At 44.0% G+C, this 288,358-nt stretch overlaps 2 protein-coding genes and 1 long non-coding RNA gene across 3 annotated transcripts; 2 read left to right on the top strand and 1 right to left on the bottom strand.

Annotated features, from left to right (window-relative positions):
- Positions 1–71,731: 71,731 nt before the first annotated feature.
- Positions 71,732–202,821, bottom strand: slc7a9 (solute carrier family 7 member 9). The gene is made up of 12 exons (XM_034188337.1): positions 202,708–202,821; positions 164,536–164,683; positions 120,788–121,030; positions 114,205–114,330; positions 113,985–114,084; positions 112,971–113,015; positions 111,243–111,366; positions 103,945–104,048; positions 103,075–103,171; positions 101,821–101,970; positions 75,957–76,131; positions 71,732–72,026 (listed from the first exon to the last, which is right to left on the bottom strand). The coding sequence occupies exons 1-12, from the start codon at positions 202,819–202,821 to the stop codon at positions 71,965–71,967; spliced, it is 1,488 nt and encodes a 495-aa protein (XP_034044228.1). The 3' UTR covers positions 71,732–71,964.
- Positions 202,822–237,770: 34,949 nt separating this feature from the next.
- On the top strand, positions 237,771–248,167 carry nudt19 (nudix (nucleoside diphosphate linked moiety X)-type motif 19). Its single transcript, XM_034188329.1, has 3 exons — positions 237,771–238,662; positions 247,575–247,779; positions 247,866–248,167. The coding sequence occupies exons 1-3, from the start codon at positions 237,970–237,972 to the stop codon at positions 248,075–248,077; spliced, it is 1,110 nt and encodes a 369-aa protein (XP_034044220.1). The 5' UTR covers positions 237,771–237,969; the 3' UTR covers positions 248,078–248,167.
- A 20,989-nt stretch (positions 248,168–269,156) lies between these two features.
- On the top strand, positions 269,157–279,868 carry LOC117502426. The gene is made up of 3 exons (XR_004558292.1): positions 269,157–269,280; positions 275,008–275,009; positions 279,855–279,868. It is a non-coding gene; the product is annotated as an uncharacterized LOC117502426 (long non-coding RNA).
- Positions 279,869–288,358: the final 8,490 nt, after the last annotated feature.

Raw genomic sequence — 288,358 nt, 5'->3', positions numbered from 1 at the left:
ATTGCTGCCAAAGGTGCATCATCAATGTATTAAGCAAAGAGTGTGAATAATTATGTACATGTGATTTCTTCATATTTTTTTATTTTTAATTAATTTGCAAAAAAAAAGTTTTTCATGTTGTCATTATGGGGTGTTGTGAGTAGAATTTTGAGGGGAAAAAATTTATTTACTCCATTTTGGAATCAGGCTGTAACATAACAAAATGTGGAAAAAGTGAACTGCTGTGAATAAGTTCCAAATGCACTGTATTTTTCTGTCAGAGTATCTTAACCACCGTGTTTTGGCAGCATGGTGGCTTAGTGGTTAGCACTGTTGCCTCACAGCGAGAAGGTCATGGGTTCAATTCCTGTGGCCTTTCTGTGTGGAGTTTTCATGTTCTCCCCGTGTTTGCGTGGGTTTCCTCCGGGTGCTCCGGTTTCCTCCCACATCCAAAGACATGCGGGTTAGGTGGATTGGGATCTTTAAATTGTCCGTAGGTGTGTGTGTGTGGGTGTGTCTGTGTTTGTTTGTCTGTTTGTGGCCCTGCGACAGACTGGCTTCCTGTCCTGGGTGTACCCCGCCTCGCTCTCTATGGCTGCTGGGATAGGCTCCAGCCCCCCGAGACCCTTAAATGGACTAAGCGGTAGAAGATGAATGAATGAATGAATCTACAGGCCAGTTTTTAAGAGCATCCTGTATTTTTACTGCAACAGACATTTCCTAACCCAGAGAATCACTTCATCTTCTCTTTCTTATTTGTAAATGTTTTCTCGGTCCAAATCTTGGTTCCATCTGGCATCATAAAACCAACACAGTTTAATGTGAAATGCCACTGGGGTTTGGATTATCGGTTGGCACTAATTTCACCTAAAATAGTAAATAGACTGCATGGTCTGCATGTCAAAATTCTCTGATCAAGTTAAATACTACAGCTATACTTAATTCATCAACCAAAGCTTCAGTCACAAACTAGGTCATCTTGATTTGTATTATGACTTGGGTTGTGAAACAGTGAAGTTGTCCTTTTAAGGTACGTTACAACCCCAACAAACTCCACCGTTGAGCCACCTATGATGCTATGATAACAGAAATACTGAATTTAGTTTGTCACCTTAAAATGACTTTTAGAAGCATGCCACACTTTACTTTTGAGTCACGAGGTTCAGATTCCTCTCAGTGAGGCTTGCCAAGCTTCTGTCTGTCGCTTCTGTCTGCCGGGAAGGATAAGTGGACCCAGGGTAGTATGAAGACAGATAGCTGATAGTTCATTAGTTAGTTAGGCACAGGGAGGGGGATACCGCAGAGGATTGCACAATCCTGTTTTTCAGTGCTGGTAGGAGACTGAATTCCAGCGCAGGGCCAAACAATGTAACACCATCTGAGATGTTATTGCCTGCCATTATTGAAAAAAGCAAACTTTTTTCCATTTCTCTGTTGCTATTTTGCTTTCTTAAGATGAATTACCAATGGGATGTAATGTTTTGAATAAATAACAACACTGATCCAGTGAATCATCACCATGGCAAACCTCAGTTTTGGCCTGATCGTGGAAAAGTGGTTGTTGCTTCCCTCCCCATAGCCCAAAGTCCAGCCTCAGGGTAAGTTGCCCTCCAGAGATTTATAGAACCCACTTCAAAGACAGATCTCCTCTCCTAACATACTGTACACCCACTCTCCCCATCCCCTGCAATAAACACAAGAACTTAAGGAATTAATTAGACACGAGATCAAACACAGGTTAGCAAATACACCTCGGTGAAGATACCCAGACTCGCGCAATGACACGCTGAGTTTTGTAGCCCTTCTCATGTCTTGTATCTTTGATATGATCTAGTACCTGCAGTCGGTCTCAGATTTGGTGCGATATTTTGCATTGGGAACCCTTTGACCCCTTGCAATGAAATAAGTTTGATTTTGCAGGACTTGTTTGCAACCCTGAGGAACAGATGTCAGTGTTAAATGCAAAAAAAAAAAAAAAAAAAGTCCCTGAAGGAGAAACTCACCCCTGAAAGTCTGTTCTGTAGGTTTTAGCTCCACAATCAGCTCAAAAAAAAATCACTTTCCATGGCTCACACAAAGCAAATATGACGTCTGACACCACATGAAATACCACATAAACCTCTTTGTACTGTGAAATAGTTTCATTTGTAGGATATTTTATTTTTGTTTGGGGTAATATGGAGTTGTCAAATCAATTTGCAAAGTGTTACATTACGATCCTGGATTTTATAGCCCCTTGTCCTTATATTTATGTGCAGGTAGTAAATCATTGCTGATTAGCCTGCCACATGCACTGAAAATGAGACTTGATTCATTTGGGAGGCACACTCCATAACATGTGAATAAATGGATTGCATAGACAGCTCTAGAGGACCCAGAATTTCAGTAGCCCCACCAGAAAACTGACCCAACATGTCATCTCTGATGAATCTTATTCAGTTAGTAAGACAACGGTCCAACATTCAGAAAGAGTGAATAAGAATAGCACCACCTAAGGGAGAACAGCCTTTATCCTGACTGTGTCATTTGTTGTTAGTGTTGTTCTGTTGTTCTCTCTATAGGTTTGTTGAATTTGCAACTTCTCCTGCGAGGTTAAGTCACATCAGGTGTGGGGGCTGGTGCTAGTGATGGACACATGAAGCCCCATGAAGCAGTTTCTTTCTTGACCCACTAGACCAGGGGTGCCCAAACATTTTTGAACCGAGATCTACTTTTAAAGTTGACAGTGTATTGAGATATACCAAGCCATGTCAAAAGCCATAGTGTAGCTGCAATTTGTGCACCAATATAATAGCACAATTTCTGGCACAAATATAAAATTTTAACAGTAATAATACATTATTGCAGTAAATGTGCATGGTGCAAAGAATAAGCACAAATAGGCCTAGGACTGGCCCGTAACAACAGAGCAACAATGAACAACTCAAATTATACAATCCCTAATTCAAATTGGAAAACTTTTTCCCTACCTTAGTGGGACTTCTGGCACTGAGCGGATGCAGCTAGTCTCTTGTAGTCCGGACAGTAGGAGCTGAGTGCCAGCTGTAAAGAATGCAAGGTGGTCATCAGTCATGGTGATTCTGTATTGTGACTTGATTTTCATGTGTGAAAAGGCAGATTCACACAGATAAGTTGATCCAAAAACTGAAGTCAAATTCTATGCAGTTTGTCTGAGGTTGGGGTGCTTCTTTTTCTGCATTAGATTCCAAAATTGCACGTTCTTGCCAGGTGTTGCTCTGGATTTCAGCTCAATGGGCCTCATGTATCAAAGTTGCGCACTTGTGGCGGAAATTTACGGTGTAAATTTGAAGTACACCAAAGTTGCCGTGACATGTATCAAGCAGTGCGCACCTGCCCATTTCCGGCATACGCCTGACGTGACCTTGATAAATGCGGCGGGTGAAAACAATCGTAATTATAATAAACACACCCATAAATATTCAGACTCCACTTCAGACACACCCTCATTTTACGACATGAAAGCCAGGAAGACGGCAAAGAAAAAGAACTCCACCAATCACGATGCGTGCCAATAGAGTGTCAAAAGCGGCCATCAATCAATCAATCAATTTTTTTATATAGCGCCAAATCACAACAAACAGTTGCCCCAAGGCGCTTTATATTGTAAGGCAAGGCCATACAATAATTATGTAAAACCCCAACGGTCAAAACGACCCCCTGTGAGCAAGCACTTGGCTACAGTGGGAAGGAAAAACTCCCTTTTAACAGGAAGAAACCTCCAGCAGAACCAGGCTCAGGGAGGGGCAGTCTTCTGCTGGGACTGGTTGGGGCTGAGGGAGAGAACCAGGAAAAAGACATGCTGTGGAGGGGAGCAGAGATCGATCACTAATGATTAAATGCAGAGTGGTGCATACAGAGCAAAAAGAGAAAGAAACAGTGCATCATGGGAACCCCCCAGCAGTCTACGTCTATAGCAGCATAACTAAGGGATGGTTCAGGGTCACCTGATCCAGCCCTAACTATAAGCTTTAGCAAAAAGGAAAGTTTTAAGCCTAATCTTAAAAGTAGAGAGGGTGTCTGTCTCCCTGATCTGAATTGGGAGCTGGTTCCACAGGAGAGGAGCCTGAAAGCTGAAGGCTCTGCCTCCCATTCTACTCTTACAAACCATAGGAACTACAAGTAAGCCTGCAGTCTGAGAGCGAAGCGCTCTATTGGGGTGATATGGTACTACGAGGTCCCTAAGATAAGATGGGACCTGATTATTCAAAACCTTATAAGTAAGAAGAAGAATTTTAAATTCTATTCTAGAATTAACAGGAAGCCAATGAAGAGAGGCCAATATGGGTGAGATATGCTCTCTCCTTCTAGTCCCCGTCAGTACTCTAGCTGCAGCATTTTGAATTAACTGAAGGCTTTTTAGGGAACTTTTAGGACAGCCTGATAATAATGAATTACAATAGTCCGGCCTAGAGGAAATAAGTGCATGAATTAGTTTTTCAGCATCACTCTGAGACAAGACTTTTCTGATTTTAGAGATATTGCGTAAATGCAAAAAAGCAGTCCTACATATTTGTTTAATATGCGCTTTGAATGACATATCCTGATCAAAAATGACTCCAAGATTTCTCACAGTATTACTAGAGGTCAGGGTAATGCCATCCAGAGTAAGGATCTGGTTAGACACCATGTTTCTAAGATTTGTGGGGCCAAGTACAATAACTTCAGTTTTATCTGAGTTTAAAAGCAGGAATTAGAGGTCATCCATGTCTTTATGTCTGTAAGACAATCCTGCAGTTTAGCTAATTGGTGTGTGTCCTCTGGCTTCATGGATAGATAAAGCTGGGTATCATCTGCGTAACAATGAAAATTTAAGCAATACCGTCTAATAATACTACCTAAGGGAAGCATGTATAAAGTGAATGAAATTGGTCCTAGCACAGAACCTTGTGGAACTCCATAATTAACTTTAGTCTGTGAAGAAGATTCCCCATTTACATGAACAAATTGTAATCTATTAGACAAATATGATTCAAACCACCGCAGCGCAGTGCCTTTAATACCTATGGCATGCTCTAATCTCTGTAATAAAATTTTATGGTCAACAGTATCAAAAGCAGCACTGAGGTCTAACAGAACAAGCACAGAGATGAGTCCACTGTCCGAGGCCATAAGAAGATCATTTGTAACCTTCACTAATGCTGTTTCTGTACTATGATGAATTCTAAAACCTGACTGAAACTCTTCAAATAGACCATTCCTCTGCAGATGATCAGTTAGCTGTTTTACAACTACCCTTTCAAGAATTTTTGAGAGAAAAGGAAGGTTGGAGATTGGCCTATAATTAGCTAAGATAGCTGGGTCAAGTGATGGCTTTTTAAGTAATGGTTTAATTACTGCCACCTTAAAAGCCTGTGGTACATAGCCAACTAACAAAGATAGATTGATCATATTTAAGATCGAAGCATTAAATAATGGTAGGGCTTCCTTGAGCAGCCTGGTAGGAATGGGGTCTAATAAACATGTTGATGGTTTGGATGAAGTAACTAATGAAAATAACTCAGACAGAACAATCGGAGAGAAGGAGTCTAACCAAATACCGGCATCACTGAAAGCAGCCAAAGATAACGATACGTCTTTGGGATGGTTATGAGTAATTTTTCTCTAATAGTTAAAATTTTGTTAGCAAAGAAAGTCATGAAGTCATTACTAGTTAAAGTTAATGGAATACTCAGCTCAATAGAGCTCTGACTCTTTGTCAGCCTGGCTACAGTGCTGAAAAGAAACCTGGGGTTGTTCTTATTTTCTTCAATTGTGATGAGTAGAAAGATGTCCTAGCTTTACGGAGGGCTTTTTTATAGAGCAACAGACTCTTTTTCCAGGCTAAGTGAAGATCTTCTAAATTAGTGAGACGCCATTTCCTCTCCAACTTACGGGTTATCTGCTTTAAGCTACGAGTTTGTGAGTTATACCACGGAGTCAGGCACTTCTGATTTAAAGCTCTCTTTTTCAGAGGAGCTACAGCATCCAAAGTTGTCTTCAGTGAGGATGTAAAACTATTGACGAGATACTCTATCTCACTTACAGAGTTTACAGTGTTGGTATATGGCATTAGAGAACATAAAGAAGGAATCATATCCTTAAACCTAGTTACAGCGCTTTCTGAAAGACTTCTAGTGTAATGAAACTTATTCCCCACTGCTGGGTAGTCCATCAGAGTAAATGTAAATGTTATTAAGAAATGATCAGACAGAAGGGAGTTTTCAGGGAATACTGTTAAGTCTTCTATTTCCATACCATAAGTCAGAACAAGATCTAAGATATGATTAAAGTGGTGGGTGGACTCATTTACTTCTTGAGCAAAGCCAATAGAGTCTAATAATAGATTAAATGCAGTGTTGAGGCTGTCATTCTCAGCATCTGTGTGGATGTTAAAATCGCCCACTATAATTATCTTATCTGAGCTAAGCACTAAGTCAGACAAAAGGTCTGAAAATTCACAGAGAAACTCACAGTAACGACCAGGTGGACGATAGATAATAACAAATAAAACTGGTTTTTGGGACTTCCAATTTGGATGGACAAGACTAAGAGTCAAGCTTTCAAATGAATTAAAGCTCTGTCTGGGTTTTTGATTAATTAATAAGCTGGAATGGAAGATTGCTGCTAATCCTCTGCCCCGGCCCGTGCTACGAGCATTCTGACAGTTAGTGTGACTCGATGGGTGTTGACTCATTTAAACTAACATATTCATCCTGCTGTAACCAGGTTTCTGTAAGGCAGAATAAATCAATATGTTGATCAATTATTATATCATTTACCAACAGGGACTTAGAAGAGAGAGACCTAATGTTTAATAGACCACATTTAACTGTTTTAGTCTATGGTGCAGTTGAAGGTGCTATATTATTTTTTCTTTTTTAATTTTTATGCTTAAATAGATTTTTGCTGGTTATTGGTGGTCTAGCAGCAGGCACCGTCTCTACAGGGATGGGGTAATGAGGGGATGGCAGGGGGAGAGAAGCTGCAGAGAGGTGTGTAAGACTACAACTCTGCTTCCTGGTCCCAACCCTGGATAGTCACGGTTTGGAGGATTTAAGAAAATTGGCCAGATTTCTAGAAATGAGAGCTGCTCCATCCAAAGTGGGATGGATGCCGTCTCTCCTAACAAGACCAGGTTTTCCCCAGAAGCTTTGCCAATTATCTATGAAGCCACCTCATTTTTGGACACCACTCAGCCAGCCAGCAACTCAAGGAGAACATGTGCTAAACATGTCACTCCCGGTCAATTCAATTGTTTTGTAGTATAATCAAAAAGTGTTACAGTGGTCCCTCGTTTATCGCGGGAGGTACGTTCTAAAAATAGCCCGTAATACGCGAAACCGCGACGTAGTCAGCGTTATTTTTTTACAATTATTATAGACGTTTTAAAGCTGTAAAAACCCTGTAAACCACTTTCTCAATCAGGCATGAACATTTTCTCACTTTTCTCTCGTGTGTAAACACTCTCAAAGTTCAAACCTTAGTAGGAAAATAAGACCAAACTGTTTCAGGCCCAAACATTTGTTTGAGAAATAAAAATAAAACGTTTTCCTATAAATAATTATGATGGCTTTAGAACTAACGAATTTAATTTTAACGATCAACGTATGGGGTTGGACACATAAGAAATTATTAATAGTGACTGACCAGTATTTCACAGATCGCGCCTCTGCGTCCTGGCGTCACGCCTTTTTCCACTCACACCTGGCTGCAGGTGTCTTTTTTCCGAGTGACAAACACAGTTATGAGTAGTTGTTGGCGCTCTTTTTCTTCTGGACGAGAAGATTCTTATAAACAGACAACGCAGAACACAGAACACTGTAAAAAAAAAAAAGGCATGCAAAACTGGACTAAAAACTCCGCGCAACGACAAGGCGCGAAAGGTGAACCTACGTATAGCGAGGGACCACTGTATTCCTCTTTCACATGTCATAATTCTTGACATGTGGATTATTGCTCGCTCAATTAATAAGACGCCTAATTTTTCAGATTCTTTATTCTTATAATGTATTTCTTTATTTATTTGTGACAAACGAATGGAGACGACACAACCTGATTGCAGCACGGGCGAAGGGAATGACAACACTACAGTTGTAATTATCAATTTCATTGTCTAAAACGGTCACACCACATGAAGTTAAGCTCAGCGCTGCTCTGGCTCCATGCTCGAAGTCTGGAGAAAAAGGCGCGCAGCGCTTTCTCTGCAGTCAGCGCTGTGGCCACGGATCGTGCTAGATAGACCAGCAATCCCGCAAATGCGGGATTTGTATTGATTATTATGTAGTATAATCAAGAAAGTGTTATTTATGTAACATATGCATTGATTTGTATGATGGCACTGTTTACCAGGCCGATCATATTCATTTTTATGTGGATTCCAGTGCTGGTTCATTTTGGCGTATAATTTACACCACCTCTCGACCTGGTGTATATTTTCAGCGCAGCGTACGCCAACGACCACATTGATAAATGCCAAGTGGCGCAGCCGTTTGGCGTACACCCCAATACGCTCAAATATCGGCTGTAGCACGTTGATACATGAGGCCCAATGTCATTTTTTTAGTGTCAGGATCTCATTCTCAATAGCACAGTAGAGATGTTTCTGTGAAGGCTCTCAGTTGTCCAGGTGGTTTCCATAGTAGAGAAGCTTGAATCTTCAACTGGACTGGGTTGACATGAGGATGTTTCGCTTCAAATCGCAGAAGCTTCCTCAGCTAAATTCTTGCTCTTTTAGAGAACAAGAGTCAAGACAGAAGTCAGACTACCAGAGCAAGAATTTTAGCTGAGCAAGCTTCTACGATTTGAAGCGAAACGTCCTCACGTCAAGCAACCCAGTCCAGTTGAAGATTCAAGCTTCTCTACTAAGCACAGTAGAGAGTAAATTGTCCCACTTTCTGTCAAGGAAGTCATTAATCTCCCCTCCCACCCGTGTTTCATTTTTTTAATGGTGTTTTATAATTTTTAATTTCTGAATGAAAGAATAATTAAAAAATAATCATGTTTATTGTAATTATGGTATGATTTTTTTTAAATGTAGTAATTAAGAAATAGTGTTTTATAATTTTGGTTATTTAAAATAAAAGTCTTTTGACGTAATTAAAGAAATAGTGTTTTATAATTTCTGAATTATGTTAGTTAAAATAGGTAAGGTTTAGCTTTTCTATAAAGTAATGTAGGGTTTGTCTCCTCTGAAGCAGGACACTTGTCAGTAAAAACTCACACAGATGCTCGTGGATGGTGCTGCCCAGACAGTCGAACAGGGAGGTGTTGTTGCGAGCGGCTGGGCACAAAAGTGTGTGTGTGTGTGTGTGCGCGCATGTGCGGTGTTTGTTTGTGTGTGCTGTATTGTGTAGGAGGTGTGTGCATGTAAGTCTGTTTTTGAGATAAACAGATGTGTGGGTTTTATGACTTTGTTGACAAGAAAAAACTCAGAAATCTACAGTTCGTCAAAGTCCAGCATACGAATTTACAAACTTGAGAAACGTTTTTTTTTTTCCAGACGTGCCCGGTATTTCATCATATTGTCAGGTGCCGTGTAGTGAGGAACCCGCTCAAACGCAGGGTTTAAAAATCCCCCCTTCAAACCGAACCCCGGCATGAAGCTGACGTCATGACCGGCCTTCTTCCAATCTTATGTTACATAACTGAGGCGCCTGTGAATATTACATCGATGTCTGTCAGACCAGGAGCCCCGAAAAAGGCCCATCTTTATGCAAGTCGTCTGAGTGTACCTCTCCCTGAGGAAGAACTCTCCATGTTGCTAGACACAGAAGACAGGCTGGGATTCATGTTTGACCAATATAGATTCACAGTGGGGTTCTATACGCTCTCTCCGGGGCTATACCTCGATGCATCACCCCAAGACCTGCAATAACATCTACCAATTGGGGCATCATGTCTACCGCTGTCGGTACCTGTGTGAAAGACGTCGTCTCTCCACAGCCTCCGGGGGATCAAACACCTAAGAAACATAAAAAAGCACTTTTCAGATGTCGTGGGTCAGCTGCCGGGGATCAACGTACAAGGGCACCTTCAACCACACCAATTCTGAGTCAAATGAAGCTGGAGCGCATTAATGGTGATTGCCGTACCTTTGTAGAAGCGTTTGCGGAGGCTTGGCACCAGATATTAAACGACCATGCAGAGAAAATAAGCTCGTTTTTCACAAGGTGCCTTGCTTGGAAAGACGTGCTCGAAGTTCAACAAAAATCTGATGCCTTTTTTTTTTTTGTTTAAAATGAAACCGCGACTCCTCCCACTCCATGGACATGCTTATATACATTAGTGCACCAGAATTTCTTCAAACAGCCACCATCAAGCCAACATGAATTCAACATGCACAGACGTGACACCTCCAGCCTCCCCCGCAGCGAATGGGGAGGAATCAAGAGAGAGTGACTCTCTATTTGGGGGCTGCCGCAGGACACTTCACTGGATCTATTTGGCCCGTCGGAGCAGCCATGGTCGACTCTCCATGATCTTATGCTGGCTGAAGCGGTGCCTATGTGGGGAGACACTTCACCTTCACTTATCGTAGAGCACTGTTTGACCTCCGTACCAGAACACGAGGAGCGGACCCTCCCCAGTATAGAATGTCAGCCTGCCACAATGTTGGAGGGTGAGTCAAGCGCTGAGCCGGGGGAAATAAAAGAAGCTGCTGCTGATGAGAAGTACGTCACACCGGTCATCAGAGACCAGGCAGATGGTTTGATGTCCGATGAATTCCTTAAAACAATTAAAGTTGCCGTGGCTCACCTGCTTTTAACGGTGATTTAAGATTACCGTTAGAAACTCTGTTATGGCTGTCAACTGGATCACTCAAGCCAGAAACAACACGAGTGTTTGGAGGAATCCTCTGCATATTTTTACACGGGGCACTTTGACCGGCTGATGTCAAACCTTTGGACCGCATGTTTCATCCCTGCTGTGCTGCAACACCTAGAAAATTGCTTCATTCATCCTTCACCCGCAAAAGTGCAGGGCGTCGCCAAGAACATTCTCAATTATTTGAAATACTGCGATAATTTTGCTGAAAAGCTGAACAAACTTTGCACTTGTTTTGGTGAAACCTTTGAAGCAGATCTCGAGGAGGTTGAAGCTGTTTGCTGTGATACAAAATGTTTTTAATCCCGGGTTGATTTTCCAAAGATTGCAGGATGCTTTTAACGTAATATTCAATACTCAGGACTAAAGCTGAATGAATCAAAAAAACATAGCTCGGCCAGCTTTCTCAACGGTGATCACCAGCCAGTGCTCCCTGGGTAAATGTCTCAGGTGGGTGTTTACAATAAAATAGAGGGGGGTTTCAGTTTATCCTGGATTGACTCAGACATCCAAATATCGGCGAACAGGTCCCCTAATAACCCCGTCATAATGGCCTCCAATTCCAGGGTGTTCATCAGTAATAATCCACAAGGACGTGCCGCTTGGAATTAATTTCCAGGAAAGAATCGTAACACGCGTACACAAAAAACGTAATGGTGTGAGGAGTCATGACTCTGAATCTCATTTCAAGTTGCAGGCTCCCTGTGCAGATGGGGCTGTCCTCTGTATTCAGGACGTAACCCTGAGCAAAATCCTCCCGGTCGATGCTGAGAGGTAAATCCTTAAGATGTCTCCCCGTGGCCATGTACAGATTATAAAGCTCCCTCACCGATATCCCATTGTTAAACTGGGGTTGAAAAGCACCTGTCTGCCATTCTGGCTGAGTGCCAGGTATTCCACGTCATAGTGTGCAAAGTCAAATGGTGACAGATCTCTTCTGCTGCTGAACGCGTTGTGATTCACCATACCCAGAATCTATTTGGGCATGATTCTTAAAAACAGGTTCTCCTGTTTTTAAGTTCATATCCTGAAGTTCTGGGGGATCACATAAGTCTTGATGCTGACTCGTGATAATGGATAAAAGGCGTTCCCTTTCGTGAGAGCCACGGAGTGACCCAATCTCATGGCCAGGGACACGGAGACTTTTTTGATGAATAGGGACGTGCCCAGAATTTTCAACTTGAAAGTGCTGTTTTCCAATCCCATCAGGTAGAAAGCGTTGTTGACCCAAATTAATTTAACTCCAAAGTCCACATTGTTCAAAAGAAGTCTCAAACAAAAAACTATGTCTGCGTGCAACGGTCCCTGAACGGGAAATTCTCTCGATCCAGTGCTAAAGCATGCTCTGGCCATGAGCCCCGCGTTTGGACCCGCTACAGCCACAACAGTCAAATTCAGCTGACTGGCAGTGTCCTTGTAAAACACCCCTGATGTGAACTGGGATTTTAACAGATCAGGTGAAAAGTTCAGTAGCTCTGTAGGGGTGGGGTGCGCTGGACGGCGAAATTAATTGGTCTCTCAGAGTCACGTCGACTTGTGAAAAAATTGTTTTGAGAGGGTAATTTATTAACCCCCTGTGGGCATCAGTGGCCAGGTTAGTGTCATCCGTGTTCATAATTTTCAGGCACAGATGGAGTAAAGTATTATTGAAATCCAGTGGTGGGCACAGCTAACCAAAAATTTAGCTTTGCTAACCATTAATCAGATAACTGAAAAGTTATCTTTTATGACTATAAACCGATAAACTGCTAAAAAATTTATGTTTATTACAGAGAACCAATAACTATTAGTATTGATTTGGACTGGGCCACATCAGATTACACTGTCGGTTTCTGATAAACCAGTTTCACTTTAAACACCGCAGGGGCTGCTGGGTAAATTCAAGGATCACAAACACAAAGAACGCATGAAAAATGAAGAAAAAAATAAAACCCCAAACACTGTCATCATCTTTCAAAAGCAGTAAAACACAGTATTAGAAGTCACAGTTTATCTCGGTATTAGATACACCATCATTTATAAACTAAAAGCTGCCGCTTTTTTTCACCGCTTTCAACCCTGCGGCTTAAACAACCGAAATACATCCATTAATGAATTGATTGGCAGAGTAAAATACACGTAGTAAATATAAATTCTTACCTGTTAGTTTCAGTGGGATTCATCTGAATAAATAATCCACATAAAGTGTCCTTTTTAAAATCCAAAACAGTGTCGAAACATGAAGAAAAGTCCCTCCCTCTGTACACACAGCTGCATCCTGAGAGCTCCTCTCCCAACCTAGTCTTGGTGATTAAATTACAGCCGCAAAGAAATAAAATAAAATAATCTTAAAATTAGTCTGTTTTGTTTTTGTGTCTAGTGGACAAGTCACTGTAACGTCCAAAGTGAACCTGAACTACACTACTCACAATGCTCCCTGCGTCATCCGGCCAATCACATTTTGTGCTTGATGATAACGTCATCAGCAAGTGACAGGCAGCCAGTCTGCTAAGTGGCTATAAACACATCATAAACAGACTAAAATATTTGATTTTATGGTTTACAAATGTTTTTGACCGTTTAACTTTACCAGCAAAGAAAATGTTTTCGGAACTAAATTTACCGGAAGATAATTGGCCCAACGATGGTGTTAAAACTTATCTGAAAAGCTTATCCGATAGCAAAAACATTAGCTTTGATTATTATCTGCTATCGGATTAGCTAAAATAAAAAATTCCATAGGTCCTGTGTCCGTCACTGCCTATAACAGGGTGACCTCCACATACTGACTCTGTTCAATCGATAACTGCATCCCAGGAATGGCAAATAAATCCAATTCGCTCATGGCACATTCGGGGGAATTATATCGCAAAAGAGACATTGTTTAAGAGAAGATATATCTGGACAACCTCCTCTTCTTACGGCTCCTCTGAACTATTTCATTCTTGTGAGAGATCCTGAGATTTTTGTTTCTTTTCACACGTATTCCTGGGGGGCGTTCTGCAGCCTTCGTGAAAGAATCACAATACCAGAACCCTGCTGTTGTTCTTCTGGTCCCTGGTGTCATCCGACCCTCTGAACAACGTGGCTCACCACATCAGGAACAATGGTTTGAGCCGTGTTTTTCAGGTGAGGCTTGGCAATCGCGTATCCTTGTTTAAACAGTGATGTTACAAATTTGAATAGTTTTGAAAATATGTTTCCTAGGCCCTTCCCGTACATAACTGGGGCACCGTGGAAACCTTGTATACCATTCCCGACTTGATTTTCATAATAAGGAACGAATCTATAAATGTTGGGTTTGTGCATTGCTCCAGGAATTTTTTAACCCGTCGGTTTAAAATGTAATGTCACAATCATTTTGTCATATGTAAAATTAATCGGCTGGTCTTGATTGCTTATGATTTCAACACGTATGTTTTCAATATGGAAGTTTTTTTTTAAATGTCATTATATTTTAGACAGACCAGGATAGTTTTCAAATGAAAACTTATTTGGCGCACCACAGTGTCAAGGTTGTCATAATACCCCGGCTCAAAAAAAATCTTCATGAAACACATGTCTGGGATAATCCTCATGAATGGAGTGTCCGGGGGTTACATTTTTTGTCCAGTGAAATGCAGAGTGCAGCTTGTCTAGAATATTTAGCAAAGTGTGAGGGTAAGAAATCTCAGATAATGCCACCTGCCACTCCCTGTCTAAATCGAGATGCTGAGCTAAGTTGACTTGATAGCATGAAATTGTGTTGTCTTTAAACACATTCAGGCTGGAATTTGACGGCAGGATCACATAAATCCCGTGTATCAGTTCCTGAACCTTTTTGAAGTGGGCTAATGAGAATAGACAGCAGGTGTATTTACACAGACATCAAGTGATTGGTGGGCACCCAGGAGTTGAATTTCTCTGGCCAGTTCTTCCATCTCACTAGGAGGTATTTTCTCCCCCTCTTCATCCGTTCATCCAGAATGCCTTGCACCTGATAGGGTTTGTCTTTGCTTATTTTAACCTTTTGTAATTCCTGCTTATAAAATGACCCCTGACTATGACCTCGTCATAGTCTTTCAATTTATAAATGGGCGGTAAACGTGGTATACATTCTGAAACCGTGAACACGTCATCGGTGTAACTCTGTTCATAATTTTTATCAAACATCTCTCTCAGTTTAGATATTCTCACGATATCCCCCGCCTTAAATTTCAACTTCACACGTGGCATGCAGGTAGGCAGGTAGCCATACAGGTTCTGGAACACTTCTTTGACGTTCTGGTTTGTGATGCCATCAGGTTTCAGCTTAATGCTTTTATGGTAACTGCTGTTATAGCCTGTAAATAAGTCCGGTAAGACATCGACGTACCTTTGTGTGTTTTTAGCGGTAAAATATATCCGCATCCTTGTTTTCAGTGTGCGATTAAACCTCTCAACAACTGAGGCTTTCAGCTGGCTGGCCGTGGCAAAATGTATAATACCATGTTTTGTCCTAAGGTCTTTAAAATCTTTGTTGAAAAACTCTTTTCCCGCATCATTCTGTAATTTGAGGCACACAGCTGTGTTTTAAGACCGAAGCAAAGGCCTTTGACACCTCGCAGCTTGTTTTTGTCTTCAGCTCCCTGGTATAAGCTTTCTTCGAGAAAATATCAATCACCGTTAATAAATACTTGTACCTGTCATTATAATCTGATAAAGCCTGCATAATTGCACAGATCAGCCAGGAACTGATTGAGAGGGCACGTGACAAACTCTATTTTTTGGAAAATGCATTCTGGCAGGTTTGTGTAAAGTGTACACGTCTTCTCCTGACACGAAATCCCTGATATGTTTTATATCAGCTTTGTCTCTGATTTCATCCTCTAGGGCTCTCTGTAAACATTCAGTGCCTCCAAAACTTCTCAGATTCAACGGGTTGTAATACAAATTTCTCATGAAATTTTTATTTGTCATGACTGGGTGTGGGGAGGTACAGAAAGTGGTAGGACACACGATGCAGACTCGCAGGCTGAGATGTAGAGGTAATAAAAGGATTTATCAAAAACAGGCAATGGTTCGGAACACAATAAGGTAGTCGGTGGGCGGCGATACAGGCAGATGAGAGGCAGATTTGAAAAACAGTTCACAAGCAGGGGTCAGGTTCACGGTGTGGTGGAGAGTGGAAAAAAACAAGCAAGGTCAAAATTACTACGCAGACAAGACAGAAACTGGGTGCAAGGATGAGATACAAGATCAACAAACTGGCAGGGGACAGAGAGAAAGAGGGCTTAAATATCAGGGAAGTAATCAGGCGTGATGTGAAGCAGGTGTGAGGAAGATTCTAGAAGGGGTGTGGCCAAACAAGACAGGGATGACAGGTGGGTGTGACAGACAAAACAACTGCATGTAAGTGACCCCACCCACAACCAAACAGAGACAAAAAGAATTGAATACCTCAGAAAATATCGGGTAGAAACTTACCTAAGACAGAACTCACCACTTGGCTAAAGTATAATGGAAAAACAACTAATGACTACAGTGAAAGGTTGAGTGCAAACACAATGAGAAAATAAAAAGCAAAGACTAAACTAGAACTTACTGGTGGCAAAAAAAATGGAATTACCAGATAATACAACATATGATCAAAACAAACAGATAAGTGATACAGATTAAAGTATAAAAATAAATACCATAACCGATTACAAGCTGACCAGAAAATAAATGACATAAACCAGTGACAAAAGAATACAATGAAGGACAACAAAAATGATAAACAGAGAAAGCAATAAATAACAGGAGTAGAGGAGTAGGAGTAGGAACATAACCAGATGAAAACACTGAAGATAAATGCCAACCAAAACCAGTGACGAAAGCACAATACAATAAATGTGATAAACTAAACTAAGACTGAAAGGGACCACGAGTAAAAGAAAACAAATGCAATAAAGAAAAACAAACTACAGGCCGGACAGGAACTAAGACAAAACTAAATACATGGCAACCAAGTGATACAAAAATAAATTAACTACAACCCCAATTCCAATGAAGTTGGGATGCTGTGTGGAATGTAAATAAAAACAGAATACGATTGGCAAATCCTCTTCAACCTATATTCAATTGTATACACCACAAGGACAAGATATTTAATGTTCAAACTGAGAAACGTTATTGTTTTTGTGCAAATATTGCCCATTTTGAAATGGATGCCTGCAACACATTGCAAAAAAGCTGGGACAGTGGTATGTGGTATGCGCTTGCATCAGACAAGCTTGAACCTTCTTGCACATGCGTGAGTTTTTTCACGCTTGTCGGTTGTGTCATTCGCTTGTGGGCAGGCTTTGAGTGAGCACTGGTCCACCCCCCTCGTCGGATTTTTATTGTTTAGGAATGGCGGAGCGACTGCCGCTTTGTTCCATGAAAATTTTTTCAGAAACTGCCAGACAGCCAGATGGAAACCATTTGGAAGATTCAGATGGCTTTCGGTGAAGATTCTATCGGTATCACATGGATTAAGGACCATTAAAACTGGATTAAAAATGGCCCACGGCGGCGGAGGGCGCCCCGCGCCCCGAGCGGCCATCGACAGGCTGGAACGAGCAGATCACTTTCAAATTTAAGGCTCTGTTGATGCAGGACATCATGTGACTAGCAGAGAAGTTTCAGAAGAGGTCGGGATCAGCACTTTATCGGCACATTCCACTGTTAAAGGAGATTTTGTAATGAAAGACGTGCGGACGGATTCGCGCGTCGGGAGGCAGCCGCTCATGGCGCTGGACAAACAACACCTCCGTGTTGGAAGTCTCACAGGACAAGTTGGAATATGCCCAGCTGTTAAACAATTTCTCAGGTACTCACTCGACTGAAAAGCCAGCGAAAGCCGTCTGAATCTTTCGAATGGTTTCCAACTGGCTGTCTCTAACAGTTTCTGAAAAAAATTTCATGGAGCAAAGTGGCAGTCTCTCAGCCATTTCACTGACAATAAAAATCCGACGAGGGGGGTGGACCAGTGCTCACTCAAAGCCTACCCACAGGCGAATGACGCAACCAACAGGCATGAAAAAACTCACGCATGCGCACAAAGGTTCAAGCTTGTCTGATGCAAGCGCACGATTCAAATCCATATAGTTTTTGAAAAAAATAAAAGGTCGGATAGCTTTCTCACAGACCTCGTATAGTCATGAAAAAAGTAAATTTTATCTCATACATATCTGATGGACACTCAGTAATACGTATCCCTGTTGTTGCGGTTTATCTCGGTGTTCAACCTTACCAGTGTCGGGAGAGCATCTCAGTAGCTGCTGATGTTCAGCGCAGTATGTAAGAACATCCGCAAACAATGCGTAAAGCGTGAAGAGATGATGCGGGTTAAACCGTGTAAAATTATCTTTCAACAAAACATTAAATCTAGGTTTGCATCCCAGATTTACTGTACCTTCTGGCAAATTGTAGCTGAACTTTCAGGTCTTCTTTTTAATAAAACCCCCCTCTGTACCACTTCATCACGAAGCTGTGTAACTGAGGATACAAAGTGCAAAACATGCACTGTGCACAATTTCTCTAATCACAGCCACAGCAGCCTGTAACCTCTTCTGGGTGTCTTGGTGGCTTTCCTCACTCTTCTCCATCTTGCACACTCACTCAGTTTTTGAGAACTGTCTACTCCACACAGATTTACCAACAGAGTGCCAATAGAGTGCCATACTGTTTGTATGTCTTCATAACTGATATGAATAAAGTTCAAGACATATTCAGTTACTTGGAAATGTTCATGTATCCATCCCCTGACTTGTCTGAAGAAAACTGGCAATTAAACTGATTATTTACAGATATAATACCAAAGGGGCTGATTACTTAAGCAACCCATCATTGTGGCTTTTATATTTTTAATTAATTTATATGTAGTTGTAGAGATTTATTTTCAGTTTGATTCTAAGAAGATAATTTTTGAAATTTTTATATTGAGAAGCCTGATTTACTTTTTTTGTATTTGAAATGCCATGTACAAATTAAAATTTGTGAAATACCAAGGGGCTGAAGACCCTAAAGACCTGGACCTGCACGCTCATGTAAAGGTATCACCATCGCCAAACGCCCCTGTCCAGTTGTCTGTCAATCACAGAGGTTGAGGATCCACAGACGTGAGGCAGTGAACTGTCAAGGGGTAGATATTACGATTTTTTTCAACAACTCTTGATTGTATTTCTATCTGTTGGGTATTGTGAATTAACATTTATGTTGTGAGCATTTGAAAATGTCTACTCACACATTTGCTAAAAAGATTATGTCACCCAACCAAGAAAAAAGCCCATTGGTTACCACCACAAATGGTTGATTTGACAAAAATCTATGTGAACAACTTGTCCACAACTTGTATTGATCTGAATAACTATGCTAGTTTGAGCCAGATTCTTCACAATATCATGATTCTTTTTTTTTTTTTTTTTTTTGCTGATGCTTTGTATCTGATATGATGTTTGACTGTTAGCAGGATTATGCAATTTTCAGCCAGTCACCATGAAAATTGCTTAAATGGTGTTTTCAGGGAGAAGACAGTAACCTCCGCCAGGGGACAGCTGTCATGTTTTTGACAGGTGTTTCTATGTTTGCATGCATTGTGTGTATATATATATATATATATATAATTTTAAAAATATAAACATGCAGTTTTCTGTGGATCCCATCTTGTTCCTCTTTTCTCGCATCTGTGCTTTCCCAATGTTTCTGACAACCTTTCTCCATGCAGCTCGACAAATATACTTTGATCTTTGAGTTCTTTGGGTGATACCATCTCTGCATGGATCTTCACTCGCTTCCATTACATATCAAATAATAACTTTGTTACAATTCTTTGACTGTATTGCCTTGAACATGTGTTGAATTTAATTTGCTTCAGCCATTAAGAAATACAACCCCAAATCAGAAAAGTTGGAACTATATGCAAAATAAAAAAATAAAACAAAATAACACCCGAATCTTACATTTGCCTTGACTTTTGTTTCACTGCAGACAGTATGAACCAAATATATTTTGTGTTTGGTGTGATCAACTTTATTTAATTTTTTAAAATAAATATATATCTGCATTTCAGGTCTGCTACACAGGTCAAATAAAGTTGGGTCGCAAAAGCTTTTACCACTTTGTAATGTTGCATTCCTTCTAACAACACTTAAAAGAGATTTTGGCATTGAGAATACCAAGTGATGAAACATTTCAGGTGTTTTGCTTTGTTTTTTCTCCCATTCTTCCTGCAAACATGTCGTAGGGCCCCTTCCCACATAATACAAATGAGGCGGAATGGCACATGAAGTAAGATTTGAATTGCCACTTGTGACAAATTGGAGCCACACTCGAACGCCTCGTACAACAGTTGCCATATCCATTCGGGTACAGCACATGCACTCTACATTCACATGCCGCTCGCACCGGAAACCCATTTGTACGGCGGGCAAGATGAGGGTGCACTGGCGTGCGAGTCTGCTGTCCCCCCCGGAGCAACACAAATGCCATGCGAGTCTGCTGTCCACCCTTCCCCCCGAGCCACACAAATGGCATGCGAGTGTGTGTGTGTCCGAGACAAAGGAACACCTCTGTTTCGGCGTGTCAGAGGACAAGTTTGGACATGTCCAGCTCTCCACAATTTCACTGATACTTACTGGACTGGTAAGCACTGAAAGCCGAGATAGACATGTCCAAACTTGTCCTCTGACACGCCGAAACGGAGGTGTTCCTTTGTCTCGCTTCCAAAGCGAATCGATCGTCACGCGCGAAGCCTCCACGCGGCTTTCCATGACAAAATCTCTTGTTAAAAGTGAAATCTGCTGGAAAATGGCTGATGTCCAGCTCTTGTGATAACCAGAGAAAGAGCACACGACGGTCTCATATCCACAGAGCCATCCATTTAGAAATGGTCCGGTGGCTTGTGCTGCGTCGTCGCAGTTCGGAGCGCGGTGCACCGAGCGTCCTTAAAGGGGTCCTTAAAGCTGTACTAACAGACCTTATTCTCTGTGAAGCCCGTAAAATTTTCACCGAAAGCCAGATAAATTTTTCGAATGGTTTCCAGGTGCCAGTCTCTAACAGCTTCTGAAAAAATTCTGATGGAAAAAAACCCCAAATCATTCCGCCATTTCCAGACAATGAAAATCTGATGACGGGGTGGGACCACTCCTTCCACAAGGCATGCTCACAGGTGAATGACGTCACCGACAGGCGTGGAAAAACTCACGCATGCGCACGAGGGTTCAAGCTTGTCTGACATGAAAACATATGAATCAAATCCATATAGTTTAAAAAAAAAATAAAAAGGTACGATATTTTATGGACAGACCTCATAGACATTGTTATTGTGTTTGTTTTATGTAAAAATGCCAGAAGAAGCCCAGGTTGCTTCTCCATTATTTTCAATTGGAATCATTGCAGTCAATTCCTGTTTACGCTTTAGAGTCCTGCTTATGTCAAACACTGTCTGTCGTCTTTGTTCCAGAGTAATATATATAAGATGTCTGAAATTCAGTTTGCGTTTATTAAATTCCACGCATCTTAAACATAGCAGACACGGATTATCTGGAATTTTGTTTTGGCAAGTTTTCACGGTCTCTACTGCATCTACTGGCCAGTAGTGTTCATGGCAGTATTTGTCTTAAGTACTGAGCATCTGGGCACCAGTAGATGGCAGTGTTCTATTTATTTTCACACCGGTTATGTCAGACGGTTGTCTAATTACAACTTGGCTTTTTTTTTTACAAATAAAAAAAAGGCATATTTTACAAAAGCACATTTATATGTAAATGCCAACACACACCTCACATTAACGTGTTGGTTTTTACATAGAATGAATGAGTCAACCAATCAGTGTTAGCGGAGGCACATTTTACCTATAATCCCTTTGGCATCTGTCTGTGTTTATTACAAAACTTTAGAATTAGTGAATTATTTAAAATTAAAAGATATGTTACATTTTAACTTTCTACAAATGACAGAATTGACATTAATGGAGTTATTCTATTGGTATTAATTTTATTTATAAATCAAAACCATAAGTCAGCACTGCTTTATTTTCCAAGACCTCCGCCTCATGGCAACACTGTTATTGAGAAGAGAGTTGAACTTTGCGGTTCCCCTCAACTGCTTCACTGCTGCAAGTTATGTAATAAATAGGAGCTTCTAGCAGTGGGCAGGGTGCACAAAGACATAAGTCCTGACTTACTGTTTGGGTCTGTAGTCACCTTTGATGCTACCAGAAGAGATTGTGGTGTTAAAACTCAAAATCAGCTTGTTAGTAGTTGCAAGTGTACCAGAGACAATACTGGAAGTTAGCTTTATAAAAAATAACTTTTCCGTTAGCTGATTATCTGTTATTGAAGGTAACTTTTTGGTTAGCTGTGCCCACCACTGCCTGTGACCCATCTTACATTAACATCCAGAAGAGTTCTTGTAAAACACTTTCAAATCTACCAAATGTTGGTCACAGCATATGATCTCTTGAATTTCTCCCCCTCAGGGGTTGAAATTCTAAATTCTTTCCAGACAGCATGAATTTTGATTGTATTAGCAAAATCATATTGACCGGAACAAAAACAGAAATGCAACACTTTTGCTTTTTCTCCCATTTTTCATGAGCTCAACTCAAAGATGTAAAACATTTTCTATATACACAAAAGACCTATTTCTCTCAAATATTGTTCACTAATCTTTCTAAATCTGTGTTTGTGAGCACTTCTCCTTTGACAAGATAATCATCCCACCTGACAGGTGTGGTATATCAAGATACTGATTAGCAGTGGTGGGCACAGATCCGCTAACCACTAATTATCAAAGATAATATTTTCATTATCAGATTAGCTTTTCAGATAACTTTGAAAACCATCATCAGGCCAATTATCTTCTGATAAGTTTTGGTCTGATAATTTTTACCGCTAACATTTTTGCAGATGTAACTTTTTGTAGTAGATGTGCAGTTCTATCCTCTACAAACAGAGAAAAGCTGGTTCTAGAAGAAACAACTCTATCCTCTGCAGGCAAAGGAGAACTAGTCATAAAAACTCATTTCTTTTGACCCCATACTAATATTGGCAATAGCACCCAAGTCATCCAGAGGCATTGCAGTTTTAACTTATGGTTAAAATTTTAACCAAACTAATTTCGGACAAGTTATTTAAATTAATGTCATGTCTGAACTTTTGTAAAGTGAAAATATCAGATATATGTTTTAGTTTTAAAGTAATGCACTAATTTTGAAGGTTTTAGTGTGGACATGCAGTTGTGTCCAGTTCATTATGGGTATTCATGACAGAAGAAATGCATTTGAGATGCTCTGATCAGGCTCCACGTGGACAACAGCATTAAACTCTTTGTATATTGTGCCTAAAACTCTCGTGAATATATTCTCTGGGTTTATAGACATTGTTATTGTGTTTGTTTTAAGTAAAAATGCCAGAAGAAGCCCAGGTTGCTTCTCAAAGCCAAGAAATCTGTTAAACTGTGATTCAGGCTGTGTGATATAACCGGCGTCAAAATGCATAGAACACTGCTACTGGCGACCGGTTATATCACAGAGTTGTTGACAGCAGGATTTTAAAATTGTCTGTAGGTTTACGAAACCTGAGAGACCCCACACGTGGAGATAAAAAAAAAAAATCATAGATCTGACAGGTTTAGTTGTACAGTGTGTGGTGTCAGCCACACGGTAAAAACAACACACAAACAGATTTCACACACGAACATTCGCAGGTCAGACACCTCACTTTCTGATTGGCTGCATGTCACATTTAGCTCCTTACGTCCTGAGCAGATCAGAGCGCTCTTACAAACCACACACGGCAGGAATATAAGATTATATTTAGAGTCATCACGATTGTCGGGGCATTCTTAAGATTGTCGGAAGGGGAAGATCAGGTCCAATATCGGCCTCATTATCTTGCCATGTGAACCAGGCTTGAGGTTATGATGCCTCACGGAGTGACTGATTGATCTGTTATAACACCGCACCGAGCTGCTAATCGATTGGATGTTATGACACCCCACAGAGCAACTGATTGATCTGTTATAACACCGCACCGAGCTGCTAACCGATTGGATGTTATGACGCCTCATGGAGCGACTGATTGATGCGTTATGACACCGCACCGAACATGTTTTCACTATTTGATTTCTTTATGCGACTGACATCGTTATTCAAGCATTCAAAAGGCGATTCCTATCGCAACACAACTCCAACAAACACGAGAAAGTTTTTTGACGGTTCTTGTTATTGAAAGAAACCTTGTCTCCCTAACTGGATAGAGTTGTGATGTCATCACGTGTGCGCTTAGGCGCTGTCTAGTGGGATCTTGAAAATTTCTTTCTTTTTTATATAAATGAAAAAAATTACATTTTACAAAAGCACATTTATTTGTAAACACCAACACGTTACATTGATTCACTTGTTTTGTTTTTTCCATAGAATGAATGAATCAACCAATCAGTATGAGCGGAGGCTTAGTTACCCATAATCCCCTTTAGGCATCTGTGTGTTAATGTTCAAAACTTCAGAATTAGTGCATTATTTTAAAATGAACAGATATGTGTTATATACAGGGGTGCACATAACGTACTCATTGTGCTCGTGTGCAAAACATCATTGATGCACATCAGAGGGAAACACTTTTCCTACAATCTGTCATTGATTTCCTGTTATGAAGCGTTTCCCTTGTGTTTTCTGCTGTGCATCATTTAGTTTTAGCATGCACAAGCACTATGAGTACCAGTTATGTGCATGCCTGGTTATATATCACTCTGTACATTTTAAGAGTTTACATTAATGTAGTTATTCTATCCGGAATAATTTTATTTTTAAAGCAAAACCATAATTCAAACCTGCTTTCCATTTCAAGACCTCTGCCTCATCGCAAGACCACTGTATCCTGTCAAGGTAAATGAAGCTTTCCTACAGCAGGGGGCAGAGCGCACAAAGACAAGCGCTGGCTCATTGGCTGTTTGGGTTTGTGCCGCTGGTTCTATTAGAAGCTTTGGTGGTGTTTAAACTCAAAATCAGCTTTAGTAGCTGAGAGTGTATGGGAGGCAAAATTTAAAGTTATCGGTTTTCTGTAGCTTCCGATACGTTTTTAGGCAGTTTATCGGTTTAGCATTAAAAAAGATAACTTTTCAATTAACGGATTACCAGTTATCGAAGCTAACTTTTTGGATAGCTGTGCCCACCACTGCTGATTAGACAGCATGATTATTGCATAGGTGTGCCTGAGGCTGGCCACAATAAATGGTATGGTGCAGCTTTCACCTCATGAAATGTTCATACCATTGAACTCATAAGCATTCATTATTTGTATAATATAGCATCTTAACACATTACAGTGCATTGTTTTGAACTCAGTGAAATGATAAAATGCTGCTGCTTTTTTATAAATGTAGCCAAGTGGAAAATCAGAGTTATGAAGAAAGGAAATGTGTGTATCTTTTCCTGTTTGATGTAAATCATATGTTTACATTAATGTAAGAGTTTGCACCGGGTTAATTGTGTTTCTACTATCAGTAATAATATCTAATTGGAAGATTGGGATCAGGAGAGTCACTGTGAAATGAATTGCATGAGTACCAGCTAGTGGGTTTTGATTGGCTGGTTTGAGGGCATGTGGCGCGGAGTGATTGGTGGAGTGTATGAGGTGGGGTTTCGGTGTTTGGTGCCAACTGAAGAGCTGGGACATGGAAGTGGAGAGCAGGCGCTTCGACGGTGGAGGCTCCATCAAGGAGAGAACTCTTCCCCCCCTCCAATGACAGCCCTCTTTACCCCCTGCCACTTTAAGCATTTTTTTTATGTAGTTGTAAATTAATATTCAAAGTTTTCAGCTAGTTTACAGTAGGGCTGTACAATATGGCCAAATTATCGTATCTCAATATTGTCATATAAATTGTCATGTAAATGTCACATATATATGCTGTCCATATTCTTAAGCCGCTTAGGTGGGTAGGGAGAGTTCCCATGAGATAAAAAAGCTTTTCAACCTCCCATCCCTGGTTCTCAAGCTCAGGCACCTATGTAGCTCTACTCTCTTTCTTTAAAGATATTTACGGGTACCTTAGTAAACACTAGTAGAGTTCCACCTTAGATTTAGAATGTATAATAGAAGATATACCTTACTGAATTTTCATATCATATCATCATCATCATCATGTCATATCATATGGCTATGATTTGACACAAAGTGCAGCAACAGTAAAAATTAAACATTCTTAAACAAAACAGTAATAATACCACACTCATTTTGCACTCATCATAAGGTTAGGATACTGTGCCCTCCAAAAGTATTGGAATAGTTGGAATTTCACACATTTTAATTTGTTTATGCCATTTTAAATACAAGAAATACAAAAAATAAAGAATACAAATTCTAAAATTAGCTTCCTGAAACTCAAACTGAAAGCAAATCTCTAAAACTTGATAATACCTGTAAGTAATAATCAGTTTTATTGCCAGTTTTCTTTAGACAAGTCAGGGGATGGTAATATGAACATTCTCAAGTCACTGAATATATCTGGGACTTTATTTACATCAATTATGAAGCAATACAAAAGTTTCTTTCACCAAAACATCAAATCTCATCTTTCATCTCAAATATACTTTCTGTCAAATTGTAGCTGAACTTTCAGGTCTTCTTTTTAAGAAAATCCTCCTCTACACCACTTCATCAGGAAGCTGGATTTTATATTTTAATTAATTTATATAAAGTTGTGGAGATTTGCTTTCAGTTTGAGTTAAGGAAGATAATTTTAGGAAAAAAATGTATTTGAAATGGAATAAACAAATTAAAATGTGTGAAATACCAAGTGTTCCAAAACTTTTGAGGGCAATTGAGAAACACTGAGGAGCAGCATCTTACATCTCATATATAGTGCAGCAGATAAGAGAATATTTAGAGTGGAATCCTGCAAATGGTGATACAAGCATCAAATCTGGCACAAATAATCCACAGTTGTGAACTCTTTTGAAAAAAACTGATTGGCCACTTGAATTTTCAACAGGCAGACAGGTAGGTGTCAATTGAAGAAATACACAGGGGCAGGGGCGTAGCACCAAATTCTGGGATCTAGGTACTAGCCATACTGAAGACCCCCCCCCCCCCCATGCACACACACACACACACACACAGTTATGTTCTTTTTTTATTAACGCAAACACCAAATTTCTAATGTGTAGTCAAACTAGGTCTAAATCATGTATACCTTAGATCACACCTGGAACTCAGAACCCTTTTTAAAGTTGGGGGAGAAATATTGAGTTGGGGGGTCTGGGGGGACCAAATTGCATCATTTTTCTAGAAAATGGTGCAATTTGGTCCCCCAGACCCCCCAACTCAATATAGCTAGCTTTCAAGCTCACCTCTCTTTTCAAAGAATTTGGTTAGCAGCTGCTTTCTCTCATTTAGTTTTCTTTCCCTGGCCTTTTTTCTCTTCTTTTTTGAAATCCGGATTTTGATTTTTTTTTTTTAGGAAAGATATATTTTATTTCAGCCTAAACACTAGGGCTGCAACTAACGATTATTTTAGTAATCAATTCATCGGTCGATTAATCATTTTGTTTTTTTGTTTGTTTGTTTGTTTTACTTGCATGTGAGTTTTGCCATTATTTCTTTAAGTGAGTTATTATTAAAAGGCCTTTATCACACAACATCAACGTTTGAGCTTGTAAAAAGTTATGTTATATTCTCGTCAAAAACATACCTGGAGTAGTGTTTTGTTTTATTTTGCACATACATACATCACTGACACACCACAAAGAGATTTCTATCAGGTTTCACCCGATTCTAAGCATTTTTAGATGCCTACAGCAACTATCTCAACCACTGACAACATATTACAGCAAGAGTCCACAAAAGTATTTTAAAGGCCTGACGAAAGTGTAATATGTGATCTTTAAAAACATATTTTCATGAAAAAAGACACAAATGTGCAGTTAACTGTATTTTATTTTTTCTTGTGTAAAAACACAGCTTAGATGTGGTTTGACCAAAACAAATTGTCAGTAAACTTAAATAAAACAGGGGTGAAGTGGAGGTTTAAGAGTCACTAGGTAGTCACAGGAAACAGTTATTTATTTCTATATTTATTTATTTATGTTCATTGTTAGTTGGATTTATCTTTTCTGTTGTGTTTAATCAGGTTCTTTTATTTCTTTCTCTAAAATTGTATTGTAGCATTACTGGTTATTATTACTATTATTGTTGTTGCTATTATTACTAATATATAAATAAAAAATAAATTAAAAAATATTACAATTTGTAATACATTTGACTCTTTTACGACAACAAACTCTGAGCCATGAATTATTATACCGAAAACAAATGTGCTGACAGCTGCAACAGCTTAATACTAACTTTAACATTGAAAACGCCATAGACATGCTAATGCGATAGCATTGGTCCTGTTATTAAGTTATAAAATACATCTATCAACTGTTTCAGAAGACCATAACAGGTCAGGTTAACACAAAAAGGTAAATATTACTCACAGACATATGCTTTTTGGGGTTTTAGTGAGGAAAAATTAAGATAAAGCAAAATAAAACAATGAATCGATCTGCGAATCACTGCTTTGATTGGTTCAAGGTTCAAAACCAAAGCCGAGCTGCAGAAACGGTTGATTTATATGGAAGAAATTAAACACTTGCGGTAAAACAAAGTTATTTAATAACTAATCAATGACTAAATTAGTTGACAACTATTTTAATAATCGATTAAATCGATTAGTTGTTTCAGCTCTACTAAACGCCTCCTCTTTCTGTCAGATCCCGTTTGGGATGTGTGTGTGTGTGGGGGGGGGGGGGGGGGGCAGTGTGCCGCCTGTGCGCCTAGACTAAGCCATTGTACAACTGTGCAGGAGTGGGATGAGCCCTAAGAGATCTTTCAATATTATTGTTAGAGCAGAATTATGTTTTGCAACAATTATACATTCATTCAAATTATATTCTTTTACAACATGAATTGTATGGACATTAATAACATGCAACACAAAATATATATTTAATGCCAGTTTTTTGTGGGCTCCCCCATGCTCTGGGCCCTGGGTACATAGTACCCTTTACCCCCCAGTCCGACACCCCTGCACAGGGGTCAAAATTAAAAGATGCTCCAATCATATAGAACACTACACCATTATTATTTGCCTGATCATAAAGATTCCAAAAAATGTATAGTTTGGACAATCTGTGACTTAATGTTATGGAGTTATGAGGTAAAAGCAGCAAGAATGGTGACATAGGTCAGTTTCATTTTGTACAGTGGTCAAAACTTAAAGTTGCTCCATTCATTTTGCTCCAGCTGTATTTGTGCTGAATTTGATGCTTGTATCACCATTTGAAGGATTGTTTGTTATATGCTGCCCTAATAAGCCAACAGAGCATGAATCAGCTGCTGTCTGTTGGCTTAAACATGTGCATATAAGGCAACCCAAATTAAAGGAGAAATGATGCTTTTAACAACCTGGACCTCATTTCTGGTATAAAATGTGGTTGTTTTCTCACCAATATAAGTTTAGTGTGATTAGAAGACCATAGTTCAAATGACGTGTTCAGTTCAAATCTGAAGCAAACATTTTTCTTCTTCGACTAAGGTGGATTAGAACTTTTTGTGGTACACAGCACTAACTACTGGACAGGAGGAACCTAGCAGTCAGTGTGACTCACTAATTTCAAAATGCAGGTCTTTCAACCAGACGTGTGGTGGCGTGACATGTCAATCATCTGTGTCCAATCAGATTTCAGGGGAGTCCAATAAAACCCTGGCCTCCGCTCTAGCTCCATCCTTGCCAGGAAGTGTTCAACATTTGACATTTCCTGTTTCACTGTGACTGAAAATTTGGCACTTCCTGTTTGAGTGTGAGCCTGCCACTGAGTTCCCGTGAGATTCCATGGGATCTCGTCTGTCAATCCAGGAAGTGTTTGACATTTGAACATTTCCTGTTTAACTGTGGATCTGAAATTTGGCACTTCCTGTTTAGGAAGCCCTGTACCATGTGCGAGCTTCACGCCGCTGCGCGAGTTTCGCTTGTATTATTGTGATATGTTTGCATTTTAGCAAACATTGGGATCATTTGTTGGGTTTGAACATATGTTTGTTTATCTTGTTATGAATTTAAATAAAGGATTTTACATGTTGGCAACAAACATTTCCTCTCTGAATCAAAATTCACTTTCCAGGACAGCATTCCATACCGCATGTTGGGAACGGCCTCATACCCTTCATTGGAAAATTGGACCCAAAGCACTCTCCCACTCTCAAGTATGAGTAGTATCAAGTGGTGGTATGGGTGCTACATAAACATCGCACAAATCCTCATTGACAAATGAAGAAAAGCATCTTTGCCAGTGAGCTGAAAGATCATAACTTAGCTGTGAAGCAGAAGTGGATATAGGCAATGTTAAGAAGTACATACAAGCAGGATAAACATTAGAGAGGACCCTACCAGGCAACCAGTTTGCACTCCAAAATATAATACAAAATACCACTCCTAATTATCCTCTCTTGGTAGTTCATGCTCTGCTTTCCTTTTATTTAATCTGTCTGGGTACCTCACACTTTTTTCCATTCCTCTCATATTCTTTCTTAGACACACTTGCATGCACACTTTGTGAACAATGTGTAGTGAAGCCACCCGTGCACCATGTAGGGAAGCCGGCTTGCACCCAGCCTCCCCACCATCTTACTATCTGTTGATCAAAGAGCAGCTAAACAGCCAGAAACTACTGCGGGTGCAAGTAAGAAGCATGCACAGCAACACAATTAGCAAGAGGAACGTTATTATGCTGAATTCCACTCCACAGGCACACACATACAGTGTGCGCAGACAAATTTGGCAAGCATAAACACAAACACAGAATACACTTGATTTTTGTTGCACAGATAAACACACGTGCAAAGCAAGATGAGGTGCAGGTTGAGCAATGTGCGTGATGACATCAACTATGCTGATCTCTCATGTGCGCAGTTAAAGTGAGGGTGAGCCGACAGGAGGAGAAGCATGATCAAAAAGAAGAGAGACAAACTTTTGGCAGAATCAATTAAGAAAAGGGGGAAGTGTCAGAGAGAGAGTGCAGCATGTGAGCGAAGAGAAGCAGCGGAAGAGGTCAACAAGTTGAAGGCAGAGAATGAATGTGTGATACAGAAAAGTGTCAGAGAGAGAGAGACATCAGTGTAAACAAAATCACCCTCATATTTAGATTTCTGCAACAATTAAGCTTTTTCTGCTGACTCCACAGACTCATAGAAATGGAGGTTATATTACAGCATGTATAGTGTAAGTATGTTGAGGATCATGTGTGTTTATGACTTGGAACCATATTGCAGGATTTTGAGCATTTTCAAAATTTCTGTGATGTATGGGGGTGTGATTCTTCCAGATAAATCAGGAAATCCGGCTTTTCCGACCTGAAAATGAGGCTCTCATGAATCATGAAAATCAGTTTTTGTTTTTTTTGGGGGGGTGGGGGGGGGTGCAGATCAAGTGCACACAGTCTGTGAGTCGTAAACACAAAATTAGGACCAAAAAACCCCAGAAAAACAAGTGGTAGACATCACCCAGCTTTGAGGAGCTTTTATTCAGTGACTAATCGGAGTGCGGCCAGGCGTTGATTTGTAAACCACCAATAAACTCTAAAGAATAAGTGTGGCTGGGCGGCACCAGATACCCACAGACCCATCAACGAGAGATGGTGGTCGGTGTGATCAAACAGACTCACTCAAACTGAAATTCCTCCCTTGTGGATATATACACACACCCAGTTTGAGCAATGGAGCTTCAGCAAATTTGTATGAGGTGAGTGAGTAACTGAAAATAAATCGTGACATTAGTGCACCACTGTTTTAACAGCTAACATTTGCTGAACCTTAGCTGCACAGTCAATGGGTCCAATGATTTACCCAGTTTGACCCAGACTGACTCCAAATATAAGTAAATTAAGTACTTTTATTTATTTATTGGTAGCTTCTTGTGGCATTTTGGAAATGCAGAAATGCGCAGAAATGTGCAGAAATCCTCAAAACGTGCCCCTGTGAAGATATCAAGCCAAAGAAATACAGACCTGGAATGGATGTGCGCGCCTCAATCTATTAGCGTCGCTCAAGACAGGGCGGCGCCATTACTAAGGGTGGAGATGTGTAGATCATAAATAATAAACTGACCGCTTTTTACGCACTTGCTTCGCCATTTCTTAACAGATTTTAATAAATGTAGGCTTGTTTTAAAGCCCTTTGAAAGCTCCTTCCAGTGAACCTATGCATGTGTGGATGAAAAAAAAAGCTTTTATGTAAAATGCAGAAATTTGGGGAAATTTTGACAAACTGTGCTGCTTTTCTCACTCTATTGTCGCTATTTGTTAACAGATTTGAATAAACGTAGGCTTGTTTTAAAGCCCATTAATTGCTCTTTCTAAGGAACCCATACATGCCTGGGTAGAAAAAAAAATTTATGTAAAGTGTGGAAATTTGGGGAAAAATATGCCATTGTGTTCTTTTACTGTGATGTTTTTTTTTTCCTGTCATCATAATTCTCAATGGATTTTTATAAATGAAGCCTTGTAAGTTGTATTTGAGCTGATTAAAAGCTCTAATGAACCCATACATGCCTGGATAAAAAATCTTTATGTATTAAAATATAAATCTGAAGTATGCCTTGCCATTGTGCTCATTTACCTTCCTGCTTTTTCCACTGTAATATTACTGCTAGTCTTTTAATGACAATAACATATATATGATTTTTACTAACATTTTATTACAAGTAGATATAAAGCCATTCAGAATTTATGACTTTTGACCCTCAGTAAGGGTAAAAAGTACCACCCCCACCCCCCAACCACACTGTTAAAATTTAAATGCCGCCTGTGACCACCATGCACATATCATATTAAACAACAACTGCAAGTGTGTGTATATATATATATATATATATATATATATATATATATATATATATATATATATATATATTTGTATGCATGTGAATGCAGCTTAATGAAAAGAACTCATGGCTTTGAGTTATAGTCTCAGTATGTCTATTAAATTGCGACATGACTTTAAAATAGACATTTGTTTTACATAATTACTCTACATTAAGGCTATTGTACAGTTCATTTTAGTGCAGTTGATGGTGAAGCACTGGCTGCCTTTTTTCCTCTCATTTCGCTTCTGTTTAAACAGGTACCATAACTGGCTCAAGGCGCTCTCTCTACCATTAGTAATGGCCGCGGCACACCGCTAGTCACGTGACGTCCATTGCAGGTCTATATTTCCATGTATCAAGCGCACCCTGTCATCTTCTTCTTCTTCTTCTTCTTCTTCTTCTATGGTGCTTAATGGCAGCCAGCATCCTTATTGTTGCATTGCTGCCACCTTCTGCATCAGTTCGTTATAGCAGTAGTAAATCCTCAGAGTCCAGTGTCTTTCAAGTATTTAAAAAGGCAACACTTACCCCTCCCACTTGACCTTATATCTAAAATACTTCCTGCAGACACTGCTTTCAGGCCAATTCTTCTCAATTCTGAGAGAAGCTCTTGCCTTTTTCTAGAATATTACAACAGGAGAACATGCTGCACTGTCTCTCGCCATGGACATTCCAAACATAGTCTATCCTAATGCTTTCATAGAGAGTACTGTTCAAGAAAGTATGACCAATTCTCAGTCTAGCAATAGTGACTTCATCTTTCCTTTTCCACCTGTTTATTCTACAACTATTTACTGAATTTGTCACTCCATTTGCTCTTGAAAATAAATGCCTACCCTTAGTCTCCTGCTCCCAGCATTTTTGCCATTGTAAATTCATTTCCCTCCTGACAATACACTGCCCCTCTGCTTTGGAAAGACTGATACTGATGTCTGTGTTTTCATTTGTCACAGTTCTTTTGGCCAACCTATCCACCTTCTCATTTGTTGGAATACCTATTTGCGTTGGAACCCACATCAATGTTATCTCAACCCCTTTCCTTGCCACATCCCTAATCACCAAAAGAATGTCGTAAATGAGGTCTTTGTCAGCTCCTGGATGAACCTGTGCCAATACTATAGCTGACACAGAGTTAATTCAGTGTGCACTGTTTTGCAGTGTTTCGCTGTATTTTATTAAATGTATTTAAGTAATATTACTGTGTGTGTGTGTGTGTGTGTGTGTGTGTGTGTGTGTGTGTGTGTGTGTGTGTGTGTGTGTGTGTGTGTGTGTGTGTGTGTGTGTGTGTGTGTGTGTGTCGGGGAGGGGGGGGGTCGCTGCATCATGGTAGGAGCGCTGTATATTTTCCTGCTTTTTTGTCAAAGTGTGACCAGTATAGGTGTGACCATATATGAATACAACTGGTGATGTAGTTCCAACCCAATCTCACACCACGTTCAGGAAGGCATCGCACTCATAGAACTCAAACCTGTGCCAACACTAGTTTCCAATTCCACAAAATTTTACCTTGGAAAAAACATTCAAGGGCAAAGTCCTGTTCAAAGTGACTTTTCATTAGCTCAATTAGATGTGATCAAATGTCAGGAGCATTTATTTAGTTCATGTACTTGAAATAATGTTTTTATGGTGTTGTCAGGTTTTTTTCTCAATTTTTGTGGTTTCTGAATTTTTTTCAAATAATTTTCACAGAACATTGGTTATCTTTACTATGCACAATTTGTTATTGCTTTTTGGTAACTGGAAGATAGACCAACAGGCATAAAATTGGAACCTCCATTCAGTTTTGGTGGTGTAGGTAAATCCATAACAGAAAAATAATAGTGACTGACGCACTTTTGATTGAAATATAATGTAAAATGTACACCAACTGGGCTTTTCAATATTAAATTCAAATGTCCACAAAATCCACAATCCGTATCAGATCTTCATCAAACTTTGTGAAAGTGAGTGATAGTGAGTGCCAGTCTGCACCTCACTTTCAAATATGAGAGTGATTGGACCATATTTGATTAAGAGATAATCTAAAATATAGGCTACATTAAATGGGGTTTTCAATGTTAAATTTTAATGGCAACAAAATCTGTAATCTGGATCAGATCCAGATCAAACTTTGTCAGCTAATAAAGGATACCATCATACATAACACTCTCAAATATGAAAGAAATTTGATCTTTTATGACAGAGTTATGGATTTTTAAAAATTTGTTCAATGTTAAAGATAGGGGATTTTATTGACTTTGACCTTTGACTTATGACCTTGAAAACTGAATCACTTCTTGTATATCAGGATATGAATCCTCAGTTTAAAAAATTTCATCATGATATATGAAAAATTGTGGGGTCCAGGCTGTTCACACACAGACTAACAAACAACGATAACATAAACTCCTTCAACTTTTATTACTTACGTGATACCGTCACAAAATATAGTACATTTTTGCGATGGTATCACTAAAAAAATTCATGATATCACATGGTTAAGATTAGGGTTAGGGTTAAAATTAGTCAGCAACGGGTGGCCATGTCATGAAAATGCGCTATACTTCATAACGAAACTTTCGTGACGTTATCATGAAAAAAAATGTAAGCCTGGGCTGGTAGTTTGTGGATTACACCATGACATATATTGTGTGGTGTTACATACACGTTATTACAGGCACAGAGGCACACACAGGTGGTCTCAAACACATGATCCATTTGTACTTGACACAGATTTAATGGCACATTCACCCCTCGCCAAATACCACAGTGCTATAGGTCCACCAGACTTCCTCAGATGTGTCAGCAAACCATGTCTGAGGTATAAAGATGAACTGAAACAGAACTTATGCACCTGTCATCTTAAACCAGACTGAGAAGCAGCCATCCACGACAGGAGCAAATGACGCCAGAACTGTCATGTTTCATTAAAGGTTTGAGAAACATCGGGTCAATCTGGAAGCTAAGCCTACTCAACAAAGCAAAACATTTGGGGCACAGTCGAAATGGAAAAATATTGAACGGCAGTTGAAGTTCCGTCTGACCGCAGTCTGACTGCATTCTTAACAATCGGACTATGTGAAAATGACATTTGTGACATTCTGTTTGCGTTTGCGGGGAGGTTTGGCATGTTTCCGCCATGTTGAACTCTGCCGAATGTCCCGAATGTGCCTGAACACACCACCAGTGCCACCTCGAGTGCTGCTGGAATATGTTCTGCTGAACTGCAATCGGACTGCAATTGTACAGCTTGTAAGTGCATTCTTGCTGTTCTTACTGCATTCTAGAACTGTCCAAGTACTCTTACAGTGTTCCACCTACATTTGTACTGTGGTCAGAGACTCATATACACGACATGTGCACGAATCAGTCGGGCGGGTTGGAGCACAGTCTGGGTATTTGGACGGCTGTTCTCCACAATTCTTATTCCCTCCCAGATGTGGCACAATCAGAGTAGAGAGGTACCATGACACGCTGGTCTCTCTCTGGCTGCTAATTCAACGTGGTGGAATCTGCTCCGAACCCGTTATGTTTCTGTGTAAATATAACATGTTTCTCATATATTTTGTAAAAGCCAGTGAGAAATAAACACTTCTGAAACTGAAAACGCTATGTTTGTAACCTGATAACACCTCTGGGGTGATTTACAAGACATCTCACGGATGTCAGCGTGTACGTACAACATACGCGGTCAAAGGTAACTTCCAGCCTTTTGAAAAGCTCATGTATGCACACACAAGCTCATACAGCAGAGGGTATTTTAGCATTGCGTTATATTTCAACTTTCAGTATGTACCATATCCACATGTTGGCGGGTTCAGAGGTGAGCATCAGCCCACCCTCTTTTTTGAAGAAAGCTGAAACCCATGAACACCCACCTGAAATGAAATGATTTCTCATTAAAGTTTACAAAATGCCCACCCTACATTTGCATTTCAATCTTGGATCACATACCTTTTTTGAAGAAAGCTAGTAAAACACCAGTGATGCAACGCGTTACTCTAATCTAACCGCTTTTTTTAGTAACGAGTAATCTAACGCGTTAATTTTTCCAAATCAGTAATCAGATTAAAGTTACTTCTCCAAGTCACTGTGAATTACTATTATTTTTGCATTGTGGGTCGATAGCAGCATTAAACTTGGTCCGTGGGCAGGAGGTCGTGGTTCGACTGAACTGCCCACTTTCAGCGAGCTGTGAGCTTTTCATCCGCGATTTTCTGCAGCAGCTACGACTCGTCTTCACCTCTTAAAGCACGGTGACAACAGCACACCTGCACTGAGCTTTACAAAGACATTTTTATGCTTTTTTTCTCCTTTATTTAGAATTCTGAGCTGAGCCACTCCGTATCTGCTAGTTAAAAACAGCTGATCCTCCGCGACGCGTCAACAACTAACACTATTTTCCACTCAAATGCACCTAAACTCTCTTTCTGAGGACCATATGATGTAAAAATGCAATAAAACTTTCTTACCTGTAAATCTGGTCATGTTTTCTGCATAAATAAATGTAATCCATTCTTTGTGCTCAAACGCCAAAGCAGGGGCGAAATCCAGATTGAATGGGGCGTTGGGAAGGGATGTGCCCCCCCACAACACCCCTACATTAAAGGTCCAGATTTTAAGCCTTTTTTACTACAACTACTAATACTACTTATAATAATAATAATAATTTTGACAAGTAAAATGTTTAGAGAGAATTTAAATGTTAGAAAAATTTTAGAAAGAATTTAATAGTTACATTTATAAACAATGTAGGTTAGAAATTGCAAGTTTTACTGTTACAGTGCTGTCAACAGTTAAATATGAGGTCAAGAATGAGGTCTTTATTTTACTTTTTATAAAACAAGTATTTATTTTCATTGAAGTCAAGAAAGGGTGACTATAAAGTGAGGTTTGGCAAAACAAGTATCACTGTCATGTTGAGGTGGCAGAGGGTTGTTGTCGGCGGCTGGGGAAAGTAACTAAAAAAGTAACTAGTAAACTAACTTAGTTACTTTTACAATTGAGTAATCAGTAAAGTAACTAAGTTACTTTTTCAAGGAGCAATCAGTAATTGGATTACTTTTTCAAAGTAACTGTGGCAACACTGTAAAACACCCACCTGAAATTAAGTGATTTTTGTATTAAAGTTTACAAAATGCCCACCCTACATTTGCATTTCGATCCTGGATCACATACGTTTGGCAGAAAAGTCTGCAAATCTTCACAACACGGAGTGATGAATCAAAGACAACCAGATCACATCTCCTCTGCGTGGCTGTGAACCTTCCCTGAATCCTGACGTGCCCCCGCTGCATGAGTTACACTGCAGCTGTACTTCCGGTGTTTGTCACCAGATGGTTTTTCGTTTATTTTCTATTGCAATTATCAATGATATTTACCATTGATAATTGCAATACTCTAGCAATAGAGTAGGTGTTGAGAGATTACTGATATGGGAAATTATTGGTGCAGATATTCAACAATTTTCTGATTATCAGTATTGCCCATTTATAAAGCCGACCTGCCAATAAGACAATTTCATTTTACAGAGCTTGATGTGGTGACTCATTGGTTACTAGTTCCACCTTTGTTTGAAGGCTGATGCATACATTTTCAAAATAGGTAGCCAGTCAGCAAGTTGAATTTTCTGTGTGGCCAGATCGCACCATTTTTTGGGTGTGTGTGGCCACTTTTGAGTGCTTCTCTGTGCAGTCCAGTGCACGTATTTTCTCAGTTTCTCTGTCTGTGAATGCAGCGCTGAGCAAAGTGGCAGGTCTATGTCAAATTTCAGAGGTGCAGAAAGAGAAAACACCAGTGAAGCAGTGATTAAAACAATAAATCCTCCAGAGGTAGCTGTGTTTGTAACTGCTGGTACATTCAAATACTGAGGATTTATTTTAGAGATTAAAGGCTGTGTCCTCCTCTGTGTTCTCTCGCTCCATGTTTTAGTGCAGATTCACGTGTTGAAGCCGTGGCTTTAAAGCAACTCCAACAGGGAGAGGAGGAGGGGAGAGAGCAGAGGAGAGGTGTGTGCTTCATTTCTCAACTGTAGCTTCTATTTATATTTTCTATTTGATTTTCAGTTCATTTATATTGAAAACTTAAGTTTGAGGGGAAAAAAAGAAAAAACTGCCAGATGGTAGAAAAACTCTAATGCAGCTGTCTATTTCATGAGATTAAAGCCACTGTGTGTAATTTTTGAAGAAGGGAGAAAATGTTTTCTCCATTCAATATTAATGTGTTTTTAACCTTTTAAACATTATTTATGACCTATGCGTAACAACAAATGACATGAAATACAACATGACAACACTCATCTTCAACTGCATACTCCAATTAAGGGTCACGAGGGGAGCTACAGCCTATCCCAACAGTCACAGGGTATGAGGTACTCAGGACAGAACGCCATTCTGTCGCAGGGCCACATATAGACAAACACATTCACACCTGCACGAACACCTACGGACAATTTTAAAATTTTCTGAGCCACCTTACCTGCGTGTCTTTGGATGTGGGAGGAAACTGTAGCACCCGGAGGGAACCCACGCAAACACAGGGAGAACATGCAAACTCCACACAGAAAGGCCACAGGTGGGAATCGATTCCATGACTTTCTTGCCATGAGGCAACAGTGCTAACAACTAAGCTACTGTGCTGTAATATAAAATAACGAAATATGAAATTTGCATCATATTTAACTTAAATTGCCTCAAGCTATGGCTCTTAAAATATATTAAAAATAGAGCTAAAATGATTACTTGAGTAACTTGAATAATTTGACTTCGAGACAAATTCTTTGCCTTGAGGCATCGTTTAATTCCTGCCACTGAAGTGCAAAGAGAAAGAGGGTCCACGGTGATCATTTGAAATAGACTTATTGCATACTTTAAAGCAAAGCAGTGTGTTTGTGCATTTTTTTAAAAAAAATACTGCGCTGTGGGTGATCTCCACCTCGCAGATGAAGTAAGAGGACACACAGCACTTTAGGTAAATCAAGTTTAACTATTCAAAAAAATACTTTTATTCTGATTTGATCAGAGTTTTCATCAACAAGGTGAACAGTGGATTTATCAAAGCATCTTTTGCTTGAAAGCTGGACTCTACAGCTCAGTTTTTCACAGGCTCTGTTCATGTTCACATGCAGCCTGTCCACTGACTGAGGATTCTGCCAACCGCCTGCACTTATGGTCTGGGAAAGATCCGAAATGTGAAAAAATAAATAATTACCCAGGAAAACAGAAGGAACATGCTAAATTTCAAAATGGTGCTCATTGTGCCATTGCTTTGGGAGAGCCCTGGCACAATTGTAAAAGTACTTTTTATCCACTTACTCGATTAATCAATAAAATAATTGATAGAATACTTGACTCCAAAAACAGCATTACCTGCATCCTTAATTACATAATATTACAAATATTAAATTACTTTAATTTATTTTGCTTTACATAGGCCCATTGATATCTGAGAAGGGCCCATCATATGGAATAAATGGCTCCTTACTTCAAGCACTGAGGGTCATAATAACCACCCTTTTAAAATATGAATCACTGCTTTCTGTTATGTGTCGGACGCAGTCGGAGAACCGACCAGCGTTTGACAGGACCCAGCAAAAAGGAAACAGAGCACGGTACAAAGGATAACAGAATTTAATGACATAACAGTGAGTGCTAATTAATAACAAATAAGTGCGTGGTCTGGCGAGGTGGAAGAACGGTGCGCTCCCAGCAGCACAAACGGTCCGGAGCCAGAACAGTTCGGACCCAAGGACCCCACCGACACCCGCCAGGTGGCCGCAACCAACCGAGTCTGTGAAAGAAGAAACCATCATGTGAGTCCACCACTCCACACACAGAGACCACTCAAAGGTGTACATAAACAGCAAACACTTCCTGGCTTAATCACCAATCAGCTTCCCACCCTGCAGGCATGGAACACCCAGTTCAATTCTCCACTGCAGTGGAAGCTGATTAAACGACTAACATAACAGCTCAATATAATAAGGTGTGAGGGACACCACATTTACTGACTGTACTCATGTTAGTCACAAAACCTAAAGTACCTCAGGAAGTGTGCTGACGAGCGTGAGACCTCACCCCCTCCTCTTTCACAGACCATGGCATCAAACCTGGTACGGTCTCTGCATCCATGATGATGAGATGGTTCTCTGAACGTCGATCTCACCCGTCTGGTCACAAGGTCGAGTCTCTGGCAAATACACACTGTGTACTCCAGACTTAAATGCAACCATGCCCCAATCCATAAAGATGCACCACAGCTGTGAGTCCTGACGAGCTGCACATGACCAGCCTCAGGTGATCAGGGTGAGGTCCTAATAACTCAGCCACACAGCCACTCAGTCCTGAACGCATGCCACCTGGAAGGAAAAACAAAAGACAGAAAACAGAGGACAGAAACAAAAGCCAGCCAGGCACCCCAGCCACAACACTTTCTGGTTTGCAGTACAGAGTCGTCCACAGCGTTACCTGATTTGTCTGACATCATGAGTTCAGCCTATCAATCCTGAAGACTGTTGTTCCACAGACTGGCATAGTAGAAGGCAGCAACTTGAAGAGGTGCATTTATTTATTTGCTTGTTCATTTGTTTATTTGCTTGCTCATTTGTTCACCTTCATAATTATGCTGTTTATAGCTCTCTGCACTTTATCTGTGTGAAGATTTGTTGAAAGGCTCTGTGAATTAAACATATGTAGAAAGTTTTTTGTATTATGAGTTTGTGTTATTCTAAATTTTGTCACCTTTTTGACACTTTTACTTCAGGTAAATATTGGTTCCACATATAAATTATCGGTCTCCAACATTAGTAGTAATTGGTATCCATATCAGCCCTGAGAAAGCTGTATCGGTTGACCCCTACAATAGAGGAAGGCAGAAAAAAAGACATGCATGACATGGCAAGCAAAAATGCTGTCAAGCAAAGTTATTAATGAGACATTTGTGAGCGAACAGTTATTTGAAACATAATAATTCAGATGAAGAGCATTTTTTCATTGTGTTCTTAACAAGAAAGGCAATAGCAACACATTTCTGGTAGTGGTGCCAGGTGTGGGTGAGCCACAAATCTGCAAAACGTCTGAGGAAAAAAAATGGAACAGTATTCTGCACTGTAAAAGTTTGATGGTGTACATGAATTAAATGAAGCTCACTTTCCTGCCATCACTTATTCGAGTGTGCCCTCCAATGGAGGAGAAAAGGTTGCATGGACAAAATAGATTTGGATACTGAAATAACTGGATCTTTTTTCCCAACTGTATTCCCTTCAGCGTGTGACCTTTGAGATGTAATACACTTCTAGTTTTAATGTACATAATGTGACAAAATACAGACAAGTGCAAAGTAGAAAATATAGCACAGGAAATACATTTCATTCTCTCAGGTCTAGAAATATTATTTCTGACCATCTAAAAATACTTAAAAGAAACGGAGAGTTCATTAAAAGGATATGTTCATTAGTGACACATGGTGTCATTTCTGGAAAGGTCACTGAAACATTGTGAGGTTCTAATTCAGTAACTGATTGGAAAAGTCCAGAAATGTGATGATAATCAGATGCAGATGAGTCCTCATCAGCGCCGTCTACTCATTAATGAACACGATATATTTGTGTATCGTATCTATATACGTGTGTGCACATGTCCGTGCAGGCAAGTGTGTATGTACAGTATGTGTGCATGTTGGAGCGTGCATTAATTTTCATCAGAATATTTAGCATATTAATGTTTAATCAGTCAACCGCTGCACTAATGCATATGATTAAGGCATGCCTGAGTCTATAATTAACAGATGGAAGCAACTGCACTTGATTATATCACAGCCGTTTTTAATAACAACCTTTTCTCATTTGCAGAAAGTTTTCATTTGCATTTGCAGAAAGTTCCAAAGTTGGCATCCTCAGAAACATGGTTGGATGTGTGGATTATTATTATTATTATGGTCAACACTGAAGTGTGATTCATAGCAGCAGATAAGTAAATTTTCTATTTTTCCAGTTAATTCAGCCACATTAACACCAGTCATTTCAAAGACAACCATTCCTGACCAAACCATTTGATGCTCATCTGATCCAAACACCTGCTGCTTATTTCCTCATTTATGATTTAGTATTTACTGGCTGCTTTCATTCGTTATTCTGCCAGATTTTCTTTTTTTTTTCCCAGCATAGTGTCAAGGCAACCAGGCATTTTCACTGTCATCAGATGAACACTAACAATCACATTTGCATGATAATTTAGCCCTTTGGAAATGTACAATCAAGAATGATAAATTATCAATAATAATAAGAAGAAGATGAAGAAAAGTAAGTTTATTGTTTATAATGTTATTGATTTTCTTTCAAAGTACTTAAAATCACAACATAATAAGTACAGACACAAAAGCAAATAGCATACACAGCATATATTTAAAATACAAATTTCAAGAAATCAGTGTTAACATGACCATAGAATAAAACAAGTAATAAACAAAGCAATTTACTAATTATAAAGCAACAAAAATTGTGTGTTTTAAGTTTGGTTTTAAAAGACTGCACAGACTCTGACCATCTGATATCTGATATCAGTCCCTCCAGAAATTTGTATTGCCAGGATTTCAACAATTAATTCAACAGAGAGAGAGACTAAATATTCATCTATCTGTCTATATACAGCAGTATGTAAAAGTTTGGGCAGCCTAATAATTCCCATGATTTTCCTTTATAAATCATTGGTTGTTTGGATCAGCAATTTCAGTATATAGCAGACAAACACAGTGAAATTTGAGAAGTGAAATGAAGTTTATAGGATTTACAGAAAGTGTGCAATAATTATTTTAACAAAATTAGGCAGGTGGATAAATTTGGGCACCCCAAATAAAAAATACATCAATATTTAGTAGATCCTCCTTTTGTAGAAATAACAGCCTATAAATGCTTCCTATAGCTTCCAATGAGAGTCTGGATTCTGGTTGAAGGTATTTTGGACCATTCTTTGCAAAACATCACAGGTTTGTTGGTTTCCGAGCATGGACAGCCCGCTTAAAATCACACCACAGATTTTCAATAATATTCAGGTCTGGGAACTGACATGGCCATTCCGGAACATTGTACACGGCAGCTCATAGACCACCTTACTGAGAATGATCTTTTTGAGCTGCTGCAGTCTGCTTTTAGGAAATATCACTCCACAGAGACAGCGCTCACTAAAGTTGTGAATGATCTTCTGCGAGCAGTGGACTCAGACACCACTACGGTTTTGGTGGTGTTAGATCTCAGTGCTGCATTTGATACCGTGGATCATCATATTTTGCTCAATAGGTTGGAGAATTTTTTGGGGATTACTGGAAGTGCCCTTGCCTGGTTGACGTCATATCTGTCCAGTCATTCTCAATGTGTCTTGTATAATGGTACTACTTCTGACCTTGCTGACATGAGATTTGGGGTTCCACAGGGATCTGTTTTAGGCCCCTTGCTTTTCCCCCTGTATGTGGCACCCCTTGGGTGTATACTGAGGAGTTTTGAGATTGCCTTTCATTGTTATGCTGATGATACTCAGTTGTACATGCTAACTGCGGGAAATCTCACTTCCATAAAATCCCTGGAGGACTGTCTTCTATCAATGAGAAGTTGGATGTCTAGTAACTTCCTACTTTTAAACTTTGATAAGACTGAAAAGATGGTTCTTGGTCCAGCGAGACATCGGCATCAGTTTGACCAGCTGGCGCTCAGCCTGGATTCCTGTCATACATCATACGGACAAAATGAGGAACCTTGGGGTAATTTTTGATCCCACGTTGTCTTTTGACATCCACATCAGGGATGTTACTAGGACTGCTTTTTTCCATCTGAGAAATATAGCGAGGATCCGCCCCATCCTGTCCATGGCTGATGTTGAGACCCTGATTCATGCTTTTGTTTCTTCTAGACTAGATTATTGTAATGTTCTATTTTCAGGGTTACCACAGTCCAGCATTAGGGGTCCTCAGCTGGTTCAGAACGCTGCCGCCAGACTTCTGACACATAGCAGAAGGTCTGAACATATCACACCCATTTTGGCATCTTTGCACTGGCTCCCTGTCTCTGTGAGAGCAGATTTTAAGGTTTTGTTGTTGACTTATAAGGTTGTTCATGGACTGGCGCTATCTTATCTGGCTGATCTGGTGGAACTCTACGTGCCGGCCCGGGCTTTGCAGTCGCAGGATGCGGGACTTCTCTGTGTTCCCAGGGTGAAGAAGAAGTCAGCAGGTCAAAGAGCCTTTTCGTATAGTGCACCCACCCTGTGGAACAGTCTTCCTGCAATTGTGAGGCAGTCTGAGTCTGTGGACATTTTTAAGTCAAGACTCAAAACCTATTTTTATTCTCTTTCTTATGGATAGTTTTTATTTTTATTTGTTTTATTCTTTTACTTCTGTTTTTATTTATGTATTTGAAGTTTTTATTCATTTTTAATTATTTATTCAATTTTATGTTGACTTGTTTTATGTAAGGCGCCTTGAGACGGCTTTTGCTGTGATTTGGCGCATTATAAGCTAATTAATTCATTAAATTAATGACTTGTTCATCTGCATGAATACCTTAGTAGATTTTGAGCAGTGTTTAGGGTCGTTGTCTTGTTGAAAGATCCAGCCCCGGCGCAACTTCAACTTTGTCACTGATTCATGAACATTGTTCTCAAGAATCTGCTGACATTGACTGGAATCCATGTGACCCTCAACTTTAACAAGATTCCCAGTACCTGCACTGGCCACACAGCCACACAGCACAATGGAACCACCTCCAAATTTTACTGTAGGTAGAAAGTGTTTTTCTTGGAATGCTGTGTTCTTTTTCAGCCATGCATACCACCCCTTGTTATGTCCAAATAACTCAATTTTAGTTTCATTAGTCCACAGCACCTTATTCCAAAATAAAGCTGGCTTGTCCAAATGTTCTTTAGCATACCTCAAGTATGCAGGCGTGTATGCAGAAAAGGCTTCCTCTGCATTACTCTCTCATCCACTTCTCAAATATGAGTGTGTTCATCTGCTATATGATATATTTAGCTGAAATTTCTGATCCAACCAGCCAATGATTTATAAAGGAAAATCATGAAAATTAGCAGGGGTGCCCAAACCTTTGCATACAACTGTATGTACAAGTATAGTGGATGAATTCTTTAAGTAATTCATATTCCTTGCATCACAATGTTCTGGGGGTGGGGGGTCTGTCTTCATAGTAAGGCTTTTTATTTGCTTTAAGGACCAAAAACAGAAACCAGACATTATTGAAATTTCACTCCTAAAAAAATAAGAACACAACTTTTTTTAATGTTCTGGAACAGAAATAATATGAATATCTTTTATTTTCACAATTTTATTACAAATTAAAATTTGGTGGAGAAAAATTTACCAGTGGCAGGCGGTGAAAGTAAAATGTGGTGTGGCCTCCCTGTTTCAAATCGGACGAGGTAAATATTGTCCTAACTCATAAATGCTGGTCTTAAACATCAATTGAATAGATGTTTGATAAAAAGACAAACACATAAAAGAAATAGTGTTGGAAATAGCCAACTCCAGTTAGAGTAAGTAATATGCCCAACATAGCTTAGCATGTCAACTACTAATGACAGAAAGACTATAGAGTAAAATACATGTAGCCTGTATCAAGACACACTTTTATAATGTCTGAAAAATACATTTTGCTATGTCACAGCCACACATGGGATATTATTAACTGGTATTTCTTTTGGTGGTATTTCTTAAGGTGGAACTCAAAACCTGATACATTAAAGCACAGGTGCTGCTCAGAACCAAATTACTGGAGAAAAAAAGTGGTTTAAAGCTCCGCATAACAACATTATTATTATTATTAATAATAATAATAATAATAATAAAGCACCTTTTTGAGCAAAATGCTACAAATTGCTTCACAAGTGTCACCTCTCTAAAGTTTTTTTTAAATGCCACAGTACTTTGTAATATTGAATAGATTAAATGATATAAAATTAATTCTGCTGCATTATTACAGGAGCTCATTCCTGTTGGAAGCTGAACCCCTCAACGGTAATCAACATCTCATGACTCAATGGAAAGTGGTGCATTGAACAGGCAGGAGGCTAAGGTAAGGAGCTAACTGTTTAACTGGTCATTTTAAAGTTTCTTTACATTTAGTGAGGTAAACATAAACATTTGTGATGGTGATGGTGTTTACGTTCTAAATAAATACTGCACCAATTAAAATAATTTTTGTCCTGCGCAAAAAGATGATGCCAAAACCATCTAAAAATAGAGCACTGGTTGATAAATACCGGCATTCCTCTTTAATAAATGAAGATTTCATGAACCATTATAATACAATTTAAAACATTTGGACCTGATTTACTAAAGCTGGGCTTACACTGTGCGAGTTTTGACCCTTTTTCAGCCGATTTTTCACTCGTGCGAGAATTTTTTGGATTGCGCCGAGGTTCAACTTAATCGTGCGTCCTGCATCGTGTAGTATACATGGAGTAACAAGCTGCGTTTAACGTCTCACGACCACCTCCCGATCGGCAATCATATGGTCGGATGAAAATCAAACCTGTTTGATATTCTGGTCGGCCCTGGTGAGGGCTGTTGAAGCAGCGCCACACGTGTCATTTCCCCCCCCACCTTCAACTCATGTATAGTCTTGTATTTTTTTGTTGTTTGTTTGTTTGTTTGTTTGTTTTACTTTGATGTCTCCCATCGAGAGTTTTTTGTAAAAATAAGAAATGTAAATAAAGTTTGAACAAAAAGAAAAAAAAAGCTTCTGTTTACATTTTGCTTCCGGAAACGCAAGTCCGACGTGTGGGTTTTGAACGTACAATGTGAGTAGTCAGATCGCATCAGAGCATCGGGCCGTATAGTGTGAGAACATAACTCGTGTGCTCTCAACTTTTGCACCCTGTGGTTTTGTTGTACAGTTTGAGCTGGAGCCGAGTAGATCGATTGAAAATATCGTACAGTGTCTGCCCAGCTTAAGATTCTAAATGACAAGTGCTAAATTGCATGGGCAGTCCAGGCCTTTGCACACTAGTGTGGCAACTGTTTTGTGGGTGATTTACATATGTGTCATGAATGACAGTATGTAAATGAGGATTTTGCACATGTTTATGGCTATAACTGCAAAATTAAATTAAATCAGCCACTTAAATTACTGGATGCAGGTGCAAGGCACCTCTTTATCCAGCTCTAATATACACAGAAGGCAACTCAGTGTCCACACAGCAGTGTATTTTAGCATTAGTGAAGGTTACAAATGATCTTCTTATGGCCTCAGACAGTGGACTCATCTCTGTGCTTGTTCTGTTAGACCTCAGTGCTGCTTTTGATACTGTTGACCATAAAATTTTATTACAGAGATTAGAGCATGCCATAGGTATTAAAGGCACTACGCTGCGGTGGTTTGAATCATATTTATCTAATAGATTACAATTTGTTCATGTAAATGGGGAATCTTCTTCACAGACTAAGGTTAATTATGGAGTTCCACAAGGTTCTGTGCTAGGACCAATTTTATTCACTTTATACATGCTTCCCTTAGGCAGTATTATTAGACGGCATTGCTTAAATTTTCATTGTTACGCAGATGATACCCAGCTTTATCTATCCATGAAGCCAGAGGACACACACCAATTAGCTAAACTGCAGGATTGTCTTACAGACATAAGGACATGGATGACCTCTAATTTCCTGCTTTTAAACTCAGATAAAACTGAAGTTATTGTACTTGGCCCCACAAATCTTAGAAACATGGTGTCTAACCAGATCCTTACTCTGGATGGCATTACCCTGACCTCTAGTAATACTGTGAGAAATCTTGGAGTCATTTTTGATCAGGATATGTCATTCAAAGCGCATATATTATTCAAATATGTAAGACTGCTTTTTGCATTTACGCAATATCTCTAAAATTAGAAAGGTCTTGTCTCAGAGTGATGCTGAAAAACTAATTCATGCATTTATTTCCTCTAGGCTGGACTATTGTAATTCAGGTTGTCCTAAAAGTTCCCTGAAAAGCCTTCAGTTAATTCAAAATGCTGCAGCTAGAGTACTGATGGGGACTAGAAGGAGAGAGCATATCTCACCCATATTGGCCTCTCTTCATTGGCTTCCTGTTAATTCTAGAATAGAATTTAAAATTCTTCATCTTACTTATAAGGTTTTGAATAATCAGGTCCCTTCTTATCTTAGGGACCTCATAGTACCATATCACCCCAATAGAGCGCTTCGCTCTCAGACTGCAGGCTTACTTGTAGTTCCTAGGGTTTGTAAGAGTAGAATGGGAGGCAGAGCCTTCAGCTTTCAGGCTCCTCTCCTGTGGAACCAGCTCCCAATTCGGATCAGGGAGACAGACACCCTCTCTACTTTTAAGATTAGGCTTAAAACTTTCCTTTTTGCTAAAGCTTATAGTTAGGGCTGGATCAGGTGACCCTGAACCATCCCTTAGTTATGCTGCTATAGACTTAGACTGCTGGGGAGTTCCCATAATGCACTGAGTGTTTCTTTCTCTTTTTGCTCTGTATGCACCACTCTGCATTTAATCATTAGTGATTGATCTCTGCTCCCCTCCACAGCATGTCTTTCTTACTGGTTCTCTCCCTCAGCCCCAACCAGTCCCAGCAGAAGACTGCCCCTCCCTGAGCCTGGTTCTGCTGGAGGTTTCTTCCTGTTAAAAGGGAGTTTTTCCTTCCCACTGTCGCCAAGTGCTTGCTCACAGGGGGTCGTTTTGACCTTTGGCGTTTTTATGTAATTATTGTATGGCCTTGCCTTACAATATAAAGCGCCTTGGGGCAACTGTTTGTTGTGATTTGGCGCTATATAAATAAAATTGAATTGAATTGAATTGAATATTTTAATGATTTATCTAATGCTGTCTATATTATACTGTATTTACTATCATTAGTTCTCCATTGTTTGTCTATTTTTAACACTGATTACTCAGTTGTTGTTTCTCACTGTAAGTTTCCTCAAATCCCCATGTGACCTTCTTTTAAATCATTTCTTGCTGTGACCCCTTCTGTTGCTTTCTGATAAGGGGATATCAGGAGTACATTCATTTGTAGGATGCACCTTGTGTTTTGTTACACATGAAATCTGACACATAACTGCGTTCAAGCAATAGTAATAAAAACAAAGGAAAAAAGGCAGAATCTCACATTCCAGACATTCAACTCCTGCTCCATCCATGACACTGCAAACCGGTGAAGAATCATGATGCGCTTTGCCCGTGGAACACACGGACAAGTGTGGGCACGGTTCTGCAACCACCCACCAGCCTGCCAAATCACCATGGACAATACAAGAACCAAATGTCCAAAACTGGACACCATTTATTATTTGTATGTTGTAATGGCTCACACATGAGTGTGTTCACACGCTGTGCATCCAGTGCACACAGCTCATGTCCCACACAGACTCTGATATGTGTGTCTGTTTTTGGTCTACCTGTTACACATAGAGCCATTTATTCTTAAAGAATCAAGGATGAAATAAAGTTAAATATGCCAGATGTTTACAATTCATGTTTTGTTTTTTGTTTTTTTTTCAATTCTGTGTAGCCTCTGTGCCTTAACAGCATTTTGGAAGAGCAGTCTGTCAAGTAGTACAGTTAACACTAAGGGCCCGGTCCCACTGGAGAGAGGATTAATTGCGCATGAACTGAGTACACAAATTACAGGCGTTCGTTGTCGTCCGCAACAAAAATGGCCAAAAATGACAAATGTCCCAGTATGATTTATGGATATATTAATAATATATAGTGAATATATGATGAACAATCACGGTTGTATAATGCATGTAGTGAGGAAACGGTTCTGACACATTGCGATTATCACGGCAGTATTACGGGTGTATTATGATGTATCGTGCACGTCATCTGCATTGTGGTCATAAATGAAGCACACTCGGGCCATCGGCATCACTGTTCACACCAACAATACAGCCTCTGGAGCATTTGCTGGACTTGGACAAGTTGATTGGAGAAAGGAAGCAGTGAACAGGGCGAGTGGTGACGTCAGCGGATCGCATCAGAGCGCAGCTCGTCTGAACAATTATAACAAGAAGTTAAATCTGTTATAAACATAGGAATAAATACTGTAACAGCTGCAGACAAGAAGGAAAAACACACAACTGTTTTATCAAGCCTTGACAATGTAAACAAGTCAAATAATTGCCTTTTTAGACGGCTCAAAATGCTTTCTGCAGCTGGAGCCGTATCTTCCTCTGATTCAAGAGGTGATTAGAGCCGTTTTCAACAGCCAATTTGCAGAATAAAATGATTAATCCGCCACAAAATAATTATTTTATATACACAGCATCCAGCGCAGAGCGCGTGGCAGCCGGTAGAACAAAGAACGGTATCCAGCTGTGAGCACAGCGCATCTGATTTGCATCCGCCACAAATCAGATGCAAAGCAGACGTAATAAAAACGCTTTATTCATGGCCAGTCTGTATGCAGTCGCTACAACTTATTTTAGTTTGTGATGTGGACATGATGGGCACGCAAAATATCTGTTTTAGACACTGTCCCAGTCCGCAGCCAAGCCGCATTTCTCTGTCAGTTGGGGATATCAGCAGATGACGGCGAATATACAGCGCATAGATTATGTACGAGGTCTGTCAATAAAGTAACGGTCCTTTTTATTTTTTTCAAAAACTATATGGATTTCATTCATATGTTTTTACGTCAGACATGCTTGAACCCTCGTGTGCATGCGTGAGTTTTTCCACGCCTGTCGATGACATCATTCACCTGTGAGCACACTTTGGGAAGGAGTGGTCCCGCCCCCTCGTCGGATTTTCATTGTCTGGAAATGGCGGAATGAAAAGGACTTTTTTTTCCATCAGAATTATTTCAGAAGCTGTTAGAGACTGGCACCTGGAAACCATTCAAAAAATTTATCTGGCTTTTGGTGAAAATTTTACGGGCTTCACAGAGAATAAGGTCTGTTACTACAGCGTTAAGGACCCCTTTAAGGACGCTCGGCGCTCTGTATGGAGAATGTAAGGCGGACGTCATCCGGAGCCAAAATTTTGTGCAGCTCAAAAATCCTGGAAACGGAAAAACATGCCTCTGCGGATAATTGCGGACGTGTGCGGGTGTCAGCCGACTCATAAAAGCATGTTTCACGCATATTGCGGATGTGAATATGAGCCAATTTTGTGCGCAATGCATACGCAAATCCTCCTGAAATGCAGACACTATCAGCACCCACTACATTTCCTTTTGACCCTCACATTTTTGCATGTTTCCTCCCACAATTTTGCACATTTGGGTGGACAAACGTCAAAATGCCTTTATTCATGAAGGCAAAGCGCTAAATTGACAATTTGTGATATTTTGCACATTTGACATACACAGTCCTCATTGCACACTATAATGGTGTTTGCACTTGTTTTGAAACATGCAAAAGCAGATCAGGCACATGGAACTCAAATTCTTACACTTTTGTGAGGCAACAACGATGTCACTGTTGCTGCGGCACCCTCTTATGGTCACAATGATAAGACACATTGATGAGTTCTCAGACTGGGGACAGGTCTGTTATTTCTGCCAGGTAAAACCAAATCCATTCTTGTTTGTTTGTCAGTCGAGTTTTAAACTGAACTAACAGTAACAAAATGTCAACACTGACTTTTGAGCTCAAGAAAGTGACACGAGTGAGACACATTTATGTTTTGAACTAAAGTGACCAGTAACCCGTATCATCTACATTCTGTACCACCCTCAGCACTTGAATCAATCACATCTAATAAAGTAAAGCACATAGTGATGCTGCTGATATTAATGCACACATACTCTAACAAATACATTTAAGCTCTCCGGTGCTCTTGAAGAAAATGGTATGAATCTGCTTAGGTGAATAATTACAAATCCCAACAACAGCTGTAATGCCACACGTACATCATCACATCTCTGACATAGCTGTGGCTGGAGACGCTTCTCAAAAGCACAAATGGCAGCATACACATGAATTTACACGCCTGTTTCAGAGTGGGTTGGTCTTTTTGTGTGTTTGTGCGTCCAGGCCCCTTTCATGATGGAACCCAAGTCCATTACAATGTGACGCAACACAATGAAACCACTCATCTCCATTCAGAGCAACATGTTTAAAAAACTCAAAAATAAAAATCAAGACACAATGACACGATGATTATGGAAGATGATGTTTCAGCAATGTACACTGAATCACAATTCATCTTTAAGACTTGCATTGCCAAAAGAGTCTGATGTTTTACACACAAAGTATGTGTAGTGTGTGAACCTGTACCTTCTGCACTGGTCTGCAAAGGATGTCATAATGCATTTACTCCTGTTTATGTCCTTCACGTTGTCATCCTCACACTTTAACCCTAATCAGTACACCTGGGGTCCAGGTGAACTGCAGGCGTACGTCTATGGATACATTTTTTGGATGGAGTGTTATTGAACTGAAATTTGATGTAGTTGTCTCCTTCAAGTTCATTAATTTTGATCCACTTTGATTGAATACTGTGGACTCCATGATCATTTTTCTTACGTGGTCCACTTGAACCCCAGTTTGATATGATGGTATGTGGGTGGATTCAGAGCAAAATGTAAAACTTAGTGTCAATTTTTCCTAAGTACTGGACTGTCAGAGCAGTTTTTATTCAGGACTTTTATCTGAGTCACTGCAGGGATTAGGAGTAAATACTGAATTTTTGTATTGAAAACTCATGATCAAAAAGTAATATGGTTTAAATATTTGGGAAGTGACCTTATGTAATTATATGACAGATACCTGCAAGAATGGCATGAATAAAACATGTTAATTGTCTTAAAGAAAACAAGACGTTCTGGTGGGACGTGCATGAACTCCAGGTGTACAGATTAGTAAATTTCATGACGTGTACTGATGAGGGTTAACTTGTGCAATTTATAATAACACACACTGAAATGTTTTGTCAAGATCACAGTACAGCGGCACTGCTTCATTAAGTGTACTGTACTGACATCTAGTGGTTTATCTCCTTTCCACAAGCAGAGGACTGACATGGAATTCCACAGCTGGTTTTCACAATGTAATTTCACTTTATCAAACAAAGATAAGAATGAATTTCCCTGTGTTCAGATCCTGTAGTAAATATAATTCTGTGGCCCATCATAATATTACATTTTACATCAGAAATGTAGTTTCAACTATCATTTTTGTGGATATATTTTATTAAATCAATAAAGAAATAATTGCCACAAATTCAAGGGCTCAAACACAAAATTATAATCAGAGATTAACCACACTGACAGTCTTAACAGAAAGCTTGCAGTTATTACAACCTCTGGCAAATATTATGGAAGCACTGGCCTAGGATGATATTCATTCAGTTGTTTAATTTTGTAGAAAAAAGCAGATCACAGACATGACACAAAACTAAAGTCATTTCAAATGGCAACTTTCTGGCTTTAAGAAACACTATAAGAAATCAAGAAAAAAAGATTGTGACAGTAACGGTTACTTTTTTAGACCAAGCAGAGGAAAAAAATATGGAATCACTCAATTCTGAGGAATAAATTATGGAATCACCCTGTAAATTTTCATCCCCCAAACTAACACCTGCATCAAATCAGATCTGCTCGTTGACATTGACCCTATGTGTCTTTTTGCAAGGAATGTTTTCACAGTTTTTGCTCTATGGCAAGATGCATTATCATCTTGAAAAATGATTTAATCATCCCCAAACATCCTTTCAGTTGTCCAAAATATCAACGTAAACTTGTGCATTTATTGATGATGTAATGACAGCCATCTCCCCAGTGCCTTTACCTGACATGCAGCCCCATATCATCAATGACTGTGGAAATTTACATGTTCTCTTCAGGCAGTCATCTTTATAAATCTCATTGGAACGGCACGAAACAAAAGTTCCAGCATCATCACCTTGCCCAATGCAGATTCGAGATTCATCACTGAATATGACTTTCATCCAGTCATCCACAGTCCACGATTGCTTTTCCTTAGCCCATTGTTTAGCTTTTCTGTATGTAAATCCCATTTCCTTTAGGCGGTTTCTTACAGTTTGGTCACAGACGTTGACTCCAGTTTCCTCCCATTCGTTCCTCATTTGTTTTGTTGTGCATTTTTCGATTTTTGAGACTTATTGCTTTAAGTTTTCTGTCTTGACGCTTTGATGTCTTCCTTGGTCTACCAGTATGTTTGCCTTTAACAACCTTCCCATGTTGTTTGTATTTGGTCCAGAGTTTAGACACAGCTGACTGTGAACAACCAACATCTTTTGCAACATTGCGTGATGATTTACCCTCTTTTAAGAGTTTGATAATCCTCTCCTTTGTTTCAATTGACATCTCTCATGTTGGAGCCATGATTCATGTCAGTCCACTTGGTGCAACAGCTCTCCAAGGTATGATCACTCCTTTTTAGATGCAGACTAATGAGCAGATCTGATATGATGCAGGTGTTAGTTTTGGGGATGAAAATTTACAGGGTGATTCCATAATTTTTTCCTCAGAATTGAGTGATTCCATATTTTTTTCCTCTGCTTGGTCTAAAAAAGTAACCGTTACTGACTGCCACAATTATTTTTCCTTATTTCTTATAGTGTTTCTTAAAGCCAGAAAGTTGCCATTTGAAATGACTTTAGTTTTGTGTCATGTCTGTGATCTGCTTTTTTTCTACAAAATTAAACAACTGAATGAACATCCTCCGAGGCCGGTGATTCCATAATTTTTGCCAGGGGTTGTATTATTATTATTTTTACAACACATTTTACTCACTTATCTTCAACCACTTACTCCAATTAAGGGTCACGCGGGGGGGGGGGGGGGGGGGGGGGGGGCTGGAGCCTATCCCAGCAGTCATAGAGCGAGGGGCAGAGTACACCCTGGACAGGACGCCAGTCTGTCGCAGGGCCACATATATACAAACACATCCACCAACACACCTGCATGCACACCTACAGTTTAAACTCTGCAAGTCATCTAACCCAGTGATTCTCAACCGGGGTGCCGTGGGCAATTATCAAATATCACCATTATCGGGTGTATGTGCTGTAATAATGTGGCAGATGATGTAATGCTCTTTTATTCCAGTAGATAGCAGCAAAGCGCACAGTAGCGCTGAGCCGTGTGCCGACAAGGAGGCGTGATCGCCATTTTAATTCCGGGCAAGTTAGTGATTTGCGTGCATAGAAGTTCACTTAGTTTCGTCAAGAAACAGGTGGAATATGCCGGAAAGCTGCGCATGTTGGCAAAGTCACAAACAGAGGACCACGGGAGACAATATTTCCTTCCATAAGTAAGTGGTTTTGGTTATTGTTGTCACTTTGACCGTGATATTTGGATGATAAACAGCTGTATGTCTCCTGCCGTACCTGTGTCGCCCGATGACACGGATCATTAATTTCACTTGTGTCTAGTTGATATTTTCCACCACTAGACCAATGTCTAGTTAAAATTCTTGGTGTTAGTGACTAAAAATTGTTCGACAAGACTGGGGAGTTTTTTTTTTTATTTGCACCTTAAAATAATGAGATTATAGTCACCCGCGCTGTGCTGCCACACACATAGAGATGTGCACACACACCGCTGATTTCATGAATGAAACTCGGTCAATAAAGGATAATTGTGTAAAAATATAATATATATAAATGTATTGTAATGGTTTTAGGCGCCGCGCTGTGTTGAACACAGCAGCAGCTCAGCCCAGCAGCGTAGCTTATCAGCGCAGATCCGTGTAACTTTCAACACTAATATTTGTGAATGTGTGTGTGTCAGAGTAAGTTTAATACTTTCCTGACATAATTTAATGTAATTTAATTTTACTGGCTCGATATCCAGGACAAAATGGCATTTTAACACGTATTTTGCGAGCATTTTTCTGAGTGTGTTCAGTCGCGAATCTCCATTGAAAATGCATTAACATCCGCGTACTTAATCAATATTTTGCCCGGTTAGGAGACGTCATGTCGCTGTCCATGAAGGGACGTTTTCGTTTAGTGTGCAGCAATGGGACTGCGCTCTCTAGTTCTTATATACAGCTCCATGACTATAGTATACTATGTTACGTCATATCTGTACCGCACGTGTTGCTAACGTGCTAACGCACCATGTAGACAGTCGAGTTAGTGCTGCGTGACACGTGACACATGACAGTGGTGTGCCGCAGGATTTTGTAAATATAAAAAGGGTGCCGCGGCTCAAAAAAGGTTGAAAATCACTGATCTAACCTACATGTCTTTGGATGTGGGAGGAAGCTGGAGCACCAGGAGGGAACCCACACAGACACGAGGAGAACATGCAAACTCCACCCAGCAAGGCCACAGGTGAGAATCAATCCCATGACCTCCTTGCCACTAATCCAACTTGCTGCCTCAGCACATTTTATTACAAGTTCATATACAGTGAGGTAAACAAGTATTTAGTTAGCCCCTGATTGTGCAAGTTCTCCTACTTAGAAAGATGAGCGTGGTCTGTAATTTTCAACATATGTACACTTCAACTATGAGAGACAAAATGAGAAAAAAAAAATCTAGAAAATCACATTGTAGGATATTTAAAGAATTTAAATAAGTATTTGGTCAGTATTTGTGGGTATTTGGTCACCCACATACAAGCAAGATTTCTGGCTCTCACAGACCTGTAACTTCTTCTTTGAGAAGCTTTCTCTGTCCTCCATCTGTTACCTGTATTAATGGCAACTGTTGGAACTCATTATCTGTATAAAAGACACCTGTCCACAGCCTCAAACAGTCAGACTCCAAACTCAACCATGGCCAAGGCCATAGAGCTGTCAAAGGACACCAGGAAGAAAATTGTAGATGTGCACCAGGCTGGGAAGAGTGAATCTACAATCAGCAAATGGTTGGTGTGAATACATCAACTGTGGAAGCAATTGTAAGAAAATGGAAGACATACAACACCATTGATAATCTCCCTCAATCTGGGGCTCCACGCAAGATGTCATCTTGTGGGGTCAAAATGATCATGAGAATGGTGAACAAAAATTCCAGAACTACATGGAGGGACCTGATGAATGACCTGCAGAGAGCTGGGACCAAAGTAACAAAGGCTACACACTACGCAGAGAGGAACTCAAATCCTGCAGTGCCAGGCATGTTCCCCTGCTTAAGCCAGTACATGTCCAGGCCCGTCTGAAGTTTGCCAGAGAGCATATGGATGATCCAGAAGAGGACTGGGAGAATATCATGTGGTCAGATGAAACCAAAATAGAACATTTTGGTAAAAACTCATCTAGTCATGTTTGGAGGAAGAAGAATGCTGAGTTGCATTCCAAGAACGCCATACCTACTGTGAAGCATAGGGGTGGAAACATCATGCTTTGGGGCTGTTTTTCTGCAAAGGGGACAGGATGACTGATCCGTGTTAAGGGAAGAATGAACGGTGCCATGTATCATGAGATTTTAAGCCAAAACCTCCTTCCATCAGTGAGAGCATTGAAGATGCAACGTGGCTGGGTCTTCCAGCATCACAATGATCCCAAACACACCGCTCGGGCAACGAAGAGGTGGCTCCGTAAAAAGCATTTCAAGGTCCTGGAGTGGCCGAGCCAGTCTCCAGATCTCAACCCCATCGAAAATTTGTTGAGGGAGTTGAAAGTCCATGTTGCCCAGCGACAGCCCCAAAACATCACTGCTCTAGAGGAGATCTGCATGGAGGAATGGGTCTAAATACCAGCTACAGTGTGAGCAAACCTGGTGAAGACTTACAGGAAACGTTTGACCTCTGTCATTGCCAACAAAGATTATGTTACAAAGTATTGAGTTGAACTTTTGTTATTGATCAAATACTTATTTTCCACCATAATTTACAAATAAATACTTTAAAAATCCTACAATGTGATTTCCTGGATTTTTTTCTCATTTTGTTTCTCATAGTTGAAGTGTACCTATGATGAAAATTACAGACCTCTCTCATCTTTCTGAGTAGGAGAACTTGCACAATCAGGGGCTGACTAAATACTTTTTTGCCCCACTGTAAAGTCAAAGTGCTTTATATGGATTAAAATGTATACAACAATACGCAGCATCCATAGAAAATAAAAAATACCAAGGTTTTTTTAAAGAAGTTCATTTAACTTCCAGCGTCTGCCTTAAAATAATAATAACAAGAGCAAGCCAACATTTCTGTCGTCTGCCAATCCAAATTCAGATCACCTCCAAAATTCAGTGGAGTCTGTCATGCCCTAATAATATAAATAAAAATAATATTAAAGAAACATTGTAGATATTGTGAGGTTTGAATAATGTGAGCATTTATGTCCATAATGGTCCATTTCTTAAACGGACCATTATGGACAGTCATATGGACAAACAGTGTTCCTGTAATATTATTTTTTGTGTGTGTTTAAAGAGCAATCATGTGGCATGAGGCAGGGTACACCGTGGACAAGACACCAGTCTATCACCGGGCATACTGTGTATTATTTTATTTTTTTTAACAATTCATTGCTGTAATGTAGTGTATTCAATAATGCAACTAATTACGAGTACAGTCATTGTTCTGCATTGTGTTTTTGTGAGATACACACAAAATCATGATTTTTAACAGACTGAAACACCACAAATGCATGAAATTATTAAAAGATAGCAAAACAGATTATGGATAAAAGTTGGTATTTTGTCTGTAATGGCAAAATATTTATTTCAGATGGCTACTTAAGTTCAGGAAGCTTAATACTTTTGATAACAAGGTGTAATTCATAAGCCTGTGACACAGTAATGGAACGGACTCTTCTGCAGGAAAAGATCCAACGAGTGGCTCAATGATTCCCCCCCACACACTCCCGCCCGTTGGTGGACTGGACACCTGCGTGGATTCTCATCAGTTGTTGTTGTTTGTTCTGTATCGTAAACCTTTTTTGGTCAGTTGACCTAAGCAGTGAGTCACCTCTTTGAGTCTGGTCTGCTTGAGGTTTCTTCCTCAACATCATCAGAGGACGTTTTTCCCTACCATTGTCACCTGTGTGCTTGCTGTAGGGGTTGGTAAGGTTCAACCTTACTCATGTGAAGCACCTTTGTTGTGATTTGGTCCAATAAAAATGAAATAAATTGAATTGAATTGTACAAACAGATTTATTTGAAGACGTTTCCATAGTATTCCAGTATTCACCAAGCTTTCCAGCAAGCTTAGCTCATTTAACAAAATGGCACACCAAACATTTGGCTTGTTAGTGCAGCTGATCATACAAGCACCAAATTCAGTGTAAATACTTCTGAAAAACACTTTTCTTCAAAAAAGTCATTAGCCACATGAAATTTTAATTACAGTAATTTTCAATTTTTGGAGGTGTATAAAGATGCTGAAGTCGTTGTTTCATCTGTTCAGCAGTCCATTCTGGAAGTTTCGAGTCTTCATGCACTGATATGGGAACAAAGCAAACTCCATCACAGCCAATGTGGTTTACTAGGGTGTGACCATGCACAAGCAATAACTTGGACCCATAGGTAAGACTTAGATAAGCACTGAGGACTTCATCCAAAGTACCAGGCTTGTGCAAATTTCCGAATTGAATTAACAATGCCTCCCAAATTCCAATTCAATTCCATGAATTTGAACTGAGGTTGCAAACAGGAACTAGAATTGTAATTCAAATTCGAATTGGAGGAAGTAGAATTGAAATTCGAATTTGAATTGAAGGAGGTAGAATTGAAAGTCCATAAAATTCCAATTGATAATTTTGGTGTATTCCATTATCATGCTTTACAGTATATTCCATACATGACTGTTTTACATATTTCATGCAAATATTATTACTGTGAATTTATTCTACACATTTTAATTACAGCAAATGTTTCTCATCAACAGTTAAGAATTAAAAGCATCATCTATAACACAGATAATTTAATTTGATGTATTATAATTTACAAATTATGGAAAATGGTGGAAATATACTTCACTTCCCAGAATGTTTTACTTTATCCTAGTATTCAAAATGGTTACCAAGCCATTACAGGATATTTGTTTGAAAGCCTTTCTGTTGACAAATTTGATGGCCAGAGCAAGTTACCAGAAAAACAAGTTCCAAAGTTTGTGATAACATCAACATGGAAAAGGATAATAGACCTTAAAGCCCATCTGGACTAGATCATTTTGGTGAGCTAATTCCTAGTGCCTGAGAAACCGAAGCTTTGTGAACCACCAAATCACCATGAAGGAACTGTGTTGAAGTGGTTCAGTGTTTCAAAGCATTTGATACAGTTAAATATGGTGACAACTGCTGGCCAATCTTCAATATTTGCATGGAGCAACAAAGGGCAAGAAACAGTAAGGCACGGTTATGTATGTTTAATAATAAAGGTCTTTAATAATAAATAATGTGCATCTTGAAATTTTGACTGTTTTCATTTAAAGACATTAATAATGTATTTGTGTTATAATGTGATTGCGCCATCATTAAACACTGTATGTAATCGAGATATAAATTGAAAAATGCTTGTGCAACTGGGAAATGTTATGACAATAATTTTACAAAGTGAAGGGGATTTGGAGGCTTCAAATGTTTTAAACTGAAAAACGATCACACAAGATGTTAAGCTTGAGTCTGTTCCATGGAAATATAGACCTGGAATGGATGTGTGCGCCTCAATTAGCGTCGGTAAACACACGGCAGTGCCATTGCTAAGGGTGGAGATGTGCAGATCATACAGTACATAATAAACTGACAGCTTTTTTCGCACTAGTATCGCTATTTCTTAACAGATTTTAATAAATGTAGGCTTGTGTTAAAGCCCTTTGAAAGCTCTTTCCAATGAACCTATGCATGTATGGGTGAAAAAAAACTTTATATAAAATGCAGAAATTATCACCCAAACGGTTTCTAATGTTCTCACACTTACTTTACACTTATCTGCTAACTAACCTATTAATCTTTCTCTGAATATGTACTTACAGTGTCTGAATGTCTCTGTGCCAATGTGAGTATATAAATATATGATGGTTTATCTCATCTAATGCTAATCTGACTGAACTCGCACTCTGGTTGTCAGTCGATGAATCTATACTAATAACAAATGCCAAAACTCTCCACCTCTCAACAAACCAGAGGGGTTGTGTCCGTTGAGATTGATAACTCCCACGCTGAATTCATATTGGTATGACACATCGCCGATACGCATATGACGTAATGAAGCTTCATTTGCGGGGGGGGTCGCAAGATTTTTTGCATGGTGAAGCAATCTATCAAAACATCTTGCAGCAACATGTCTGCCTTGAAAGACTGATTCTGTGTTGAGCCGTCTGATTCAAGTATAACATCACTACTTATTCCCACAAGGACACCAGGAAACCACAGAGCCATCTGCAAGGACTGCAGTGCTGCAATCTGTGGCTCCTTCAAGGCAACTTCATATTTCAAACGGCATCTACAAGTAAGTTAAGAGATTTGTTATTTGATGTTTGTTTTCATAGCCATGACATTTGCATTGGTGTCAGTGCTGGGATAATAATTCATATACTAATGTATTAAAAAATACTCACTTCTTGAAACCTGTACTGTAATGTATTTTCTTATGCATTAGGACCTTCTTTTGTTCTAGATAATCACCACAATGCTTAAATCCACATGAGCTTCTCACATTCCTATGTCCGAACCTTCTTACAAACCTTAGCACTGTTGTATACAGGAGTCTGAGCATAGCATTGTGTTTGAATTCAACCTTTTATTAATTCTGTAAAGCTTCTTTGTGACCGTCTCTATTAAAAGAACTATATACATAATATTTAATTGATTTTATTATGTTTATTACTTTTCTAGCATCCCTATGGAGGTTGAGGGCATTGAACCAGAATGGGCAATGTTCAAAGCTTCCATTACTGAAGCTGTAGTGGAGAGCTGTGTCCTGAAGGTCTTAGTTGCCTCAAGGGGCGGCAACCCTTGAACACTGTGGTGGACACCGGTGGTCAGGGAAGCCGTCCGACTAAAGAGGGAGTCCTTCCGGGATATGTTATCTCAGAGGACTCCGGAGGCAGTTGCAAGTCACCAACAGGCCCAAAGAGTGGCAGCCTCTGCTGTGGGGGAGGCAAAGCAGCGGGTGTGGGAGGAGTTCAGAGCAATCATGGAGAAGGACTTTCGGTCAGCACCAAGGTGCTTCTGATGGACTGTGAGGCACCTTCCAGCAAACAGTTACCTCCTCAGTTGAGGTTAACAGAGTCCCATCCTTACTGTATGCAGCTTGGATGGTTCCCCATTTTTCCCTCCTGAGGTGCCTCACGGTCCACCAGAAGCACCTTGGTGCCAACCGAAAGTCCTTCTCCATGATTGCTCTGAACTCCTCCCACACCCGCTGCTTTCCCTCCCCCACAGCAGAGGCCGCCGCCCTTTGGGCCTGTCGGTACCTTGCAACTGCCTCCGGAGTCCTCCAAGATAACATATCCTGGAAGGACTCCCTCTTCAGCTGGATGGCTTCCCTGACCACTGCTGTCCACTACAGTATTCGAGGGTTGCGGACCCAAAAGCCTCCCACATTCAAATCACCATCAGGTGACATCAGCTATAATTACACAACTGGGAAGATTAAGGCAGAGAATCCAGTAGCCAAATGTAATTAAAGTAATTCTAAAGTAAGCCAAAGTAAGGCATCCTACAGTAAATCTAAAATGTACACTATAGGTATGCTACTGGTGGTTGGCTCTCACTGCGGTATTGTATCACTTCCTGTTCCGGAGCACAGCGGTGTTTTTCTGTATCTGTTAGCTGTTTAATCTGCGCAGTTAGATTGATCTAGTTATCTAGATTACGATTTGTTTCCCAGTGTAATCTTTACGTGCCTTAACTAAAGCACTCATTCTGCTGAATCACCTCTAAATTATTTACACATTATTCACTTTGCGTGTTTTTAGGAATCCGCTAGCTTAGCGTAGCTACTAGCTCTTAGCCGATTTAGCATGGCGGCTTCTCCTGTCTCTCCCGCACTTTTCTGCTCTGGGTGTGAAATGTTTAGTTATTCCTCGGCCTCCTTTAGCAGTAATGGTACTTGTAATAAGTGTAGCTTATTCGTAGCTTTGGAGGCCAGGCTGGGCGAATTGGAGACTCGGCTCCGCACCGTGGAAAATTCTACAGCTAGCCAGGCCCCTGTAGTCGGTGCGGACCAAGGTAGCTTAGCCGCCGTTAGTTCCCCCCTGGCAGATCCCGAGCAGCCGGGAAAGCAGGCTGACTGGGTGACTGTGAGGAGGAAGCGTAGCCCTAAACAGAAGCCCCGTGTACACCGCCAACCCGTTCACATTTCTAACCGTTTTTCCCCACTCGACGACACACCCGCCGAGGATCAAACTCTGGTTATTGGCGACTCTGTTTTGAGAAATGTGAAGTTAGCGACACCAGCAACCATTGTCAATTGTCTTCCGGGGGCCAGAGCAGGCGACATTGAAGGAAATTTGAAACTGCTGGTTAAGGCTAAGCGTAAATTTGGTAAGATTGTAATTCACGTCGGCAGTAATGACACCCGGTTACGCCAATCGGAGGTCACTAAAATTAACATTAAATCGGTGTGTAACTTTGCAAAAACAATGTCGGACTCTGTAGTTTTCTCTGGGCCCCTCCCCAATCAGACCGGGAGTGACATGTTTAGCCGCATGTTCTCCTTGAATTGCTGGCTGTCTGAGTGGTGTCCAAAAAATGAGGTGGGCTTCATAGATAATTGGCAAAGCTGCTGGGGAAAACCTGGTCTTGTTAGGAGAGACGGCATCCATCCCACTTTGGATGGAGCAGCTCTCATTTCTAGAAATCTGGCTAATTTTCTTAAATCCTCCAAACCGTGACTATCCAGGGTTGGGACCAGGAAGCAGAGTTGTAGTCTTACACACCTCTCTGCAGCTTCTCTCCCCCTGCCATCCCCTCATTACCCCATCCCCGTAGAGACGGTGCCTGCTCCCAGACTACCAATAACCAGCAAAAATCTATTTAAGCATAAAAATTCAAAAAGAAAAAATAATATAGCACCTTCTACTGCACCACAGACTAAAACAGTTAAATGTGGTCTATTAAACATTAGGTCTCTCTCTTCTAAGTCCCTGTTGGTAAATGATATAATAATTGATCAACATATTGATTTATTCTGCCTAACAGAAACCTGGTTACAGCAGGATGAATATGTTAGTTTAAATGAGTCAACACCCCCGAGTCACACTAACTGTCAGAATGCTCGTAGCACGGGCCGGGGCGGTGGATTAGCAGCAATCTTCCATTCCAGCTTATTAATTAATCAAAAACCCAGACAGAGCTTTAATTCATTTGAAAGCTTGTCTCTTAGTCTTGTCCATCCAAATTGGAAGTCCCAAAAACCAGTTTATTTGTTATTATCTATCGTCCACCTGGTCGTTACTGTGAGTTTCTCTGTGAATTTTCAGACCTTTTGTCTGACTTAGTGCTTAGCTCAGATAAGATAATTATAGTGGGCGATTTTAACATCCACACAGATGCTGAGAATGACAGCCTCAACACTGCATTTAATCTATTATTAGACTCTATTGGCTTTGCTCAAAAAGTAAATGAGTCCACCCACCACTTTAATCATATCTTAGATCTTGTTCTGACTTATGGTATGGAAATAGAAGACTTAACAGTATTCCCTGAAAACTCCCTTCTGTCTGATCATTTTTTAATAACATTTACATTTACTCTGATGGACTACCCAGCAGTAGGGAATAAGTTTCATTACACTAGAAGTCTTTCAGAAAGCGCTGTAACTAGGTTTAAGGATATGATTCCTTCTTTATGTTCTCTAATGCCATATAACAACACAGTGCAGAGTAGCTACCTAAACTCTGTAAGGGAGATAGAGTATCTCGTCAATAGTTTTACATCCTCATTGAAGACAACTTTGGATGCTGTAGCTCCTCTGAAAAAGAGAGCTTTAAATCAGAAGTGTCTGACTCCATGGTATAACTCTCAAACTCGTAGCTTAAAGCAGATAACCCGTAAGTTGGAGAGGAAATGGCGTCTCACTAATTTAGAAGATCTTCACTTAGCCTGGAAAAAGAGTCTGTTGCTCTATAAAAAAGCCCTCCGTAAAGCTAGGACATCTTTCTACTCATCACTAATTGAAGAAAATAAGAACAACCCCAGGTTTCTTTTCAGCACTGTAGCCAGGCTGACAAAGAGTCAGAGCTCTATTGAGCTGAGTATTCCATTATCTTTAACTAGTAATGAGTTCATGACTTTCTTTGCTAACAAAATTTTAACTATTAGAGAAAAAATTACTCATAACCATCCCAAAGACGTATCGTTATCTTTGGCTGCTTTCAGTGATGCCGGTATTTGGTTAGACTCTTTCTCTCCGATTGTTCTGTCTGAGTTATTTTCATTAGTTACTTCATCCAAACCATCAACATGTTTATTAGACCCCATTCCTACCAGGCTGCTCAAGGAAGCCCTACCATTATTTAATGCTTCGATCTTAAATATGATCAATCTATCTTTGTTAGTTGGCTATGTACCACAGGCTTTTAAGGTGGCAGTAATTAAACCATTACTTAAAAAGCCATCACTTGACCCAGCTATCTTAGCTAATTATAGGCCAATCTCCAACCTTCCTTTTCTCTCAAAAATTCTTGAAAGGGTAGTTGTAAAACAGCTAACTGATCATCTGCAGAGGAATGGTCTATTTGAAGAGTTTCAGTCAGGTTTTAGAATTCATCATAGTACAGAAACAGCATTAGTGAAGGTTACAAATGATCTTCTTATGGCCTCGGACAGTGGACTCATCTCTGTGCTTGTTCTGTTAGACCTCAGTGCTGCTTTTGATACTGTTGACCATAAAATTTTATTACAGAGATTAGAGCATGCCATAGGTATTAAAGGCACTGCGCTGCGGTGGTTTGAATCATATTTGTCTAATAGATTACAATTTGTTCATGTAAATGGGGAATCTTCTTCACAGACTAAAGTTAATTATGGAGTTCCACAAGGTTCTGTGCTAGGACCAATTTTATTCACTTTATATATGCTTCCCTTAGGCAGTATTATTAGATGGTATTGCTTAAATTTTCATTGTTACGCAGATGATACCCAGCTTTATCTATCCATGAAGCCAGAGGACACACACCAATTAGCTAAACTGCAGGATTGTCTTACAGACATAAAGACATGGATGACCTCTAATTTCCTGCTTTTAAACTCAGATAAAACTGAAGTTATTGTTCTTGGCCCCACAAATCTTAGAAACATGGTGTCTAACCAGATCCTTACTCTGGATGGCATTACCCTGACCTCTAGTAATACTGTGAGAAATCTTGGAGTCATTTTTGATCAGGATATGTCATTCAAAGCGCATATTAAACAAATATGTAGGACTGCTTTTTTGCATTTACGCAATATCTCTAAAATCAGAAAGGTCTTGTCTCAGAGTGATGCTGAAAAACTAATTCATGCATTTATTTCCTCTAGGCTGGACTATTGTAATTCATTATTGTAAGGTTGTCCTAAAAGTTCCCTAAAAAGCCTTCAGTTGATTCAGAATGCTGCAGCTAGAGTGCTGACGGGGACTAGAAGGAGAGAGCATATCTCACCCATATTGGCCTCTCTTCATTGGCTTCCTGTTAATTCTAGAATAGAATTTAAAATTCTTCTTCTTACTCATAAGGTTTTGAATAATCAGGTCCCATCTTATCTTAGGGACCTCGTAGTACCATATCACCCCAATAGAGCGCTTCGCTCTCAGACTGCAGGCTTACTTGTAGTTCCTAGGGTTTGTAAGAGTAGAATGGGAGGCAGAGCCTTCAGCTTTCAGGCTCCTCTCCTGTGGAACCAGCTCCCAATTCAGATCAGGGAGACAGACACCCTCTCTACTTTTAAGATTAGGCTTAAAACTTTCCTTTTTGCTAAAGCTTATAGTTAGGGCTGGATCGGGTGACCCTGAACCATCCCTTAGTTATGCTGCTATAGACGTAGACTGCTGGGGGGTTCCCATGATACACTGTTTCTTTCTCTTTTTGCTCTGTATGCACCACTCTGCATTTAATCATTAGTGATCGATCTCTGCTCCCCTCCACAGCATGTCTTTTTCCTGGTTCTCTCCCTCAGCCCCAACCAGTCCCAGCAGAAGACTGCCCCTCCCTGAGCCTGGTTCTGCTGGAGGTTTCTTCCTGTTAAAAGGGAGTTTTTCCTTCCCACTGTAGCCAAGTGCTTGCTCACAGGGGGTCGTTTTGACCGTTGGGGTTTTACATCATTATTGTATGGCCTTGCCTTACAATATAAAGCACCTTGGGGCAACTGTTTGTTGTGATTTGGCGCTATATAAAAAAAAAATTGATTGATTGATTGATTGACTTGTAAATGAGTTTTTATTATGACTCTAGTGCTGTAGGCCAAATTTATGAAGAAACCAAATCATTTATAGAATGCATTACAATATACTCTCAAGAACATTTTAGGTTGAAATAAATAATGTGGCTTTTTTCTTACAATGAAAACATTGTTTGAGTCTGCAACCAGCAGTCACAAAAGACAACCAAACCAAGATGTAGATGATGGTCATCCTCCACCAACAACTTCAAGCTTTAAGTGGTCAACAACTGATACACATCAAGTTGGTCTCACCGATAGCATTGTGACATACATTGCGAATGGTCTGCTGCACCTCTCTACTGTTGAAAATAAGGATTTTATGAAAATGTTTCATCTGGCCCAGCCATCCTTTACAATGCCATCTTGAAGAGTTCTCAACCAGAACCTTATACCAGAATGCTCAGATCGTGTAAAACCACATCTGTCTAGTCTGATGGGAAAAGCTCACCACATTTGCTTTAGGATATATCGTAATATCAATATCAATTTGACCATAGATCTATAGACCTCTGGTCAAATTGATCAGTGAGGTCTTTCTATGGGATGATGGACCATTTTATTGTTGATTTTGGTTTGAAGAGCATTGTGCTCAGCTGTCAGCTATTTAAAGGCGAGCACACAGCTAAGAATATTTGTCAAGTTTATGAGGATGTTCTTGAGAATTTCAAAATTCAGAACAAGGTCTCTTTCATTGTAACTGACAATGCTTCAGATATGATAAAGGCATTCACACTGTTTCCACTAATTCATGTTGAGATTGAAGAGGATGAGGAGGATGACACTTCTGATCTAGAAGTGATCAATATAAAGAAGGAAATTGCATACTTTCCTCCAGAAAGAACATCCTGCTTTACCCATAGTATACAATTAGTGGTCCATGATGCTGTGGGGATGCTGACTCGATAAAAACCCTCCTAGCTAAAATTCGGGAACTTGTCTTTTTGCCATAAATCCATGTATGCTACTGATGTCCTGGAGGGAATATATAAACTTCAGCCTGCTAAGGTCACCTGCTGGAATAGCCAGCTAAAGATGTTGAGGTCAGTCCTTTCAGTCCCCAGCAATGTCCTTGCTGAGCTCAACTGCATTATCTAGCTGTCTGCATATGAATTCAAATCATCCAGGAGCTTTGTGAGGTGTAGAACCTTTTGAGGAAGCTACAGACTGCTGTCAAGCAGGGAAATCAGTGACATTTGAGGTGGTGGCACCTAAATTGTGGAATTCACTGACACTACACCTATGTTATGTGGACTCTGTTGGAACTTTTAAGGAGAAATTCAAGACCTATTTGTACAGACTTGCTTTTAACTAGTTTTATGTTATTGCTGCTTTTAGTTCCTGTTTTTTGTTTTTTTTTTATTTCTGTGTTCTTAAATTCCTGTCCACTTTGTGATTTTATCTTGAAAGGTGCTATACAAATAAACATTACTTACTTACTTACATCAAGCTTTGTGATCCCTTGTATCAGAGGCTTATGACATACAATTAAAGATGTGAGGATGACGTGGAGCAAAAAGTTTGTGTCCACTTTACAAACTTCACTTGATAAACGGCTTCAAAAATTTGAGGCCATGGAGTGTTTCCAGCTGGCTGCCACACTGGACTGGTGTATTGCTGAAGAGCAGACACTCTAAAAAAGGAACTGCTGTCTCAATGGGAAAAACTGATGTAACAATTTGCATAGATGTTTTTAAGAGAGATACGAGGTCTGTCCATAAAGTATAGGTCCTTTTAATTTTTTCCAAAAACTATATGGATTTCATTCATATGTTTTAACCTCAGACATGCTTGAACCCTCGTGCGCATGCGTGAGTTTTTCCACGCCTGTCGGTGACGTCATTCGCCTGTGAGCACTCCTTGTGGGAGGAGTCGTCCAGCCCCTCGTCGGAATTCCTTTGTCTGAGAAGTTGCTGAGAGACTGGCGCTTTGTTTGATCAAAATTTTTTCTAAATCTGTGAGACACATCGACGTGGACACGGTTCGAAAAATTAAGCTGGTTTTCAGTGAAAATTTTAACGGCTGATGAGAGATTTTGAGGTGATACTGTCGCTTTAAGGACTTCCCACGGTGCGAGACGTTGCTCAGCGCTCTCAGGCGGCGTCATCAGCCTGTTTCAAGCTGAAAACCTCCACATTTCAGGCTCTATTGATCCAGGACGTCATGAGAGAACAGAGAAGTTTCAGAAGAAGTCGGTTTCAGCATTTTATCCGGATATTCCTCTGTTAAAGGAGATTTTTTTTAATGAAAGACGTGCGGGCAGATTGCAGCATCGGCTCGCAAGCCAATCAGCTGCTGTTCCAGTTGACACAGCCTTGTATGAACTCCCTGTTTACCCGAGGAAACTGTGCCTGACAGCGGATGCTGATCCTTTGGTGTTTTGGAGAGAAAACCAGAGCAGTTTTCCAAACCTACAGCTGCACTTGTCTGCAAATATCTGGCCATCCCTGCATCCTCTGCACCTGTTGAGATGATCTTTAGTGTTGCAGGAAAGATATTCCAACCAAAACATGTCATCTTAATGATAAATCCTTTGAGGAACTTATGACAATTAGATGTAATAATGTTAAATTAAGAACTGTAATGAATGATTATTGCATTTACCACAATTTTGTGTCATTTGTTCATTTTCAAATAAAAATAATACACATATTCAGAAATGGAGGGAATTTGTGTTTATGAAATGTGACAAATTCTTCCTGTTACTTGGCTATAAGGAATTTACAGCCGGTCTGCTCTGTGTCAGCCTGATCCCATCAGGTCTCAGAAGCTGAGCAGGGGAGGGTCTGGTTAGTACTTGGATGGGAGACCTCTTTGGAACACCAGCGGCTGTGTGTGTTTCTTCAGGTGAACTGGAGTTGCGTCAGGAAGGGCATCGGCGTAAAACTTGTGCCAATTACCAACGCGGATCTGGCTATATCCGCTGTGGCAACCCCGAACAAAAAACTGGGAGCAGCCGAATGAACAACTTGGCTATAAAGAATTTCTCTGAATTGGAATGAATTTAATTCCACTTCTTGTAATTCCAATTCAAAATTCTGTGGGGTAGCGTCAGTTCAATTCAAATTCCAATTCTTCAAATGAACTGAACTGAAATTCTAAATTCAGAATTTTGCACAAGACTGCATAGAACATGGATGATTTTAAAAGCAAAAATACTACCTCTATTACTAAAACCCTTGCACCCCAATCACACATTCTGCAGCATACACAGTCTACAGCATGCACGTATACTTTCTGACATATACAATGGATATATTTATTGAAGTTAATTTCACCCTACACCACCCCACCCCCAGTCCAGTATTTAATGGGTGCAGCATTTAAATAAACCAAAACTGTGCAAATATAGTTACGCCCTTTGGCTGCTCCCTTGTTTTCACTCAGGGTTGTCACAGTAGATCCAAGGTTGATCTGCATGTTGATTTGGCACATTTTATGCTGGATGCCCTTCCTGACGCACCTCCACATTACATGGAGAACTGTAGCAGAGGGGTGGGGTTTGAACCGGGAACCTTCCAAAACTGTGCAAATATATATGATGAAAATACATATTTCTGGGTGCCATATTGAAAAAAATGGCTGCCATTTTTGGAAACTGAAGTGGCTAATGGCTTTCATGCAAGAAGTAGACCAAGAAGTACCATTGTGTCAAATGTGGTGCTTGTGTCACAAAATGAAAGATTTTTATGTCATATGCATTTATCTGCTGCACTAAATTAGCATGTAGCTATTGGCATAACAATAAAGAAATATAAAAATAAAAAAAATCTTTGATAATCATCTGGAACACTGATCTGCTATCCACCTTAGGCAATTACAAATTCATTGAACCTAGCAGTTGTAGTTGTACATATTTATTAATTGTGCTCAGTTCAACACTGAAAACAAAAAATCTCAAGACATCATAACATCACCAAGCTTCCAGTGTCATTCATTTCACAAGAGGAAAATTCACTTTGCCAATCCATAGAGTGACCCCCCACTTACCTGGCATGTCAACAAACAGTGCCAGATTTATGAAACCAGGCTCAACATATTCTGCACCACAGCAGAATTAGACTTATTTTATTATTCAGTTTTCTCTGGTGGAACTACTTCCATCAGCAGCTGGAGATGCATGGTGATGGGTCCTGCAGAGGCCAATAGGTCAAAGGTTAGATCAGAATCAACAATACTGGTGTTATTTTCTATTTGGATATTATATATTTATATTTCAGCAATTTCTTCCTACTTCCAAAGCAAGTGAATTTGCTTTGCAATTATGTCTCAAGTGGCAACTGAAGTAGCACAGTTTCAGTAATTTGAGGGAAATCTCCTGGTTTTCAGGTAAAATGAGAGCTAATGGTGTATTTTTATAAGTATTGCATTTGTCCAAACTATGTACACCTGTTTAATTAAAGCAAATGTCTAATCAGCCAATCATCTGACAATGCATTTGAGCATGTAGACATGGTCAAGATAATCTGGCAAAGTTCAAAGCAAGCATCAGAATATTAACTTAAATGGCTGATTATGGCATGGCTGTTTGGTGCCAGACTTTTTGGACTATTTCAGAAATTGCCAATCTTCTGAGATTTTACTCAAAACCATCTGTAGGACCTACAGTGAATGGATAAGTTGATAGAAAGGCAACACTAGTTCAAACAACCACTCGTTACTAACAGTGTGTTGAGATGAGCCTCTCTGAACTAGAACCCGACCAATGTGGATTTTTTTTTGGGGGGCGGCTAATACGATACCAATATTGGGGAGTAAAAAATTTACAGTACAGATATATCTCCAGACATACACATACAAAATTGCAATGATTACTGACATTTTGTTATCAAACCATTAGGACAAAGGACTGTAATTGAGGCTTGATGTTTTACAGTTTAAACATGAACTTTATAATATATAACTGGAAATGTGCTTAACAACCAGCCAACATATGTCATGCTGCTTTCATGCTGCCTTCACTTGGACTGGCAGTCGCCGTGTCGCATCACTCAGCATTTGCATAGACATGCCTATTCTAACTGAAAATTGCAGCTGGTCACTTTGCCGCTGTCTTTTGTCGCTAATGGGACCAATGGGTGATGGGGGTCCCTGCCATACTTGACAGCATTACAAACAATGCTGTCAGAGTTGTCTCTGCTGGAAACACTATGTAATGAAGTGTTTTTCTCCATTGTTTATTTGGTAAAGTAAAAAATTTCATATTTGCAGAAATAACATGATGTCGATATGTTCATGAAAGGCTCATATCAGCAGATTATTATCAGACACTACTCTGAACACGTCAAAACTTGAAGCAGATGGACTTCAGCAGCAAAAGGCCACATTGAGTGCCACAGCTATGAATTAGACAGTGAGAACGTGGGCACAGGGTCACCAAAATAGGACCACAGAAGATTGGATAAACATTGCCTAGACTGATGAGTGTTAGCATTGATCCATCTTGGCTTTTAAAAAGAATTCAGGTTGATTGTGACTGTGTCATGTCAATATAGACAAAAATCTCTGTGGAATGTTTCCCAAACCTTGTTGAGTATTTACCAGGAAGAAATAATGCACTTACCAGTGCATCTAAAAAAAAAAAAAAAGAATATCGTGAAAAAGTTTAATACTTTTTGTCAGGTATTTCAGAGAGTGAAACATTTTGATTCTAGTTTCAATACGTAGAAACTAAAATGTTTCAATTTTTTTTTATTTTCATTTTGATAATTATAGCCTACAACTCCCCAAAAATGAAAATATCTCAAAATATTAGAATATTTCAGAAGATCAGTTTTAAAAAGGATTTGTAATACAGAAATATCTCAATATTGTGAAGTATGTTCATTTATGCACTCAGTATTTGGTTGTAGCTCCTTTTGAAGAAATTCCTAAATCAGTGCGGGGTGGAGTGGGGGAGATTAGCCTCTGGCACTGTTGAGTTGTTCTGGAAGTCCAGGTTGCTTTGATAGCAGCCTTCATCTCATCTGGATTGTTATTTCTGATGTTTCTTGTGTTCTTCTTGATAATACCCCTTGAAAGCCCCTTGTTTGTGGGATCAATCAAGTACAGTAATATCATGGTCAGCAACCAGATACTAGTAATTTTGGCACTGTGGGCAGATGCCAAACACTGGTGGAAGAAGAAATCAGCATCTCCATAAAGCTCATCAGCAGATGGAAACATGAAGTGTTCTACAATCTCCTGTTAGAGGGCTGGCTTGACTTTGGACACAGTGCACCAACACAGCTGACATGGCACCCCAAACCATCACTGACTGTGGAAACTTCACTCTGGACTTCAAGCAGCTTGGATTTTATGTCTCTCCACTCTTCCCCCAGACTCTGGGACCTTGCTTTCCAAATGAAATGTAAAGTTTAATTTTATCTGAAAAGATGATTTTGAACTACTGAACAATAGTCCAGTTCTTTTTCTCCTTAGCTCAAGTAAGACACGCCTCACAGTCCGTGGTTCAGAAGAGGCTTGGCACCAAGAATACAACATTTGTAGCTCTTTTCCTGGACACGTCTCTGTGTAGTGGCTCTTGACACACTGACTCCGGCCTCAGTCCCCTCCTTCTGAGGCTTCCTGAAGTTCTTAAATCGGCTTTGCTTTAGAAGCTTCTCAAGGCTGCAGTCATCCCCATTACTTGTGCATCTTTTCTGACCACACTTTTCCTGATTATTTCATGAATATTCTTTTATCCAGAACTCTTTGAACAGCCAGAACTTTAAGTAGTGACCTTCTGTGGTATAACGTCCTTTTGGAAAATGCCTTGAATGTCCTCGGGACAACCACCACTTCAACAGTCTTCCTCGTGATTGTGGGTGTGTGTACTGCACCAGATTTGCGAGATTCATGATATTCATACTGCATAAATAGTGATTTGAAATAAAATATTCTAATATTTTGGGATATGCTGTTGAGGAAAGTGAAATGCACGGACGCACACCAGGGGGCGTAAATGAACGGCCAATAGAGATTCCAATAAATACAATTTATTGCTGCAAATGTGCACAACAGTTCAAAATACTTTTAGTCTGTCAATCAAGAAAACCAGATGACGCGTGGGCAGGCCCGAGAGTAGGAGACGCCTAACCAGAGAAGAGAGACCCTCGATGTTCCACCGCCAACGGAGACCTGCAATACGCCGGAGCCGCCAAGTCCTGAGTCCCCAGGTGGCCACCGCTTCCAGCTGTCAGATCCGGTACTGCTGGCAGGAACAGACACAGGTTAAGGTGGGTGTGTGTACACCCAGCAAACAGTCAGCAAAAACACAGTTCCCTCTTGGAGGAAATAAATCCAGATACTCCCAGAGTGCAGAGGAAAAACTGGAGGACGTGCAGTATCAAAGGTTATACTCAGTAAGTCAGAAGTGAGGAGTGGAGACGCCAACTCCTCCAACTTCCACAAACTCGGCTACAAGCTGCAAGTATAAGTCACAACTGCAAAGACTTCAGTAACAATGAATGTGCGTACGGCACAAAACGGCTGAGTTGGTTTACCTATAAGGTAAGCTGATAACTCGGCTTATATAGATGGTGATGATGATGATGTGTGACAGCTGTCAGCTCCGTGCACCTGGTGGACTCCTCCAACAGCTGCGCCCTCTGGTGCCTGAAACCGGACAACAGGCAGGGCGCCCTCTGGTGGTGAGCCAGCAGTACCTCCTCTTTGGGCGGCCCACACAACATATGCATTTATTTTTGTTTTTTGTTGTTGTTGTTGTTGTTGTTGTTTTGGAGCTATAGGTTGTAATCATCAAAATTAAAATAAGAAATGATTGAAACATTTTAGTTGATATTTACTGAAATATGTAAAATTTTCACTCTCTGAAATGCCTCACAAAAAAATATTGTACTTTTCACTGTATTCAAATTTTTTGAGATTAGTTCTGAAAGTTGAATAAGGTCCAACCCATTACTAGCAAGGTGTACCAAATGAAGTGACAAGGTAAAGTCAGAGTATAGTATCATATCAGCTCTGCAATCTCGCCTTTTATCACATAACACCAGAACATACGAACATTATTTTACTGACTGACTCACTCTGTTGCTACAGAGAAATCAGTTTAGAGAACTTACTCATGAGTTTGGCCACCCAGTTGATCTTATGATAGACAAAGGGATAGTAGAGGGCAAGTCCACTGAAAATGAAAATTGTGCAGTAGAGGTACTCCAGCTCTGGTTTATCAATGATGGGTGCCACAACCAAGTAGAAGGACATCACCACCATTAAGCCGGCTATGACAATCGGCACCTTTGGAATATTAAACAGTAACATCAATTGAAATATCACTGTAAAGTCAACAAGAACAAAAATAAGTTCTATAAATCCAACACCCATGGTATAATACCATGAAATAGGGGATAATAACTTGAAATAGGCAGTAGCATTACCATCCACTACCACACACACAAAGAAATTGTGGCAGGGAGGTCTCTGAATCACCGTCTATCTGTCTACAGGCATGTGAGAGGCAAATAAAGAAAAATGCTTAAAATGAGTGGGAGCCCTGGGTGGGGGGTCTGGGGGCTTTGCTCCCCCAGAAGCTGAAAGGTTTTAGCCATGCTAATGCTCCCCAGAACCATTTTCTGCAGCAAATTTGCAAGGAGAGATAGGGAGGATGGAGACAGCTGTTTATACAACTCTTTACAAGCTGGACAAACTTTATTTTCATATGCCAGCAACTTCTGTGCTGTGTGAGAGGGTCTTCTCCACAACTTGGAGAGGTAGTAACAAAGAAAAGGAACAGACTCAAACCTAACGTCACTGAAATAATCTTGTGTTTGTTTTTTTTTAAAACTTTAATGCATCCAAACCCCATCATTTTGTACAACTATATTCATAAGTCCCTCATTGCACAAGCATTTTTCAATTTATATCTCTATTACATACAGTATTTTGTGATGACACAATCACATTGTAACACAAGTATATTATTAGTGCCTAAATGAAAATATAGTCAAAAATTTCAAGATGCACATAGAACCTTTATTATTAAACATACACTCAACAAAAATATAAACGCAACACTTTTGGTTTTGCTCCCATTTTGTATGAGATGAACTCAAAGATCTAAAACTTTTTCCACATACACATATCACCATTTCCCTCAAATGTTGTTCACAAACCAGTCTAAATCTGTGATAGTGAGCACTTCTCCTTTGCTGAGATAATCCATCCCACCTCACAGGTGTGCCATATCAAGATGCTGATTAGACACCATGATTAGTGCACAGGTGTGCCTTAGACTGCCCACAATAAAAGGCCACTCTGAAAGGTGCAGTTTTATCACACAGCACAATGCCACAGATGTCACAAGAATGAGGGAGCGTGCAATTGGCATGCTGACAGCAGGAATGTCAACCAGAGCTGTTGCTCATGTATTGAATGTTCATTTCTCTACCATAAGCCGTCTCCAAAGGCGTTTCAGAGAATTTGGCAGTACATCCAACCAGCCTCACAACCGCAGACCACGTGTAACCACACCAGCCCAGGACCTGCTGAAACAATCGGTTTGCATAACCAAAGAATTTCTGCACAAACTGTCAGAAACCGTATTCATCTGGCTCATCTGCATGCTCGCGGTCCTCATCGGGGTCTCGACCTGACTCCAGTTCGTCGTCGTAACCGACTTGAGTGGGCAAATGCTCACATTCGCTGGTGTTTGGCACGTTGGAGAGGTGTTCTCTTCACGGATGAATCCCGGTTCACACTGTTCAGGGCAGATAGCAGACAGCGTGTGTGGCGTCGTGTGGGTGAGTGGTTTTCTGATGTCAATGTTGTGGATCGAGTGGCCCATGGTGGCGGTGGGGTTATGGTATGGGCAGGCGTCTGTTATGGACGAAGAACACAGGTGCATTTTATTGATGGCATTTTGAATGCACAGAGATACCGTGATGAGATCCTGAGGCCCATTGTTGTGCCATACATCCAAGAACATCACCTCATGTTGCAGCAGGATAATGCACGGCCCCATGTTTCAAGGATCTGTACACAATTCTTGGAAGCTGAAAATGTCCCAGTTCTTGCATGGCCAGCATACTCACCGGACATGTCACCCATTGAGCATGTTTGGGATTCTCTGGACCGGCGTATACGACAGCGTGTACCAGCTCCTGCCAATATCCAGCAACTTCGCACAGCCATTGAAGAGGAGTGGACCAACATTCCACAGGCCACAATTGACAACCTGATCTATTCTATGCGAAGGAGATGTGTTGCACTGCATGAGGCAAATGGTGGTCACACCAGATACTGACTGGTATCCCCCCCCCCCCCAATAAAACAAAACTGCACCTTTCAGAGTGGCCTTTTACTGTGGACAGTCTAAGGCACACCTGTGCACTAATCATGGTGTCTAATCAGCATCTTGGTATGGCACACCTGTGAGGTGGGATGGATTATCTCAGCAAAGGAGAAGTGCTCACTATCACAGATTTAGACTGGTTTGTGAACAATATTTGAGGGAAATGGTGATATTGTGTATGTGGAAAAAGTTTTAGATCTTTGAGTTCATCTCATACAAAATGGGAGCAAAACCAAAAGTGTTGCGTTTATATTTTTGTTGAGTGTATATAACAGAGCCTGTTTCTGTCAGGAACTGTGATGACGTGGCATGGCAGGCAGGTGGACACCCACGCAGACTCATGACACAGATAAGGGAACAGAAAAAGGTTTAATCAAAATCAGGCTGAGGTCGGTATACAGGATGACTACCGACAGGCGGAGGTACAGGCGGTCATGAGCCGAGCTGAGTTCTAGCACGGGCAAACAGGTTCATAGGAGGTGGTAAAAACACCATCAGAAAGCAAGTGAGGTTCAGGCACGGAGAAGCAGGATAAATGGCTGAGACAAAAAAACATGGTCAAAAACAAGCGTAGGTCGAGAATGGACGAGAACACAGACTAAGCCAGAACTATGGTAGGCTTGGAACAAAGCACGATGCACAAAGAGCTAGCAACAGATGAAATCATGGGGCTTAAATACAGAGGCTAATCAGGTCGTGATGAGGTGCAGGTGCAGAGAGGAAGGCGTGGCTGGACGAGACACAGGTGAGACAAGAGACGAGTGGAGTGACAGGTGGGCTTGTCAAAGAAAAGCAGCAATAACAAAAATGTGACAGTGACAACACAAATCCCAAACATCTAAGAAATAAAGATACCTAACCTCCAATTGTGAGAGAAACAGAATTAACAAATGTAAGAAATGAAAAAGCACAACAGAAAATAAAAGGCTGGTTCTAATCTAGAACAGAACTCAACATATGGCCAAAGTTTAACACATAAGCATGAGAGAATAATGTGATAAAAACAGAATGACTAAGCAACAAAAAAATAAATGATAAGGACTAAACTAACATGGAACTCACTGTGTGGAAAAACTACAACACAATAGAACCCATGCCTAAAGTGGAAAACACAGAATACAAACACTCAGGGCCACATACAAGGACAAAGAGAGGGAAACAGACAAAGACTGCGAGGGAGCAAAACATGATTCCGGGCAGGACCAGGGCCAAAACATAAGTTTCAAGACATCTTGCTATGTTAAAGATTGGCCAGCAGATATCGCCATATTTAATTGTCTTAAATGCTTCAAAACAATGAACCATTGCAACACAATTGCTTCACTACTGATTCAGTGTTCAAAATGCTTCGGTTTCTCCATCAATAATAATTAGCAATAAAATACATTAGCAACTACTAATTATTTCCATATGTGCACGGATAGACTTGCAATCATGAATACTTTGATGTTGTGTTGCTAAGCGGGATGTTAAATAACATACGACATGTCCTTGAAACATTAACTTGCTGAAGAAAGAAGCAGAGAGAAACTCACACAACATCCAATCCCATGGTACCCGATGTCTGCTTTTCTGTCAATGTTCCTGGCATCCAAATGGCCAGCTTCATCCTTTTCTATTGTATTTTAACAGATTTTGACTAATTTTGTTTGACTGCAGTCCGGCCCCATTACAAAGCAAGTTTTGTTTTTTTTTTGTTTTTTTGTTTTGTTTTTGTTTGTTTTTTTGGACTGCCTTATGACAATTTGCACCCATTTACAGTAGTACTGTATAAGCAGCTTCACATCACAAAATATACAAAACACTTTGGCAGAAAATGCACAAATGCGCAAAAATGTGCAATTTTCACATCCCTGTGTCTATGAGTTAGTAAGCACAGCTCCTCCGAATCTGGGGATTTGAAAGAAACTTCCCAGTGTTAACGCACCATATGAAGCTGTACATGAAGGAAAATAATTCCTGTCTGGTGCCTTCAAGGGTAGGTAACTGGAATTTTGTGTTACTGTAGATAGATAGATAGATAAATAGCTTTTATTATCATTGTCATTACAACAACGAGATGTCCGCACACACATTCCACATACAACAGCAATTGATCTACAATTATTACTTGTTTACCATAATAATGGCACACATCAGAATTAGGACAACACATATACATTTGACATTGTTTATGTGCACTAAACGTGAAACAGTCCGTTTCCCAGTTGAGGCAATGTGAGTGTGTTTGTAGCCGCTGCAACTGTCAAGTCGCGCCGCCAGACCAGCTTGAGAGGACGAGGCCTGCCGCAGGGAGGGAGGGGCAGGAAGAGTGATAAGAGGAGAGACTGGGGCTGGAGCATGCTTCGGTCCATGTGTAAGTCTGTCAGTTTATTGTCCTTGTGGGTTGAGATAAGAATGGAGCCAAATAATCTCACCAGAGCCTGGATAAATTCCTCTGGAGGAAAAACAGTGGGCAACTGACCTTGATGCCTGTAGTGTTGCAGCCGAGCAGTGAAAAACAGTTTTTACAGTTCCACTCACTCAGCCAAATCCCAATTATGAATTAAGAATATTCCTAATTTTGAAATAAGAATATTCACCGGCCTCCGAAACCTTCAGCTTCAACTGCAAGGCACGCATCAGCTCCAAGGTGTCATCCAATTTGCTTCTGAGTTCAAGAGTCAACGCAGTCTGAGAATGCACTGCCTTGCTGACCTCATTAATCATGATGGACAAGCGAGGGCCCGTGGTTCTTGATGCCGCCGTCTTGCCAATTTTCCGGTAGATCAGGGCAGCACATACGCCAAGAAGTACCAGCCCTGCTACCATAAGACCAAAAATGAATAGGTCCTCGACGTCCTCCACAGAGAAAGACGCCAAGCATGCCACACGCCAGGAACTCCAGGAGTCGAGGACATAGCCCGCAGGATACTTTCCATCTGGGCAGGCAGGATCCCCCGGTCCTGACCTTCTTGTAGAAAAAAATGGTAGCGTTCAGAGACCAGCTGATCAATTCCATGGTTAATCCAATAGTAGTCCAATAGATCCAGAATCCAATATAGTTTTGAGGAATTCACAATTCTGGTGAAGTAGGGACTTGAAGTTTAAAAGCAGAGAGATAAGGGAGAGTGGAGGAGATGCGACCGCCCTCGTCGGAGTCCCAAGCTGGAAATTGTATGATATTGTATGTATATATGTCCTTAAAAGCCTATAAAGAGAAACCTGATCCAGAATCTAAATTTAATGGCGTCTTCCATGACCTAGTACGAGATCTATTAGAAAAGTATCCGACCTTATTATTTTTTTCAAAAACCATAAACCAAAAAATTTTGATCAAGCAAAGCGGCAGTCTCTGAGCCATTCCTAAACAATGAAAAAAACGACGAGAGGGGTGGACCACTCCTCACTCAAAGCCTGCTCACAGGCGAATGATGCAACCGACAGGTGTGAAAAAACTCACGCATGCGCACGAAGGTTCAAGCTTGGCTGACGCCATCATACGTGATTCAAATCCATATGGTTTTTGAAAAAAATAATAAGGTCGGATACGTTTCTAATAGACCTCATATGTATATGTGGTACAAATTTGGTGAGAATCTGTGAAAGAGTTTTGATGTAATACTTCAAAGCCTACATAAAGTGAAACTTCATCCAGAATCTGGATCCAGACCACCTCCAAAATTTAATGAAGTCTTCCATGGCGTAATATGTATCTATAGTGCAAATTTTGTGAGAATTCGTGAAGCAGTTTTGAAGTAATCCTTCAAAGGCTATATAAAGTGAAACTTGATTCCGAATCTGGATCCAGATCTGGATCACCTACAAAATTTAAAGGAGTCTTCCATGGCCTAATATCTATCTGTGGTACAAATTTGGTGGGCATCTGTGAAATAGTTTTGATGTAATCTTTCAAAGCCTATAAAAAGTGAAACTTGATCCAGAATCTGGATCCAGATCTGGATCACCTCCAAAATTCAGTGGAGTCTTCCATGTCCTAATATCTATCTGTCGTGCAAATTTGGTGAGAATCTGTGAAGTAATTTTGGCGTAATCCTTCAAAGTGTATATAAAGTGAAATCTTGATCCAGAATCCGGTCCAGATCCTGATCACCTCCTAAATTTAATTGTGTCTTCCATGGTCTAATACGTATCTGTGGCGACCCTCTGCTTGGGCCATGCTACGACACAATTTACAAAAGGAATATACAGGAAATTTTGCCCGGGCACAGGACAGGAGGGTTGCAGAAATAGACACCACACCCATCTCTGGATGGAACTGCACCTCAAAGAGAGAGAAAAAACAGAATCAGCCATCGGAAAGACAACAGTAAGTAAGTCCCTTCGGCTGCTCCCTTGTTTGCACTCGGGGTCGCTACAGCAAATCCAAGGTGGATCTGCATGTTGAATTGGCACAGGTTTTACGCCAGATGCCCTTCCTGATGCAACTCCACATTACATGGAGAAATGTGGCAGGGGTGGGATTTGAACCCGGAACCTTCTGAACTGAAACCAAGCGGATTAACCACTTGGCCACCACCCCTAGCCATCGGAAAGACAACAAATACAGTATAATTTGTCAGCATTAAACAACAAGAAAAACAGAAGAAATACTAAGGTAATCGCCGGCAGCTAGACCCAGACCAAGAATTTAAATAAAGTTGAGGCCGTGGCCCGATCCGTTTCCTGACAAAACAAATTTAAAAGGGTAAGGAAGCCAGTGAAGAGATGCCAAAATAGGTGTAATGTGGTCAAACTTTTTGCTTCATGGCAAAAGTCTGGCAGCAGCATTTTGAAGCATGTGGAGACCCCTAATGCTGGACTGCGGTAAAACAGAAAAGAGAACATTGCAGTAGTCCAATCTAGAAAAGACAAACCCATCAATCAGGGTCTCAGCATGAGCCATAGACAGGATAGGACAAATCTTTGCTATATTTCGCAGGTGGAAGAAAGCACTCCTTGTGATATCTCTAATGTTGGAGGTCAAAGGACAATGTAGGATCAAAAATTACCCCAAGGTTCCTCACTTTGACAGTGTGATGTATGACACAAGCCTAGGCTAAGCATGAGCTGGTGCATAGTAATGAAAGGTAATCCCAAAACACCTCAGTAAGTGCCCAAGGGGTGCTCTATAAAGGGAGAAAAGCAGGGGGTCTAGGACGGACCCCTGTGGAACCCCAAATTTCATGTCACTAAGGTTAGAGGTAGTGTTACTGTACAAAACACAGTGAGAACGACTGGTCAGGTATGACGTCAACATTACAATTCCTACAATTATCTGGCCCTTTTGGGGCCAGCTGTTATGATTATGGACCTTTTCCGTGATGCCATGTCTTATTATCATTGTCATGTTCATGTTATGTTTGCTTTTGTTTCATTTATTCTCTGTGTATCTTTTCTTTGCCACATATTTAGTTTTACTTTATTGTTTATTATTTGCTTTCACTCTTGGTCCCTTAGTTGCTTTAGTCTTAGTTTCATTCTGTTTATCACATTTATTATATTATGCTTTAGTCACAGGATTTTGTTATTATTTATTGTCAGTGTTTCTTATCTCAGTATGTTCCATTTGTTATTTATTGCACTTTCTGTTTTTCAGTTATCTTGTTTCATTAATTGCATTATTCTGTAGTCATCGGGTTTGTTTATTCTCTGTTTATCAGTAGTTTATTTTGGCTCTTCTCATTTGTGATTTCAGTTATGCTTTTATGTCTGGTTTTGTTTTCAGTTCTCATGTTCATGCTCTGTCCTGGTTATAGCTGCATTTTAATCTGTCCATGGTTTCTGTTTTTGCTTCATCTTCTTTGCCCCTGCACCAGCTCTTGTGTCCTCATCTGTCACTATGACTCTTTTTGCTCTGTGTTTTCTTCCACTTCCACTCTTGCACCTGCTCACATGTCTTTGTCTCTTTCATCACTCCACTCTGTGTTTTCCTGCCTTCACTTTCTTGCACTGTGCACAATCTTTGTCTTCCCTGGTCACGCCCCTTCCAGAACTTTCACTGACACCTGTATCTTGTTTCACTGATTACACCACCAGTTATTTAAGCCCTCACAGTCTCACAGCGCACCGCCAGATCATTGTCTTTGTACACCTTCCAGCCCTGTTCCTTGCTTTGTTCTTACCTGTATGTATTTTGACTCTGCCTTGTTTTTTGACTTTGACTTTGCCTTGCCTCTGATAGCTCTTACACCATGTTTTTTTGACCTGTGCCTGTTTTTTGTACCACGTCTCAGCCTTTTATCCTTTTGCTACCTTTGCATCGCTGCTGGACCACCCGTGTACTGAACCCCTGCCTGTTATTAAACCATTGGAACTTTATCAGTCTTGTGAGCTTGCATTTGCATTTGTGCGCCTGATAAAAATGATTCTCCAGCCGATCGAGTAGAATATGATGATCCACGTTGTCAAATGCAGCACTAAGATCAAACAGCACAAGAAACCATAGTGGTGTCCGAAACCACTGCAAGCAGAAGATCATTCACCACTTTAGTGAGAGCTGTCTCTGTGGAATGATATTCTCTCAAAGCAGACTGCAATGGCTTGAAAAGATTATTCTCAGTAAGATTAACCACAAGCTGCCGTGAAACCACCTTTTCCAGAATTTTAGAGCAAAATGATAGATTTGATATCGACCTAAAGTTGTTCAATACACTAGGGTCAAGATTAGATTTCTTAAGTAATGGTTTAATAACTGCAGATTTGAAAAATTTAGGACCAGATCCAGAAGTTAATGAGAGATTAATCATTTCCAGCACAATCGGGCCAAGAGTGGGCCACAGGTCCTTAGGTTGTGCTTTTTGAAGACGTTATGAGTTTTGTCAGCACACCTAGTGAGGTACTATCAAATTCTGTAAATCTAGGTAATACCTCAATAATGGCACCCACCTCAATAGCAGGGTGTAGTGGCTGGGTAAAGGCAAGCTGGGATATTTTTTTTTCCATTTTCTTCCGCTTTATCCAGAGTTGGGTCATGGGGGCAGCAGCTGAAGCAAAGCCACCCAGACCTCCCAATCCACACACACCTCCCCCAGCTCCTCCGGGGAAACCCTGAGGCGTTCCCAAGCCAGCCGAGGTACAAAGTCCCTCCAGCATGTCCTGGGTCTTCCCCGGGGCCTCCTCCCAATGGGACGTGCCCGGAACACCTCTCCAGCAAGCCGCTCAGGGGGCATCCAGAAAAGATGCCCGAGCCACCTCAGCTGGCTCCTTTTGACATGGAAGAGCAGCGGCTTGACTCCGAGCTCCTCCCAAGTGACCGAGCTCCTCAACCTATCTCTAAGGGAGCACCCAGCCACCCTGCGGAGGAAACTCATCTCAGCCGCTTGTACTCGCGATCTCGTTCTTTCGGTCATGAGCAGAATCTCATGGCCATAGGTGAGGGTCAGAACGTAGATCAATCGGTAAATCGAGAGCTTTGCCCCCCTGCTCAGCTCTCTCTTCGCCACAATGGTCCGATACAGCAATCGCATCACTGCAGACACTGCACCGATCCGTCTGTCAATCTCATGCGCCATCCGTCCCTCATTCGTGAACAAGAACCCGAGATACTTAAACTCCTCCACTTGAGGCAAGGACACTTCACCGACCTGAAGAGGGCAAGGCACCTTTTTCCGGTCGAGAACAATGGCCCTGGATTTGGAGGTGCTGACTTCTCATCCCGGACACCTCACACTCGGCTGCAAACCGCCCCAGTGCACGCTGAAGGTCCTGATTTGATGAAGCCAACAGAACCACATCATCTGCAAACAGCAGAGATGAGATTCTGTGATTCCCAAACCAGACCCCCTCTACACCCTGGCTGTGAATAGAAATTCTGTCCATAAAGGTAATGAACAGACCGGATAGCCCTTAGCAAAGGACCCCGGACCCCGTACTCCCGGAGCACCCCCCACAAGGTGCCCCGAGGGACAGGGTCGAACGCCTTCTCCAGATCCACAAAGCACATGTGGAGTGATTGGGTGAACTCCCATGAGCCCTCGAGCATCCAATGGAGGGTGTAGAGCTAGTCCAGTGTGCCGTGACCAGAACGAAAACCACACTGCTCCTCCTGAATCCGAGGTTCGACTATCGGTCGAATTATCCTGTCCAGTACTCTGGAATAGACCTTACCAGGGAGGCTGAGGAGTGTGATCCCCCTATAGTTGGAACACACCCTCCGGTCCCCCTTCTTAAACAGAGGGACCACCACCCTGGTCTGCCAATCCAGAGGCACTGTCCCCAACCGCCACGTGATGATGCAGAGGCATGTCAACCAAGACAGTCCCACAACATCCAGAGACTTAAGGTATTCAGGATTTCATCCACCCCAGGAGCCTTGCCACTGAGGAGCTTTCTGACCACCTCGGTGACTTCGGCCTGGTTGATGGATGAGTCCGCCTCTGAGTCCCCAGTCTCTGCTTCCTATTTGGAAGACATGATGATGGGATTGAGGAGATCCTCGAGGTAATCCTTCCACCGCCCAACAACATCCCCAGTCAGGGTCAACAGCTCCCCACCCGCACCGTAGACAGTGCTGGTGGAGAGCTGCTTCTGCCTCCTGAGGCGTCAGACGGTTTGCCAGAATTTCTTCTGGGCCGACCGACAGTCCTCCTCCATGGCCTCCCCGAACTCCTCCCAGGCCCAGGTTTTTGCCTCTGCTACTGCACGGGCTGCAGCACGCATGGCCTGCTGGTACCTGTCAGCTGCCTCTGGGGCCCCACTTACCAACAAAGACAAGTAGGACTCCTTCTTCAGCTTGGCGGCATCCCTTACTTCCGGTGTCTACCACCGGGTTCAGGGATTGCCGCCACAACAGACACCAGAGACCTTGCAACGACAGCTACGAGCGGCTGCATTGACAATGGATGTGGAGAACATGGTCCACTCGGACTCCATGTCTCCAACCTCCCCCGGGATCTAGGAGAAGCTCTCCTGGAGGTGGAAGTTATAGACCTCGCTGACACAGGGTTCCGCCAGTCATTCCCAGCAGACCCTCACGATACGTTTGGGCCTGCCAGGTGTGACCAGCTTCCTCCCTCCCAGCGGATCCAACTCACCACCAGGTGAAGATCAGTCGACAGCTCAGCCCCTCTCTTCACCCGAGTGTCCATGACACATGGCCGAAGGTCAGATGATACAACTACAAAGTCGATCATTGACCTCCGGCTCAGGGTGTCCTGGTGCCACATGCACTTATGGACACGCTTGTGCTCGAGCATGGTGTTCGTGATGAACAAACTGTAACTAGCACAGAAGTCCAACAACTGAACACCACTCAGGTTCAGATCGGGGAGGCCATGCTTCCCGGTCACCCCCCTCCAGGTGTCACTGTCGCTGCCCACATGGGCGTTGAAATCCCGCAGGAGAACAATGGCATGCTGGGATATGTTTAACCTAATGTCGTCTATTTTCTTCTCGAAGTAATCCAAGAAATCTTGTGCTGTAAAAGTAGAGTGACTTACAGGTGGTTGACCATGAATAAGTGTTGCCACCGTGTCAAACAAGAACTTTGAATTATGCTTGTTTTGTTGATCAAATCAGAGTAATAGATCCGCTTTGTAGCCAGTAATGCATGCTTATAGTATAAGATAGCATCATGCCACGCGAGGTGGACTACTTCTAATTTTGAACGACGCCATTTCCATTCTAGATCTCTGGCCTTATGCTTGAGGTCACGCAAGTAATCATTGAACCAAGGTAACTGTGTTTTGGGTGGGGTGTGTGGTTTTAATAAAGGTGGCGCAGTCATGTTGAGTGTAGTTTTGAGCACTGAGTTTAAACTATCCACAAGACTGTCTACTGATTGGGCATTTTCCTGTTGTGTGGGCCGCTGAAGAGGAGGTACTGCTGGCCCACCACCACAAGATGGCGCCCTGCTTGAAGTGCGGGCTTCAAGCACGAGAGGGTGTCGGAGCGACCAGGAGTGACAGCTGTCACTCATCATCCGTACCAGCTGTCACTCATCCACTACTCATCACCACCACCATAAAGGCCGGACTGCAACTCCACCTCCCCGCCGAGAAATCAGCTACCATTCAGGTAACTTCTCTGCTGACTTAACACTGACTAATAGTCTGAACTTCTTTGCAGCCGTTTTCCTGTGGTGTGTCCTTATCTGTGGGATTGGCGTTTGGTGTGATCAGCGACGGCTTCGCTTCACACCCCAACCAGATAAGTGGTTAGACAGAAGCTGCACGAGTGTGTGATTGGAGGTGGAGGTGCTCCCTCCTTACTGAATACAGACTGTGGAATTACTGAGTGTGCGAACTCACACTCATCAGGACTGTCTCTGTTCTCTGCCAGCAGTACCAGGTCTGACTGCTGAAGACAGCGGCCACCTGGGGCGCAGGGCTTGGCGGCTCCGGTGTTCTTCAGCTCCGTTGGTGGTGGAAGCTGTGTGGGATCCGGCTCTTCTCTCGCCAGGCGTCTTCTATCGTCGAGCCTGCCCACACATCACCTGGTGTATGATTGACAGTCACCATATTGTTATTGTCTGTACGTCGTTGTGCGATTCACAACATTAAATTGTTACTTTTGGCTTATCCATTGTCTGTTCATTAACGCCCCCTGTTGTGGGTCCGTGTCACGACACTTTCACAACAGGATTTCTCGGCCAGCATCATGGATCCCGAGGGGCGTCAACCATCGCTTGAACAGCCAGTGGAAGAGCGAGGTGCACAGGCGCCAGCAGGAGGCGTGTTGGGTGAGCTGCAGCACATCTTAACCGCCTTTACCGCTCGGTTGGACTTAGTTACCGGGCAGAGCAGTGTTCTCAATCGTAGGATGGAGGCTCTCACCGCCCAGGTGGAAGCGCATGCTCAGGGCGCTGCTGCAGCACCTCCTCCTGCTGACCGTGTGCCAGAAACAGACATTCCGCTGGTCGTTCAACGAACCCCCCCACCTTCCCCTGAAGCATACATAAGCCCTCCGGAGCCGTACGGAGGCTGTGTGGAGATGTGCGTGGACTTCTTGATGCAGTGCTCGCTCGTCTTTTCACAGCGTCCCATCATGTACGCGTCAGACGCTAGCCGGGTGGCTTATGTTCTAAATTTGCTTCGAGGAGAGGTACGCGCCTGGGCTACGGCGCTCTGGGAGCAGAATTCATGGCTCCTAACGGTTTATACTGAGTTTGTGAGGGAGTTCCGACAGGTGTTCGACCACCCTCATAGAGGCGAGACCGCTTCAAGTGTGCTGCTGTCGATACGGCAGGGGCGTCGGAGCGCAGCGAAGTATGCAGTCGACTTCCGCATCGCGGCAGCGCGAGCCGGCTGGAATGCTGTTGCGCTGCACGCCGCCTTTGTAAACGGACTGTCTCTGGTCCTTAAGGAGCATCTGGTGGCAAAGGACGAGCCGCGGGATTTAGATGGGCTTATCGACCTGGTTATACGGTTAGACAACCGATTAACAGAACACCGACGGCAGCGAGACGAAGGGCGTGGTCAGGCACAAGCCGTCCCTCTTCCTCCCGGGTCCGAAAGGGAGCCGACTTCCCCACGCTCCGCTGCCAGGGCTCTCCACGTGACGACAGCTCCCCCTGCTGACGTTGCTAGGGAAACGAGCAGGGCCAAAAAGCGATCAGATCAGAGACAAAGGAGGCTGATCCGTGGAGAGTGTTTTCTCTGCAGCTCTACTGAGCACACACAGAGAGAATGCCCCAAACAGTCAAAACAGCAGCACTCGTCCTTAGAGACTGGGTTAAGGGTGGGTCACAACACCCACGTGCGGAGACCCCGACGATCTGCACGTATCCCAGTCACGATCCTGAGTAGGGATCTAACCCTTCACGCCCCAGCACTGGTGGACACGGGGTCGGAGGGGAATCTGCTGGATAGCAGATGGGCAAAGGAGGTTGGGCTCCCTCTAGTGGCCTTACCGTCACCATTGTCGGTGCGGGCACTAGATGGCACCCTTCTTCCACTAATCACACACCAGACACAGCCACTGACATTGGTGATGTCTGGGAATCACAGGGAGGAGATTGTGTTTTATGTAACACCTTCTACCTCCCGAGTGATTTTGGGTTTTCCATGGGTGTTAAAACACAATCCCCAGATTGATTGGTTGTCTGGGGTTGTGGTTCAGTGGAGCGAAACCTGCCACCGGGAGTGTTTAGGATCCTCGGTTCCACCCGGTGTGACAGCTAAGGAGGAGGTTTTAGTCCCCCCCAATCTGGCGGCGGTGCCAGCCGAGTACCACGACCTTGCTGACGTCTTCAGCAAGGATCTGGCACTCACGCTGCCTCCGCACCGTCCGTACGATTGTGCCATTGATTTGATACCGGGCGCTGAGTACCCGTCCAGCAGGCTGTACAACCTCTCACGTCCGGAACGCGAATCAATGGAGACCTACATCCGGGACTCGTTAGCTGCCGGGTTGATCCAGAACTCCACCTCCCCGATGGGTGCTGGTTTCTTTTTTGTGGGTAAGAAGGATGGCGGACTCCGTCCATGCATTGATTACAGAGGGCTGAACGAGATCACGGTTCGCAACCGATACCCGTTACCTCTGTTGGATTCAGTGTTCACGCCCCTGCATGGAGCCCAAATTTTCACGAAATTGGATCTTAGGAATGCTTATCACCTGGTTCGGATCCGGGAGGGAGACGAGTGGAAGACGGCATTTAACACCCCGTTAGGTCACTTTGAGTACCTGGTCATGCCGTTCGGCCTCACCAATGCGCCCGCGACGTTCCAAGCATTGGTTAATGACGTCTTGCGGGACTTCCTGCATCGGTTTGTCTTCGTATATCTAGACGATATACTCATCTTTTCTCCAGATCCTGAGACCCATGTCAAGCATGTACGTCAGGTCCTACAGCGGTTGTTGGAGAACCGGCTGTTTGTGAAGGGCGAGAAGTGTGAGTTCCACCGCACTTCTTTGTCTTTCCTGGGGTTCATAATCTCCTCCAACTCCGTCGCCCCTGATCCGGCCAAGGTTGCGGCGGTGAGAGATTGGCCCCAACCAATGAACCGTAGGAAACTACAACAGTTCCTCGGTTTTGCAAATTTCTACCGGAGGTTCATCAAGGGCTACAGTCAGGTAGTTAGCCCCCTGACAGCCCTGACCTCCACAAAAGTCCCCTTCACCTGGTCGGATCGGTGCGAAGCCGCGTTTAGGGAGTTGAAACGCCGGTTCTCGACTGCACCGGTTCTGGTGCAGCCCGATCCCAAGTGCCAGTTCGTAGTTGAAGTGGACGCCTCTGACTCAGGGATAGGAGCCGTGCTATCCCAGAGCGGGGAGTCCGACAAGGTTCTCCATCCATGTGCCTACTTTTCCCGCAGGTTGACCCCAGCTGAACGGAACTATGACGTCAGCAATCGGGAACTTCTTGCGGTGAAGGAGGCTCTTGAGGAGTGGAGACACCTGTTGGAGGGAGCATCGGTACCATTTACGGTTTTCACGGACCATCGGAACCTGGAGTACATCCGGACCGCGAAGCGTCTAAACCCCAGGCAAGCCCGCTGGTCGCTGTTCTTCGGGCGTTTTGACTTCCAGATCACCTACCACCCCGGGACAAAAAACCAACGATCTGATGCCCTGTCCCGGCCACCCTTACCTGGGACATGGAGAAGACCGTCCGGGAGGCCCTGACACGGAGCCCGGACCCGGGGACAGGTCCGAAGGACAAGTTGTACGTCCCACCAGAGGCCAGGGCTGCGGTCCATGACTTCTGTCACGGTTCCAAGCTCTCCTGTCATCCAGGGGTGCGAAGGACCGTGGCAGTGGTCCGGCAGCGCCACTGGTGGGCGTCTATGGAAGCCGACGTCCGGGAGTATGTCCAGGCCTGCACCACCTGTGCCAGGGGCAAAGCCGACCACCACAAGGCCCAAGGCCTCCTCCAGCCTCTGCCCGTGCCTCGTCGCCCCTGGTCTCATATTGGCCTCGACTTTGTCACGGGCCTCCCGCCGTCCCAGGGCAACACCACCATCTTAACGATAGTGGACCGGTTCTCCAAGGTGGCCCACTTCGTGGCCCTCCCGAAGCCCCCGACGGCCCAGGAGACTGCAGACCTCCTGGTCCACCACGTCGTGCGTCTGCATGGGATTCCATCAGACATTGTCTCGGATCGTGGTCCTCAGTTCTCCTCCCAGGTCTGGAGGAGTTTCTGCAGGGAACTGGGGGCCACCGTCAGTCTCTCGTCTGGGTACCACCCCCAGACGAACGGGCAGGCAGAGCGAACGAACCAGGAACTGGAGCAGGCCCTCCGCTGCGTGACCTCCATGCACCCGACGGCCTGGAGTGACCATCTGGCCTGGATCGAGTACGCTCATAATAGCCAAGTCTCATCTGCCACCGGCCTCTCCCCGTTTGAGGTGTGTTTGGGGTACCAGCCCCCATTGTTTCCACTGGTGGAGGGAGAGGACGGGGTGCCCTCGGTCCAGGCCCATCTGAGGAAGTGCCGTCGGGTGTGGCGTACCGCCTGCTCTGCCCTGCTCAAAGCCCGGACGAGGGCTAAGGCCCATGCAGACCGCCGGCGTTCCCCGGCCCCTGCATACCAGCCCGGGCAGGAGGTCTGGCTATCCACTAAGGACATCCCCCTGCAGGTGGAATCCCACAAACTCAAGGACAGGTACATCGGACCTTTTCCCATCCTCAAAGTCCTCAGTCCGGCCGCAGTGAAGCTGAAGCTGCCAGCTTCACTGCGGATACACACCGTGTTTCATGTGTCAAGACTCAAGCCCTGCCATACCTCACCATTGTGTGCCCCGGGACCAGCGCCGCCTCCTGCCCGGATCATTGACGGGGAGCCCGCGTGGACGGTACGCCGGCTCCTGGACGTCCGTCGAAAGGGCCGGGGGTTCCAGTATCTGGTGGACTGGGAGGGTTATGGCCCCGAAGAGCGCTCCTGGGTGAAGAGGAGCTTCATCCTGGACCCGGCCCTCCTGGCCGACTTCTACAGCCGTCACCCGGACAAGCCTGGTCAGGCGCCAGGAGGCGCCCGTTGAGGGGGGGGTCCTGTTGTGTGGGCCGCTGAAGAGGAGGTACTGCTGGCCCACCACCACAAGATGGCGCCCTGCTTGAAGTGCGGGCTTCAAGCACGAGAGGGCGTCGGAGCGACCAGGAGTGACAGCTGTCACTCATCATCCGTAACAGCTGTCACTCATCCACTACTCATCACCACCACCATAAAGGCCGGACTGCAACTCCACCTCCCCGCCGAGAAATCAACTACCATTCAGGTAACTTCTCTGCTGACTTAACACTGACTAATAGTCTGAACTTCTTTGCAGCCGTTTTCCTGTGGTGTTTCCTTATCTGTGGGATTGGCGTTTGGTGTGATCAGCGACGGCTTCGCTTCACACCCCAACCAGATAAGTGGTTAGACAGAAGCTGCACGAGTGTGTGATTGGAGGTGGAGGTGCTCCCTCCTTACTGAATACAGACTGTGGGATTACTGAGTGTGCAAACTCACACTCATCAGCACTGTCTGTGTTCTCTGCCAGCAGTACCGGGTCTGACTGCTGAAGACAGCGGCCACCTGGGGCGCAGGGCTTGGCGGCTCCGGTGTTCTTCAGCTCCGTTGGTGGTGGAAGCTGTGTGGGATCCGGCTCTTCTCTCGCCAGGCATCTTCTATCGTCGAGCCTGCCCACACGTCACCTGGTGTATGATTGACAGTCACCATATTGTTATTGTCTGTACGTCGTTGTGCGATTCACAACATTAAATTGTTACTTTTGGCTTATCCATTGTCCGTTCATTAACGCCCCCTGTTGTGGGTCCGTGTCACGACACTTTCACAACATTTACCATACATGAAGCTAAAATATCGAGCAGTCTAGCTTCAAGTTCAGTCGTAGTTGAGGAGTTGGTGCGTTGCCGCAGTGATAAATAAGGTTGTTGTTCCACTAAACACGGCAGCGAAACTGTAAACCTTATAAGTGTGACAGCAATACCACGTGCGAGGACCAAATCCAGGGTATTTCCACTAATGTGCTTCAAATCCTGAATGCATTGCTGAAACCCTAATGCATCCACAATTTCCATAAATGATTTGCAGAGGGGATCAGAAGTCTTATTTATATGAATGTTAAAGTCACCAATAATCAGAATGTTATCTGCATTAGTTGCCAAGTTAGTGACCAAATTCATCTAAGAATTCACAGTATGGGCCTGGAGGCCAAGATACAGTGATAAAGTAATACAGCTGATTTTTATTCTTCTGACCTTGGCAATACGTAGTATCGTGGGCAGAGTGGAGAATCAGATGTTCAAATGAGTTATATTTGTAACCCCCAACAGCTAATAAACTAAACCTGGATTTATAAATAAGAGCAACACCCCCGCCTTGCTTCGCATCACGAGGGATGTGATTAAATATGTACGCTGGTGAGTAGGCCTCATTTAAGGGAGGACAGCTGCAGGTTAAGCCAGGTTTCACATAACCCAATCATATCTAAGTAATGATCCATAATTAGAACACTAATCAACAATGATTTTGAGGACAGTGATGTTATGTTAATGAGACCCAGACTAAGGACCTCACTGGGGTTGACAGTTGGACTGTTTGGATTTAGGGGTGGTTCCAGAGTAGCATATATAAGATGCCTGGAAGTAGGTTTAGGTTTGAGACATTCCATGTGGGTTGTAGGTAGCAGACACAAAATATTTGATATTGCTGGAACAGCCAACGGGCCATCCTCAGTTTCAACATCATCCAATGTCATAATGGGTATTAAGTTTGGAAAGCATATCCCTCTATGATTTTTATGGACACGTCTACGGAAACAGGCCACAGTGTCAACTTAATGAATTTCCCTCCCTGGCACATAAACTGCCCTATCACCATAGTGAATTTTCTGCAATAATTTCCTCGCTTAGCTCATGATTCCACATCCACATTTGTCATAAGCCTTGCAGGGCCTCTAATCACCTATTACGTGGCCTGCTGTAAAGTCCAAATGTTACCCTCCCTGTTGAGCTCTATCTATGTTTGCAGACAAGATGGCGGCACCTTCCCCAGTACGGTGAAGGCCATCCGGCATCAGCACCTTCCCCAGAATGAAGGCCAGTTATCAATAAAGCTAAAGCCTTGCTGTCTACAGAATTGCACCAGCCACCTATTTAATGATGTCAGCCTGCTAAACGTCTCATCATTACCCACGGGAGGGGAGTGGACTAGAGAATATTAATTGATACTGACACATATTTTCTGCCAAGTTTCCAAGTGGGATGTTTCCAACTGGCAAGGATATCATACAGAACATGTATCTGTTGCGGCCCAAGCGAGCTGACCAGGCCCAGCAATCAAGGGATGCAGCAGCTCAGCTGCTTGCTGAACTGCTCCAGGAACACTGGCTGTTTTGCAACCTGTACACCCTCCACACCATCCACATAAAGAAGCACATTTTGAAGCTGTATGGTGAGTTTCTATACCATGTGAATGATGTTGCTTTCTTCCTACAGAAGTATGAACATGTTACCAATCAGCTGGCTTGCATTGTGAGGTGCTTCTTGGATTTGGACTTCCTGAAGGTGATGTACTGTGCTAGTGCTCTCCTTGGACTCCATCTGGTGGAACCATACCTGTCTCTGTCCACATCGGCTGAAACAACCTACAGCAAGATCATTCCAGCATTCCAGCAGCTGTACCAGGAGCTGACAGATGTAGACCCAACAACACTGCTGCAGGTAGATGAACCAGCATTCAAGTTTGTTTCTCAGGACAGGTTCAAGCATACAAGGTATGATGAAGATGTCTGCAATGCCATACTTCAGGTTGCAACCACATTCAAACCTGAGGTAATCAAGCTCCTGAAAATGATCCTACCAAAACTGGCAAGTGGCTTTCAGAAGCAGAAGGGTGACATCTTTGGTTTTGGTGACTATGATGAGGCTGCAGAGAGTTCTGTCACTCTGATGGATCCATGTAAGTTGGAGAAGGCACTAATCCACAACTTGAATGCAGAGCGCAGTGTGGGGTTTGTGAACTTTGAGCTTTCAAGAAGGGTTGCCAAACAACTGGGTAGTGCATCTTCTGCACAGGTCAAAGCCAAGTCGACAGACCTCATCGACCGCAGAGGGCCAGGGTCCTTCAGGAACTATGGCAGCAAGATCAGCAAAGACGTGCGGACGGGTCCGCGCGTCGGGACGCAGCCGACGCGGTGCGGCGGCACAGGAAAAACACCTCCGTGTTGATAACCATTTGTAAAATCCAGGCGGCTTTTGATGGCTTTCAGTGGAGTGAGTATATGAGAAATTGTTTAACAGGCAGGACATGTTCCAACTTGTCCTTAAGGCTTTCAACAGAGGTGTTTTTCCTGTGGCGGAGTGTCGCGGTGGCTGCGTCCCGTCCGCACGTCTTTCATTAAAAAAATCTCCTTTAACAGTGGAATATCCGGATAAAATGCTGAAACCGACTTCTTCTGAAACTTCTCTGTTCTCTCACGACGTCCTGGATCAATAGAACCTGAAATGTGGAGGTTTTCAGCTTGAACAGGCTGACGACGGCGGCTGAGAGCGCTGAGCGATGTCTCGCACCGTGGGAAGTCCTTAAAGCGACAGAATCACCTCAAAATCTCTCATCAGCCGTTAAATTTTCACTGAAAACCAGCTTAATTTTTCGAACCGTGTCCACTTCGATGTGTCTCACAGGTTTAGAAAAAATTTTGATCAAACAAAGCGCCAGTCTCTCAGCAACTTCTCAGACAAAGGAATTCTGACGAGGGGCTGGACGACTCCTCCCACAAGGAGTGCTCACAGGCGAATGACGTCACCGACAGGCATGGAAAAACTCACGCATGCGCATGAGGGTTCAAGCATGTCTGACGTAAAAACATAGGAATGAAATCCATATAGTTTTTGAAAAAAATAAAAAGGACCGTTACTTTATTGACAGCCCTCGTATGCAGTGAATCTGAAGCTGTACCTGAACAACATTACCTCCAATGCTGAGGTCACTTTGGATGACTTTAGTCAAGCCATGGATACAATTCTGGCTGAACAAGATCAGTGATGGGCCGAGGGGCTGCTCTTTCCATGGACTCAGGCAGAGAAATGGGTGATAATGGACATAAATGCTCACTTGATTCATACCTCACGGTATCTACAATGTTCCTGTAGTATTATTTTGTGTGTGATAAAAGAAAATGCTACTAAAATAGTTTTCTTTATTGGTTTACAGGCTCTTTTATCCTCATCAGGCAACATTTTGAGTGAAAAATGCACGTTTTGGGGGTTTTCGACTTCAGGGGATATGTACATGGGGGTTAGACTAGATTATTTGGTCAATGATTTGGATTTTCTATTTCATAATAACCGTCTCCATATTTTTAAGGGGGTATTTGAAATTTTTTGTTCTAATACCACCCCCGAATGAAGGAAATTATTTGTGGTCCAACTTCTTGAAGGGTAGATAAGTGGAATTTTGTGTATAATTAATGCACCATACTGTATGATATTGACTTCACAAGTGTAATGTCTCCTAAACTACTTTTTGGATTTTGACAAAATATGAAGATGTGAATGAAGGGATATAATTCTGGTCCAACATCTTCAATGGGATATAACTGGACTTTTGTTGTTCTTTTAAATACAACATAGTAGTCAAAGTACAAAAGTTGACCAGTTTTTAAATCAGGCATTTCATCACAAAGGATTTATTGCCAATTTGCAACTAGTGTTGCAGAATTGGGAGTATCATTCTGTGAGCTTGGTGACAGATTAGAATTTTTCTTTGTTTGATTGTTGTTTATTTGTTTTTGCTTTTGTTGTCAGGTTTTTAGCAGAATTACTTAAAAACCATAGAACAAATGAGCCCACATCATGGGGAGAAAGGTTGGGTCTGGTAAGCACTTTAATGTTGATACTGTCACCACTCTTACAGCTTTACATGGGCTGTCATGACCATTTGTATACTGTTACTCTGTCCTCTGGCAGACACTGAACATATAACAGCAAAAACAGAAATAGCTGAAACCCCACGAGCCCAAGAAGACAGTAGTCCACCATGTAAAGCAGTCAGGTCCAATATGTTCATTGTCAAAAATGGTCAGACAGATGGGAAAAATAGACATGAAATCAAAAGAAATAGAAGACTAGGGTTGCAGAAGAAACTTTGTGATCACAAGCAGAACTGATGAATAAATGATGAGTCTCCAGAGATGAGAAGCTTCCTGATGCAATTCTTGTATCCTCTCCGTGAAAAAGCAATGGGACATGGAGAACGACTGAAACTATCAAGAATGTATTTAATATTATTATCTACAGTTGTGTTCAAAATAATAGCAGAAAAGGAGAGTAAAGCTCAAAATCCTAAAAATAGGTTTTATTTACATACATGCAATAGCATTGTGAACACTTGTACATTCTATTCCAAATCAAAACTGTTATGTGTCGGACGCAGCCCGGAGAACCGACCAGCGTTTGAAGGACCCAGTATAAAATAAGCAGAGCACGGTACAAAGGATAACTGAGTTTAATAAACATAACAGTGATGTGATAAATATACAAACAAATAAGTGCGCGGTCTGGCGAGGTGGTAAACGGTGCGCTCCCAGCAGCGCTAACGGTCCGGAGCCAGAACCAGTTCGGACCCAAGGACCCCGCCGACACCCCCCAGGTGGCCGCGACAAACCGAGTCTGTGAATGAAGAAATCATCTTGTGAGTCCACACTCAACACACAGAATGCTCAAAGGTGTACAAACAGCAAACACTTCCTGGCTTAATTACTAATCAGCTTCCCACCCTGCAGGCATGGAATATCCTGTTCACAAACTCACTGCAGTGGAAGCTAATTAAAAGGACTAACATAACAGCTCAATATAACAAGGTGTGAGGGACACCACATTTACTGACTGTATAAATGTTAGTCACAAAATCTAACGTACCTCAGGAAGTGTGCTGACGAGCGTGAGACCTCACCCCCTCCTCTTTCACAGACCATGCATCAAACCTGGACGTTCTCTGCATCCACTGATGATGAGATGACTCTTGAGACGACGATCTCACCCGTCTGGTCACAAGGTCGAGTCTCTGGCAAATACACACTGTGTACTCCAGTCTTAAATGCCACCATGTTCCAATCCATGTAGATGCACCACAGCTGTGAGTCCTGACGAGCCGCAGGTGATCAGCCTCAGGTGATCAGGGTGAGGTCCTGATAAACTCAGCTACACAGCCACTCAGTCCCAAATGCAAGCCACCTGGGAGGAAAACCAAAAGACAGAAACAAAAGACACACAAAAGCCAGCCAGGCACGCCAGCCACAACACAAAACATGAAGAAAACTTGTTCAAATAATACCTGTTCAAATAATACCACTGTCTGCATTTTTCTTTCTGTGACCCTTATTACACCCTTACAGGTGACCCTTATTTATCAACAAAAGCAGCAAATGTACATGCTGGTTGTTGTGCATTTCTCTCTGAAAATCTGAGTAAAATGGACATTGTTCAGAAGAACAGCGTACTTTGATTAAAAAGTTGATTGGAGCAGGGAAACATATAAAGAAGTACAGAAATGATAGACTGCTCAGGTAAAATGTCTCAAATGCTTTAAAATGAGAACCAAAACCACAAAGTCCTGGAATAAAACAGAAAAACGCCAATGATCAGCTCCAGCATGATCAAAGAAGGTCTAAAGTTACCTGTGAGTACTGTAACAATTAGAAGATACCTATGTGAGGCCAAGCTATGGGCAAAAAACCCATAGTCACATTGTTGAAAAAAATTACATGTGCTGAAGAAGTTATAATTTGACAAAGAACACACTGACTGGTCTAAAAAAGAAATGGAGCAACATTTTGTGTACTGATGAAAACAAGATTGTTCTTTCTGGGTCTAAGCCACAGAAAGATTGTCAGACGACTCCCACAAACTGAATGCAAGCCACAGTACACTGTGAAGACAGTGAAGCATGGTGGAGCAAGCATCATGATATGGGGATGTTTCTCATACTATGGTATCAGCCTATTTATCACATACCAGAGATCATGGTTCAGTTTGAATACATCAGAATACTTGAGGAGGTCGTGTCGCCTTATGCCGAAGAGGAAATGCCCTTGAAATGGGTGTTTCAACAACACAAGACCCCAAACACACCAGCAAGTGAAGTAGCATCTTCGTTCCAGACTAACAAGATTAACATTATGGAGTGGCCAGCCTAATCCCCGGACCTTAATCCAATAGAAAACCTGTGGGGTGACATCAAAATGTTGTTTCTGAGGCAAAACCAAGAAATGCAGAGGAACTGTGGAATGCAGTTCAATCATCCTGGGCTGGAATACCTGTTTACAGGTGCCAGAAGTTGGTCAACTCCATGCAACACAGATGTGAAGCAGTTCTCAGAAACAGTAGTTATACAACCAAATATTAGTTCAGTGATTCACAAAATACCTAAATCTTCAAGCATTTTCAGTTTATATAGTAAATGTTTGACTTTGTAAAGAAAAATGCAGATACTCTTGTTTTTTTTTTTAACAGCCTAATATTCTTTTTTCATTCACTTTCTGTGAAGTAATAACAAATTTGATAAATTTTCCTTTTGGTTTTGATTTGGAATAGAATGTGCAGTGTTCCCAATGCATTTGCCTCTATGGAAATCAAAGCCATTATAAAGGATTTTGAGTTTTACTCACTTTTTTAAACACACTGCTATTATTTTGAACACAACTATATATCAACACAGTCTCATGGCAGTTTGTGGGACTGGGTTACAAAAAGGACATTAATCTCTTGGTTCATGACAGGGTATAAAAATGGGGCATTTTTTTTTGTAACGGGCGTGAATTCATTTTCTGACATGCACAAAATTTAGGGTGAAAGGGGGAGGTCTGGGCGGGAGTCACGGTAAACATTTGGGGACGGTACACACTTAAGCTATGGTTATGGTTAGTGTTAGGAGAAGGGTAAGATTCTAAATAGCCAAATTAAAAAACGGGGGCACGTAAAAAAATTTAAAAGTGAGACCGGGCAGGTAGCTTGGAGACATTAGCTCCAGTGATGGGGCGACAGTTATGAAGGCAATCTGCTGGTCATACGTTTTAATACCCGCACCCATGCCACCCATTATGAAAACCAATCTACAAAAGTACAACTCAGTCTCACGGATTGTCATAATTCAGCAGCACGAAATATACATTAATCTACTGGTTCGTCATATTGTCACAAAAAATGCAAAATTTTTGTCATGGGAGCACAAATTCATTCTAATTCATTCTATGATGGCTGCACGTAATTAAAAGTGCAGGGGGGAAGGGGTGGTTGTGGTTAGGGTTAGAGGAAGGAGTAGGGTTAGGTTATGGTTAAGGTTAGAGTTGGGGTAGGAGTAGGGTTAGTAATAGTGAGTTAAAAAAAAACCCATCACGAAAATTTTAATCATTTCGTGATGGGACCACTAAAAAAATGTGAGACTGGGCTGCAAAAATACGCATTAAACAAATACCCAAACTAAAGTTAGCCTTCCCAGGTCATGATGGTCTTGCCCACTCTCCACCTCTGAAGGCAAAACATTTGGAGCTACCCTGTTTGAGCTTCGAAACTGCTTTTCAGAAAACCTGTAGATGAAGTCACAGAGGGTTTGTCTGGTATACACAGTGTATGTTGTCAGTCCGAATTTTGGGACTCCCCTAAATTTTGATTTTAAGATTATTTCACAAAACATTTAGGGGTACTCAAGAGGACCAGAACTTACAAAGACCAAATTACAAATCACAAAGGTCTAGTCCGGAAACAAGACTTACCTTTATTGGTCTGTGGAGCTCTTTCCTTGTGAAACGCATGACTATTAGAGCCAGAGCCGTCAGACCATAAAATGCCCACTGAGCAAAGCTGAAGTAGTTAATCAGGGAATTGATGTCTGCTGGGATAATGTAGAATATAGCCAGTAGACCCTAAAGCAACACCAGATACAAACATAATCTTATTTTCTCCTTCACAACATAGTCTGCGTACTTTCAAATTACTCAAAGTAATTGCAAGAGTTTTTAAGTCACAATATTCACACATATGGTGGAACACCATGAAAAGGATGTGACATTTTAAAATAAAATAAATTTAAAAAAATCACATGTTGCAATAAATACATACTTTTTCAGTGCCGTATTTTCCAGGGTGTAAGTTACTGTTTTGTTTTGTTTTTTTATTAGTTCTAGTAGTTAAGAGGTCAGGACTTATAGTCTGGTGTGACTCATAGACCGAAAAATCATGATTCCATATATTTTCATCACAGTGCAAACAAAAAACACAACATTAAACTGTTTTTTGTTTTTGTTGTTGTTAAATAAATGACAGAGGGGGTAAAACTTTGTAACGGGGCTCAATTACTTTCAGCATGTGTTTAAAACAGAGTAAGGTCACACTTAAAACATTCATTATCTATACAAAGATACACAAACATACCAAGTTTGGAAACTAGACAGGATTTGTGAGGCAGAGATGACACAAAAACAAACCAATAAAACCCCATGAACATAGGACGCCACAATACAAATTCTCCAATCCACATGTGATAATTAATTGTCAGTTGTTAAATAACGAACTAGAATATTCCCAAACAGCAGACTCCATGCTGTGTAAAGAGACACAAATAAAATCCAGTCTTTTGTCCGATCACAAAACAGAGTTGTCCCAAACAGGCTAATATATTATTTGGACTATATGAAACAACAAGGACAGCTGTTTTAGGTCTTGTGCCAAAACTGAACTGGTGAGTTTATTATCTTTTAAAAATGTACAACAAAAGAGTTTTCAAGCATTTAATTGCATTCCATGTTCACCTCACATATGATCATCTGTTCAGTGACTTAAAGAAGCAGTTTACTGCCATTTTATGTGGTATACAGTATGTGCATCTGTTGAATAATTTCTTGATTCTGAAGAATAGGATTAAAAAAGAATTAACAACATTGTCTATAATTAAGCAGTTGATCCTAAATAATAATATTCAGTGAAACAGTAATGTGTGTAAGGAGTCGTATTAAATATGTAGGACTCACACTGAATATGAGAGCAGGGGATGGTGTGTAGTGTTTCAGACTGATATAGGATAAAATTTTCACCATGTGACCCTCTCTGCCACTTACATAAGCCAATCTGTTAGAACAGAAAGATAAAAAAAAAAAGTGTGTATCAACACATTTTTTACAGCTTCAGTTTCTCAAGTTTGACTGTAGGGCCCTATCTTCCACATAAGCAAAGCAGTGCATAGTGCCATTGCTCATTTTCAAATGCTGCATTTCTCATTATTGTGCACAGCACCCACATTATTCAAAGGTATAGTCCCCTTTCTTTTTCCATAAAACTGACAAATTTACTTTTTGTTGGAATCTAGTTATCAAATACCTTTTTATTGTTGTTGTATATCACAAAATTACAACTAATTTTATTGCTGGAAAAGTGTTTACTTTTCAGGATTCCATGGCAAATGCACTGAGTTCACTCTATGAGATCTTGCAGACAACATGAAAGAAATGTACAAGAATCAAAGTTCATGCTGCATTTGTTGTAAACATATGCGTGTTCATGGCATGTGTATACTCTGCTTGTATACACAGTGAAACCGAATTGACAACAACAATTGGGGGGAAAAAACTAAACACTCATGGAAAAATACAAAACATCAAAGTGCTGCTTCAAAGCATTCCCTCGGGGAGCTTTGGTGGCTGCTTTCCACTTGTGCTCATTGATGTGTTGTGCTCATATGCTCTCACTTGAGCCATCATTGCACTTGCACTATGAACTGTCTGTATGGTATAGATCATAAAGATAGGGCCCTTGTTGTACATTGATATAATTTAACTGTGAAACATAACAAAATACATTGGTAGAATGTGAAATGAAGACAAGTCAATTAACTATGCTTTTACCTGCCACTAGTAAAACAGCTGCCGTTGGCTGCCCCAAGTGTGGAGAAGACAACAAAAAGAGGAACGATCCATGAGAGAGGGTAAAAGACTTCATTTCCAAAAGTCTGACAACAAACAAACAAATTATTTAGAGATAAAACAACTGTGAAGCTTCAAAGCTCAAAGGACAGTTGATAGTTCACTTTTATTGCATAAATTTGGACATATTAAAATACTGATAGCAATTAAACCTCTGTTCTCGACTCACCTCTGACAATTATATGTAATTGTTTATGCCATTTCAAATACCAATTCTGTGATTAAAATCATTTTATGCAGATGGGATGAGTTATTAGTGAAATCACCTGCTGGTGTCAGTGGTTGAAAAGAAAAGCTGCCCCCTCTTGGCCCTTTCTGGAATGTCTCAATCACTACTCCAATCAAAAAGTGTTCCATTTTTTTTTTTTTTTTTTTTTTTTTTTTTTTTGCGTATAGATAGATAATAGACAGAGAGACTGAGAGAGAGAGAGAGAAATGATATAAACCACTATGTTCAAAAATGTACACATAGCTGCCCAGATATAGATGCTCACAGGGGGTCATTTTGACCGTTGGGGTTTTACATAATTATTGTATGGCCTTGCCTTACAATATAAAGCGCCTTGGGGCAACTGTTTGTTGTGATTTGGCGCTATATAAAAAAAATTGATTGATTGATTGATTGATATCTTCGGACGTTGTCCCACTAATACAACAATGACAGTAATGTAGTTTGCTGACGACTGTCATGCTCGGCCCTGGCTCGGCGTATTTCCTTTGTGATTTTCTGGTTTTACTTTTCATTAGTTCATACTTTATCATGTAAGTCTCCGTTTGGTTCTGTTTATTGTTTTGCTTTGTTTATTATTTAGTCACTGGTTTCATTCAGCACCTCATTTAGTTTGTAGTCATTCAGTTATTTGTTGCTTTTCCTTGTTACACTTTCGTTACTGGTTCATTCTTTGCTTATCATTTATTGTGTAGTTTGTATCTGTAGTTGGTCTTTTAAGTTACTTTAGTCTTAGTTTAGTTCTGTTTATCGCATTTGTTGTATAATGCTTAGTCACAGGTTTTTCTTATTTTTAATCTTCAGTGTTGCTCATCAGATTATGTTCCATTTATCGTTTTTTTATTGCATTTGTCAGTAGTCATCAGTTTTGTTGTCTGTTCATCACTTATTCTCTGTTTAACCAGTAGTTTGTTTTGCCATTTTTATTGTATTCACTTTTCTGTACCAGTCAATAACAGTTCCATTCTACTTTTAGTTTTAATCATTAGTGTTCTTGTTTTCCCCTTTTTGACTTATCACGTTAGCTCTTAGGTTTGCCCTCTTTGTTTTGCTCACATTAATTATTTGAACACGTCATGTCTCTCACAGTTAGTTTTTCTGTCACTCACTTCTCTTGCTTTGCACCACTTTGTTTTGCCCTCCTGCACTCTCTTGCCTTTCTTCCCATGTCTTTGTTCACTAAACCACACCTCTTTCCAGAACCTTCCACACACCTGCTTCACATCGCCCCGATTAGTTTGCCTCTTATTAAAACCCTCAGTTCCACAACTCACTGCCTGATTGTTGACTTTCAATTTCAATTTATTTTCCTTTATATAGCGGCAAATCACAACAGAGTTGCCTCAAGGCGCTTCACACAGGTAAGGTCTAACCTTACCAACCCCCAGAGCAACAGTGGTAAAGAAAAACTCCCTCTGAGGAAGAAACCTCAAGCAGACCAGACTCAAAGGGGTGACCCTCTGCTTGGGCCATGCTACAAACATAAATTACAGAAACAATTCACAGAACAATTCACGGATGAATATACAAGAATTGCTGTTGGTGCACAGGACAGGAGGATCGCCAACACAAATACAACTCCCATCTCTGGATGGAGCTGCACCTTAAACAGAGAAAAAACAGAATCAGGCATCAGAAAGACAAAAAATACTGTATAATTTGCCAGCATTAATCAAGAAGAAAAACAGAAGAAATACTAAGGTGATCGCCGGCCGCTAGCCCTAAGCTTCACTAAAAGACCCAGAATTTAGGTAAAGTTGAGACCGCGGCCCGCTCCAATTACTAATAACATGAATTAAAAGAGTAAAAAGCGTAAAACAAAACTGTACCAGTATGCTAGCCATATGAAATGGAAAAGAAGTGCGTCTTAAGTCTGGACTTGAAAGTCTCCACAGAATCTGATTGTTTTATTGACGCAGGGAGATCATTCCACAGAACAGGGGTATGATAACAGAAGGTTCTGTGACCCGCAGACTTCTTATTCATCCTAGGGACACAAAGTAGTCCTGCAACCTGAGAACGTAAAGCCCGGGCCGGTACGTAAGATTTAATTAGGTCAGCTAGGTACGGAGGTGCCAGTCCGTGAATAATTTTATAGGTTAGTAGCAGAACCTTAAAATCTGATCTCATTTGGACAGGAAGCCAGTGAAGAGATGCCAAAATGGGTGTAATGTGGTCGAACTTTCTGCTTTGTGTCAAAAGTCTGGCTGCAGCATTTTGAACCAGTTGGAGACCCCTAATGCTAGACTGCGGTAAACCAGAAAATAGAACATTGCAGTAGTCCAATCTAGAAGAGATGAACGTATGGATCAGGGTCTCAGCATCAGCCATAGACAGGATGGGACGAATTTTCACTATATTTCGCAGGTGGAAGAAAGCAGTCCTAGTAATATTTCTAATATGGAGGCCAAAGGACAACGAAGGATCAAAAATTACCACAAGGTTCCTCACTTTGTCAGTGTGATGTATGACACACGAGCCTAGGCTGAGTGTTAACTGGTCTAAATTGATGCCGATGTCTCACTGGACCAAGAACCATCATTTCAGTCTTATCAGAGTTTAAAAGTAGGAAGTTTATAGACATCCAACTTCTCACTGCTGCAAGGCAATCTTCCAATGATTTTATGTGAATGAGATTACCAGCAGTTATCGGCATATATAACTGAGTATCATCTGCATAGCAGTGAAAGGTAATCCCAAAACACCGCAAGGGTTGCTATATAAAGGGAGAAAAGCAAGGGGCCTAAGACAGACCACTGTGGAACCCCAAATTTCATGTCACTAAGGTTAGAGGTAATGTTACTGTACAAAACACAGTGAGAACGACTGGTCAAGTATGACGTCATCCATGCAAGGGCATTCCCAGTAATCCCAAAATGATTTTCCAGCCTATCAAGTATAATATGATGATCCACTGTATCAAATGCAGCACTGAGATCTAATAGCAACAGAACCGTAGTAGTGACTTCCATAGCATTAGAAATATTACTAGGACTGCTTTTTTCTACCTGCAAAATATAGCAAAGATTCATCCCATCCTGTCTATGGCTGATGCTGAGACCCTGATCCATGCATTTATCTCTTCTAGATTGGACTACTGCAATGTTCTATTTTCTGGTTTACCGCAGTCTAGCATTAGGGCTCTCCAATTGGTTCAAAATGCTGCAGCCAGACTTTTGACACAAAGCAGAAAGTACAACCACATTACACCCATTTTGGCATCCCTTCACTGGCTTCCTGTCCCAGTGAGATCAGATTTTACGGTTCTGCTACTAACCTATAAAATTATTCCTGGACTGGCACCTCCCTACCTAGCTGACCTAATTAAACCTTACGTACCGGCCCGGGCTTTACGTTCTCAGGGTGCAGGACTACTTTGTGTTCCTAGGGTGAATAAGAAGTCTGCGGGTCACAGAGCTTTCTCTTATTGTGCCCCTGTTCTGTGGAATGATCTCCCTGCGTCAATAAAACAGTCAGATTCTGTGGAGACTTTCAAGTCCAGACTTAAGACACACTTCTTTTCCCTTTCATATGGCTAGCATACTGGTACAGTTTGTTTTACGCTTTTTACTCTTTTAATTCATTTTATTAGTAAATGGAGCGTGTCGTGGCCTCAACTTTACCTGTATTCTGGGTCTTTTAGTGAAGCTTAGGGCTAGTGGCCAGCAATCACCTTAGTATTTCTTTTGTTTTTCTTGTTGATTAATGTTGGCAAATTATACAGTATTTTTTGTCTTTCTGATGCCTGATTCTATTTTTTCTCTCTGTTTAAGGTGCAGCTCCATCCAGAGATGGGAGTTGTATTTGTGTTGGCGACCCTCCTGTCCCGTGCACCAATAGCATTTCTTGTATATTCATCTGTGAATTGTTCTGTAATTTATGTTTGTAGCATGGCCCAAGCAGAGGGTCACCCCTTTGAGTCTGATCTGCTTGAGGTTTCTTCCTCAGAGGGAGTTTTTCCTTACCACTGCTGCTCTGGGGGTTAGTAAGGTTAGACCTTACCTGTGTGAAGCGCCTTGAGGCAACTTTGTTGTGATTTGGTGCTATATAAATTAAAATAAATTGGAAAAAATTTGAAATTGACTTATCCTGAACTAAGCTTGTATTTTGCCTCTGTTTCTGCCTGCAATACTCCTCGATGCCATTGGTATGACCTCAGCTCGCATTATTGACCACGTCCCAGCCTGTGCCCTGTCTGATACTTCTGCCTCATTATCTGATTACCCGTGTACCGAATCTACTGCCTGGTTACCAGATAAAGCATTTCATTCATCACAACCAGCCATGTCTGAGAGTCTGCATTGGTCTCCACCTGTTTCCTGTGTCAATCCATCACGAGCCCTGACACTGACATATTATTATCAAAGCTACTTTAAGCTATTGTACAGTGGATTTTTTTAACCCTTGGAAGGACAGCCTGTTCACTCTTATGCATGCCCTCCGCAACTACATTTTAAGAAAAAGATGTCTCGCACACAAAACAATTGTCAGAGTGGAGCAATCAGAGGCTGAATTACTAATAATGTTTAAGTTTGACCGTGATTGTAACAAAAAAAGTGAAAAGTGAACATACGAGGTCTATTAGAAAAGTATCCGACCTTATTATTTTTTTCAAAAACCATATGGATTTGAATCACGTGTGATTGCGTCAGACAAGCTTGAACCCTCGTGCGCATGCGTGAGTTTTTCCACGCCTGTCGGTTGCGTCATTTGCCTGTGAGCAGGCTTTGAGTGAGGAGTGGTCCAGCCCTCTCGTCGTCGTTTCATTGCCAGGAAATGGCGGAATGATTTTGGCTTTTTTTCCATCAGAATTTTTTTCAGAAACTGTTAGAGACTGGCAGCTGGAAACCATTAGAAAAATTTATCTGGCTTTCGGTGAAAATGTTACGGGCTTGGTAGAGAATAAGGAAAGTTACTGTCGCTTTAAGGACGGCCCCCAGCGGCTGTGGGGCACACCATGCTCCGAAGCCGCCATCGACAGGCTGAAGCTAAACAGATGGCTGTCTGGATCCGTGACCATTGTGTGCCATTTCTCTGGTTATCACAAGAGCTGGACATCAACCATTTTCCAGCAGATTTCACTTTAAACAAGAGAGTTTGTCATGGAAAGCCGAGCGGAGGCTTCGCGTGTCACGATGGATTCGCTACTGGAGCGAGACAAAACCACCTCTGTTGTGGTCTCACAGGATGGCTTTGAGATGGCGTTCAGACAACTGTCGGTGGTTTTTTCCATCGAGTGATTATCCAAGAAATTGTGGATGTGCCTGGACATGCCAGAACATGTCCCGTGAGGCTTCATCATGGCGTTGCTTTGCACCATGCGGCACCCCGCAACGCGCGGAATTCCTCCGCAAGTCTGTCTCAATGTGCTGAAAAAGTACTGATGTCCACGTCTTTTCACAATTCCTGTGCTAGTCAGACGACGTCCTGGATAAAACACAGCATCCAGTTCGGAAATGAACGGCACATTCCACTGTTACAGGAGTTTTTGTCATGGAAAGAGGAGCGGAGGCTTCGCGCTTCGCGGCAAAGCCGTCCTGTGAGACCAAAACGGAGGTGGTTTTGTCTCGCTCCAGCAGCGAATCCATCGTGACGCGCGAAGCCTCCGCTCGGCTTTCCATGACAAAATCTGTTGTTAAAAGTGAAATCTGCTGGAAAATGATTGATGTCCAGCTCTTGTGATAACCAGAGAAATGGCACACGATGGTCACGGATCCAGACAGCCATCCGCTTAGAAATGAAATGGTCGTTCAGCCTGTCGATGGCGGCTTCAGAGCGCGGCGCGCCCCACAGCCACTGGGGGCCGTCCTTAAAGCGACAGTAACACTCCTTATTCTCTACCAAGCCCATAACTGTTGTGTGGGCCGCCTGAAGAGGAGGTACTGCTGGCCCACCACCACCAGATGGCGCCCTGCCTGGAGTGCGGGCTTCAGGCACGAGAGGACGCTGCCGCCACGGACACAGCCGGGGGTGACAGCTGTCACTCATCATCTCATGACAGCTGTCACCCATCAACACTTCTTCATGCTACTCCATAAAACCCGGACGTCATCTCCACCTCATTGCCGAGATATCATCGACCTGTCAAGGTAACAATCTCAGCCGTATAAATAACTGTGTCTAGTAAACTCATTTTTTGCAGCTGTTTTTTCCTGTGGAGTGCACTATCTGGAGATTGGCGTGACTGGCGACAGCTTCGCTTTACACCCCACCAGATAAGTGCTGTGTGACAGGAGCTGCACGAGTGTGGATGAGAGGTGGAGGTGGAATCTCCACCATTGCTGTTACTGGGTGTGCACACACCCACATTTTGTTGTTTCTGCTTCTTGCCAGCAGTACCAGATCCGACATTCGGAGACGGTGGCCACCTGGGGACTCGGGACTTGGCGGCTCCAGTATTCTCCGGGTTCGGTGGCGGAGGAAATCGTGTGGTTCCGGTTCTTCTCAGGACAGACGTCTTCTATCCTCGAGCCTGCCCACACGTCACCCTTGTGATTGACTGTTTGCAAAATTTCACATTCCTCTGTATTGTGGTTGTGCTCATTCACAACAGTAAAGTGTTCATATTCGACTATTTCATTGTCCGTTCATTTACGCCCCCTGTTGTGGGTCCGTATCACTACACTTTCCCAACACGTAACATTTTCACCGAAAGCCAGATAAATTTTTCTAGTGGTTTCCAGCTGCCAGTCTCTAACAGTTTCTGAAAAAATTCTGATGGAAAAAAAGCCCAAATCATTCCGCCATTTCCTGGCAATGAAACAACGACGAAGGGGCTGGACCACTCCTCACTCAAAGCCTGCTCACAGACGAATGACGCAACCAACAGGCGTGGAAAAACTCACGCACGCGCACGAAGGTTCAAGCTTGTCTGACGCAATCACACGTGATTCAAATCCATATGGTTTTTGAAAAAAATAATAAGGTCGGATACTTTTCTAATAGACCTCATTTACTTTAAATCTAAATTTTCTGGTGTTTTTGCTCTTACCACAGCAACTGCTGGAGATATTAACAACTCATTGGGAGTCATAACGGTGAAGTAAGCAATGTTAACCATCACGTAGCTGACAGTGACCAAAGGGATCGCAATGATGATGGCCAGAGGCATATTCCTGAGGCAAAATGACAAACACATTATGTTTCCATTGATGCAAAATTATCTCTGCATGTTGCTTTATTTGTTAGCAATAATCTATCACTAATGCAATAGTTGTTGTGTGGGCCACTGAAGAGGAGGTACTGCTGGCCCACCACCACCAGAGGGCGCCCTGCTTGGAGTGCGGGCTCCAAGCACGAGAGGGCGCCAGACCCAGAGGAAGTGACAGCTGTCACTCATCACACCAGCTGTCACTCATCTACACCAGTACTTAAGCCGGACTGCAACTCCACCTCCCCGCCGAGAAATCGACTACCGAGAGGTAATTTCTCTGCTGACTCATATCGTTGAGTAATTTCTGAACTTCTGTTGCAGCCGGTATCCTGTGGTGTTCGCCCTTATCTGGGGAATTGGCGTCTGGCGTGACGACGACGACTGCGCCACAGATAAGTGGTTAAACAAAGAGCTGCACGTGTGTGTGATTCGGAGGTGGAGGTCCTCCTCCTGACTGTGTACAGACTGTAGACCACTGAGTGTAAGGGCTTACACTCATTCATCTTGTCTCTGCTTTTTGCCAGCAGTACCAGGTTCGACAGCCGAAGACAGAGGTCACCTGGGGACTCGGGACTTGGCGGCTCCGGTGTTCTTCAGACGGTTGGTGGTGGAGGCCGTGTGGGACGCGGCCTCTCTCTCGTCGGGGTCTTCTATCTTCGAGCCTGCCCACACGTCACCTGGTGTTAATTGACTTTGCAATTTCTGTATATTTAGTTGTGTATTGTCACAACATTAAATTGTTACCTTTTGGCTTACTCATTGTCCGTTCATTTGCACCCCCTGTTGTGGGTCCGTGCTACGACACCTTCCCAACAATAGTAATATAATAAAACATCTATCAATCCTGTAAGGCTCATTCTCAAAATTATTTATTTTCCTTTGCTTACAATTAATCTGTTTTTCCATCATCTTATCTCATTTTGCTTTTTCAGTATATATTGTTTTTTTAATAATGTTTTAATTTTTATATTTAATTTTTGTATTATTCTTATATAGAATGTTAGATAGTTATGCTTTCATGTTTTATTGTGCACATCACTTTGAAGGCTTTGCTTGTAGATACTATATAAATAAATGTATTATTATTGGACCAACATTGACAGGTACTAAATATGAAGTAATATGTAACCTATTATCTCAGTACATGTTGAGCCATATGTACTGTCTCACATTCTGTGCCTTAAATCTGCAGGTTTACTGTGTATTTATAAGGTATCAGAAAAGCAAGCCGCATGAAGAACTTTTACTTGCTGTCCATCTAAATTGCAATGTGCAATGTGAAAAACAAGAGAATTAATCATCAGAATCATCCATCATTCACATCATATTTTATGTATTTTGAGTTGAAAGCTACAGAGAAAAGATTTGTTTATGTGTTATACGGTAAGTTTCAAACCAACTGTTTGACAAACTGCTCAGTATTAAATTTACTATTACATTATTATAACAAAAAGAGATCTCCTTTTAGATTTCATCAACGCATTAGTAAATCTACCAATACGTGTTTTATTTTATTATTGGAAATACTTTAATGAAAACCTCTCCTAAAAAAAAAAAAAAAATCACCTTATTGGGTTTTTCAGCTCCTCTGTGATGAAATTCAGTTGGTTCCTGAGAAAACAACAAAATGGGAAAACAGTCTTCACACAATCCTTGTAAATACACTGTTGCTATAACACATAAATTGCATATACGATCCAATAAGGATTTTTTGTTGTTGTTTTTTTTTTTGTTGTTTTTTGTTTTTTTGTCTTCATCATGGACACTCTGTAGAAGTCTGCAGTGAATTCTGCATGTATGTATTTTACTTTATTATCAAAATCTTCACTCTCCAACTGTATGTCGTGGTGCATATAGAGTCATGAGGATTCTGGACAGAGATGATTGGTGATGTTGATCTCTCTGCAGGTGGACCAAAGTCTTTAGATACCCTGTGCTTCCTATCTATCTTACTGTAAGAGTGTTCCATGATGCATAATACAAAATAGCTGACGCACAAAATGTCCTTGTATTTGGCAAAACTATCAGATCCTTTTACAGTTGTCAAATTGATAAAACCATCTGATCTTTTTATACATGTTTAACTGATGAAACTAAAGTATTCATGTCTATTTGGAAAAAGAATCGGCATGATTGAACACTCTGTTTTATTGCGTGAAACTACACCACATACATAAACACACACTATAAGATTTTTACATAACAACCATGAACACACCGCAAAGACACCGCCCACTTTCACCACCCTGCAGCCAGCTCACATAGACACTGACTCAAGCCAGGTTCAGGACCACCCATATGGGGGTGGCTTAGGCTGGTTATAAAAGTTAGAGAACAAAGAGTCTGGGTTCTTTGTTCCTGGTGTTTGCATGAGACCAGCAAAGATCCCAGCGCTGAGATAACTCCGGTACCGGTGCAACAACTCTTTTCAATACAACATCTAAACTTAGAAGTCCATTTCCTGTCCAATTCTTTTTCGAGGTCTCACCGTGATAAAAGAACCTAACATTAATGAATGAAAGTGGAAACCAAATAGTGTTAAGTGCTCCTGCTAATAAAATGAGGTTAAAACAGAATTACCATCCATCATAAGCCCAAAGCCCGTTATAAAATGCAAGTCCAATGGCTCCAAAGGATACTGATGTTCCATCAAAAGCATTTGACAGTGTCTCTGTGTTTCCTGGACATTAACAGAGGAAACATTTTTTAAGCCATTACTGTGAAATTGTTTATTAAATGGACAAGGTTTGAAAAGTGAGTGATGAATATTTATAGCTTTTTACTGCACAAGAAGACCTACCTTGTGCTAACTTAACAATGCCAGCCACCACAATGAGAACAATGATGAGAACCTTGGCTGCAGTGAAGAAATTCTGCATGTATCTCGCCAGTTTGACACTCAGGCAGTTGACTGTGGAGATAAACACTGAGAAGACATGCAGACAGTTACAGTGCATCTGAACACAGACATGACAGAAGGGGATACCTACCACTACAGCGCATCCAGAAAATATTCAAAGAGCTTCACTTTTTTCCACATTTTGTTATGTTACAGCCTTAAGCCTCGGTCCCACCGAGTGAAGAAGGAGCCACGCACCCTGTTTTTTTTTTTGTTTCGTGCGCTAACATGGCATTATAGTGGCTCAGAGTGGCTCTTACAGGCATTATCTTCAGTTAACGAGGCTCCTCTCTGAGCGTGGCGCTAATTTCAAGATGTTCAAAATTTAGCAACAACAGCGTGGCGCAGTTTGTGTTCGAGTTACTGCGACGGCTTAGAGGCATTTGCGTGGTGCTTACGAGTCTGCAAAAAGTCCATTAAACGTGCGCTTGGCACCTTCGCAGGACCTGAGAGGCTATTTTTGGAGCGGCTCCTCCTCTTGCGCACACAATTGCACCTGCTCTGTGCGCTGGACTCTATATATTTTGTAGTGGATTAATCATTTTCTGCCAAACCTTGGATGTTGAAAACACTTCTAATCACTTCTGGCATCACAGAGAACTGTTTCATCTGGACACTTTTTTTCCTCTCTTTCCTGCTCCATGTGGGATGTATTTTGAGCAGCTTAAGGTAATTATTTTTAATGTTTTTTATAGCTTGATAAAACAGTTCCTTGCTATAAAAGTATGTCTGTATGTTGATGTCTGTTGTATGTAAAAGTATGTTGATTTAATATCTTGTTAATGGATCACTGTGTGTGCGCACTGAGGCAGGACCTGAGAGGCTATTTTTGGAGCGGGTCTCCTCTTTGCGCACTAAATTCCACCTGCTCTGTGCGCTGGACTCTAAATAAAATAATTATTAATCATTTTCTGTCAAACCTTTGATGCCGAAAATACCTGTAATCACTTCTGGAATTAATGTATCACATGAGCTCCGCTATGTGTGCGCACTGAGGCAGTAGTGACTCATCATGCTTCAAACGAGCATTTAGGCAGAACGCCAGCTTACAAAAGAGTGATATTTCATTCAGTATTGGACGAACACAAAGTTAAAATTTGGGTGACTGCGTGAAAGTGGATGTGTGTTTAAAGCCATGGAAGATAATAACTCCAGTGGAGCAGCTAAGAGCAGGAGCTGTGCGGACCGACTTTGAAGACATAACACAAAGTTAAAAGTTGTATCATGGTGACTTGTAAGCTGCGGAAGAAATAAAGAAATATATATATTGAAAATGATCCACAGGTGTATATAATAAAACGGCCACCTCATTCTGTATGCAGAACGGCACCGCGCGCAAAAGAGCACTTTTGCAGAAATAAACAGACGAACACAAAGTTAAAGTGGAATCACGTTGTAAAAATGATTGTGCTTAAAGCCAGGGCAAAAATAAAGCCAGCAAGCCATGGATGGAACGGAAGCCAGAAAGAGCAGCACGCGCAAAAGAGCACTTTTGCAGAAATAAACAGACAAACATAAAGTTTTGTGTGTTTAAAGCCGCAAAAAAAAAAAAGCCAGAGAGCCGCGGAGCCAGCGAGGAGCACAGAGGCGGCTCTCCAGAAACCCGTGGTTCGGGTCTAGCTGGTCTGGTGCATTACAGGTGGACTGCAGCCTGGCGCACAGCGCACAACTGCGGAACTGTGATGGAGTGTCTATTTTTGGACTGCGTAAAAAAAAAAGAAAAAAGAAGGGACATCTTTAAATGCTGCTGTGAATCTGTGAATTGAAAACCCACACTTTGAAGGGACCAGGTGTGGGAGGGCTGGAGGTTTGGACCAAACTCATGCCTAAACGTGCGCCAACATGGCGTTATTATGAAAAATTAAATCTAACAAACCACGTATACATAAGTATTCACACCCTTTGCTCAATAGTTTGTTGATGCACCTTTGGCAGCATTTACAGCCTCAAGTCTCCTTGAATATGATGCCACAAGCTATGTGCACCTAACTTTTGCCAGTTTTACTCACTTCTCTTTGCAGCACCTCTCAAGCTCCATCAGGTTGGACGGGGAGCATCAGTGCACAGCCATTTTCAGATCTCTCCAATTACAGCCTGTAGTCATATTGACTATGACGCTACAAACTTGGCACACCTGTCTTTGGGCAGTTATGCCCATTCCTCTTTACAGCACCTCTCAAGCTCCATCAATCTGATTCACATCTGGGCTCTGGCTGGGCCACTCAAGGACATTCACAGAGTTGTCCTGAAGCCACGTCTTTGATATCATGGCTGTGTGCTTAGGGTCATTGTCCTGCTGAAAGATGAACTGTCGCCCCAGTCTGAGATCAAGAGCACTCTGGAGCAGGTTTTCATCCAGGATGTCTGTGTACATTGCTGCATTCATCTTTCCCTGAATCCTGACTAGTCTCCCAGTTCCTGTCGCTGAAAAACATCCGCACAGCATGATGCGGCCACCACCATGTTTCACTCTAGGGATGGTATTGCTAGGAGATAAGTGGTGTCTGTTTTCTTCCAAACATGACGCCTAGCATTCACCTACCCGACTAAGAACCTTCTCCCCATAATCACTCAGTTTAGACAGGTGGCCAGCTTTAGGAAGAGTCTTGGTGGATCCAAACTTCTTCCATTTATGGATAATGGAGGCCACTCTGCTCTTTGGGACCTTCAAAGGAGCAGAAATGTTTCTGTATCCATCTTCAGATTTGTGCCTTGTGTAGTGGGCATTCAACACGCAATGGACATAATTCACCACACTGAGTATTTTTCTTGTTATGTATGCAATAGCACACGAATGGTGCATACTTAGTTGTCCTTTCTCGCCAAATGTGTATTCATGTGCTGATCACACACTACCTTGTGTGAAGCACATACAAGGGTCTCAGTATCCCTGCTATGCAAATGACGAACTGTCACTGACAAACTGTAATTGCCCATGTTTATTCGTGCTGTATGCATATGACAAGTTGTCTCGGCCCCCTTGTGGTGCTTTGCCTGTCAGAACTATGGTGACATTCATGGGTGGGGCCGAGGCACTATAAAATGTCTGTGAATTGTATAAAAAGCAAGCGAAGGAGAAATGTAGAAATAACAAGTGATATAAAGTAACACACCGATGCGTTGTCGAAATGGGGAAGTTGTGACTCCTTCATTCATCACAATTTCTACACTCAAGACAATCCCGCCTTAGAGGTCTACAGACAGTTCCTTTGACTTTATGCTTGGTTTGTACTCTTACATGCACTGTCAACTGTGGGACCATATATGTAGACAGGTGTGTGCCTTTCCAAATCATCCCAGGTAAGTCCCAAATAAGCTGCTGAAACATGTCAAGGACAATCAGTGGAAACAGGATGCACCTGAGCTCAATTTTGAGGTTCATGGCAAAGACTGTGAATGCTATGTACTTCTGATTTCTTAGCTTTTTTATTTTTAAGAAAGTTGCAAAAGTCTCAAATTTTTTTCACATTGTCATTATGGGGTATTGTGTGTAGAATTTTGAGGAAAAAAAAGAATTTCATCAATTTTGAAATAAGGCTGTAACATAAAAAATGTAGGGAAAAGTGCAGCCCTGTGAATACTTTCTGGACGTACTGGATGTTATTCAGGATATTTTTCATACTTCTATCAACTCTGCTTTTATTTTTATTTTTTAAAAAGTGAAGAAATATAGTGTTACCCTGAAAGTTGTTCCTTTTTGGCTTGTTTACAAGTAGTATGAATAAAATTCACAACTATGTAAATTGACCCCCCACCTCCAACTGTTACAGATTTAACCAGAGTGTAATTTATGCAAGGACAATGGCTCATCTATTGTCAGGAAACTTACCTAATTTTAGTTTGCCAATGCTGTCAGGATTTGAGTTTTGTCTGCTTTTATTTCCTTGCTTTGATTTGTTTTTTCAGTTACTTTCTGTTTTGCTCTTGCTGGGGTTTTAGCTGTTTGGGTCTATCTGTCCCTTTCTCGCTTGTCTGTCTCTGCTGGCTCTTGGTGGTGGGTGTTTCCCTCTGTCTGGCCACACCCTCTTTCTGGTGTGTTCCACGCACGCCTGCTCCCAATCTGCACCTCATCACCTGGATGTATTTAAGCTCCTCATTTTGCCTTACTCCCTCACCAGATTGATGCGCCTAGTGCCTTCTCTCCAGCTCTCTTTTGTGTATTCTCGACCTGCTTGCCTTACATGTGTTACGACTACCTGGCTGTATCCTTAACCAGGATGTTTTTGGTTTTGTTACTCTTGTTGAGCTGCCTTACTGTGTACCAGACCACATTTACTGCTTCAGTAAACTGCTTTTACATACAGAGCTTGTTGCCCGAGTCCTGCATTTGCATCCAACCTAACCTGTCAACCAGACCTAATAAATGTGAAGTGAGGAAAATGTTAGCTTTACTTTTTAAACTGTAATTGAAGGAAAAAGTTATAAACTGGCTAACTTTTGCATTCATTAATTCAGAGACACCTGACAAGCCAATTCAGAACCTCTGAAGGTAATAAAATATTGAAAATGCTAGATAGCCGCTTACATTAACATACAACAGTATGCTTTGGCTTGCACCACACACTGGGCCATAGAGTTGTTAGCTATTGCAATGGCAATGTTAAGGCAGGCAAATAAGTCATTCAGTTAACATTAAAAAATGATATGGTCCACTTCAGGTCAGTTTATTCATACAGTGCCAAATCACAATATACGAGGGGTGGTGATTGGGAAATTTTGAGCCTGACCCAAAAAAAGTAGGGTGTGGTTCTAAATCTTTTGCATTCTGAGAAACCAACATTTCTAAACATTACACCCAGTGAATCAAATTTTACACATGTGAGAAATGTCAATTCCTCAGAATGCATAAGATGGAGAACCATACCCTACTTTTTTGATAAAGCATTTTCAGTGATTTTTCTAATTTCTTAAAGACCGTGTGGGATAAAAGGTCAGCTAAAGATTTTTCACTTAATTATTGTGATGAATAACACACAAGTCCAAGGTTAAAGTGAGACGATCAAATTGATATCTGTGTCTCACAGGATCAATGACAATCATCTCAGTCTTGTCAGAATTTAAGATTAAGAAAGTCTGAGTCTTGAGTGTCATCAGCATAGTATTGAAAAGCAATTCTGTGCCATTGCAGTATCTGACCAAGCGGTGCTATATAGATAGAAAATAGGAGAGGCACAGACCCCTGTAGTACCACATATTTTACTGGAACAAGATTTGAAGTAACACTGTTATACAAGATGCAATGAGAGTGACTTGATAAGTAAGATGTCAGCCACATGAGAACATGGCCCATGACACCACAGTACATAACTCTCAAGCCTATCCAGTAAACGTGGCACTAAGATCTAACAATACAGCACTTTGGTGGTATCTGAATCCATCACAAGTAGAAGATTATTTATTACTTTAGTAAGTGTTGTCTTTGTGGAGTGGTGAGTCCTAAATGCGGACTGCAAAGAGGTCATTATCAGCAAGATAATCCACAAGCTGCTGTGAAAAAACTGAACCACATTTTAATCACTTCAGATTATCCTTTAAATTTTAAGATTTAGAAGATAATACCACGTATTGGTTTTGAGTCTTTGTCTAAACAAACCGAGGGGTGGATTAATTCACTCATGCAGCTATTTTACAGGGTTTTACAGCAGCTCAAAGGATCCTTTATCGCTTTTAGTGTTATGCCGCATTCACACCGGACGCCACGCAAGCGACGGCGGAAACAGGTTGCCATGTAATCCCTATGGAAGGATGCATTGTGTCGCCACAAAAGTTCAAGCCACGCAATGTGACGCGATGGACGCGAATAAAGTGATCTTGAGCGACTGGCGCGTTTGCGGCGCGATATCGCGTTGCATCGCATGGCGTCACCCTCTGCCCCAAGTTGAAAAATCTGAACTTTTTTATCTTGTCACGCCGTGATGACCAATCATCCAGATCATCCAATCATCCAGACGCAGCTCCTGCAGCAAATAATGAAATCCCCCAAATTGGGAACGTCTCATGAGGATGTTTTGAACCCAGGGACGGCGCTGCTGGCAACGTTTGTCAGCTTTCCACAACAAATAGAACACAGCAACTTGCTCGTGTGATCAAGGTCCGCCATGTTGATTTGATGGCGAGCGGAGTGGAAGCTCCTCCTATTTGATGACGCATTGAGGCAAATTTTTGCAGAGAAAGCAGAGCGACACACCGGGCAAAGGTGGCGCGTCCATCGCCAGGTGAGGGACGCAAATTTGTGGCGTCGCATGGCGTCTGATGTGAGCGCGGCATTAGGAGAGTTTGAGCTCCCATGTCTGCAATTTAATTACCTTATGCTTGTCTGTAAGTAACACTCTTCACATATATGTTTGCTTATAACAGAATTCTTATTATCTCCCACCAGCATCTAATACATTCATAATGCAGGTGGTACTGAGCTGTGATCACAGTGCAGTGGTATGATCGCTACAATGTGTAATCCACTTCCAAACATTACTAGAACACTTACATATAGCTGCAGCAGCGAGACATTTGGTAACAACAAGGGGAGGTGTGCAGCCAGGGTAGAAAGGCGTAGCAGCATATTGTGCAAAGCTAAGTGTAATGATGGCAAAGGATGAGGGCTTCAAAACCATTATAGTGGTCCAGGCGTAAAGGTATGCTACCACTGAGCCAAAAGCCTCCATTAGATAATAATACTCTGCCCCTGATTTGGTAATCATGGTGCCAAGCTCAGCATAGCAAAGTGCTCCTGTGAAAACACAAAGAAAGAGAAAGAGAGAGAGCCTTAAAACAAATTAACAAAAGGTTTTTCGTCTTATCTACTGATGCTCAGACAGTACGAAACCTCATCCAAAAAAATACTTGGTTTAAACAAACTTAGCTGTCTAAATAAAATAATAGGCAATCCCACTATAATAGAATAGATTCCTGCAGCGACCAAAATGTTTTATCAAGTGCAGCATCTTTATTTGATTTCCATAAAAGCAACTCATTTACCAGTGTTGGAGGCTGGCCTCAAGGCTGATTTTTTTTTTATGACTTAGCCTCTGCCTCACTATGTAACGACTCAGTCTCGGCCTTGGCCTGCGGCCTTGAAGAATAAGCCAGAACTGGCCATTTTTAGTTCGTATTCACACTGTTTTCTTGCCAACAACCAAAAGCAAAATGCCCTGTTGCCCCCATCATGTAACTTTACGCATATAATGGCCTATGCACCCGCAATGCTTGAAAATTCAACATGCACAGTCAACATACTACACTATAGCTAGAACTACTAACCATGTTGGAACAAGACAGTTTAGTCATTCCCACTTGTTGAGAGCCAGTCACATGGCTGGTCTTAAATCAGTGATAAAGACCAGCTCATGGCTGGAAGATACCATGACATGGCTACAGGGGTGAAAGAGCCAAGGTAAAGTCCAAAATATGATTCATTCATAATTATTTACATGTACCTATCGAAATATGCTTTGAAAAATATTGGCCATCGCTAATTTTTGTCTAAAACTTACATAGCGTCATAAACAAGTACAAAGTGGAATCTCTTGGAATCTCTTAAATGTAGAAATGTAGTAAGTCCCTTCGGCTGCTCCCTTGTTTGCACTCGGGGTCGCCACAGCAAATCCAAGGTGAATCTGCATGTTGAATTGGCACAGGTTTTACGCCGGATGCCCTTCCTGATGCAACTCCACATTACATGGAGAAATGTGGCAGGGGGATTTGAACCCGGAACCTTCTGCACTGAAACCAACCACTTGGCCACCACCTCTCTTAAATGTAGAAATGTAAATGTGGAAAAGATTGATGTTGATTTGTACAAAGTGCTCTTGAGATGCTACAATGTACTGTTTTACCTTGAATGACATTGACATTGACAATGATAGTGCATTTAGTTTGCCTTTTGAATGTTACAAAATTAAGTAGAAAAATTGCTAATTAGGGACTGACATTGGATTTGAATTTTTTATGCATAATATTTATAGTACATGTTCACTGAACTTCAGTCACTGAAATCCACTGTCCCTTTATCTTCTGGATTATGGTATTACAAGTGATTTGGTTTTATGATGATAGTTTCTTTGTGTATACGAGGTCTATTAGAAAAGTATCCAACCTTATTATTTTTAAAAAAAAAACATGGATTTGAATTACGTGTGATTGCGTCAGACAAGCTTGAACCCTCGTGCGCATGCGTGAGTTTTTTCATGCCTGTCGGTTGCGTCATTTGCCTGTGAGCAGGCTTTGAGTGAGGTGTGGTCCACCCCTCTCGTCTATTTTTTATTGCGAATAAATGTCTGAACGATTTGGAGTGTTGCTGCATCAATTTTTTTTCCAGAAACTGTGAGAGACCACCAGGTGGACACCGTTCGAAAAATTAATATGGCTTTCAGGGACGATTTTATGGGGATTAAACAGATTACGGAGTGTTACTGCCGCTTTAAGGACTGCCCACAACTCCTGAGAGCTCGGCGCGCTCCCAGCCACCATCGACAGGCTGACACCTGCGGTGGAGCTGCTTCTCTTTCCATGACAAAAACTCCTGTAACAGTGAAATGTGCTGTTTATTTTTAAACTGGACGCTGTCTTGATCCGGTATGTCATCTGACTAGCACAGGAATTGTGAAAAGACTTTTTTGGCACATTAAGACAGACGTGTGGAGGAATTCCGCACATCGCGGTGGAGCTGCATGGCGCAAAGAAACGCCGTGATGAAGCCTTCCAGGACATGTTTGGGCATGTCCAGCTCATGCACAATCACAATCGGATATTCACACGACTGGAAAGCAACCGGAATCCGTCTGAAATCCACCTGAAAGCCGTCCTTTGAGACCAACACGGAGGTGGTTTTGTGCCGTGTAATGAACGGCTCCGTGGCGCGTCCCTCCGCTTCTTTTTCCATGAAAAAAGCTCCTGTAACGGTGGAATGTGCCGAAAAAAGTGCTGATGTCCACATCTTCTGCCTTTTTGTGAAAGTCAGACGAGGTCCTGGATCAACAAAGCTTTCACGTTGGAATTATCTGATTCGCGCTCTCAGGAGTTGTGGGCAGTCCTTAACACTCTGTAATCTGTTTAATCCCCATAAAATCGTCCCTGAAAGCTATATTAATTTTTCGAACAGTGTCCACCTGGAGGTCTCTCACAGTTTCTGGAAAAAAAAATGATGCAGCAAAGCTCCAAATTGTTCAGACATTTATTCGCAATAAAAAATAGACGAGAGGGTGGACCACACCTCACTCAAAGCCTGCTCACAGGCGAATGACGCAACCAACAGGCATGAAAAAACTCACGCATGCGCACGAGGGTTCAAGCTTGTCTCACGCAATCACACGTGATTCAAATCCATATGGTTTTTTTAAAAAAATAATAAGGTCGGATACTTTTCTAATAGACCTCGTATATGTATTTCATTTTTGCTGGTGTAAGGTGATAATTACTAAATTGAGACAGGTGGCTGAGGAAAATCAGAGGCATCTACTGTTTTATTAGTCTGACTGACTGGTTTGAAAACTTAATATATTTTTTAAATATTTGCAGACTTGTTTTATTTTACATAGACTTACTTATTTTTGTTGTTGTTGTTGTAAACATAAAGAAATACTTCAGATAAATGCACAAGGAAAGTTTGAGGCATCTATCCAATTAAATACATTTTCTTTGAGAACTGTCTATGACCGACCAATTTATTTTTATGAACTGCAGTGAAAAAGTGTCAGATACTGCATGCAGCCATATTCAATAAAAAATATTAATATAGGCTACTTTGTGTGTTCAGCTATATGTGTGTATTTTTTAATGATCTGTGTGAACTTGGTGATTCATGCAAACATCTAGTGATGCAAACAGGGAAATAATGTCAGCCTTGTTCACTGTTTTCTTCTCAAAACCACCGCGTTCAGTTCGAGCAAAGTTTTCCATCTATTTTCACTGACTTTTTTTACTGACTTCAAAGAGCAAACAAAGAGTTAAAATCAAATCAATTTTATTTATATAGCGCCAAATCACAACAACAGTTGCCCCAAGGTGCTTTATATTGTAAGGCAAAAGCCATACAATAATCACAGAAAAACCCCAACGGTCAAAACGACCCCCTATGAGCAAGCACTTGACGACAGTGGAAAGGAAAAACTCCCTTTTAACAGGAAGAAACCTCCAGCAGAACCAGGCTCAGGGAGGGGCAGTCTTCTGCTGGGACTGGTTGGGGCTGAGGGGAGAGAATCAGGAAAAAGACATGCTGTGGAAGACAGCAGAGATCAATCACTAATGATTAAATGCAGAGTGGTGCATACAGAGCAAAAAGAGAAAGAAACACTCAGTGCATCATGGGAACCCCCCAGCAGTCTAAGTCTATAGCAGCATAACTAAGGGATGGTTCAGGGTCACCCGATCCAGCCCTAACTATAAGCTTTAGCAAAAAGGAAAGTTTTAAGCCTAATCTTAAAAGTAGAGAGGGTGTCTGTCTCTCTGATCTGAATTGGGAGCTGGTTCCACAGGAGAGGAGCCTGAAAGCTGAAGGCTCTGCCTCCCATTCTACTCTTAAAAACCCTAGGAACTACAAGTAAGCCTGCAGTCTGAGAGCGAAGCGCTCTATTGGGGTGATGTGGTACTAAGAGGTCCCTAAGATAAGATGGGACCTGATTATTCAAAACCTTATAAGTAAGAAGAAGAATTTTAAATTCTATTCTAGAATTAACAAAGAAAAAGAAATAAATAAATAACCTGACGCAATGACTGACGCGACAGGAGCCGTTTTCAGCTCTGTCTTGTCAAATGCTCTGCGTACGACCCACAACAAGTTCACCAATTTAAATATCAGACAAACCGAAAAAGAGGCGAGCTGAAGAAAACTTAAGAGTACTGACAGAGCAACGTGAGGCAGATATGGAGTTAAAATTGTCTCAGTATTTGTAAATGCACACAGGGTGATCTACAAATAATCACTGATTTGCAAATGTGTTCAGATATCCACAAATGCAAATTTCATATTTGTAACTTGTAAATTGGTCTTTGCAAATAATGTTGTATTTGCAAATATAAAACTTAATTTGTAAAAAAAAAATTACATTTGTAAAACTGGAAATTGTATTTGTGAATTGAGTTTCAGCATTTGTGGATCACGCATTCATCGCTTTCCTCTGCGACGTCATTTTGAGACATTCTTTCCGCGAACACAGATCCACAAACAAATGCCGACTGATTCACAAATACACACGCACACTGGATATCCACTAGAAGTCAGAAGTAGGCAGAAAAATAAGTAATGGAGTAAAGTATAGATACCTAAAAAGTGTACTTAAGTACAGTAACGAAGTATTTGTACTTCGTTACTTGACACCTCTGAGTACAATGAATTTTGTCCTCTGCATTTCGCCCCTCCGACTTACAGTTAGACACAATGAAACCACGAAGAGCAGTGGGCAGCCAGCACCAACTCCAGAAGAAGAGACACTGTCTTGGGCAGAGGCAGAGAAAGGAGAAGACCTTAAATAAGCATCTTTTTGATAGTGGGAAGAAAGAGAATGGAGGAAACTCACACAGACACAGGGAGAAGATGAAAACTCCACACAGAAAGTTCCTGGTGGAAAGCAAGTTCCAGTATGGGGCCATTAATGTAGCAAAAGTATTTGCAAATGCGTATTTTGATCTGTGTGTGTGTAAACAGATCCACAAATGCGTATCGCAATCTGTGTGTGCGTATTTTGATCTGTGCCTGTGTATCCGTGTGTCTGTGAAAATCGGGCCACTCGATTGGATGTGTTCTTACACTTGACTTTTGCTACAGTTCTGCTTTGTTAGATCTGTAAATGCATGCAGTGATTTGTGTGTGTGGAGCCTTGTCTGTGTGCCGCCACCAGAGGGCGCAAGCACCAATGACGTTGCTCATCACTGTCATTTTAAGTCTGGCTGGTCCCCTGAAGAGATCAAAATACACATTTGTAAATGATTTTCCTACAATAATGGCCCTATGAATGTCCAAAAGACAAATGTCGGGCTGAAAAAGACGAGACAATTTTTCAAGTCAACAATGCAACAGGGTGTTGGTTATGCTTGACACACAACATAAAAACGCACTGCTTTGTTTCCGCCCCTGAGACCATCTACCAATCACAGACGGGGACTCACACAGTTTAATTTGCAAATACTTTGCTCACACACAGATTGCTATGCGCATTTGTGGATCTGTTTGCACACACACAGATAAACATACGCACACACAGATTGCTATAAGCATTTGCAAAAACTTGCCCTGTGGCCTGTGAGAGGCTGTGACGGGTTGGGTGCTATAAAGCGCTGTGTGCTCTGAGGCCTTGTGGACTGTGAGGTGCTGTGTGCTGTGAGATGCTGTGAGGCTCTGTGTGCTGTGAGGCTTCTGTGTGCTGTGAGGTACTGTGTGCTGTGAGGCTCTGTGGACTGTGAGGTGCTGTGTACTGTGAGGCTCTGTGTGCCATGAGGCGCTGTGTACTGTGAGGCGCTGTGGACTGTGAGGCTCTGTGGACTGTGAGGTGCTGTGTACTGTGAGGTACTGTGTGCTGTGAGGCTCTGTGTGCTGTGAGGTACTGTGTGCTGTGAGGTACTGTGTGCTGTGAGGCTCTGTGTGCCATGAGGTGCTGTGTACTGTGAGACGCTGTGGACTGGACTGTGAGGCTCTGTGGACTGTGAGGCTCTGTGGACTGTGAGGTGCTGTGTACTGTGAGGTGCTGTGGACTGTGAGGTGCTGTGTACTGTGAGGTGCTGTGGACTGTGAGGTACTGTGTGCTGTGAGGCTCTGTGTGCTGTGAGGTACTGTGTGCTGTGAGGTACTGTGTGCTGTGAGGCTCTGTGGACTGTGAGATGCTGTGTGCTGTGAGGCTCTATGTGCTGTGAGGTACTGTGTGCTGTGAGGTACTGTGTGCTGTGAGGCGCTGTGTGCTCTGAGGCTCTGTGGACTGTGAGATGCTGTGTGCTGTGAGGCTCTGTGTGCTGTGAGGTACTGTGTGCTGAGAGGCGCTGTGGACTGTGAGGCGCTATGGACTGTGAGGCTCTGTGTACTGTGAGGCTCTGTGTACTGTGAGGCTCTGTGTACTGTGAGGTACTGTGTGCTGTGAGGTACTGTGTGCCGTGAGGCGCTGTGGACTGTGAGGCTCTGTGTACTGTGAGGCTCTGTGTACTGTGAGGCTCTGTGGACTGTGAGGCGCTGTGGACTGTGAGGTGCTGTGGACTGTGAGGCGCTGTGGACTGTGAGGCTCTGTGGACTGTGAGGTGCTGTGGACTGTGAGGCGCTGTGGACTGTGAGGCTCTGTGGACTGTGAGGCGCTGTGGACTGTGAGGCTCTGTGGACTGTGAGGTGCTGTGTACTGTGAGATGCTGTGGGCCATGAGGTACTGTGAGGTGCTGTTTGCTCTGAGGCATTGTGTGCTGGTAGGCGCTGTGTGCCATGAAGCACTGTGGACTGTGAGGCGCTGTGGACTGTGAGGCTCTGTGGACTGTAAGGTGCTGTGGACTGTGAGGCTCTGTGGACTGTGAGGTACTGTGTACTGTGAGACGCTGTGGACTGTGAGGCTCTGTGGACTGCGAGGTGCTGTGTACTGGTAGGCGCTGTGTGCTGTGAGGCGCTGTGTGCTATGAGGTGCTGTGAGGTACTGTGTGCTGAGAGGCGCTGTGTGCTGGTAGGCGCTGTGTGCCATGAGGTGCTGTGGACTGTGAGGCTCTGTGTACTGTGAGGTGCTGTGGACTGTGAGGCTCTGTGGACTGTGAGATGCTGTGTACTGTGAGACGCTGTGGACTGTGAGGTGCTGTGTACTGGGAGCTGCTGTGTGCTGTGAGGCTCTGTGTGCTGTGAGGTACTGTGGACTGTGAGATGCTGTGTGCTGTGAGGCTCTGTGGACTGTGAGCTGCTGTGTACTGTGAGATGCTGTGGACTGTGAGGCACTGTGGACTGTGAGATGCTGTGTGCTGTGAGGCTCTGTGTGCTGTGAGGTACTGTGGACTGTGAGATGCTGTGTGCTGTGAGGCTCTGTGTGCTGTGAGGTACTGTGGACTGTGAGATGCTGTGTGCTGTGAGGCACTGTGGACTGTGAGATGCTGTGTGCTGTGAGGTACTGTGGACTGTGAGATGCTGTGTGCTGTGAGGTACTGTGGACTGTGAGATGCTGTGTGCTGTGAGATGCTGTGGACTGTGAGATGCTGTGTGCTGTGAGGCGCTGTGGACTGTGAGATGCTGTGTGCTGTGAGGCACTGTGGACTGTGAGGTGCTGTGTACTGTGAGGCTCTGTGTGCTGTGAGGTAATGTGTGCTGAGAGGCGCTGTGTGCTGTGAGGCACTGTGTGCCATGAGGCGCTGTGGACTGTGAGGCTCTGTGGTCTGTGAGGTACTGTGGACTGTGAGCTGCTGTGAACTGTGAGATGCTGTGGACTGTGAGATGCTGTGTGCTGTGAGGCTCTGTGTGTTGTGAGGCACTGTGGACTGTGAGATGCTGTGTGCTGTGAGGCTCTGTGGTCTGTGAGGTACTGTGTGCTGTGAGGTACTGTGGACTGTGAGATGCTGTGTGCTGTGAGGCTGTGTGCTGTGAGGTACTGTGTGCTGTGAGGCACTGTGTGCTGTGAGGTACTGTGTGCTGTGAGGCGCTGTGTGCTGTGAGGCTCTGTGGACTGTGAGATGCTGTGTACTGTGAGATGCTGTGGACTGTGAGATGCTGTGTGCTGTGAGGCTCTGTGTGCTGTGAGGCACTGTGGACTGTGAGATGCTGTGTGCTGTGAGGCTCTGTGGTCTGTGAGGTACTGTGTGCTGTGAGGCACTGTGTGCTGTGAGGTACTGTGGACTGTGAGATGCTGTGTGCTGTGAGGCTCTGTGTGCTGTGAGGTACTGTGTGCTGTGAGGCTCGGTGTTCTGTGAGGCTCTGTGTGCTGTGAGGTACTGTGTGCTGAGAGGCGCTGTGTGCTGGTAGGCGGTGTGTGCCATGAGGCGCTGTGGACTGTGAGGCTCTGTGTACTGTGAGGCTCTGTGGACTGTGAGGCGCTGTGGACTGTGAGGTGCTGTGGACTGTGAGGTGCTGTGGACTGTGAGGCGCTGTGGACTGTGAGGCGCTGTGGACTGTGAGGCTCTGTGGACCGTGACGTGCTGTGTACTGTGAGATGCTGTGGACTGTGAGGTGCTGTGTACTGTGAGGTGCTGTGGACTGTGAGGTGCTGTGTACTGTGAGACGCTGTGTGCTGTGAGGCTCTGTGGACTGCGAGGTGCTGTGTACTGGTAGGCGCTGTGTGCTGTGAGGCTCTGTGTACTGTGGGGCTCTGTGGGCCGTGAGGCTCTGTGGACCGTGAGGCTCTGTGGACTGTGAGGTGTTGTGTACTGTGAGGTACTGTGGACTGTGAGGCGCTGTGTACTGTGAGGTACTGTGTACTGTGAGGCGCTGTGTACTGTGAGGCGCTGTGGATTGTGAGGCGCTGTGGACTGTGAGGCGCTGTGGACTGTGAGGCGCTGTGTGCTGTGAGGCCCTGTGTGCTGTGAGGCCCTGTGGACTGTGAGGCGCTGTGGACTGTGAGGCGCTATGGACTGTGAGGCTCTGTGGACTGTGAGGCGCTGTGTGCTGTGAGGCTCTGTGGACTGTGAGGCGCTGTGGACTGTGAGGCTCTGTGGACTGTGAGGCGCTGTGTGCTGTGAGGTGCTGTGGACTGTGAGGTGCTGTGTACTGTGAGACGCTGTGGACTGTGAGGGTCTGTGGACTGTGAGGCTCTGTGGACTGTGACATGCTGTGTACTGTGAGATGCTGTGGACTGTGAGGTGCTGTGTACTGTGAGACGCTGTGGACTGTGAGGCTCTGTGGACTGCGAGGTGCTGTGTACTGGTAGGCGCTGTGTGCTGTGACGCACTGTGTGCTATGAGGTGCTGTGAGGAGCTGTGTGCTGTGAGGCTCTGTGGACTGTGAGGCGCTGTGTACTGTGAGGCGCTGTGTGCTGTGAGGTACTGTGGACTGTGAGATGCTGTGTGCTGTGAGGCTCTGTGTGCTGTGAGGTACTGTGTGCTGTGAGGCACTGTGTGCTGTGAGGTACTGTGGACTGTGGGATGCTGTGTGCTGTGAGGCTCTATGGACTGTGAGGTACTGTGGACTGTGAGATACTGTGTGCTGTGAGGCTCTGTGTACTGTGAGGCTCTGTGTACTGTGAGGTGCTGTGGACTGTGAGACTCTGTGGACTGTGAGGTGCTGTGTACTGTGAGGCGCTGTGGACTGTGAGGCGTTGTGGACTGTGAGGCGCTGTGAACTGTGAGGCTCTGTGGACTGTGAGGTGCTGTGTACTGTGAGATGCTGTGGGCCTTGAGGTACTGTGAGGTGCTGTTTGCTCTGAGGCATTGTGTGCTGGTAGGCGCTGCGTGCCATGAAGCGCTGTGGACTGTGAGGTGCTGTGGACTGTGAGGCTCTGTGGACTGTGAGGTGCTGTGTGCTGTGAGGCTCTGTGGACTGTGAGGTGCTGTGGACTGTGAGGCTCTGTGGACTGTGACATGCTGTGTACTGTGAGATGCTGTGGACTGTGAGGTGCTGTGTACTGTGAGGCTCTGTGTGCCATGAGGTGCTGTGTACTGTGAGACGCTGTGGACTGGACTGTGAGGCTCTGTGGACTGTGAGGCTCTGTGGACTGTGAGGTGCTGTGTACTGTGAGGTGCTGTGGACTGTGAGGTACTGTGTGCTGTGAGGCTCTGTGTGCTGTGAGGTACTGTGTGCTGTGAGGTACTGTGTGCTGTGAGGCTCTGTGGACTGTGAGATGCTGTGTGCTGTGAGGCTCTATGTGCTGTGAGGTACTGTGTGCTGTGAGGTACTGTGTGCTGTGAGGCGCTGTGTGCTGTGAGGCTCTGTGGACTGTGAGATGCTGTGTGCTGTGAGGCTCTGTGTGCTGTGAGGTACTGTGTGCTGAGAGGCGCTGTGGACTGTGAGGCGCTATGGACTGTGAGGCTCTGTGTACTGTGAGGCTCTGTGTACTGTGAGGCTCTGTGTACTGTGAGGTACTGTGTGCTGTGAGGTACTGTGTGCCGTGAGGCGCTGTGGACTGTGAGGCTCTGTGTACTGTGAGGCTCTGTGTACTGTGAGGCGCTGTGTACTGTGAGGCGCTGTGGACTGTGAGGCGCTGTGGACTGTGAGGCGCTGTGGACTGTGAGGTGCTGTGGACTGTGAGGCTCTGTGTGCTGTGAGGTACTGTGTGCTGAGAGGCGCTGTGGACTGTGAGGCGCTATGGACTGTGAGGCTCTGTGTACTGTGAGGCTCTGTGTACTGTGAGGCTCTGTGTACTGTGAGGTACTGTGTGCTGTGAGGTACTGTGTGCCGTGAGGCGCTGTGGACTGTGAGGCTCTGTGTACTGTGAGGCTCTGTGTACTGTGAGGCTCTGTGGACTGTGAGGCGCTGTGGACTGTGAGGTGCTGTGGACTGTGAGGCGCTGTGGACTGTGAGGCTCTGTGGACTGTGAGGTGCTGTGGACTGTGAGGCGCTGTGGACTGTGAGGCTCTGTGGACTGTGAGGCGCTGTGGACTGTGAGGCTCTGTGGACTGTGAGGTGCTGTGTACTGTGAGATGCTGTGGGCCATGAGGTACTGTGAGGTGCTGTTTGCTCTGAGGCATTGTGTGCTGGTAGGCGCTGTGTGCCATGAAGCGCTGTGGACTGTGAGGCGCTGTGGACTGTGAGGCTCTGTGGACTGTGAGGTGCTGTGGACTGTGAGGCTCTGTGGACTGTGAGGTACTGTGTACTGTGAGACGCTGTGGACTGTGAGGCTCTGTGGACTGCGAGGTGCTGTGTACTGGTAGGCGCTGTGTGCTGTGAGGCGCTGTGTGCTATGAGGTGCTGTGAGGTACTGTGTGCTGAGAGGCGCTGTGTGCTGGTAGGCGCTGTGTGCCATGAGGTGCTGTGGACTGTGAGGCTCTGTGTACTGTGAGGTGCTGTGGACTGTGAGGCTCTGTGGACTGTGAGATGCTGTGTACTGTGAGACGCTGTGGACTGTGAGGTGCTGTGTGCTGTGAGGTGCTGTGTGCTGTGAGAGGCTGTGTGCGCTGAGGTGCTGTGAGACGCTGTGTGCTGTGAGGCGCTGTGTGCTGTGAGGTGCTGTGTGCTGTGAGGCTCTGTGGCCTGTGAGGCACTGTGTGCTGTGAGGCGCTGTGTGGCGCTGTGTGCTGTGAGGTGTTGTGTGCTGTGAGGTGCACTGTGCTATTAGGTACTGTGTGCTGGTAGGCGCTGTGTGCTGTGAGGCACTGTGTGCTGGTAGGCACTGTGTGCTGTGAGGCACTGTGTGCTCTGAGGCACTGTGGACTGTGAGATGCTGTGTGCTGTGAGGCACTGTGTGCTGGTAGTAGTCCAGCAGTTAAGGGATAGAATCGTGCACTTTTTTACAAAAGCGCCAAACTTTGTCCAGGGACTCTTTAGGTTATATTAAGTCATGTCAAAGTGGGAGACATTTGATTTTAGCCCTGTATCCTGCTTTTTTAAAAGGGTGTTTGCATGGTTATAATACAGTGTATATGTTGCTATTCATATGACAATACGATCATATGGTTATTATGTAGGGGGCCAGTGATCAAGATTGGACATTGTTAAGCTGTGGAGAATGGCTACTGCAACTAGTGCAAAGCTATACTGAGCTTATGTGATCATGTATGGTCCGTCGTGCGGCGTCATACGTCGTCGTACATCCTTATACATTAGCAGGGTGGTATGTTTCAAAATGGAAAGAGGTACAGGACTCATTTCAGGCCTGTAGGGATCTTTAACAGGCCTCTACCTCTGAGACATAAAATTAGATCACTGTGAACTTCCTAGCATGAAAGCTGTAGAGAGTAGTTCTGTTGTGAAAGTGTAGGAACACGGACCCACAACAGGGGGCGCAAATGAACGGACAATGGAGGAAGTCAAATAACAACTCTTTACTGTTGTGAATAAGCACAACAAACACGGCGAATTACAATAATAGAAAAGAAGTCAATTCACAAAATGTGTCACGTGGGCAGGCTCGAAGATAAGAGACGTCTGTCCAAAGCAGAACCGGAACCACACGATTTCCTCCGCCACCGAACCCCGGGAATACTGGAGCCTCCAAGTCCCGAACTCCCAGGTGGCCACTGCCTCCGCTTGTCGGATCTGGTACTGCTGGCGAGGAACAAAAACAGTTAGGTGTGGGTGCGTTTGCACCCACCAACACGTATGGTGGGAAACCACCTCCACCTCTCGTCGGAAGAAAACAACACAATATCTGTTATCCAAACACACAAAGCAACAGGTATTCCTGTCAGGAAGACAATATAGTCGGCTGAGAACGTTACCTCCTCGGTAGAGCGATATCTCGGCAAAGAGGTGGAGATGTCATCTTGCTGATATACCACTGATGATCAGATGATTGGTGACAGCTGACATAGGTGATAAGTGACAGCTGTCACCCCGGCTGCTCCTGTGAGGCGGGAGCGCCCTCTGGTGCCTGGAGCCCGCACTCCAGGCAGGGTGCCCTCTGGTGGTGGTGGGCCAGCAGTACCTCCTCTTCAGCGGCCCACACAACAGGACCCCCCCCTCAACGGGCGCCTCCTGGCGCCCGACCAGGCTTGTCCGGGTGGTGGCGGTAGAAATCGGCCAGGAGGGCCGGGTCCAGGATGAAGCTCCTCTTCACCCAGGAGCGTTCTTCAGGTCCGTACCCCTCCCAGTCCACCAAATACTGGAAGCCCCGGCCCATCCTACGGACATCTAAGAGCCGGCACACAGTCCAAGCCGGCTCGCCATCGATGATCCGGGCAGGAGGCGGTGCCGGACCCGGAGTACAGAGGGGTGAGGTATGATGCGGCTTTGTCCGGGACACATGGAAAACAGGATGGATCCGCAGTGAGGCCGGAAGCCGAAGCCTCACTGCGGCTGGACTGATGACCTTGAGGATCGTGAAGGGACCGATGTAACGATCCTGCAGTTTAGGGGAGTCCACTTGGAGGGGAATGTCCTTTGTCGACAACCACACCTCCTGCCCTGGCCGATACGCAGGGGCCGGGGTCCGCCGACGGTCTGCATGGGACTTTGCCCTCATCCGGGCCTTTATCAAAGCAGAACGGGTGGCGCGCCACACCCGACGGCACTTCCGCAGGTGGGCCTGGACCGAGGGCACACCGACCTCTCCCTCAACCACCGGAAACAACGGGGGCTGGTACCCCAGACATACCTCAAAAGGGGAGAGGCCGGTGGCTGAAGACACCTGGCTGTTATGGGCATACTCGATCCAGGCCAAATGGGTACTCCAGGCCGCCGGGTGCGCGGCTGTCACGCAGCGCAGGGCCTGTTCCACCTCCTGATTGGCCCGTTCTGCTTGCCCGTTGGTCTGAGGATGATACCCGGACGAGAGACTCACTGTGGCCCCCAGTTCCCGGCAGAAGCTCCTCCAGACTTGCGAGGAGAACTGGGGACCGCGATCGGAGACGATGTCTGTTGGAATCCCATGCAGCCGGACGACGTGGTGGACCAGGAGGTCCGCTGTCTCCTGGGCAGTAGGGAGCTTCGGGAGGGCCACGAAGTGGGCTGCCTTGGAGAATCGGTCCACTATCGTGAGGATGGTGGTGTTGCCCTGGGACGGCGGGAGGCCCGTGACAAAATCCAGGCCGATGTGGGACCAGGGGCGATGAGGCACAGGCAGCGGCTGGAGCAGTCCCGATGCCCTGCGGTGGTCAGCCTTGCCCCTGGCGCAGGTGGTGCAGGCCTGGATATAGTCCCGGACGTCGGCCTCCAGGGACGCCCACCAGAAGCGCTGCCGGACAACTGCCACGGTTCTTCGCACCCCCGGATGACAGAAGAACTTGGAGCCGTGACAGAAGTCCAGGACTGCAGCCCTGGCCTCTGGTGGGATGTAAAGTTTGTTCTTCGGCCCAGTTCCGGGGTCCGGGTTCCGTGCCAGGGCCTCCCGGACGGTTTTTTCTACGTCCCAGGTGAGGGTAGCCACGATAGCGGACTCTGGGATGATGGGTTCCGGTGGATCCGTGAAAACCGTGAATGGCACGGACGTTCCCTCCAACAGATGTCTCCACTCTTCAAGAGCCTCTTTCACCGCAAGGAGTTCTCGATTGCCGACGTCATAGTTCCGTTCGGCCGGGGTCAACCTGCGGGAAAAATAGGCACACGGGTGAAGGACCTTATCGGTCTCTCCGCTCTGGGATAGCACGGCTCCTATCCCTGAGTCCGAGGTGTCCACTTCAACCACAAACTGGCGACTAGGATCGGGCTGCACCAGAACAGGTGCAGACGAGAAGCGCCGTTTCAACTCCTTGAACGCGGCATCGCACCGATTCAACCAGGTGAAGGGGACTTTTGGTGAGGTCAGGGCTGTCAGGGGGCTAACTACCTGACTGTAGCCCTTAATGAACCTCCTGTAGAAATTTGCAAAGCCGAGGAACTGTTGCAGCTTCCTACGGCTGGTAGGTTGGGGCCAGTCTCTCACCGCCGCAACCTTGGCCGGATCAGGAGCGACGGAGTTGGGGGAGATGATAAACCCCAGGAATGACAAAGAAGTGCGGTGAAACTCACACTTCTCGCCCTTCACAAACAGCCGGTTCTCCAACAACCGCTGCAGGACCTGACGTACATGCCGGACATGGGTCTCAGGATCCGGAGAAAAGATGAGTATATCGTCTAGATATACGAAGACGAATCGGTGCAGGAAATCCCGCAAGACATCATTAACTAATGCTTGGAACGTTGCGGGGGCGTTGGTGAGGCCGAACGGCATGACCAGGTACTCAAAGTGACCTAAGGGGGTGTTAAATGCCGTCTTCCACTCGTCTCCCTTCCGGATCCGAACCAGGTGATACGCATTTCTAAGATCTAGCTTTGTGAATATTTGGGCTCCATGCAGGGGCGTGAACACTGAATCCAACAAGGGCAACGGGTATCGGTTACGAACCGTGATTTCGTTCAGCCCCCTGTAATCAATGCATGGACGAAGTCCGCCATCTTTCTTTCCCACAAAAAAGAAACCTGCACCCATCGGGGAGGTGGAATTCCGGATCAACCCAGCAGCTAACGAGTCCCGGATGTAGGTCTCCATTGATTCGCGCTCAGGTCGTGAGAGGTTGTACAGCCTGCTGGACGGGAACTCAACGCCTGGAACCAAATCAATGGCACAATCGTACGGACGGTGCGGGGGAAGGGTGAGCGCCAGGTCCTTGCTGAACATATCCACAAGGTCATGGTACTCCACCGGCACCGTCCCAAGATTGGGCGGGACTCTGACCTCCTCGTCTCGTTCTTGACGGCGTTCTTCTAACCGATTGTCTAATCGTATAGCGAGATCAATAAGCCCGTCTAAATCCCGCGGTTCGTCCTTAGCCACCAGGTGCTCCTTCAGGACCAATGACAGTCCGTTTACGAAGGCGGCACGGAGGGCAGTGCTATTCCAGCCGGACCTCGCAGCCGCGATGCGGAAGTCGACTGCATAAGCAGCTGCGCTCCGGCGCCCCTGTCTCATTGACAGCAGCACGGCTGAAGCGGTCTCTCCTCTATTTGGGTGATCGAACACTGTTCTGAATTCCATCACAAACCCATCATATGTCTGAAGGAGCCGTGAATTTTGCTCCCAGAGCGTTGTAGCCCAAGCGCGTGCTTCACCGCGAAGCAGATTAATCACATAGGCTATCTTACTAGCATCAGTCGCGTACATGACGGGACGTTGTGCGAAGACGAGCGAACACTGCATAAGGAAGTCCGCGCATGTCTCCACACAACCCCCGTACGGCTCTGGAGGGCTTATGTATGCTTCAGGGGAAGGTGGGAGGGGTCGTTGAACGACCTGTGGAACGTCACTGTTGCGCACAGGATCGACAGGAGGGGGAGCCACAGCAGCGCCCTCAGGGCGCGCTTCCACCTGCGCGGTGAGAGCCTCCACCCTGCGGTTAAGGAGGACGTTCTGCTCGGTCATCAGATCCAACCGAGCCGTAAAAGCGGTGAGGATACGCTGCAACTCACCAATCATTCCTCCTGCAGACGCCTGTGCGCCCTGCTCTTCCATTGGCCGTTCAACAGCCGGTTGACGCCCCTCGGGGTCCATGACGTTGGCCGAGATATCCTGTTGTGAAAGTGTAGGAACACGGACCCACAACAGGGGGCGCAAATGAATGGACAATGGAGGAAGTCAAATAACAACTCTTTACTGTTGTGAATAAGCACAACAAACACGGCGAATTACAATAATAAAAAAGAAATCAATTCACAAAATGTGTCACGTGGGCAGGCTCGAAGATAAGAGACGTCTGTCCAAAGCAGAACCGGAACCACACGATTTCCTCCGCCACCGAACCCCGGGAATACTGGAGCCGCCAAGTCCCGAACTCCCAGGTGGCCACTGCCTCCGCTTGTCGGATCTGGTACTGCTGGCGAGGAACAAAAACAGTTAGGTGTGGGTGCGTTTGCACCCAGCAACACGTATGGTGGGAAACCACCTCCACCTCTCGTCGGAAGAAAACAACACAATATCTGTTATCCAAACACACAAAGCAACAGGTATTCCTGTCAGGAAGACAATATAGTCAGCTGAGAACGTTACCTCCTCGGTAGAGCGATATCTCGGCAAAGAGGTGGAGATGTCGTCTTGCTGATATACCACTGATGATCAGATGATTGGTGACAGCTGACATAGGTGATAAGTGACAGCTGTCACCCCGGCTGCTCCTGTGAGGCGGCAGCACCCTCTGGTGCCTGGAGCCCGCACTCCAGGCAGGGTGCCCTCTGGTGGTGGTGGGCCAGCAGTACCTCCTCTTCAGCGGCCCACACAACAAGTTCATTAAAAATATTCATGAAACATTTGTGCATATCTAGGAAGTTTGCCAACCAGGTATTTACAATGTTTTCAGTTAAAAAAATATGGTGATAATCGTCTTAATACCAATAACATAAAATAATAATGATAACAACAACAACAATAATAAATAATGATGGTTATGGCCATAAAAACAAAATTGATTTCTTGTAATTAATAAAAAAGCATTTCTTTCCGTTCAAACACTGTTGTTATTTTAGAGTGTAAATATGTTAGAGTGCATGAGTAGCATCTTTCCTTTGCCCTATGCTCGCAAACAGCTATATTGCATAGGTATATTGATATTCACAATGAGTTAGACAATATTTAGTCACTTTCCCTAGATTAACGCTTTTTCTAAGAGTGTAAGCACACTGAAGTACATTCGAAGCATCCCTACTTAGCCTTAATACATTTTTCATAACCTTCAAGTTTATATTATGAACTTAAAAAGACATCTGGATAAGAATTTGTCATGAATTATATGCTGTAGAAGGCTGAAAATGGTTATTCTCTTAAACCCAAGTTTTTAGAGTGTAGACGTTTATGGATTCAATGTCTCCCGATCTTATATACTTCAGGACAGTATAAAGTACCTCTGATAAAGTTTTGGCACTTTTGTACAAAAGTGCATGATTCCCCTAAAATTTGTCCCTTAGCCGCCGGGCTATAGGCATTGTGTGCGGAGAGGCGCTGTCTGCTGTGAGGGACTGTGAGGTACTGTGTGCTGTGAGGCCCTGTGGAGTGTGAGGCACTGTGTGCTGTGAGGCGCTGTGTGCTGTGAGGCCCTGTGGACGGTGAGGTGCTGTGAGGCGCTGTGTGCTGTGAGGCGCTGTGGGCTGTGATGCGCTGTGTGCTGTGAGATGCTGTGGGCCGTGAGGTGCTGTGTGCTATGAGGCGTTCTGAGGTGCTGTAAGGCCTTGTGGACTGTGGGGCGCTGTGTGCTGTGAGGCGGTGTGTGCTGTGAGGCGCTGTGTGCTGTGAGGCGCTTTGTGTTGTCAGGCGCTTTGTGCTGTGAGGCGCTGTGTGCTGTGAGATGCTGTGTGCTGTGAGGCACTGTGTGCTGTGAGGTGCTGTGTACTGTGAGGTGCTGTGAGGCACTGTTGAGGCGCTGTGAGGCACTGTGTGCTGTGAGGTGCTGTGGACTGAGGTGCTGTGTGCTGTGAGGCGCTGTGTGCTGGTAGGCACTGTGTGCTTGGAGGCACTGTGTGCTTGGAGGCACTGTGTGCTGGGAGGCACTGTGTGCTGGGAGGCGCTGTGTGCTGGGAGGCGCTGTGTGCTGGGAGGCGCTGTGTGCTGGGAGGCACTGTGTGCTGGTAGGCGCTGTGTGCTGGGAGGCACTGTGTGCTGGTAGGCGCTGTGTGCTGTGAGATGCTGTGTGCTGTGAGACGCTGTGGGCTGTGAGGCACTGTGTGCTGTGAGGTGCTGTGTGCCATGAGGCGCTGTGGACTGTGAGGCGCTGTGGACTGTGAGGCTCTGTGGACTGTGAGGTGCTGTGTACTGTGAGACACTGTGGGCTGGACTGTGAGGCTCTGTGGACTGTGAGGTGCTGTGTACTGTGAGACACTGTGGACTGGACTGTGAGGTGCTGTGGACTGTGAGGCTCTGTGGACTGTGAGGTGCTGTGTACTGTGAGATGCTGTGGACTGTGAGGCTCTGTGGACTGTGAGGTGCTGTGGACTGTGAGGTGCTGTGGACTGTGAGGCTCTGTGGACTGTGAGGCTCTGTGGACTGTGAGGCGCTGTGTGCTGTGAGGTGCTGTGTGCTGTGAGACGCTGTGGACTGTGAGGTGCTGTGAGGCGCTGTGTGCTGTGAGAGGCTGTGTGCTGTAAGAGGCTGTGTGCTGTGAGGCGCTGTGTGCTGTGAGGAACTGTGTGCTGTGAGGCGCTGTGTGCTGTAAGAGGCTCTGAGGTGCTGTGTGCTGTGAGGAGCTGTGTGCTGTGAGGCGCTGTGTGCTGTAAGAGGCTGTGTGCTGTAAGAGGCTGTGTGCTGTGAGGCGCTGTGTGCTGTGAGGAGCTGTGTGCTGTGAGGCGCTGTGTGCTGTAAGAGGCTCTGAGGTGCTGTGTGCTGTGAGGAGCTGTGTGCTGTGAGGCGCTGTGTGCTGTAAGAGGCTGTGTGCTGTGAGGCGCTGTGTGCTGTGAGGAGCTGTGTGCTGTGAGGCGCTGTGTGCTGTAAGAGGCTGTGAGGTGCTGTGTGCTGTGAGCACTGTGTGCTATGAGGCGCTGGGTGCTGTGTGCTGTGAGACGCTGTGGACTGTGAGGTGCTGTGAGGCGCTGTGTGCTGTGAGAGGCTGTGTGCTGTGAGGCGCTGTGGACTCTGAGGCACTGTGTGCTGTGAGGCGCTGTGTGCTGTGAGGTGCTGTGTGCTGTGAGGTTCTGTGGCCTGTCAGGCACTGTGTGCTGTGAGCACTGTGTGCTGTGAGGCGCTGTGTGCTGTGAGGTGCTGGGTGCTGTGTGCTGTGAGACGCTGTGGACTGTGAGAGGCTGTGTGCTGTGAGAGGCTGTGTGCTCTGAGGCACTGTGTGCTGTGAGGCGCTGTGTGCTGTGAGGTGCTGTGTGCTGTGAGGCTGTGTGCTGTGAGGCACTATGTGCTGTGAGGCGCTGTGTGCTGTGAGGCGCTGTGGGCTGTGAGATGCTGTGGGCCGTGAGGTGCTGTGTGCTGTGAGGCGCTGTGTGCTATGAGGCGCTCTGAGGTCCTGTAAGGCTTTGTGGACTGTGAGGCGCTGTGTGCTGTGAGATGCTGTGGGCCGTGAGGTGCTGTGTGCTGGTAGGCACGGTGTGCTGTGAGGCACGGTGTGCTGTGAGGCGGTGTGTGCTGTGAGGCGCTGTGTGCTGTGAGGCCCTGTGGACTGTGAGGCACTGTGTGCTGTCAGGCGCTGTGTGCTGTGAGGCGCTGTGTGCTGTGAGGCCCTGTGGACTGTCAGGCGCTGTGTGCTGTGAGGCGCTGTGTGCTGTGAGGCCCTGTGGACTGTGAGGCACTGTATGCTGTCAGGCGCTGTGTGCTGTGAGGCGCTGTGTGCTGTGAGGCGCTGTGTGCTGTGAGGCGCTGTGTGCTGTGAGGCACTGTGCCGTGAGGCACTGTGTGCTGTGAGGCGCTGTGTGCTGTGAGGCACTGTTGAGCCACTGTGTGCTGTTAGGTGCTGTGGACTGAGGTGCTGTGTGCTGTGAGGCGCTGTGTGCTGGTAGGCATTGTGTGCTGGTAGGCACTTTGTGCTGGTAGGCACTGTGTGCTGTGAGGCACTGTGTTGTGAGGCGCTGTGTGCTGGTAGGCATTGTGTGCTGGTCGGCACTGTGTGCTGGTAGGCACTGTGGACTGTGAGGCACTGTGTGCTGTGAGGCACTGTGTGCTGTGAGGCACTGTGCTGTGAGGCGCTGTGTGCTGTGAGGCGCTGTGTGCTGTGAGGCACTGTTGAGCCACTGTGTGCTGGCAGGCATTGTGTTCTGGTAGGCACTTTGTGCTGGTAGACACTGTGTGCTGTGAGGTGCTGTGGACTGAGGTGCTGTGTGCTGGTAGGCATTGTGTGCTGGTAGGCACTTTGTGCTGGTAGGCACTGTGTGCTGTGAGGCACTGTGTGCTGTGAGGCACTGTGTGCTGGTAGGCCATGTGGACTGTGAGATGCTGTGTGCTGGTAGTAGTCCAGCAGTTAAGGGATAGAATCATGCACTTTTTTACAAAAGCGCCAAACTTTGTCCAGGGACTCTTTAGGTTATATTAAGTCATGTCAAAGCAGGAGACATTTGATTTTAGCCCTGTATCCTGCTTTTTTTAAAAGGGTGTTTGCATCGTTATAATACAGTGTATATGTTGCTATTCATATGACAATACGATCACATGGTTATTATGTAGGGGGCCAGTGATCAAGACTGGACATTGTTAAGCTGTGGAGAATGGCTACTGCAACTAGTGCAAAGCTATACTGAGCTTATGTGATCATGTATGGTCCGTCGTGCGGCGTCATACGTCGTTGTACATCCTTATACATTAGCAGGGTGGTATGTTTCAAAATGGAAAGAGGTACAGGACTCATTTCAGGCCTGTAGGGATCTTTAACAGGCCTCTACCTCTGAGACATAAAATTAGGTCACTGTGAACTTCCTAGCATGAAAGCTGTAGAGAGTAGTTCATTAAAAATATTCATGAAACATTTGTGCATATCTAGGAGGTTTGCCAACCACGTATTTACAATGTTTTCAGTTAAAAACATATGGTGATAATCATCTTAATACCAATAACATAAAATAATAATGATAACAACAACAACAATAATAAATAATAATGGTTATGGCCATAAAAACAAAATTGATTTCTTGTAATTAATAAAAAAGCATTTCTTTCCATTCAAACACTGTTGTTATTTTAGAGTGTAAATATGTTAGAGTGCATGAGTAGCATCTTTCCTTTGCCCTATGCTCGCAAACAGCTATATTGCATAGGTATATTGATATTCACAATGAGTTAGACAATATTTAGTCACTTTCCCTAGATTAACGCTTTTTCTAAGAGTGTAAGCACACTGAAGTACATTCGAAGCATCCATACTTAGCCTTAATACATTTTTCATAACCTTCAAGTTTATATTATGAACTTAAAAAGACATTTGGATAAGAGTTTGTCATGAATTATATGCTGTAGAAGGCTGAAAGTGGTTATTCTCTTAAACCCACGTTTTTAGAGTGTAGACGTTTATGGATTCAATGTCTCCCAATCTTATATACTTCAGGACAGTATAAAGTACCTCTGATAAAGTTTTGGCGCTTTTGTATAAAAGTGCATGATTCCCCTAAAATTTGTCCCTTAGCCACCGGGCTATAGGCATTGTGTGCGGAGAGGGACTGTGTGCTGTGAGGTGCTGTGAGACGCTGTGAGGTGCTGTGTTCTGTGAGGCCCTGTGGAGTGTGAGGCACTGTGTGCTGTGAGGCCCTGTGGACGGTGAGGTGCTGTGAGGCACTGTGTGCTGTGAGGCACTGTGTGCTGTGAGGTGGTGTGTGCTGTGAGGCGCTGTGTGCTGTGAGGCCCTGTGGATTGTGAGGCACTGTGTGCTGTGAGGTGGTGTGTGCTGTGAGGCGCTGTGGACTGTGAGGCACTGTGTGCTGTGAGGCACTGTGTGCTGTGAGGCGCTGTGGACTGTGAGGCACTGTGTGCTGTGAGGCACTGTGTGCTGTGAGGCGCTGTGTGCTGTCAGGCACTGTGTGCTGTGAGGCGCTGTGTGCTGTGAGGCCCTGTGGACTGTGAGGCGCTGTGTGCTGTGAGGTGCTGTGTACTGTGAGGTGCTGTGGACTGAGGTGCTGTGTGCTGTGAGGCGTTGTGTGCTGGTAGGCACTGTGTGCTCGTAGGCACTGTGTGCTGTGAGGCACTGTGTGCTGTGAGGCGCTGTGTGCTGTGAGGCGCTGTGTGCTGTGAGGCACTGTGTGCTGTCCGGCGCTGTGTACTGTGAGGCCCTGTGGACTGTGAGGCACTGTGTGCTGTGAGGCGCTGTGTGCTGTGAGGCGCTGTGGACTGTGAGGCACTGTGTGCTGTGAGGCACTGTGTGCTGTGAGGCGCTGTGTGCTGTCAGGCACTGTGTGCTGTGAGGCGCTGTGTGCTGTGAGGCCCTGTGGACTGTGAGGCGCTGTGTGCTGTGAGGTGCTGTGTACTGTGAGGTGCTGTGAGGTGCTGTGGACTGAGGTGCTGTGTGCTGTGAGGCGTTGTGTGCTGGTAGGCACTGTGTGCTCATAGGCACTGTGTGCTGTGAGGCACTGTGTGCTGTGAGGTGGTGTGTGCTGTGAGGCGCTGTGTGCTGTGAGGCCCTGTGGATTGTGAGGCACTGTGTGCTGTCAGGCACTTTGTGCTGTGAGGCGCTGTGTGCTGTGAGGCACTGTGTGCTGTCCGACGCTGTGTACTGTGAGGCCCTGTGGACTGTGAGGCACTGTGTGCTGTGAGGTGGTGTGTGCTGTGAGGCGCTGTGTGCTGTGAGGCGCTGTGGACTGTGAGGCACTGTGTGCTGTGAGGCACTGTGTGCTGTGAGGCGCTGTGTGCTGTCAGGCACTGTGTGCTGTGAGGCGCTGTGTGCTGTGAGGCCCTGTGGACTGTGAGGCGCTGTGTGCTGTGAGGTGCTGTGTACTGTGAGGTGCTGTGAGGTGCTGTGGACTGAGGTGCTGTGTGCTGTGAGGCGTTGTGTGCTGGTAGGCACTGTGTGCTCGTAGGCACTGTGTGCTCGGAGGCAATGTGTGCTGGTAGGCATTGTGTGCTGGTAGGCGCTGTGTGCTGTGAGGTGCTGTGTGCTGTGAGACGCTGTGGGCTGTGAGGCACTGTGTGCTGTGAGGTGCTGTGTGGCGCTGTGTGCTGTGAGGCGTTGTGTGCTGTGAGGTGCTGTGTGCTGTGAGGCACTGTGTGCTGTGAGACGCTGTGGACTGTGAGGTTCTGTGTGCTGTGAGGCGCTATGTGCTGTGAGGCGCTATGTGCTGTGAGGTGCTGTGTGCTGTGAGGCGCTGTGAGGTGCTGTGAGGCGGTGTGTGGCACTGTGTGCTGTGAGGCGCTATGTGCTGTGAGGCGCTGTGTGCTGTGAGGCGCTATGTGCTGTGAGGTGCTGTGTGCTGTGAGGCGCTGTGAGGCGCTGTGTGGCACTGTGTGCTGTGAGGCGCTATGTGCTGTGAGGCGCTATGTGCTGTGAGGTGCTGTGTGCTGTGAGGCTCTGTGTGCTGTGAGGCACTATGTGCTGTGAGGCGCTGTGTGCTGTGAGGCGCTGTGTGCTGTGAGGTGCTGGGTGCTGTGTGCTGTGAGACGCTGTGGACTGTGAGAGGCTGTGTGCTGTGAGAGGCTGTGTGCTCTGAGGCACTGTGTGCTGTGAGGCGCTGTGTGCTGTGAGGCCCTGTGGATTGTGAGGCACTGTGTGCTGTCAGGCACTTTGTGCTGTGAGGCGCTGTGTGCTGTGAGGCACTGTGTGCTGTCCGGTGCTGTGTACTGTGAGGCCCTGTGGACTGTGAGGCACTGTGTGCTGTGAGGTGGTGTGTGCTGTGAGGCGCTGTGTGCTGTGAGGCGCTGTGGACTGTGAGGCACTGTGTGCTGTGAGGCACTGTGTGCTGTGAGGCGCTGTGTGCTGTCAGGCACTGTGTGCTGTGAGGCGCTGTGTGCTGTGAGGCCCTGTGGACTGTGAGGCGCTGTGTGCTGTGAGGTGCTGTGTACTGTGAGGTGCTGTGAGGTGCTGTGGACTGAGGTGCTGTGTGCTGTGAGGCGTTGTGTGCTGTGAGGCACTGTGTGCTCGTAGGCACTGTGTGCTCGGAGGCAATGTGTGCTGGTAGGCATTGTGTGCTGGTAGGCGCTGTGTGCTGTGAGGTGCTGTGTGCTGTGAGACGCTGTGGGCTGTGAGGCACTGTGTGCTGTGAGGTGCTGTGTGGCGCTGTGTGCTGTGAGGCGTTGTGTGCTGTGAGGTGCTGTGTGCTGTGAGGCACTGTGTGCTGTGAGACGCTGTGGACTGTGAGGTTCTGTGTGCTGTGAGGCGCTATGTGCTGTGAGGCGCTATGTGCTGTGAGGTGCTGTGTGCTGTGAGGCGCTGTGAGGTGCTGTGAGGCGGTGTGTGGCACTGTGTGCTGTGAGGCGCTATGTGCTGTGAGGCGCTGTGTGCTGTGAGGCGCTATGTGCTGTGAGGTGCTGTGTGCTGTGAGGCGCTGTGAGGCGCTGTGTGGCACTGTGTGCTGTGAGGCGCTATGTGCTGTGAGGCGCTATGTGCTGTGAGGCTCTGTGTGCTGTGAGGCTCTGTGTGCTGTGAGGCACTATGTGCTGTGAGGCGCTGTGTGCTGTGAGGCGCTGTGTGCTGTGAGGTGCTGGGTGCTGTGTGCTGTGAGACGCTGTGGACTGTGAGAGGCTGTGTGCTGTGAGAGGCTGTGTGCTCTGAGGCACTGTGTGCTGTGAGGCGCTGTGTGCTGTGAGGCTCTGTGGCCTGTGAGGCGCTGTGTGCTGTGAGGCACTATGTGCTGTGAGGCGCTGTGTGCTGTGAGGCGCTGTGTGCTGTAAGAGGCTCTGAGGTGCTGTGTGCTGTGAGGAGCTGTGTGCTGTGAGGCGCTGTGTGCTGTAAGAGGCTGTGTGCTGTGAGGCGCTGTGTGCTGTGAGGAGCTGTGTGCTGTGAGGCGCTGTGTGCTGTAAGAGGCTGTGAGGTGCTGTGAGCACTGTGTGCTATGAGGCGCTGGGTGCTGTGTGCTGTGAGACGCTGTGGACTGTGAGGTGCTGTGAGGCGCTGTGTGCTGTGAGAGGCTGTGTGCTGTGAGGCGCTGTGGACTCTGAGGCACTGTGTGCTGTGAGGCGCTGTGTGCTGTGAGGTGCTGTGTGCTGTGAGGTTCTGTGGCCTGTGAGGCACTGTGTGCTGTGAGCACTGTGTGCTGTGAGGCGCTGTGTGCTGTGAGGTGCTGGGTGCTGTGTGCTGTGAGACACTGTGGACTGTGAGAGGCTGTGTGCTGTGAGAGGCTGTGTGCTCTGAGGCACTGTGTGCTGTGAGGCGCTGTGTGCTGTGAGGTGCTGTGTGCTGTGAGGCTGTGTGCTGTGAGGCACTATGTGCTGTGAGGCGCTGTGTGCTGTGAGGCGCTGTGGGCTGTGAGATGCTGTGGGCCGTGAGGTGCTGTGTGCTGTGAGGCGCTGTGTGCTATGAGGCGCTCTGAGGTCCTGTAAGGCTTTGTGGACTGTGAGGCGCTGTGTCCTGTGAGATGCTGTGGGCCATGAGGTGCTGTGTGCTGGTAGGCACGGTGTGCTGTGAGGCACGGTGTGCTGTGAGGCGGTGTGTGCTGTGAGGCGCTGTGTGCTGTGAGGCCCTGTGGACTGTGAGGCACTGTGTGCTGTCAGGCGCTGTGTGCTGTGAGGCGCTGTGTGCTGTGAGGCCCTGTGGACTGTCAGGCGCTGTGTGCTGTGAGGCGCTGTGTGCTGTGAGGCCCTGTGGACTGTGAGGCACTGTGGACTGTGAGGCACTGTATGCTGTGAGGCGCTGTGTGCTGTGAGGCGCTGTGTGCTGTGAGGCACTGTGCCGTGAGGCACTGTGTGCTGTGAGGCGCTGTGTGCTGTGAGGCACTGTTGAGCCACTGTGTGCTGTTAGGTGCTGTGGACTGAGGTGCTGTGTGCTGTGAGGCGCTGTGTGCTGGTAGGCATTGTGTGCTGGTAGGCACTTTGTGCTGGTAGGCACTGTGTGCTGTGAGGCACTGTGTTGTGAGGCGCTGTGTGCTGGTAGGCATTGTGTGCTGGTCGGCACTGTGTGCTGGTAGGCACTGTGGACTGTGAGGCACTGTGTGCTGTGAGGCACTGTGTGCTGTGAGGCACTGTGCTGTGAGGCGCTGTGTGCTGTGAGGCGCTGTGTGCTGTGAGGCACTGTTGAGCCACTGTGTGCTGGCAGGCATTGTGTTCTGGTAGGCACTTTGTGCTGGTAGACACTGTGTGCTGTGAGGTGCTGTGGACTGAGGTGCTGTGTGCTGGTAGGCATTGTGTGCTGGTAGGCACTTTGTGCTGGTAGGCACTGTGTGCTGTGAGGCACTGTGTGCTGGTAGGCCATGTGGACTGTGAGATGCTGTGTGCTGGTAGTAGTCCAGCAGTTAAGGGATAGAATCATGCACTTTTTTACAAAAGCGCCAAACTTTGTCCAGGGACTCTTTAGGTTATATTAAGTCATGTCAAAGCAGGAGACATTTGATTTTAGCCCTGTATCCTGCTTTTTTTAAAAGGGTGTTTGCATCGTTATAATACAGTGTATATGTTGCTATTCATATGACAATACGATCACATGGTTATTATGTAGGGGGCCAGTGATCAAGACTGGACATTGTTAAGCTGTGGAGAATGGCTACTGCAACTAGTGCAAAGCTATACTGAGCTTATGTGATCATGTATGGTCCGTCGTGCGGCGTCATACGTCGTTGTACATCCTTATACATTAGCAGGGTGGTATGTTTCAAAATGGAAAGAGGTACAGGACTCATTTCAGGCCTGTAGGGATCTTTAACAGGCCTCTACCTCTGAGACATAAAATTAGGTCACTGTGAACTTCCTAGCATGAAAGCTGTAGAGAGTAGTTCATTAAAAATATTCATGAAACATTTGTGCATATCTAGGAGGTTTGCCAACCACGTATTTACAATGTTTTCAGTTAAAAACATATGGTGATAATCATCTTAATACCAATAACATAAAATAATAATGATAACAACAACAACAATAATAAATAATAATGGTTATGGCCATAAAAACAAAATTGATTTCTTGTAATTAATAAAAAAAAGCATTTCTTTCCATTCAAACACTGTTGTTATTTTAGAGTGTAAATATGTTAGAGTGCATGAGTAGCATCTTTCCTTTGCCCTATGCTCGCAAACAGCTATATTGCATAGGTATATTGATATTCACAATGAGTTAGACAATATTTAGTCACTTTCCCTAGATTAACGCTTTTTCTAAGAGTGTAAGCACACTGAAGTACATTCGAAGCATCCATACTTAGCCTTAATACATTTTTCATAACCTTCAAGTTTATATTATGAACTTAAAAAGACATTTGGATAAGAGTTTGTCATGAATTATATGCTGTAGAAGGCTGAAAGTGGTTATTCTCTTAAACCCACGTTTTTAGAGTGTAGACGTTTATGGATTCAATGTCTCCCAATCTTATATACTTCAGGACAGTATAAAGTACCTCTGATAAAGTTTTGGCGCTTTTGTATAAAAGTGCATGATTCCCCTAAAATTTGTCCCTTAGCCACCGGGCTATAGGCATTGTGTGCGGAGAGGGACTGTGTGCTGTGAGGTGCTGTGAGACGCTGTGAGGTGCTGTGTTCTGTGAGGCCCTGTGGAGTGTGAGGCACTGTGTGCTGTGAGGCCCTGTGGACGGTGAGGTGCTGTGAGGCACTGTGTGCTGTGAGGTGGTGTGTGCTGTGAGGCGCTGTGTGCTGTGAGGCCCTGTGGATTGTGAGGCACTGTGTGCTGTCAGGTACTTTGTGCTGTGAGGCGCTGTGTGCTGTGAGGCACTGTGTGCTGTCCGGCGCTGTGTACTGTGAGGCCCTGTGGACTGTGAGGCACTGTGTGCTGTGAGGTGGTGTGTGCTGTGAGGCGCTGTGGACTGTGAGGCACTGTGTGCTGTGAGGCACTGTGTGCTGTGAGGCGCTGTGTGCTGTCAGGCACTGTGTGCTGTGAGGCGCTGTGTGCTGTGAGGCCCTGTGGACTGTGAGGCGCTGTGTGCTGTGAGGTGCTGTGTACTGTGAGGTGCTGTGGACTGAGGTGCTGTGTGCTGTGAGGCGTTGTGTGCTGGTAGGCACTGTGTGCTGGTAGGCACTGTGTGCTCGTAGGCACTGTGTGCTGTGAGGCACTGTGTGCTGTGAGGCGCTGTGTGCTGTGAGGCCCTGTGGATTGTGAGGCACTGTGTGCTGTCAGGCACTTTGTGCTGTGAGGCGCTGTGTGCTGTGAGGCACTGTGTGCTGTCCGGCGCTGTGTACTGTGAGGCCCTGTGGACTGTGAGGCACTGTGTGCTGTGAGGCGCTGTGTGCTGTGAGGCGCTGTGGACTGTGAGGCACTGTGTGCTGTGAGGCACTGTGTGCTGTGAGGCGCTGTGTGCTGTCAGGCACTGTGTGCTGTGAGGCGCTGTGTGCTGTGAGGCACTGTGTGCTGTGAGGCGCTGTGTGCTGTGAGGCCCTGTGGACTGTGAGGCGCTGTGTGCTGTGAGGTGCTGTGTACTGTGAGGTGCTGTGAGGTGCTGTGGACTGAGGTGCTGTGTGCTGTGAGGCGTTGTGTGCTGGTAGGCACTGTGTGCTCGTAGGCACTGTGTGCTGTGAGGCACTGTGTGCTGTGAGGTGGTGTGTGCTGTGAGGCGCTGTGTGCTGTGAGGCCCTGTGGGTTGTGAGGCACTGTGTGCTGTCAGGCACTTTGTGCTGTGAGGCGCTGTGTGCTGTGAGGCACTGTGTGCTGTCCGGCGCTGTGTACTGTGAGGCCCTGTGGACTGTGAGGCACTGTGTGCTGTGAGGTGGTGTGTGCTGTGAGGCGCTGTGTGCTGTGAGGCGCTGTGGACTGTGAGGCACTGTGTGCTGTGAGGCACTGTGTGCTGTGAGGCGCTGTGTGCTGTCAGGCACTGTGTGCTGTGAGGCGCTGTGTGCTGTGAGGCGCTGTGTGCTGTGAGGCCCTGTGGACTGTGAGGCGCTGTGTGCTGTGAGGTGCTGTGTACTGTGAGGTGCTGTGAGGTGCTGTGGACTGAGGTGCTGTGTGCTGTGAGGCGTTGTGTGCTGGTAGGCACTGTGTGCTCGTAGGCACTGTGTGCTCGGAGGCAATGTGTGCTGGTAGGCATTGTGTGCTGGTAGGCGCTGTGTGCTGTGAGGTGCTGTGTGCTGTGAGACGCTGTGGGCTGTGAGGCACTGTGTGCTGTGAGGTGCTGTGTGGCGCTGTGTGCTGTGAGGCGTTGTGTGCTGTGAGGTGCTGTGTGCTGTGAGGCACTGTGTGCTGTGAGACGCTGTGGACTGTGAGGTTCTGTGTGCTGTGAGGCGCTATGTGCTGTGAGGCGCTATGTGCTGTGAGGTGCTGTGTGCTGTGAGGCGCTGTGAGGTGCTGTGAGGCGGTGTGTGGCACTGTGTGCTGTGAGGCGCTATGTGCTGTGAGGCGCTGTGTGCTGTGAGGCGCTATGTGCTGTGAGGTGCTGTGTGCTGTGAGGCGCTGTGTGGCACTGTGTGCTGTGAGGCGCTATGTGCTGTGAGGCGCTATGTGCTGTGAGGTGCTGTGTGCTGTGAGGCTCTGTGTGCTGTGAGGCACTATGTGCTGTGAGGCTGTGCTGTGAGGCGCTGTGTGCTGTGAGGCGCTGTGTGCTGTGAGGTGCTGGGTGCTGTGTGCTGTGAGACGCTGTGGACTGTGAGAGGCTGTGTGCTGTGAGAGGCTGTGTGCTCTGAGGCACTGTGTGCTGTGAGGCGCTGTGTGCTGTGAGGCTCTGTGGCCTGTGAGGCGCTGTGTGCTGTGAGGCACTATGTGCTGTGAGGCGCTGTGTGCTGTGAGGCGCTGTGTGCTGTGAGGCGCTGTGGGCCGTGAGGTGCTGTGTGCTGGTAGGCGCTGTGTGCTATGAGGCGCTCTGAGGTGCTGTAAGGCCTTGTGGACTGTGAGGCACTGTGTGCTGTGAGGCACGGTGTGCTGTGAGGCGCTGTGTGCTGTGAGGCGCTGTGTGCTGTGAGGCACTGTGTGCTGTCAGGCGCTGTGTGCTGGTAGGCACTTTGTGCTGGTAGGCACTGTGTGCTGTGAGGCACTGTGTGCTGTGAGGCACTGTGTGCTGTGAGGCGCTGTGTGCTGGTAGGCATTGTGTGCTGGTAGGCACTGTGGACTGTGAGGCACTGTGTGCTGTGAGACGCTGTGTGCTGTGAGGCACTGTTGAGCCACTGTGTGCTGGCAGGCATTGTGTTCTGGTAGGCACTTTGTGCTGGTAGGCACTGTGGACTGTGAGGCACTGTGTGCTGTGAGGCACTGTGCTGGTAGGCACTGTGTGCTGTGAGGCACTGTGTGCTGTGAGGCACTGTGTACTGGTAGGCACTGTGTTCTGGTAGGCACTGTGTGCTGGTAGGCACTGTGGACTGTGAGGCACTGTGTGCTGGTAGGCACTGTGTGCTGTGAGGCACTGTTTACTGGTAGGCACTGTGTGCTGTGAGGCACTGTGTGCTCTGAGGTACTGTGTGCTGGTAGGCCATGTGGACTGTGAGATGCTGTGTGCTGGTAGTAGTCCAGCAGTTAAAGGATAGAATCATGCACTTTTTTACAAAAGCGCCAAACTTTGTCCAGGGACTCTTTAGGTTATATTAAGTCATGTCAAAGCAGGAGACATTTGATTTTAGCCCTGTATCCTGCTTTTTTTAAAAGGGTGTTTGCATGGTTATAATACAGTGTATATGTTGCTATTCATATGACAATACGATCATATGGTTATTATGTAGGGGGCCAGTGATCAAGACTGGACATTGTTAAGCTGTGGAGAATGGCTACTGCAACTAGTGCAAAGCTATACTGAGCTTATGTGATCATGTATGGTCCGTCGTGCGGCGTCATACGTCGTTGTACATCCTTATACATTAGCAGGGTGGTATGTTTCAAAATGGAAAGAGGTACAGGACTCATTTCAGGCCTGTAGGGATCTTTAACAGGCCTCTACCTCTGAGACATAAAATTAGGTCACTGTGAACTTCCTAGCATGAAAGCTGTAGAGAGTAGTTCATTAAAAATATTCATGAAACATTTGTGCATATCTAGGAGGTTTGCCAACCACGTATTTACAATGTTTTCAGTTAAAAACATATGGTGATAATCGTCTTAATACCAATAACATAAAATAATAATGATAACAACAACAACAATAATAAATAATAATGGTTATGGCCATAAAAACAAAATTGATTTCTTGTAATTAATAAAAACGCATTTCTTTCCATTCAAACACTGTTATTTTAGAGTGTGAATATGTTAGAGTGCATGAGTAGCATCTTTCCTTTGCCCTATGCTCACAAACAGCTATATTGCATAGGTATATTGATATTCACAATGAGTTATACAATATTTAGTCACTTTCCCTAGATTAACGCTTTTTCTAAGAGTGTAAGCACACTGAAGTACATTCGAAGCATCCATACTTAGCCTTAATACATTTTTCATAACCTTCAAGTTTATATTATGAACTTAAAAAGACATTTGGATAAGAGTTTGTCATGAATTATATGCTGTAGAAGCCTGAAAATGGTTATTCTCTTAAACCCACGTTTTTAGAGTGTAGACGTTTATGGATTCAATGTCTCCCAATCTTATATACTTCAGGACAGTATAAAGTACCTCTGATAAAGTTTTGGCGCTTTTGTATAAAAGTGCATGATTCCCCTAAAATTTGTCCCTTAGCCACCGGGCTATAGGCATTGTGTGCGGAGAGGGACTGTGTGCTGTGAGGTGCTGTGAGACGCTGTGAGGTGCTGTGTTCTGTGAGGCCCTGTGGAGTGTGAGGCACTGTGTGCTGTGAGGCGCTGTGGACTGTGAGGCGCTGTGTGCTGTGAGGCCCTGTGGACGGTGAGGTGCTGTGAGGCACTGTGTGCTGTGAGGCGCTGTGGACTGTGAGGCACTGTGTGCTGTGAGGCGGTGTGTGCTATAAGGCGCTCTGAGGTGCTGTAAGGCCTTGTGGACTGTGAGGCGCTGTGTGCTGTGAGGCACTGTGTGCTGTGAGGCGGTGTGTGCTGTGAGGCGCTGTGTGCTGTGAGGCCCTGTGGATTGTGAGGCACTGTGTGCTGTCAGGCACTTTGTGCTGTGAGGCGCTGTGTGCTGTGAGGCACTGTGTGCTGCCCGGCGCTGTGTGCTGTGAGGCCCTGTGGACTGTGAGGCACTGTGCCTCACTGTGTGCTGTGAGGCGCTGTGGACTGTGAGGCACTGTGTGCTGTGAGGCACTGTGTGCTGTGAGGCGCTGTGTGCTGTGAGGCACTGTGTGCTGTGACGCACTGTGTGCTGTGACGCGCTGTGTGCTGTGACGCGCTGTGTGCTGTGAGGCGCTGTGTGCTGTGAGGCACTGTGTGCTGTGAGGCGCTATGTGCTGTGAGGAACTGTGTGCTGTGAGGTGCTGTGTGCTGTGAGGCGCTATGTGCTGTGTGCTGTGAGGCGCTGTGAGGCCCTGTGAGGCGGTGTGTGGCACTGTGTGCTGTGAGGTGCTGTGTGCTGTGAGACGCTGTGGGCTGTGAGGCACTGTGTGCTGTGAGGTGATGTGTGGCGCTGTGTGCTGTGAGGCACTGTGTGCTGTGAGGTGCTGTGTGCTGTGAGACGCTGTGGACTGTGAGGTGCTGTGTGCTGTGAGGCGCTGTGAGGCACTGTGTGCTGTGAGGCGTTATGTGCTGTGAGGTGCTGTGTGCTGTGAGGTGCTGTGAGGCGGTGTGTGGCACTGTGTGCTGTGAGGCGCTATGTGCTGTGAGGCGCTGTGTGCTGTGAGGCGCTATGTGCTGTGAGGTGCTGTGTGCTGTGAGGCGCTGTGTGGCACTGTGTGCTGTGAGGCGCTATGTGCTGTGAGACGCTATGTGCTGTGAGGTGCTGTGTGCTGTGAGGTGCTGTGTGCTGTGAGGCTCTGTGTGCTGTGAGGTGCTATGTGCTGTGAGGTGCTGTGTGCTGTGAGGCTCTGTGTGCTGTGAGGCGCTATGTGCTGTGAGGCGCTATGTGCTGTGAGGCGCTGTGTGCTGTGAGGCGCTATGTGCTGTGAGGCGCTGTGTGCTGTGAGGCGCTGTGTGCTGTGAGGTGCTATGTGCTGTGACGCACTGTGTGCTGTGAGGTGCTGTGTGCTGTGAGGCGCTGTGTGCTGTGAGGCGCTGTGTGCTGTGAGGCACTGTGTGCTGTGAGGTGCTGTGTGCTGTGAGGCGCTATGTGCTGTGTGCTGTGAGGCGCTGTGAGGCCCTGTGAGGCGGTGTGTGGCACTGTGTGCTGTGAGGTGCTGTGTGCTGTGAGACGCTGTGGGCTGTGAGGTGCTGTGTGCTGTGAGGCACTGTGTGCTGTGAGGTGATGTGTGGCGCTGTGTGCTGTGAGGCGCTATGTGCTGTGAGGTGCTGTGTGCTGTGAGGCGCTGTGAGGCGCTGTGTGGCACTGTGTGCTGTGAGGCGCTATGTGCTGTGAGGCGCTATGTGCTGTGAGGTGCTGTGTGCTGTGAGGCTCTGTGTGCTGTGAGGTGCTATGTGCTGTGAGGTGCTGTGTGCTGTGAGGCGCTGTGTGCTGTGAGGCGCTATGTGCTGTGAGGCGCTATGTGCTGTGAGGCGCTGTGTGCTGTGAGGCGCTATGTGCTGTGAGGCGCTGTGTGCTGTGAGGCGCTATGTGCTGTGAGGTGCTGTGTGCTGTGAGGTGCTGTGACGCACTGTGTGCTGTGAGGTGCTGTGTGCTGTGAGGCGCTGTGTGCTGTGAGGTGCTGTGTGCTGTGAGGTACTGTGTGCTGTGAGGTGCTGTGTGCTGTGAGGCGCTATGTGCTGTGTGCTGTGAGGCGCTGTGAGGCCCTGTGAGGCGGTGTGTGGCACTGTGTGCTGTGAGGTGCTGTGTGCTGTGAGACGCCGTGGGCTGTGAGGTGCTGTGTGCTGTGAGGTGATGTGTGGCACTGTGTGCTGTGAGGCACTGTGTGCTGTGAGGTGCTGTGTGCTGTGAGGCACTGTGTGCTGTGAGACGCTATGTGCTGTGAGGCGCTGTGTGCTGTGAGGCGCTATGTGCTGTGAGGTGCTGTGTGCTGTGAGGCGCTGTGTGCTGTGAGGCTCTGTGTGCTGTGAGGCGCTATGTGCTGTGAGGTGCTATGTGCTGTGAGGCGCTGTGTGCTGTGAGGCGCTGTGTGCTGTGAGGCGCTGTGTGCTGTGAGGTGCTGTGTGCTGTGAGGCACTGTGTGCTGTGAGGTGCTGTGTGCTGTGACGCACTGTGTGCTGTGAGGTGCTGTGTGCTGTGAGGCGCTGTGTGCTGTGAGGCGCTGTGTGCTGTGAGGTACTGTGTGCTGTGAGGTGCTGTGTGCTGTGAGGCGCTATGTGCTGTGTGCTGTGAGGCGCTGTGAGGCCCTGTGAGGCGGTGTGTGGCACTGTGTGCTGTGAGGTGCTGTGTGCTGTGAGACGCTGTGGGCTGTGAGGTGCTGTGTGCTGTGAGGTGATGTGTGGCGCTGTGTGCTGTGAGGCACTGTGTGCTGTGAGGTGCTGTGTGCTGTGAGGCACTGTGTGCTGTGAGACGCTGTGGACTGTGAGGTGCTGTGAGGCGCTGTGAGGCATGTGTGCTGTGAGGCGTTATGTGCTGTGAGGTGCTGTGTGCTGTGAGGCGCTGTGTGGCACTGTGTGCTGTGAGGCGCTATGTGCTGTGAGGCGCTGTGTGCTGTGAGGCGCTATGTGCTGTGAGGTGCTGTGCTGTGAGGTGCTGTGAGGCGCTGTGTGGCACTGTGTGGCACTGTGTGCTGTGAGGCGCTGTGTGGCACTGTGTGCCGTGAGGCGCTATGTGCTGTGAGGCGCTGTGTGCTGTGAGGCGCTGTGTGCTGTGAGGTGCTGTGTGCTGTGAGGTGCTGTGTGCTGTGAGGCGCTGTGTGCTGTGAGGCGCTATGTGCTGTGAGGTGCTATGTGCTGTGTGCTGTGAGGTGCTATGTGCTGTGTGCTGTGAGGCGCTGTGAGGCCCTGTGAGGTGCTGTGTGGCACTGTGTGCTGTGAGGTGCTGTGTGCTCTGAGGAGCTGTGTGCTGTGAGGCCCTGTGGACTAAAATAATAATAACAACAACAACAACAACAACAGTAATAATAAATAATAATGATTATGGCCATAAAAACAAAATTGATTTTTTGTAATTAATAAAAAAGCATTTCTTTCCGTTCAAACACTGTTGTTATTTTAGAGTGTGAATATGTTAGAGTGCATGAGTAGCATCTTTCCTTTGCCCTATGCTCGCAAACAGCTATATTGCATAGGTATATTGATATTCACAATGAGTTAGACAATATTTAGTCACTTTCCCTAGATTAACGCTTTTTCTAAGAGTGTAAGCACACTGAAGTACATTCGAAGCATCCCTACTTAGCCTTAATACATTTTTCATAACCTTCAAGTTTATATTATGAACTTAAAAAGACATTTAGATAAGAGTTTGTCATGAATTATATGCTGTAGAAGGCTGAAAATGGTTATTCTCTTAAACCCAAGTTTTTAGAGTGTAGACGTTTATGGATTCAGTGTCTCCCAATCTTATATACTTCAGGACACTAAAAAGTACCTATGATACTTAGTGTAGACGTTTATGAGGCACTGTGTGCTGTGAGCGTGTAGAGCTGGTCCAGTGTGCCGCGACCAGGATGAAAACCACACTGCTCCTCCTGAATCCGAGGTTCGACCATCGGTCGAATTCTCCTCTCCAGTACTCTGGAATAGACCTTACCGGGAAGGCTGAGGAGTGTGATCCCCCTATAGTTGGAACACACCCTCCGGCCCCCCTTCTTAAACAGAGGGACCACCACCCCGGTCTGCCAATCCAGAGGCACTGTCCCCGATCGCCACGCGATGTTGCAGAGGCGTGTCAGCCAAGACAGCCCCACAACATCCACAGACTTAAGGTACTCAGGACGGATTTCATCCACCCCAGAAGCCTTGCCACCGAGGAGCTTTCTAACCACCTCAGTGACTTCGGCCTGGGTAATGGATGAGTCCGCCTCCGAGTCCCCAGTCTCTGCTTCCTCTTCGGAAGACGTGACGATGGGATTGAGGAGATCCCCGAAGTACTCCTTCCACCGCCCGACAACATCCCCAGTCAGGGTCAACAGCTCCCCACCCGCACCGTAAACAGTGCTGGTGGAGAGCTGCGTCTGCCTCCTGAGGCGTTGGACGGTTTGCCAGAATCTCTTCGAGGCCGACTGATAGTCCTCCTCCATAGCCTCCCCGAACTCCTCCCAGACCCGAGTTTTTGCCTCTGTGACCGCACGGGCTGCGGCACGCTTGGCCTGCCGGTACCTGTCAGCTGCCTCTGGGGTCCCACCTACCAACAAAGATAAGTAGGACTCCTTCTTCAGCTTGATGGCATCCCTTACTTCCGGTGTCCACCACCGGGTTCGGGGATTGCCCCCGCGACAGGCACCAGAGACCTTGGGACCACAGCTACGAGCAGCCACGTCAACAATGGAGGTGGAGAACATGGTCCACTCGGACTCCATGTCTCTAACCTCCCCCGGGATCTGGGAGAAGCTCTCCCGGAGGTGGGAGCTGAAGACCTCGCTGACAGAGGGTTCTGCCAGTCGTTCCCAGCAGACCCTCACGATACGTTTGGGCCTGCCAGGTCTGACCAGCTTCCTACCCTCCCAGCGGATCCAACTCACCACCAGGTGGTGATCAGTCGACAGCTCTGCCCCTCTCTTCACTCGAGTATCCGAGACACGTGGCCGAAGGTCAGATGATACGACTACAAAGTCGATCATCGACCTCCGGCTCAGGGTGTCCTGGTGCCACGTGCACTTATGGACACCCTTGTGCTCGAACATGGTGTTCGTGATGGACAAACTGTGACTAGCACAGAAGTCCAACAACTGAACACCACTCGGGTTCAGATCGGGGAGGCCATGCTTCCCGATCACCCCCCTCCAGGTCTCACTGTCGACGCCCACGTGGGCACTGAAATCCCCCAGGAGAACAATGGAGTCCCCAGTCGGAGCGCTATCTAGTACCCCTCCCAGGGACTCCAGGAAGGTTGGGTACTCTGCACTGCTGCTCGGCCCATAGGCCGAGACAATGGTGAGAGACCTGTCCCCGACCCGAAGGAGTAGGGACGCGACCCTCTCGTTCACCAGAGTGAACGCCAACACTTGGCGACTGAGCTGGGGAGCAATAAGCAATGCGACCCCAGCTCTCCGCCTCTCCCCGTGGGCGACGCCAGAAAAATGAATCGTCCAGCCCCTCTCCAGGAGTTGGGTACCAGAGCCCAAGCTGTGCGTGGAGGTGAGCCCGACTATCTCTAGTCGGTATCTCTCAACCTCCCGCACAAGCTCAGGCTCCTTCTCCCCTAACGAGGTGACATTCCACGTCCCAACAGCCAGGGGCTGTGAGCATGGACTGGGCCGCCGGGCCACCCACCCTCGACCACCACCCAACCAGTTTGCCCAACCAGTCCACATGTGTTTTGTGGATCTGGAGAAGGCGTTCCATGTCCCTCGGGGCACCCTGTGGGGAGTGCTCCGGGAGTACAAGGTCCGGGGTCCTTTGCTAAGGGCTATCCGGTCCCTGTACGACCACAGCAGGAGCTTGGTTCGCATTGCCGGTAGTAAGTCAAACCTGTTTCCAGTGCATGTTGGCCTCCGCCAGGGCTGCCCTGCCCCTGTAATTGGCACACACTCTCTGGGCTCCTTTTTTAAATATGGGGACCACCACCCCAGTTTGCAACTCCTTAGGCACTATCCCAGACCTCAACACAATATTGAAGAGACATCTTATCCAAGACAGTCCCTCCACACCCAGAGTCTTCAGCCTTTCTGGACAGATCTCATCAACTCCCAGGGCTTTGCCACTGTGTTGTTTGACTACCTCAATGCCATCCACCAGGGAAATTGATGATGATCCCCTATCAGCTTCTGATAGGGGATCTGCCTCCAGAGTCCTATGAGATAACATATCCTGGAAGGGCTTGTTCAGTTGGATGACTTCCCTGACCACCGATGTCCACCACAGTGTTTGACGGTTGCCGCCCATTGAGGCACCTAACACCTTCAGACCACAGCTCCCCACTGCAGCTTCAGCAGTGGAAGCTTTGAACATTGCCCATTCTGGTTCAGTGCCCCCAACCTCCTGCGTAACCATCCACAGGGATGCCATAAAAGCTCCACCAGAGGTGTGAGTTGAAGATCTGTCAGACAGTGGGTTCCTCCAGATGTTCCCAGTTCACCTGCACTATCCATTTGTTCTTACCAGGTCTGCCCAAAATCCTACCCCACCCTCTGATCCAACTCACCACCAGATGGTGATGAGTTGACAGCTCTGCCCTCTCTTCATCTGAGTGTCCGGAACATACAGCCTCAGATCAGATGATGTTATCACAAAATTGATCATCGACCTTCGTTTTAGGGTGCTCTGGTACCATGTACACATCTCTGCGTTCAAACATGGTGTTCATTATGGACAGTCCATGACTTCCACAGAAATCCAATAACAAATGACCACTTGGGTTTAGATCAGGGAGGCCATTACTCCCCATCATGCCTCTCCAGGTATCTCTGTCATTGCCCACATGTGAGCTGAAGTCCCCCAGCAAACAATGGAGTCCCCCACTGGAGGTCCATGCAGAAATCCAATCAGGGACTCCAAGAAGGCCAAATATTCCAAACTGCCCTTCAGTGCATATGCACAAACAACAGTCAGAGTCGTCCCCCTGCCAACTCCAATGTAGCGGCACTCAGCCAGGGACTTGTGAATATCCCCACAGCCGCCCGGCACCTCACACCTTGGGCAACTCCAGAAAAGAACAAGGTCCAACCCCAATCAAGGAGAGTGGTTCCGGAGCCAAGGCTGCGCATGGAGGCAAGGCCCACCAGATCTAACTAGCAGCGCTCCTCCTCCACAAGCCCTGGAGCCTTCCCCCCATATGACTTTCCCTGACCCCAGAGCTAGCCTCTGCCACCTGGGTCTGGTCTGTCGAGGCTGTCAACTTTCAGTGCCACCCATGGGACAGCGCACCCTACCCTAGCAGTTCTCCCTGTAGGTGGTGAGCCCACAGGGTGGAGATGGAAAGCTCACATACCCTTTTTGGGCTATGTGAGAAGCCTGGCCACCAGGCGCTTGCGTACGGGCCCTCCATCCAAACCTGGCTCTGGGTGCACGTCCCGGGCTTACCCCAGGCTGGGTCATGTTTCCTCTTCCTCGATTTTCCATGGAGTCACTGTGAACCATTCTTAAGGTACAACCACAATTCCAATGAAGTTGGGACGTTGTGTGAAATGTAAATAAAAACAGAATACAGTGATTTGCAAATCCTCTTCAACCTATGTTCAATTGAATACGCCACAAAGACAGGATATTTAATGGACAAAAAAGGAGAGTTCTCTGCACTTCTGTGCAGCAGAAAAAATTCGGTGCAACCAGGTAGGACTGACTTGTAAAGGAGACTGGTGCAACACAGAAATAGGTGCTGAAAAATTTATTAAGGTGCTGAACAAACAAAAGGGACTAACGTTTTGATGTGAGCATCACATCTTCATCAGAGTCCTCTTCAGGACTCTGATGAAGATGTGATGCTCACATCGAAACGTTAGTCCCTTTTGTTTGTTCAGCACCTTAATAAATTTTTACGCACCTATGTCTGTGTTGCATCCGCTGCTTTTCTCCTTTACAAGATATTTAATGTTCAAACTGATAAACTTTATTGTTTTTGTGCAAATATTTGCTCATTTTGAAATGGATGCCTGCAACACGTTTCAAAAAAGCTGGGACAGTGGTATTTTTACTGCTGTGTTACATCACCTTTCCTTCTAACAACACTCAGTAAGCGTTTGGGAACTGAGGACACTAATTGTGAGTGTCATGATTGGGTGTAAAAGGAGCATCCTCAAAAGTCTCAGCCGTTCACAAGCAAAGATGGAGCGAGGATCACTAGTTTGTGAACAACTGCGTGAAAAAATAGTCCAACAGTTTAAGAACAATGTTTCTCAATGTGCAATTGCAAGGAATTTAGGGATTCCATCATCTACAGTCCATAATATAATCAGAAGATTCAGAGAATCTGGAGAACTTTCTACACGTAAGCAGCGAGGCCAAAAACCAACACTGAATGCTCGTGACCTTCAGTCCTCAGGCGGCAGTACTTTAAAAACCGACATCATTGTGTAAAGAATCTTATCACGTGGGCTCAGGAACACTTCAGAAAAGCATTGTCAGTTAACACAGTTTGTCGCTACATCTACAAGTGCAAGTTAAAACTCTACCAGGCAAAGTGAAAGCCATACATCAGCAACATCCAGAAACACCGCCGCCTTGTCTGGGCCCGAGCTCATTTGAAATGGACAGACAGAAAGTGGAAAAGTGTGCTGTGGTCTGATGAGTCCATGTTTCAAATTGTTTTTGGAAATCATGGATGTCTTATACCCCGGACAAAAGAGGAAAAAGACCATCCAGATTTTTACCAGCGCAAAGTTCAAAAGCCAGCATCTGTGGTGGTATGGGGGGGTGTGTTCGTGCCCATGGCATGGGCAACTTACACATCTGTGATGGCACCATCAATGCTGAAAGGTACATCCAGGTTTTGGAGCAACACATGCTGCCATCCAAGCAACATCTTTTTCAAGGATGTTCCTGTTGTGCTGTTTATTTCAGCAAGACAATTCCAAGCCACATTCTGCATGTGTTACAGCAGCGTGGCTTCATAGTAAAAGAGTGCAGGTACTAGACTGGCCTGCCTGCAGTCCAGACCTGTCGCCCATTGAAAATGTGTGGCGCATTATGAAGCACAAAATACGACAACGGAGACCCCGGACTGTTGAACTGAAGTTGTACATCAAGCAAGAATCGGAAAGAATTCCACCTACAAAGCTTCAACAATTGGTGTTGTGTACTGTACTGTGTACTGTGAGGCACTGCTGTTTTGTGTCAAGTGGAAAATAGAGTTTCTAGTAATCTTGCATGTAATTTTGAAGCCAAGGTTCTACTTTCCAAAATACATGAAATTTGAAAATAGTGAACAATGAAGTTGTTTTATGAGATTTCAAAACAGCAGTTTTGCATTTAAAAAGAACCTTTTAAAACAATCTAATATCCATTTCAGATGAGGAACCTGCAACAGTCATTGCTTTATACTCAGTAATCTTATGTCATGTAAAATGCACTGTAGCAGCTTGTGTATTCCTTTAACTCTTGATAATTCAGTCCAGTTTCGAAGTTTTGAATTTTAGCATATTTAATCTGATAACATCTAAGTGTCAAGCACAGAAAATAGTGAAGAAGCAGAATGAGAAAATCTTTCCCAATGTATTTCCAGTTTAAACATTTATGATGAATTCTGCGTAACAGGTACTGCGGCACACTGACGTCCAGGAGGTCATGTGTTTTTTGTGATGACTCACCTTGCTACATTATGAAAATCCCATCGTTAAATACCCATCGTTAAAGCTCTGTCCTATCATATAACTTTGTGAAATCCAAGTCCCCCGGCACAACCTTTGAACGTAATAAAATCCAAAGCAACACCACAATGAACAATGGTCTCTAGAATTCCTATTTAGTTAATGAATAGCTTTGTGACACAATGTCAACAAAAACTCAACATCAACACGTTTGCAAAACTTGTCTATACGTATAAGCATTAGCCATACTTTTACCATGGAGATTATATGTTCACTTATATCAGTTAGTTGTACGATTGTAAACGTTGGCCAAGAAAAGCAGCAGCACACAGCGGGGTCAAGGACTGCAGACATATACACGACATCACCGTAGTCCAGTACAGACAAGAAGGTAGCAGTTATCAGGAGCTTCCGGGCTCTTAAGGAAAAACATGACTTATTTCTATAAAGGAAGCCTAGCTTCACCCTTAATTTGGAGATCAAGTGTTTATGATGAACTTTAAAAGAAAGCTCCATGTCAATAATTAATCTGAAATACTTGTAACTGCTGACTTGCTCAAGAGTTTTATCTCAAACAGTATTAATTAATGGTTATATTCTCCAAGGAAACAGGAGACTTTGAAAAAACATTATTTTGGATTTTTCAGTATTCAAGACCAGTGTGAATTTCTCCAGATGACACTGCACTATGTCAAAAGTGGAGTGCAAAAATTCAAATGCCTTTTAACAATAGATTTAACAATACATTGTTAAATTTTGGTGACTATATTTGACCAACAGCTTTTTATGCACAGGCAACAACTGTGACAAATAACACAGAGGATATCTGATGTCACAGGTAATGAAAATGGCAGCTTTATCAACTTGAAACTAGCAATGACAGCTGTGCGCTGCATTATTTGTTGCAATAAACTGCTTGTGCTCATTATGAGCTGCTTTGTGCTCTGCTTTAGGCCCATTGACACGTAGCACGACTTGATTCATGCACTAGCATGACCTGTGTCGTGCTGGAGAGTAAACTCATCTTTAACGGGTGCAGACAGGATGCGAGAGGGGCGCCGGTGCATGCTATTGCGCACAGAGAAATGTTCAAAAAATCCTTCACGCATAAATGTCGTGCTACGTGGCGCAATCTAATTGCCAACACGACGTGCCGCTCATCAATTGGAGTAAAGAAGAAGTGAACAGAGCGATTGGTGAAGTCAGTGGATCGCATCAGAGCGCAGCTTGTCTGAAGGATTATAACAAGATGTTTAGTCTGTTATAAACATACTTTAACAGCTGCACACAAGAAGGAAAGAACACTCAACTCTTTTACGAAGCCATGGCAATGTATACATGACAAATAATCACCTTTTTAGATGGAACCAAATGCTTTCTGCAGTCTTTTAGGCATGCGCGTGTGCGAACAGCTGCAGCTGAAGGCTCCTCTGTATTTCAGGAAGCGATTAGAGCCGTTTTCAGTGCCCAATTTGCAGAAAAATAATAATCTGCCACGAAATAATTATTTTATATACACAGCATCCAGCGAAGAGCACGTGGCAGGTGGAAGAACAAAGAACAGCATCCACATGGGATCACAGCGGGTGGAATCATCACGATGACGTGCTTGCTAGTTCCTGAATAAAGTTATGCTACGTGTCACCGGACCTTTTGTGTACTACATTGTGCTCTGCATTACCTGTTGCATTGTGCACTGCATTTTGTTGTTGCATATGCTACTCCATCGTGTGCTGCACTGTGCATTGTCTTGATGAGCTGCAAGTGATAATCTCATAAATTAATATACTGATATGCATTCATCATACATATTCCATGCTGACGCGTAATTAATGAATAAAGCCTCCAGTACCCTACGACCCGATCCTGGATAAATGGTTGAAGATGAGTGAATGAGCTTCCAGTTTCTGTTCCCGTTTATTTCAGAATACCTTTGTATTGAAATGCTCCACAGGTATTTGTTTTTTAGAGTGATACATAAGTTTGTTTTGTCCTCACCCAGAGTGGCTAACACACCACAGGCAGCCCAAATAAGAAGGCATGGTCCCACAGCTCCAGAGTTCAGCAGCACAGACTTGGGAGAAATGAAAATTCCTGAGCCAATTATAGTCCCAACGATCAGACAAATGCCGCTCAGCAGACCAACCTGGGCTCACACAGAAAGAGACGTATTCTATCAGAGTTCAGTTAATTTCATCTCTAGTGCTTGTGTACCACCCCGGGCCATGCAGCTACTGAGTATGATCTGTGTTTTGGTTAGGGTGGTATCCTGTTGAGATTAGCAGTTACAAAGTGAACCCAATATGCAGGCAGCCAAACAGGAGGTATGGTGAAACAACAGGGTGATTTATTAATCCAAACAAGTAAAAAACAATACAACAACCATAGGAGTATAAAGGGGGAAAAGGGAGTCCAAATCAAACATAAGACAAAGTCTAACCACACAGGAAACACAACAGAGGTAAAGAAAGGATTAACACTAAATAAACAGGGCAGGGCTACACAGAGGAGGCGACAAAGCCAAACAACATATTTACAAATCAAAATCACGGGAGGAACCAACGGTAAGGAACTAACAATTAAAAAGGGAACATGTGCAGGCTTAAGTACACAGAGGATGACAAACAAACAAGCAAAAGGTGTGGAGTGCGACAATAGTGGAAACCAGAAAAAAGACGCACATGAACATTCATGCAGAAACTAACAAACACAAGGTGACTCAACACTCAACCAAAATCCAAGGGATGAATGGAATGGAAAAAAACAACCAGATAATAATACACAACCTCAACAAAACCATCAAATATCAAACCAAGAAAAAAAAATGCAGAAAAGTAACATGGAACTCAAAAGTGAATAAAGTGCTGCACAGGGAAACAAAACATAATTTGGAGTGATTTCTGTTATGATTGTTGCTTTGTTTAGTCTTTCCTTCATTATGGGACAAATCTTGCGAAAAATTTGTCTATGTATTTATATCCTGCAGCTCAATATTAGCCTCATTTTTGGTTTGTGGATTAATTTCTTTTTTTTAATGTCAACTGATTCTTACCAATTTACTCCTGCACAGGAGCTCAACTTAAAAATGTTTTATTACACTGAACATAGATTTCATAATATTGAATGTAATGTAGATCCGGATTGTTTTTTCTTAAAAATATTACTCATTGCAATTTTTTTTTTTTGAAGAACATTTTTTTCTGTGTTAAATGGGACATTCTTTATTATACAGTTTAATAGCAGAAGTCTTTCTATGAACTCATCAAAAATTCAGGATTGTATAAATAATGCAAATAAGCATTTTTCAGTTATTGTGATTTCTAAGATGTGGTTGAAAGATGAACACATTGACACTGTCCAGTTTGAGGTTTATCTTTGTTTTGCTAGGAATAGGATGAACAAACAGGGAGGTGGTGGTTTTGCACTTTATGTTAGTGTCATGTATTGTATTATGTCTCATTATTGTGCTTGAATTAGTTCTGTCATCATGTTCTGATATTGTGCTGTTGGGCTTTGTTTTTTGGATTATGTTATTTTTCTGGCTGGGTGTGTCTTGCTTGGGTTTTCTTGTCCCCATTTCTCTTGTCTACCTTTCTTCGAGCTTGGTGGGGTGTTTCACTCTGGTTGGGTCACGCCCTGTTCTGGATCTTTCCGCAAGTGTTTCCTATCTACAGCTTATCAATCAATCAATTCAATCAATTTTTTTATATAGCGCCAAATCACAACAAACAGTTGCCCCAAGGCGCTTTATATTGTATGGCAAGGCCATACAATAATTATGTAAAACCCCAACGGTCAAAACGACCCCCTGTGAGCAAGCACTTGGCTACAGTGGGAAGGAAAAACTCCCTTTTAACAGGAAGAAACCTCCAGCAGAACCAGGCTCAGGGAGGGGCAGTCTTCTGCTGGGACTGGTTGGGGCTGAGGGAGAGAACCAGGAAAAAGACATGCTGTGGAGGGGAGTCCATCACTGGGAGTACTTAAACACCACTGGTTGCACTGTTTTTTCGCCTGATCGTTGTGCCCTGTGCCATCGCTTGTAGCTCTGTTCCTTGTTTAATCTAAGTCCTGCTTCCACGTTGTGTTTTGACCACCTGCCTGTTATATTGACCATGCCATTGCCTGATGTTTTTGATTTGTTTGCTTTTCTTGGACTGCCTCTCTGTGTACTGAACCCTGCTGAGCCCGTCAGTAAACGCCTCATTGAAGCAGAGCTACATTGTCGAGTCCTGCATTTGTCTCCAGCCTTCTTTGTCCGACAGTTCTGATAGTTCTACTTCTCACTGTGAAGTTGCTCTGAATGTGTTTTTCTTTGGAAAATATCATGGACTGTGTTTCTGTGGGAATTAAATCAAAAAACACAATTATAAGCTGTGTCTACAGAGCACCAGGATAAAACATAGACATTTTTGTGGAAAAGCTGACTGAGATGTATAACTTTATTAAAAATAATAAGCTTTTATTTGTTGTGGAGACTTCAACATAGACTTTTTCAATTCCCATTGTCAAATACATACAACTGAATTTATACATTCTGTTTTGTATCATCCTCTGTGTATCTACTGATTTCCCATCCAGCTAGGCTAACTACAAACCAGTGTTGTATAGTAACAAAGTAAAAATACTTCACTACTGTACTTAAGTACGTTTTGGGAGACTTTGTACTTTACTTGAGTTTTTTAAATTCAGCTTACTTTCACTACTTCACTACATTTCCGACCTTAATTGCATACTTCTACTCCGATACATTTTCTATGCGCCATGCCATTACTCATTACACTAAAACATACATGTCAACCTATACGGATTGTCCGTAAATTATACGGATTTTTCCGAGTTTCAGAATCATACGTAAGTACAAATAAAGTCTTACGGATATTCAGGGTTTGGTCTGCAGCGTGTTTGTAATCAACCGTTTCTGCAGCGTGACTCCACTTTGATGCATGAGTCATTGAAGCAATGCTTCGAACCACTAGTTCGTTGGTTCTTTGATTCGCTGCTCTTCAGAAACGCCAAGTGCGCTTCTTAACTCCTCTCAAAGCCATTAAAATACCGTGAGTCGCTTTTGTGTGGATTAAAGTCACTAACTGGGACTCATCTTGCTGCAGTCAAGAAATGAGAATCGTCCTCCGTTCCGTGCGTTTGGAGCCGCGCAACTGTGTGGCTCTCTGATGAGACAGACGGAGTCCAGTCGGAATTAATAACTTCAAATTTCCACTTTAAATAAAATGACACCTCTTTCCAAACGCTGTAATACAGAAAATAAACTACAATCTTGTCTTCCCAAAATGAGACGTCTTGTGTTGTTTATGAATTAAACTGATGCTGACATGCAGCACAGCCAGCTGTAAGAGCTCAGCTCAGATATATGGAAAGACATTCATGCCAAAATGTCTGAAAGGAAATGCTTTTGACAAAAACTACAGATTTTGTTTATTCCTATTTATGTCCAGAGATCAAAGATCCACCATGTAGAGTTTATTATGTCCAAGGTTTAAGGATCCAGTGACCAATTTCATATTTATTTACTTTAAGACTCAATAAAATGTTGTTCAATTCAGTTTCAATTTAATGGGCTTATAAAGCGACAAATCACAACAAAAGCTGTCTCAAGGCACCTCACATAGAACAGTTCAACATAAAATAGTTAAAATAAACAAATAAAAATTCAAATACATAATTACAAACACAAGTAAAAGATTAAAACAGATAAAAAATAAAAACTAGTCATAAGAAAGACAATTAAAAATGGGCTTTAAAGCTTGACTTAATTAAAAATGTCCACAGACTCCAACTGCCTCATGGTCGCAGGAAGACCGTTCCACAGAGCGGGTGTACAATAAGAGAAAGCTCTTTGACCTGCTGACAGAGAAAACCTGTAAAGCCTATTTTAGTACACAAAAAAATCACAAGAGGTATAGATATGGGAATTGATAAGGAATCAGAATGATAAGCGGAATCGATAATGGTATCTATCGATAAAATCTTATCGATACCCATCCCTTATAAACCCAGGGGCGAAGTCGAGGATCATTGACATGCCCGTCTGCAACATTGGCACTGGTGAGGCAATTTTCGATACACTTGATGAAGTTCTGAGGTATGTTTTATTTTCTTCATTATATTCAATTTATTTTTCATGATTTTATTAATGTATTTCCATTAGTAACACACAGTTCTTGTTTCTGTAAGAAATAACAAAATTTGACACATTCAGTTCTATTGTTTCTGTGTAGGCTCTCAGTTGTCCAGGTGGTTTCCATAGTAGAGAAGCTTGAATCTTCAACTGGACTGGGTTGCTTGACGTGAGGACGTTTCGCTTCAAATCACAGAAGCTTCCTCAGCTAAAATTCTTGCTCTGGTAGTCTGACTTCTGTCTTGACTCTTGTAGAGAAGAATAAACCAGAAGCCAACAAAAGCTGGAGTTTTTAACCTAACCAGACCCCTCCTACCGAGAGGCCGACTGCTATAGGCTAGTGACTAAACAATAGCTCTAATTAGCACCTATTGTGCTCTAATTAGCACTCTGCTAATGATGGGATGGAAGCCTCCCCTGGAAGCCTCCCCTGATGGCTCCCTTGACGACTCTCCAGATGATGTGAATGACTCAACACTTGAGACATGAGACTCAACACTTGAGACATGAGACTTGACACTTGAGTCATGAGACTTGACACTTGAGTCATTCACATCATCAGGAGAGTCGTCAAGGGAGCCATCAGGGGAGGCTTCCAGGGGAGGCTTCCATCCCATCATTAGGAGAGTGCTAATTAGAGCACAATAGGTGCTAATTAGAGCTATTGTTTAGTCACTAGCCTATAGCAGTCGGCCTCTTGGTAGGAGGGGTCTGGTTAGGTTAAAAACTCCAGCTTTTGTTGGCTTCTGGTTTATTCTTCTCTACAAGAGTCAAGACAGAAGTCAGACTACCAGAGCAAGAATTTTAGCTGAGGAAGCTTCTGTGATTTGAAGCGAAACGTCCTCACGTCAAGCAACCCAGTCCAGTCGAAGATTCAGTTCTATAAAATTCAGCTTGACGCATGAATACTAGATCTCTATTGTTTGAAATTCAACTGTGAAGGAAATACTAATGATCCTGACTTTAATGTCATTGTGGCAATTCATAATATGTGAACAAAAACCCAGTTATGTGATACCGCTATGCAGTTGTGTGTACTGTAATAAAACTGATTTTGGTGCAATTTGGAGGTTATAAGGATTTTGTGTTGATTTTATGGATTTTCTCACTTGGTTATACAGGTGGATCCTCAAAGGGGTTGACATGTATGCGAAAAAAGTCATGTTTTCACCCAGAGACACCATTGATTACAAGTGACTGCAATGAAGTCAGGCAGATTTGTCATGAGGCATGTCCGGTAGGCTTTTTTGCAGTTGCGCACTTGGGAGGGTGTTTGTCAGGAAAATGATCATTTCTCTACATTGATTACAGACCTGCAGCGGGTCTGTAATCAACTTTTCTGTAGCAAGGCTTTGATTTTAACCTTGAACCAATCGAAGCAGTGATTCGCAGAGCGAAGTAATGCTTCGATCTAGGATTCGTGGAGTCATTGTTTTTCCCCGCTAAAACCCTGAAGAGCATATGTCTGTGAGTAATATTTAATATTTTTATGTTAAACTGACCTGTTATGGTCTTCTGAAACAATTGACAGATGTATTTTATAACTTAAAAACAGGACCGATGCTAATGCGTTAGCATGTCTATGGTGTTTTCAATGTTAAAGTTAGCATTAAGCTGTTCGCATCAGCACGTTTGTGTTGATTTGTTTTCTGTATAATTAATGGCTCTGCGTTCGTTGTCGTAAAAGAGTCAAATAGTAATTTTTTTAATTTATTTTTATTCATATATTAATAATAGCAACAACAATAATAGTCTACATAATAGACAATAATAGTCAATAATAACAGACTAATAATGTTACAATACAATTTTAGAGAAAGAGACAAAAAGAACCTAATGAAAGAAAACACAACAGAAAAGATAAAACCAAGTAACAATGAAAATAACTATAAATAGCTGTTTCCTGTGAACACCTAGTGAGTAGCCTACTCTCGTTTAGGTTTTGAAACCTTGTTTCTGAAGTGTTTTTGTGTGATGTGCACAATTTTCAGTATTTTGACTAACACTACCAGTCATTTACAAGCCTAGATAAACTTTGTAATATAAAAAAAATCAGTCCTTTTTTTATTATTAACATTTACTTGTACTTTTACTTTCAATACTTGAGTACATTTAGTTGTACGTTACTTGTCATACTTAAGTACAATAAATACTAGATACTTTAAGACTTTTACTTGAGTAGCATTTCAATCAGTGACTTGAACTTCTACCAAAGTCATTTTTTAAATGGGTATCTGTACTTTTACTTAACTGTGATTTTCCGGTACTTTATACAACACTGCTGCAAACACATCGACACTTATTGATAATATATTGACAAACATTACCATGGGGAATTTAGAGGGGGACTATTTATTAGTGACATCAGTGATCATTTGCCGGCTTTTGTAGTTTTCAATTCTTTAGTTGATAAAATTGACCATACTGAAATTACACATTTCAAAAGGAAAATAACAGAGGAAACTTTGGAAAATTTTATAATGGATTTAAGGAATCAAAACTGGCATGACATTGATATTGAGGGCATTGATCAATCTTATCAATCTTTCATTTCTATTATTTCCAATTTATATTATAAACATTGCCCTTTGGTATTAAAAGTTGGAAATAAGCAAAATGTTGACAAACCTTGGATCAATAAGGGATTGCAAAATTCATGTAAAAAAGAAAATTTTTCTGTATAAGCAGTTTTTAAAGCTAATGCTGCGTTCACACCGGGCGCAATCAGACGCTACAAATTCGCAGGGGGTCATGTGGCGACGGACACGCCTCCTTCGCCCGGTGTGTCACTCTGCTTTTGCTGCAAAAATTCGCCCCAGTGCGTCATCAAATAGGAGGAGCTTCCATTCCGCTCGCCGGCTCCGGTTGTCAGTCAAGTTAACATGACGGACCTTGATCACACGGACTGAGTTGTTGTGGAAAGCTCCCAATACAGGGAATATCATTATTTGCTGCAGGAGCTGCGTCTGCATGACGGCCACTTTCAGCAGTCCTTCCACCTCTGCGGACCCAGTTTGAGGACCTCCTGTCCCGTTCACGCGCACACATGTAAACAATAAAAAAAAAAAGAAAGAAACTCCGCTGCTTGCTGCAGGGCTGCCGCTCGCTCTTCCCCCCCAAAAAAAACTCTGTCATAATTGTGTTTAGAAACCAGTCACCATTTGTTTTATTATACATCTGTGCGGTTAATTGTGGAGGAGGACTATCGGTCGGCCTCAAAGAGATTCTGGCAAACCGTCCGACGCCTCAGGAGGCGGAAGCAGCTCTCCACCAGCACTGTTTATGGTGCGGGTGGGGAGCTGTTGACCCTGACTGGGAATGTTGTCGGGTGGTGGAAGGAGTACTTTGAGGATCTCCTCAATCCCATCGTCACGTCTTCCAAAGAGGAAGCAGAGACTGGGGACTCAGAGGCGGACTCATCCATTACCCAGGCCGAAGTCACCGAGGTGGTTAGAAAGCTCCTCAGTGGCAAGGCCCCTGGGGTGGATGAAATCCGTCCTGAGTACCTTAAGTCTCTGGATGTTGTGGGGCTGTCTTGGCTGACACGCCTCTGCAACATCGCGTGGCGATCAGGGACAGTGCCTCTGGATTGGCAGACCGGGTTGGTGGTCCCTCGGTTTAAGAAGGGGGACCGGAGGGTATGTTCCAACTATAGGGGATCACACTCCTCAGCCTCCCCGGTAAGGTCTATTCCAGAGTACTGGAGAGGAGAGTTCGACCGATGGTCGAACCTCGGATTCAGGAGGAGCAGTGTGGTTTTCGTCCTGGTCGCGGCACACTGGACCAGCTCTACATGCTCCATTGGGTGCTCGAGGGTTCATGGGAGTTAGCCCAACCAGTCCACATGTGTTTTGTGGATCTGGAGAAGGCGTTCGACCGTGTCCCTCGGGGCACCCTGTGGGGAGTGCTCTGGGAGTACGGGGTCCGGGGTCCTTTGCTAAGGGCTATCCGGTCCCTGTACGACCGCAGCAGGAGCTTGGTTCGCATTGCTGGTAGTAAGTCAAACCTGTTTCCAGTGCACGTTGGCCTCTGTCAGGGCTGCCCTTTGTCACCAGTTCTGTTCATTATTTTTATGGACAGAATTTCTAGGCGCAGCCAGGGTGTAGAGGGGGTCTGGTTTGGGAACCACAGAATCTCGTCTCTGCTGTTTGCGGACGATGTGGTTCTGCTGGCTTTGTCAAATCAGGACCTTCAGCATGCACTGGGGCAGTTTGCAGCCGAGTGTGAAGCGTCCGGTATGAAAAAAATAGATTTAGTATTGTTGCAATCACTGAATCTTGGCTTAAAGATGATCTTATGGATGAAGTTCAAATGGAGGGATATGAGCTGTATTTTGTAAACAGAAGATATAAAAAAGGCGGTGGTATTGCTCTGTATACAAAAACAGATCTGATGTGTACAATTGTTGAAGAAATGACAATTATGAATGATGTCATAGAAATTGTAACAGTGGAACTTGTACATGAAACATCTAAGAATATTTTAGTTAGTTGTGTATACAGAGCACCAGATTCTTGTGTTGTGAAATTTACAGATAAAATAATTGAATTATTCCATCAAATTAAAAACAAAACGCTTTTTATGTGTGGGGACTTTAATATTAACATAGAAAGCTCCAGCTGCCAAAGATCAAGTGATTTTGTGAATACAATGTATAGTTTGGGGTTATTCCCCTTGATAACAAAACCAACCAGAATTACATCGCAAAGTGCAACGGTAATTGATAATATATTTACAAACAGAACAGATGAAATTATCAAGAATGGGATCTTCATGACAGATATTAGCGACCATTTACCAATTTTTTCAATATTTAAATATAAAAATAGGTACAACAAAAAAACTGATATAAACTTTAAAGAGGTAAGTCAGTAAAAGCTTTAGAGGCATTAAAATATGACCTTAAAATCAAAACTGGGAAGAAGTTTATGTCAGTGATGTTAATGTCGCATATAACTCATTTATGAAAATATTGATGAAATCATACAATAAAAATTGTAAATTAATTGAAATTAGTAAGAAAAGAGTAAATAAACCATGGCTGACAAAGGGAATAAAAAATGCTTGTGCAAAGAAAAACTATTTATACAGGTGCTTTTTAAAATTGCAAACAAAGGAATCAGAACATAAATACAAAAAATATAAAAATAAACTATTAACAATAATTAGGAAACAAAAAAAAGATTATTACAGTGAAAAACTAAATAAGAGTAAAGATAATATGAGGGTAACATGGGGAATTATAAAAAGTGTGATTGATAGTGATGGAACGAAAGAACTATTCCAAATTACTTGTTAAGGAAAATAAAGAGATATATGATATAAAAGAAGTTGCAAATGGGTTTAATGATTATTTTTCAAATGTAGGGTCAAGTCTGGTGGGAAATAAACCAATAATAGAAGATAAATTATGTACATTGGTAAATACGGTCAATAGTATTTTCCTGGACAATGTGGAAAAAGATGAAATAAGAAATATTGTAAAAAACTGTGTAAGCAAAAGATCAACTGACCATGAAGATTTAGACATGATGACTGTAAAAAGTATAATAGAAATTGTTATTGAACCATTTACTTATATTTGTAATCTGTCTCTGTCAACTGGGGTTTTCCAGATGAAATGAAAATTGCTAAGGTAGTCCCATTATATAAAAATGGAGACAAACATAATTTTTCTAATTACAGGCCAGTATCATTGCTTCCACAGTTTTCTAAAATTATGGAAAAAGTTTTTGTAACAAGATTGGATAAATTTATTGAGAAACATCATATTTTAAATAATGCTCAGTATGGATTCAGAACAAAACATTCGACAGCTATGGCAATTATGGAACTAATAGAGAAAATATCAACAACAATAGATAATAAGGATTATTTTGTAAGTATTTTTATTGACCTGAAAAAGGCTTTTGATGTTATAGACCACTCAAGATTGCTCCACAAGTTACAACAATATGGAATAAGAGGTGTTGCACATCAGTGGGTAAAAAGCTACTTAGAAAATAGAAAACAGTTTGTTCAGATAAATAATACCAAATCAGAATTGTGTAACATTATTTATGGAGTACCACAAGGATCGGTACTTGGACCCAAACTGTTTATTTTGTATATCAATGATTTTGTGAATGTATCCAATGTGCTTGGCAGCATTTTATTTGCTGATGATACAACGCTGTTTTACTCTGGATCAGATATACAGGAAGTAGCACATGTGATAAATACAGAGTTGGAAAAAGTTAAACATTGGTTTGATATAAACAGATTGTCACTAAATATTAATAAGACAAATTTCATATTGTTTAATGATAGAGCGAAAGAAAATAATGTGTCATTACAAATAGATGGAATGGATATACAAAGGGTAAAAGAAATGAAATTTTTAGGAGTCATGATTGATGAAGATCTTACATGGAAGTCACATATAAATTACATAAAAGGAAAAATAGCGAAAGCCATTGCTGTTTTGCATAAAGTAAAATATTCATTAAATAGTTATGGTTTATTAACCTTGTACAATTCATTGATTGTCCCATATTTAACTTACTGTGTAGAAATCTGGGGATCAACATATACAACCTATATACAACCTTTATTTATTTTGCAGAAAAGAGCTTTAAAAGTGATTAGTAACAGTGGTTTTAGAGATTCATCTAATCCATTGTTTATTAAGTATAGGGTACTTAAATTTCATGATTTAGTTGATTTGAAAATATTACAAACGATGTACCAAGTTAATAAAAATACTTTACCAACAAACATTCAAATATGTTTGAAAAAAGAGTAGTAGTTATAAATTGAAAGGAATAGAAGTCTTTAAAAAAACCAAGATTTAGAACCAAAGTAAAGGAAAGGAGTATTGCAGTAAATGGTGTCAAATTATGGAACAATCTTAATAAAGAAATTAAAGAATTAAGGTTGCTTAAATTATTTAAAAAACATATTAAATTAGATGTATTAAGTAAGTATGAAAACTATGAAGTAAGTCAGTGGGCTGCAAGAAAGTCAAAAAAAAAAAAAAAGTAAACTGTTAATAATGTTTGGAGTGTCTTAAGTTTAAATGTAACCTGTCAGTGATGTAATCTATTAATTAATGGTCATAATTATGAAATGGGTCAGTGGTAGTGTGACAAGTTAAAGAAATGCAATCTGTTAAATAATGTTGACTATGATGCTGTATATTGAAAGATTGTATTGTTAAAAGGGGCAGAAATCATAAGACTTGTTCTTCTTTCTGCTCCTTTTCATTCTGGTATTGTGGTGCTTTTGTTTTTTGCTTTTCTGTTTTTCTTTTAAATGAATGAAATAAATATTAAAAAAAAAAAAAAAAAAAAATTAAAAAAATCAGCACCTCCAAATCCAAGGCCATGGTTCTCGACCGGAAAAAGGTGCTTTGCCCTCTTCAGGTTGGTGGAGTGTCCTTGCCTCAAGTGGAGGAGTTTAAGTATCTCGGGGTCTTGTTCACGAGTGAGGGACGGATGGAGCGTGAGATCGATAGACGGATCAGTGCAGCATCTGCAGTGATGCGGTCGCTGTATCGGACCGTCGTGGTGAAGAGAGAGCTGAGTAGGGGGGCAAAGCTCTCGGTTTACCGATCGATCTATGTTCTGATCCTCACCTATGGTCATGAGATTTGGCTCATGACCGAAAGAACGAGATCGCGAGTACAAGCGGCCGAGATGAGTTTCCTCCGCAGGGTGGCTGGGCACTCCCTTAGAGATAGGGTGAGGAGCTCGGTCACTTGGGAGGAGCTCGGAGTCGAGCCGCTGCTCCTCCACATCGAAAGGAGTCAGTTGAGGTGGCTCGGGCATCTTTTCCGGATGCCCCCTGGACCCCTCGCTGGAGAGGTGTTCCGGGCACGTCCCACTGGGAGGATGCCCCGGGGAAGACTCAGGACACGCTGGAGGGACTACATCTCTCGGCTGGCTTGGGAACGCCTTGGGGTTCCCCCGGAAGAGCTGGAGGAGGTGTGTGTGGATCGGGAGGTCTGGGCGGCTTTGCTTGAGCTGCTGCCCCCGCGACCCGACTCCAGATAAAGCAGAAGAAAATGGATGGATGGATGGATGTGTAGTTAATTAATAAAATATTCTCCACAGACGATTCGCTCGCGCGCGCACGTAAGATAAACAAAAGGAAAAAACTCCGCTGCTTGCTGCAGGGCTGCTGCTCGCTCCAAAAACTCTGTCATAATTGTGTTTTAGAACCCAGTCACCATTGTTTTATTATACAACTGTGTAATAATAAGTAAAATAATCTCCACGGACGATTCACTCGCGCGCGCACGTAAAATAAAAAAAGGAAGAAACTCCACTCCGCTGCTGTGGGGCTGCTGCTAGCTCCAAAAACGCTGTCATAATTGTGAAATAAGGACAAAAGAGACATAAGTCCTGCTCACAGGCTGCTACCAGATACAGGACATGTTCACATCTTCAGTCAAACTCCAGACATCTCCACGTCACTACATATTCAGTCCCTGATTGGTCATCATGGCGCGACGAGATGAAAAAGTTCAGATTTTTCAACTTGGGGAGGAGGGCAACGCGACGTGATGCGACGCAATATCGCGCCACAAACGCGCCAATCGCTCAAAATCACTTCACTCGCGTCGCTTCATTCGCGTTCATCGCATCCATCACGCCAAAATGCGTCGTTCCATAGGGATTACATGGCAACCTGTCGCTGCTGTCGCTCACGTCGCGCCCGGTGTGAACGCAGCATTAGAACATTTGATGCTGAGAAAAGATATAAGACATACAGTATCAAAACAAACTAACATTATGTGATCTTGTAAAAGGCGGTATTATAGTGATTATTAGAAAAAATAAAACAAACATTCAGGGTATTTGGAAGCATTTAAATGAAATCATAAATAAGAAAAGGTTGTTAAAGAATATCCTGGCTTTTTGTAGAAATACTGATACAGTTGTTAGGGGAAATAAAGCTAGAACAGATCACTTTATTGATTACTTTGTTAATGTGGTTAAAAATGTAGCAAATTTAAAAAATTCAATTGTATCTTCTAAATGCCCCTTCACACATAGTGCGAAGTTTGGTCGAATACACCGAAACAGTGCAAAACAGTTTGAATTAGCACACCACGAAACATCGCGCCGAGAGGCAGGTGTGCACGATCCCAGTGCGAGGGTTCGTGCATGCAACAGTGTCTTTCGAGCAAGAACCCAGTGCGAGGTGCACCATATTGCACCGCTGATGTGGAATAAACATTTCACTGCCAGCACAACAGTGACTTTCTGCAGACTGTTGTCATGCCAAGAGTGGGAATGGCCACACATTTTCTAAGTGCCAAACGAGTGGTGTTAGATGTGGGATTGATGGGTTCACACAGTACACACTCCGTCTTTCAGCTGCTGGTGTGCGCAAATAGTTGTAGCAACAGGTGTACGAAGTGTTCGAGGCAGGGACGATTTTACATGTTTTGCACACGATTCCTGCTTCATGCGCACTTTGTGTGCACTTCGACCAAACACGGATGACAGACAAGGACAGGGGACAGGACACAATGAATACTAACCAACAGGACACAGACAGAAACTAATGACCAAAAGTACATGCTGTGAACTGCCATTGGTCTGTGGATGGTAGCAGGACAAGAAGCTGACTGAGGCCCCTTGTGCTGAGCAGAAGGTATTCCACACCTGGGAGGTGAACTGGAGTCCTTGGTCCAACACAATGTACAATGGAATGCCATGCAGTTGGAATACATGGTGGATTAGGAGATTGGCGGTTTTCTGGGTGGATAGTAACTCCGGCAGGGCCACAAAGTGTGCTGCCTTGGAGAATTGATCAATGATTGTGAGGATGGTGGTGTCCTTTTGATGGAGGAGTCTGGTTATGAAGTCCAGAAAGATGTGAGACCAGGGGCAGCTAGGAATGGGCAAGGTCCTGAGGAGGCTGGCTGGCAGCTGGTGCAGGCTTAAACGTAGTTCCTCACATCTGCCTGGACCATGGGCCACCAGAAATGGCAACTGAGTATGTCCAAAGTCCAAGTGGTTCCATGATGGCACAAGAGTTTGGAACAGTGGCAAAAATTAAGAACTTGAGATGGGGCATCTGGAGGAACAAACAGCCATCCGGGAGGTCCTCCTCCGGGATCAGGGTGCTGGCATTGTGCCTCCCAGATGACTCTTTCAATGTCCCAGGAGAGGATTTCTACCACCAGGTAGCAGATGCATCCATGCATTTGTGTCCTGCAATTCCTGACCATCCAGCCTGATAGTACAAACTGGACCAATGATGGACACAGCCGGCTCTTACCTGTTCCAGCTGGCAGCGCACTACCACAGTAAGCAGCTCGCACAGCAACAAGACCACCTCACTGCTCTCTCTTCCGGGTTTAGCAACCTCGCTAAACGCCAGGACTCGTTCATGGAGTCGGTGAGTGCCCAGATGGGACATTTACTGTCAAGACTAGATCATTAGGCTTGAACTGTTCTGGCCACCGGCAGTGCCATTGCACCTCCGCCAGGGCCGTCAGCATCAACACTGTCTTCAGTACCTGAACCTGATTACTGCAATCTGCTGTCTCCACCTGAACGCTTCTCAGGTGAGTCCGGTGGCATCAGACCTTTTACTACTCAGTGTGAGTTAAATTTTGAGCTCATGTCATGTACGTTCCCATCCAATAGGGTGAAGATAGCTTACATAATCACTCACCTGAGTGATTGTGCTGCGGCAGGGCAACAGCTGAGTGGGGTCGCCATTCTGCCATGTGTGCCTCTTTTCCGGCATTCACATCTCCTCTGCAATTGGTTTTCCAACACACCTCTCTGGGGTGAGAAGCAGCCCAAACTTTGATGAGGCTGAAGCAGGACAGATGCCAAATCACTGACTATGCCATGGACTTCGGCAATCTGGCAGCCAAGAGCGACTGGAATCCCATGGCGCTCATTGACGTCTTTTTTCCGGGGGCTTGCCGAAAATATCCTGGACCAGCTGGTGGCCGCTGATCTGACCGAAAACCTTAACCAGTTCATCGCTCTCTCCATACGGACCAGCCGGCGTCTGCAGGACCATCCTCACTGTACCGCCTGGCTACCTGACTGTCGCTCTGCTACACATCCCGTCCGCATGTCCTCTTCCAGCCGTGTCAGTGCAGATCCTCCACACCGCAGCACTGAGGAACCCATGCAACTGGGTCGCACTCGTCTTTCTTCCGACAAGAGGCGGTGACACCGAGAAGGCAGATTTTGTTTTTACTGTGGACATTCTTGTCACATGATAACCAATTGTCAGGCCATGGGTGCCACTATGCAGCCAAAATCTGACTTACGGGTAGTCTAAATTCTCTTATTCCATCCTCAGCACAAAATGTAATTCCTGCTAAAATGTCCTCTGAAAATTCATCAGTTTCCGTGTCAGCTTTTGTTGATTTTGGTTCTGATGCTAACTTGATTTTGTCCTCTCTTGCCAGGTCCCTTCACCTGAAATTGTTTATGGTCTAACACCCTCTGACGGTGGGCGCTGTGAATGGCCATGAATTGGGTTGTATAACTCCCCATACTCAGTCCATTTCCATGACGGTGTCAGAGAACCACTCTGAATCAATTAGTTTTCACGTATTTGACAATATGACACATCTGCTTATTCTGGGGCACCCCTGGTTACAACAACACAGCCCTAACTTTGATTGATCTAAGGGAGAAATTGTTTCATGGGTTCATCCTGTAACAAGTCCTGTCTATTTAAATCTATTCACTCTCAGCCGGATTCCAACCTGGATCTTGCAGGGGTTCCTTTGTGTTATCATGACTCAGCACTCGTATTCAGCAAAAGCAAGGCAAAATCATTACCAATCAATTCGTGGTTGAGGTCGATGCTTCTGATATTGGTGTGGGTGCAGTCCTCTCGCAGCATAATGCCTCCAACAATAGGCTGCATCTGTGTGCCTATCTGTCCAAAAAGCTGACCGATGCAGAGCGTAATTACAGCATTGGAGACCACAAGCTGTTGGCGGTGAAAGTGGCCTTGGAGGAGTGGCACCACTGGTTGGAGGGGGCACAACAGCCATTTTTGTTTATACCGATCACAAAAACTTAGAATATCTGCGGCCCGCCAAGCATCTTAACAAGCGTCTTATCAAGCCAGGTGTGCTATCTTTTTCAGTCATTTGATTTTGTGCCCTCTTACTGGCTGGGTTCCAAGAACGGTAAACCAGACACATTATCCCATCAAGGCGATCCTGTTGACGCGCCGTCCGACCAGGGGAACCATTCTGCCAGCATCCTGCTTTATTTCAGCTCGCACATGGGAAATTGAATCCAAGGTCCAGTCTGCGGCAGATGGCGTCCCGGTTCCTCCTGGGTGTCCCACCGGCAAGATTTTCGTCCCAGCCACACTCAGGGGGGACATGATCAGGTGGGGACATGATAGTCACTTTTCCTGCCACCCAAGAATTAAGAAGACTGTGTTTGTAGTTCAGGAGAGATTTTGATGGCCCGGTTTAGTGAAAGATGGGAATGAATATGGTAATGCCTGTCCACTGTGTGCTATCCATAAGTTGTCTAACTGTCCACCTGCCGGTTTGTTAATGCCGCTGCCTGTGCCCACGCATCCCTGGTCATACATAACCTTGGATTTTGTAACTGGTCTTCCCCCCCTCCAGGAGTAACATTGTTGTTCTTTCTGTTGTAGATAGATTGTCAAAGATGGCACATTTCATTCCCTTGCCCAAATTGCCTTATGACAAAGAAACCACCAAGGTGATGTTAACACATGCCTTTAAGATTCATGGCTTTCCCCAGGATATTGTGTCTGACGAGGACCTCAATTCGTGTCACATTTCTGGAGGGAATTCTGCCGTGTCATCTGGGTTTCAAACCTCCCAAACCTATAAGTCCACTGCTGACCGGAAGAGGTCCTCTGCGACATCTTACAAGTCCGGCGAGAAAGTTTAGCTTTCCACTTGACATCTCCAGTTAAAGGGACTGCCCAGAAAACTAGCTCCCAGGTTCATCGGTCCGTTCTGGGTATCCAAGGTTATTAATCTGTTTGTCTCCATCTCTGTAGGTCTTTATGTGTTCATCCCACTTTCCATGCCAGTCAGGTCAAACGAGTCAGATCCAGCTCTTTCTCTCTGGCCATGTCCTGGTTCTGGTGCTTTCCATGCACACCTGTTTCTGATTTGCTGATTACCACCTGGGGTTATATAAGCTCTCTGGGTGTGTTTGTCCCTCATCAGTCTGTTGTGCCTTGTGCCTTCATTCCAGCTCTGTACCTGCATTCCAATGTCCTGCCTGCCTCCTTGTGTGTTCCTGACCTCCAGCCTGTTGCAACAACCACACCTTTTTGCCTGATGATTTTTGTACTGCTGCTTTTCTTTGACTGCCGACTTGTGTGCCGACCTCTGTAATCCACCTCAGTAAAGCCTTTTAAAAACCAGAGCTGTTTGTCTGAGCCATGCATTTGTGTCCAGCAATTCCTGACCATCCAGCCTGATTGACACACCAGTGACACAACTTTAGATAAATAAAGCTAAATTATCTTCCTTGAACTCAAACTGTAAGCAGATCTCTACAACTTGATATAAATTAATTAAAAATATAAAATACAGCTTCTTGAGTAAGTGGTGTAGAGTAGGATCTTCTTAAGACCCAATTTGACAGAAACTTTTGTATTTTTTCACAACTGATGTAAATAAAGTCCAAGACATTCAGTGACTTAGAAATGTTCATGTTTCCATCCCCTGACTTTCCTGAAGATAACTGGCAATAAAACTGTTTTTATTTACAGGTATTATCAAGTTTTAGAGATTTGCTTTTAGTTTGAGGAAGATATTTCAGAAATTTTTAATTTGTTTTTTTTTTTTTTTTTTTTTTTTGTATTTCTTGTATTTGAAATGGCATAGACAAATTAAAATGTGTGAAATACCAAGTGTTCCTGTTGTGTGTTGGGGGTTTTGGCTGGACATTTTGGTGTTGTTTTCTTTTCTTTGCTCTCCAGGTGGTATGCAAACTGTTTTTTTGTCTGTGGAGACGGTGCTGGCAGAAGAGTCCTTCACCCTCATCAGCATTATTAGCTGCACCTGTGGATGATGCTCACGTGTAAACTTAAAGCCTTTCAGCTGAAGCAGATAATGAGATGGCGTTCTGCATTTAAGCCATGAGTGGTTCAAGCAGAATTGCCGGGAACTCGACCTTGTGACGTTCGTTTGTGAGACGCTGAGGACCGCGCCTGGGTTTGACACATCGTGCCTGTGAAGGAGGACGGGTGAGGGACACATGCTGTCAGCACACATCAGAGGTGATGATTGTCTGAATAAGTGTTAACAGTAATTTGGTATTTTGTTATGCAGTATATTTGAACATTGATGAGAATTGTGCAGCTCGCTTCTCACTGCCGTGGCGTACGGAATGATGATCCTCCACCTGTTGTGAGAAGCTGCTCATTTACATAAAGCTTAAATTCAGACCTGAATGTGTTGCTGATAGTGTGTGCCTTTGAAGGATATTTGTTGTAGCTGTTGACTTACCTCACCTTTTCATCCTTCACAGAGTCAGTTTGTCGTGTCCACCTGGGGGGTGTTCGGCAGTGAGTCTGGGTCCAGAAGCGTCGGGCTTCGATCCATTTGGGTGCTGGAGAGCGCGCCGTCCTTCACCTCGCCAGATAACCGCACATTTATGTTGTACACAGTTATTGCACCGAAGGAAAATAAATTTGTTTTGTTTTTGGAACCGCTTTCTGGTTATTTTAGCGCTGGGTTCAGTCAGACGCTGGTCCGCTCCTCAACTCGCGTCTGCACATAACAGTAGTTTCCGGCCATTCCAAAATGGACCCAGCGGCAGAAGCGGTTCAGTTTGCTGAAAGAGTTCAAGAATACTTGGAGAAGATATGGGAGCAATTACGGCCTCTCGCAAATCAAATTAAACAAACAGATGCTTGCATTACGGAGCTTGCAGCGCAAGCCGTTCTGCTTCCTGCTGCTCCAGCTGCGGCACTATCGATACCGGTGCAGATAACTCCGTCACCCAAGGGGAGGCGGAGTGCGGCGGATTATTCCGTGGATTTTCTAATTTTTTCTGCTCAGTCCGGTTGGAATGCCGCAGCTTTGAGTGGAGTGTTTGTAGATGGTTTGAACGATTCATTAAAAGACGAGCTAGCAGTCTGTGACGAACCAAAAGATTTAGATGAGCTAATATCTTTGGCTATTTGTCTAGATGATCGGATAAAGGAGCATGGACGCGAGAGAGGGCGGACATCAGAGCGGGTCTTTTCGTCTCAGGGCTTTCCCCGACACAGATCAAGGCTGCCTCTTCTTCGCCCCACTGAGACTCCTCCGACGGGACCTCTGGCTCCTCTTGCGGATGAGCCCATGCAGCTCGGAAGAGCTGAAGCCGCCATATTGCCCCGGTCACATAAGCGTCAAGAAAGAGAACAATGACGTATCTCCAGGTGTTCTTAGACAGGCATAATAATGGACACAAAAAAAAAAGGGGAAGATCTTTGGTTGTTTAGTTATTTGGGCTGTTTTAGTTTTCATGTAAGGGGTTATAAATTGTTTGGGGATTTAGAGGCGGTTCTGGTGGAGTGAACGACTGGCGGTTCGGAGCTCGGCTGGACTCAGGTAATCATTATTTGAAGTTAGGTAATTTTTGTTTGAGGATTGGGTCGTTTTGTTTTGTTGTTTTAATTTCCCTGTTTCCCTAACCCCAACCTCACATGCTCTAAGACCGTTTGTCTTTTGGGTTGTGGGGTGGTGCAGGTTGGTTACGCTGAGCGTATCTCAGAAAACCTCTGCACCTAGGGGGGGGTTGTCAGGGGCGTTTTTTTGGATTTGGTTGATGCCTGGTTCCACTCCAGCCCCGGTGGGCCTTTGACCGTTCGTCATTGGTGTTACCGGGGTGTGGTGCAGCGGGAACATATCTCAGTTGGAGTGGTGGGCGGATCTGTGCTGTTCACCATTTCGGTAGTTCCACCCCTCCCGATGGGCTGGTGGTATGGTCGGTTTGGGGCACCGGACGTATTTCCGGTTTTCCGCTGCGCTTAGGGGATGGGACTGGGTTAGTTTTTCCTGTTTCCTTCCCCAGCTTGGTAGTTTTGTGCCGTTCGCCAAAATTGAGCTGACGATAGGCTCTGGGAGTGATCTGGGGTCTTTCGGTGTGCTGGGGGGGGTAACAGGGTTTGCCGGTTGTTTTATTTGCCCCCGGGGTGGTTTAATGAAGTCCGCTGGGGGTTGGATTTTGTGTTTTTTGTTTCCTTCCAGGTTCCACCTCCAGGGTTGATGGGACAGTCCTCTGGGGGGGAATTGGCTTGTGGGGCCGACTAGCCGAGTGTGGCTGGGTCTGGGGTTCCTGGGTTGTGGGGAGGGTGCCTCCTGGGGTTGATGGTACGGTCCTCTGGGGGGCACTGTTGCTCCATGAATACCTGGGGACCTCTGTGGGATTCCGGCTTTGGCTGTAACTCCTGGAACTGGCGGTAAAGGTCTTCTGGGGGGTGTTGGGCTCTGCAAGTCGTTCTGGGGGGGTTGTTTGTTATTTTTCTTTGTGAATTTATGTTGGTATTGTGTTGTTGGGGCTATGTTGGGTTTTTGGATTTGGGTGTTTTTCTTTTCTTCCCGGGGTTGGATGGGACGGTCCCCTGGGGAGGGTTTGCGTGGGTTTTGTGTTTTTTCTTGTATGTTGGGTTGTATATGGGACTTTTTGGGGTTTTTTGTTGATGCCAGCCGGCCTTTCAGCCGCGGTGCCCTGTCCTGCTGTCTGCGGTGGACCTTGGGAGCGTTACGCCGTCTGCTTCCTGACGAGGACCCTGGAGGGAGGTGCTGTTCTCGGGCCTGGTCTGTTCGGTCGCCGGGAGGCTTCGTGTTGATGGGGGGGTACTGTTGTGTGTTGGGGGTTTTGGCTGGACATTTTGGTGTTGTTTTCTTTTCTTTGCTCTCCAGGTGGTATGCAAACTGGTTTTTTGTCTGTGGAGACGGTGCTGGCAGAAGAGTCCTTCACCCTCATCAGCATTATTAGCTGTACCTGTGGATGATGCTCACGTGTAAACTTAGACTTTCAGCTGAAGCAGATAATGAGATGGCGTTCTGCATTTAAGCCATGAGTGGTTCAAGCAGAATTGCCGGGAACTCGACCTTGTGACGTTCGTTTGTGAGACGCTGAGGACCGCGCCTGGGTTTGACACATCGTGCCTGTGAAGGAGGACGGGTGAGGGACACATGCTGTCAGCACACATCAGAGGTGATGATTGTCTGAATAAGTGTTAACAGTAATTTGGTATTTTGTTATGCAGTATATTTGAACATTGATGAGAATTGTGCAGCTCGCTTCTCATTGCCGTGGCGTACGGAATGATGATCCTCCACCTGTTGTGAGAAGCTGCTCATTTACATAAAGCTTAAATTCAGACCTGAATGTGTTGCTGATAGTGTGTGCCTTTGAAGGATATTTGTTGTAGCTGTTGACTTACCTCACCTTTTCATCCTTCACAGAGTCAGTTTGTCGTGTCCACCTGGGGGGTGTTCGGCGGTGAGTCTGGGTCCAGAAGCGTCGGGCTTCGATCCATTTTGGCGCTGGAGAGCGTGCCGTCCTTCACCTCGCCAGATAACCGCACATTTATGTTGTACACAGTTATTGCACAGAAGGAAAATAAATTTGTTTTGTTTTTGGAACCGCTTTCTGGTTATTTTAGCGCTGGGTTCAGTCAGACGCTGGTCCGCTCCTCAACTCGCGTCTGCACATAACAGTTCCAATACTTTTGGAGGGCACAGTATCCTAACCTTATGATGAGTGCGAAATGAATGTGATATTACACTGTAAAAAAAAAAATTCCTGCAGCTGTGGTTACCAGGAGAATTCTGTTGAAATTACGGTGAATATGTAAATGGTTTGACATAAAATATGTAAATTTTACAGTGTAAACCTGTTGTAATTTTATTGTCTATTTAGAAGATAAAATCTCTGCACAACAGTCACCTCATGTTTAATTATCCTCAAAATGTTGTTTAAACAGACACATCACCTCTTTTTTCAAACCCTTAACAGTATTTTACTGTATTTGTGAAAATTCTCATTTGTAAAATGGAACTGTATTGTACAGGTTTTGGTATTACGTTTCTTCTGTATTTAATCTACAGTCATTTGCATATTCTACAATGGCATTGGATTATTTGAACATATTTGTACTGTTAAAGTCACAGTTTAGTTTCGCTCCACATTTTACACATTATTGCTGTAAATTAAACATTACTCCACTGTTTTAACAGTTTTTTATGTTGTGATTTCACAGGATTTCACTGTTAATTTCACAGACATTTTTTTACAATGTACGAGGTCTGTTAGAAAACTATCCGACCTTTTTATTTTTTAAAAAAACTATATGGATTTGAATCATGTGCGCTTGCATCAGCCAAGCTTGAACCTTCGTGCGCATGCGTGAGTTTTTTCACGCCTGTCGGTTGCGTTATTCGCCTGTGGGCAGGCTTTGAGTGAGCACTGGTCCACCCCTCTCGTCAGACTTTCATTGTCAGGGAAATGGCTGAGCGATTGGAGCAGCGCTGAATCAGATTTTTCCAGAAACTGAGAGACAGCCAGGTGGAAACCATTCGGAAGATTCAGATGGCTTTCGGTGAGGATACTCTGGGCGTCACACAGATTAAGGAGCGTTACGACCGGATTAAAGACGGCCCACAGTAGCAGAGGGCGCTCCACGCTCCATGCGGCCGTCGACAGGCTGAAACGACCAGATCATTTCCAAAGTGAAGGCTGTGTTGATCCGGGACGTCGTCTGCTATATGCAATGGGTTTTTAATGAAAATGCTTTGCGATCGGACAGGACATTTGTTTGATGTGGGCGAAAATCCGTTATACAAACTCTGCCATGTACGGTATTTATTACATGGAAGACCATACAAAAGCATTGGGACTTTTGCTTTTATCCGGTGAGTGTGAATATCTGGTTTATACAATGATGGTTTAGGTGAGTTTTACTGTATACAGTAGTGTTCAGAATAATAGTAGTGCTATGTGACTAAAAAGATTAATCCAGGTTTTGAGTATATTTCTTATTGTTACATGGGAAACAAGGTACCAGTAGATTCAGTGGATTCTCACAAATTCAACAAGACCAAGCATTCATGATATGCACACTCTTAAGGCTATGAAATTGGGCTATTAGTAAAAAAAAGTAGAAAAGGGGGTGTTCACAATAATAGTAGTGTGGCATTCAGTCAGTGAGTTCGTCAATTTTGTGGAACAAACAGGTGTGAATCAGGTGTCCCCTATTTAAGGATGAAGCCAGCACCTGTTGAATATGTTTTTCTCTTTGAAAGCCTGAGTAAAATGGGACATTCAATTCATTGTTTAGAAGAACAGCGTAGTTTGATTAAAAAGTTGATTGGAGAGGGGAAAACGTATATGCAGGTGCAAAAAATTATAGGCTGTTCATCTACAATGATCTCCAATGCTTTAAAATGGACAAAAAACCAGAGACGCATGGAAGAAAATGGAAAACGACCATCAAAATGGATAGAATAACCAGAATGGCAAAGGCTCACCCATTGATCAGCTCCAGGATGATCAAAGACAGTCTGGAGTTACCTGTAAGTGCTGTGACAGAAGACACCTGTGTGAAGCTAATTTATTTGCAAGAATCCCCCGCAAAGTCCCTCTGTTAAATAAAAGACGTGCAGAAGAGGTTACAATTTGCCAAAGAACACATCAACTGGCCCAAAGAGAAATGGAGGAATATTTTGTGGACTGATGAGAGTAAAATTGTTCTTTTTGAGTCCAAGGGCCACAGACAGTTTGTGAGACAACCCCCAAACTCTGAATTCAAGCCACAGTTCACAGTGAAGACAGTGAAGCATGGTGGTGCAAGCATCATGATATGGGCATGTTTCTCCTACTATCGTGTTGGGCCTATATATCGCATACCAGGTATCATGGATCAGTTTGGATATGTCAAAATACTTGAAGAGGTCATGTTGCCTTTTGCTGAACAGGACATGCCCTGGAAATGGGTGTTTCAACAAGACAATGACCCCAAGCACACTAGTAAACGAGCACAATCTTGATTCCAAACCAACAAAATTAATGCCTCGCAGATGTGAATAAATCATGAAAAACTGTGGTTATACAACTAAATACTAGTTTAGTGATTCACAGGATTTATAAAAAAGCAGTTTCAACATACAACCACTGGCAAAAATTATGGAATCACCGGCCTCGGAAGATGTTCATTCAGTTGTTTAATTTTGTAGAAAAAAAGCAGATCACAGACATGACACAAAACTAGTCATTTCAAATGGCAACTTTCTGGCTTTAAGGAACACTATAAGAAATCAAGAAAAAAAGATTGTGGCAGTCAGTAACGGTTACTTTTTTAGACCAAGCAGAGGAAAAAAATATGGAATCACTCAATTCTGAGGAAAAAATTATGGAATCACCCTGTAAATTTTCATCCCCAAAACTAACACCTGCATCATATCAGATCTGCTCGTTAGTCTGCATCTAAAAAGGAGTGAACACACCTTGGAGAGCTGTTGCACCAAGTGGACTGACATGAATCATGGCTCCAACACGAGAGATGTCAATTGAAACAAAGGAGAGGATTATCAAACTCTTAAAAGAGAGTAAATCATCACGCAATGTTGCAAAAGATGTTGGTTGTTCACAGTCAGCTGTGTCTAAACTCTGGACCAAATACAAACAACATGGGAAGGTTGTTAAAGGCAAACATACTGGTAGACCAAGGAAGACAAAGCGTCAAGACAGAAAAGTTAAAGCAATATGTCTCAAAAATTGAAAAATGTACAACAAAACAAATGAGGAACGAATGGGAGGAAACTGGAGTCAACGTCTGTGACCGAACTGTAAGAAACTGCCTAAAGGAAATGGGATTTACATACAGAAAAGCTAAACGAAAGGCATCATTAACACCTAAACAGAAAAAAAAACAAGGTTACAGTGGGCTAAGGAAAAGCAATTGTGGACTGTGGATGACTGGATGAAAGTCATATTCAGTGATGAATCTCGAATCTGCATTGGGCAAGGTGATGATGCTGGAACTTTTGTTTGGTGCCTTTCCAATGAGATTTATAAAGATGTAAATTTCCACAGTCATTGATGATATGGGGCTGCATGTCAGGTAAAGGCACTGGGGAGATGGCTGTCATTACATCATCAATAAATGCACAAGTTTATGTTGATATTTTGGACAATTGAAAGGATGTTTGGGGATGATGAAATCATTTTTCAAGATGATAATGCATCTTGCCATAGAGCAAAAACTGCAAAAACATTCCTTGCAAAAAGACACATAGGGTCAATGTCATGGCATAGGGTCAATGTCAATGAGCAGATCTGATTTGATGCAGATGTTAATTTGGGGGATGAAAATTTACAGGGTGATTCCATCATTTTTTCCTCAGAATTGAGTGATTCCATATTTTTTTCCTCTGCTTGGTCTAAAAAAGTAACCGTTACTGACTGCCACAATCTTTTTTTCTTGATTTCTTATAGTGTTTCTTAAAGCCAGAAATGTTGTGTGGGCCGCTGAAGAGGAGGTACTGCTGGCCCACCACCACCAGAGGGCACCCTACCTGGAGTGCGGGCTCCAGGCACAAGAGGGCGCTGCCGCCTCTCAGGAGCCGCCAGGGTGACAGCTGTCACTCATCACCTATGACAGCTGTCACCAATCATCTGATCTTCATCTGTATATCAGCAGGACGACATCTCCACCTCTTTGCCGAGATGTCGCTATTCTTAGGAGGTAACGAGCTCAGCCGATTGAATTATCTTTCTGACAGCAGAATATTGTTGCTTTGTGTTTTTGACAGCAGAGTGAGTGCTTGCAGCTGGAGACCGAGTTGGACTTTTCTCCTACCTGTTGATAAGTAACCATACTCCTGCATTTACCAGCTTTTTGATGAGAGGTGGAGGTGGATTTTCCCACCATACGTGTTGCTGGGTGTAAACCCACCTACATCTAACTGTTTTTGTTCCTCGCCAGCAGTACCAGATCCGACAAGCGGAGGCAGTGACCACCTGGGAGTTCGGGACTTGGCGGCTCCAGTATTCCCGGGGTTCGGTGGCGGAGGAAATCGTGTGGTTCCGGTTCTGCTTTGGACAGACGTCTCTTATCTTCGAGCCTGCCCACATGACACGTTCTGTACATTGACTTCATTGCATACTATTGTGACCTGCCGTGTTTGTTGTGCTCATTCACAACAGTAAAGTGTTGTTATTTGACTTCCTCCATTGTCCGTTCATTTGCGCCCCCTGTTGTGGGTCCGTGTTCCTACACTTTCACAACAAGAAAGTTGCCATTTGAAATGACTTTAGTTTTGTGTCATGTCTGTGATCTGCTTTTTTTCTACAAAATTAAACAACTGAATGAACATCCTCTGAGGCTGGTGATTCCATAATTTTTGCCAGGGGTTGTAATAGTTTTGAGTTTGTAGCGTCAACAGCAGATGCTACTATTATTGTGAACATCCCCTTTTCTACTTTTTTTACTAATAGCCCAATTTCATAGCCTTAAGAGTGTGCATATCATGAATGCTTGGTCTTGTTGGATTTGTGAGAATCTACTGAATCTACTGGTACCTTGTTTCCCATATAACAATAAGAAATATACTCAAAACCTTGATTAATCTTTTTAGTCACATAGCACTACTATTATTCTGAACACTACTGTATATAATTCTGCAAAAGCATTGTACAACTGAGTGAGTGTCCTGTTCACAGCTTTCGTCCTGATGTATTTTTTTCTTCTCAGTAGATGAAAAAGGGTTTGTTATTATTTATTTAATCAATTTATTTGTTCTGAGGACAGAAGTGGATTTAAGTTTAATGCTCCTGGTCAGCGCACACCTGACATGCACGCACGTGAATGGAATGGAGTCACTGGACGCATCATGTCCAACCACAGATGAGCTGAATGAACCGGATTTATTGTCTTAACCTCTTTTTTATTCATTTATTGTTTTGAGGACAAAAGTGGATCTATGTTTAATGCTCCTGGTCAGTGCAGACCTGACGTGCGAATGGACAGCACACTGACATCATTCTGCAAGTCCGTGAGTGTGTTTCCACGTTTTTTTTTGTGTCTGTTTTTGATTATTATTTATTATTATTTTATTATTTAGTTAACTCTATTTTATTATTATTTACAGTGCTGTTTCTGTCTAAAGTCAGGGGCATTTTCACAGCCTCAGTCAAATAATAATGTATTAGTCCACATCCATCCTGAGTACTGTGTGTGCAAATGTGTCATCATTTTCAGCCACGCTCAGCATCCATGAGAGTCCCACGTGGCATTCACACGCAAATCCTTACAACTGCAAAGACCATGCCAGTGCTGTTCAACTTTTGTGTGTGTGCCGCATGCCTTGTCAGTGTCCCTTGTGCGGTATGTGTGCGCACTGCTCGAGAGTTGTGGCCATATTTTCGCCCCCACTCCAGACAGCATGTGGCAGACAGTTGGCCGCCATGCACACATGCATCAATTGGACCAATTCAGTGAGATCCCACATGAAAAAGTTGCAGACTTTTCGCATGTTTTTGCACAATTGTGTGTCTCTGCCTCCTCTCCAACAGTCATGCCCAGTGGGATACCACCCTTAACTCTGCAGCCTAAGACCACTGCAAGTGAAATTTTGGTTACTGAACTCAGTCTGTAACCTGTTATTACTGAATTCATTCTGTGTTTTGGGCTATATTTTGAACATTCTGTGTGATTTGTTGACTTCTACCCCATCACACATATGCCGATTGAGGCCGAATGGCATCAGAATGACAGATCCGGCCACAATCGGGAAGTATTGAGGTGCAGTCTGAAGACCTACAGACGGCGTTTTTTGAGCAGTCTACATATTTGGTCCCATTCACTCAGCTGTCTCTAGTGTGTTGCACATGTTCAAATCACTCTTGGCGCCATCGAGATGCGACGCACATCTGACAGCAGTCTATGTGCCCTTTTTTGTCTCATCTGATCGCAGCCTACATATTCTGATGGCATCAAAACAGCATCTGAAATGATCTGATCGTGGCTGATTGAGCTCTGAGGTCGGTCGGTCACAGCAAAGCCTGCTGGTATGTTGTGGGATGTCCACCTCCACTGGACCCCGAGAGTATGTGACACACATTCATCATGTACAGTGGGTGTGAACAACAACCAAACCGAAAGTACAGTGTGTCGCTGTGCCTCTCCATGGTCTCATGCGCAGTAACGCATCATAGTGCACGTCAGGCATGGAGCTGAATGGATCTCACTACTGTAATATACATATTATTATTACATGATCACCATCTAAACTCTGTAGGAGGTGTGACGTGGAACTGTATCCCAGGCCATGACAACATTATTAAACATGAAAGTCACCTCCAGCATGGAACCACGATTCTTTCACAGCGCAGAGTGCACAGGAACCAAACCACAGCCTGTGGTGAAAAGCATCTCACCCAGCTGCTATGTGCGACATCACGGTGTACAGAGTTGTGTTGTGCTCTTGAAGTGAGCAAAAAAGAAAAAAAGTGGCTCATGCAACCGTTATGAACACAGACACACAGCTGAGTGATCATTTCAGCCCCACGCGTGTGCACTTGCACGCACGTGTGTGTGAGGAACACAGTGCTGCCTCCCACTCCGGTCGCGTGTTTGCCATCCAGATGTTTGGACATTGGGCAGTCTTCAGTGCCTTTTATGGCCATCTGACAGCAGCCTGTGTCATCTAAACTGTTGTCTACATCCGCTTTGGATGCCATCGTGCAGGTGTGGACGAAGTAATCTGGATGCGTTCTAACACTGCTAACCACGCCTCTTTCCCTCCCGACTGTGTCTGGTGATGGTAATATTTGCCATTTCGGCCTGGTTCCTGCACATTTGGGCTATGTGTGATGGGGCCTTCAAGTTTCTGAAGACTTTCCATGTTTGGATACTCTGTTGTTCACATGAACTTGAGGTGCTGAGATAATTAATAATGCTGTTACCATTGCTTGTGGAAAAACTGTTCTATTCAAGAATTCTGGTTTTTGAACTCTGCCCAGTTTTTGGACATATTTCCATGTACTTAACATTCCTATATGTCATATTGCTGCTGTTGCTCAGCATATTATTTACTGTAGCAATAAAACCTGTTCCACCATCTTTCGTTATGGTTCTCTGCACTGGGGTCCTCGACTACAACCATGAGGGCATCCAATGGAAGACACGGACGCAATTCACACTACAGTCTTGGTTTCTCTTAATGCTGTCTGAGGTGCAATTAAGGCAATTGTTGCTTGCTTGTTTGTTTGTTAGTTATGTCGGATAGTTTCCATCCTTACTAGGTTTTTCTGATTAGCTATACCTGATGACATAACTGTGTGGCTTTTCAGTGTTAATGCAGACATAAAACCAAATGAGAAACATAAAGGTAAAGGTCCTGTTTTTACAAATGTCCTCAAATTAAAACACTGTCAATCAAGATAAAAACAAAAAACATTGCCATGTCTGCCCCCTTTTTTTTCCAGATACAGTTGTGTTGTGTCAGGGAAAATGTTATGTTTCGGACGCGGTCGGAGCACCGACCCAGCGTTTGAAAGGACCCAGCATAAAATAAGCAGAGCACGGTTCAAAAGATAACAGAATTTAATAAACATAACAGTGTGTGCAGTGCTAAACAACTAAAAAGTCCGCGGTCTGGTGAGGTGGAAACACGGCGCGCTCTCAACAGCACAAACGGTCCGGAGCCACAGCAGTTCGGACCCAGGGACCCCGCCAACACCCCCCAGGTGGCCGCGACAAACCAAGTCTGTGAAGAAAGAAAACATGAGGTGAGTCCAACTCCACACAGAGAGACACAACTCAAAGGTGCATGCAATCAGCAAACACTTCCTGGCTTAAATCTATACATCAGCTTCTTACCCTGCAGGCACAGAACAACTCAGTTCAAATCTCCACTGCAGCAGAAGCTGATTAGACAATTAGCATAACGTGACAGCTCACTAACACAAGGTGTGAGGGACACCAAATCCACTGTCATTACTTTATAAAAGTAACCAAAAACCAAATTACCTCAGGAAGTGTGCTGAAGAGCGTGAGACCTCACCCAATCCTCCTTCACAGACTGTGGCGTCAAACCTGGAGCGGTCTCTGCGTCCGTGATGGTGAGATTGTTCTCCTGACGTCGATCTCACACGTCTGCTCACAAAGTCGAGTCTCTGGCAATCACACACTGTGCATTCAAGGTTTAAATGCAGCAATCTCTGATCAAGACAGAATACACCACAGCTGTGAGACCTGATGACCTGCACGTGAAAACAAGCCTCAGGTGTTCAGGGTGAGGTCCTAATACTCAGCCACTCAGTCCCGAATGCACACCACCTGGTGGGAGAAACAGAAAACAAAAACCAAGCCAGCCAAACACCCCAGCCCACAACAGTACCCCACCCTCACGGGAAGCCTCCCGGCGACCACACGGACCTGGGCCAGAAAAAACAAAGCCCCCCTCCAGGGACCATGGCTGGAATGTTGGCTGGGAACAAAAAACACCTCCTGCAGCTTCAGTTTTGGCTTCTTGTGCTGACGATCCAGCTGGGAAAGGCCCGTCTCCAGGAGCTGTGCGTTACTGTGCTCTGACGACAGCTCCATCATCAGCTGCTCCACCTGCAATGTTAATGTCTTCATGCAGTCATTGATCATCTCAATGTTGAGCCTCTCCAGCTCTTCCCTCAGCTGGATAATGCACACTTCCAGCCGCCTCTTCTCTGTCAACAGGGAACTCCGTGCCGAGACCATCACTCTCATCCTGGAGCTCATCCTTTCCCACCCTGAGCCTGTCTGCAGCAGACTGCTCCGCAGCTGACACTCCAGTGCAGAGACATCCTTTGTTGACTTTAATGGTCTTGCCCTCTGTTTCATTTAGCAAACCTGTTAGAGTCTCCACCTTTGCATTCATTCCTGTTGACTCTTGCTTTAGTTGTTCACTTTGCATAATTTTGGCTAGGAGTTCTTGAACCTGTGCACTCAGCCTTCTTCCGACTGTGTGTTAAAGTCTGCTTAGTCATAAAACAAAAAAAAGACAAACACAAACAACCATACCAACCCCTCCTCCCCAGAGGACCGTCCCATCAAACCCCGGGAAGAGGAGAAAAGAAAAAACACAACCCAAACTTAAGCTTGCAAACAAAAAAAAAACGCTAACACCCCCCCGGACGACATGTAGGGACCAACACCCCCCAGAGGACATCCCGCCAGCTCCAGGAGTAATAACCACAGCCAAGGTCCCTCTGGGATCCAACGTCACCCACGGGGGCTCCCAGCGCCTCCCAGAGGACCGTTCCATCAAACCCCAGGAGACGCCCCCCTATGACTAACAGACCCAGCCCCGGCCGTCTATGGCTAGATGGACCCACAGTCCTTTCCCCCCCAGAGGACACCACAGTCACACCCTGAGGGCAGAAACTGGGGGAGAAAAAAAAAACATACAAACAAAACAACAACCCCAACCCCACCCCCTCAGCGCAGTGGAAACTGGAAGTACGTCCAGTGTCACCAACCACGACTATACCCCAAAAGTCAACCGGGAGGAGTGGAACAGCGGTAATGGCGTACAGCACAAGACGGCGCCACCCCTCTGACTTTTAAACCAGCCACCAGCTGTGGGTATATTCCACTGCCCCAAACCTCAGCTACGCCGACGGCATACGGCTCAAAGGCGCGCTGAAGCCGGAGGTGGAACAGGGAATCAACAAAAAAACAACACCCCGAACCCCCCCCCCCTCCCGGATGCAGAGGTCACCTGGGAAACGCCCAGCACAACCAAACTGCACCACCCCAGCAACGCCGACAACCTACGGCTCACACGGCTGGGGCCAGAGGAGAAGACAGGGAAGTAAAAAAAAATTAAAAAAAATACCCCAAACCCCCCCCCCCCCCCCCTCCCGGGTGCAGAGGTTACCTGGGAAACACCCAGCATAACCAAACTGCACCACTCCAGCAACGCCGACAACGTACGGCTCACACGGCTGGAGCCAGATGAGAAGAGAGGGAACAACAAAAACAAAAAAAAAGAAAAAACAACCCAATTACCCTCCCATCACCCCCCAGAGGACCGTCCCATCAAACCCTGGGAGGTGAAACCAAAAGAAATAAAAAAGACCAACAGACAAACATAAAGTCACCTGGGTCAAACTATGCTCCAGACAGCCTGCATTTTCAACTCCACCAGACCACAGACAGTGCTTTAAAACCCACAAAAACAAATTAACCCCTGATAAAAACACCTCATACTAAAACAAGAAACAGATAATAGACCAATAAAAAAAAAACTAACATTGGCCTACGTCGTCAAGTGCAAAGAATGGAAAAACGTGTTTTCCATCCTTTGAACCTGAACGGTAATGTGACTCTGTCACCAACAGAGGGAGCCAAAGTGCCAAATAAAATCCCTGTGGTAACAGAGTAAGAACCAATACACACTGCTGTAAATGACAGCAGGTTATAACAAACAGCTTAAAGTGCAAACTAAATACCACCGGGGCTGCTACAACAGGCGTCGGAGCCAGCTGCACGGGAGGAGACGGGCTACAGCCGTAACAGCGGGGTGCGACGCGACCCAAGCTGTAAACTCCGCCATGCGCGCACCAACGCGCACAACCCGGGCGGAGAGCACCCACAACTGATCCCGGATCAACTCCAACATCTGCTGCAGCCTTCCCAGCAAAAATACCGTCTCTGCTTCCGCTGGTCCATTGTTAAATGGCCAGAGACTACTGTTATGTTTCGGACGCAGTCGGAGCACCGACCCAGCGTTTGAAAGGACCCAGCATAAAATAAGCAGAGCACGGTTCAAAAGATAACAGAATTTAATAAACATAACAGTGTGTGCAGTGCTAAACAACTAAAAAGTCCGCGGTCTGGTGAGGTGGAAACACGGCGCGCTCTCAACAGCGCAAACGGTCCGGAGCCACAGCAGTTCGGACCCAGGGACCCCGCCGACACCCCCCAGGTGGCCGCGACAAACCAAGTCTGTGAAGAAAGAAAACATGAGGTGAGTCCAACTCCACACAGAGAGACACAACTCAAAGGTGCACGCAATCAGCAAACACTTCCTGGCTTAAATCTATACATCAGCTTCTTACCCTGCAGGCACAGAACAACTCAGTTCAAATCTCCACTGCAGCAGAAGCTGATTAGACAATTAGCATAACGTGACAGCTCACTAACACAAGGTGTGAGGGACACCAAATCCACTGTCATTACTTTATAAAAGTCACCAAAAACCGAATTACCTCAGGAAGTGTGCTGAAGAGCGTGAGACCTCACCCAATCCTCCTTCACAGACTGTGGCGTCAAACCTGGAGCGGTCTCTGCGTCCGTGATGGTGAGATTGTTCTCCTGACGTCGATCTCACACGTCTGCTCACAAAGTCGAGTCTCTGGCAATCACACACTGTGCATTCAAGGTTTAAATGCAGCAATCTCTGATCAAGACAGAATACACCACAGCTGTGAGACCTGATGACCTGCACGTGAAAACAAGCCTCAGGTGTTCAGGGTGAGGTCCTAATACTCAGCCACTCAGTCCCGAATGCACACCACCTGGTGGGAGAAACAGAAAACAAAAACCAAGCCAGCCAAACACCCCAGCCCACAACAGTACCCCACCCTCACGGGAAGCCTCCCGGCGACCACACGGACCTGGGCCAGAAAAAACAAAGCCCCCCTCCAGGGACCATGGCTGGAATGTTGGCTGGGAACAAAAAACACCTCCTGCAGCTTCAGTTTTGGCTTCTTGTGCTGACGATCCAGCTGGGAAAGGCCCGTCTCCAGGAGCTGTGCGTTACTGTGCTCTGACGACAGCTCCATCATCAGCTGCTCCACCTGCAATGTTAATTTCTTCATGCAGTCATTGATCATCTCAATGTTGAGCCTCTCCAGCTCTTCCCTCAGCTGGATAATGCACACTTCCAGCCGCCTCTTCTCTGTCAACAGGGAACTCCGTGCCGAGACCATCACTCTCATCCTGGAGCTCATCCTTTCCCACCCTGAGCCTGTCTGCAGCAGACTGCTCCGCAGCTGACACTCCAGTGCAGAGACATCCTTTGTTGACTTTAATGGTCTTGCCCTCTGTTTCATTTAGCAAACCTGTTAGAGTCTCCACCTTTGCATTCATTCCTGTTGACTCTTGCTTTAGTTGTTCACTTTGCATAATTTTGGCTAGGAGTTCTTGAACCTGTGCACTCAGCCTTCTTCCGACTGTGTGTTAAAGTCTGCTTAGTCATAAAACAAAAAAAAAGACAAACACAAACAACCATACCAACCCCTCCTCCCCAGAGGACCATCCCATCAAACCCCGGGAAGAGGAGAAAAGAAAAAACACAACCCAAACTTAAGCTTGCAAACAAAAAAAAACGCTAACACCCCCCCGGACGACATGTAGGGACCAACACCCCCCAGAGGACATCCCGCCAGCTCCAGGAGTAATAACCACAGCCAAGGTCCCTCTGGGATCCAACGTCACCCACGGGGGCTCCCAGCGCCTCCCAGAGGACCGTTCCATCAAACCCCAGGAGATGCCCCCCTATGACTAACAGACCCAGCCCCGGCCGTCTATGGCTAGATGGACCCACAGTCCTTTCCCCCCCAGAGGACACCACAGTCACACCCTGAGGGCAGAAACTGGGGGAGAAAAAAAAAACATACAAACAAAACAACAACCCCAACCCCACCCCCTCAGCGCAGTGGAAACTGGAAGTACGTCCAGTGTCACCAACCACGACTATACCCCAAAAGTCAACCGGGAGGAGTGGAACAGCGGTAATGGCGTACAGCACAAGACGGCGCCACCCCTCTGACTTTTAAACCAGCCACCAGCTGTGGGTATATTCCACTGCCCCAAACCTCAGCTACGCCGACGGCATACGGCTCAAAGGCGCGCTGAAGCCGGAGGTGGAACAGGGAATCAACAAAAAAACAACACCCCGAACCCCCCCCCCTCCCGGATGCAGAGGTCACCTGGGAAACGCCCAGCACAACCAAACTGCACCACCCCAGCAACGCCGACAACCTACGGCTCACACGGCTGGGGCCAGAGGAGAAGACAGGGAAGTAAAAAAAAATTAAAAAAAAATACCCCAAACCACCCCCCCCCCCCCCCTCCCGGGTGCAGAGGTTACCTGGGAAACACCCAGCATAACCAAACTGCACCACTCCAGCAACGCCGACAACGTACGGCTCACACGGCTGGAGCCAGATGAGAAGAGAGGGAACAACAAAAACAAAAAAAAAGAAAAAACAACCCAATTACCCTCCCATCACCCCCCAGAGGACCGTCCCATCAAACCCTGGGAGGTGAAACCAAAAGAAATAAAAAAGACCAACAGACAAACATAAAGTCACCTGGGTCAAACTATGCTCCAGACAGCCTGCATTTTCAACTCCACCAGACCACAGACAGTGCTTTAAAACCCACAAAAACAAATTAACCCCTGATAAAAACACCTCATACTAAAACAAGAAACAGATAATAGACCAATAAAAAAAAACTAACATTGGCCTACGTCGTCAAGTGCAAAGAATGGAAAAACGTGTTTTCCATCCTTTGAACCTGAACGGTAATGTGACTCTGTCACCAACAGAGGGAGCCAAAGTGCCAAATAAAATCCCTGTGGTAACAGAGTAAGAACCAATACACACTGCTGTAAATGACAGCAGGTTATAACAAACAGCTTAAAGTGCAAACTAAATACCACCGGGGCTGCTACAACAGGCGTCGGAGCCAGCTGCACGGGAGGAGACGGGCTACAGCCGTAACAGCGGGGTGCGACGCGACCCAAGCTGTAAACTCCGCCATGCGCGCACCAACGCGCACAACCCGGGCGGAGAGCACCCACAACTGATCCCGGATCAACTCCAACATCTGCTGCAGCCTTCCCAGCAAAAATACCGTCTCTGCTTCCGCTGGTCCATTGTTAAATGGCCAGAGACTACTGTTATGTTTCGGACGCGGTCGGAGCACCGACCCAGCGTTTGAAAGGACCCAGCATAAAATAAGCAGAGCACGGTTCAAAAGATAACAGAATTTAATAAACATAACAGTGTGTGCAGTGCTAAACAACTAAAACGTCCGCGGTCTGGTGAGGTGGAAACACGGCGCGCTCTCAACAGCGCAAACGGTCCGGAGCCACAGCAGTTCGGACCCAGGGACCCCGCCGACACCCCCCAGGTGGCCGCGACAAACCAAGTCTGTGAAGAAAGAAAACATGAGGTGAGTCCAACTCCACACAGAGAGACACAACTCAAAGGTGCACGCAATCAGCAAACACTTCCTGGCTTAAATCTATACATCAGCTTCTTACCCTGCAGGCACAGAACAACTCAGTTCAAATCTCCACTGCAGCAGAAGCTGATTAGACAATTAGCATAACGTGACAGCTCACTAACACAAGGTGTGAGGGACACCAAATCCACTGTCATTACTTTATAAAAGTCACCAAAAACCGAATTACCTCAGGAAGTGTGCTGAAGAGCGTGAGACCTCACCCAATCCTCCTTCACAGACTGTGGCGTCAAACCTGGAGCGGTCTCTGCGTCCGTGATGGTGAGATTGTTCTCCTGATGTCGATCTCACACGTCTGCTCACAAAGTCGAGTCTCTGGCAATCACACACTGTGCATTCAAGGTTTAAATGCAGCAATCTCTGATCAAGACAGAATACACCACAGCTGTGAGTCCTGATGACCTGCACGTGAAAACAAGCCTCAGGTGTTCAGGGTGAGGTCCTAATACTCAGCCACTCAGTCCCGAATGCACACCACCTGGTGGGAGAAACAGAAAACAAAAACCAAGCCAGCCAAACACCCCAGCCCACAACAGAAAACCTGTTTTCAGAACACCTGCTATAGAGCTCTAAAAGAAATCAAACCACATTTTTCCAAGCCTTAAGTGTGTAATGTAGTTACTGATGTGTTCATGCTTTTTGTAATTACTTATGACATATACTGAGGAGTATTATTGTGTTCTATTAATTTAGGAACAACTTACTGTGTGCTACATCAGCAATACATTAACTGAAAGGAGCTCATTGAGTGTTGGTTTGTACTGTTATACTGGAAAAATACACAGACCTGGCTCTGTTCTTGCAGCTGTTCTGCACCTTTAAAATGTTTATACAATTTTAAAAGTATGTTGGTTTGTTGCTATTTTGAGCATTCAGTGGCTTTTGGAGCTTCCTGAAAGATGCTTTTTTGACTCTTAACAGAATGTTTCAATGTGACGGGTTATAAAAAAGTATGTGCACATGCAGACCCTACACTGAAATCAAATGGAACAATAAAGAGCACTTGTTTTGAATCAGTTGTTGACACACTGAGACTGTATTTTGCACAGCTCATGGTGTCGTCTTTTCAAAACCTGTTTCAAACACTGAAACAGGTTGTGAAATACTCCCGAGCAGTGTTTGTGTTGGCTCTCTCTCTCTCTCTCTCTCTCTCGTTTTGCCAGTGTTATTGATTATTGGAATCACCTGTGGTAACACCAAACATTTACTCAAATCAGAAAATGGAAAGATGTTCTTTTGGCTTCTCCCTTTTTCACTTGGAGTCACCACATCTATATGGATCTGCATGTGAATTTGGGACAGCTTTGTCACTAGATGCCCTTACTGATGCAACGCCACATTAGATGGAGAATGGCAGGGGTGTGTGTTGAACCAGGAACCTGATGCTCTGTAAACAAGCAGTCGTGTGTGTGTGTGTGTGTGTGTGTGTGTGTGTGTGTGTGTGTGTGTGTGTGTGTGTGTGTGTGTGTGTGTGTGTGTGTGTGTGTGTGTGTGTGTGTGTGTGTTTGCGTGCGTGCGTGCGTTATTTTATTTTTATTGGTATACTACCCCCTTTCCTCTCTGTTCACCTTCAGAGTTTTGTTGGATTAGCAGAGCCTGTGCAGCAGCAGGTCACTGTTGAGATAATATGTCCAGGCGGGTTCTGTGGTACTACCTGGTACTCATTCCCAGCTGCCGTGAGAAATAACTGCACAACTTGGTTTAATGAGTTTTTTTTTCTCAGGAACAGGCACACACTAAGAACAGACAAACACACTCACTTCTCTTTGAAGCACAGTGGCCTTCACCGGTGGCTTGTCTTCCCTCTTAGATGCCACATTGCAACCAGTGGAGCCATTTTTTGTTTCTTTCCTTCTCGAGCTGCGATTATCCATGTTAATCTGCAAAGACAATGTATGTGTGCAATTAAAAAAATTAAACTGCAATTTACATGCAAGTTACATTTTTACAAAACAAGAAGAATCATTTTGTAGTCTTTTAAAGTTATCTAAAGAGGTCATAACACAGAGTTCTTGACAAGATAAAAAAAAATAAAATAAAATTTTCACTGCAATTGTTTCAAAAACTGAAAACTCTGTGTCCAAAACCAAGTGTGACTTTGTGGACTTTAAAAGATGCTGCATACATTTTGAGTTTTTATGCTTCTGAGCACTTTTTCTGGAGACAGCGATGATGACAGCTACAGTGACGTATACAGTATACAACAATCGCAGTGACACAAACTTAACAGCTGCAAAAACCTGTATCTCACAACCAGTGAAACAGGAGCTCAGAATTTCACCTAATTCAGGTTTAAGGAAGATTGTTTTTGTCATGTAATCCAAAAGGTTATGTACTTTTAAAATGACAAGGGGTAATTATTTTGTAGCCATTTTAGCTGAATGATTTGCAAGACTTTCAAAAAAGTTTCTTTAAAACAATAAATATAACACAAAGCTAAAATACCCTCGGCCGTATGAGCACTGTGTTCTTTACAATTTGCAGTTGTTTAATTCATTATTAACATCCTATTGTCTTATGTACAGTTTGTACATGTTCAATAAAGCCCCTCAATCAATCAAACGCAATATTTACATTTTAACTGCATCTGCATGAGGCCTTGCGAGTGCATTTACATGAGCTTTTCTGTGCATTTGCAGGCATTAATGAGACAAATTTAATTCCATAAGAAGTTAGCTTTGAGTTAGCGAAAGTTAGCAGCACACTAACGTCCGCGACTTAGCTCCAGATATGTTATTAGGTTCCAAAAACAGCATTTTCAGTTTTAGAAGTGTTTATTTGTCGCTAGCTTTTACATAATCAATGACAAAGAGGTTATATTAACACACAAATTAAAGTTTTACAACTAGCTAAACCTGTAACATCATCACACTAAAACAGAGTTTTCAGTTTAGAAGTGTTAATTTCTCACCAGCTTTTACATAATATATGAGAAACGTTGTATAAACACATAAATGAAGCGATTTTAGACAGACCTGCCACTTAGGTCACGCTGCAGCTCTACTCTGATTGGCTGTCACTCCCGCCACTCCAAAAAAAAAAAAAAAAGGAAAAGGTTGAAACAGAATGTCACTTTTTAACTTAAAGTACCTCTTAAAATAGGTCAAGGTTAGCCATCTTTGAACTTGTCCAAGGTCTGTGTCCCAAGAATGTTTCCTGTGAATTTGAAGACTTTGCCAGTAATAGGACTGGAATTATACTGAGCACAGACAGAAAGATGGATGCAAAGGCTTCGCAATACCCGATGGCCATATTTGATGGCCTCAGGTAAAAATCAAAGATTTCCGACCTTGACCCCAAATGATGAGTTCATGTACCTGTTTCTTCAAAGAGCCACAATGGCTATTTTAAAAAGTGCACATGCGTTATGGCTAAAGCAGTGAATGATTTGAACCCAAATGCAGGCAACTGAGGTCCAAGCAAAGTAACAGTTTTATTGAACAACTGAGTAAATGAATATTGTAGATGATTGTGGAGGAGGCACCAGAGCAGGGACACACAGGCTTGACCAGCATGGAATGTTTGGCAGTGGACCAGAAGCAGGCAGCCGTGACAGAGCTGATGGGCGACAGGACCACTGAAACCAGGGAACACAAGAGAGATGTCAAAAATGGGCAAAACAATGAGGCATGAAAACACACAGAAAAAAAAAATAGTAATCCAAAAGGATATGCTGAGGTCGGGTACAACGAAGCTGATCTGAGTTTCTGGCAAGTGTGGAGTGGAAAAACCAGGGCTTAAATACAGGTGATGATGGTTGCAGGCAGGTGTGGCAAATCAGCTATGTGATGTGGCACCTGTAGAAACAGAAAGGGAGGGGGAGCAGAGCAGAGTATGCACCGGGGCAGCACAACAATACCCCTCCCCCACAATGGGAGTCGCCAGGTGATCCACCAAACCAGCCTTGGTGGGCCCGATAGAAGTCACAAAGAAGGGAGGGGTCCAGGATGAGACCCCGCAATGCTGCTATAGACTGGTTTCAAATGAAAGATGTGGAATGATGGATGATGCATAAAGACAAGGGAAGATGGAGCCGGACAACTGCAGGGTTGACTACTTGGTCCACAACAAAGCGGCCAAAATATCAGAGTGGCAACTTTCGAACTTCTGCTTTAAGGGGGATATCCTTGCCTGATAACCACACCTCCTGGCCCGGTCCACACTGCAGGGCCGGAGTTCGATGCTGGTCTGCATAGCGTCTTGTCTGGTCCCTTGTTTGGAGCAGAGCGGAACAGGCCATCCTCCACATCTACCGACAGCACTGCAGGTGGACACGCACTGACAGAACGGCCAGGTCCATTTCTTGAGCTGGGAAGAGAGGTGGTTGATAACCAGCTGAGCATTCAAAAGGTGTAAGTCCAGTGGCAGAGCTCACCTGGGAATTGTGGGCGTACTCCACCCACAGCAAATGGGTACTCCACGTGGACAGGTGACAGGACGTCACACACCAGAGGGTTCTCGAGTTCTTGATTGGCCCACTCTGCCTGGCTGTTGGTCTGTGAGTAGAAACCGAATGAGCGACTGACCGAGGCCCCAAGTGCCGAACAGAAGGTCTACCATACTTGTGAGGTGAACTGGGGTCCACGATCTGACACAGTGTCCAAGGGGATGCCATGCAGCTAGACCATATGGTGCACCAGGAGGTCGGCGGTTTCTTAGGTTGATGGTATCTTGGGAAGGGCCACAAAGTGTGCTGCTTTGGAGAAGCAGTCGACAACTGCGAGGATGGTGTTATGTAATTGTGAAATTATTAGCTATAACATTAGTGTCTTTAACAATTTTATCAGTCTCTGCGTAAAAATAAGATGGATAATCTTTAACAATTTTTTTCTTTTTGATGATTTCATTTAAAAGCTTCCAAGTACCTTTCATGTTAGTTTTTTTTTTTCCAATAAAGCACTATAGTACTGTTTCTTACAAGTTCTAATAATGTTAGTAAATTTGTTTTTGTATAGCTTATATTTTCTTCTGGCTTCATTAGTTCTAAATTTTATAAACTGCTTGTACAATACATTTTTCCTTTTACATGCTTTCTGAAGCCCCTTTGTAATCCATGGTTTATCAGCATTTTGTTTACAACCACCGTTTCTGTGTAGGCTCTCAGTTTACAAGTTTACAGTTTACAACCAACATTTGACACAACTGGGCAATGTTTTCATATAAATGAGAAAGAAAAGAAACAAATCATTCATATGTTTTACGAGGTCTATTAGAAAAGAAACCAACCGTTTTATTTTTTAAAAAACTATATGGATTTGATTCACATGTTTTTACGTCAGCTTGAACCTTCGTGCGCATGCGTGAGTTTTTCCACGCCTGTCGGTGACGTCATTTGCCTGTGAGTACGCCTTGTGGGAGGAGTGGTCCAGCCCCCTCGTCGGAATTCCTTTGTCTGAGAAGTTGCTGAGAGACTTCATCAAAATTTTTTCAAAAACTGTGAGGCACATCCGAGTGGACACCATTCGAGAAATTCAGCTGGTTTTCGGTGAAAATTTTAACGGCTGATGAGAGATTTTGGAATGTTACTATTGCTTTAAGGACTTCCCATGGAGCGGGACATCGCGCAGCGCTCTGAGGCGATGTCGTCATCCTGTTTCAAAAAATCCTCCAAATTTAAGCCTCTGTTGACCCAGGACGTCGTGAGAGAACAGAGAACTTTCAGAAGAGGTCGGAATCAGCAGTTTATCCGGACATTCCACTGTTAAAGGAGATTTTTTTAATGAAAGACGTGCGGACGGATTGGCACGTCGGCTCGCAGCCGGCGCGGCGCGCCCGCCACAGGAAAAACACCTCCGTGTTGATAACCATTTGTAAAATCCAGGCGGCTTTTGGTGGCTTTCAGTTGAGTGAGTATCTGAGAAATTGTTTAACAGCAGGGCATGTTCCAACTTGTCCCTAAGGCTTCCAACGGAAGACAGCAATTCAGGAAGCAGAGAGAGCTTGTGAGAAAGTTGCTGCAACATCTGTATCTGTGGTGAATAGTGGTGGCTATATGATGTGCAATTAGTTTTTATGGAGAAGATGGTCAAACAAGTTACTCAAAGCCTAACATTGTGGGAGCTGTGGATACCAGCTGCAGAGAAAGGTTATCTTGAAGGCAGAGTTAAGGACCTGAGAGCATTGAGTAATCAGCTTGAATCAAGGAGAGCAGAGTTTGTTTCTGCACAAAGTGTTGAAGAGGAGGGAAAAAGAAAATCTGTCACTCCTATCAAAGCAGTAGTGGCAGATTTAGCCTCAACAGTAACATCTACCACCCCCATTGTGAGAACCAAACAAATTTTGTGGTTGCAAGAGAGAATTCCACAGATAGAAGAGAGACTGGGAGAACTTGTAAAGACAAGGAGAACCGTCTGGCTGCAACATTTGGACAGTGTGGATGAGAAAATCTCAGAAGACCTCCACCTCTCTGCATCCAGCAAAGCAGAAGACATGATCAGAGTGCTGGAAAATAGACATGGCAGTAAGACTGTGGATCCTGATGGAGATAATTGAGGACTTGGAAAAACTCCCTAGTCTAGGAGCAAACCGGCCTAGAAGAGTTGTTGATCTGATTCAGACTGTAGAGAAAGCCCTGGTAGACCTTACAGAGCTTGGGGAGACGGCAGCTATTAAAAACCCACTAGTAACAAGATCCACTGAAAGCAAGTTACCCAATACAGTAAAGAAGCTGTTGTGTGGGCCGCTGAAGAGGAGGTACTGCTGGCCCACCACCACAAGATGGCACCCTGCTTGAAGTGCGGGCTTCAAGCACAAGAGGGCGTCGGAGCAACCAGGAGTGACAGCTGTCACTCATCATCCGTACCAGCTGTCACTCATCCACTACTCATCACCACCACCATAAAGGCCGGACTGCAACTCCACCTCCCCGCCGAGAAATCAACTACCATTCAGGTAATTTCTCTGCTGACAGACACTTTGTGTGTAATAACCTGAACTTCTATTGCAGCCGTTTTCCTGGAGTGTTGCCTTATCTGGAGGATTGGCGTTTGGTGTGACAGCGACGGCTTCGCCTCACACCCCAACCCAGATAAGTGATTGACCAGGAGCTGCACGAGTGTGTGTGATTGGAGGTGGAGGTTCTCCCTCCTTACTAAACACTGACTGTGGGATTACTGAGTGTGCGAACTCACACTCATCAGGACTGTCTCTGTTTTCTGCCAGCAGTACCGGGTCTGACTGCTGAAGACAGCGGCCACCTGGGGCGCAGGGCTTGGCGGCTCCGGTGTTCTTCAGCTCCGTTGGTGGTGGAAGCTGTGTGGGGATCCAGCTCTTCTCTCGCCAGGCGTCTTCTATCGTCGAGCCTGCCCACACATGACCTGGTGTATGATTGACAGTCCACCATATTGTTATTGTCTGTACGTCGTTGTGCGATTCACAACATTAAATTGTTACTTTTGGCTTATCCATTGTCCGTTCATTAACGCCCCCTGTTGTGGGGCCGTGTCACATCACTTTCACAACAGGATTTCTCGGCCAGCGTCATGGATCCCGAGGGGCGTCAACCATCGCTTGAACAGCCAATGGAAGAGCGAGGTGAACAGGCGCCAGCAGGAGGCGTGTTGGGTGAGCTGCAGCACATCTTAACCGCCTTTACCGCTCGGTTGGACTTAGTTACCGAGCAGAGCAGTGTTCTCAATTGCAGGATAGAGGCTCTCACCGCCCAGGTGGAAGCACGTGCTCAGGGCGCTGCTGCAGCACCTCCTCCTGCTGACCGTGTGCCAGAAACAGACATTCCGCTGGTCGTTCAACGAACCCCCCCACCGTCCCCTGAAGCATACATAAGCCCTCCGGAGCCGTACGGAGGCTGTGTGGAGACGTGCGCGGACTTCTTGATGCAGTGCTCGCTCGTCTTTTCACAGCGTCCCGTCATGTACGCGTCAGATGCCAGCCGGGTGGCTTATGTGATCAATTTGCTTCGAGGAGAGGCACGCGCCTGGGCTACGGCGCTTTGGGAGCAGAATTCACGGCTCCTAACGGTTTATACTGAGTTTGTGAGGGAGTTCCGACAGGTGTTCGACCACCCTCATAGAGGCGAGACCGCTTCAAGTGTGCTGCTGTCGATAAGGCAGGGGCGTCGGAGCGCAGCAAAGTATGCAGTCGACTTCCGCATCGCGGCAGCGCGAGCCGGCTGGAATGCTGTTGCGCTCCACGCCGCCTTTGTAAACGGACTGTCTCTGGACGAGCCGCGGGATTTAGATGGGCTTATCGACCTGGTTATACGGTTAGACAACTGATTAACGGAACACCGTCGGCAGCGAGACGAGAGGCGTGGTCAAGTACACGCCGTCCCTCTTCCTCCCGGGTCTGAAAGGGAGCCGACTTCCCCACGCTCCACTGCCAGGGCTCTCCACGTGACAACAGCTCCCCCTGCTGACGTCGCTATGGAAACGAGCAGGGCCAAAAAACGATCAGATCAGAGACAAAGGAGGCTGATCCGTGGAGTGTTTTCTCTGCAGCTCTACCGAGCACATACAGAGAGAATGCCCCAAACGGCAGCACTCGTCCTTAGAGACTGGGCTAAGGGTGGGTCACAACACCCACGTGGGGAAACCCCGACGATCTGCATGAATCCCAGTCACGATCCTGAGTGGGGATCTAACCCTTCACGCCCCAGCACTGGTGGACACGGGTCGGAGGGGAATCTGCTGGATAGCAGATGGGCAAAGGAGGTTGGGCTCCCTCTAGTGGCCTTACCGTCACCATTGTCGGTGCGGGCACTAGATGGCACCCTTCTTCCACTAATCACACACCAGACTCAGCCTTTATTATGGCGCCCACCGTGGCAACAGCCGTCGTTGCTAGCTCCGTCACTGGATGTCACGTTTTGAGTCTTTTTATATTTTTTTCTTGCTTGTTTTCTCTCGTTTCCAAATCTCATGCACTACAGACCTATGACAGACAGGCACTACTGGGCATTGCTCTGCATAGCTCTGTCTTTACTGGATATATTCCACCGGAACTGCAGCTCATTGTCCGTGAGGAACGCCAGCATCGTAACACCCAGGAAGGCCCCAAAGCCTCGACCCCAAGTGAGGATGCAGACCCGAGGAAAGTGCTCCGCCGGCGGCGTCGGAAGCGGGGTAAGAGAGGCGGGCTTCATGTTCGGCTAAAGGCACGTCCGAGTAAGCCACCGCTCCCCAGCCTGCTGCTGGCTAACGTACGGTCGCTGGAAAACAAACTGGACGAGTTGCAGGCGAGGATTACAGCACAGAGAGAGACTAGACAGTGTTGTGCTTTGATTTTCACCGAGACTTGGCTCACAGAGACCGTCCCGGACTCTGCCGTTCAGCTGGAAACACATTCATTGTTCCGGGGGGACAGGACAGCGGATTCCGGTAAGAGCGCAGGAGGAGGTGTGTGTGTTTATATAAATAACTCTTGGTGTAGAAATGCTCGGACTGTACAGAAATACTGCTCACCTGATCTGGAGTTTCTATTACTGGAATGTCACCCCTTTTATCTACCGAGGGAGTTTACCAGTGTATTTTTAGCCGCTGTTTACATCCACCCGGGCGCTAACTACACAACAGCACTCAGTAAACTGCATGACGTCATCAGCGCGACAGAGACCGCTCACCCAGATGCCGTTTGCATAATCGTCTGAGATTTTAACAAGGGCAACCTAAAGACTATACTCCCCAAATACTACCAGCATGTGGACATTCCCACCAGGGGTAAAAATATATTGGACCACGCATACAGTAATATCCGTGGCGCTCTGAGGGCAGCACCACGCCCCTCATTTGGCAGCTCCGACCACATCTCTTTGTTCCTGTACCCAGCTTACAGACAGAGACTTAAACAATCGAATCCTGTCACCAGACAGGTGCAGCTATGGTCACCAGAGGTTGAGAGCACTCTGCAGGACTGTTTTGCTAAAACAGACTGGGATGTGTTTAGAACCGCGGCCATCCAGGAGGATTCTTCTGTTAGCATAGTAGAATATGCTGAGTATGTATCTGGGTATATCAGCACCTGTGTTGATACCCACCATACAAGTCAAGAAGTTCCCCAACCAGAAGCCCTGGATTAATACCGAGGTACTGCGCTTACTGCGTGCTCGCACTGCTGCATTTAAATCTGGCAACGAGGCTGAGTGCAAAGCTGCACAATATAGACTGAAGAAGGCCATAAGAGCGGCCAAGAGGCAGCATAGAGAGAAGACAGAGAACTTCTACTCCAATGCTGACCCCAGGAGGATGTAGCAAGGTCTGAACCACATCTCAGACTTCAGAACCTGCTCCAGGACCACCACCATCAGCTCTTCAGACAGCCTCCTGGAAGACCTCAATGTGTTCTACTCACGCTTTGAGAGCTCCACCTCCACCTGTACCACATCCATAGATCATACACACACTTCGGCTGCCCAACCTCCCTCCTCCCCTCTCGTTATCACACCAGCCCAGGTACACAGAGCACTGAGGAGTATTCGGCTCCGGAAAGCTGTTGGCCCGGATAACATACCTGGTCGTGCCCTCAGAGCGTGTGCCAACGAGCTGACTGACGTTCTTACCTCCATCTTCAACCTTTCCCTCAGTCAATGCACTGTTCCCACCTGCTACAAGACCACCACCATCATCCCCCTCCCCAAGAAGAACCCCCCATCTTGCCTGAATGACTATAGGCCAGTGGCACTCACTCCAATCATTATGAAGTGTTTCGAGAGAGTGGTACTGTCATACATTCAGGGCTGCATACCGGACATCACAGACCCCCTGCAGTACGCTTACAGGCACAACAAGTCAACTTCGGATGCCATTGCCGCCGCCCTGCATGCCTCCCTCTCCCACCTGGAAAATAAAGACTCTTACATCAGAGTACTTTTCATTGACTACAGCTCTGCTTTCAACACGGTCATCCCTCACAAACTCACCTACAAATTGTCTGCCCTTGGACTCCACCCCACCCTCTGTGACTGGCTTCTGGACTTTCTGACTGGCAGACCACAGTCTGTCAAGATTGGGAATAGGACCTCAGCCAGCATCACCACCAACATCGGTACCCCGCAGGGCTGCGTCCTCAGCCCTATTCTCTACACCCTCTTCACCTACAACTATGCCGCCTCTCACCCCGACAACACCATCATAAAGTTTGCTGACGACACTGCTGTGATTGGACGCATCACCGGCGGAGACGAAGCAGCTTACAGGAGGAAGGTGGAAGGCCTGGTGACATGGTGTGGAGTCAACAACCTCACCCTGAACACAGATAAAACCAAGGAAATGATAGTGGACATGAGGAGGGAGAGGGAACCTCATCAGCCACTGTCTATCCAAGGCCGCAAGGTGGAGAGAGTGAGCAGCTTTAAATATCTGGGGGTCCACATCAGTAGTGACCTCACTTGGACACTTAACACCACACAGGTGGTAAAGAAGGTTCAGCAGCGGCTGTACTTCCTGAGGAGGCTGAAGAAATTTGGCATGTCACCCAAGATTCTCAGCAACTTCTACAGCTGCATCATTGAGTCCATTCTCACCACCTCGATTACTGCGTGGTATGGCAGCTCAACGGTGAATGACCGCAAACGCCTGCAGAAAGTAGTGAAGACCGCATCAAAGATCACGAGGATGCCACTACCATCTCTGCAGAGCATCTACCATCGGAGAGTCCACAATAGAGCTGCCGCCATCATAAAAGACCCTACACATCCCCAATACGGACTGTTCACACTGCTGCCTTCAGGACGGAGGTTCAGGAGTGTGAAATGCAAAACCACCCGCTTCAAAAACTCTTTCTACCCCACTGCCATCAGACTGCTGAATGCTGCTAAGGACTGAGCAGACCCCCTGGGGTCACTTCACACTGTTACTGCACCTTACTGTTACTTTACTGTTAACTGTTAATACTTGAATCTTGCTATTTGCACATTATTTCATTTCACTTCATACTGTAACTGCACCTTTATTGTTACTTTACTTTTTAATGCTTAATGCTTTTAATGCTTTTTTTTTTTTTTTAATGCCTATTTTGACTATTATTATAGACACCCGGTGAGAGCAGCAAAGAAGAGAATTTCATTGCACAGGGAAATACGTTTCTTACTGTACATATGACAATAAACCTTTTGAACCTTGAACCTTTGAGCCAGTGACATTGGTGGTGTCTGGGAATCACAGGGAGGAGATTGTGTTTTATGTAACACCTTCTACCTCCCGAGTGATTTTGGGTTTTCCATGGGTGTTAAAACACAATCCCCCAAGGCCTCCTCCAGCCTCTGCCTGTGCCTTGTCGCCCCTGGTCTCATATCGGCCTGGACTTTGTCACGGGCCTCCCGCCGTCCCAGGGAAACACCACCATCTTAACGATAGTGGACCGGTTCTCCAAGGCGGCCCACTTAGTGGCCCTCCCGAAGCTCCCGACGGCCCAGGAGACTGCAGACCTCCTGGTCCACCACGTCGTGCGTCTGCATGGGATTCCATCAGACATTGTCTCGGATCGTGGTCCTCAGTTCTCCTCCCAGGTCTGGAGGAGTTTCTGCAGGGAATTGGGGGCCCTCGGTCCAGGCCCATCTGAGAAGGTGCCGTCGGGCTGAGAAGGTGCCGTCGGGTGTGGCGTACCACCCGCTCTGCCCTGCTCAAAGCCCGGACGAGGGCCAAGAACCATGCAGACCACCGGCGTGCCCCGGCCCCTGCGTATCAGCCTGGGCAGGAGGTTTGGCTTTGCACAAAGGACATTCCCCTGCAAGTGGAATCCCAAAAGTTGAAGGACAGATACATTGGACCTTTCCCCATCCTCAAAGTCCTCAGTCCAGCCGCAGTGAAGCTGAAGCTGCCAACTTCACTGCAGATCCACCCGGTTTTCCATGTGTCACACATCAAACCTCATCACGTTTCACCCCTCTGTACCCCCGGACCGGCGCCGCCTCCTGCCCGGATCATCGACGGGGAGCCGGCTTGGACCGTGCGCCGGCTCCTGGATGTCCGTCGGAAGGGCCGGGGGTTCCAGTATTTGGTGGACTGGGAGGGGTATGGACCTGAAGAACGCTCATGGGTGAAGAGGAGCTTCATCCTGGACCCGGCCCTCCTGGCCGACTTCTACCGGCGGCACACGGACAAGCCTGGTCGGGCGCCAGGAGGCGCCTGTTGAGGGGGGGGTCCTGTTGTGTGGGCCGCTGAAGAGGAGGTACTGCTGGCCCACCACCACAAGATGGCGCCCTGCTTGAAGTGCGGGCTTCAAGCACGAGAGGGCGTCGGAGCAACCAGGAGTGACAGCTGTCACTCATCATCCGTACCAGCTGTCACTCATCCACTACTCATCACCACCACCATAAAGGCCGGACTGCAACTCCACCTCCCCGCCGAGAAATCAACTACCATTCAGGTAATTTCTCTGCTGACAGACACTTTGTGTGTAATAACCTGAACTTCTATTGCAGCCGTTTTCCTGGAGTGTTGCCTTATCTGGAGGATTGGCGTTTGGTGTGACAGCGACGGCTTCGCCTCACACCCCAACCCAGATAAGTGGTTGACCAGGAGCTGCACGAGTGTGTGTGATTGGAGGTGGAGGTTCTCCCTCCTTACTAAAAACTGACTGTGGGATTACTGAGTGTGCGAACTCACACTCATCAGGACTGTCTCTGTTTTCTGCCAGCAGTACCGGGTCTGACTGCTGAAGACAGCGGCCACCTGGGGCGCAGGGCTTGGCGGCTCCGGTGTTCTTCAGCTCCGTTGGTGGTGGAAGCTGTGTGGGGATCCAGCTCTTCTCTCGCCAGGCGTCTTCTATCGTCGAGCCTGCCCACACGTCACCTGGTGTATGATTGACAGTCCACCATATCGTTATTGTCTGTACGTCGTTGTGCGATTCACAACATTAAATTGTTACTTTTGGCTTATCCATTGTCCGTTCATTAACGCCCCCTGTTGTGGGTCCGTGTCACGTCACTTTCACAACAGAAGCACTGGCTTGTCTTCATGGTTAACCCCACTAGAAATGTCAAACCAGAGAATCATTGTGACAGTCTTCTAAGGTTCCTGAAAAATCAAGAGGAGATTCTGGAAAAACTGGAGAGTAAGTTGGAACACAGAAAAATCCAAAAAGAGATTTGAGAGGAAATATTCTGCCACATGATCTACTTGGAAAGATGGATGTACTGTCTGTGGTGATGAGAGGCATAAGAAGAAATTATTCTTTTGTAAACAATTCAAGACTTTGAGACTGAGTGAGAAATTGACTGCTGTTAAGAAGGTGGGAGCACGTGAGAGGTGTTTCAGATGCCATGAAGAGGATGATGGATGCAGAAATACCTACCTCTGCAGAAACAGAGATTGTAGAAAGGGAGCTCTGTGGACCACCATTTTATCCTCGGGCCCAAAACACAATCAAAAAGAGGAGAGGCAAACCGAGGTGCAAAAGGTGACAGAGACGTAAGCTCACAGAGGAACAGGATGAATTCATTGCCCAACTCTTCCCAGAAATGACAGAAAAATGCTAAAAGGCTTTTACCAACACAACTGCAATCACAAACTGCAGGAAAGATCAGCCTTAATTGATGGAAGATCATGGATTGAAGGAGTTGCCAGTGTTTGTGATGTTGTTGGAAATTACAGCCAATGCAGGTGAGAAGATTGGAACATTGAGTGATCTAGCATCAGACACAAACTACGTTACCCACAAGGCTGCTACCAGATTAAAGCTGAGGAGTGAAAGTTCTTTCCAGATACAAAACTTGAAGATCTAAGAAGACCAGAAACTATTGAACTTCTCATCAGCCACTGAGAAGGCAGACTTGGCCCCAAAAAGAGGAAGAGGACTCTTAAGAGGACTGGTGGAGGTGGGACAGCATTGGAGCAGCACATGACTCAAAAGCCAATGCAGCAACTGTCAGCCTGAGGGAAAAGAGACTCTGGTTGAGGAGAAGGAGCTTGAAATCATTAGGCAAGGCTTTAAAGCAGATGCTCACAGCAATTCACCACACTTGGACACAAAACATCCTTGGATCATAGACTTTGTGACCTCTGCAGTGATGAAGCCCTTCGAGCACCTTGTCCTCACACACTACAGGCCATCTCTGACTCTCACCTAAATTTCCTACATTTCACCGACAGAGTCAACAAGGCGGTAGACAATGCTGTCAACACGGCCCTCTACCTTATCCTCCAGCATCTGGACTTCTCAGGAATTTACACCACGATTCTGTTTGTGGACTTCAGCTCTGCTTTCAATATGATCACCCCGGCCCTGCAACAGGACAAGCTCTCTCAGCATGTCGTGCCTGACTCCACCTGCAGGTGGATCACTGACTTCCTATCCAACAGGAGGCAGCATGTGAAGCTGGGGGGGGGGAGCACGTCTCCACCACACGGTCCATCAGTATTGGATCCCCCCAAGGCTGCGTTCTTTACACATATTTTAACAAGAGCTAAAGTTAGCTTTGAGTTAGCAGATGTTAGCGTGCATGCTAACATCCACAAAATGTCTTGTAAATCATTCCAGAAGTGTTATCAGGTAAGCAAAGTTTTCAGTTTCAGAAGTGTTTATTTGTCACGAGCTTTTACATAATATATGACAGAGTTTATATTTACACACAAACAAAATAGAGCTTGCAGCTAGCTAGACCAGCCTGTCATGTCACCATGTTAGTGTTCTCAAAATGTCTTGTAAATCACTTCAGAGGCGTTATCAGGTTCCAAAAACAGCGTTTTCAATTTTAGAAGTGTTTATTTTTTGCTAGCTTTCACATAATATATGACAAACATGTTATATATATACACACAAACAAAACTGAATTTGCAGCTAGCTAGACCAGCCACTGATGTCACTGCGCTGCTCTACTCTGATTGGCTGTCAGCCCCGTCCATAAAAAAAGGAACACAATGAAAGAGAATGTGACTTTTTAACCTCTTAAAATAGGTCAAGGTTAGTCATCTTTAAACTTGTCCAAGGTCTGTGTCCCAAGAATGTTCCCTATGAATTTGAAGACTCTGGGGGTAACAGGACTGGACCTATGCTGAGCACAGACAGACAGACGCAAAGTCTTCGCAATACCTCAATTCAATTTCAATTTTTCAATTTATTTTCATTTATATAGCGCCAAATCACAACATAGTTGCCTCAAGGCGCTTCACACAAGTAAGGTCTAACCTTACTAACCCCCAGAGCAACAGTGGTAATGAAAAACTCCATCTGAGGAAGAAACCTCAAGCAGACCAGACTCAAAGGGCTGACCCTCTGCTTGGACCATGCTACAGACATAAATTACAGAACAAGTCACAAAACAAATATACAAGAAATGCTGTTGGTGCACAAGACAGGAGGGTTTTCAGCACAAATACCACCCATCCCTGGATGGAGCTGCACCTTAAACAGAGAGAAAAAACAGAATCAGGCATCAGAAAGACAAGAAATACTGTATAATTTGCCAGCATTAAACAACAAGAAAAACAGGAAATACTAAGGTGATCGCCGGCCACTAGCCCTAAGCTTCACTAAAAGACCCAGAATTTAGGAAAGTTGAGGCCACGGCATGCTCCGTTTCCTAATAAAATGAATTAAAAGAATAAAAAGCGCAGAACTATACTATGGCAGTATGCTAGCCATACGAAAGGGAAAATAAGTGTGTCTTAAGTCTGGACTTTAAAATCTCCACAGAATCTGACTGTTTTATTGACACGGGGAGATCATTTCACAGAACAGGGGCATGATAAGAGAAAGCTCTATGACCCGCAGATTTCTTATTCACCCTAGGGACACAAAGTAGTCCTGCACCCTGAGAACGCAAAGCCTGGGCCGGTACATAAGGTTTAATTAGGTAGGCTAGGTAGGAAGGTGCCAGTCCGTGAACAATTTTATAGACTAGTTGTGGTGTGTCGCCTTGGGTCCTGCCTGGTTTCTGTCTTTTCTCTCTCTCTCCCCAGGTGGTTGGACACGGAGCTGATTGGGAATTGTCACACCTGCCACTCATCACGGTGCACAGTATTTAGCCCGGTTCAACACTTCTACCTGCGCCAGAAACTCAGTGTCTTCAACCTAGTATCTGGCCTCACTGTACCTTCTGAATTTGTGCATTCCTATGCAGTAATTTTCCGAGCTCCCACGATCAATGATTGATTTGCGGCTATTGTTTGCCTATAGCTCACTGTAGCTAGATTGATTGCTGTTAGCGCTTAGTCACTCGCTTCTGTGCTGATGTGTCACCCGCTCTTCACTTACCCGTCTGTTATCTCCTTCCAGACTCCGTCGGCTCCGTGGACGACCACCTGGCTGCACTCTCGGATCAACCTGCACTTCACCTCATGCTGGGAACTGGACTAGCGGATTACGGCTCCCTGGTTCCACCGCTGTGCGGGCGGTGTCTCCACTCCTCAAGTCACCTTGCAATTTTCATTATTTGGCTCTGTTCACCTTTGTAATACATCTTTTGGCTCATCCACTTTCTCTGTTCCCTGCATTTTGGGTCCAACTCCATCCGGGCAAGACGTAACACTAGTAGCAGAACCTTAAAATCTGATCTCACTGGGACAGGAAGCCAGTGAAGGGATGCCAAAATGGGTGTAATGTGGTCGAACTTTCTGCTTCGTGTCAAAGGTCTGGCAGCAGCAGTTTGAACCAATTGGAGAACCATAATGCTGGACTGCGGTAAACCACAAAATAGAACATGGCAGTAGTCCAAACTAGAAGAGATAAACGCATGGATCAGGGTCTCAGCATCAGCCATAGACAGGATGGGACGAATCTTCGCTATATTTCGCTGGTGGAAGAAAGCAGTCCTCGTAATATTTGTAATGTGGAGGTCAAAGGACAACGAAGGATCAAAAATTACCCCAAGGTTCCTCACTTTGTCAGTGTGATGTATGACACACAAGCCTAGGCTAAGCATTAACTGTTCAAATTGATGCCGATGTCTCACTAGACCAAGAACCATCATTTCAGTCTTATCAGAATTTAAAAGTATAAAGTTTCTAGACATCCAATTTTTCACTGATGCAAGGCAGCCTTCTAAGGATTTTATGTGAATGAGAATTACCAGTAGTTATCGGCATGTATAACTGATTATCATCAGCATAGCTAGGCATGCACATAACTGGTACTCATGGTGCTTGTGCATGCTAAAAATAAATGATGCGCAGCAGAAAACACAAGGGAAGGGCTTCATAAGAGGAAAGCAATGACTGATGATAGGAAAAGTGTTTCCCTTTGCTGTGCATCGATGATGTTTCGCACACACGAGCACCATGAGTACCAGTTATGTACACCCCTGAAAAGGTAATCCCAAAATGCAGCAATATGTGCCCAAGGGGTGCTATATAAAGGGAGAAAAGCAGGGGGCCTAAGACTGACCCCTGCGGAACCCCAAATTTCATGTCACTAAGGTTAGAGGTAGTGTTACTGTACAAAACACAGTGAGAATGACTGGTCAAGTATGATGACAGCCATGCAAGGGCACTCCCAGTAATCCCAAAGTGATTTTCCAGCCAATAGAATAGAATATGATGATCCACTGTATCAAATGCAGCACTGAGATCTAATAGCACCAGATGACCATATTTGATGATCTCAGGTAAAAACTTATGTGAAAAAGGAAAAAAAAAAAAAAAAACAGCAGATTTTTCATAAGTTTTGTGCCTGCTGTAGTGCCCTCAAGCAAAGCACAGTGTATTTTCTGCAGTGGACTTTAAGACAAGTTGAAGAATACATGCTGAGGTCATTGACACATCATTCAGATGGGAAAGAAAGATATGTATTTTCACTAAAAATTATGTTGAGGCTTATCAAGCATCATAGCAAGAAGGCTCGCAAACGTAAGAGTTATACAACCAATTAACATTAACCCTTCATTCATGACATGGATATCCGAGAGGTCGGTCTATGAGTCTATGAGTACAAGCTCCAGTATCAGTTTGCTTATAAAGGAATATTGGTTTATTTGAAACATTGAGCAGCAAATAAGAAGTGAGAAGATTGATGATTGTGAATACATGTAATTGTTCATGACAGTAGCAATAATTTGGGCTATGTCATGATGCCTGGAGAGAATTTGAACATACCACATGCTTCTCACTTAAAATGATTTAACAACTTTGATTAACTGGATAAGATGGGCTTCAAAAATACATCTTGTTCTTTCTTTAAAAAAAATTTTTAACGAGTTTTCATTGAGGCAGTAAACTCATAAATACAAACATAACACATTAAAACGCACACACACCCCACACACACAGGCTCTTGGTCGATGCACATAGTAAATTAACCTTTTCAGTATATTTTGTCAGTTAACCACAACCAGCAACAGATCCATGTACAGGTACAGGATCCAGGTACAATCATTCTCACACACACACACACACACACACACACACACACACACACACACACACACACACACACACACACACACACACACACACATATACACTCAACAAAATTATAAATGCAACACTTTTGGTTTTGCTCCCATTTTGTATGAGATGAACTCAAAGATCTAAAACTTTTTCCACATACACAATATCACCATTTCCCTCAAATATTGTTCACAAACCAGTCTAAATCTGTGATAGTGAGCACTTCTCCTTTGCTGAGATAATCCATCCCACCTCACAGGTGTGCCATATCAAGATGCTGATTAGACACCATGATTAGTGCACAGTTGTGCCTTAGACTGGCCACAATAAAAGGCCACTCTGAAAGGTGCAGTTTTATCACACAGCACAATGCCACAGATGTCGCAAGATTTGAGGGAGCGTGCAGTTGGCATGCTGACAGCAGGAATGTCTACCAGAGCTGTTGCTTGTGTATTGAATGTTCATTTCTCTACCATAAGCCGTCTCCAAAGGCGTTTCAGAGAATTTGGCAGTACATCCAACCAGCCTCACAACCGCAGACCACGTGTAACCACACCAGCCCAGGACCTCCACATCCAGCATGTTCACCTCCAAGATCATCTGAGACCAGCCACTCGGACAGCTGCTGAAACAATCGGTTTGCATAACCAAAGAATTTCTGCACAAACTGTCAGAAACCGTCTCAGGGAAGGTCATCTGCATGCTCGTCGTCTTCATCGGGGTCTCGACCTGACTCCAGTTCGTCGTCGTAACCGACTTGAGTGGGCAAATGCTCACATTCGCTGGCGTTTGGCACGTTGGAGAGGTGTTCTCTTCACAGATGAATCCTGGTTCACACTGTCCAGGGCAGATGGCAGACAGCGTGTGTGGCGTTGTGTGGGTGAGCGGTTTTCTGATGTCAGTGTTGTGGATCGAGTGGCCCATGGTGGCCGTGGGGTTATGGTATGGGCAGGCGTCTGTTATGGACGAAGAACACAGGTGCATTTTATTGATGGCATTTTGAATGCACAGAGATACCGTGATGAGTTCCTGAGGCCCATTGTTGTGCCATACATCCAAGAACATCACCTCATGTTGCAGCAGCATAATGCACGGCCCCATGTTGCAAGGATCTGTACACAATTCTTGGAAGCTGAAAATGTCCCAGTTCTTGCATGGCCGGCATACTCACCGGACATGTCACCCATTGAGCATGTTTGGGATGCTCTGGACTGGCGTATACGACAGCGTGTACCAGTTCCTGCCAATATCCAGCAACTTCGCACAGCCATTGAAGAGGAGTGGACCAACATTCCACAGGCCACAATTGACAACCTGATCAACTCTATGCGAAGGAGATGTGTTGCACTGCATGAGGCAAATGGTGGTCACACCAGATACTGACTGGTATCCCCCCCCAATAAAACAAAACTGCACCTTTCAGAGTGGCCTTTTATTGTGGGCAGTCTAAGGCACACCTGTGCACTAATCATGGTGTCTAATCAGCATCTTGATATGGCACACCTGTGAGGTGGGATGGATTATCTCAGCAAAGGAGAAGTGCTCACTATCACAGATTTAGACTGGTTTGTGAACAATATTTGAGGAAAATGGTGATATTGTGTATGTGGAAAAAGTTTTAGATCTTTGAGTTCATCTCATACAAAATGGGAGCAAAACCAAAAGTGTTGCGTTTATATTTTTGTTGAGTGTATATATATATATATATATATATATATATATATATATATATATATATATATATATATATATATATATATATATATATATATATATATATAAATGATGATGTTGCTTTCATCCCACATGGCTGACTTCATTTTCCCACATTTTTCATCTATTGGGATCTGAAGGGAATCTGTACATCTTGAGCCCCTTGTTATGTCTTTTTGTGCATCCGAATGCACAACAACCCGACACTTTTAGCGATATACAAGCAGATAGCTCGAATGTGAATTTGGCCCCAAGATGGCACCACAAGTCACATGATCCTTTCCTTCTGTCGCTCCTCTCTGTATAAAGAGACTCTACCCCCCGTGTGCCCCTCTCCTTTCCACTTGTCACTGCTTTTGTGTACCTTCTCAGCTGCAGGGGGCCAATTTGCCAATTCCCCTTATAGTGATATTACACATAATAGAAAACAGCTTTGTGGCACGGTTGATTTCTTTTTTAAGTGCTTGCGCCGCTCCCCCCAGGCCGCTGTCCAGTTTGCCTGTGCCAAAGCTGTTACTGGGGGCAAAAATCCACATGATCTGACATTCATCCACCCATTTTCTAAACCTGCTTATTCTAGTTAATTGTTATGGTAGACCTGGAGCCTATCCCAGCAGTCACTGGGTGAGAGACAAAGTACACCCGTATAGAGACAGACCAACACAGTCATACTCACACCTATGGTCACTTGTTCCCAATCTAAACTTTGTTAAATCAACTCTATCATACCATAAATGACCTCTAGTAGAGTTAATCAGCCTGATCTTAACACTGATAGAGCTCATTTAACACAGACATATATGTACAAGGGTTAGGATGAGAGTACAAGGGTTAGGATCAGAGTAATCTTTAACTTTACGTTCATCTGTATATGCAAAACAAGAATACATAAGACATGATGAAAATGTGACTACAAATAAATCCTCACAATTAACATGCACTACAATCTATCTTAACTTTTTTAAAATAAAAAGTTTCACTTGTCACTGATTAGGCAGAATACGACACAATACAATGAATCCATTTTTTTAACTTACATACGTATGATCCAAATGTTAGAAGAACATTAAAGCTCCATAAACCTTGATTGTAGCTTCTTTCAAAGTCACTTTTATTGATCTGCAGCCTCAAATGAGAGTGATCCAAGTTAGAATAAGAAGCCTGATGCAGATTAAAACCTGGAGCTCTCCAGAACACTGCACACACCTCCTGGAGGAGGTTCCCAGATCGGATTTGGCATCCTGGATAGCCATGGATGTAAAGGAGATAAATGAGGTGTGAGAAGCCAGGGTGGGCTTGTGTGCTACAAGTATGTTAAGTTCAAATTTCAGGAAACGCAACGCAGACCAGTTTAGCTGTGAGTAACAAAATTTGAATTATCAATTCAGTTCCTTTCATTTGTGGAGATTAGAATGCAATGTGGATTTTGGAATACAAAATTCCAACTTGGTCTTTTCTCCAACAATACCTCAGACAGTTACATGTGGCTCAAACATTAAAAGACATTTTATTGCGGATTCAGAGTGTCAAGTTCCAGAATTCAGTAAAAAACAGAAATACTTCCTCCTCTGTGGGTTTACCTGGTCTGACTTTGCTCACAAAGCCCCTTTGATAGAGATATATAACACCCCTCTGTGTGTGCACACACGTGTGTGTGTGTGTGTGTGTGTGTGTGTGTGTGTGTGTGTGTGTGTGTGTGTGTGTGTGTGTGTGTGTGTGTGTGTGTGTGTGTGTTGCATTCCCTTTGTCCTCCTCTACCTCAAATCCTCTGAAACATTTTACACATTTTACACTGTAATGACCAGCAGATGTCACTATAATATGGAGTTAAATTTGTCTCATTAATACTTGCAAATGCAGAGGGTGATTTACAAATACCCCCTGATTTGTACACGTGCTGTGTGATCCACAAACACACAATACAAAAAGCTATCTCAGAGATTTCAGCTGTCAGTTTCCACTGTGAGGAACATAGTGAGGAAATGGAAGATCGCAGGCATAGTACTAGTTAAGGCCCAAAGTGGCAGGCCAAGAAAACTCTCAGATAAGCTGAAGCGAAGGATGATGAGAACAACATAGTCAACCGACAGACCTGCTCCAAAGACCTACAACATGATCTTGCTGCATATAGTGTCACTGTGCATCGTTAATTTATACAGTGCACTTTGCACAAAGAGATGCTGTATGATGCTGTAATGCAGAGGAAGCCTTTTCTGCATCCATGCCACTTGAGGTATGCTAAAACACATATGAACAAGCCAGCTTCATTTTGGAATAAGATGCTGTGGACTGATGAAAATAAAATGAGCTACTTGGACATAAGGGGCAGTATGCATGGCAGAAAAAGAACACAGCATTCAAAGAAAAACACTACAGCAAAATTTGGAGGGTGTTTCATCATTCTGTGTGGCTGTGTGGCTAGTGCAGGTACTGGGAATCTTGTTAAAGTAGAGGGGCACATGGATTCCAGTCAATATCAGCAGATTTTTTAGAACAATGTTCATGAATCAGTGACAAAGTTGAAGTTGCGCTGGGGCTGGATCTTTCAACAAGACAGTGACCCTAAACACTGCTCAAAATCTACTAAGGCATTCATGCAGAGAAACAAGTACAACGTTCTGGAATGGCCATCTCAGTCCCCAGACCTAAATATTATTGAAAATCTGTGGTGTGATTTTAAGCGGGCTGTCCATGCTCAGAAACCAACAAACCTGAGATGTTTTGTAAAGAAGAATGGTGCAAAATACCTTCAACCAGAATGCAGACTCTCACTGGAACCTATAGGAAGCATTTAGAAGCTGGTATTTCTGCAAAAGGAGGATCTACTAAATATTGATGTATTTTTTTTTCTGTTGGGGTGCCCAAATTTAGGTACCATTTACTTTCTGTAAATCCTATAAGTGTCATTTCACTTCTCAAATATCACTGTTTTCTGCTATATAATATATCAAATTGCTGATCCAAACAACCAATGATTTATAAAGGAAAATCATGGAAATGATCAGGGGTGCCCAAACATTTACATACCTGCAGCTGAACAAGAATACTGGGAGCAGACAGACAGCCAAGCCAGATCTTATGGTAATTTGCTAACACAAGAACACTTGCATGAACTCAGTAATCCTGAGAAAAAGCTTGAGATATGTACATGAGGATTAGAATCTGAGTGCATGTGAACACTGTGGCAAAGTCACTTTTGTGTTCGTCAGTGTACTGTTGGCATTTTCTGTACTTCAGATTTGATGGAAAAAGCAATATCCATTAAAAAAAAAAATCAACATTATTGATTGATATTTTTCCACCTGTGCTGGTAACAACACTGAGCTCATGCAGCAAAAAGGTAAATGAGTGGATTAGCAGGATAACACAATCAATGCGCGAGGGGTGGGGCCCTCACAACAGAAGCTGTCAAAACACCTTGGGGGAGGTGATGGTCTAGTGGTTAAGGTGTTGGGCTTGAGTCCAGAAGATCATGGGTTCAAATCCCCACCTGACTGGAAAATCACTAAGGGACCTTGGTGTGTAGTGAGCGCCTTGTATGGCAGCACCCTGACATCGGGGTGAATGTGAGGCATTAGTGTAAAGTGCTTTGAGCGTTTGATACAGATGGAAAAGTGCTATATAAATGCAATCCATTTAACACCACACTCGGGTGTCAGGTGTAACCCTGACAGCCAGACCAGGCATAACCGGTAGAACACATCATAACCCTGAACATAACACAAACATAACCCAGGGTACATGAACCAGATGAAACATCAAGCGGAAACAAAAGAACACAGGGACCGGTAGGGGACAGCAAGACTATAATCAGGAACTGGCACATACACACCAACACACACACTCAAGACCACGGGAGGGGTGCACGGGAATCACACATACATCCACTTGCACTCACCCACACCTGCTCATATCCACACACACAGCTGACAACAAAAGGAAGACGCATCCACCCCAGTACACAAACGCACACCGGGAGCGCATGCCCACACTCACTTGCACAAGACAGACAGATGAGATCCATACACATACGTTTACACACACAGACATACTCTCACACAGAATATCCACACACCTACCCAGGGACCACAGGAGACAGACACACGCTTTCTTCCACACACACACTGGGATGCCGAACAGGACAGGTGCAGAGGAAAATAAAAGGACACAGAGACAGGAACCACTCAAAAGAAACCCCAAAACAACCCAACCGAACCAAACCCCAACAGTTATAGCTCGAGATGCACCGATCCCGATACTAGTATCGGGTATCGGCCCGATCCTGTATTCATTTACTCATACGTGTAATCAGAAAACATAGCCGATACTCCATGACCTGATACCGCTTTACAGCAGCGTGATGTCAGCCTCTCAATGGGGGATTTTCACCCACACGGTCCAAAATTTCCGGACTATAAACCGGTACTTTTTCATATGTTTTTGAACACACACAGTCAAAAAAAAAAGTCTTACCTGTTCGTGAATCATCATACGATCCTGAAGAAAAATAATCAACACAAAGCCTCCTGAGTTTGGAACACAACAACTGAAAATACTTTAATTCCTTGTGTGGCTGAAAAAGGCACTTTGTTCCACAGTTCCGCCATCAGAACTCAGATCAGGGTTTCAGCAGCGGAGGTCATCCATTAAGTTGGTGAGTTTCATTCCTTAGTGTGGGTGTTCAGGCCGATGGGTGACCGGCTCGGTCCACTCTAGCTGTAATCTGTTGAATGTCTGTGGCACTACGTTCGGACCCTCCGCTCACCTCCACAAGCTGCACTTTGTGCCAGAAGTTTAAAGAGTCACTGTGTCTCATTGGTTAATGGCTCATTTATCACAGGCAACAGGCTATTCTGTCTGAACGCAAGGAAATTATCCCATTACCCACAAAGAAAAAATAAAATAATGTTAAAATTACTCTGTTTGGCCTCCGTGTGTTGCGGAAAATCCACACGACACCGTGTGTGTGTGTGTGTGTGTGTGTGTGTGTGTGTGTGTGTGTGTGTGTGTGTGTGTGTGTGTGCGTGCGTGCGTGCGTGCGTGCGTGCGTGCGTGCGTGCGTGTGTGCGTGCGTGTGTGTGTGTGTGTTAGTGTGTTAGGTGTTTGACCTGTGGGGAAAAAACAATTACGGTACGCATTTCATTAAAAATTTTAAAAAATGGTGTTGAGAGTGAAAGGCTATTTACCTCAGTGTCTCATACATTGTAAATAAAAAAGAGCTGATCACACAGAGAAGCTTCTTTTCATCAAAAAGAATCTGCCCTCCACATTATTAAAAAAGGCTTTTAGTGCTCTCAGACATAAACAAAGTTACTGATGGACAGTTTCAGTTCTGTTCCTGGTGGTGTATATTTTGTAGTGCGATAGTCCACAGGGTACATTTCAGTGAGGTGTCTGTCAGTGTCATGTTTGTTAAGAAACACACAATGGATTAAAAAAAAAAATTTCTTCTGAATTTTACACACAATACCTCACAATGACAATGTGAAAAAAGTTTTTGCTTTTTTTTTTTTTTTTTTTTACATTTTTGTAAATTTATTAAAAAAAAAACCTAAGAAATCACGTGTACGTAAGTATTCACAGCCTTTGCCATGAAGCTCAAAATTGAGCTCAGGTGCATCCTGTTTCCACTGATCATCTTTGAGATGTTTCTGCAGCCTAACTGGAGTCCATCTGGGGTAAATTCAGTTGACTGGACACATGATTTGGAAAGTCACACATCTGTCTACATAAAAGGTCCCACAGTTGACAGTGCATGTCAGAGCACAAACCAAGCATGAAGTCAAAGGAATTGTCTGTAGACCTCGGAGACAGGATTGTCTCGAGGCACAAATTTGGGGTAGGGAACAGAAACATTTCTGCTGCTTTGAATGTCCCAATGAGCACAGTGGCCTCCATCAGCTGTAAATGGAAGAAGTTCGGATCCACTGGGACTCTTCCTAGAACTGGCCGCCCGTCTAAACTGAGCAATCGGGGTAGAAGGGCCTTAGTCAGGGAGGTGACCAAGAACCCAACAGTCACTCTGTCAGAGCTCCAGAATTCCTCTGTGGAAAGAGAAAAACCTTCCATAAGGACAGCCATCTCTGCAGCAATCCACCAATCGGGCCTGTATGATAGAGTGGCCAGACGGAAGCCACTTCTTAGTAAAAGGCACATGGCAGGCTGTCTTAAGTTTTCCAAAAGGCACCTGAAGGATTCTCAGACCACGAGAAACAAAATTCATTCACCCTATTGACATATCCCATAATCCCTTGTGTGCCAGAGAGTCACTGCAGTCAACATATAGAGAATCAACACGATGACAGTTGTAAATTAATATTATACTACAGAAATGTATTTTTTATGCTTTTCGTCATGTTAATAAGAGACTGCATGCATGATACCCTGAAAACTTGCTAAAACAATTATGACAAATAATCTGTGTCTGCTACGTTTAATCTGTGTGGACTTTAATAAACGCAAACCAAATCTCAGACATATTATATATATACAGTGAGGAAAATAAGCATTTGAACACCCTGCAATTTTGCAAGTTCTCCCACTTAGAAATCATGGAGTGGTCTGAAATTTTCATCTTAGGTGCATGTCCACTGTGAGAGACATAATCTAAAAAAACATCCGGAAATCACAATGTATGTTTTTATAATAATTTATTTGTATGTTACTGCTGCAAATAAGTATTTGAACACCTGTAAAAATCAATGTTAATATTTGATACAGTAGCCTTTGTTTGCAATTACAGAGGTCAAACGTTTCCTGTAGTTCTTGACCAAGGTTTCACACACTGCAGCAGGGATTTTGGTCCACTCCCCCATACAGATCTTCTCTAGATCTTTCAGGTTTGGAGTTTCAGCTCCCTCCAAAGACTTTCTATTGAGTTCAGGTCTGCAGACTGGCCAGGCCACTCCAGGATCTTGAAATGCTTCTTACGGAGCCCCTCCTTAGTTGCCCTGGCTGTGTGTTTGGGGTCATTGTCATGCTGGAAGACCCAGCTATGACCCATCTTCAATACTCTTACTGAGGGAAGGAGGTTGTTTGCCAAAATCTCGCAATACATGACCCCATCCATCCTCCCTTCAATACGGTGCAGTCGCCCTGTCCCCTTCGCAGAAGAGCACCCCCAGAGTATGATGTTTCCACCCCCATGCTTCACGGTTGGGATGGTTTTCTTGGGGTTGTTGTCATCCTCTAAACATGGAAAGTGGAGTTGATTCCAAAAAGCTCTATTTTGGTCTCATCTGACCACATGACCTTCTCCCATGCCCTGCAGGATTTTAAACCATGACAGCATCATGTGTTACTAATGTAATCTTTGTGACTGTGGTCCCAGCTCTCTTCAGGTCATTGACCAGGTCCTCCTGTGTAGTTCTGAGCTTTCTCAGAATCATCCTTACCCCACAAAGTGATATCTTGCATGGAAACCCAGACCGAGGGAGATTGACAGTCATCTTGTGTTTCTTCCACTTTCTAATAAATAATCATAACAGTTGTTGTCTTCTACCAAGCTGCTTGCCTGTTGTCCTGTAGTCCATCCCAGCCATGTGCAGGTCTACAGTTTTGTCCCTAGTGTCCTTAGACAGCTCTTTGGTCTTGGCTATGGTGGACAGGTTGGAGTGTGATTGATTGAGTGTGTGAACAGGTGTCTTTAAACAGGTAACAAGTTCAAACAGGTGCAATTAATACAGGTAATGAGTGCAGAATAAGAGGGCTTCTTAAAGAAAAATTAATAGGTCTGTGTGAGCCAGAATTCTTGCTGGATGCCGGGTGTTCAAATACTTATTTGCAGCAGTAACATACAAATAAATTATTAAAAAATCATACATTGTGATTTCAGGATTTTTTATTTTTTTTTTTAGATTATGGCTCTGACAGTGGACATGCAACTAAGATGAAAATTTCAGACCACTCTATGATTTCTAAGTGGGAGAACTTGCAAAACCGCAGGGTGTTCAAATACTTATTTTCCTCACTGTATATTAGTCTCGAACAAAGAGGACAAACAGTGTTGTAAGGAACAATATTATAAAACTGCCCAAAGATACGTGCACCAAGCTCCTTGCATCATTAAGAAGACTTGAGGCTGTAATTGCTGCCAAATGTGCATCAACAAAGTATTGACCAATGGGTGTGAATACTTACGGTATGTACATGTGATTCCTTAGTTTTTCATTTATAATCAATATGCAAAAATTTCAAAAAGCTTTTTTTTTTCATTAAGGAGTGTTGTGAGTAGAATTTTGAGGGAAAAATGTATTTACTCCGTTTTGGAATAAGGCTGTAACATAACAAAATGTGCAAAAACTGAAGTGCTGTGAATACTTTCAGAATGCTCTGTATACATGGCCACCACCTGCTGAATATATTGTAAAAAAAAAATAGCTGTGTTGATCTTGCATGTAGTGAGGGAAAATTTGAAGCTTCCCTCAGCATTTGTGCATGTGCACGTGTATGCTTTTCCCCTGACACCTGCTCACAGTCTGAAAAAAGCTTTTGAACACAAAGTTTCCTTGTTTCTCATTTTGGCCAATGAAAGTAACTTCAGACTTTACAAACTGCATTTTTTTTTTTTTTTTTTTTTTTTTATGACCATGACCTTTTACGTCCTCCCTTTGCCAGGTGCAAAAGAAGCAACAAAGTGTTGTAGTAACACTGCTTCTTAGGAGACACAATCAGCAAATCATCCACAGTGCAAGAGGGCGGTTCCCTGTGATAAGGTCAAAGAGGTCAAGCTGTCAGCCAAAGCCTGACAGAACACATGAGGGCTACTAGTGAACCCTTGAAAGTAAAAATGAACCAGAATTGAGAATCTGGATGCACAAGAACAGAAAAGAAAGCATTAGAGAGGTCGACCATAGAGAAGAATTGAGAATCACCCGGGATTTGAGACAGAATTGTGTGTGGATTTGGTCCCACAGGAGCTGATGGTGTGACTGCAGCATTTACTGCTTGCAAATCTTGAACAAAAAAAAATTCAGTGGGTTGTCCTGCAGGACAAATCTTTTTCCCCAGGGTCGAGACCTTCAAAATCAGAGCTCTGTATTAAAGACCTTGTGGGCGCCAGTATCAATCATAAATTTCAGTTTTCTCCCATTTATAGTTCCATTTCACTGTGGCTGGACATAGAATAGAATAGAATAGAATAGAATAGAATAGAATAATTCTTTATTGTCCACCGATGTGGAAAATTGTCTTTGGCTCACCAGCACAAAAAAGACAACACTAAAATACAAACATAGTCATACAAACACACGAATAAAACAAAGATAAGATACATAAAATACATAGAAGTAAAGGAAGAAGTAGAATAAGACCTAGTAAGATAAATAAAACATAAAATAAGATCTAATAAAATCAAATAAAACAGAAGTAAAGCAGTTCAGGTTTTATTTTTTGTTTTTTGTTTTTTTTACAGCATTTGGTATAAAAGATTTTTTAAAAGAACCTTTGGCCAGAGGAGCTCTGTAGCACCTCCCAGACTTCAAGAGCTCAAACTGACAGGACAGAGGATGAGAGCTGTCTGCCAGGACTCTCTGAGCTTTCCTCCTCATCCTGTCAGTGTAAATGTGGGCCAGAGGCTTCTGGGGTTTTCCCACAATTTTCCCGCCATTTTTACAATTTTATTTAATTTGTACTTACATTTACAATTCAAGTGACGAAACCAAACACAAAGATGAAATGTTAAAATACTCTCAGTGGGCCTCATGTATCAACGTTGCTTACGGTAATATTTGAGCGTATATGGGGTGTACGCCAAAACAGCTGCGCTACTTGGCATTTATCAATGTGGTCGTTGGCGTACGCTGCACTGAAAATATACACCAGGTCGAGAGGTGGCGTAAATTATACACCAAAATGAACCAGCGCTGGAATCCACATAAAAATGAAGATGATAAACAGTGCCATTATACAAATCAATGCATATGTTACATAAATAACACTTTCCTGATTATACTACATAATAATCAATACAAATCCCGCCTTTGTCGGATTGTTATGGAGCACGATCCGTGGTCACAGCGCTGCTGCAAAGAAAGCGCTGCTCGTCTTTTTCTCCAGACTTCGAGCCTGGAGCCAGAGCAGCGCTGAGCTTAACTTCATGTGGTGTGACCGTTTTAGACTATGAAATTGATAATAACAACTGTAGTTTCGTCATTCCCTTAATTCGCCCGTGCTGCAACCAGGTTTTGTCGTCTCCATTCGGTTGTCACAATAAAATAAATACAGAAATACATTTAAAAAATAAAGAAATCTGACAGATTAGGCGTGTCTTATTAATTGAGCGAGCAAATATCCACATGTCAAGAATTATTGACATGTGAAAAGAGAATATAGTGGTCCCTCGCTATAACGCGGTTCACCTGTTGTGGCCTCAGAGTCTCGCGGAGTATTTAGTCCAATTTTGCATGCCTTTTTTTACAGTGTTCTATGTTCTGCGTATCTGTTTATAAGAATCTTGTTGCCCAGAAGAGAAAAGAGCGCCAACAACTACTCATAACTGTGTTTGTCACACGGAAACAAACACCTGCTGCAGCCAGATGTGAGTGGAAAAAGGCGCAGCGTCAGGACTCAGAGGCCCGATCTGTGAAATACTGGTGAGTCACTATTAATAATTTCTTATGTGTCCTACCTCGTTCGTTGATCGTTAAAATTAATTTGTTAGTTCTAAATGCCATCATAATTATTTATAGGAAAATGTTCTATTTTTATTTCTCAAACAAATGTTTGGGCCTGAAAACAGTTTGGTATTATTTTCCTACTAAGGTTTGAACTTTGAGAGTGTTTACACACGAGAGAAAAGTGAGAAAATGTTCATGCCTGATTGAGAATGTGTATAAACTGTGTAGTGAGGGGTTTTACAGCTTTGAAACATCTATAATAATTTAAAAAATAACGATGACTACGTCGCGGTTTCGCGTATTACGGGCTATTTTTTAGAACGTAACTCCAGCGATTAATGAGGGACCACTGTAACACTTTATTGATTATATACTACAAAACAATTGATATGACGGCCGCTTTTGACGCTCTATTGGCACGCGTCGTGATTGGTGGAGTTCTTTTTCATTGCCGTCTTCCTGGCTTCCATGTCGTAAAATGAGGGTGTGTCTGAAGCAGAGTCTGAATATTTATGGGCGTGTTTATTATAATTACGATCGTTTCCACCCGCCGCATTTATCAAGATCATGTCAGGTGTATGCAGAAATGGGCAGGTGCGCACTGCTTGATACATGTCACGGCGACTTTGGTGTATTTCAAGTTTACGCCATAAATTTATGGCACAAGTGCGCAACATTGATACATGAGGCCCAGTATGTGCAGAATACACAAGCTCTAAAATCTGCGGATTAACACCAAGACAACTCAGTCTTCTAAGAAGACTGAGTAGCTGTGAACATTTCTTAAAGATAAAATCAGTGTTTTCAGAGAAACTCAAGTGACTGTCAAGAACTGTACCAAGATATTAAAAAGTTTCCACCATTTCAACAAGCTGGCCATCGAGATTTGGCCTTGATGTCATCACAAACTGCTCTGACATGCAGTTTGTATTCGCTGGCATTTTCCAAGGTGATGGTTTCAGCTCTCAGTCTTTGTGCAGGTGGTCTTTCAACCACAGCTTGCAGTTTCAGGTATAGCTGGACTGGAACGTGTGTCTTTAAAAGGCTGGTCAGTTCTTCACCTGTTGGTCTCCAGGCATGACAGAAAGCAGTCACTTTCCCTGTAGTGATGCTGCAGCTGGTGAATCTGGTTGGGGTCGGGAACCCGGAGCCGGTCGGTCCTCTGTCCGTTAATAACAGGTACGAGGCAGATCTCTACCTACTAGATCTGTTTGGCCATCCGTCCGGTCCCGGTCTGACGGTCCAGAGAGCATCCCACTGGTTTGTGGAGGCAAAATTTCAAGCTTGGACCAAGCAGTCTCTGGCTGTCGTGGAAGGAATAGTCAGGAGGTTGATTGTTTGTCAAGATCAACAGGTTTATTATACAAAGCGCTTTGGACACACCAACGAACAGCATACAGCAAGCGTCTGTGCGTGTGTGTCAGCACTTAAAGTGCACCCTTATGTACACATGTCAGTAGGGTTGCCAACCGTCCTTTGAAAAACGGAATCGTCCCTTATTTGGAAATAAAAGTGTGCGTTCCGTATTGACCTGAAACGCGACGCAGTTTGTCCTGTATTTCTGTGAGAATCAAAAAGTCTGTAAAATGTCAATGGAATTGACTGGTGCTTTATATGGAAACTTACGGTAAATTTGATCCCAGCCTCTCTCCTGCTTTTCACCAATGAGCTGACAGACACGAGTTGACGATACAGAATCACTCTTATTTCATTGGTCGAGGGACATCTGCTCGCAAGAAGATACCGACGTCATGAGCTGACGACGGTCGCTGGACGACAATAACAAAGCAGCATGGCTGATATCGATGCAGACGCAGACACTGGCACTGCAGATATGCCTACGGACAGCAATGTCTGTAACGTCGTTACTACTCCTCCTAAAAAAAAAAACAAACAAACAAAAAAGAATGCAGAACTACAGGGGCGAATGAGAAAAGGAAAATGGCTGGGTGGAAAAGGTGCGCGACAACAGCTATAAGTATTGTAAGTATTGTTTACTTTTCAGACTTTATTTTTTGCACTTTTTATTACACTAAATGTGTAAATGTGCACTGTTACATTGTTTTGCACTGTTACATTGTTTTGGATGATGCAAATTTTCAGTTGTTTTTTGTTAATTTATACAATTTTAAGTTAAGCAATAGCACTACAGAGAGATTTATTTTTTTTTTAAAAATTTTATTTTATGCTTTGAAGCAGGACAGAATGCTCATATTGAAATTGTGAATGAAAATTTATTTTGCACTAAAAATAAATTGCTAAATAATTGTTTTCCACGTGTTCATATCAGAACAAATGCATGTATGCATCTACTTAAATTCAGGGTCAAGTCAACAGTCAAATGGTTAAAAATCATTTCACACAGACGCTGGGAAGGGTGAAGGCAATGGTCGGTCGGCCCTGGCGGTGAGGTGTCCCTTATTTATTTTTCAGAGAGTTGGCAACCCTACATGTCAGGATGGTGTTCGTGCGCAAGTTCTCATGAGCTTATGTCCCCAAACTGATACTGGTAGCTATCTGAAAATGACTTCATCTCAAGATGTTTTTATCTCAAGGCTGCAGTTAGGCGCGATCAGAACAGGGAATCAGAACAGACTCTGTGTCACTCTGAGTCAGACAGAAACATGTGGCTGTCAGTCACGCAAGCTGAATGAACAGTCTCTGGATTAAGTAAGGACATTTCACATTGCATTCCCACAGTGATGAATACAATATGAAATAATAATATAATATGAAACTAGAAGCACTCAGAGAGTGCAAACCTCCGGCAAGGCCATGGGGTCACTGACGCCATAACATCTACACGCCGTGGAATCAGTGAACCTAAAAATGTCTAACAATGATGTTTGCTCAGTAGTAAAAAAGTTTCATCAGCTGTGACTGGATAGCATGTATCCTTAGCGCTTGGCATCACAGTTTATTGCAACTTGCACCTTTCCCAGAAGCTACTGTCATCTGAGCACTGATATTGATATTGCATGTGCTTATAGACAAAAACAAATAAGAGACAAAATTCAATTTATTATTCAACTAAACTGCAAATATATGAATTTTTTAACATTTATGAAACACTTCTCTAAACAAGGCCATAGGGTCACTGACCCTAAAGAGATTCCCTCCTTGGCACAGTGATCTATTTCTTTTTGTCTCTTTCTCTAAAATTGTATATAATAATCATTAGATTATTAATATATAAACAAAAATAAATTTAACAAATATTACAATTTGAAAACAAATGCACCCGAACGTGATGACAACTGCAACTGCTTAATGCTAATTTTTAACATTGAAAATGCCATAGACATGCTAACGCTGTAGCATCGGGATCTGGATCGTGATCTGGATCACCACTAAAATTTAATCACTTGTTCCTCTTGTCATTTCCAACCACTCCACAAAATTTCATCAAAATCTGTTCAAAATTTTTTGAGGTATCCTGCTGACAGACAGACAAACAAACAAACGTGACCGAAAACATAACCTCCTTGGTGGAGGTAATAAACATGGCGTCACATGGAGACAATTATTTTGCTTTCACATGGATATATGAACCCTCATTAAGCATTTGCAGTTTTTTATGAGTCCACTAGATAGAGGTATTGTTTCAAAAAGGGGTTCAGATCATTCTGCACTTCAGTTTACTTTGAACTTTTGCCTAAAAACACCACATCATCTAGCGGGCTGAAAAAAAAAAACCTGCTTCCTGAGGCCTCATTTGGCCATCACTACTTATGTACATGTAGTTTGTCTGCCACCACCTGAACACTGGGCACGTAATGTTATTGTCCTTGTGCTACGCCCCCTGATTTCCACGTTCACATCAGCGTCAGCTAAGCTAGCAAACATGGAAAGAAACATTATGACCACTGGATGGGAAAATATGGCACAAGATATACAATATAGCAGGAATGTGAAATCAGAATTAAAGATTTTTGGGAATCTTGCTCCAGAATCTGTGTCAAAATGAAGATATCAGGTACTGTGCTAATTGTGGACTTACTATGCCACCAACTGTTGTGAAACAAATATTTTAAAATTACTTTCACATTTAATGTACTTATTATTAGATTAACCATGGATGGAAAAGACATACACATGACAGCTGACTATCCGATTATTTTTGGTCTTTGCAAGATAAAAAAGTGAGGCAATTCCTACAAAATAAAGCTACAAGTCTGCTCTTTAAAATTATTTTTCTTGATATATTTTCAATTCCAACTTGCTGTTTGTTTGTTCGTGTCCAAATATTTATGGAACTGATAACTGTTGATTGAGTCACAGTTAGGGGGGCAGCAAAAAGCAGTCACAGCATCTGCACAGCTCAAACAAAAGCAGAAAAGTGTTTTCCTATTGTCGCCGGCCAATAGGGGGCAGCAGCTACCCTGTGCAGCTCACTGATCTATAACAGACGAAAAACCTGGATCACTCATCAATCTCCGCCATATTGTTTCACCCAAAAACACGTAGTGTGGTCAACAGAGCAGCTATTCGTCAGTACTTGCAATAATTTCCTAATATGCATGTTTATGAAAATCAGATGTACATGTGTCACAGCCAAATAACTGAAAAGATGTTCAACTTGGAAAACCAAATGAAGTTGTAAATCATTTTGTAAACAGTATTCAGAAAACTGAACAAAGATAATGTGTTTAATAGGTTGAAGAATATCAAATGTTTCTTCATTGGTAATGTCAGTAAAATGACAAACCTGTAGATAAAAAGAAAATTAAGGCCATTTCATGTCAAATTGTGTGTGTGTGTGCAAATCCTTGATACTTTGCAAAATCCACTGGGTAATAACAAATACTAAGTCCCTTCAGCTTCTCCCTTGTTTCATTTGAGGTTGCCACAGCACATATGAGGTGGATCTGCATGTTGTTTTAGCGTGTTTTATCCAGTGGTGGGCACTGTTCCGCTAACCGATGTTTTCATTATCAGATTTTTTTAGATAACTTTGAAAACCATCAGCAGACTAATTATCTTCCGATAAATTTTGGTCCGATAAATTTTAGACCACTAACATATTTTTGCAGGCATGGTGAACAAAGCTTAACAGTTACATTTATGAAGTTTTGTTTTGTTTTGATGGATACACACACTGAATCCATTCCTACCACAAATACATTGGTTTAAAAAAGATAGGGAAAAATTAGATTGGCAACATTTGCTTTCCCCATAAAACGTACAACCGTGGTGATATTTGACCACACACTCTCCGTATTTGACACATCTGCGCCGCTGCATGACCCGAGGCAGCATTTGGGTGTAGAAAGATGGTCGAACAGTCCTCTGTGATTGGCTGGGAGGCGACGCGATCCAGTTTTCTTCTTTTAGATAAACGGCCCAGACGCTTCCGTATTTCCGTCATCCTCTTGCACCGAAACAGAAACGAGGTGGCCAGCAACTGAACTTCAGGATGAACACCTCCCTGACACGCTGGAAGGAAGCGGCCACCGTGATTTTAGCGGCGGGACACCGGCTCAGGTCCTCCTTCGACTATGACGTGTTGCTGCTCAAACGGAGCAGCAAAAGCGGCTTCTTGCCCAATGCGTACGTCTTTCCCGGCGGTCTGCTGGACTCCTCGGACTTCTCCAACGAATGGCTGGACGTATTCAGTTCATTCACCAACTTTCCTCATTTCGGTTTGGGTCGTGTCAAACAACCAGTGGAGACTCGACCTCCGGTCTTCGCCACGGACAGGCTCAAACTGGGCTCACGTGTACCGGGAGAGGTGGCCTTCCGGATCTGCGCCTTGCGGGAGACGTTCGAGGAGTCCGGCGTGCTCCTGGTGGTGTCCAAAGCGGAGGAGACCAGCTTGTTGCAGAGCATGAAGGAGGGCTGCGTCAGTGATCACGTGGCCCGGGCGCGCCTGTGCGGCAGCAGCGAACTAACCAAGTGGAAGGCTCTGGTCAACGAAAACCCCTTCAATTTTCTCCGAATGTGCAGAGAGCTGCAGCTGCTGCCGAACATCTGGGCCTTACATGAGTGGAGCAACTGGTTGACTCCCTCCTCGAGGTCGGGCAGGAGGTTCGACACAGCTTTCTTCATGTGCTGCCTGCGGGAGATCCCCTACACCAGCCAGGATGAGAAGGAGATCGTCCACATTAAGGTGATTCAAACAGCCGAGGGATTTTTAGAGGTTTGCCTTCGTTTGGCATGCATGCATGGATGGATGGATGGTTGCTGCTGGCAAATTGTAGAATTAGTGCTACTGGCAACCAGTTTTCAAAACCTGGTTCTCAGACCTGGTACCCATTCTTCATATGTTTCGTGCAGTTTGCATTGTAACTTGGGGTAAAGTTGGATTATTCTGTAATTTTCAAATTCTGAGGCTGACTGCCATTTCTACATGTTTCAAGTGTAGCAACACCATAGATTGTTTACACACTGGACTTGTGGCATGGTGGTTTAGTGGTAAGCAACGTTGCTTTGCATATGCATGTAAACTGAACAGCCTGTTTTTTGTTCAGACTTCTGTTCATCCAAAGTAGATTAGATGTGATACAATTTGATTACAGATGTTCTGTATTTTAGACAAAGTCTCCATTTAGCATAAACATTTTTCTACAATATTATGCCTGATAAAATTTGACAATAGATATAGAAGTAAAATTTTCTTTTATTTAGAAATCTTTTTCCCCCATCCCATGTGAGTCCACAGCTTTTCAGATAAAGATTTGCAATCATTTGCTTTGAATAAAATGTGAAGAATTAGCAGTCACAAGAAACTGACTTATAAATGATTAAACACAGTGAGGAAAATAAGTATTTGAACACCCTGCGTTTTTGCGTTTTGGAGGTGTCTGAAATTTTCATCTTAGTTGCATGTCCACTGTGAGAGACATAATCTAAAAAAAAAAAAATAATCTGGAAATCACAATGTATGATTTTTTTTTTTTTTTTTTTTATAATTTATTTGTATGTTACTGCTGCAAATAAGTATTTTAACACCTGTGAAAATTGATGTTAATATTTGGTACAGTAGCTTTTGTTTGCATTTACAGAGGTCAAATGTTTCCTGTAGTTTTTCACCAGGTTTGCACACACTGCAGCAGGGATTTTGGTCTACTCCTCCATACAGATCTCCAAATCTTTCAGGTTTGGAGTTTCAGCTCCCTCTAAAGATTTTCTATTGAGTTCAAGTCTGGAGACTGGCCACGCCACTCCAGGACCTTGAAATGCTTCTTACGGAACCCCTTCTTAGTTGCCCTGGCTGTGTGTTTTGGGTCATTGTCATGCTGGAAGACACAGCCATGACCCATCTTCAGCGCTCTTACTGAAGGAAGGAGGTTGTTTGCCAAAATCTCGCAATACATGACCCCATCCATCCTCTCTTCAATACGGTGCAATCATCCTTACTCCACAAAGTGAGATCTTGCATGGAATCCCAGACCGAGGAGATTGACAGTCATCTTGTGTTTCTTTCACTTTCTAATAAATAATCATAACAGTTGTTGTCTTCTACCAAGCTGCTTGCCTGTTGTCCTGTAGTCCATCCCAGCCTTGTGCAGGTCTACAGTTTTGTCCCTGGTGTCCTTAGACTGCTCTTTGGTCTTGGCTATGGTGGACAGGTTGGAGTGTGATTGATTGTGTGAACAGGTGTCTTTTATTCAGGTAACAAGTTCAAACAGGTGCAATTAATACAGGTAAAGAGTGCAGAATAAGAGGGCTTCTTAAAGAAAAATTAACAGGTCTGTGTGAGCCAGAATTCTTGCTGGTTGGTAGGTGTTCAAATACTTCTTTGCAAATAAATTATTAAAAAAATCATACATTGTGATTTCTGGATTTTTTTTTTTTTTTTTAGATTATGTCTCTCACAGTGGACATGCGCCTAAGATGAAAATTTCAGGCCCCTCCATGATTTCTAAGTGGGAGAACTTGCAAAACCGCAGGGTGTTCAAATACTTATTTTCCTTACTGTATATACAGAATGTACAGAAACTTTTTATTTTTAGTGATTTTAGAACAAACTCCTGAATTTAAGCACGCTGTGCTGCTGAAATAATTTTTTCATACGCAAACACACTGTGCCAGGAATAAATTATCATTTATAAGAAAAGTATGAGTGAACAAACCATTCTGTTTTTTGTAAGCAGCTTATCTCTTCCTCCACAGCATTGTTGTTGTCATTCCCTGACAGCTGCGCTTCATCCTCGTCTTCTGTCGCGTTCGGCTCGAAAATATACGGTTGGAGCCCCTCATTATTTTCACCGTCACTTCGTTCATCAGAAACTTCCTCATCTTCTTCAAAAACAATCTATGTCACTTAAATCTTCGCTATAATTGCTCACTATGCCTTCGCTGTCCGTGTATGCCGTATTGGTAAACAGAGCCACGCTTCAACACATTTACTCACATGACGTCACATCCGTCGCAGCGAAAAAGTAAGTCAACTCGGAGGCGGTAAATACAAATTCTCAGATGGGTAACGAAACGTCTAAATCCTTGTTCAGTGTAATTTTCTGGTTTAAAAAAAACAGACATGTGGAAAAAGCTTTTTTTATTCTTCAAGAATATGTAAAAACGGCATGGCGTGGCAGGGACCCTTTAATTAAGAGCCCACTTTTATAAGAGTCAGGCAGGCTGTGATAGTGACCAACTCAGATTTTGCTCAAACTTTGGTAACTGGATGCACCCTCCACCAAACGAACATACACCATACATTTTGGCCAAATTCCCTACGGTGACCTTGCCAGGGGTCATCAAAGTTCACATCCAGTATGGCCTAAAACTGGAATTTGGTGAACAGGGAAGTTTTAGACAGCTCTTACATGAAATGCATTCAATCCCCCAAACTACTTTTGTGATCTAAGTATTATAGGACAGTTCTTCAAAAAATCACTAATTTGGGTTGGTGAATTGAACGCATTGGCTACAGGGAGCGCTTCAAGTTGGCGAATTTCCAGAAATACTCATATTTTTGAAGGCCATTACTCAATACGCATTTAATCCCCCAGCAAGATTTTTATTGTATTAGAAAGGGCAATAATTACCCTCTTAAAAAAAAAAAATAAAAAAAAAAATCAGTGGGGGATTGTGTTGGCCACCAGGCGGCGCCAAATTGGTCAAATTTGTGTTTTTCATACAACTTTGGCGCCCTCTGGTGGCCAACAAATTTAATGAATACTCAAACTTTGCATTTTTCAGAAGATTAACATGTATTGTGTTAATATCCATTGAAACATCTTTGGGAGGGTATCTCAATAAGCTCACAATGTGCATCTGCAATGTTGAGGTTTGGTCACCTTGAAGTACCAGATTAGGGCCCGGTCCCACTGGGGAGAGGATTAGTTGCACATGAATTGAATACACAAATTACGGGCATTTGTTGTCGCCTGCAACAAAAATGGCCAAAAATGACAAGTGACCCAGTATGAATTATGGATATATTAATAATGTATAGCGAATATATGATGAACAATCACGGTTGTATAACGCATGTAGTGAGGAAACGGATCTGATGCATTGCAATTATCATGGCAGTATTACGGGTGTATTATGAATGCATCGCGCACGCATTGCGCGTGCACGGCATCTGCATTGCGGTCATAAAAGAAGCGCACTCGAGCCGTCGGCATCAGTATTCACACCAACAATACATGCTCTGGAGCATTTGCTGGACTTGGACAAGTTGATTAGAGTAAACAAGAAGTGAACAGGGCGAGTGGTGACGTCAGCGGAACGCACCAGACCGCAGCTCGTCTGAACGATTATAACAAGAAGTTAAATCTGTTATAAACATAGGAATAAATACTGTAACAGCTGCAGACAAGAAGGAAAAAACACGCAACTATTTTATCAAGCCTTGACAATGTAAACAAGTCAAATAATTACCTTTTTAGATGGCTCAAAATGCTTTCTGCACATGCACGAACGGCCCAGCTGCAGCTTCCTCTGTGATTGAGGAGGTGATTAGAGCCGTTTTCAGCAGCCAATTTGCAGAATAAAATGATTAATCCGCCACAAAATAATTATTTTATATAGCCAGCATCCAGCGCAGAGCGCGTGGCAACCGGTAGAACAAAGAACGGTGTCCAGCTGTGAACACAGCGCATCTGATTTGCATCTGCCGCAAATCAGATGCAAAGCACACGTAATAAAAACGCTTTATTGGTGGCCAGTCTGTATGCAGTCACTACAGCTTATTTTAGTTTGTGACGTGGACATGATGGGCATGCAAAATATCTGTTTTACACACTGTCCCAGTCCGCTGCCAAGCCGCAAATCCCTGTCAGTTGTGGATATCAGCAGATATCGGCGAATATACAGCGCATAGATTGTGTATGTATTGAGTATGTATGGCGTATGTAAGGCGGATGTCATCCGCAGCCAAAATTTTGTGCAGCTCAAAAATCCTGGCAACGGAAAAACGTGCCTCTGCGGATAATTGTGGACGTGTGCGGGTGTCGGCTGACTCATACAAGCATGTTTCACGCATATTGCGGATGTTAAGCAAATATGAGCCAGTTTTGTGCGCAGTCCATATGCAAATCCTCCTAAACGCCAGTGGGACTGGGCCCTTACACACTAATTTACATGTGAAGTTTCGAAACGATGATGAATTACCCAGAACAATGCATGTGCATGATAAAATAATGCCTGTGCTACACTACTAATGTAGCTATTTACTTGTGTATTCCACATATACAGATTAGAAAGTTGAAAACATGAGATGTATGTTGCATAATGATCATTGGAAGCACAGCCGAGTGACAGAGATCTCTGTCCATTGCAAAGCAGCTATTTGTATCCAGCCACACTAGTAATGTCCAATCAGCACATGTTTTGGCATTTCACAGGGTGCAATTCTTCCAGTAAATAGACCAATGATGACCACTATCTGGGCTATTTTGCTTGGCCGAGGCACAAAAGAAAGCTTCCAAGATTGCTACTCACCATTTTATCTTCTTCATGTAGGGCCAATAATGCTTACGTCACCATGTGGAAAAATAGCCGATTCCCGTGTCAATAAAATGCTTTTATATCAAAAACTGGCAAGTCCCCCAAAGATTTTCTAATTGATTTATCTAAAAGAAGGATTAGTCTCAACAGAAATGCAAAGTTTATGATAATACATTAAATGCGTTGGCCACCAAGGGGCGCCAACGTTGTATGAAAAACACAAATTTGACCACTTTGGTGCCGCCTGGTGGCCAACGCATACAATTCCCCACTGATTTTTTTTTTTGTTGTTTTAAAGAGGGTAAGTGTAGCCCTTTCTAATACAATAAAAATGTTGCTGGAGGATTAAACGCATATTGAGTAATAGCCTTCACAAATATGAGCATTTCTGAAAATTCGTCAACTTGAAGCGCCCCCTATAGTCGACGCGTTCAATCCCCCAACCCAGATTAGTGATTATTTTGAAGAACTGTCCTGCTATACTTAAATCGCAAAAGTACTTGGGAGGATTGAACACATTTCATGTAAGAGCAGTCCAAATCTTTCCTGTTCACCAAATTTCAGTTTAAGGCCATTCTGGGTGTGAACTTTGATGACCCCTGGTGAGGTCACCGTATGGAATTTGGCCAGAACTTTTGGTGTATGTTTGTTTGGTGGTGGGTGCATCCAGTATGGAATTTGGCCAGAACTTTTGGTGTATGTTTGTTTGGTGGTGGGTGCATCCAGTTACCAAAGTTTGAGCTAAATCTGAGTTGGTCACTATCACAGCCCCATGTAAACTGCCTGATTCTTATAAAAATTGGCTCTTAATTCATTTTTAATTTATTTGTTTTAATCATTGCAATAAATTAACCCACTTATTCACACTGGGGGCAACTGGGGATTAAGGGCCTTGCCCAAGGGGCCTTAAGTCTCGGTCCCACTGAATAATACACCACGCATGGGTGTGTCAGCGACTGTTTGAAGAATGGTCCACGTTTAAAACCATCACATATCCCCTACTAAGGTGCCTCTGTGTCTCTCTGTACCTCACATGTGACAGGTATCGCCCTCAAGTGAGCCACGATCGACCTGTCATTTGAGCCCCGTCCAGCCTCGAGTGGCTCGTCGCTGCATATGGTCCACGTCAAGCCACATATGATCCATGTAACACCATGTAACGTGATGTTGGTGCACGTTTAGGCATGGGTTTGGTCCAAACCTCCACCCTTCCCACACTTGGTCCCTTTTAAAATGTGGGTTTTCAGTTCACAGCATCCATTCAAGATGTCACATTTTTTTAAACGCAGTCCAAGAAAAGATGCTGCAGTGAGTGAGTGCATGCTCCCATGCCAGGGGAGACAAATTCTGATGGGTATACTTTGGCACGACACTGGCCAATGTGCGACATGTGCCAGGCTGCTGTTCACCTGTGTTCCAGAGTCAAATACAGCAGTTCTGTGCATTCACCCAGCTCTCTGTGACCACAAAAAAGACACCACAATGAGGTGGCCGCTTTCATTATGTACACCAGCCTGCGCAACTGTGTGGATCAGTTCCAAAAAAAATTCCTTTCTTTATTTCTTCTGCGGCTTACAGTCACCGTGATCCAACTTTTAAGTTTGTGTTTGTCCGTTAATGTCTGCAAAGTCATTTTTTGCGCGCTCTCGTTCTGCTTTCTTGGACAGACGCCCTGTGGTCCTTTTCGCTGGCTTCCTTTACATCCGCGGCTTCAAACACACAACCACTTTGACACTGTGATCCAACTTTTAACTTTGTTTGTCCATTACTGACTGCAAAATCACTCTTTTGTAAGCTGCCATTTTGCGTAAATGGTCGTCTGCCAAACATTGCATCAGCATGCACAGAGCGCGCATCATCTGATCCATTAACAAGATGTTAAATCTATCATAAACATACTGTTACAGCTAGGAAGGAACATGCAACTGTTTTACCAAGCTATTAAAACATTACAAATAGTTACCAACTGTTCCAAATATGTTCCTCATGGAGCAGGAGAGAGAGAAAAGGGTCCAGATCAGTCTTGTGTGATTCCAGAAGCGATTAGAGGTGTTGTCAACATCCAAGCTCTGACAGAAAATGATTAATCTGCTGCAAAGTAATGATTTTATATACAGCGTCCGATGCACAAAAGCAGGTGGAATTGTAGTGCGCAAGAGGGATGAGTCTCTCCAAAATTAGCCTCTCCGGTCGTCATACCTGCCAGGTGCTTGGATAATGGGCTTTCAACAGCCTCGTCCTCACCACAAGCATGCCTCTAAAATCTTTGTTTGTCCTTGTAGTACCCCATACGTGTGTGTGTGTGTATGTATATGTGTGTGTGTATACGAGGGCTGTCAATAAAGTTACGGTCCTTTTTATTTTTTTCAAAAACTATATGGATTTCATTCATATTTTTTTACGTCAGACATGCTTGAACCCTCGTGCGCATGCGTGAGTTTTTCCACGCCTGTCGGTGACGTCATTCGCCTGTGAGCACTCCTTGTGGGAGGAGTCGTCCAGCCCCTCGTCGGAATTCCTTTGTCTGAGAAGTTGCTGAGAGACTGGCGCTTTGTTTGATCAAAATTTTTTCTAAACCTGTGAGACACATCGAAGTGGACACGGTTCGAAAAATTAAGCTGGTTTTCAGTGAAAATTTTAACGGCTGATGAGAGATTTTGAGGTGATTCTGTCGCTTTAAGGACTTTTCACGGTGCGAGACATCGCTCAGCGCTCTCAGGCGTCGTCGTCAGCCTGTTCAAGCTGAAAACCTCCACATTTCAGGCTCTATTGATCCAGGACGTCGTGAGAGAACAGAGAAGTTTCAGAAGAAGTCGGTTTCAGCATTTTATCCGGATATTCCACTGTTAAAGGAGATTTTTTTAATGAAAGACGTGCGGACGGGTCCGCGCGTCGGGACGCAGCCGCCGCGACGCTCCGCCACAGGAAAAACACCTCTGTTGAAAGCCTTAAGGACAAGTTGGAACATGTCCTGCCTGTTAAACAATTTCTCATATACTCACTCCACTGAAAGCCATCAAAAGCCGCCTGGATTTTACAAATGGTTATCAACACGGAGGTGTTTTTCCTGTGCCGCCGCACCGCGTCGGCTGCGTCCCGACGCGCGGACCCGTCCGCACGTCTTTCATTAAAAAAATCTCCTTTAACAGTGGAATATCCGGATAAAATGCTGAAACCGACTTCTTCTGAAACTTCTCTTTTCTCTCACGACGTCCTGGATCAATAGAGCCTGAAATGTGGAGGTTTTCAGCTTGAACAGTCTGATGACGCCGCCTGAGAGCGCTGCACGACGTCTCGCACCGTGAAAAGTCCTTAAAGCGACAGAATCACCTCAAAATCTCTCATCAGCTGTTAAAATTTTCACTGAAAACCAGCTTAATTTTTCGAACCCTGTCCACTTCGATGTGTCTCACAGGTTTAGAAAAAATTTTGATCAAACAATGCGCCAGTCTCTCAGCAACTTCTCAGACAAAGGAATTCCGACGAGGGGCTGGATGACTCCTCCCACAAGGAGTGCTCACAGGCGAATGACGTCACTGACAGGCGTGGAAAAACTCACGCATGCGCACGAGGGTTCAAGCATGTCTGACGTAAAAACATATGAATGAAATCCATATAGTTTTTGAAAAAAATAAAAAGGACCGTTACTTTATTGACAGCCCTCGTATATATGTATATGTATATATATATGTGTGTGTGTGTGTATATATATATATATAATATATATATATATATTATATATATATATAATCAAAGTTCATATTTAAACTAGTTGGTGTTGTAAATTTGTTTCTCCCAAATATCGGTATCGTACTGACCCACAAAAATCCATATCGGTCAAAATCTACTGGTTATTGTCAAAGTCTCACAACCATACAGTGAGACAGGAAGCACCAGGACACTAAAGACATGGACCTTTATATTGGCATCTCCAAATTTTTGTGCCCATAAAAATACATCTTTGAATTTGAGAACACTAGGGAATTTTGGTCATGTCCTCTCCATAATATTGACTGATCTTCAGTGTTTAATGCTATTTGACATTCCTAAATATGGAGGACAGAATATACAGCACAGTGTTGATGTTTGTGTTTATCATTGCCTCTCCTTGTGTTTCAGTGGGCCACACCCTCAGAGATCCTGCACAGGTTCCGGGCACAGGAGCTTTGGATTGCTCCTCCGCAGTTCTATGAGTTGAGCCGCTTGTGTCATTTCCCTTTGTTGAAAGATCTCCACAGCTTCTCCGGGCAGCGCGCCACAGAGGGTTGCGAGCGATGGCATCCTGTCATCGTCAAGGATACCCATGTGTTTTCCCTGTTGCCAGGTGATGGCAACCTCTCTCTGTCTTTTTTTTTCCCCTATGGAATCATCCAGATTTTATGATTTAATTTTCCTGTCTTTTCTGTTCAGGAGACAAACATTATCCACAGGGTGGCTCAGAAGAGACTGTAGCGGATAGAGGCGTACGCCATGCAGAGGACCATCATGGGGAGGATAGTTCACTGCATCGGATCATGATTTTAGATTCATATACATTAACTGTTCAGGTTACCATCACGCCCAAATACAAACACTTGCTGCCTGTCGCTGAGCCGATGTTCCCAATGAACGGTCAGCTTTGAGACATCCTCCAAAATGTTGACGTTCTACACCGCCAGGCATGTATAAAGAAAGATGTGTCTGATGGCACAGGTTTAACAGCTGCCTTACAACATCAGTCTGAAGTGTTCGTCTCTTATTAGTGCAAGATGCTGCATTTTTGATATTTTTGTCTTTTCTTTTCTGGAATAATGTATCGATTTAAATTTAAGATGGTGGGGGGGGGGGGGTTCATACAATCAAAGATTTATAATTGATACGATTGAAGGGCTTGTTGCCTCTTGTCAGTTGTATCTACTCAGATGCCCATGATTTTTTTCCTGCAACTCTTGGATTTTTTATTCATGTGAAATATTAATTAGCTTTCGTGCAAAAATGAATAGTTTTTCAGTGAGCAACCTGGTCAATCCTTGTTCGGGGGTCTGTTACTCCAAGGATTTGTTTTGGCTGAAAACTAGAGGCTCTGAGTCACACAGGGCCCCACTGTTTTCTCAGCTAAAATCTTGGCTAAGATATTTTTATTTAAAGTTGCACTGCCTTTCAAATTTCATAAAGTTTTTTCAAGTTTAGTTTCTACCAAAATCCAAGCATTATAATGTAGGTTTACTTTAGTAACGTTGCAAAATTACAGCTCATTTTATTAAAGAGAACATTTATCTGGGGCGAATTCCATAGCGAATATTGTCTTTTCCTTCTTATGCCTTATGGACAGACTGCAGGAGGAAGTGCGTGTGCACATGCGTGAGGTCTTGACGTTACCTCTGACCTGACCCACGTGCTTGATGCGCGGTTCCGAAGTGTGCACTCTAACATCGGTAAAATGCAGAGCCAGCTCCAGCCATTTCAGTTCCCTAGGTGAGATTATGGTTTGCGCACAAACACACCACCCCAGGCATTAATGGAGAACAGCCATAAGACAGACGCTTCATTTTTAATCAAACATACCAGCAGTTGAACTAACACACACTAAAATAACAATGGAAAAATAATTAAAAATGAAGGAACATAAATAAAACCAGAGTTCCTGTTCAGGTGTTGTGCAAATATTTAGAAAGTACTGGCAGCTCCCATAAATGTGAATAAAAAAGGTGCACTGTTCAAACAATACAAAACTGTGCGTATGTGCATGCGTATGTATGGCTTTGATCACAAAGAAACTGGGGACAGCTCACATTTGCCGTTTGGTATGCTTATACAACCCCTGGCAAAAATTATGGAATCACCGGCCTCGGAGGATGTTCATTCAGTTGTTTAATTTTGTAGAAAAAAAGCAGATCACAGACATGACACAAAACTAAAGTCATTTCAAATGGCAACTTTCTGGCTTTAAGAAACACTATAAGAAATCAAGAAAAAAAGATTGTGGCAGTCAGTAACGGTTACTTTTTTAGACCAAGCAGAGGGAAAAAAATATGGAATCACTCAGTTCTGAGGAAACAATTATGGAATCATGAAAAAAAAAAAACGCTCCAACACATCACTAGTATTTTGTTGCACCACCTCTGGCTTTTATAACAGCTTGCAGTCTTTGAGGCATGGACTTAATGAGTGACAAACAGTACTCTTCATCAATCTGGCTCCAACTTTCTCTGATTGCTGTTGCCAAATCAGCTTTGCAGGTTGGATCCTTGTCATGGACCATTTTCTTCAACTTCCACCAAAGATTTTCAATTGGATTAAGATCCGGACTATTTGCAGGCCATGACATTGACCCTATGTGTCTTTTGCAAGGAATGTTTTCACAGTTTTTGCTCTATGGCAAGATGCATTATCATCTTGAAAAATGATTTCATCATCCCCAAACATCCTTTCAATTGATGGGATAAGAAAAGTGTCCAATATATCAACGTAAACTTGTGTATTTATTGATGATGTAATGACAGTCATCTCCCCAGTGCCTTACCTGACATGCAGCCCCATATCATCAATGACTGTGGAAATTTACATGTTCTCTTCAGGCAGTCATCTTTAGAAATCTCATTGGAATGGCACCAAACAAAAGTTCCAGCATCATCACCTTGCCTAATGCAGATTCGAGATTCATCACTGAATATGACTTTCATCCAGTCATCCGCAGTCCACAATTGCTTTTCCTTAGCCCATTGTAACCTTGTTTTTTTCTGTTTAGGTGTTAATGATGGCTTTCGTTTAGCTTTTCTGTATGTAAATCCCATTTCCTTTAGGCGGTTTCTTACAGTTCGGTCACAGACGTTGACTCCAGTTTCTTCCCATTTGTTCCTTATTTGTTGGTGCATTTTTGATTTTTGAGACATATTGCTTTAAGTTGTCTGTCTTGACGCTTTGATGTCTTCCTTGGTCTACCAGTATGTTTGCCTTTAACAACCTTCCCATGTTGTTTGTATTTGGTCCAGAGTTTAGACACAGCTGACTGTGAACAACCAACATCTTTTGCAACATTGCGTGATGATTTACCCTCTTTTAAGAGTTTGATAATCCTCTCCTTTGTTTCAATTGACATCTCTCGTGTTGGAGCCATGATTCATGTCAGTCCACTTGGTGCAACAGCTCTCCAAGGTGTGATCACTCCTTTTTATATGCAGACTAAGGAGCAGATCTGATTTGATGCAGGTGTTAGTTTTGGGGATGAAAATTTACAGGGTGATTCCATAATTTATTCCTCAGAATTGAGTGAGTCCTTATTTTTTTCCCTCTGCTTGGTCTAAAAAAGTAACCGTTACTGACTGCCACAATTTTTTTTCCTGATTACTTAGTGTTTCTTAAACCGAGAAAGTTGCCATTTGAAATTACTTTAGCTTTGTGTCATATCTGTGATCTGCTTTTTTTCTACAAAATTAAACAACTGAATGAACATCCTCCGAGGCCGGTGATTCCATAATTATTGCCAGGGGTTGTATATTGTAGGTCAAGGATGAACGCTGTGAAACGGAAAGTTGATAAGGACTAATATTTTTGGAGAAATTATCAATACAACCCCTGGCAATAATTATGGAATCACCGGCCTCGGAGGATGTTCATTCAGTTGTTTAATTTTGTAGAAAAAAAGCAGATCACAGACATGACACAAAACTAAAGTCATTTCAAATGGCAACTTTCTGGCTTTAAGAAACACTATAAGAAATCAAAAAATAAAGATTGTTGTAGTCAGTAACGGTTACTTTTTTAGACCAAGCAGAGGAAAAAAATATGGACTCACCCAATTCTGAGGAATAAATTATGGAATCACCCTGTAAATTTTCATCCCCAAAAGTAACACCTGCATCATATCAGATCTGCTCATTAGTCTGCATCTAAAAAGGAGTGATCACACCTTGGAGAGCTGTTGCACCAAGTGGACTGACATGAATCATGGCTCCAACACGAGAGATGTCAATTGAAACAAAGGAGAGGATTATCAAACTCTTAAAAGAGGGTAAATCATCATGCAATGTTGCAAAAGATGTTGGTTGTTCACAGTCAGCTGTGTCTAAACTCTGGACCAAATACAAACATGGGAAGGTTGTTAAAGGCAAACATACTGGTAGACCAAGGAAGACATCAAAGCGTCAAGACAGAAAACTTAAAGCAATATGTCTCAAAAATCGAAAAATGCACAACAAAACAAATGAGGAATGAATGGGAGGAAACGAGTCAACGTCTGTGACCGAACTGTAAGTAACCGCCTAAAGGAAAATGGGATTTGCATACAGAAAAGCTAAACGAAAGCCATCATTAACACCTAAACAGAAAAAAATAAGGTTACAATGGGCTAAGGAAAAGCAATCGTGGACTGTGGATGACTGGATGAAAGTCATATTCAGTGATGAATCTCGAATCTGCATTGGGCAAGGTGATGATGCTGGAACTTTTGTTTGGTGCCGTTCCAATGAGATTTATAAAGATGACTGCCTGAAGAGAACATGTAAATTTCCACAGTCATTGATGATATGGGGGTGCATGTCAGGTAAAGGCACTGGGGAGATGGCTGTCATTACATCATCAATAAATGCACAAGTTACGTTGATATTTTGGACACTTTTCTTATCCCATCAATTGAAAGGATGTTTGGGGATGATGAAATCATTTTTCAAGATGATAATGCATCTTGCCGTAGAGCAAAAACTGAAAACATTCCTTGCAAAAAGACACATAGGGTCAATGTCAACGAGCAGATCTGATTTGATGCAGGTGTTAGTTTTGGGAATGAAAATTTACAGGGTGATTCCATAATTTATTCCTCAGAATTGAGTGATTCCATATTGTTTTCCTCTGCTTGGTCTAAAAAAGTAACCATTACTGACTGCCACAATCTTTTTTTCTTGATTTCTTATAGTGTTTCTTAAAGCCAGAAAGTTGCCACTTGAAATGACTTTAGTTTTGTGTCATGTCTGTGATCTGCTTTTTTTTCTACAAAATTAAACAACTGAATGAACATCCTCCGAGGCCGGTGATTCCATAATTTTTTCCAGGGGTTGTATTAGCTAACAACAGTGAACAATGGACATTGTGCTGCAGTGCACCATGGGAGTTTGGGGTTTTGGGATTTTAAATGTTATTGTGGCTCATTTTAGTTTAACAGTGTTTTTAATGTTATTGATTTATTGTGTTTTTGTCGTTCAAGTGGTTTAGTCAGTTTAGTGTCATGTTGCCATTACCATGAGTGGGAAGTGTACTGCATTTGATGTCTTCTGCCACTGTCTCTGTTTGTGGGTGCGTAAAAATAAAAGCACCTGCTTGGGGCAAAATGCAGAAAAGACAAAAAGCTCTGGCTCAGTTTTCGTTCTTCTACACAGCTTGCCACAATATATTAAAAGCAGTGGTGTCAAAAGTACACACATTTGTTACTTAAGTAGAAGTATAGATACTGCAGTTTAAAAACATTCTGGTAAAAGTTGAAGTATCAACTTGACCTCTTTACTCAAGTAAAAGTGAAAAAGTATGTGCTCCAAAACCTACTTAAAGTATAAAAGTATAAAGTAACCTTTAAAAAAAAAAGGTAGATGCCACTATATGAACTGAAAGCTTAATTTAAAAACTGATTCGTTCAACTTGTGGCCCAAGACCCAAAACCCAAAATTACCCCCCAACACCACCTGCACGAAAATGTTTCAATTCTAGAAGCTGTGAGATGCAATCTGGGACTATTCCAGATGATAAACTGGAGTGAGTGCAGCATCCATTTAGTGAGAAAAAAAAAAAAAAACTTATTCAAATTCATTCCAGTAGTATTCTGCTCTTACTAGGATGCAGCAGTTTTCTAGTTTGGCAGATAGTTCTGGAGGAAATCACTGAAGAAATTAACAAACTGAAAATATGGTTTGACCAAAACAAACTGTCATTAAACAAATAAAACAGGGACGAAATGGAGGTGTAAGAATCACTAGGTGTTCACAGGAAACATTTATTTCTGTATGTATGTATGTATTTATTTATGTATGTTCATTGTTAGTTGCTTTTATATTTTATTTTTTGTTGTGTTTCTATTCAGGTTCTTTTTGTCTCTTTCTCTGAAATTGTATATAATAATCATTAGATTATTAATATATAAACAAAAATAAATTTAAGAAATATTACAAAACAAATGCACCCAAATGTGAAGACAGCTGGAACTGCTTCATGCTAACTTTTAACATTGAAAATGCCATAGACATGTTAACGCGTTAGCGTCACTCCCGTTTTTAAGTTTTAAAATACATCAACTGTTTCAGAAGACCATAAGAGGTCGGTTTAACATAGAAAAGGTAAATAATACTCACAGAAGTATGCTCTTTAGGGTTTTAGCGGGGGAAAATTAAGCGAAAGAAAGAATAAACGAAACAATAGGTCGAAGCATTGCTTCAATCTGCGAACCACTGCTTCGATTGGTTCAAAATCCATTCCTTTATCTTCATTGAACCATGTTTCTGATATAGCAATTATGTTAAATATTTTTTTAAATTGACTTAAATATTCTTTAATGTTAAAGTTTGCATACAGACTTCTGCTGTTGAAATGGACTATTGATAATTTGTTATCCGTTTTAATGATCCGATTAAACTGTTCATCTGTATAATAGCAACAACTGTCATTGATATTTGAGAAGAAATTATTGTCCGGGTCTGTATCGTGCTCCAAGTCCAGTACATTGTAGTCTGTGTATTTAAATGTTCTCAGTTCTAGTTTTCCATGATCAGCAATCCTGTGAGTTATATCCTTCTTGTCTCCAGATGTAGATGATGTAGTAGATGAATAGGTTCCTCTGGTCTGTGTCATGGTGTTGTGATGTGTTTGTGTCCTCATACCTTATTGGTCGTATTTGTCCAGTTCCTCGATGTTCCTGATTACCATAACCTTCGCTTGTTCTGGTGTTCCGTTCAGTTTGATGAATGTTTTGCAGTTGGATGTCCATGTCTGTTGAATTTTTCCCTGCTTTTTTAAGAAACGAGCTTTCCTGGCGATGTCTGCGTTTCTTTTGGTCAGATGTTCATTGATGAATATGTTTGTTCCTTTGAGTTTCCGTCCCTGTTTTAACAATGCCATTTTATGTTTTCTGTTGACAAACCTCATTATAACTGCTCGCTTGTCTCCATCCTCTCTCCTGGGCAGGGGGTGGCACGCTTCAATGTTATTACAATCCATTTGAATACCTTTAGATTGCAGGAAGTCAGCCACCTGTTGTTCCACTGAGCTGGCCTCCTGCTCACTGGCCTCCCCTCCGCTGTCTTCTGACACCGCCCGTGCGTAGGATCGAGGTTTAATATGAATTCCTGTAATAATAACGTCATTCATCCTTGTGTACTGTTCCAACTCCGCAACACGGTTCTCCAGGTACACCAGACGCCGGTCTTTCTCGGCATTCTGGATCCGGAGAGCCTTCACTTCTTCCACCAGCTCCATAATGGATTTCTGCTGCATTTTAACAACAGAGATTTCCTCAGACAAAAAGTCCAGGGACTTCTTGATATCGTCTCCCTCCTCCGCCATCAGTGCCATCTTCGGGCCCATGGTCAGATAAATCCGCGCTGGCACCTCGGTAAAGCCACACCGGTGGAACTGCGCTGGCGCCTCGGGCTTCAGGTGGAGCCGCGGTGTCAGCGCACATCCACCGGCGCTGAAGCCAAGAGTAACGAGGCTGTTTGTTTTAAAAATGTAAGGAATAGAAAGTACAGATACTTGTGTGAAAATGTAATGAGTAGAAGTCAGAAGTAGGCAGAAAAATAAGTAAAGGAGTAAAGTATAGATACCAAAAAAGTGTACTTAAGTACAGTAACGAAGTATTTGTACTTCGTTACTTGACACCTCTGATTAAAAGCGAAGTGGCGTTTGTGCACCTGAATGCGTACGTGCATGCATGTGTATAACTTTGATCACGGACAAAATGGGGAGAGCTGACATTTGCTGTTCGATCAGCTTATGTATTTTTGGTCAAGGATGAACGCTGCCAAAACTGAATGTTGATAGGAGTAATATTTTTGGAGAAACTGCGGATGTTTGCTAACAACACTGAACAGTGGACATTGATAACTGCATTCTGGACTTGCATTCCATTCCAGCAAGGGGCAGTAGATCATCTATATATTAAAAGGGAAGTGGCGTCTGTGTACATGCATGATTTTATTGAGTAAGTTCCATGTAAGTACATAATATAATTGTAAATATGTTAAAAATACATGGATGGCACAAGAAAGTGAAAACACTTATTTCCATTGTGGTCTATTTAAAAATCTAATGACAAAACTGTGTGTATATGACAACAAGAACCTAAACAAATAAAAAATTTACATAATTAACAGGGAATAAAAGGGATGAGTTGAGGTCTATGGTTCTAAAAAACATTCTCGACTCACGCCATTCCAACTCATTATAGAAACTGTTCATAATTTATTACCAGCCTTGAAAAATGTCAGCTACCTATTTCATAAACACTACCCAATCTAGAGGCCCTAGGTCCCCACAGGAAACACGCCAGTATATTATAAAAACAGAATACAAAAGTTGCAGTGCTGGTTTAACTCAGTCAGTCCCAGTGACAAACATTTTATCCATTTTTTTTTTCTTCTTCTTTCCCCAACAACATAAATGGAAATTCTGCGATGGCCAGCGATTACTTTGTACTTGTATTTGTCAACAATGGACCTTAAAGAAGCAGAATGTACAATCAAGACAACGTAAAATAATAATGTAGTACTAAAATCTTATCCAAATCTGGTCTACCTCAACTGTCTACCTGCCTACCTCATAACAACAGTGCAGGGGTCCGTCATGGTGCCACACAGCGCTACTCTGAATAGTGATGCCACATGAAAGCTCTCTATTTAAGCAGGATTTAAAAATTTTTTTAAAGCCCACAGCATTCTTACCAGTAAGGGGGAGTGCTGAGATCCTGACGCCGGTCAGGGACCGTACATCCAGTGCTCAGGTGCATGTTCAATAACTCTATTCATGCAAATAAAATGTGTTTAGAATCACTGAAATTTTTAAATGTGGCAGATATTTATACTGCACATGTACTGAAGTGAAATTTACCGCTGCAAAACCTCTGTATACGGATTTTTGTCTAAATTTGTTTCTACGTTCCATTTTATTTTGTCATATAAAACCGCAAAAAAAAAAAAAAAGTATTTTATGGCTTTATTTTGACACAAAACATGCTTTTTGTCAAAACGTGACTGTGTGGAGAAAACAAACAAACCCTTCTTTTGTGGCATATAACGACAGCCGGCGTGCTTATTGTTGCATTGCTGCCACCTGCTGCATCAGTCCATTATAGCAGTACTAAATCCTCTCGATGAGTCCAGTGTCTTTCAAGTATTCAAAAACCAACGCTTCCCCCTCTTACTTAACCCTCTGGGCCGACGCCGTCGTATACAACAGCTGAAGATTTATTAAATTATAAATAACTTTTTAATGATATGAGATAGAAACTTAACTTTTCAGCAAAAAAAAAAAAGTAACTCCGCGGACCTTCGAGCCAGCTGTCGGCCACCTTTGTACTCCTCATACAACCCCTGGCAAAAATTATAGAATCACCGGCCTCGGAGGATGTTCATTCAATTGTTTAATTTTGTAGAAAAAAAGCAAATCACAGACATGACACAAAACTAAAGTAATTTCAAATGGCAACTTTCTGGCTTTAAGAAACACTATAAGAAATCAGGAAAAACAGTTGTGGCAGTCAGTAACGGTTACTTTTTTAGACCAAGCAGAGGGAAAAAAATATGGACTCACTCAATTCTGAGGAAAAAATTATGGAATCATGAAAAACAAAAGAACGTTCCAACACATCACTAGTATTTTGTTGCACCACCTCTAGCTTTTATAACAGCTTGCAGTCTTTGAGGCATGGACTTAATGAGTGACAAACAGTACTCTTCATCAATCTGGCTCCAACTTTCTCTGATTGCTGTTGCCAGATCAGCTTTGCAGGTTGGATCCTTGTCATGGACCATTTTCTTCAACTTCCACCAAAGATTTTCAGTTGGATTAAGATCCGTACTATTTGCAGGCCATGACATTGACCCTATGTGTCTTTTTGCAAGGAATGTTTTCACAGTTTTTGCTCTATGGCAAGATGCATTATCATCTTGAAAAATGATTTCATCATCCCCAAACATCCTTTCAATTGATGGGATAAGAAAAGTGTCCAATATATCAACGTAAACTTGTGTATTTATTGATGATGTAATGACAGCCATCTCCCCAGTGCCTTTACCTGACATGCAGCCCCATATCATCAATGACTGTGGAAATTTACATGTTGTCTTCAGGCAGTCATCTTTAGAAATCTCATTGGAATGGCACCAAACAAAAGTTCCAGCATCATCACCTTGCCCAATGCAGATTCGAGATTCATCACTGAATATGACTTTCATCCAGTCATCCACAGTCCACAATTGCTTTTCCCTAGCCTATTGTAACCTTGTTTTTTTCTGTTTAGGTGTTAATGATGGCTTTCGTTTAGCTTTTCTGTATGTAAATCCCATTTCATTTAGGCGGTTTCTTACAGTTCGGTCACAGACGTTGGCTCCAGTTTCCTCCCATTCGTTCCTCATTTGTTTTGTTGTGCATTTTCAATTTTTGAGACATACTGCTTTAAGTTTTCTGTCTTGACGCTTTGATGTCTTCCTTGGTCTACCAGTATGTTTGCCTTTAACAACCTTCCCATGTTGTTTGTATTTGGTCCAGAGTTTAGACACAGCTGACTGTGAACAACCAACATCTTTTGCAACATTGCGTGATGATTTACCCTCTTTTAAGAGTTTGATAATCCTCTCCTTTGTTTCAATTGACATCTCTCGTGTTGGAGCCATGATTCATGTCAGTCCACTTGGTGCAACAGCTCTCCAAGGTGTGATCACTCCTTTTTAGATATAGACTAATGAGCAGATCTGATTTGATGCAGGTGTTAGTTTTGGGGATGAAAATTTACAGGGTGATTCCATAATTTATTCCTCAGAATTGAGTGAGTCCATATTTTTTTCCCTCTGCTTGGTCTAAAAAAGTAACCATTACTGACTGCCACAATTGTTTTTCCTGATTTCTTATAGTGTTTCTTAAAGCCAGAAAGTTGCCATTTGAAATGACTTTAGTTTTGTGTCATGTCTGTGATCTGCTTTTTTTCTACAAAATTAAACAACTGAATGAACATCCTCCGAGGCCGGTGATTCCATAATTATTGCCAGGGGTTGTAGAAGCTGTGCGATGACGTGCGCAGTGTGAGTGTCCAATCGAAATTGGTTCACCGTCACATGGTTTTCCAGAATCCAATCGTAGGGCAGATTTACCTCATGTGATAAACCAAAGATTGTTTTTAGCAGTGATGTGTTACTAGTTGGCCTGTTTGAATAGCCCCCTGGCTGCTGGCTCCAATGCGCCCTGCGCCATTATGCACAGTGATCAGTGAAAGTGAGCAGACGGAGAGACTCTGATGACAATCTCACATGCTCAAACACAGACCGTATGAGTTTTAGAGATGTTCCACTCCTCATTACCTGTGAATGTTATTGAATAAGCCTGTGGCAAGCTCTCTCGCTCCGGCGCAAAGCACTGTTTACCATATCAATGGAGCGAGGGGGGAGGGGCCGCTCCTCAGAGTGGAAATGGGCCAAAGTGTCAAAGCTGCTTTCAGAGCAGGACAGAACACTCCAAAACACAGTAGAAGTAGAGGTTTGTGATGTGACCTTTGTGTAATAGCACACAGAAATTGCTTTGAGATGAAGACAAACAAAACGCATAGACCATTTTTTACATATTGTTCAAAGTGTGCATTTGTTTATTGTTTGAACCTTTTTGTTGTACAGTCTTTCACACAAGAGCCCAAATTACCTTTATAAAGTGTCAAAATAGCTTTTTATTATAGTTTGCTGTGTGTTTTGAATAAATATGTGGAAAATGTGAAAATTATTTTCCCCACACATTATTTTTAAATTATTTTTCTGATTGTAAACCTTTATTACACTTACAAAACACAGCTATAGCATATATATTCTGAAAGTACAGGTTATCCTGAAAAAAGAGACATAAAACGTAAGAGAAAAACACATAAAACTGTGAGATGCAGGGAGAGCTGTTAACAGCAATAATAAAACATTTATGCTAGGCAAGTGAACTGTCCAAAAAATGCCCTTGGACCTGAGAGGGTTAAGCTTATTGTTAAAATAGTTCCTACAGAAACTTCTTTCAATCTTTACAATTGATTTCCTTCAGTTTTTACTCTTTAATAGATAAACCATTCAAAAATGATGAAATATCTTTTGCCTGCATGCTGAAATCAGCCTGCATCAATTTTATTTATTTTGGAAATTTCATAGACTGCAGTACAGCTGGTGCATAGGATGTGTGCTTTTTAATGATACTATGCTGTATGTGCTTGTGGGGTTTTGCTGGTGACTGACATGAATAGTTGGGGTGCAAACTCACAGGGTGTGATTTAGGAATTTATTATGGGACAGTCATTTGTAAGCATACATTTGTAGCGCCATGGCCTCGATTCGTCCTAATTAAATAAATACATTAATGCTGTCTATATAATTGTTTATAATTGTTTCACGTCAGAATCTGAGCTTCTCCAGGCCAGGGGAATCCAAATTTTATGACTTCAAGGCCTGGACAGAACCTCTCCTCACTGCTAGAGGACCCTTCCCCCATGATAACACATGGTCATAAACTTTATCTTGACAAGCAGCTATTATATTTAGGTTTAAGTGAAGAACAAGACATTCTTTTAAAATAAAAAAAATTGCATCTGTATTTCTTTTATTCATATCTAGAAAAACTTCTGTTTATTGATTAATCAAACAAAATGCTTTGCATGTAGTCATTCCATTTACTGATATGTGTTCTTGCCACTGATGTTTAAGTGTGATTCTTCCTCCATCATCAATATGTTGAAGTATTCTGCCTTAACCAAATGAAGTGTTTTAAGTGCAGATTAATAATGTGTATCCATTCGAGTGTCAGGACAAATAGTATTTCAAAATAGTTAATGTGTTTAAGTAGTTGAATCATTTCTGTCTGCCCTGTGAACATGTGAAGTGGTCTGTGAAACTACACACCCTAAATGGGCGGAGTTCGGTGACGTCAGTCCCCCTTAAAAAGTTAGAACTCTCTTCTCTTTCTTTAATGCTTAATTTTTACTTTTGGGCCAAGGCCCCATTGGTAAGCTAAGCTACCACGTGGCATTCATTCATTCATCCTTTATTTTTGACTTACCTAAAGTTTAATCTGACGCTTTAAGGTGCATCAAGTCTTTTGAATTTTTAAGAGAACTTCCGAGCTGTGAATTTACAGAAAAACGACCCTCCTTTTCTCTCGGCTATATTGTTTTTGTTTTGTTTTGTTTGTTTCAACACTTTTAAAGTTTTAACCTTTTTCTAAATTCACAAAGATTTTTAATCTGGCTCCAACAAACTTTTCAAAAGCCACCAGAAATCATTTTCAACAAACACCTTCCACCTCTGAGGTCCAGCCAGCTGACGACAAACTGCAAGCAGCCACCCGGTCGGTATAACCAGCCGACACAAGCCGTTGGGATCGCCGGGGAGACTGCTGAGTTAACCCCTTGACCCAAGTGAGCTCACACTGCCCAGAGCATGAACATCAACGACAGATGGATGGATCATCCGAACCATCTCTTCAAACGGACCAGCTAAGTGACCCAGTTAAAGGTTCCAGAAAAAGGGTTTGTTGTCTATGGTTACAAAGTGGCTATTTTTAATTCTGCTTCTTTTTAAACATATTCATGTTTAAAATTGGCTTCAAAATTCATCACTAAATTCCAATCAGAGTTATTTATGTAAAGTCTTTAAGCTTTATCTCTTTCTTCCAATGTCTCATGAGTAAGAAAATTGTTTCCAAGAATGAACTTATTTAATCACTGTCCACAAAAATGCCAGTAAACTGTTTTGTAAGTACATATGCTACAGCACTAGGCAGGTATCACTGAAAGAAGAGCTACATAGACTGATTATTACACTAAGGTTTCACATACCCCAACAAACAAAACATGTAAAGTGGAAATTCATGAAATAAGGTCTCTCTAGTGGCCCTGAAATGCCTCTAAAATGCTCAAAAACTGTGCCCCTGGACCCTGGTGGGGCCTACGGCGGCCCCCAGGCCCCCACTGATTTTCAGAAGTTTTTTTCTTTCCCCATTGTCATCCTTGTACCCTAATCTGACAGGTTTTTTTTTCAATAACGAGTACTCTTAACACGTTAATCTTTCCAAATCAGTAATCAGATTAAAGTTACTTGTCCAAGTCACTGTGTGTTATGATTATTTTTGCATTGCGGTTCGATCGCAGCATTAAACCTGGCCCGTGGGCAGGGGGTTGGGATTCGACTGAACTGCCTATCTTGCCCACTTTCAGCAAGCTGCAAGCTTTTAATCCACAGTTTTCTGCAGCAGCTCTGAGTTGAAAAAAAAACAGTTATCTCCCAAAGCATGGTGACAACAGCACACCTGCACTGAGCTTTACAAAGACATTTTTACACTTTTTTCACCTTTATTTAAAACTCTGAACCACTCTGTGTGTCTCCTCGCTAATAACTGCTGATCCATGACATGTTAACAACTAACACTTTTTTCCACCCAGATGCACCTAAACTCTCTTTCTGAGGATGACATGATGTAAAAAAAAAAAATGCTGATAAAACTTTCTTACCTGTCAATCTGGTTGTGTTTTCTGCATGAATAAATTATTCATTCTTCATGCTCAGACGCCAAAACACGTGTGACTCTTGATGGAAAGGGGGCAAGGAGCGGGGCAGGGACACAGGCCCCTGCACAACACCCCTAGATTATGGCTGAATCTCAATTCTACCCCTTGGCCCTTCCTCTTACCCCTTCCCCTCTGTTTTGCACTGGCACGAGAGACAGAGGGTATCCCAATTCTCTTTTGAAGCTAGGCGGAGGGCAACAAACCCCTTCAAACAGAGGGAATCTGGATGCACACTCCGTTTAGAAGCGTAGGAGATGCTTACCGCTGTCTCCAAAGAAACATACGTGCCAAAAGAGTCACGCAAATGTAAGTGGCTTTAATTACAAATTAAACTGTTTCAAAAGTTATAACTTGCCAAAAAACTTCACAGGCAATTGCCTATGACAGCAACATGTATGCTGCTGGATGCATGTTGTGTATATTGTCGTTCTGAAGAATATCGTAACTTCGCTTGTGTGCTGAGGCGTTATAATGCATAAACACACGAACGCTATGAGAAGATACTTTTATATCTCACAATGGAGAAAATCATGATAAAGGATAAGCACATTAATTTGTATGGTCATAAATCTTTGGATAATAGCGATTCCTGTTGTTGGATTTGAAGGTCTGTAACACGTGTGTATTTTGTAAACAGGGAGTCCTGAGCACACTCATCTCTCAATAAGCTTTCGGGCAGAAAATGAGAGGTTTCTGCGTTGTAAGCAGTCAGCTAAAGACCAATGGGAGTAAGTTGGAAAATATATACACACACGTATATGTGTAACACATAATGAGCCACACATTTTCAATGGGTGACAGGTCTGGACTGCAGACAGGCCAGTCAAGTACCCGCACTCTTTTACTACGAAGCCACGCTGTTGTATCACGTGCAGAATGTTTCTTGGAATCGTCTTGATGAAATAAGAAGGGACATCCCTGAAAAAGACGTTGCTTGGATGGCAGCATGTGTTGCTCCAAAACCTGGATGTACCTTTCAGCATTGATGGTGCCATCACAGATGTGTAAGTTTCCCTTGCCATGGGCACTAACACATCCCCATACCATCACAGATGCAATGCTACCAACACATTTTGCAAAATGAATGCACAGGACAGGAGGGTAGCAGAAGCAAACACCACACCCATCTCTGGATGGAGCCGCACCTCAAACAGAGAGAAAGTTTTGTTGGTATAGGATCAAATCAGCAGGTTGTGCTTTTTGTAGACGTTCCGAGTTTCGTCAGCACGCCTAGTAAGATACTAGTAAAAACAAGCAAAAGCTATGCAAAGACTACATACACAACAAGCAAAGGTTAAAAAACTGGAGAGCGAGTGGAACTTCAAAGAAGCACAAATGGTACCGGAAATTAAACAGAGGCTGAAATCAAAGCTAGAAGAGGAGAAAACAGGGTTACAACAGCTACAAGTAAAGGTAGCAGCAGCTCGTGAGAGTGTACAACAACCTTGATGGCCTTGAAGATTGTGAGAAAGGGAATGGCTTTGAAATTTCACATGACTGCCAAAACACTCAACCCAAGAACCCACTAAATCCACAAGCTATGCCATTCCAGCCTCATCCTGCACCATCCAAAGTGCAAAGGGTTTCCGGTATCTGTTCCGGAAACCCTCCTGTCCTGTGCACTGGCAACATTTCCTTTATATTTGTTTTGTGAATTCTTTTGTAATTTGTGCTGGTAGCATGGTCCAAACAGAGGGTCACCCCTTTTGAGTCTGGTCTGCTTGAGGTTTCTTCCTCAGAGGGAGTTTTTCCTTACCACTGTTGCCTGTGTGCTTGCTCTGAGGGTTGGTAAAGTTGGACCTTACTTGTGTGAAGCACCTTGGGGCAACTTTGTTGTGATTTGGCGCTGCATAAATGAAAATAAATTAAACTGAAATTGCTAACGACTCAGGAGGAGGTCAGTCTGACACAGGCAGTTGCAAGCTCATTTACATTAAGTCACCTCCCTGTCCAAGAAACAACAAAATTTGCTGGTGAACCCTTAAAGGGACACTCTACTCGTATTAAAATAGTCGTTTCTAAAAGATAAAGATCATATCAACCTTGAAATACAGTTTCTGATAATTATTGGAATTTTTTTTTTTGAGAATTTTTCAAATGACGTTTCCTCCAGTTGCCTGTGCTATGTCATCACAAGTGCGCTTAACACACTGTTGAATGTAAACACATGTATAGAGATATCAGTAAAACCCCTTACAAAATCTCAAAAATAGGCTAATGATTTGACTAATATTCATAAATAGCAAGAAATATAATTTGCTACTTTCTGATGTCACATTCTAATTTAAGTGTAAGATTTTCAGGTGTTTTACTGCAGTATCTATACATGTATGTACACCAGGCTGCGCAAAATCAGCACTTGTGACTTCATACATGAAGCACATGGAAGGCTGGTCAGTTTTTTAAAAATCATAAAAATTAAGCTAATCTATTGCAAATCTTGTTTTTATTTAAGATGTCACTGCCCTGAAAAAAGTGAAACACTGTGCACTTCATTCAAAGTACTTATTTACATTGGTCTAATGGGAAATTGTGGTTTCCAGTTTAAATCTGCTGGAATCACTTTAGAAAATCATAAATATACATTGTGAGAAACTAAAAAAATTAGCTGTAACAAATTACATCAATTTTTTCAAGTTGATCCAAAGTAGCATTTTTTTTCAGTGTATTTCAGTATATAATCTCTTATTTTAGGGGTTAACATTGATGAGTAAAGTGTCCCTTTAAGTTTCATTGATTGGAAGATAGCCTTTAACGCTCTTATTGACACTCCCAATTGGTGGAAAAATGCTGTATCTAAAGAGCAGGTGAGGCATGCAAGTCTACTGAAGGATTTTTCTATCGTAACTGAGATGATGCAAGATAAGTTTGTCATCCAAAGAGCATTCAGGGACAAGCTCATGAAGTGGCCAAAGATATCTGCAAATGACCCAGCTGCACTCAGGGAATTTGCTGATTTTCTTCAAGGGTGTGCCAAGTGTATTTCCCACGTTGAAGGACTGTCCATCCTAAGGAAAATCGCAAGCTTCTTAGAAAACTGCCGGACAGGATTGTGTGTAGATGGAGCCGTATTGTTGTGGAAGAATAGGACAATTCCGGAGACTATCCAAGTTTTGCACAATTCACAGAGTTTATACAAAGGGAAGCACAAACAGCTTGTAACCCCATTGCCTCCCCATTCCTGATGAACATTAAAACCACAGATGAGAGCCTTCCAAAGAGAGTCAAAGCGCTCACCACAAGCACTCAAATGAAAACAAAAAAAAACCTCCCTCAGAAACACTTGAAAGCTCAAAACTAAGGCCACCTTGCTTGTTTTGTAACAATGAAAATCATGGTGTTATTAGGTGTCCAACCTTTGCAGCAAGGAATGCAGATGAGAAGAAAGTTTTTGTTCATGAAAATCACCTTTGCTTTGGATGTTTAAGAAAGGGACACACAACCAAAGAGTGTAAAAGGCACATGTGGTCAATGTCATCCAACCTCCTTGCACATGGAGAAAACACAAGACCTGTGGAAACAGCAAGTAAAGGTTCTCTAACCACAGGAGACCATGCAAGCAAAGAGATTCTCAAGGTCATGACCCTGTTGGGAAAGTGTAGGAACACGGACCCACAACAGGGGGCGCAAATGAACGGACAATGGAGTAAGTCAAAATAACAACGCTTTACTGTTGTGAATGTGCACAACGAATACAACCAATTACAGAAATGGACAAAAGTCAATACACAAAGGTGTCGTGTGGGCAGGCTCGAAGATAGGAGACGCCTCTCCAAGGTAAGACCGGAACCACACGGCTTCCTCCACCACAGGACCCCGGGAATACTGGAGCCGCCAAGTCCCGAACTCCCAGGTGGCCACTGCCTCCGCGTGTCGGACCTGGTACTGCTGGCGAGGGAAAAAGAACAGTTAGATGGGGGCGCGTTTGCACCCAGAACTCCGAACGGCAGGAAAGGTACCTCCACCTCTCGTTGGAACAGTAAACCAATAACTTGCTCAGTCAAAACTGTGTACTCAGTAGGCTTTGATATGTTACCTCTCTGGTAGAAACGATATCTCGGCAATGAGGTGGAGATGCCGTCCTGCTGATATACCCCACTGATGATTGCCGTCAGCTGTCTCAGGTGATGGGTGACAGCTGTCACCGAGGCTGCTCCCGTGAGGCGGCGGTGCCCTCTGGTGCCTGGAGCCCGCACTCCAGGCAGGGCGCCCTCTGGTGATGGTGGGCCAGCAGTACCTCCTCTTCAGCGGCCCACACAACAGACCCACACACTGACACATTTTTCTGCCACCTCCAGCATTGTTCCAGTTCGTCATCAGCAACAGAGCCCCAGAGGGAAATTCTAACTTGTGCTCTTCTCGACACACAGGGCAACTCCACCTTCATTTTGGAGGATTTATTGGCAGAACTAAATGTGACCACTCAATCAGTGCAACTTAAACTCAGCACCATGACATCTGTCAGCACAGTCATAGCAAGTACAACTGTCAGTCCACAAGTTTGGGGATTCAGTTCTAAAATCTACGTCAAAGTGCACCAGGCCTACATACGAGACTTGATTCCAGTCAACATCTCATATCTCTACTAAAGGTACTGCACTCAAGTGGCCTCATCTACAACACCTTGCAATCAAGCTACCACCCCTACAAGACTGCAAGGTGGGATTGTTGATTGGATACAACTGCCCAACAGCACTGGCTCCCTTGGAGGTCATCATGGGTGGCGAAAATTAACCCTTTGCTCAAAGCACTGCGTCGGCTGGAGCATTACAGGGTCAGCTAACCCTCATTTGCATAGACAGGGAAACCAAAGCTTTGTGCACTGAGTTGCAGTGAAGGAAATACCAATGCCACATACCACTGACGTGCTGGAATCAGACTTCAACGAAAGGTGCTATGAAGATAAGTGTCCCAGGATGATGTTCACTTCATACAGCTCCTCAGTAAAAACATTAAACAGAAGGAAGACGGACATTACGAGATGACCCTCCCCTTCAAGGGTGGCAGTCCACCATCTCTCCCAAATAATAAGAAGCTGGCTACTGTTCGGCTGCAACACCTAAAAAGGAAGTTAAAGGCCAACAAACAGTATTGTGACCATTACGCAGCATTCATGCAAGAAAAAAAAAGGTGATGCAGAGTAGATGCTGACATTTCTTCAGGAATCCCACGGGTCACGGGATTCCCGTGGGATTCCCACGGAATGGGAGTCAACTTTGCTATTTATCACGTGATTGGGACGGTACAGGATAAAATGTTCACTGGAGCAGATGGGAGCAGAAACCAAGGTTTTAGGCAGCGAGCCATCCTGCTGTCATTTGGGTGGTCAATTTTTGAAAAATAAGGCAGAAAAAATAGAGGCCGGCTTTGCTTAAAGCCGTCAATTAGGACTGGGTTTGATCGCTATAGCCGCCTGTGTGTTTGTGCAGTCGGAGAGGGGAGGGGGCGGGGGAGGGGTATGAGCCACTTCAGTCAGTGCAGAGTGAGAGCGCGCGCATGTCGGTGACAGTTATACTGAATTTATGAGACGAAATAAATGGTCAAAATTCCTTAAAAATGAGAATATAGGAATGAACATTATAAAAATCACACATACGAGGTCTGTCAATAAAGTATAGGTCCTTTTTTATTTTTTTTCAAAAACTATATGGATTTCATTCATATGTTTTTACATCAGACATGCTTGAACCCTCGTGCGCATGCGTGAGTTTTTCCACGCCTGTCGGTGACGTCATTCGCCTGTGAGCACTCCTTGTGGGAGGAGTCATCCAGCCCCTCGTCGGAATTCCTTTGTCTGAGAAGTTGCTGAGAGACTGGCGCTTTGTTTGATCAAAATTTTTTCTAAACCTGTGAGACACATCGAAGTGGACACGGTTCGAAAAATTAAGCTGGTTTTCAGTGAAAATTTTAACGGCTGATGAGAGATTTTGAGGTGATACTGTCGCTTTAAGGACTTCCCACGGTGCGAGACGTCGCGCAGCGCTCTCAGGCGCCGTCGTCGGCCTGTTTCAAGCTGAAAACCTCCACATTTCAGGCTCTATTGATCCAGGACGTCGTGAGAGAACAGAGAAGTTTCAGAAGAAGTCGGTTTCAGCATTTTATCCGGATATTCCACTGTTAAAGGAGATTTTTTTAATGAAAGACGTGCGGATGGATTGCAGCGTCGGCTCGCAGCCGCCGCGACGCTCTGCCACAGGAAAAACACCTCTGTTGGAAGCCTTAAGGACAAGTTGGAACATGTCCAGCTGTTAAACAATTTCTCATATACTCACTCCACTGAAAGCCATCAAAAGCCGCCTGGATTTTACAAATGGTTATCAACACGGAGGTGTTTTTCCTGTGCCGCCGCACCGCGTCGGCTGCGTCCCGACACGTGGACCCGTCCGCACGCCTTTCAAAAAAAAATCTCCTTTAACAGTGGAATATCTGGATAAAATGCTGAAACCGACTTCTTCTGAAACTTCTCTGTTCTCTCACGACGTCCTGGATCAATAGAGCCTGAAATGTGGAGGTTTTCAGCTTGAAACAGGCTGACGATGGCGCCTGAGAGCGCTGCGCGACGTCTCGCACCGTGGGAAGTCCTTAAAGCGACAGTATCACCTCAAAATCTCTCATCAGCCGTTAAAATTTTCACTGAAAACCAGCTTAATTTTTCGAACCGTGTCCACTTCGATGTGTCTCACAGGTTTAGAAAAAATTTTGATCAAACAAATCGCCAGTCTCTCAGCAACTTTTCAGACAAAGGAATTCCGACGAGGGGCTGGACGACTCCTCCCACAAGGAGTGCTCACAGGCGAATGACGTCACCGACAGGCGTGGAAAAACTCACGCATGCGCACGAGGGTTCAAGCATGTCTGACATAAAAACATATGAATGAAATCCATATAGTTTTTGAAAAAAATAAAAAAGGACCTATACTTTATTGACAGCCCTCGTATGTGTGTTTAAAAAACTGATTTGGAGAAACTCTGCAGTGATGTTCAGAAGCAGAAATCACATAAAGCAGCTGAGAACTGAACTTTAACAGGCCGTTATTTTCCAAAGATGTTTATTTTAGATGGCTTAATGTAGTTTTATGTTCAAGGAAATTAATTCTAGTCAGAATTAAAAAAAAGCTGCTGATTTTTGTTATTTTTCAAAGTTATTAGGCTGCACCTCTGTGTTTCATTTATTTCAAAGTAAGTTACCTCTTACTATTTTGGGGGGAGTTTGGAGGGGTCCTGCTGTTTGTGCTGGGGGAGTCTTGGGTGTTGGGAGGCCTTGTGTGCTTCCTGGCCTGGGGGATTGGGTCTCACCTCTTGTCTGGGGGTTGGGCCCTGCCCTCGTATGGCTCAGTGGTCCCTGCCCGCAGTTTGGGTTCGGGTGCAGTGGCTCCTTTGCCCCCCCGTCCACACCACTGCTTCCTACTCCCTTTGGGGACCTTGGCCCGGGTGGTGTGGTTCTGGCACCCTGCGTGCTTTTCTTGGGTATGGGGTTGCTTCCTATGCCTCCGTGGGGCAGGGTGCGTTGTCGGGGTACCACCAGACTGCACCCCTGTTGGTTCATCATGCAGCTCTGGTGGCTGCCCTTCCTGGCACCTGTGCCCTTCCGTTGCCCTTTTTCTCCTGGGGCCCTGCGTCCTGGACCCATTTCCCTCATTGCTTGCGGTCGGCCGTATGTCTTCTGACGTGCCGGAGTGGTCCATGTCATGTGGTAAGGTTCTGTATTTTTGTCTTGGCCCAACACACCAGCTACAGTAGTGATCGGATATTTAGCTGTGATCTGGGTCTCTGTGTGTGGATGGTTGTGTGTTTGTGGCCATCACCACAATTTGGTTTTGGGTGCTCTCTAGGGGATCAAGACTCTGGTGTCCTAGATTAGGGTATGGATGCTCACTAATTAGACAACAGACTGTTGCTTTCACTACTTGTTCATGTATGGTTGTTTGTCCTGATATGTTGTATGGTTGGGGCCCCATCTCCGCAGTGTCTCACTTCACAGCTATTGCCTTCACCACTTGTCTTTCGTTCTTGTCTGTCTTTGTGTAGGATGTTGTAGGCTGATCAGGAAGGGTGAATGGGGGTCACACTCCATGTTCACTCACGCACTACATACCTTCTGTCTTGCAAGAATAAATTGCATATATGTGTATTAATGTTCATAAATCGTTCTGCCAGTGTGGCACTTACCATTACTATATATGCAGACAGGGGGGAAAAAACAAACTAAAAGAAGGAAAAAATGGGAGCGATACAGGAGCAGGAGTCATTCTGCATGGGAGCAGGATGGGAGTGGGACTCATTTTACCAGGAGTAGGACCGGACAGGAATTTGTTTTTTTTTACTCTGGCCCGGGATTGGGTTGGGACAGGAATTATTCTGTGTGAGTGGGATGGGACAGGAGTAAAATCCACTCCCGTGTCACCAGTGGTGGGCACAGCTAACCAAAAAGTTAGCTTTGATAACCATTAATCAGACAACTGAAAAGTTATCTTTTATGGTGATAAACCGATAAACTGCTAAAAAAAAAAAAGAGATCTTTATTACAGATAACCGATAACTATTAGTATTGATTTGGACGAGGCCACATCAGATTACACTGTCGGCTTCTGATAAACCAGTTTCACTTTAAGCACTGCAGGGGCTGCTGGGTAAATTCAAGGATCACACAAAGAACACACGAAAAATGAATAAATAAAAAAATAAAATCCCAAACACTGTCATCATCATCTTTCAAAAGCAGTAAAACATAGTATTAGAAGTCAGTTTATCTCGGTATTAGATACACCATCATTTACGAGCTAAAACCTGCCGCTTTTTTTGCATGCTTTGAACCCTGCAGCAACAACCGAAATACATCCATTAATGCATTGATTGGCTGAGTAAAATACACGTAGAAAATATAAATTCTTACCTGTTAGTTTCAGTTGGATTCATCTGAATAAATAATCCACATAAAGCGTCCTTTTTAAAAATCCAAAACAGTGTCTAAACGTGAAGAAAAGTCCTTCCCTCTGTACACACAGCTGCGTCATGAGAGCCCTTACCAAAAAGTAGTATATGCAAGTATGTTTCAAGTATACTTCTAGTTTACTTTTTATATACTTATCAGTACTATTTTTTGGTAAGGGAGCTCCTCTCCCCCACCGAGTCTTGGCGCTTAAATTACAGCCACAAAGAAATACAATAAAATAATGCTAGTCTGTTTTGTTTTTGTGTCGAGTGTACAAGTCACTGTAATGTCCAAAGAGAACCTGAACTACACTACCCACAATACTCCCTGCGTCGATCGGCCAATCATGTTTGAAACACAGCAGTTTTGCAAAGGTGCAGCTTTGCGTTTACACAAGTTCAACTCAAGCCAAAGGGAAGTCAGATGGGATGATCCAATTCCAGAGAATTTGCATTCACAGTGGCAGGAGTGGAAGAAGGGTCTCAGAAGGTTAAAGAAAATCACAATACCCACATGTTACCACCCTCAAGACTTTGGCAACATTGTAAGGGTGGAGCTGCACCACTTCTCAGATGCCAGTAATTCAGGATATGGCTCATGCTCCTACCTAAGGTACAAAAATAACAGGAACAACATCCACTGCAGTCTTGTAATGGCAAAGGCAAGGGCAGCACCTTCAAAGATCACAAGCATACCAAGGCTAGAACTCTCAGCTGCAGTCACATCAGCCAGAATGAGTGTTATGCTGAAGGCAGAACTGGAGAAGAAAATCAATGAAGAATTCTTCTGAACTGACTCCCAAGTAGTGTTGGCTTACATAAACAATGAGGTACATAGGTTCCATGTTTTTGTGGCAAACCGCATTCAACTAATAAGAGAGTGTACAGATCCAAATCAATGGCACTATGTTGATAGGACACAAAACCCAGCTGACTATGCCTCCAGAGGTCTTCAGGCAGCAGAAATCTCCTCCGCTACCTGGTGATCAGGGCCAAAGTTTCTATGGGAGAAAGAGGTGCTCCCACCCCCAAAGCTCTCAACAGAGTTGCTTTACCCGGAGACCCAGAAGTTAAATCTATTCAAGTACTTGCAACCCAGGTCAGCGAAGATAACCGCCTCAGCCAATTTTCCATCTGCACAACACATGTGAAAGTAGTTGCCAGAATCAAAAGACTAGGGTCTAAGCTAAAACATCACAGTGACATTGTGACTGTTGACGAATGCAGAAGAGCTGCTGCGGTGTTGATTAAACTTGCCCAAAAACAAGCCTTTCCCCAAGAACTAAGGAGACTTCAAAACACTTTGATTAAAAAGTATTCCTTTAATTTTTTCGAGCAGTGTACATTTTTACCTGTTGCACTGGAAATTTTGCTCTGTATGATTGTGGTGTTGCTACTGTTTTGACTGAGTTTAGCTTGTAGCCATAGAAACAGGTTGATTATCAAATAGATGATTTTATAAAGATCACGTGCAGCTTGAAGGTGAAGTGTGCAAATGTACCTTCACAGTCCTCAGTAGGAGTCTATTTATCAGGATTAGATACACAGCAGTGTTTCACTTGCCTCCACTGTCCTTCCTGCTCACAGCAATGTCCTTCATGGCAAATTAACATACACATGAAATAGTATGTCTCAGTCAAATCAGTTGTACTATGTGTCTAACATTTGCAAATTAATTTATTATTGAATGAACCCATTTATTATTGATTTGAGCGCTTTGATGTGCTGCCTCAGATTGTTTGGTGTTCAAATCATAACCATCCATCTGTTAAAGGTAGACAGACCTTTTCCTGTTCCACAGCAAGCCATAAGCCGTAGCTGAATGAGGCAAGAAGTCGAATGGAAACTATAGTCTGTTCATGGGGTTGGGTCGTCCTGAGTGGTTGTCCATCAGGACCTCGCCACATCAGCAGTGGATCTGGACCTCCTGAAAGTAGCAGTCTATCTGCCACAGTCAGGTGATACATGGGTATCCTTTTGGCCTTCTCTGAGACGCCTGTGCACTGGATCATGGTTCACGGATCACAATTCTGTAGTGGGGCAGATGCAGTGATGCATAACAAAGAATGCTCCCAGACCTGACCTGAGGAACCCCGTGCTGACTGCATCAGGTGCTCAAAACATCATACCTGTGTCAGTGAAGGCAAAGCAGGTATACAGTAGGCACTGCTTGACTCTGTGGTTGCATGTTTGGTTTGTGTATGCAATATCTTGTCAAAGATCAAAGAGAATCTTGGTATGCAAGGTCATCTCAGTAAGACTTTGAACAGGTTTGGCAATGGGTTAATTTTAATTCTAATGGTAGCCACTAGGGTGGTAACTGAAAAAAGATTGCGAACACAATATCTTGACGAAGAGTTTGCAACTTAAGGTCAAATTTGGTACACGGTCACCTTGTTAAAACATCTGGTGTATTTGATGTTGGGTGCATTTCAGTTGTAATTTTGACCAGCAGGGGACAGATTTTCTGAAATCCAGTGTATGTGACAGCGCCTTCATTGATTGAGGTCATACTTGCTGCTGTAGTTTATACCTTGTTAAAAATCTTGCACAGGTTAAAGGTTGGGCTGAGCACTGTAGGTTTGGATAAGTGTCTTGTTCTTGTTGCCCCACTGTTATGGTTAAGGTCCGGACAGGACCGAATTGGTCTGGTACTGAACCCAAATGGAGGGAGCAATAAAGAGAGTTGAAATGAGCAAATGAGGATCTATTGACAATAAATGTGCAACAGAAAATGAATAATGAGTCAGGAGAGCTGGAGAGTGGTATGAGTGGGAATCCAGGACAGAAACCTGTGTCAGGTGGCCGCTTCCGGAGCTGAGGAGGAGTAGGCGAGTTCTGAGGAAACAAGGAAACAGAGGTGAGTGGAATGCACTTATAACGCTGACAGCTCAATTCAGGAATGTTCAAAGTTCAGCAATGCAAGCAGCAGCACAGAATGATTCAGTTCAGCTTCGCTGGCACAAAGTTCAGAAATGTTCAGGGTCAGAATCACTGACAATTCTCTCAAGGTCAGATTAACTGACAGTTCAGTTCAGGAATGTTTAAGGACAGAATAAGCAGATGATTCTTCCAGGCTGAGCTCTGTAAGAGTAGAATCTCAGGAGCGCAGAACGAGCAGCAAACTTAGCTGGTACATGCAGAGCGACGAGGTTTGGAGGCAGGGTGCAGGTGACAGCTGGACAGCTGATCGTCCCCAATTTGGTGTGGAAGTAATCAGGAAGAAACACAGGTGCTGTGCATGGAAGCTCAAACAGGAAGGTGTGTGGAAACACCAAAATAGCAAGCTTTGCTCAGACTCATATTGAGTGTTTCACAAACACTGTAACTTAATAATAATAATAATAATAATAATTAAAAAACTGAGTGCGAGGCTTGCATGTTCAACCTCCAGCAGGAATGTATCTGCTGAATTGCAGAGAAAGAGGCATTAAAAAAAAATTAAAGGCAGGTGTTGTGAAAGTGTAGTGACACGGACCCACAACAGGGGGCGCAAAGGAACGGACAATAGAAGAAGTTAAATCTGAACACTTTACTGTTGTGAATGCCACAACTACACACAGCAGATTTCAGAATGAATACAAAGTCAATCAATCAAGGTGTCGTGTGGGCAGGCTCGACGATAGGAGACATCCGTCTGGAGAAGAACCGGAACCACACGATTTCCTCCGCCACCGAACCAGGAGAATACTGGAGCCACCAAGTCCCGAGTTCCCCCAGGTGGCCACCATCTCCGCGTGTCGGATCTGGTACTGCTGGCGAAGAGCAAAAACAGTCAGCAAGTCAGGTGGGAAAACACCTCCACCTTAACACCAGAAAGCTGGCACGTGCAGTAGTAAGTGTACTTATCAAAGGTTTGGAGTGAAGACGTCAGTCCAAACCCAGCCTCCAGCTACAAGCACTCACAAAACCTACTGCAAGAATAACACAAGCAAATACTGTCTGTGGTAGACAAAACAATGGCTGAGAACAAATTACCTCCTTGATAGGACGATATCTCTGCGACGTGGTGGAGGTGTCGTCCTGCTTTTATCAGGGGTGAGGTGTAGATGATTGGTGACAGCTGTCATAGCCGATGAGTAACAGCTGTCACCTTGGCGCTCTTGTGGGGCGGCAGCGCCCTCTCGTGCCTGAAGCCCGCACTTCAGGCAGGGCGCCCTCTGGTGGTGGGCCAGCAGTACCTCCTCTTCTGGCGGCCCACACAACAGCAGGTACCCAGTCTACCAACCTTAAAAAAAAAAAGGTTAAATTTTACAAGTTGGGGGAAAAAACAAAACAAATTACATCCCATCGCAATTTCAGCAAAATGTCAACACTGGTGCAGCACCATTGTGCCATTGCTTAGGGAGAGCCCTGGACTATTGATGTTTAAAAATGCAAAAGTACTTTTTATCCGATTACTCAATTAATCACCAGAATAATTGATAGAACACTCAATTACTAAAATAATTGATAGCTGCAACCCTAGTGCCAACTTAGGAGACTTGGTCAGGGGCCGGGGTCCTGTGCTGGTCTGCATGGCTTTGGGTCCAGGTCTTGGTCTTGAGGAGGGTGGAATGGACCGTTCTCCACACTCGACTGCATCTCCTGAGGTGGAGTTGTACAGACAGAACTGCAATTTGTTCTTCTTGAGATGGGAACAGAGGAGGTTGGTATCCCAGAGATGCTTCAAATGGTGAATGTCCAGTTGCTGATGAGATTTGACTGTTGTGGGCATACTCCTCCCAGGGTAGATGGAAACTCCATTCCGTTGGGTGTGAAGAATAAACACATCTCAATACTGATTCCAGATCCTGGTTGGTCCATTCCACCTGTCCATTCATCAGGGAGTGGAATCCAGATGGCAGGCTGACCAAGGCCCCCAGGGCAACACAGAAACTTTTCCAGACTTGTGAGGTGAACTGGGAACCTTGGTCTGAGATGATATCCTGGGGAATGCCATGCAGCCAGATGACGTGGTGGACCAGGAGCTCTGCGGTCTCCTGGGCAGAGGGCAGCTTCTGCAGAGCCATAAAGTGGGGTGCCTTGGTGAATCGGTCCATGGTCGTGAGGATGACAGTGTTCCCCTGGGACGGCGGAAGGCCAGGGAAAAAGCCAGGGACGTGCCGGAGTAGGAAGCAGCTGGAGAAGTCCGGCTGGAGGTCGGTGTGCAGTCTTGCCCCTGGCACATATGGAACATGCTTGGATATATTCACAGATGTCAGCCTGGACAGAGGGCCACCAGAAGCATGGTAAATCACATCCAGGGTCTGGTGGATTCCGGGATGGGAGGCCAGTTTGGAAGCGTGGCAGAACTGGATAACTGCGGACCGGGCTTCTGGTGGCATGTAGAGTCATTCGGATGGTCCGCCACCGGGATCAAGATGGCGTGCCAGGTCATCTTGGATGACTTTCTACACATCCCGGGTAAGTGCCACCACTACCGTGGACCAGGGAAGGATGAGGTCTGGGGTCCCTGTGGGGTACGGTGGATCAAATTGCTAGGAAAGGGCATCAAGTTTCCCATTCCTCTTCCCTAGGTAATGGTGAACCTAAAGCGCCTGAAGAATAGCGACCTCCTGGCTTGCTGGGAGTTGAGATGTTTTGCAGACTGAATATATTCAAGATTTCTTTGGTCAGTTCACACAGTGAATGGCACTGCAACTCCCTCCAGCCAATGTCTACATTCTGACAGAGCCTCCTTGATGGCCAAGAGTTCCTGATTGCCAAAATCATAATTTCTCTCAGCGGGAGTCAGAAGCCAAGAGTAGAAGGCACACGGGTGCAGGCTGTTGTCCCCCTCAGCCTTTTGTGACAGTACAGCCCTGATCACTAGGTCTCAAATGTCCACCTTGACAATGAACTGACGGTCCCAGTCCACCTGTGTGAGAATGGGAGCTGAGGATAATGCTGTTTGAGTTGGGACAAAGCAATAACAGCATGTGGAGACTATTGAAAAGAAAGTTTAGTGAAATTAGCAAAACCTAGGAATTGCTGGAGTTGTTTTCTGGAAGACGGAACTGGCCACTCAGTGACAGCCTTGACTTTGGCTGGATCTGGTTCAATATGAATGGGGGAGATAATGAACCCGAGGAAAGACACTGTGTCATGGTTGAACTCACATTTTTCAGCTTTGATGAAAAGACGGTTCTCGAGGAGTCGCTGGAGGACTTAATGGACATGTTGGATGTGAGTAGAGGAATCAGGAGAAAAGATCAGAATATCATCTAGATAGACGAACATGAACCGGTTGAGGAAGTTGCGCAGAACATCATTCACCAACACCTGAAAGGTGGCAGGGGCATTGGTGAGGCTGAAGGGCATGACCAGGTACTCAAAATGGCCTAGCGAAATATTGAAGGCCGTCTTCCACTCGTCTCCCTCACAAACGTGGACCAGGTGGTAAGCATTCCTTAAGTCTAATTTGGTGAATCGAGTTGCCCCATGCAAGGAACTGAATGTGGAATCCAGTAGGGGCAGAGGGTACCAATTGCGAACTGTGATGTCATTCAGTCCCTGGAAATCTATGCAGGGGTGAAGGATCCCATCCTTTTTCCAGACAAAAAAGAAACCGACCCCCACGGGTGACGATGAGTGAAGGATCAACCCAGCTGCCAGAGAGTCCCGGATATCCTTAGATCTCCATAGATTCATGTTCCGGATGCGAGAGGTTGTACAAATGACTGGACAGTATCGTCGCACCCGGAAGGAGATCTATGGTGCAATCGTAAGGCCGGTGAGGAGGAAGGGAGAGTGCATGATCTTTGCTGAGCACTTCCACTAGATCATGGTACTCAGGCGGAACTGAGGACAGGTCTGGAGGTGAACTGAGTGACTCCCTGACAGTTACGCTGGGAGAAACTGAAGATTGAAGGCACCCATGGTGGTGAGCTTCACTCCACTGGGTAACGGCCCCGGACAGCCAATCAATCCAGGGACTGTGCTTAATGACACAGTGATGCCTTAAAACCAGGGGTGAGGAAGAGGGAAGAAGGAAAAATTGAATAACTTCCTGGTGAATACCCGACACCACTATCGTGACCGGCTCGGTTTCATGAGTGACATACGGAAGCGATGTGCTGTCTAAAGCGTAGACCATGAGAGGAACAGGAAGGGGTATGACAGGTATTTGAGCATCAGACACAATTTTTTGATCCAGAAAATTGCCCTCTGCTCCAGTGTCTATGAGTGCAGGATATGAAAGAGACGAAGCTTTAAACAGAATTGTAGCCGGGATTTGACTGCGCCCCGATGAGCCACCCGTGAATTTGGCTTGGCTTATCCCTAACCCGGTCTCTATGGATGAGCGTTGTCTTTTGGCTGAACGGGGCAGTTGTTGTTTACATGTCCTTTTGTAACACAATAAATACATGCTCCGGTTGCCAGTCTCCACTGATGTTCTTCTGGGGATAATTTGGCCCTGCCAAGCTGCATAGGCTTGTCAGCAGGGGGAGCTGGAGAGCTGGAGGGGGGAACCCAGTGGAGCTCAGGAGGAATGGATCTGATCGTTGTTGGGGAGGAGCCCGAGTGGAGACAACCTGGTAAGCCCCACGGCTTTTCTCACAATGGCGCTCCCTCAACTGGCTGTCTAAACGGATAACCAGAGCAATAAGCTTATGTAAATCCTCCAGTTTGTCCCAGACTGCCAGTTCATCTTTGAGCAGCTTGTTTATACCCTTAACAAAAACACTTCGCAACGCTGGAGCATTCCAGCCGGCCTCCGCTGCAAGAATGCCGAAGTCGTTGGAATACTCCTCGGCATTCCGATGCTCCTTTTTCAGTGAGACCAGCCGCTGACCGGTGGAATGTGCTTTTATCGGATGATCAAAAACTAAGCGGAGTTCACGAAGCCAGAGAAGGAATTAAGCAATGGTGACTCAGTGCTCCAAAGAGCCGTGGCCCAAGCCTGCGTGTCACATCAGAGCAGATTTGTCACATATGTGACGCAACTACTGTCGGTGGAATACTGTGACGGTCATTGGGAGAATACTAGTGAACACTGCACCAGAAAAGCTGCACAGGTTTCAACACAACTGGCATATGGTTCAGGATGACAAATAAATGGTTCTGGAGCCGGAGCTACCGACACGAAGGAGGTAACTAACTGCACGGAAGAAGGAGCACCCTGCTTGCTGAGGGGCGAGTTGTGTAATGAGAGTGTCTGAGTGATTAACCTGGGTGTAGAGAGTTTGCACCTGATCCCCGATTGTATCCACGGACTGCTGAATTTCTCCCAGGAGCCAGCCTTGAAGGCTGAGGGTTTGTTGGACTTGGTTTGCTCCTGCTGAGTCCATGATGTTGACCATAAACTTCTGTTATGAACTGGACTGGTACTGAACCCAAATGCAGGGAGCAATGAAGAGAGTTGAAATAAGCAAATGAGGATTTATTGACAATAAATGTGCAACAGAAAATGAATAATGAGTCAGGAGGCCTGGAGAGTGGAGACAGGGCCCGCTCCAGGAAGTGGAAGTTGGAAATTGCAGCGCAGACAGAACCAGATAGAAGGATATGGTAAGAGTGGGAATCTAGGGCAGGAACCAGTGCCAGGTGGCCACTCACAGAGCTGAGGAGGAGGAGGAGGAGGTGAGCTCTGAGAAAATGAGGAAGTAGCAGGCACAGAATGATTCAATTCAGCTTTGCTTGCAGTTAGAACAGAAATGTTCAGGGTCAGACTCACTGACAGTTCTCTCAAGGTCAGATTAACTGACAGGAATGTTTAGGGACAGAATAAGCAGAGATTCTTCCAAGGTGAACTCTGTGAGAGTAGAATCTCAGGAGCACAGAACAAGCAGCAAATGTAGCTTGCAGATGCAGAGCGAGGAGCTCTGGATGCAGGTTGCAGGTGACAGCTGGACAGCTGATTGTCCCCAAATTGGCGTGGAAGTAATCAGGAAGAAACCCAGGCATTGATCGTGTAACCTCATACTGGACACCACTGTTCAGGGCTTGACATAACCATTTGGCCGCTGGCCCAGCACCGATTTGGCCCACTTTAGGCCACTACGGGCCAGTACAATTTATCAAATGATGGCCCGCTCGGGCCACTCCAAAAATATGCAAAATTCTGTTTATTTTACCATATTTTCCAGTGGCAAAGTCGAATTTCTTCACATCTCCATGTCATCAAACTTCACAGAGTCCACCATGTTTGTTTTGGTCTTCTTCTTCTTTCTTTGTTTTGGTCTTGCACCACGGACCACATCTCGCATCATGTATCCTTAAGAAATGATTCGATCCACCGATATCAATAGTCTTTTTGCTTAAGGATTCCCTTATCGGTCCTTCAGAGCGGCCGTTGTTTTTGAGGGTCTTTGTTGGGAAAATGATCATTTCTCTACGTTGATTGCAGACCCTGCAGCGGGTCTGTAATCAGCCGCTTCTGCAGAGTGACTGCACTTTGAAGCGTGAACCAATGAAGCAATGGTTCAATCCACTGGGTCATTGGACTTTTTCTTAATTTTTCCCCACTAAAACCCTAAAGAGCATATACCTGTAATATATACCCTTTTATGTTAAACTGACCTGTTATGGTCTTCTGAAACAGTTGAAGTATTTTATAACTTAAAAACAGGACCGATGCTAATGCGTTAGCATGTCTATGGCGTTTTCAATGTTAAAGTTAGCATTAGCTGTTGGCATTTCAGCACGTTTGTGTGCATTTGTTTTCTGTATAATAATTAATGGCTCAGCGCTTGTTGTCGTAAAAGAGTCAAATGTATTAAAAATTGTAATATTTTTAATTTATTTTTATTTATATATTAATAATAATAATAGCAACAACAACAGCAATAATAGTAATAATAACGCTTCAGAAGCGGGACGTCTGCTTCTTAACTCCTCTGAAAGACATTAAAACATGTCAATTGTGACTGTGAGTCACTTTTGTGCAGATTAAAGTCGCTAAGTGGGATCTTGTCTTGTGGCAGTCAAGAAACGAGAATCGTCCTCCGTTCCCTTGGCACAGCTCCAAACGCTGCGCAGCTCTCTGCCAAAACAGAGTCCAGTCAGAATTAATAACTTCAAAATGAATTGCCGCTTTAAATAAGATGACACCTCTTTCCAAACGCTGTAATACAGAAAATAAACTACAATCGACTAAAACGTTTTTTTCTTCCCAAAATGAGACGTCCTTCATTCTTTATGAATTAAACTGATGCTGATGTGAAGCACAGCCAGCTGCAAGAGCTCAGCTCAGAGGTATGGAAAGACATTCATGACAATAATGTCTGAAAGGAAATGCTTTTGACAAAAACTACAGATTTTGTTTATTTCTATTTATATTCAGAGATCAAGGAGCCACCATGTAGAGTTTATTTAGGTCCAGAGTTTAAGGATCCAGTGACCAATTTCATATTTATTTACTTTAAGAGTCAATAAAATGTTGTTGACATAGAAAACCTTTAAAGCCTACTTTTAGTACACAGAAAATTCACAAGCGGTATTGATAAGGAATCGGATCGATAAGCGGAATCGATAATGGTATCAATATTGATAAAATCTTATCAATACCCATCCCTAACCATGTTCCATGCTCCCGCAGAATCTCACGCATATTGAAATGTATGTTGTCGATGTGTGGAGCGTGTGTTTTGCCGTTTCCATCACCGATCTTCAGCAATGTTCGTTAGCATCTTTAAATGCGCGGGAAGCTGCAGGAAATGAAGACAAACAAGACGCAAATCTAACGGAATGCTTTGAAATTCGAATTGAAATATGTTTACAATACATTCACCCAAAACTGGACAACAACCAGGAAAGAGTTTTGCTAAAGGAATTGGCCAGAAGAGGAAGCTTAGTGATGATGAGTTAAGGGAGAGAGACAGGCTATATGAACGAAACAAGAGGAAGAGAGGTTTTGTCCCAACCTGGCCACAGAAATGGCTGTGGCTTGGACATGACCAAGAGAAGAATGAGGTTTTCTGCCAAATCTGCAGGGCCTATCCGTCGTATGCTGACAAGTAAGTAAAGTATATGCTTGGTCTTGGTAGACCCTGGCTGTTTTGAAGCTAGTTTAAAAATCTGACCAGCTTGCCTTTGTGGAAACCCTACGGTGACAACATTAGCAAAGGAGCCAAGCATATTTTTTTTCCAATTTGTAGATCTTTAACTCCAATCCAGACAAGGCATACCTTTTAGTTTTGATATGGACCTACATCTGTATTTTACATTTCTGACTGTGAGTTAGCCAACTCCGAGGGTTGCTAAAAAATGCCCTCTAAATTTTATGGGAGTCATTTTATTTATTTACACTTGAGAATGCCCTCTAATGAATTCTATTTTTTTAACTTCATGGTGCATAGACTATTTTATGTTTTTTCTGGGTTGGTTTATATTATATAGGCAGTTTTATTTGCAGGATTTCAAGTTGGAATATCATGAACTCTCGTGTGCAAAACCATGGGCCAGTGCCACTAACTTCTAAATTCTACTGGCCCTGTGGGTCAGTGGGGCAAATTGGTTTATGTCAAGCTCTGCTGTTATATGTAGACAGATGTGTGCCTTTCCAAATCATGTCCAATCAACTGAATTTACCCCAGGTGGACTGCAATTATGTTGCAGAAACAGGATGCACCTGAGCTTAATTTTGAGCTTCATGGCAACGGCTGTGAATACCTATATACATGTGATTTCTTCAGGGGTTTTTTTTTTTTTAAATAAATTTAATAATTAATTTAATAAATTTTCACATTGTCATTATGGGGTATTGTGTGTAGAATTTTGAGGAAAAAATGAATTTCATCCACTTTGCAATAAGGCAAAGGTAATGCAAAGGTGAGAAAAATACTTCCAGGTGACAAAAACCAAATGACGACTGACAAGGTGAAAAAACCACAACAAAAAACAACTGTCAACTCACTCATCTTCAAGTGGTTGAAGGTGAGTGAGTGAGTGAGTGAGTGAGTGAGTGAGTAATTTGGAAAAAGTGCAGCACTGTGAATACTTTCTGGATGCCATTGGTGCGCACACTTCCGATAATCCGATAACAGATAATTATCGAAGATAATGTTTTCATTATCGGATTATCTTTTTAGATAACTTTAAAAACCATTATTGGACCAATTATCTTCCGATTAATTTTTGTCCGGTAACTTTTAGACCGATAAACAAAGCTGAACAGCGACAAGTATTTTTAAATTTAAAATCAGTTCAGCACCTGCCTGTTAAAAGTTTTGTAACAGATGGACAGTTATACCCTCTGCTAACAGGAGAGAGCTGCTTCTATGAAAAAAAAAATAAAAATCATTTCCTTTAACACCATAACGAAATGCTGGCAATATCACCTAAGTCATCCAGAGGCATCCTATTTTTAACTTATGGTTCAAATTTTAACCAAACTAATTTTGGACAAGTTATTTAAAATTACTGTCATGTCTGAAGTTTTATAAAGTGAAAATATCAGATATATGTTTTAGTTTTTAGTTATCTGATTATCTGTTATCGAAGTTAATTTTTTGGTTATCTGTGCCCACCACTGCTGGATGCACAGTATGTATATATATATATATATATGTGTGTGTGTGTGTGTGTGTGTGTGTGTATGGTACGCAACTGGTACCCAACTACTGGAGAGGGGCTGGACGCTTCATTTTTCTGGCGTTGCCCACGGGGAGAGGCGGAGAGCTGGGGTCGCATTGCTTATTGCTCCCTGGATCAGTCACCATGTGTTGGAGTTCACTCCAGTGAACGAGAAGGTCCCGTCCCTACGCCTTTGGGTCGGGGACAGGCCTCTCACCGTTGTCTCGGCCTATGGGCCGAGCGGCAGTGCAGAGTACCCGACCTTCTTGGAGTCCCTGGGAGGGGTACTAGATAGCGCTCCGACTGGGGAATCCATTGTTCTCCTGGGGGATTTCAATGCCCACGTTGGCGGCGACAGTGAGACCTGGAGGGGGGTGATCGGGAAGCACGGCCTCCCCGATCTGAACCCGAGTGGTGTTCAGTTGTTGGACTTCTGTGCTAGTCACAGTTTGTCCATCACGAACACCATGTTCGAGCACAAGGGTGTCCATAAGTGCACGTGGCACCAGGACACCCTGAGCCGGAGATCGATGATCGAGTTTGTAGTCGTATCATCTGACCTTTGGCCACGTGTCTCGGACACTCCAGTGAAGAGAGGGGCAGAGCTGTCAACCGATCACCACCTGGTGGTGAGTTGGATACGCTGGGAGGGGAGGAAGCCGGTCACACCTGGCAGGCCCAAACGTATCGTGAGGGTCTGCTGGGAATGACTGGCGGAACCCTCTGTCAGCGAGGTCTTCAACTCCCACCTCCGGGAGAGCTTCTCCCAGATCCTGGGGGAGGCTGGAGACATGGAGTCTGAGTGGACCATGTTCTCCACCTCCATTGTCGATGCGGCCGCTCGTAGCTGTGGTCACAAGGTCTCTGGTGCCTGTCGTGGCGGCAATCCCCGAACCCGGTGGTGGACGCCGGAAGTAAGGGATGCCGTCAAGCTGAAGAAGGAGTCCTACTTATCTTTGTTGGTAGGTGGGACCCCGGAGGCAGCTGACAGGTACCAGCAGGCCAAGCATGCCACAGCCCGTGTGGTCGCAGAGGCAAAAACTCGGGTCTGGGAGGAGTTCGGGGAGGCCATGGAGGAGGACTATCGGTCGGCCTCGAAGAGATTCTGGCAAACCGTCCGACGCCTCAGGAGGCGGAAGCAGCTCTCCACCAGCAGTGTTTACAGTGCGGGTGGGGAGCTGTTGACCCTGACTGGGGATGGTGTCGAGCGGTGGAAGGAATGCTTCGAGGATCTCCTCAATCCCATCGTCATGTCTTCCGAAGAGGAAGCAGAGACTGAGCACTCAGAGGTGGACTCATCCATTACCCAGGCCGAAGTCACCAAAGTGGTTAGAAAGCTCCTCGGTGGCAAGGCTCCTGAGGTGGATGAAATCCGTCCTGAGTACCTTAAGTCTCTGGATGTTGTGGGACTGTCTTGGCTGACACGCCTCTGCAACATCGCGTGGCGATCGGGGACAGTGCCTCTGGATTGGCAGACCGGGGTGGTGGTCCCTCTGTTTAAGAAGGGGGACCGGAGTGTGTGTTCCAACCATAGGGGGATCACACTCCTCAGCCTCCCCGGTAAGGTCTATTCCAGGGTACTGGAGAGGAGAATTCGACCAATGGTCGAACCTCGGATTCAGGAGGAGCAGTGTGGTTTTCATCCTGGTTGTGGCACACTGGACCAGCTCTACACGCTCCATCGGGTGCTCGAGGGTTCATGGGAGTTCGCCCAACCAGTCCACATGTGTTTTGTGGATCTGGAGAAGGCGTTCGACCGTGTCCCTTGGGGCACCCTGTGGGGGGTGCTCCGGGAGTACGGGGTCTGGGGTCCTTTGCTAAGGGCTATCCGGTCCCTGTTCGACCGCAGCAGGAGCTTGGTTCGCATTGCCGGTAGTAAGTCAAACCTGTTTCCAGTGCACACTGGCCTCTGCCAGGGCTGCCTTTTGTCACTGGTTCTGTTCATTATTTTTATGGACAGAATTTCTAGGCGCAGCCAGGGTGTAGAGGGGGTCTGGTTTGGGAACCACAGAATCTCATCTCTGCTGTTTGCGGATGATATGGTTCTGTTGGCTTCATCAAATCAGGACCTTCAGCGTGCACTGGGGCGGTTTGCAGCCGAGTGTGAAGCATCCGGGATGAAAATCAGCACCTCCAAATCCGAGGCCATGGTTCTCGACCAGAAAAAGGTGCTTTGCCCTCTTCCAGTCGGTGGAGTGTCTTTGCCTCAAGTGGAGGAGTTTAAGTATCTCGGGGTCTTGTTCACAAGAGAGGGACGGATGGAGCGTGAGATTGATAGACGGATCGGTGCAGCATCTGCAGTGATGCGGTCACTGTATCGGACCGTCATGGTGAAGAGAGAGCTGAGTAGGGGGGCAAAGCTCTCGATTTACTGATTGATCTACGTTCCGATCCTCACCTATGGTCATGAGATTTGGCTCATGACCGAAAGAACGAGATCGCGAGTACAAGCGGCCGAGATGAGTTTCCTCCTCAGGGTGGCTGGGCACTCCCTTAGAGATAGGGTGAGGAGCTCGGTCACTCGGGAGGAGCTCGGAGTTGAGCCGTTGCTCCTCCACGTCGAAAGGAGTCAGTTGAGGTGGCTCGGGCATCTTTTCCGGATGCCCCCTGGACGCCTCGCTGGAGAGGTGTTCCGGGCACGTCCCATTGGGAGGAGGCCCCGGGAAAGACCCAGGACACGCTGGAGGGACTACATCTCTCGGCTGGCTTGGGAATGCCTTGTGGTTCCCCCGGAAGAGCTGGGGGAGGTGTGTGTGGATCGGGAGGTCTGGGCGGCTTTGCTTGAGCTGCTGCCCCCGCGACCTGACTCCAGATAAAGCGGAAGAAAATGGATGGATATATATATATATATATATATATATATATATATATATATATATATATATATATATATATATATACACACACACACACACACAGCCAGAATTACTCTTTACAGTAAAAGTATAGTAAAAAGTACAGAAAAAATATGTGAAGACCCTGATAAAAAAGGAAACACTATATATTTTACAGTATAAAAGTGTTGCAACTTGCACAGAAATAAATAAATAAGGAGCGCATTGTATTGTGATTTCTCAGGTTTTTGTATTTTTGATCAATTTTCTAAATGCCAAAAAAAAAAATCACATTCTCATTATGGGGTACTGTTTGTAGATTTCTGAGGGAAATAAAATTAATTTTATCCATTTTATCAATAAGTGAAGCGCTGTGAATACTTTCCAGGTGCCCGCTAAATGTGAAGCATCATTATAAATCACTTTGAGCATCTGCTAGATGGAAATGCAGTCTTTCCTGTGTGCTGCTCTGGAGGGAAGATAGTCCATTGTGTTCTAATGTTACTGTTTTATCCCTGAATGGTCCTAATGTCATTCTGACCTGAATGTTTTCTTCCTAAAGTGGTTTTATATCGGGTTTATCCCCTTGTTCAGCATCACCCTCCTCCTTCACACCACATCTCCTGCTTCACAGTGAAGTGTGTCAGGCGGTAGCAGCAGAAGAGGGCGAGTTGTTATAATGCTGTCCGACCTTCTGTGGTGTTTTCAATTGTGAGAATGTTTCTATAGCAACTCCCAACCTTGAAAAACCATCTTCCTCCAGATGAGGTTATGATGCAGTGGTTTGTCTCTGCCAAGTGTAAAGCTCATGTCTCTGAACCACTGTGTTCTGTTGTTTCCAAGCAACAAAGTAAAGCATGCAGGCATTTCACAAATGGCATTTTACTCATCTGTGACTAAAAATGTTGTTTTTAGTCCTGTCAAGGATGTTTTTGTTGACGTGGGTCTGCTTATTTGTTGGCAGTCAAATTTGGTGATTGGTAGTGGACCAAGGAAGAAACCATTTTATTACATGGCTGTGACGCTATGCGCGCTTTGATTGGCTGATTACTGGTCACATATTTTCCAATACTGAACTGGTTACCATGACAACTGGTCCGCAACGCGTATTTTCATTACAAACCAGGAAGCTAAAAACAAGATAAGAAAAACCAAGTCAGACATGAACTTACTCCATAAATATCTAAACAGCACTGGAAAAAACACCCAGATTAAAAGCTTACCAGCTAACGACCGGACCATCTGTTAAGCTAGTGGAGATGAAGAAAGCAAATGAGCCCAACAGCATCAACAGCATATTCGGGTGATGCTGTAAGTTGTTGAGAGACCTCTCTGCAAAAACACGGAGGTCTGATATTTCCCTGTACAGACCTCTTGCTCGGTTAATAATCCTTTATGATTATATGGCTGCGATGCTACGCACGCTCTGATTTGCTGATTTCTGGTCTGATATTTTCCCATATCTGACCAGTTACCATGACAAACCAGTAAGCTAAAAGCACGATTAGAAAAACCAAGTTGGACATGAACATACTCCATATATATCTAAACAGCACCAGAAAAAACACAGAGATTGAAAGCTTACTGTTGTGTGGGCCGCTGAAGAGGAGGTACTGCTGGCCCACCACCACAAGATGGCGCCCTGCTTGAAGTGCGGGCTTCAAACACGAGAGGGCGTCGGAGCGACCGGGAGTGACAGCTGTCACTCATCATCCGTACCAGCTGTCACTCATCCACTACTCATCACCACCACCATAAAGGCCGGACTGCAACTCCACCTCCCCACCAAGAAATCAGCTACCATTCAGGTAACTTCTCTGCTGACTTAAAACTGAATAATAGTCTGAACTCTTTTGCAGCCGTTTTCCTGTGGTGTTTGCCTTATC

The sequence above is a fragment of the Thalassophryne amazonica genome, chromosome 2 (genome assembly GCF_902500255.1).
Source record: "Thalassophryne amazonica chromosome 2, fThaAma1.1, whole genome shotgun sequence".
Taxonomy (NCBI): Eukaryota; Metazoa; Chordata; class Actinopteri; order Batrachoidiformes; family Batrachoididae; genus Thalassophryne; species Thalassophryne amazonica.
The sequence above is the reverse complement of the archived record's forward strand: the minus strand, read 5'-3'. Positions and strand labels throughout refer to the sequence as shown.

Coding starts and splice junctions, on each gene's coding strand:
- nudt19 (XM_034188329.1), top strand. CDS start 237,970: ATGAACACCTCCCTGACACGCTGGAAGGAAGCGGCCACCGTGATTTTA. Junction 238,663..247,574: donor AGGAGATCGTCCACATTAAG/GTGATTCAAACA, acceptor CTTGTGTTTCAG/TGGGCCACACCCTCAGAGAT. Junction 247,780..247,865: donor TGTGTTTTCCCTGTTGCCAG/GTGATGGCAACC, acceptor TTTTCTGTTCAG/GAGACAAACATTATCCACAG.
- slc7a9 (XM_034188337.1), bottom strand. CDS start 202,821: ATGGATAATCGCAGCTCGAGAAGGAAAGAAACAAAAAATGGCTCCACT. Junction 113,016..113,984: donor CTTTGGGCTTATGATGGATG/GTAATTCTGTTT, acceptor TTGTTTTCTCAG/GAACCAACTGAATTTCATCA. Junction 104,049..111,242: donor TATCTCCAGCAGTTGCTGTG/GTAAGAGCAAAA, acceptor GTTTGTTGTCAG/ACTTTTGGAAATGAAGTCTT.